The following is a 254554-nucleotide window of genomic DNA, read 5'->3' on the forward strand; positions in this document are numbered from 1 at the left end:
TCTGACGGCATTGTATCGGCTGTGGTTGGACATCATTACATGTTAAGATGTGGAAGAATCCTCCTGTCCGAAATAAATGTCAGTTTAAACACAAAGAACAAGTTGAGCTTTATTAAGACTCGAGGGGAGTAACAATGATCATTGTTCTGACAGCATTTTGAGTGGGAACAGTTCAAAGTTATTTACTGATTGAAACAAGCTGAATGTTTCTGTGCACGATGAAGAAGATCAGCAGCAGGAGCTCAGCTGATCAATAATTGACATCTATCAGTCGTTTCATGAGATGAAGTCATCAGCAGACATTTGTTTTAACTGTGTGATGAATGTCAGAACGTCAGGGCTCTGCTTTAGTCACTACTTGATGATCATTGGCTCATTGTTGAATCCAGGGGCCCAGTCTGACCTCTGACCCTTTGCTGCAGGTCTTCTGTGTTATCTCCACTTTCATGTCTGATCTTCTGCTGTATCGTCCAAAATAAACATCTGAATCATTTCCAACACTTCAGCAGATCTTTAGTTTGGGCAGTACAGCACAAAATAACACATATTGTACTATACTGCCCACTTCCTGATCTTATTGGATCTGTGTGTGAGGTTGGTGAAGGAAACACATGTTTATGTCTGTGAAGGTTCTCAGTCATCCAGGTCATCGTAGTCAAAGGAGCTTGCAAAGAAAAGCGTCTAGACTTCTTTAAGTTGCTTGAAGATGTTTCACCTCTCATCCGAGAAGCTTCTTCAGTTCTAAGGTCAAATGGTGGAGAGTCCCAGATATATCTGGGACTCTCCACCATTTGTCTTAATTTGCAGAATGTTTGATTTGCCGGCAACAGAACGCTTACACAAACAAACCCGGGATAGTGAGTGAAGCAATGTTACTTGACAAATAGCAAATCATAGCAAATACATAGAAACAGAATAATGTGTACAATGTGCAAGAAAAGGTAAACACATATGGGACAAATGGAGAGCGTTGCAACTGCTCCTCCACTTTGTCACAGTGCGACTGTTGTTTGTAAATGAAAACTTATCCCAACTACATGTGCTGCTGACCTTTGACCTTTTCTTTAGGTGCACAGAGGCCAGAGGAGTCTGTGGAAACATCTAGAACTGAGGCAGTGCTACAGATGTCTTCAAATAAAGTGGTGTATTATCCATGGATGCGTTCCATTCCTGTTTAGACCTGCTGGCTGTCAATGGGCTTCATTCCATTTCAGACTGCCGGTGGTCGGCTGGAATCTAAACTCAACATGGCTCCTGTGTTAGAAGAGCCTCTGATTTTAAAATATGCACAATGAATAGTTTCTTTCCAGCACTATGGAGCTACCAGCCCAGTATATGTAGCCCACAGTAGATGGAGTTTTCAAGCTGGACTGACAAACATCAGGACTCATGTGATCCCTACATGTGGACCTTTCACAGATGGATCCAAGTGCAGATTCAACTCTGCATTACATTTGACTTCAGCTGTTACACACTTTCATTTTCTAGCTGTGTCACTTCCTGCTTTTTGGATCAGATAGTTTATCCATGTCCACAAATGTTTGGCTGCATATTTTTATCATCTATATTTTCCAGTCTTCATGCAGCCGATATTTCATGTGAACTCCAATCTGCCACCTGCCATCACGTTTTCAGGGTTAGTTCAGTGTTGGACATGTAGGACAAACAGCAGCACATGTTCTCTAAATGTTTGCAGTCATTTTTAAATGACGCTGATACTACATGAGACATTTTCCACATTTATTGTCTTTGAACAGAGAATAATAGAGCCATCAAACATATACAGGCTTCTGCAAATACAAACTTCTGTGGTGCATTTGATGACCTGCAGAGGAGAACAAGTCGGGCTTTTCAGCCCTAACACAACCTCTTTGTTCTCAGTACTACAAAACCTTAAAAGGCTGATATGCAAGTTTGCATGAATCACCAACACAGTTGTGTTTGTTTCTAGTATAGTTATAAATAAGGTGATCAAATATCTGCTGACTGATTAGATCCAGTATCTATTACAGATGAACTGGATATCACAGCATGTTGTTGATCCGTCATATCAAACTAAACAGTGTTGCTGGTGTAAATATCCTCCAATAAAGTCAGATGGGCTGAGGGCTGCTGTTGCCAGGTAACGCTGATGTCACACTGGATCTTCTGATCTTGAGCATCGTAGCGCTCGGAGTCTGATGTTGGCTCATGTGTTGTCATACACCAACATGACGTTCTACTAGTCAAGGCCTCACCTTCACCCACTGATGCTGATCACACAGACCCACTAATAGAACTGTTTTATCAGGTTTATGCAGCGTCACCATTAATGTCACATTTAATCAGAACACATTTACATTACAAGCCCACTACAACCATTATCAACATGTTAAATTACATTATACATCTGCAGTGGTTTAAAGCACCACTATTTTAACCTGATTCATTTCTTCACCTTAACAGTTCATTCCTCAAATCAAACAAGATATTTGACTCTCAGAAAATGTACCATCAAATATTTTTGCAATAAAATATTTATTTTCCAACTTTTACAAGTGAAATCAAACAAGTGTATTTAACACTGAAACCAGAGTGGAAGCTGCTCATATAGAGTCCAACCCAGGATAAAAGTAAGTTGAGTAGACCAGCATCATCAAAGTGTCAGCTCTCTGAACACGGTGCAAGATCGCCATCTGCAGGACAAAACTAGTTTTTCTCCTCGTCAACGTCAAGACGACGTCATCGTACAGCAAAACGTGCAGATCAGGTGACATGACTGTCTGAGAGGCGGAGTTAAACTGTGGCAGGTAAGCATGTGGAGGAGGAGCAATAACATGACGCTGGAACATCATCATTGCATTATACAGTTTCCTCTCTAACTGGACGCAGCTGTGAACAAGAACAGCTGTGGAACCAGGGTCCTGAGTGGCATCTATGGATGAATGCAGGTCAGTGTGTTGCTGGTGGAGGTGATGAATCACAGGGTCCATCTCACGTTGGAGTCACAGCTTCTCTTCAGCTGCTCTGCTCTTCAAATGTAAGGAATCGACGGCTCTCCTTTTCAGCTCTGTTGGAATATCACCTTCTTCTGTCTGAGAAATGTTAATGAAACAAACCTGACAAAACCCAAACAGCAGCAGTAACAGTAAATTGCACTTATACATTCACTGAAAACCCACATTTGAACTCTACCTACTTGTTCATCGAGGCATGAGCCCAAGGGCAAGGAGACTTCACAGACATGTTGAAATTGTGATGTGAAGACGGTGGACTGTGGTGGCCACTGCAGACTGTTGGACTCTGTTACAATCTTCTTCAGTCTCTGTTACAGACGTGGATTTGGTTGGACAGCTTTATAGCGACTCCCTGTCTGTCTCAAACAAAGCATTTACATTCAAAAAGACATTTACAGAAAACACCAACAACACATGATATTATTTATTATATATTATAATAATTTATTCATATTTATTTTTCAATGAAGATGACAACCAACTGGAGCTTGAATCATTGAATTTACACCAAGCACTTCAGATATATTTGAAGATTTCTACATTTTATAACTAGTGACAAAAATTCTTTGTGTTGTCAATAGAGACACATTAAAGCAAACTTTGCTTGATGACAATAAGCTCAGTTAAATCAGTACAATAAGTGTGGAGCCCTTCCCTGAGAACGTGTCTGCGTAGGTTCTCAGTCATCCAGGTCATGGTAGTCGAAAGAAGCAACCACAACCTCCCTGCAGAACATTTTGCAAAGTGAAATTTGTTTATTGTCCCATGAACAGTTTACCTGCAGAATGGGTACAAATATCTTTTCTGTGAGGAAGTGACGCAGAAAATCAATGTTTCCCTCTGTGACAATGAAAAAGTGCTTGAGATTGAGCAGAGCGATCCTTCTTCCTTGCTTCATTTCTTGCTCGCAGTCTCTCAGCGTTGACTGGAAAATCAAATCAGACTCACACCATCTGCTTGTAATGTGGGCGTGTCTGTCAGTAGTTTGAAGAGCACTCTCTGGCCTAAACACAATAGGAAGATCAACACCGCCCCAAAACAAACATTTCCAGATTAGATGAATGGCACCGTAATTGGAAATGGTAACATTAACACGTTAACTTCCTGTGTTTGGTCTGCAGTGGGTGACTCGTGATTCAGGGATCTACATTTAAAAACGCACATGTAAAACTGACAGCAAGGTTTTCCCATCATATAGTCGACATAACTAAGCACAACTGTTAACCTTTATGTTTGCTAACATTTGAACTCTTACGATTGGAATATCAACAAAACACTAAATATAGTTTAATTCAATCCTACCTGAGCTGGTTGAATTGAACCAGTTTCAAATTCAAGTTCAAATTGTATTTATCACACACACAAAACCATACACAGTATGACATGAGGTGAAATGCTTGTAGCTGTGCAATGCCCGACCAGTTTCATGACATACTTCCTCTTCCATCTGGGAACAGAATCTAAAGACAGGAAGTAGCCACTGTCAGCTTCCTGAGTACCCAATAAGAAACAAATCAGGCAAAATCAACAAACCTTTGGGTCTCGTTTTCAAAAGTGCATGTTTGTCAGCTTCTGTCTCTCTTTCCATCCACTGTTGGATGTCTTGTTCTGAAATAGTCACTTGGACAAACATGGAAGAGAAAAGATTCACTTGCGACTACAAGCATACGTTCCATTAAAGTCGGGTTTCTCGGGGACTCTTTCAGGATGGCAGAAATCTCCTCCTCAGCAGACTTGTGACCTTCTCCTCTTTGTCCCATCTCTGAAGGAGCTGCACTTCTATCAGTAGGAACTGTCAGCTCTCTCAGTTTGAATATAAATGAGTCATTTTAACTACTAATACAGAAACATGTGTACCTAGATCCGATGACTTCCTCCTCCCATAATGCAATAATGCATCAGTCAGAATTTCCAGTTGATCTGATGGAGTCATCTCTTTGTGACTCCTGCAGATCTTCTGAGGAAGGAGCAGAACCTCTTCATGCCTTCTCCATCGTTCAGCCCAAACCCAGGAAGCCGTCGTGTGCTCTAAAATATTTCTGATTAACACATATTTACTGTTTACTGTACAAGAGTTTATCAAAGTATGGACTGAATAGTGTGTGCATGTGCTTAGGATGACATGTGTGTCAGTTTGTGTACATTGACCAATAAATCATAGCTGGCACTGCAGTTTATGTCCATAAACATGGACAGCCAGGGAAATACCTCGAGGTGTTCCTCCTCCATTTGTCTGATAAACACCAAACAGTGTTTTATAAACAGGAAATGTTGTTCTTGTGTCATATAGTAAAAGAAAATACTCACATGTATATGTGAGGACGGCACACACACGGTGTCGTATATGAAATTCAGCTTGATGTTCTTGTCCTGGTATCTTTTCACCAGCTCACTGATGACATACGTTGGATCTGCTCGCCTGTTTAAAAAAAAGATCATCTCAATGGTTTCGAGTCAATAAGAGAAATAATATTTTTGGGAAACATTTGGTGACATTGTTGACTGTAGGTTAATGACGTTAGCATTGATTAACAACTCTCCATGAATCATGTTCAAAAACATAAAGGGAATTTCATGACGACAGGAGGCTCCAAATACACCAGTTACGCCAGTTACACCAGTTACATCCTGTGTTTTTGGCTGGTTTTGTGACTGAAGTAAATTTCCAGCTTTAAAGTTGCTACAATCCTAATTACAAAAGGAAATAGTAGTCCTCAATCAACCCTAATAACTTTAACATGACAGAAATTATCTTTAAAATAAAATAAAAAATAGGGGTGTGCGTGTGTGTGTGTGTGTGGGGGGGGGGGGGGGGGCACTCAACATCTGCACATTCAAAAACATCTGTTTCCATCACAAATACTTCAAATGTTGTCTCTTACATAACCAATCCATTTAAAACTATGACTTATTTAGGAGAACACAACATTTTCCTCAGCTCAGCTGGTTTGGAGCTATCAGGATGAGACAGCAGATATTCCTCTACATCTTTGTCTCTTACAAACATGATGTTTCCATGAAAGCGCTCAATAATACTTCTTCTTTTTCTTCCAAGACCAAAGTCGGCATCCATGGTCACAATCATTGTGCCATCAGTCTGAAACCAAACATCAACACTGGTTCATCCATTTCTGTCATTGATGGAACCAAATCTTATGACAGGATTATTAACTTGGTTGGTAGATCATTAGATAGCACCTCACAGACTGATCACCAACCCACTCCAGTGCACATAAGAGTAGAACATATGATCTAGTGTCAACATTTACGGACTTTTTAGCCTGAAACATTTTTATATAGAGAAATGTGTCAAATGCTGTTAAACTGTAGGAACTGCATTGTGTTGCACTGAGGAATGACACTCTAGTGTCCTCAGTTGTTGGTGAAATACTGAGATATGAACCTGCTCGTTTGAAGCTTTATGACTAAAGAATTATTGTCAATGTATGAAGACAACAATGATTTTTTTGGATTAGCTACAGAAACATGAATTTATATCAATCGATGATACAGCAGCATAACAGAATGACTCATTTCTGATGTCGTTACGATATCAGGTTGGAAAATGTTGAACCTAAAGTATTAAATGACCTCCAGAAAAGTAAGACAGTGAGTCATCCCACAATTGTTTTTATGAACCTCCTGAGACCCACTGCCCTCATATGGCGACATGGTGATGATGGTAGCTCCACCTTCATCCTCCTCTTGCCAATATATCCACTAACCCTCTGTGCACATGCACAATCTGTCTCAGACTTTCAAACCTGAGCTGTGCCTGCCATGTACTCATTGCTAAACCTTTTCATTTTGTCCAGTCCAAGCATTTAGAAATAAATAAACACAAAAACACCATTCAAAGATAATTTTTACTTTTTCTACTTATCAGGTACGACCAATCTGAAATATCTTTTGGAGAAATGAACAATATATCCTAAACTTGACCTCAGGCCCATCAGGTTAATGCAGTCATTACATGGACATGTTTCATTTTAAAATGAGATCAGAATAGTTTGGCATTAAGTCATAAATCTGTAAGAACAAACCTGTGTTCACAAACATGTTTATCTCTCTTGTGTTTACTGCGCGGGTCTGTGATCCTCTGGTAAATGTAGCTGTAAATGTTGTTTTCCAATATAGACGAGTACTGCTGCGTTCATACACCGATGTTCTCCATGTTCTTTGCAAATAATGCAAATGCTTGTGGATGGTGCTGAGGATTTATATGACATCTTTCAGTGAACCCCACAGGCTGAGTTCTTCTCTCTTTGCCTAACTGCTTGCTGTCTCTGAACCAAAAGAGCTCCAAGTCACATTATCCATGTTCTCAAGTGCAAGTGCTGATCCATGTTCTCAGCCAGTGGTGTGACTGGTGTGGGGACAGGTGAACCAGTCTGACTGAAGCTGGGAGGTGAGGACTTCATTCATTTAATAACAGCCCCTCTCGCTCAGTTTTTTCATTCGCTCTTGCTCAGATCTCTGCAAACCTGCTCGCAGTGTGTCGCTCAGTGTGGTTTATCATCTTCATCTTAACTTCCTGCTTCTATCGTGGTTAAAGCTGATGAATCCTCTGGACATCAAACACTGATGGTGTTATTGGAGCTGAGTGAAGTTTGATGGCTTTATTATCCACGCTGTGACACATGGCAGCTGTCAGAGCAGAACACATGAAGTCAGCAGGTGTGTTTAAATTCAGCCTCTGCTTCCTCTGGAGGTCCATGACATCACAGTGTGGCCGCAAAGGGCGTCCAGAATCCTAGCCTCCCACAAACATGTCCACCTTCTCCCTGGATTTGAAGCACAGGTGGGCCCACCCTATCCCAAGATGCATCGCAGCGTGGTGGTGGAACATATATTTTGGGTCCAGAGATGGAGCAGCGCTCTCTCTAAGTCTTTGAGGATGTTTTCTGTTTGAGTCTGGCTTCAGTTCAGTCTAATTTAGCAGCTGTGGCATCAGAGATTGTAGGGGAGGAACAGCCACACCCACAGGTGAGTTTCCCACTCAGAAACAGAGCGTGAACATCACCTCTGTCTGTGCTGTGTTGGTCACAAGTTTTGTTCTGGGCTTTTAAGTGGAGGGTGGAGCTTGTGAGTGATGGAAGCTGAGAGCGGTGTTTGCACATGCTCAGTGTGACAGGATGTGGGCTGCTGTGTTTGCACATGCTCAGTGTAACAGGATGTTGGCTGCTGTGTTTGCACATGCTCAGTGTGACAGGATGTTGGCTGATGAGTTTGCACATGCTCAGTGTGACAGGATGTTGGCTGAGAGCGGTGTTTGCACATGCTCAGTGTAACAGGATGTTGGCTGATGTGTTTGCACATGCTCAGTGTAACAGGATGTTGGCTGATGTGTTTGCACATGCTCAGTGTGACAGGATGTTGGCTGATGTGTTTGCACATGCTCAGTGTAACAGGATGTTGGCTGCTGTGTTTGCACATGCTCAGTGTGACAGGATGTTGGCTGCTGTGTTTGCACATGCTCAGTGTGACAGGATGTTGGCTGATGTGTTTGCACATGCTCAGTGTGACAGGATGTTGGCTGCTGTGTTTGCACATGCTCAGTGTGACAGGATGTTGGCTTTGTGTTTGCACATGCTCAGTGTGACAGGATGTTGGCTGCTGTGTTTGCACATGCTCAGTGTGACAGGATGTTGGCTGCTGTGAAAGCTGAATGCTCTCTGGTTAGAAGTGATGTCACACATTAGGATAACTGTGCTCGCTTTCTGTCAGAGTACCAGGGCCTCACTTTGACCACATGACTCTCAGTACACAGCATGATGTGTGCGCTGTAAACAGGAAGCAGAGGAGCAGGACTGAGGTAAACCTCTGAGGGATCAAACTGAGACTGAGCTCCAGATGTTTCCACATGTTTCTGCTGTGCGTGTGTTTGATGATTATTTCAGGTATAGATGATGGAATATGACCAGTCTGATGTCAGCCTGCTTCTCTGACAGCACCTCACCTCTCTGTGCTGCTCCCTGCTGGCTCTGATCATTACTGACTGAGTCCTTGCTGCCACTTTATTAGGTACAGCTTGCTAACACTGGCTCAGACCTGCTTTGCCTTTACAGATACCTTAAACCTTCATGGCTCAGATTCAGTGAGGTGCTGGAAACATCCCTCAGAGTCATGTGATCAGTGACGCCTGCTTCAGCACTGACAGATAGAAAAGTGCATCCACATAAACAGGAAATATAATAATAATAATCAAATGCTGATTCTCAGCTTTTCAGCCCTTTGTCTGGATGTTAATCCAGCTGTGTGTGTTTGTGATGACAGTAAATAAATGTTAGACTTACAGCTCCTGTTTTACTGCATTAAAGTGATCAGATGACTTCAGCGCTTTGACATGGATGGTAGTGAAAGCAGGAAATGACAAATGTAGCACAGCAGCAGCGTTTAACACATCTGAGCTGGAAACAGAAACTCTGGCATGAACATCATTCATAGAACAGCTTCCAGCTTCTTTTGCTCGGCTACATTTTGGATGGATTTGCATTTAAAGATGAGACTAAAATGGTTAGGGTCAGGAGGTCAAAGGTCAGAGCTTCAGTGGGTCTGAGGGCGGCCTCACGCTGGAGAAGGATGAAGGAGTCTGACCTGAGCCAGTGTTTGACATGAACACATCAACACTGCTGTCAGTGAGCCTAACGACAGCTGTTAGCATCATTTCAGTGTTTCAGTCATTTAAAAACACTTCCTGTCACTGTGGTGGTTACAGTGACATCATGCAGTTTGTGCTTTGACCTCCAGAAGGCGACAAATCAGCACAGACAGAGCTCCATTCAAACTTTGCTGCCAAAAGTAATAATTCTTCAAATATAATCATCAGTGTTTGAGCAGTTATGATATCAGGGACAATCTAGACACGTGTGACAATACTGAACATTTCACATGACACACCTTAAACATCATGTGATCTACTCTCAGTCTGCACTTTGATTCATGACTTCAGCAGGTTGAAATGAGCTTTGAAGAAACATTCAGTGAAATAAATCTTTCATGGATTAATGTGAGCAGCAGATGAACTTTGTACCAACAACATCTTCAATAACAGAGTCTGAATGAAGCTCAGGTGTTGATGCTGCTCCCTGATTGGACGCTTGGTTTCAGCTCTGCTCTCAGTCTTTACTGCACAGGTGAAGGTAGAAAGTGTGACTGGATCTATAGACTGGAAACAGAGAAACATGCTGAACATTTGAAGCTTTGCAGCAGAAATGTTCATGTTACAAATACAGCAGAGCTGATCTGGGATCAGTGTGTTCACACCTGCAGCTACAACAAGGTTTCATGTCTCCACACGTCATCATGTGAACTTCACTCTGACTCAGTCTGAGCAGTCAGACGGCATATTTTTAAAGTTAACACATCAGCACACACAGAGCTGAGCCCCTCCCACCTGTGAGTTTCAGGTTGAGCCCCGCCTCCTTCCAGGAAGCAGCTCACCTGTGTGTCCGTGTTTAGAGTGCAGGTGTGGAGTGGAGCTTGTTGTTGGTGTGTGAAGAAAGTGTAAGTTTACTTTGTTTCCTCCTTTAACAGTTTGTCTTTAGGAACTTTACTGTTTGTTCAGCTCATGTTTGATTTCTTCACACAACAAACTGTGTGTGTTTGTATTTCCGGTCTCTCCATTAAAGTCAGTGTGTAATGTTTCCAGGCTAACATCAGCTGTGTGCAGCTTAGTTCCAGCACAAACAGCACAAATCTGCCGCTCCATAGTTCACGGTAACGGACTCACAGCTGGACCAACGAGGCCGAGTGTGTCCGCCACTCTGAGCTACGTTCCTGTTTTGTGTACTTGTAGTTTGTACTGTGTCCCAATTAAGAGAGTGCACGCTTGAAGTACGCGCACTACGCGTACTACGTACGGTGCGTACTATAATTACGAGAAGTGCGGAAGTGAGAGGTTTGTGAAATGGGACGGTCTAGCCTTCGTCGCGCTGCTCAGGTTGCCAAGCAACCATGATACTAACAGCGAGAAACGTTTCATACAGCTTTGTTTGACAGAAATGAAGGAGAAAAATGTTTTGTTGCTCAGCCATTTTTGTCATGATATCACTTTGATTAGTTGAGTATCTGAGGCTGAGACCACAGGACTGTAAAACATGATTGTTGGGCTTCATTTCTGTACTGAACAGTCGTTTAAGATTAGTTAGTAAATAACAATTAGCTCATGTTGTTCATGAGACTAAAGTCATCTCACTGTGGTAATGTAAATATAATATGGCCAATATTATAGTATTGTCAGATTATTATGATATATATATTACAGCAGTGAGCTTGAACTCTGTGTCAAAGATTCAAGTTGCAGTTATTTTTATTTCCTATCACCTTAAATCTTCAATCAAAGACAAGTATCTTTGACAGTGTATCTATAGATGTATTATATATGAGACAAATATTGTTCTTTTAATATGTTGGCATTACTAAATTTGGCTCAATGCTTACATATATGTGTAAAAAGCAAATGTGCGAGCTGTGGTAACTGCGTCTGATAGAATGAAGAGTAGACTGATATATGAAATATTCCTTTATTGGGTGAGAAAATCAGACCATGTCATAACTGCTGTAAGTCACACAGAATAGATATCAGAGCCTTAAACAGGCTGACTTCTGCTAAATGGGTCAAACTGGGCAGAAAGTCTACAAACACATAACATCCTTATAGAATATGATGTAACACTATAGATCAACTTACCTCAGACTATATAAAGCATATAAACAGTTACAGCAATATGATGCAACAAACACAGCAGTGCTACTGATCCAAAATACTCAAAGCTTTATAGAACTGAAACAAACATTTATTTTAGCTCCATTCTGCTGCTGATACATACTTTAGGTTTCTGAACATTAAACTTGTTGCTGCCTTTCATAGTGTGTAACTTGAAGGCCCTGAGTACTTTCTCCCACACTGAAAACACTGGGATGATAACATTATTTGAACATTACCTAATAAGACTGATTCAGGACAGACAGTTATGTTAAACTTTCCTAGCAGTCCTTCACAAACAGGGAACAGTCTGTCTATTCTCTCCATCTGTCAGCTGCTGCTGGCTCTTCCTCCTCCTCTTCCTCACACACTGCTGAGTTTGTCCTGGTGGATCATCAGGGCTGCAAAGCCTCACAGATGATGTTCAGCAGTGGGTCCCTCAGTCTGTCCTCACTCTGGACACTTGCAGTTGTCACACATGGAAATCAAATGTGTGATAAGCTGCAGGATTCAAACACAAGTGTAACTTATAAACACATGTTCATACTTTTATTCCACAATCAGAGAGAAAGAAACAGAGAGAGAGTGCAGGACAGACAGACAGGTGACAGTCTCAGGTGTAGACACTGCTACACAACAGCACCAGAGAAGCAGGATTTAGTGTTTGTGTTATTACGAGTGTAAACAAGAAGAGTTCCAGATGGTGCAGTGGACACATGTGTGACTGCTGTGATTAAAGCGTCTTTCTTTCAGCTTAACGAGTGAACCGTCAGCTCGTTCAAACACACGTTAAAGTCCGTTTGGCTCGACACCACCGAACAGAGGCAGCAATATAACACAGCTAACATTAACAGTGCAGTGAATCCTGCTTGTGCCGTGATATTCAGGACTGCAAACCGAGCAGCATCACTGACTTTCAGCTTGTTGTGTTTGTGGATATATGACTGACTTTAATTATCCACAAAATCATCACATTCTCTGTAAGATTAAGGTCGACTATACATATATATATTTTGAAGTAGAGGCTTTAAAACCAAGTAAACGCTGAAAGTACAAACATCACTAATGTCACATAACTTTGCCGACATGTGGCCAACAGTAATGTTTTAATGTTCTTCATTATTAAACATTTGCACATAAATAAGTGACATAATATTTAGTACTTACTTTTGAAGGTTTACTCTTTGGCCGCTCCACTTCTGCCGTCTGCCGTATAGGGCTTTGGAGTTGACATCACACCGCAGTGCATTGTGGGATTGCTGCACCATGTCAGAAGGCCACAAATCAAAACAAACACACTGTGTTGGAAGCAGGACTGTCAGAACCATGCTTAAAATCAGCGCAAAAGACAAAGGGCTGTATCGCAACCGATTGCGCCAAGACGCCAAAAGACGGTACTTGGACAAAATATCGTGCATCGGTAATGTGGACCCGTATGAAATAAGGCAGCGGAGCGGAAACCCAGACAGCCTACCGCCGTTGTCCTATCCCGATATTTTCGCGTACCTTGTCTGTGGAGTCAGCGCATACACGGCGAATCATTTTCGGAATTATGAATTCCTGGAGGCGCACATCTAATTCACAAACGGTTGGGTACAAGATTTGGCCGTTTTTAAGCCTCCACATTGTGAGTACGTTGACCATATGACCAAGATACAGCTTGAGGTTGCACATAACATTGACTTCTCCTCAGCAGCTGCCCCAAAAATTGCTCTAGATGAACGATTCACGATTGATGCAAGCTGTGCGTTGCCATGTAAATAGTTTGCATTTCACGTGTATGTACTTGCTAAGTACATGTGAACAGATCTTGAATAAAAAAAAATTAACATACTTTTCTGTTTTATTGAAATCACTTTACAGAAAGTACAATTATTTACAATGAACTGTACATGCAACACAACAGTTTTATGAATATTCAACAAGAGCAAGTTTCATTTGGCCCTGGTTTGACAACCACACTGGGGCACATATTCACCAAAACACAGCACACCTTAACAATCTTATCAAGCAGTGTTGTGCGCCGATCCAAGTTTGACACAGGTATGTCGTCGTACCCCATGTGCAGCGTTGGAGCCCAGTCTGGATGTGTTACATCCATTTCATATGCTGGTTTGAGTGCAATAATGCCAAATGAAAAGCCTCTCCGTCAACATGACGTGGTTCTGCAGCATCACACATTAGGATGCTTTATCTAATTATCTTCATTCAAAATAACACTAAAAGCCTATTAAGAGAGATATGAATTTATTTAGAACTCACCAGAAAGAAAATGCTGCGAGCAAACCAACAAAAAATTGGGGATGGCAGAGAACTCGATATCCACTCGTCTGACCTCTGCAATCCAAGCTTGACGTATTCGTTTAGAATGTTGTTCACACCTGTTGAACTGACTGAAACTTCTAGTCACAGTAAATCAGTGTGTGTCAGTGAATGCATCGTGTGTGCTTCGTGGCTCCATCGATTGGACTGATAGTAGAGCAGCTGATGGCAGCTTCGTCTGCCTCACACTGCTGTCTGACTGCATTCAGCTGACACTGAGATGAAGCAGGAAAGAAGCAGCTGATATTTGGACAGCACACATGATGGAAAGAAGGATTTCAGTTGATGTGCACATGAATGATTTGTGTTTCCTCTGCAGGTGAAGGTAGAAAGTGTGTGTGAGCTGATGTGAATTGAGCAGCATGGATCAGTGTGAGGACGGAGAGGAGGGAGTCCCTCCCTCTAAAAGCACTCTGTGTGGGGAACATGAGAGCCAGACCAAAGCTCAGAGGTGAGATGACCATCTCTAACTGTCCATGACTCTTCTCCATGTCACAGCTCAGCACTCACATCACTGCTCCATCATTATTCACAGGAACCAGCCTGGACCTGAACCTGATTCAGACTCTGATTCAGATTCCAGCTCTGTGTCCTTCAAGAGTTGCCGGTCTAGAACTTCCCCCATTGATTTTAAAGTCTCTCCACCATCAGGCCGGGGTCTTTCTGTGTGGAGTTTGCATGTTCTCCCCGTGTTTGCGTGGGTTCTCTCCGGGTACTCCGGCTTCCTCCCACCGTCCAAAGACATGCAGCTTGTGGGGATAGGTTAATTGGATAATCCAAATTGCCACTAGGTGTGAATGTGAGTGTGAATGGTTGTCTGTCCCTATGTGTTAGCCCTGCGACAGACTGGCGACCTGTCCAGGGTGTACCCTGCCTTTCGCCCTATGACAGCTGGGATAGGCTCCAGCGCCCCCCGCGACCCTGAAAAGGATAAGCGGAAGCGAATGGATGGATGGATGGGTGTAAATTTAGAGCTCACACATCTGGATCCTAAACTATGATAGAAACAGCTGCTAGCAGTGGGTAGTTTGACTTTGATACGCTGCTCTAGAAAGCAAACAAAAGTTTGTGCAGCTCCTCTGTTCAGCTGCAATCTTTTCTAAATGGACACAATGTTCTTGAGAGGTTTCAGTCTGGTTTTAAAACTCTTCATAGCACAGGAACTGCACTTTTAAAAGTTCTTAATGATCTTTTATTAGCCACTGACTCAGGTGACTCAGCTGTGCTTCTGCTTTTAGATCTGACCGCTGCCTTCGATACTGTTGACCACAGCATTTTAATCTCATGGTTGGAGCATTGTGGCGTAAAGGGCACCCCATTAGAGTGGTTCAGGTCATACCTGTCTGACAGGACCTTCTCTGTGAGCTTTGGTGATTTTATCTCTTCCTCAGCTCCCCTTACTTGTGGTGTTGCCCAGGGATCTATACTGGGGCCAATATTGTTCTCCATTTATATGCTGCCTTTAGGTCTAATTTTTAGAAAATACAACATTTGTTTTCATTCATATGCCGATGATACTCAGATCTATCTTCAATTGAAGGGAAACAGTCCTGCCTCACTAGAACCCTTACTTCAGTGTCTCGGTGAAGTTAAATCCTGGATGGCCTCTAATTTCCTTAACTTCAATGAGAACAAAACCGAAGTGATAATTTTTGGACCAAGCGGCAATCCCAACACTTCTAATTTTAACCTGCACAGTCTTGAGCCTTTTGTCAAATCACATGCCAAAAATTTGGGGGTTATACTTGACAGCAATTTCACCTTTGAAAAACAAATTAGCTCAGTTGTACAGTGGTCTTTCTTCAAACTGATGCTTTTATCTAAGGTGAGATCATTTTTATCTTTTAAAAACTTTGAACGAGCGATTCATGCTTTTATTATATCCCAGCTGGACTATTGTAACTCCTTATATGCTGGAGTCAGCCAGACCTGCCTGGCAAGGCTGCAGTTGGTCCAGAATGCTGCAGCTCGTCTTCTGACACGTACTAAAAGATGTGAACACATTTCCCCGGTACTTGCCTCCCTTCATTGGCTCCCTGTCCGCTTCAGAATTAATTTTAAAATTTTATTGTTGACTTACAAAGCCCTGAATGGACAGGCTCCCGGGTATTTGTCTGACCTCTTGCAGACTTATACCCCCCTTAGATCTCTTAGATCAAGTGATCTTTTGCTTTTAGCCGTACCAAGGTCGAGGCTGGTTCATAGAGGTGATCGAGCATTTGCAGTCGTAGCGCCTAAGCTGTGGAATAATTTACCCCTACACATCAGACAGGCTCCCACTGTCAATCTTTTTAAATCTTATCTTAAAACGCATTTTTATTTACTGGCTTTTAATACAGCATGAGAGTTGTTTGTTAATTTATATTTGGTGTTTGCTTTTAATACTCTAAGTTGTTTTATTGTGTATGTTGTATTCTTGTACAGCACTTTGGTCAACGCTCCTGTTGTAATTAAATGTGCTATATAAATAATTAAACTATTAAACTCTTCAGAAAAGTGTTCAGAGAGCAGCTGCTGTATTAGACAAAGGCTCATTGTGCGAGCCCAGATGTGTGTAACAGCTGGATGAAGGAGAACCATCACAGTCACGTCTCCATCCCGCCTTTATTAATGAACTTCCTGTTGCTTGCAGATGACAGGAACACAAAGTGTTTGTGCCACGTGATGCTGCAGGATTTGTTAACGTGTCCATGATGGTAACATCTCCTCGTCTAACTGCAAACACATGAGCGCTCCTAACGGCAGCTATCACAGCCACACAGGCAGACTGTGTCTCACTGTTGCATTCAGGGACATTTGTTTTCCTGTAAAAAGCTGAACTCTAATCTAAGGGGACTGTTACTGACAGGAAACAGCTGCATTATCTGCAGTCTGTGTGATCACAGCTGCTTCAATCACTTTATCACAGAATTGATCATTTGAATAAAACATGTTTGTGTCTGCAGAGGTCAGAGGTCACAGTCTGCAGGATCCAGCTGTCCGTCTGTGAGGAGTGACTGGTCCAAACGTTACCCTCCAGACTTCAGTGCTGAACCTGGACCAACCAGGTCAGAGAACTGTGATGACTCCTTTACATGTTTGTGTTTTCCTGGATAAATATGACCAAAGATTCATTAAAAAGGTAAAAAATCTTAGACTTTGTCCTGTAGCGCTGTGTGGCAGGCAGGATTGGACCCAAACACAACAGGATGAAGTCAAAGAGGCAGCTTTATTTCAGCTGTGAACATGCAAACAGCAGAAATAAGGAAACATAACTGTAGGTTTGCAGTGAATGAAGCCTCAGCTCGACGCTCCACTTTGTCCCTCTTTTCCTTCTCCAAACAGCCACATCAGGAGTCTTTGATGGAGTTTTAAAATATTTAATTACAAATGTCCAAAAACGGGTTCAAGATACCTGAATCCACAGTTATTAAAGCTAAAATAGTTCACAGGGTTTGGACTTTGTTAGGTGAGAGAACATCAAACTGTGTTTTATCTTTAAACAGTATTTTTATCACTTCAGTTGCTCTCACAGCCCTGTTTGTTATTTTACCAGAGCTCTTATGTTTCACTCAGTGCTCCCACCAAACACCTTGGAGGACACATTAGTGTGATTTAGATTTCATTGCTGTAAACACCAGTCACACAAGCTGGTGGAGGCAGCATCAGGCTTTGTGTTTGGTAAAGTCTGCTGGCTTAAACTAAGAGAGTTTAGTTTGTTAGCACAAAGAGCTGTCAGCTAAAGCCCCGAATGCACTTTGAATACAGATGAACTGAGAAAAACACTTTAAATACAGCAAACAGTCAAACTGACAACATCTTGTTCTGCTGACCATCCACAGCAGTACATTTAGCATTCATGCTAGCAGCAGGTTATGACTGTCCACTGAGCACCAACACAGGTAGGAGTGAGCAGTGATGAAGCAGGACTGTGGACAAGTTTGAGCTACAATCCTATTGGCTTCTCAGTTTCTCCAAAGAAAAGGGGAAAAAGTCTTGGTGTTGTGAAGATGTGAGTTGGTCTTGTTGTCATGGGGCTGGAAGGATGCTGGCAGTGAGAGGCTTTTCATACAGTGTTCAGTAACAGAATGAGAAGAAAGCCACTGCACATGAAACAAGGTGCTCGTAGTGTTTGTTTACTGTGTTTGTGCCACAATGTCAGATCAGTTGTAGATTCACATGCAGACTTGTCCAGTGAAACCAGTGCAAGTACTGCAGTACAGAGCAAAGACTAAGCAAGCCAGGAGAGCTCTCCAACTTTCTGAAAGTATCAGGATATTTGAGTGATAAGAAAAAGTGGATCGTGCAACAATGTCCCTCAGCACACAAAACAATCAAAGCAGAATAAATATAATGTTTTAGATCAAACACTTACAGGGACCTGAAGAGAGAGAACCAACAAAATGTCATGGCTAACAGAGGAACTCAAGCACAGACTGAGTTCTGACAAACAAAAAGGTGACAGTTTATTTGCCAAAGGGGTGAACCACAGTGCTCTATATATGTACAGTGAGTTGGGGAGGGGGTCCAGGGCTCCAGGGAAAAGAGGGAAGGGAGTCCACACTCACTCCTCTTCAGTCACTCTTGTCCTGCTCTGCACTCACACAGCCACACACGGGAGTCACAGGTAAGCGTCTGTAACCAGGTCCGGGGAAATATTTACTCAAAGTATACTCAAAGTTAACCCAACTGGTGAATTTAGAGAGAGATTTCTTAGCAAGGAGCTGAGATCATGAACACAGGAGGGTCAATGTCCCAGCGACAAACTGCTCCATGCCGCAGCGTTAAATGGTTACCGGTAAGCCCAGGTGAATCAGCAACAGGTGGTGTAATCATCATAACTGTGTGGACCAAGAGCGAGAGGCCATTACAAGCTCCACCCAGGCAGGCAAAACGCTAGCAGGAGAGAGCAAAACATAAAACCTGAAAAGCCATCATGAGCCAGCCAGAGAGACACAGAGTTTATACTAGAAGAGAAACCTGCTCATCTTCATCATGTTTGTTTAAACAGTGAAAATCAGAAGTCTCTGTGTGTCAGACCACGGCTCTACACGGACACTTCTAAGCTGCTTCAGAGTGAACTGACCCAGATAATCTGCACACAGCGGCTGTAAAACAGTGAAAGTCATAACTGTCTCTCTCTGATGGAAAGCTTTTATTGTGAAGTCAGGAAGTCTGCAGGAAGTGTTGAGTTTGTATTCATCACTTAGTGTTTAATGAGACAGGCAGACAGGAAGAGCAGCTCATTAGTGTTGATGAAATCAAAGGAACTGTGAGAAACTGCAGTTTGGTCACATCTGGATGTTTTTCACTGACAGTAAATGTTTTAGTGATAAAGAAATGTGTTCACAGAGAGAGGAAGAGGAGTGGTGTTTGTGAGGAGGAGCAGCTGTCCTGCTGTGCTTTGTGTCAGGACGTCCTGAAGGATCCAGTCTCTACCAGCTGTGGACACTGGTTCTGCAGACAGTGCATCTCCTCATACTGGGACCAGTCTGCTTCATCAGGAGACTCCTCCTGTCCCCAGTGTGGAGAAAGATCCAGAGGCAGAGCTGGACTGCAGATAGCCAGTCAGAGCAGCTGTGTACAAAGTAAGACTGAACATCTGTCTGCTGATGGACTCATTTCTGAAAACTGGACTTCTTGTGTTGTTCAGACATTGAAGAGTTTTCTTTCTCTTTAGTCTCATTGTTTTTCTTTCTTTCAGCAGATGTTGGTCTGCAGGAGGTTTTAGATGAACATAAGATCAGTCTGAGGAGGAGATGTGAACGTGTGACTGAAGGAAGTGATGAAACAGGAAGTAGAACCCTCCTCAACAGGATCTACACTGAGCTCTACATCACAGAGGGACAGAGTGAAGAGGTTCATACCCAACATGAGGTGAGGCAGCTGGAGACAGCTTCCAAGATGGACGCCCTCCATGATGCTCCAATCAGGTGCCAGGACATCTTTAAAGCCTTACCTGACCAACAGAGACCCATCAGAGTGGTTCTGACCAACGGCGTGGCTGGTGTTGGAAAAACCTTCTCAGTGCAGAAGTTCACTCTGGACTGGGCAGAGGGCTTGGAGAACCAACATGTCAGTGTGGTGGTTCTGCTTTCATTCAGGGAGCTGAACCTGATCAGAGATGAGCAGTACAGTCTTCTGGAGCTGCTCCATGTTTTCCATCCAACATTACAGAAGGTCACAGCAGAGAAGCTGGCTGTCTCTCAGCTTTTGTTCATCTTTGACGGCCTGGATGAAAGCAGACTTTCATTGGATTTCACCAACAGGAAGCTGCTGTCTGATGTCACACAGGAGTCATCAGTCAGCCAGCTGCTGACAAACCTCATCCAGGGGAATCTGCTTCCCTCGGCTCTCGTCTGGATAACTTCCCGACCCGCAGCAGCCAATCAGATCCCTCCTACATGTGTTGACAGGCTAACAGAAGTACGAGGCTTCACTGATGCCCAGAAGGAGGAGTACTTCAGGAGGAGATTCAGTGATGAAGAGCTGTCCAGCAGAATCATCTCCCACATGAAGACATCCAGGAGCCTCCACATCATGTGTAGTATCCCAGTCTTCTGCTGGATCACTGCTACAGTTCTGGAGCACATGTTGACTACAGAGCAGAGAGGAGAGCTGCCGAAGACCCTGACTGACATGTACTCACACTTCCTGGTGGTTCAGACAAAGAGGAAGAAGAACAAGTACCATGAGGGACGTGAGACGAGTCCACAGGAGCTGACGGAGGCTGACAGGGAAGTTCTTCTGAAGCTGGGGAGGCTGGCGTTTGAACATCTGGAGAAAGGAAAGATCATGTTCTACCAAGAAGACCTGGAGCAGTGTGGTCTGGATGTGACAGAGGCCTCGGTGTACTCAGGAGTTTGTACAGAGATCTTCAAAAGAGAGTGTGTGATCTTCCAGAAACCAGTCTACTGCTTTGTTCATCTGAGCATTCAGGAGTTTCTGGCTGCAGTCTACATGTTCCACTGTCACACCAACAGGAAGACAAAGGTGCTGAAGATGTTTCTAAAATCAAAATCTTTAATCAAGATGATTTCCAGTGTTTTTGATAACAAAGATCTCCAATCACTTGATGTATTTCTGAGGAGAGCCATGGAGAAATCCCTCCAGAGTGAAAATGGCCACCTGGACCTGTTTGTTCGCTTCCTTCATGGCCTCTGTCTGGAGTCCAACCAGAGACTCTTAGTAGGTCTGCTGGGTGAGACAGAGAACGGTCCAGGAACCATCCAGAGAGTCATCAACAACCTGAAGGAGATGAACAGTGATGAAATCTCTCCTGACAGAAGCATAAACATCTTCCACTGTCTGATGGAGATGAACCACCTCTCATTATTTCAGGAGATCCAAAAGTTCCTGAAGTCAAAGAAGGAACTCTCTGAGATCCAGTGCTCAGCTCTGGCCTTCATGCTGCAGATGTCAGAGGAGGTTCTGGATGAGTTTGACCTGCAGAAGTACAAAACATCAGAGCGGGGACGACAGAGACTGATTCCAGCTGTGAGGAACTGCAGAAAGGCTCGGTGAGTCCAGATGTGATCATTAACATCATTGATCAGTGTAGGTTAGTAGTTTAATGTTGAAAATAAAATCAGATTGTAACCACAAAGTGTTTGTGTCCATACGCTGCAACCTTCCACACCATTCCTTTATTGTGCAGACTCAGCAGCAGCTCCATGGATCCCAAATCCAAGAGTGGAGAACAGATTTGAAGTGTGTCACATCCATGCAGTCACAGCTGTTTCCACCATGTTTCCACTGATATTGATCCTGTTCAATGACACGTTTCATATCAATTTATCAACTTATTTGTTTAATCTTGCCTTTCCACCTAGTTAACACTTGGTGTGCGTTGGTACAGTTTTTATCCGTTATGCTTGTGAACTACTTTTATATCTTATGATTGTCAAGGTTTTTATAATTGATACGTGCCTGGTCCTTCCTCTTTTCCCTCCCATCTCCCTTTTCCTATTTTATTCTTGTCAAGCACCTTGGTATACCCTTGGTTTTTTAGTGTGCTTTATGAATAAAGTGTATTATTATATTAATGAATATGTTCTTTAGGACGTCCACTGACATGTTTAAGTGTCCTGCTGGAAATCACTCAAATCATCCATGAAATCCATGAAAAATCCTTTTAGTGTTTCTAACTTCACCCTCTGTCCTCTCTCTCTCTCCATCATCCTCACTGCTTCTTTCACTGATAATCACACAAACATCGTATTCAGCTACAAAATAACACAATAATATCATAGCAGTGAAGCTTCTGTGTGCTGGACTGGAGAGTCCAAACTGTCGACTGGAGACTCTGAGGTGAGTTCACTGACTGCGGCTGTTGTAGTTTTTCTATATTTCAGGTCTTTGATTGATGTTTGAATCTTTCTTTAGTTCCTAAATGTTCAGGATGTGTCTTAAGACAAATGTGAATGGTAAATGGCCTGCATTTGTATAGCGCTTTTCTAGTCCATAGGACCCCAAAGCGCTTTACATATCCAGTCATCCACCCATTCACACACTGGCGATAGCAAGCTACCTTGTAGCCAAAGCTGCCCTGGGGCGCACTGACAGAGGCGAGGCTGCCAGACACAGGCGCCACCGGGCCCTCTGACCACCACCAGTAGGCAAACATGGGGTTAGTATCTTGCCCAACGATATTTGGCATGCAGCCAGGAGGCAGCCTGGGATCGAACCACCGACCTTCTGATTATTGGCTGACCTGCTCTGCCACCTGAGCTACAGCCACCCCATAAGGTGAAGAAGTTTGAGTGCTTTCAGAAATGTTGTCTTTCCAAGCGACTGAACAACAGTTTTTCCTTTTGGCTCCAAACAAAAGTGACAGACTTGAGCAGGGTTCATTTAAAGGCTGACAGAAGTGGAGTGGTGACGGGGAGATGTTTGACAGGACAGTGTTTCAGCCTCCACAGGTTCATGTTGTGCTCCATCAGTCAGTGAAGATGAGGGATGTGAATGAGGATGATGAAGATCTGATGATAGCAGATAAAAACAGGCTGCAGAGACTTTGAGCCATACAGGGCACACAGTGTGTGTACAGAACAGCTGAAATCATTATGGAGGCCTGTTACGGCCCTAGCAGGGCCTCTCTCTCCTCCTGAAGGTGCCTGTGTGGGCGTGTCCCACTACCTCCTACCTGAGATGCCACCTTTCCCTCCTGTACAGCTGACTCCCATCAGCAATTAAAGGTATTTAAGCCCAGAGCAGGGTGAGCTCTGGGACAGAGTGCCAGTAGAGTGGTTTCCAGCTAGTGAGCTGTGTGTCTTGTGGTGTTTCCAGCCAGTGAGCTGCGCTTTCCTTTTGACTTTTTGCTTTATTTGACCAACGCCTGAGTTTTGTTTGTGTTTTGTTGGTGTTTTATGGTGATAACGGCTTGTCCGTCTCTTTTAGTTGACTTACTTCAATAAAACTGTTTTATTTAAACTGTTTCGCCTCCTTGACTCCTTTTTCTGACCCGGTCACTTTTGTTACTTCCCCCTCACCGCCTAGACCCCCCCCCCCCCCCCCCCCCCCCCCCCCCAGGGGAACGTAACAAGGCCTCACTGGAATATGGAAGCATCACAGTACAGCTTCAGTGAAGCATTAAAGTCTCTGATATGAGATGAGAAATGAAGCAGCCAGAGCTTTTTAATGAGTGGAAATCCACTGTGACTGTGAGCTGCTGCTACAGCCTCCAGATTAGCCAGCAGCTCATCCTGCTCAACATTTTCTCACCAACTTTAATGGAAGTGTGATGTTTTCAGCTGGAGTGATGGTCAGGGTGGCCTCCCTCTCCTCTTCTTCTCCTCTTCCTCTTTCATTTGTAAAGCCACTTCTGCTAGTTTCATTCATTTGGAAGTCCTGTAGCTGAGTTTGGGAGAGACTAACAGCCTTGGCAGCAGAGGGGAGAAAGGCTGTAACACCACCACTTTACTCTGTTCTACCTGTCACATCATTTTATCAGGAAACAAATATGCTCATGTTTTTACTATGTTTGTCTTGAAGATGTAAGAAGATCACATGGTGCTTTTTATTATTGTGTTGGTTTGTTTCCTGTCTCTTGGATGGAGCCCAGCTGTGCGTGGCCCCTGGGCCTGTGGTCAGAGTGTGTGCTGGATAATCCGGCCCAGGATGAGGCCAAACTGACATGGGATGAAATGTCTGTCACATAATTGAGCTTTGTGAGAAATGTACGACTTTAATGTGAAACATTCAGAGTTTTTTCTCAAAGGTCAGGGAGTAAAAGTGTGTTTTAAAGGAGGTTTAAAAGCAGCGAGTGAAGGAGCCTGTCGAGGTAAATCGTTCCATAACTGATCAAATTGAGTTGGTGGACCTCTGTGTGAAATGAAGCATCTGGTTCACAGAGAGGATAACCCTCAAATGGGCTGTACAACATTATATAGGGAGACAAAAACAGAGATTATCGTAGCCATCGCTCTCTCGCATGGACGTGGCAGTCTTGCTGTCTGCTGCGAATCCTCCCCGTACCTCCCCTAATTAGTGTAGTTTCATTTCTGCACAACTTAAAAACAACCAAAACTTTGTTCTGTCTTTTCTATGTTATACTGTAGACTTTCTTTGATACTGTGTCCAAAAGGAGCAGCTTTTACTTTGAAGGGGAGGCGTCTCTGTTTCCTCTTCAGGTTGGATGATGGAAGCAAATTAGTGTGTGATGTTCTATCAGTGTTGCACTTTGTAGACGCTCCCTGAGCACTGGTCTCACAGCCAGCTGCACATAGAGACCAGTGTTGTTAGTCCAGGTCAGAAGATGACTTGTTGGAATGAAAATGAGCTTGTAGTTTGTCTGCTTTAATAATGTGACTGGAAAAAGGTGTTGGACTTCAAATATGTCCATTTCTTTCACACTTCACCTTTAAAAGCGAAGCCTTGTGGTTCCTGGAAGGAAAAACACGACTTTTTCAAGTCTTTGTCCTGTTTTTATGATAAATGTACGACTTTAATGTGAAACATTCAGAGTTTTTTCTCTTGTTGTGTTTGTTTGAAGCTGCTTCCTGTTGGCTTCAGCTGTTTGGAGTTTCCATTTTCTAAACTTCTACATTCTGAACCTTCTTCAGCTCTGAACAGATGATGAAACACTGAATGATTTCAAGCTCACACTTTGTCTAATAAACTTACATCTTTCATTCTTTATACAGATTGATGAGCTGTGGTTTGTCAGAGATCAGCTGTGATTATCTGGCAGCAGCACTGAAGTCCAACCCCTCCCATCTGAGAGAGCTGGACCTGAGTTACAACAACAAGCTGCAGGATTCAGGAGTGAAGCATCTGTGTGGTTTCCTGGAGAGTCCAGGATGTGGACTTGAAACTCTGAGGTCAGTCAGCATGTTTTAGTTGTGCTGAGATGAATATGATGTGAAAGTTGTGCTGACACTAAACTGCAGACATCAGGCTGATATTATACTGATCCACACTGAGGATCTTCATGGTAAAGTAGAGCTGGGCGATAGAACCAGGGTTTTAATCCATCCATCCATCCATCCATCCATCCATCCATCCATCCATCCATCTTCATCCGCTTTATCCGGGGCCGGGTCGCGGGGGCAGCAGCCTAAGCAAAGAGGCCCAGACCTCCCTCTCCCCAGCCACCTCCTCCACCTTATCCGGGGGGATACCAAGGCGTTCCCAGGCCAGCCGAGAGATATAATCTCTCCAGCGTGTCCTGGGTGTGCCCCGGGGCCTCCTCCTGGTGGGACATGCCTGGAACACCTCACCCAGGAGGCCCCCAGGGGGCATCCTTGTCAGATGCCCGAACCACCTCAGCTGGTTCCTTTCGATGTGGAGCAGCAGCTGCTCTACTCTGAGCCCCTCCCGGATGGCCGAACTTCTCACCCTATCTCTAAGGGAGAGGCCAGCCACCCTTCGGAGGAAGCTCATTTCTGCCGCTTGTATCCGCGATCTCGTTCTTTCGGTCACTACCCACAGCTCGTGGCCATAGGTGAGGGTAGGGACGTAGATCGACCGGTAAATTGAGAGCTTCGCTTTTACACTCAGCTCCCTCTTCACCACGACGGACTGGTGCAGCATCCGCATTACTGCAGCTGCAGCCCCAATCCGTCTGTCGATCTCCGGCTCCCTTCTCCCATCACTCGCGAACAAGACCCCAAGATACTTGAACTCATCCACTTGGGGCAGGAACTCATCCCCGACTCGGAGTGGGCACTCCACCCTTTTCTGGCTTAGAACCATGGCCTCAGATTTGGAGGTGCTGATCCTCATTCCCGCTGCTTCACACTCGGCTGCGAACCGTTCCAGTGCGAGCTGGAGGCCCCCACCCGATGAATCCAACAGAACCACATCATCTGCAAAAATCAGAGATGAGATTCTGAGGCCACCAAAGCGAAAGCCCTCCGCCACTTGGCTGCGCCTAGAAATCCTGTCCATAAAAATTATGAACAGAACCGGAGACAAAGGGCAGCCCTGGCGGAGCCCATCACCCACCGGGAACGAGTCCGACTTATTGCTGGCAATGCGAACCAAGCTCTTGCAACGGTTGTATAGGGATCGAATGGCCCATAGCAATGGGCCAGACACCCCATATTCCCGCAACACCTCCCACAGGACACCCCGAGGGACACGGTCGAATGCCTTCTCCAAGTCCACAAAACACATGTAGACTGGTTGGGCAAACTCCCATGCACCCTCAAGTATCCTGGAGAGGATAAAGAGCTGGTCCAGTGTTCCGCGACCAGGACGAAAACCGCATTGTTCCTCCTGTATCCGAGGTTCGACTAACGGACGAACTCTCCTTTCCAGCACCCTGGCATAGACTTTCCCAGGGAGGCTGAGGAGTGTGATCCCCCTGTAGTTGGAACACACCCTCCGGTCCCCCTTCTTAAAGATGGGGACCACCACCCCGGTCTGCCAGTCCACAGGTACTGCCCCTGATCTCCACGCAACATTGCAGAGGCGTGTCAACCAGGACAGCCCTACAACGTCCAGAGCCTTCAGGAACTCGGGGCGGACCTCATCAACACCAGGGGCTCTGCCACCAAGGAGTTGTTTAACTGCTTCAGTGACCTCGCCCCCGGAAATTGGCGGGTCATTCCCCTCATCCCCAGACTCTGCTTCCTCCTCGGAAGACGTGTCAGTGGGATTAAGGAGGTCCTCGAAGTATTCCTTCCACCGCCTGACAATTTTCTCAGTCGACGTCAGCAGCGCTCCGCCAGCACTATACACAGTGCAGGTAGAGCACCGCTTTCCCCTCCTGAGACGTCTGACGGTTTGCCAGAATCTCTTCGAGGCAGTCCGAAAGTCTTTTTCCATGGCCTCTCCGAACTCCTCCCACACCCGAGTTTTTGCTTCAGCCACTGCCCGAGCCGCATTCCGCTTGGCCTGTCGATACCTGTCGGCTGCCTCCGGAGTCCCACAGGCTAACCAAGCCCGATAGGACTCCTTCTTCAGCCTGGTGGCTCCCTTCACCTCTGGTGTCCACCATTTGGTTCGGGGATTACCACCACGGCAGGCACCAACCACCTTGCGGCCGCAGCTCGATGCAGCAGCTTCGGCAATGGAGACGCTGAACATGGTCCATTCGGACTCAATGTCCCCAGTCTCCCTCGGAATAATAATAATAATAATAATAATGGATACTTTATTGATCCCCATGGGGAAATTACTTGTTTTTCTCTGCATTTGACCCATTCACTCAGTGAAGCAGTGGGCAGCCCACTAAGCAGGCGCCCGGGGAGCAGTGTGTAGGAACGGTACCTTGCTCAGGGGTACCTCAGGGTAGCCGTTAAGTGGATTCGAACCGCCGACCTTCCGATCATGGGGCGACCACTTTACCTACTGAGCTATCCCTGCCCCAATGCTGTTGAAGCTCTGCCGGAGGTGTGCGTTGAAGATCTCGCGGACTGGGGCCTCTGCTAGACGTTCCCAGCACACCCTCACTACGCGTTTAGGTGCACCAGGTCTGTCCAGCGTCCTCCCCTGCCACCTGATCCAACTCACCACCAGGTGGTGATCAGTTGACAGCTCAGCCCCTCTCTTTACCCGAGTGTCCAGAACATATGGTCGCAGGTCTGGTGATACGATTACAAAATCGATCATCGACCTACGGCCTAGAGCGTCCTGGTGCCACGTGCACTTATGGACACTCTTATGTTCGAACAGGGTGTTCGTTATGGCCAAACTGTGATTAGCACAGAAGTCCAATAACAAAGCACCGCTCGGGTTCAGATCAGGGAGGCCGTTCCTCCCAATCACGCCCCTCCAGGTCTCGCTGTCGTTACCCACGTGAGCATTGAAGTCTCCCAGCAGGACAACAGAGTCTCCAGGTGGAGCACCCTCCAGCACCCCCCCCCCCCCAGGGACTCTAAGAAGGCTGGGTACTCTGAACTGCCACTCGGCGCATAAGCGCAGATGACAGTCAGGACCCGTTCCCCGACCCTAAGGCGCAGGGAACAAACCCCCTCGTCCACCGGGAAAAACCCCAACGTACCGGCAGAAAGCCGAGGGGATATTAGAATAACCACCCCAGCCCGCCGCCTCTCACCAGGGGCAACTCCAGACTGAGACAGAGTCCAGCCCCTCTCCAGGAGACTGGTTCCAGAGCCCAAGCCATGCGTAGAGGTGAGCCCGACTATATCTAGCCGGTACCTCTCAACCTCATGCACTAACTCGGGCTCCTTCCCCACCAGAGAGGTGACATTCCATGTCCCTATTGCCAGTCTTGGCAGCCGGGGGTCAGTCCGCTAGGGCCTCCGCTCCTGGCCGCCACCCGGCACACAATGCACCCGACCCCTATGGCGCCTCCTGCGGGTGGTGGGCCTGCGGGAGGATGGGCCCATGTCTCCTCTTCGGGCTGTGCCCGGCCGGGCCCCATGGACTAAGGCCTGGCCACCAGACGCTCGCCCTCGGGCACCCTCCCTGGGCCTGGCTCCAGGGCGGGGCCCCGGTAACCCTATCCCGGGCAGAGTAAACTGTTCCCTCGGTGTCCTTTTCATAAGGGTCTTATGAATCGCTCTTTGTCTGGTCCCTCACCCAGGGCCAGTTTGCCATGGGAGACCCTACCAGGGGGCAAAAGCCCCCAGACAACATAGCCCCTGGGATCCCTGGGACACACAAACCCCTCCACCACGATAAGGTAGCGATTGAGCTGGGCGATAGAACCAGGGTTTTAATAGTTTTGCAATTTTCATTAGTTTTTATTTTTATTTAGTTTTGACTTCAGATTTTCAATTTTATATCAGTTTTAATTAGTTTTTACCAATTGTTTGCTAGTTTAGTTTAGTTTTTATTTTTTTGAAAATCCTTAGTTTCAGTTTAGTTTTGATTAGTTTCAGTTATAGTTTTAGTTGTGTTTGCAATAATTAAGTGCAACAAAATCCCAGTTTCATCATATCAGTCATGCTCTTCTGCTTATCCTTGGGTATGTTGCTATTCCAGCTACCATACCCTGCACTCTGGACAGGTCGCCTGTCTGTCGCAGGGCTAACACGCAGAGACAGACAACTCACATTCCCACCTATGGGTTCTTTAAATAAATAAATAAAGGCAGATGAACAAGCATTGATACCAGGCAAATATAAAATTTATATCTTGGCCCCAATGAGACTATTAACTCTTGCAGTACCGGGTGTTCGTAATTTTGGTTCAAGTGAATTGATAAACCTTTTGAAGGCAATTGACTCACACAGTTATGTAGATATCCCCGTCCTGTTGTCTCGGGATGCATCACGCTGCCTTGCCTGGGGTTAGCTTCTGTTTGCTGGGGATGAGGTTTGAGTGCGCTCCCTTACCTTCTCAAGGTAAGCTAGGTTAGCCTTCTTGTGTGAGCTTTTCAAGTGCACTTTAAGGTTTGTGGGATTTTTTTTCCCTTTAGAAATGTCCCTCATAATTTGTCTCTTTCCACTACAAGACACTTGCTTTATCCAAAACAGTCATATTCAAAGTAATCCCAAATTGGACTCTGGCGCTTTCTCCCGACTTTTCCTGACATGATTCTGCGCGTGGACGGAGCAGCAACACAGACGACTCGACTAACGTACTTGCCACCTGCTGGCATAATGAGACACAGCAAGAAAAAAAATCTGGAAACTAAACTTCATTTTCACCCTTGACTATTGTATGACACACACACATCTACGAAAACTAAACACATTTTTGCTATAAATTCAGTTAATTTTAGTTAGTTTTGTGAACACTCATTACAGTTTTAGTTAGTTTTCCTTTTTTTGTTTTTATTTTTATTTCCGTTAACGAAAATGTTTTTTCACTTCTAGTTTTCGTTATTTCGTTAGTTTTCGTTAACGATAATAACCTTGGATAGAACGATAACGATATGTATCGCGATATAACTTTTTCTCGATAGAAAAATTAAACTATTGCGATAGACCTCGCCGCTCTTGTCCTCTTACAAAAAACAAACAAAAAAAAAAAAAACAGCCAATCCAAATTAAGTAGCGCAGAGCCGAACCAATCACAGCCGCAGCGTCACGTCACGTGACTTGTTACGTACAGCACAAGTGCCAAGCCGCACATGTGTATTTGTTTGGGAAGCAGCCAGCCGCCCGGGTAATGGAGGAAATGAGTGTGCCGACTAGAAAAATCAACCGAGCGTGACCGAAGGTTACCGAAGAGAAAACAGATGATGGTTCCAATGCCGGAGAGATTGTCCTACGGAAGAGCCACAGAAGTTCCGTAGTGTGAAGGTATTTCGGCTATTTCAAGTCTGACAAAAAAACAGAGTAGCGTGCACTGTAAATGTGCTGAAAGCAAGTCTGGAAATACAATAAACTGGTGCATGCGCTACGTCCACACGTACCCGGGCAGTCTTGAAAACGCAGATCTTTCTTGCACCTTTCGTCCACACGTAAACGGCGTTTTTGGTCACTGAAAACAAAGATTTTTAAAAACTCCGTATTTGCATTTACGTGTGGACTAGAAAAACAGAGAAAACGCATCATCAAAGGTGTGCGCATTTTTTGACGTCACACTGTGCGCCACGTTATTGTTTCGATGAAATGAATTTCTACAATACTGTTACTGTTAATTCTACTCTCTGCAGTGTTTAAATGCTTACATATACACACAGTTACTGTCCCTCCACACATACGACTCGGTTCTGCTTCTATGCCCCAGCTTTGTTTACTTTTTCCCACCGAGGCTTCTAGATTTCTGATTGTTCACATTTCAAACAGTGAGACTCAACGTATGGCCCGCGGCCCACACGCGGCCTGCCCACCTTTCCTGATTCAGAGAGAGGGGACCCTGATTAACTGTGTAGTGTTCTTCCTCACAGTTCTAAGTTTCAGACACAACAATGAATAATCCACAGCTGACTGTCTTTAGCAGGTCAAAGGTCACGGCACACAACAGACAGTGGGAAATATTATAATTCTGATCATTTATCAGCACATATGTCTAAAAACAAAGCTGACACTGTGAGACTTGATCAGAGGTGTGATCATCACAGCAGAGGCCTTTGTGTCAAAGTCACTGAGAATCAAACAAAAACACATGAAGCAGATTTTCCTGTTCTGGCTTTTTATAGCAGATAACCTTCAAAATATTCTGCAGTCCATCAAAAACTGAAGCAAACCATGAATCAACATGTGAACATGAGCTGATGCTGCTGAAGTGAAGCAAAGTTACAGAGGTTTGATTACAGACACAGCTGAGAGTTTGTACTCTGTCATCATTTTAAAAGGTTTAAATTTCTTCAGTATTGAACAGCAGAAATGAGGCTTTGTTTTCGGAGGCCGACAGCAGTGAACACAACAGCAGACTGGTGCGTAATAAGCAGTGAATAATGCAGGAAACAGATTTTTGAAGGTAAACTGTTCTTGAAGTACACTGAGAGAGAGAGAGCTGTGCAGGAAGAAAACGTCAAAGTCAGAGAGAATTCATGACGATGTTCATCAAACGTAAAGCGTAGTTTGGATCTTCTTCTGCTGCTGGTTCAGTCAGTTTTGGTTGGAGACAGATGAAACCTGCAGCTTCAGGGTCTGTGAGCTGTCCACTTTCAGCCCCGACGGCGGGTCCGTGTACGTGCCGTCGAGTGAACGATCCACGCTCTGTGTTTCCATCTTTGTGTGTTTAGCTGTTCTCATTTACTGTTTTATCTGTTTGCTTGTTGTTGGCAAAATACATTTGTATTAAAAATCGATTCAGGATTGAATGAATCAACATCGCTTTATTCAAATTAAAACCATTTAAATAGGAAAATCCATTTTTTTTTACACCCGCCTCTAATGCTGGGTAATGTCAGCTGGTCCATGTGCAGCTGGCTGTGAGGCTCAGGGAGCGTCTACAAAGTGCAACACTGAAAGAACATCATCCATAAATATTGAGTAATAACTGGACTCTCATACAGCGAGACTCAAATGCCTTTAAACATCAGCTTATCCTGCTGATCCAAGTCCAACACTGAGTTTGTAAAAACATGTTTGTCAAACATTTTGTTTGGTTTCTCAGGAAAATGATTCAATAACTTGCTGCTAATACACAACATTTTGTCATTGTGGGTGTAGAAAAGAGGACTGTATGCAGGACTCCTTTGGGAGAAGACAGTGGATTTATTTACAGTGCGGTAAAGGTGCAACAGTTCAATAACATATATATATATAATGATGGCTGCCCAGGTGCGGTCTCCTCCTTTTCCTCCTAGCAGTGCTCGTGGCCGTGAAGTGAAAACACACGTAGTGACTCCTTCCAAACAGTTATCCCAAGTGGCGGTCCAGCTCCCGTGATCTCCCTCTCCGTTTCCCTCCTGGTGGCAAACACACAAACAGTAACTAAACAATCCTCAGATCAACATAACTGCCACAAAAACCATCTGCGCATCTCTACCGTGCTTCTCACAATGATCCAGCGCAGACCGAAGCTCGATCGCCCTGTTAAAAAGGCAGCCCGGAGATGGCAGATAATTGGCTACAGCTGGTCGGCTTCAATCGACAACAGGTGCGGCCAGTCTCTGCGCGGGAACACTCTCGGGAATGCTTGTCACCGCTCGGAGGTAAACAATCCCGTTCCGAGAGAGAGAGAGAGAGAGAGAGAGGGAGAGGGGAAGGGAGCAACATGCAAACAATAACACATGGGCAGGCAGCCATGCGAGGGCTGTCGGACCATGACAGTACCCCCCCCCCCCCCCCCCCCCCTTTAACGGGAGCCTCCCGGCGACCGACCAAACTTGTCCAGGTGCTGCCTGCAGAATTCTCTCACCATAGCATCATCGAGAATACTGGACCATACCCCTCCCTGTCCACCAAGTATTGGAAGCCCCTACCGCGGCGCCTAGCGTCCATAATCCGCATTATGGAATATGCAGGTGCGCCATCGATAATCCGGGCAGGTGGTGGGGACCCAGCAGGCAGGCACAACGGGCTGGTCCAGACTGGTTTCACCTGAGAAACATGAAACACATCATGAATCCGCATATTGCGGGGCAAAGAGAACCTCAACGTCACCGGATTGAGTACCGCCTGAACAGGGAAAGGCCCAATGAAGCGGGGACCCAGCTTTTTGGACTCAGTCCGAAATTGAATGTACCTGGTCGAGAGCCAAACCCTCTGGCCAACCCGGTAAGCAGGCGCCTGAGCGCGGCGGCGGTGGTCCGCCAAATGCTTGTTCCATTCCGCCGTCCTAAGCAAAGCTGCCCTAGTTGCCTTCCAGGCGCACCGACACCGACGAATATGATGTTGGACAGACGGCACGGCAAGCTCACCCTCCATGATCGACAGGAGTGGAGGTAGATAACCTAGGGAGGCTTCAAAAGGTGACACTCCTGTTGCGGTCGACGTACTGGCGTTGTGGGCATATTCAATCCAGGCCAACTGCTCGCTCCAAGAGGACTGGTTAGATGAGACGACACAGCGTAGCATGTCCTCCAGCTCCTGATTCACCCTCTCAGCTTGACCATTTGTCTGCGGGTGAAAGCCAGAAGACAAACTGACCTGGGCCCCCAGTTCTGCACAGAACGCCTTCCACACCCGGGAAGTAAACTGGGGCCCTCGGTCCGACACAATGTCCTGGGACATGCCATTTAAACGAAAAACATGCTGGACAAGGAGTTCAGCAGTTTCCAAAGCAAACGGGAGTTTAGCCAGGGCCACAAAATGGGCCGCCTTGGAAAAGCGATCAACAATGTTAAGTATGACAGTATTACCAGAAGATGGCGGCAAGTCGGTGACAAAGTCCACCGCTATGTGAGACCATGGATGGCTGGCGACAGCAAGTGGCCGTAACTGACCCGAGGGCAGAGAGCTAGGAACTTTGTTCTGAGCACAGATGGTACACGCAGCGACATACTCCTGGACGTCCTTCGCCAGAGCAGGCCACCAGAACAAGCGTTGTAAGAACGTGATGGTACGGTTCTTACCCGGGTGGCAGGAGAACCTAGCTGTGTGCGCCCAATGAATGACCTTGCCACGGACAGCTGTGGGAACATACTGTCAGCCCGCTGGGCCCAAACCGGGATCAGGTTCCAGTCGCAGAGCCTCCCTGATCAACTTCTCGATCTCCCACGTCACCGCACCCACCACACAGCTGGCCGAGATGATAGTCCTCTCCTCCTCCTCCTCCTCCCCCTCCCCACTGGGAGCAAACTGGCGCGAGAGGGCATCTGGCTTGGTGTTACGCGACTCTGGCCTGTAAGTGACGACAAGATCAAAACGAGCAAAAAACAAGGCCCACCTGGCTTGCCGGGTGTTGAGGTGTTTGGCCGTCTGCAGATACGACAGATTCTTATGGTCCGTCCAGACCAGCACCGGATGCACACTCCCCTCCAGCCAGTGGTGCCATTCTTCCAAGGCCAACTTGATCGCCAGGAGCTCCCGATCCCCGACATCATAATTATGCTCCGCCTGGGAAAGACGATGGGAGAAGAAGGCACAGGGATGGAGTCTACCTTCCACCCGTTGGGAAAGGACAGCGCCCACACCAGAATTCGAGGCATCCACTTCCACAATGAAGGGTCGAGACAAATCTGCTTGAACGAGAATGGGGGCAGACGAGAACAACAGCTTCAGTCGCACAAAAGCCTGTTGGGCCTGGGGCGACCACACAAACTGCTGTTTAGGAGAAGTGAGAGCAGTCAACGGCAACACCACAGTGCTAAAGTTACGAATGAACTTACGGTAGAAGTTCGCAAAGCCCAAGAACTTTTGGAGCGCCTTCCGAGTCTTAGGCTCCGGCCACTCCACCACTGCCTTGACCTTAGCAGGATCTGCTCTCAACTGCCCCCAATCAATCACAAACCCCAGAAAAGACACAGTCGGGACATGAAATTCACACTTCTCACCTTTGACGAACAGGCGATTCTCCAACAGCCGTTGAAGCACCAGCCTCACATGTTCAACATGCTCCTCACGAGTCTTGGAAAAAATGAGAATATCATCCAAGTACACAAAAACAAAGTGGTTAATGAAATCCCGAAGCACGTCATTCACCATAGCCTGAAACACTGCCGGAGCATTGGTAAGACCGAAAGGCATGACCAAATAGTCGAAATGGCCCAAGTGCGTGTTGAATGCAGTCTTCCACTCGTCCCCTTCTCGAATACGAACCAGATGATAGGCATTGTGAAGGTCCAGCTTAGTAAAAATGGTGGCTCCCTGGAGCAACTCAAATGCAGACGCCAACAGGAGGAGAGGATATTTGTTCTTGATGGTTATCTTGTTGAGACCACGAAAGTCAATGCAGGGGCGAAGGGATTTGTCCTTCTTGTCGACGAAAAAGAATCCTGCCCCTAGTGGAGAAGTGGACGGTCGAATGATGCCAGCGGAGAGAGAGTCGGTAATATAGCGCTCCATGGACTCGCGCTCAGGCTCGGACAGGCTGTACAGGTGGCTGGTGGGCAGTGTAGCTCCTGGAAGCAAATCAATGCCACAATCGTAAGGTCGGTGAGGTGGAAGCGATGAGGCCAAACTCTTGCTGAACACTTTAGCTAGATCATGATATTCAGCCGGAACAACAGAGAGATCAGAAGCACGGACAGAGTCCTTCGCCACAGTCGGCGTCAGATTTGGAACAGCAGACCGTAAGCTCTGCTTATGACACCACTCACTCCATCCCCCCACACTACCCTGGGCCCAATCTATCTGAGGGTTATGACGTTGAAGCCACGGGTAACCCAACACTAATGGAGTATCAGGCGCCTTAAACAGAAACAAAATTATCTTTTCAACATGATTACCAGAAAGAACCAGCGTGATTTCATGCGTGCGATGCGTGACTTTGGCCAGCACTTCCCCATTGAGGGCAGACACATGTAAGGGAAGATGCAGGGAAACAAGCGGGACTGGCTAAAGTCTCGTCCATAAAGCTTTGTTCTGCGCCCGAATCCACTAGTGCGTTACAGGAATGAGTTATGGACTGAAAGATAAGCTTGGCGGGGCAGCTGAGGTGGGGTAACACATCTCCCGTCGCACCATCAGTAGCCCCACCGCTACTGACGGGCCGAATCTTTTAGCCGGGACGGGCAAGAGTCTGCAAAGTGCCCCTTCTTTCCGCATGCAAAGCACTCACCCATCTGGCGTCTCTTCCTCCACCCCGGCCTGCTGAATCTAGCTCGCCCCAGCCTCATCAGCTCCTCCCCCGTTTCCTCAAGTTCACGCTCCCCTTGTCCTCCCCCATCGGAAGAAGCGCTCAGCCAACCACCTGGGCTTCCTGTTGCCCGGTGGGCTTCCTCAGCCCGCCCTCCGTACTCTCGCATGTGGTCATCAAGGCTTATACACATATTAATCAAAGCATCCAATGATGTAGGTAAGTCTTTGGTGGCCAACTCACATCTGATTCCGTCATTCAAGCTATTGAGAAATGCCCCCCGAAGTGCTTTTTCCTCCCATCCAGTTTCCTCAGCCAAGATCCAAAAATCCACAGAGAAATCCGCCACACTCTTTTTGCCCTGTTTCAAAGAAAACAACCGGTGAGCAGCTGCATTTGGATTAGAACCTTTATCAAAAACAATGCGGAATTTGGCCAGAAAGTCAGGATAAGACACATTGGGGTCAGAACGCAGCACTGCCTGAGCCCATTTCAGTGCTCTCCCAGTCATGAGTTGCACCATGAGGGCAATTTTGGCACCGTCGGTAGCATAAGCTTGAGTCTGTTGGCGAAAACTCAAAACGCACTGGGTTAAAAAGCCTCTACACCTATCTAAATCCCCCGAAAATTTTTCAGGCACAGGTAAGGTGTGCTCACGCATGGGTGGAGGTGGGGAGGGAGGAAGAGGGCAGGCGGCCGCAACGCTTAAGGAGGGCAACTGATGTGAAACATTAGCTGCTGCTGGGCCAGGAGATTGCCACATACCTTTGAGTTCCGTTACTACCTGAAGCAGGGCGCCCTGTTCCTTAGAAATATGCTGAAGCATCTTCTCGTGTCGTTCCAATAGGTCCGCCTGAAGAGATAGCTCCCGTTGTACAGGATCGGAGTCCGCCGAGTCCAATGCTGGCTGGATCATTCTGTCAGGGTGGGTGTAGAAAAGAGGACTGTATGCAGGACTCCTTTGGGAGAAGACAGTGGATTTATTTACAGTGCGGTAAAGGTGCAACAGTTCAATAATATATATATATATATATATAGTGATGGCTGCCCAGGTACGGTCTCCTCCTTTTCCTCCCAGCAGTGCTTGTGGCCGTGAAGTGAAAACACACGTAGTGACTCCTTCCAAACAGTTATCCCAAGTGGCGGTCCAGCTCCCGTGATCCCCCTCTCCGTTTCCCTTCTGGTGGCAAACACACAAACAGTAACTAAACAATCCTCAGATCAACATAACTGCCACAAAAACCATCTGCGCATCTCTACCGTGCTTCACACAATGATCCAGCGCAGACCGAAGCTCGATCGCCCTGTTAAGAAGGCAGCCCGGAGATGGCAGATAATTGGCTATAGCTGGTCGGCTCCGATCAACAACAGGTGCGGCCAGTCTCTGCGCGGGAACACTCTCGGGAATGCTCATCACCGCTCGGAGGTAAACAATCCCGTTCAGAGAGAGGGAGAGAGAGAGAGTAAGAGGGAGGGAGAGGGGAAGGGAGCGACATGCACACAACAACAGATGGGCAGGCAGCCAGGCGAGGGCTGTCGGACCATGACACATTTCATCATATTTCCTCATAACCCTCTTTTGTCTGACCATTTGATCCCATTTGAATTTGCAATAAAGGATCCACAGAGTTTGGTGACAATAATGACAGTAGATGTTTGTTTGAAAGTGCTGGAAGCAAATGAGTGTGTGATGTTCTTTCAGTGTTGCACTTTGTAGACGCTCCCTGAGCACTGGTCTCACAGCCAGCTGCACATAGAGACCAGTGTTGTTAGTCCAGGTCAGAAGATGACTTGTTGGAATGAAAATGAGCTTGTAGTTTGTCTGCTTTAATAATGTGACTGGAAAAAGGTGTTGGACTTCAAATATGTCCATTTCTTTCACACTTCACCTTTAAAAGTGAAGCCTTGTGGTTCCTGGAAGGAAAAACACGACTTTTTCAAGTCTTTGTCCTGTTTTTATGATAAATGTAGGACTTTAATGTGAAACATTCAGAGTTTTTTCTCTTGTTGTGTTTGTTTGAAGCTGCTTCCTGTTGGCTTCAGCTGTTTGGAGTTTCCATTTTCTAAACTTCTACATTCTGAACTTTCTTCAGCTCTGAACAGATAATGAAACACTGAATGTGAACGTGAGTACAGGGACAGGGTGGAGCAACAGTTTGACAACCCTCGGAGTATGTGGCAGGGACTAAAAACGATCGCAGACTTTAGAGGGAAAACCAGCACACCGCAGACCACGGCCTCTCTGTGTGAGGATCTAAACGTATTCTACGCTAGATTCGACACAGCGAACACCATGAGACCGGACAGTGTGCGCACCGCGGATGACGTCAGTGCGCACACTGTGTCTGAGGAGGATGTGCGGAGGTGCTTCAGGAAGGTGAACGCGCGCAAAGCTACTGGTCCGGACGGGATTCCCGGCCGCGTCCTCAAGTCATGCGCGGCTCAGCTGGCTGGAGTGTTCACGCACATCTTCAACCTTTCCCTCTCTCTGTCTGTAGTCCCAGCCTGCTTCAAAATGGCCACCATCGTCCCTGTACCCAAATCCTCCACCATCTCCTCATTGAACGACTGGCGACCTGTAGCCCTGACCCCCATCGTGAGCAAATGCTTCGAGAAGCTGGTCAGGGACTTCATCCGCTCTGCACTACCCGACTCACTGGACCCTCTACAGTTCGCATACCGCCACAACAGGTCCACTGATGATGCCATAGCCCTGACACTACACACTGCCCTGTCACACCTGGAGAAGAGAGACACGTATGTGAGAATGCTGTTTGTAGATTACAGCTCAGCATTCAATACCATCGTTCCCTCGAAGCTGGACAGGAAACTGCAGGATCTAGGACTGAGCAGCTCCCTCTGCAGCTGGATCCTTAGCTTCCTGTCTGACAGACGCCAAGTGGTCAGACTGGGCAGCATCACCTCATCCCCCATCACACTGAACACTGGTGCTCCACAGGGGTGTGTACTGAGCCCTCTCCTGTACTCACTCTACACCTAAGACTGCACGGCCACTAACAACTCCAACATCATTGTGAAGTTTGCGGACGACACTACAGTGGTGGGTCTTATCACCAACGGTGATGAGACGGCTTACAGGGAGGAGGTCAGCACCCTGACCCACTGGTGTCAAGACAACCATCTCACCCTCAACGTCGCAAAGACAAAGGAGTTGATAGTGGACTTCCGGAGGTGCAGAGAAGTACACACCCCCATCACCATCAACGGCGCTGCTGTGGAGAGAGTGAGCAGCTTCCGTTTCCTTGGAGTACATCTGGCTGAGGATCTCACGTGGTCAGTACACATAAACAAAACAGTGAAGAAGGCGCAGCAGCGCCTCTTCTTTCTCAGGAGACTGAAAAGATTCGGCATGAGCCCCCGCATCCTCAGGACCTTCTATCACTGTGCCATTGAGAGCATCCTCACTGGATGCATCACCACCTGGTATGGCAACAGCACCGCCTACAACCGCAAAGCTCTCCAGCGAGTAGTGCGGTGCTCTGAACGGATAATTGGAGGTGAGCTTCCCTCCCTCCAAGACATCTACAGGAAGCGGTGCCTGAGGAAAGCGGGGAGGATCATCAAGGACTCCAGTCACCCCAGCCATAAACTGTTCAGACTGCTTCCATCAGGAAGGAGGTTCTGCAGCATCCGGTCCCGTACCAGCAGACTGAGAGACAGCTTCTTCCACCAGGCCATCAGACTGCTGAACACTCATAGACACCTCAGCTTCACTACTGGAACTTCAACACTATGCACTCCACACTGTATATAAATGCCACTTGTTTTGCACATATTCAACTCTGTATATTTTTATATATTTTATTTTATTTATATTTTATTTTATTTTTTTATTTATTTTTATTTTTTTACTATTTAATTTGTAAAAATGTGTATACACACACACACACACACGTAGGATAATATTTAGTATACACATCCAGGAATGCATACACTATTATATATTGTACATATATTTATTAGTTTCAGATTAGCCATTCTTGTATTTTGCTCGTTTGTGTTGCTGTGTTTTGCATATCTCTGTTGCTTGTGGGGCTCGCACACAAGAATTTCACTCGCATGTGCTGTGCCAGTGTGCCTGCACATGTGATGTGACAATAAAAGTGATTTGATTTGATTTGATTTGATTTGATTGATTTGATTTGAATGATTTCAAGCTCACACTTTGTCTAATAAACTTACATCTTTCATTCTTTATACAGATTGAGGGACTGTGGTTTGTCAGAGATCAGCTGTGATTATCTGGCAGCAGCGCTGAAGTCCAACCCCTCCCATTTGAGAGAGCTGGACCTGAGCTGGAACACCAAGCTGCAGGATCCAGGAGTGAAGCATCTGTGTGGTTTCCTGGAGAGTCCAGGATGTGGACTTGAAACTCTGAGGTCAGTCAGCATGTTTTAGTTGTGCTGAGATGAATATGATGTGAAAGTTGTGCTGACACTAAACTGCAGACATCAGGCTGATATTATACTGATCCACACTGAGGATCTTCATGGTAAAGTCTGTTTTCTTCTTCTCTGGTTTAGTCCATTGACTGCAGCAGAACAATGTTCACATTTCAAACCTTCAAAGAAGAAGAAAATCCTCCACTGGATAATTCACTGTGAAACTCTCCAACTCTTCATTCCACCTTAAAGTCTCTCTGACACTGAAATCCAAAGCAAAATGTGTGTTTGCTTTACAGACAGCAGTCCAACACAAACATACACACATCATCCAAAACACAGTCCAACATCTTCCTGTTTCTGACTCCAGGCCAGCTCCACTAACACTTTCTCATCAGACACTGCCACCTAGTGGAGGAAGTCTTAGTTCCATTTGAAGCTTCAGATTACAGTTAGTTCCTTTACAAAGAGGTGGAGGTGGTGGGGCCACAGCACCATCATCACTGAGTGCCATAGGACACTTAACCTTTGTTTCCATATGCTGGGAACTTCCTGTTGTTCCAAGGAGGACTGGAAAATGTGTGAAAATCTCCCAGTCAGTTCCTCACAGCACACTTCAATCATTTCCCTCCCACAGCATCAGGACCAGGGCTTTTTCTCTCTTTGGTCCCACTAAGAGATTTCCACACAAACACCTCATCAGTGGGACTCTCAGAGCTACCAGCCCTTTGCTACAATCACAAAGCTCTTCATTGAAATCAATGATATCAAAGCTGGAATCAAATGAGTCCAAGTCTTCTGCTGATTCAGCATCACATTCATCTTTGCTCCTTGTTCTGCATCCCCACCATGGACTTCATTCCTTTCCAAGCCAGCCTTGAGTGTCCTTTATTCAGCTCATCCTCTGCTTTACTTTTACACCTGATTTTAGCTGCTTTATCTCTCTTTCAACAAGTTTCTGTGCCTCAATCTTTTTCTTCTCTCCCTCATAACAAGACAGCTTCTTCTGCCTGAGAACATGTTGGAGTGATTTACTAATCCAGGGCTGCTTATTGGGGAAAATACTTCCTGTTTCCAAAGTAATCCCCATTTTTCCCAGAAAGAAATGTAAGTAGAAATCGATGATCTAAGTGAGAACATGAGCCTTTAAAAAGTCCCAGTGGGTGCAGTCAAATTAGTCCCTCAGTCCCAGTATAGAGTCTTTGGTCCAGACTGGAACAACTGTGTTCCCAGTTTGAACTCTCTTCAGTCCTGTGACCTGACAGACCCAGAGGGGCCATCACATCACATTTAGAAGCTCCCCTAATGGAGCCACAACACATGTCCAATACTTAGTCTGTCTTGTTGGACCAACTGGAAGAAATGATTCAAGGACTTAGTCACAGAACAGAGATTCAAATCTCCAAAATCCAACTGGCTGCATCAGGACATATAGTCTGAAACTCTGCACAGTTTCCTGTTTGAAGCTGCTTCCTGTTGGCTTCAGCTGTTTGGAGTTTCCATTTTCTAAACTTCTACATTCTGAAGCTTCTTCAGCTCTGAACAGATGATGAAACACTGAATGATTTCAAGCTCACACTTTGTCTAATAAACTTACATCTTTCATTCTTTATACAGATTGATCGACTGTGGTTTGTCAAAGATCAGCTGTGATTATCTGGCAGCAGCACTGAAGTCCAACCCCTCCCATCTGAGAGAGCTGGTCCTCTGGGGAAACAACCTGAAGGATCCAGATGTGAAGCAGCTGTCTGATCTTCAGAAGAGTCCAGACTACAGACTGGAGACTCTGGTGTAAGTAGAGTGATGGAGTGAGTGGGTGGTGCTGTCAGCAGTATTGTACTAAACACAGTCAGTATGAAACAAAGATCCAGTGTTTCCTGTAAAGCTGCAGCTTCTCAGTGAAGCTGTGAGAGGAGAATGGTGACAGGCTTCAGGATTGGACACAAACACTTCCTGTTTCTGACCTTTATGGTCACCATAGTAACGGCTGACACGCTCTGATCAAACACTGTCAACAGCCAATCAGCTCTCTGAACAAAGCAGCACGCAGACCAATGACTGCATTCATTTCCAAGTTTAAAGCAGTGAAGAACACAGTCTGTAGGTGAGGAAGAATTTAGTGAGAGCAGATGTTTGGATGGAATTCCTCCAGTTAACAGCTGGAACCGTCCATCTGGATTGTTGGGCTTGTTGTCGGGGTTCCTACAGAGCTCAGAGTGGACACACCAAGGTTCTTCTAATGAATGAAAGTCCAAACTCAAACTAGGAGGGAAAAACATTTTCATCAACTTCAATAAAAATCCAAAGATTAGAAAAAGTGGAGCAACAATGAGTCCTAGTACAGTCCCAGCACTGAAGTCCCTGCTGCTCTTTATACTGGATGTGCTGCATCACTGACTGACAGCTGATGAAGAGTCTCTGGAAACACTCGTTTATCTCCTCTGCTCTTCCTTCTTCTCTCTGCAGGTGGAGGGACTGATGGTAAACAGGACGGTGTGTGTGCTGAGAGAGGAGGAGCTGTGTCCTGATGATCCAGAGAGGTTGAAGAAGCAGCAGCTTGTGTGTAGAGATGCTCTGACTGGGCCATGTTACTGGGAGGTGAGAGCTTCATCCAGCAGTGACTGACAGAGGAATGAGAAGAAGTGCAGATGACTGTCAGTGCTGCAGAGTGAACTGCTCTGAGAACAGCTCCACTGTCAGACACAATGTAGAGTCCAGCATCATCCCTGTGTGTCCCTCTGGATCTGACAGAGGATCATCAGTGTATCTGGACTGCTCTGCTGCTGCTCTGTCCTTCTATAGTCTCTGCACAGTCTCTGTCTGACTCTGGCTTCAGACCCTCCTGGATCAAACTCACCTGGAAAGACTTTCAAACATCACTCAATAGATTTGAATACAGAATATATTTGATATATACTGTAGATGTACTGTAGAGTTGCAGTTTGTCACTTGTAAATACAGTCTGTGAGCAGCTGTGAGCTGAAAGATCTTTCTAGAAACACGAAATGTTTTCACTCTTCTGTTGCTTTTTCATATATTTCCACAACATTAATATTGATCCCACCTGTCTCACCTGTTTCATGCTTTTATACATAACAACAGGACACGTGTGATCTGAGCGCTGCTGTGGTTGCTGTGCTGCACGTCTTCATTTAGATAACAGAGACATCTAGTGGTTCAGAGGGAGAACTGCAGGAGGTGGAGCTGTGTTTTAGCATGGAAAACTTTTTATTTTTTAGACGCAGATACAAATATGACAAGTATCAGTGTGAGATACAAAAGGTCACATCAGTCAGCAGAGGGAACAGTGATCACACAGCAATGTAAGAATAGAAACATAACAGTGAATCTGGACATGTATACAGATGGAAGCAAACAAACAGGATGTAACACTACATTAAAGCCACAAATGGGAAGAAAACAAAGCCAAAGGAAAATATATTTGATCTCAGGAATCCAAATCAGATGCTTTAGAGCAGGGGTCGGCAACCCTGGGCACGTGTGTCACAGCTGGCAAGCGAAGGGTTAACTGATGGCACGACCATAGCTGGACTGGCCATCGGGCATACTGATGGTGATTTTTCGTTTTTATGGGCCAATGATGTTTTTTTATTTTCTTGTAACGGTATAAACAATGGAAGGTGGCCGATTGGCCGGATGCTGGTCGATGTGTAAAAATAAGTCAGTTGTTTGGTGGTGGCTATGGCGGAGCTTCCACAGAGGCAGCAGGTGGATGAGGGAAAGGGGAGGCAGGAGGAGCAGAGACCCGAGGCGGCCGCCGGTCCGAGTGTCAGGTGAACTGAACTTCAGGTAAGAAGTTATGACCTGCAGTCTATCTGGGTCAGATATAAACCAAGTTTAGGTGGAGTTTATTTTCATTGTGCTGACTTTTTACAGTCAGTTACAATAACTCGTACTGCTACTAGCTAGCATGACGGAGTTTCTATACTGCTGGGTGGTGCTATGATGTTACTGATAGTGAACTTTACAGTGGCTTACAAAAGTATTCGGCCCCTTGAACTTTCCCACATTTTGTCACATTACAGCCACAAACATGATTCAATGTTATTGGAATTCCACGTGAAAGACCAACACAAAGTGGAACGAAAATCTTTTTATATATATATATATATATATATATATATATATTATATTATTATATTATATTATGTTATATAATATTATATATTATATTATATTATAATATTATAATAATATTACATTATATATATATATATATATATATATTTACAGTGATGCTAAATAATCCAAACAACAATAAATCCCCAGTGCGTTCCCGACTCTGACATGTCCTCTTGCCAGTGTTAGTGTTCTTTGTCTCCGCTCCTCAGTGTCTGAGCACCCCGTGCTCGCTGCCCTCTCGTCTCCACACTCCTCCTGGGGAATAACAAAGAGGCAGCCGTCAGCAACGCCACAATGCAGCAGACTAACCTTAACTAACTCGCCAAGAGACTAACGTGAAGTTACGCAATGATCCAGCATCGGAGACAGCTCCACCACACTCCTAAGTAGCTCCTCTGACGAGGCTTGATCAGCTGCAGGTGTGAGTAATTCTCCTCCGCAGGTGTGGCCAGGCTCCTGGCTGACACACACACCCACACACACACACACCTAGATACACAAACATGGAAACAGGAGACAGCAGCACCAAAAACACACATGTCCATAACTTCTTACAAGCCCTGGGTCACCCAGACCCCGGTCCCATGACAATTTCTCAAAACTAAGTAGGCCTACACACCAGGGTTTGGACATGTGTGGACCCAAACTATACTTACACTTTACCCTTTTTTGTGTCACCAAATACACTTTAATATCTTCTAGACAAGAATGTAGTGGCATAATCTTTAACCTCCTAAGACACAAACTCCTCCGTGGCATTCATTTTTAGTTTCTCTTTGATATTTGGGCTGATTGGGACCTGATGAATGTAAAAACAAAGAATTACCAGATTTTTTTTTTTTTTTTTTACCAAATTTTTGTTTCTGAGAAAAATGAGAGCCACATATGAGGATTTTTGTCTAAAATTTCGATAGCACAGTGGCAGTATAACATCCTTGTAAGTGGATATCAGGCCCTTGTAGAGCAAAATGTAGTATTTTGGTCTAAACAACCCAAAATGTGATGTCCACATATGTGGACGCCAGGTCCTAGGAGGTTAAATATCTGCTCACTTTGTCAAAATGAACCTAATCATCTCTGATGAGTTCAGTGATGTCTGCCAGCTCACCTTGCAAGTGGTCGAGCTTATACCGCCGACAACGCGGCCACAACTTGTAAACCCCCTGCTGACTATCACCTCTGGAGTTATTTATTTATGTTAGTTTCAACTGTTCCTGCAAAAAGTAAGCACGTGTTACTGATAAAAGTCCAATAGAAGCAAAGTCTAAACTTTGAAAACAAAAAACAAAAACCTGTCTGATTAAGATCTGATTTTTGGGGAGTTTCAATAAGCAGTGTGACCCATGTATATGCATCAGGAGTGGGTTTTGATTATCGATTTATCGATTAAAATCGATTCTCGCTTGGATAACGTGATATCGATTCATTAAAATCCTGAATCGATTTTTTTAATATAAATTTATTTTGGCCAAAACGCCAGAATCTCAGGTTAAACCTCCCAAAATTTCAACAACCACCAAACAGCTAAAACAGTAAATGAGAGCAGGAACACGGATTCTGCACAAAGACACAAAGCGCGGAGCCGCCGACGCATCAGAATCAGTGAGATGTGACTTTCTCACCTGACTGCACGGACACGAGCTGAAAGCCGACAGCTCGCTGATTCTGATGTTTCGGCGGCTCCGCGCTTTGTGTTTACGCCCTTTTTGCGCTGATTCTGAAGCTGCAGGTTTGATCTCTCTCCAAACAATATTGAGTAAACCAGCAGCAAAAGAAGATCCAAACTACGCTTCACATAAACATCGTCATGAATTCCCTCTGATTGTTTTGCTGCCACCAGGATAAAATCACACTTCATGCACAGCTCTCTCTCTCTCTCTCTCTCTCTCTGTACTTCAAGAACAGTTTCCTGCCATCACTTATTCCTAAACCAATAGTTTACAGCTAGTGAAGTGTCAGTGACTTCTGGGTTGGTCCCTGATCTTCATCTTATGAGATTGTTATTTTAATAACACTTGATTCATTTAAAAGAAAAAAGAAAAAAAAGAAAAAAGAAAAAACGAAAATATTTTCTCCCTGTTTTTTCTTATTCTCTGGGTCTCAGGAGGACATTACGTCCCTCTCCACTACAAGACTCTAGTTATGTCTACAAAACAGTCATATTAAAATCATCCTCAATTCTATTCTGGCGCTGTCTCCCGACTTTTCCTGACCTGATTCTGCGCGTGGACGGAGCAGCAACACAGACGACTCGACTAACGTACTACCTTAATTTCACTATAGCAGGGCACGCACACATCAATGCAACCAAACACATTTTGTTATAAATCCAGTTAATTTTAGTTAGTTTTGTGAACATTCAGTACAGTTTTAATTAGTATTCCTTTTTGTTTTGATTTTATTACCGTTAACGCAAATTCTTTCCACTTCTACTTTTCGTTATTTCATTTGTTGTCTTTAATAATAATAATCTCCTCTGCACCCTTGAATAAACCCCATTAACATGGTCAACCTTTTGCTGCTTGTTATTTCACCATCTTATTGAATCAAATACTTCATGCTTATGTGGTTTACGACATTATATTTATCTAAATCTCCACTTTGTGTCTAAATGTTTGAAGAATTTTTGAGGGTCAAATTTTGAGAATTTGACCATAGTGAAAGTTATGGCATTATCACCCCCTTTGGGGATTACCTTTTTCCAGTTTTGATGATATTCCTCCCCGTTCTTTATTTTTTTTGCAAGTACCCCTCTTCGGTGGCGAGAAACTGTTGGTGTGATCAAGCGGGTGCTGTAAAAACAAAAGCTCAGGACAGAACAGTCACCAGTCATGTACTTCATTCAAAATTAACAAATATCAAGCTTCATATTGATCCTCTGAGTGTAATGGTACATTTTAATTTGCACTTCTAAAAACAATATTTTCTTTATTTTACTCTTGTTCTTGTGCAGCACCACCCCTCAGCACATGCCCCTGTTATTTTATCTTACTTTTAAATTGTTGACTACTTCAAGAGAGCGCCCAAAAGACGGGGACCAGTGTTTATCATTACATATCTCCATTTTGAGTGTGGCTGTCTATCATTCCCCTCTTATTCATAGACCTCGGTGGAGGGTTTTTTGTTTGTTTGTTTTTTTTTTTTTTTCTAAAATTAATTGACTCTCTATAGTGACCCACTATGGTTAATAATAACATGCTCAGTCATGAGTGGGATCAAACCTTTTCTTCACTTTAGCATTTAACATTCCCAACAATATAATGTAATACCTTAATTAAAACACAGCTACTAAAACACAATTTCCTTAATGCAAACATCAGTAGCTCAAAATTAGCAACCAAAGGGTTCAGTCTGCCGTTCACACTGCTGTGAAGCTACAGCTCTTTTAGTCTCTGTCATTCTTCTGTTCTTGCAGACAAAACAAAGCAAAACAAAACATCCACCCTTCTTTTACAGGCTGGGTGAATTGTTGTGGACATTCACTAATCCTAAAGTCAGCACCGTTTTTGTCTCAGTATCAAGTCAGTTAAACTTTTAGTCGTCAGTCCATGACTTTTAGTCGTCAGTCATATGCATACATCCACACACATTCATACCAAAAGTTGCTGATAATGGAGTCTCACGCGCAGCCTATTCGAGGCTCCATCACCAGCAAGATGACGTCATCATTTTAAAGGAAACAGCTCCTTGTTTGTTTTTCCTTCTTTGGACTGGATTGACTCGCTGCAATCCTTTTAGGCTTCAGGATCAGTGTCCCATATAAGTCAATTTTCTCCCAAGCTCATTATAATCATGGAGAAAAAATACTTTGCGACTGTTTTCAATAAGAATATTTTATAGCGCTTTAAAGTTCAATCTCTCAGGCCTGGATTAAAGAGCTGATTTGTTAAATCAGGAACTCACAAAATACCAAAGTATCACCACCGGTGGATCACACCTCTCAGGTGTTCTTATCTCAGTGCACTGTAACAAAAGCAAAAACAAACGTAAACAATAAAACACTCATATAATAACAGATACTGGGGCCCATTGCAAACATGTCCAAAGTTCAAACCATCTTTCTCTCTCTTAGAGAAAGAGAACAATCCAAACCTCACTGATAGAATCAACCTAGTGTCAAACAAAACCCAAAGATCAACCAAAACTCCTTTTTGCACCAACAAAACATGTTGGATTTACTTGACTCAATAGTAGACACTATTTACACACCAACTCTTTACCTTGACAAAAACGTAAACAACTAAGTTGAATCAACACAACCTTTTCATAATTTCTTCGAAATAAAACTCACACCATTCATTCATCATTTTCGCTCTGTACCACTGCTCCTTGTTAGACTGTGTGAAGCACAGTAAACAATTCAGTGGAGGCTTTGAGCCATAAACAGACATCACGCACAGACATTGTTTTCATTATCAAAGTGCTTCAGACCATGTCCTCTAAATCTACACAAATGTCCTCTGCGTGGCATGAAATACATTTAAGCAATAAATAATCAATCAGTTCTTGCTGTTGTAACCAACTCCGTATTTGGATGTTTGTGTGCAGCATTTGTTAGTAAAGCATTCTTCATTGCATCAGCGTGTGTGTGTGTGTGTGGATCACTTCTCAGTTCATTGAATCAACATTTTAATTTGTGTGTGTGTGTGTGTGTCATTTCTCCCTCAATCAACGAGTGCATATGTTCATATGTATGTTTCTTTTCACTCTGAGTCGGTGCATGTAGATGTGTGTGTTTGTGTGGGTGTTTGTGTTCATCACTTTCCTGTTGTAGTGTTCTGGGTAAACCACGGCCTGAAGCGTGCCCTGGGTCCTGCCCTCCTCCTTTTCAGTCTGTTTGCATCCATTGGTGCTGCTGCTCAGAGTTCTGTCCATACTGGTTCTGGCCCCAATTGAGGCAGTCCTTTTCTCCAGTGTCCAGCATCTTCTCCTTATTTCGCTCCTCCTTAACTTGACCCTTTTGCTTCGGTCTTCCTTCAGGGTTTTGATACGCAGCTCAATTGTCTGGATGTCCGTTTGTTGCTTGCAGAAGTGCGACTGCTGTCCGTTTGTTTGCAGGTGGAACGGCTGACATCCAGAAGGTGTATAGGAGAGTCTGCAGCTTCCACCTCCCCAGTGGAAGACCTCAACCTTTGTTCTGTTAGTTTAACACAGGCCTCAAGGCTCTCTGGGATCCCTGCTTGCACTCTCAAGCCCACGGCTGAGGTCGTAGTCGTGGTCCCATTCCAGGGGAATGGAGTCCATGGTTGTTTGGGTGTCTCGGCCCGAGCGTTCAGTCCAGAGCTGGGCAGCCCAGGACGCTGAGCGATCGGAGGACGGCAGAGGCGACAGGAAGCCATCCCCCTAACGTTCGCTCCATAGCAGACCGGACAAATCACACTGCTCATCTAGCTCCAGGATGCTCCGGCCTGATTTCAAGTCCGGTGTCTTGGACTCCAAGCCTGATGGGTTCGATTTTCAGCTAGCTCCTCCTGGGCCATGCTCAGTTTCTGCTCTGATGCCTCGAGGTCTTATTGAGGGCAGAAACCTCAGAGTCTTTTCCGTAGAAATCAGATTTAAGTCCATTGATGTTTTCCTTGCTTTGCTCCACGGCCTTTTGCGGCTCTGCTGTTCGGCTCTTCTCAGAGGTCAGCTCCTGGCCGAGCCCCGACACCTGTGCCTTCAGCTTATTTTCTCCTGGTGTTTTGTCCATTCTGAGGTGCCTCCTGACCTCAGTTACTCCTCCTGTCTCTGGCACGCCCTTTTTGCTGCCCGATGGTCATTGTTGGTCCGTCACTGTCCTGCACAGTTTTAATGCAGAGTGGTTAAGGTCAGCATGGTTTTGCTCGGCCTCACTTTTCATCTGGGCTTAATGGGCGTCTCGTCACAGCTCTGTCAGCTGAAGCTGTCTTTTTCCATATGGCAAGAATGTAAAGAGTGTGTGAGAGGGGTGTGTCCAATCAGGCACAATGCTGGTGGCTTTGCGAGTGCCTCGTTTTCCAAATCCAGGTGTTTATTTGTCACGTACACAGCAACAGAGAGAACAGTCTGTTGTTGGGATGGCTGAGGTCCTTCACGATCTTCCTGGTCTTGGTCCAGCACCGCCTGCTGTAGATTGAGTGCAGGTCAGGGTGCTCGGAGCGGATGGTGCGCTCAGCTGATTGCACAACCCTCTGTAGTGCTTGTCTGTCCGGCATGGTGCTGTTCCCGAACCAGACAGTGATATAGCTGCTCAGGATGCTCTCAATAGTTCCTTTATATAAGGTGGTCAGAATCGGTGGTGGGAGCCGGGCCTTTCTCAATCTTCTCAGAAAGAAAAGACGCTGACAGAAATCTCCCCGTGTAGTGAAACGGGCCTTGGATTACCGCTCTCCGTCTCTGCTGCATGAGATCATTTTCCTGCAGCACTGTTGACATTTTCAAGTTGTTGTTGCGGGTTCAGCTGCTTTAGCATTTAGTCAGGGTCACATCAAAGATGGTAGAGGAGAGAGCAAAGATGGTAGAGGGGAGAGCAGGAGTCCAGGGTCAGCCTCGGCTTTTCCGGGCCGACAAAGCAGCCTGTAATCAAGCATAAAGAGAAAAAACAAAACAAAACAAAAACAAAAACAAACGAACAGGAAAATCATGTTGTATTGGCTGTGTTACTCAGAGAGGGGAAAAACAACGGAACCAGGCCCTGTGTCAGCCTTCTCTCCCCCTTTTTTTTTTTGTTTTTTCTCACCATATAATCCTCTCATAACCCACCAAGCTGACAGGACAACACAGGTACATGTTAAAATTCTTAAGATCATGTTTAAAGCACAAAAATGGAATTTTCTTTCATTCAGTACTCACTTGTATTAATCAATCAGAAGAAAACATGTCACAATTTGACTTTTATTAACCACTAAATTTGTCGTGTTATCACTGGTTGTGATTTATTTATTTTTTTTTTTGAAGTTAAGTTGTTGTCCTGCAACCCAGAGGGTTTATTTGTTAGTAGTGGATAAACTTTATTGTGTAACGGCGGGTGTATGTTAAGTTTCACTGCTTTAAACTTGCTGGAAAATCTTCACGTGTTCATGGGTGTAAGCTGTTTCTTCATTGCGTGTATGTGCGTTTGTACATGGGCTAATTTAACGTTTTTTCTCAAACGAGGCATTTCTCTAGCACGTGCCTCTCTCTCACATTTCTCTGCTTGTGTGTGTTTTTGTTTCACCTTTTTGTTGTGATGCTCCAGGCGCCTTCCCAACCTCCACAAGTCTGTTGGCCGCAATTTTATGTGTAAAACTTCTCTTAATTTCTCCTTTAATTCTCTGCTAGCTGCTGTCTTTTCCACAGCTGCTGATTCTTGCTGAGTTTGGTTTCCATTACTATAATTTTGCTTTGGCCGCCGTGCTTGTGGGGGCAGTTGGTCCAGCCCCATAGCCACCTGTATCAACACACTGAGAGATTTATTTAATATCATTTTCATCACTGTTAAATAGACTAGCAGGCAAGACGCCCACCTTTGCACTGCAGACTACATGCCAGTCTCCCAACACACTCCTCTCTGAGTTTCCGCTTTAAACTCCAACATCATTCACACCCTAGTCATTCAACACCTTATTTGTAGTATCATAATCAGCAAAATCAGCGTTTTACTTACAGGCATGTATCATTGTTTGCAAATCAAAATTATAAAACTCAAAAACACGCTAAACAGGAAGCAAAGTCCTCTGTGCGCGTCACAGCTCATTTGCATGTTCACACACCGTCTAAAAATAGCTCGCAGCGCTGCAGTGCGCTGTCGTCACACACAGGGTCACACAAAGCTCAGACAAAACTCTTCTATTTTATATTACAAAGACGTCTTATACTTACAATCACTGACAGGCCTGACAGATTCAGCACCTAACAAATTTCGACAAATTTAAGTTAACGGGTCCAACCGAAGAAAGCTTCACTTTTTTGTAATCAATTAACCAGTATCTGTTTCCTCCAGAACAGCCTATGGCCTGATTTCTAAAGTCCCTAACTCAATTTAACTTTGTCCAAACAAGCACATGACACCATTTAAAACGGTGAGGAGATTCTAACTCCTAGCTTATTTCAGGATGCCCTGTACCCCACAGTTAAGCAAAAACTGAACTAACCCTGTTCGCCGACAGGTCAAGACCGCGCGTCCACGGCCAGGAGGGAGCGTAACCTCCGGGCTATGTGCTTCTTAGCATCTTCCAGTGCCGTCCTATAACAATTTTCACCTAAACAATTTTGACAAATTTTAACATATCAATTAAACAGTATCTGTTACCTCCAGAACAGTTTCTGACCTAATTTGTAAAACTATTAACCAGTCTCTGTTTCCTCCAGAACAGTTTCTGTCCTAATTTCCCTACCAAACTACCTGAGCCTTCAGCTCAATATCCAGGGACTCAAACCCAACATTATATCTGTTACCTCCAGAACAGTTTCATATTTCGTCAACTTCATTAAACATTCTTAAGCAACTTTAACTGCATAACACACGGTGATTCTCATCAAAATCAAAACAGACACTCTACCAGTAATTTCAGTGAGTAGACTTTAATTTAGTCATATCCAATTTGGCACATTTTGGAAATAATTCAACAGGTAGTGCCTTACCTTTAGATAAGCCGGCTTTTGTCCACTCAAATCAGACCACTGGCTCGTGCCTGTCCGTTCGACAACCTCGGACCGTCCAAACTTTTAAATTCCACCCCAATACCACAGGACGAGCCCCCAAGCTGTTAAGGTTCAAAATATTGGGGATGGAGACAAGAGAAAAAACCACAATAACAACACTGGTCCGGCCGGGTTGAGTCAAACGATGATTTAATGATCACACACGTGGGAGATGGACACTGATGCAGACAGCCTCAAAATCTCAAAATGGTGGAGCATTGCTCAAACTTTTATAACCTCTGGTGCCTTCACCTTATCATAAAAAGCCTAAACATTCACATGCTCTCTCTCACACAGCGCCTAAGCTACGACCTTGGCTCCCTGTTTATCTGCTCCTGCTGAAATGGGGCAGAAAACTCCAGCACACTCTGTTCTCTTCTACTCAGACAAATTAGACAATAACCTTCTGCGAACAGTATTTCTTATAACTCAGCAATATAATGCATCATAAAACAATATCATTCATTCACAACAAGTCAGCAATTTAATGTAATGCAAATCAGTTTAACTAATGCAATAGTTATCAGCTTCTTCTAATTCAGGAGAATAATGCAAACTAAAACTACATAATAATTCACAATCTTTAATTAGGGGTATAACATGGCATAAAATAATATCATAATTTTACACTGTCTAAAAATCTGTTTTCTGCATTATTCGCTTGCTTGTTACGCACAAGTCTACCGTTCTTACAGCCTGTCGGCCGCTGTTTTTTCTTTTACTTACTTCTGAAAACAAAGCCTCGTTTCTGCCGTTCAATACTGAACAAATTTAAACTTTTTAAAATGATGCAAAATTGCAAAATGCTCAGCTGTGTCTGTAATCAAACCTCTGTAACTTTGCTCTGCTTCACGTCAGCAGCATCAGGTAATGTTCATATGTTCATTAATGGTTCACTTGAAACCCATCCCTGTGTGTCCCTCTGGATCTGACAGAGGATCATCAGTGTATCTGGACTGCTCTGCTGCTGCTCTGTCCTTCTATAGTCTCTGCACAGTCTCTGTCTGACTCTGGCTTCAGACCCTCCTGGATCAAACTCACCTGGAAAGACTTTCAAACATCACTCAATAGATTTGAATACAGAATATATTTGATATATACTGTAGATGTACTGTAGAGTTGCAGTTTGTCACTTGTAAATACAGTCTGTGAGCAGCTGTGAGCTGAAAGATCTTTCTAGAAACACGAAATGTTTTCACTCTTCTGTTGCTTTTTCATATATTTCCACAACATTAATATTGATCCCACCTGTCTCACCTGTTTCATGCTTTTATACATAACAACAGGACACGTGTGATCTGAGCGCTGCTGTGGTTGCTGTGCTGCACGTCTTCATTTAGATAACAGAGACATCTAGTGGTTCAGAGGGAGAACTGCAGGAGGTGGAGCTGTGTTTTAGCATGGAAAACTTTTTATCTTTTAGACGCAGATACAAATATGACAAGTATCAGTGTGAGATACAAAAGGTCACATCAGTCAGCAGAGGGAACAGTGATCACACAGCAATGTAAGAATAGAAACATAACAGTGAATCTGGACATGTATACAGATGGAAGCAAACAAACAGGATGTAACACTACATTAAAGCCACAAATGGGAAGAAAACAAAGCCAAAGGAAAATATATTTGATCTCAGGAATCCAAATCAGATGCTTTAGAGCAGGGGTCGGCAACCCTGGGCACGTGTGTCACAGCTGGCAAGCGAAGGGTTAACTGATGGCACGACCATAGCTGGACTGGCCATCGGGCATACTGATGGTGATTTTTCGTTTTTATGGGCCAATGATGTTTTTTTATTTTCTTGTAACGGTATAAACAATGGAAGGTGGCCGATTGGCCGGATGCTGGTCGATGTGTAAAAATAAGTCAGTTGTTTGGTGGTGGCTATGGCGGAGCTTCCACAGAGGCAGCAGGTGGATGAGGGAAAGGGGAGGCAGGAGGAGCAGAGACCCGAGGCGGCCGCCGGTCCGAGTGTCAGGTGAACTGAACTTCAGGTAAGAAGTTATGACCTGCAGTCTATCTGGGTCAGATATAAACCAAGTTTAGGTGGAGTTTATTTTCATTGTGCTGACTTTTTACAGTCTCTCTCAGTAAATAAAGAAGTCTGTGAAAATGTGGCGCTTCCAGGTCAATTTAAACTGAAGTGATATAATCTTCTCCCCACAGTTTGAGTTTGTATTGTCTCAGCTGCAGACAGACTATGATATTAATATTATTAGTTATTAATATTATTAGTTATAAAGGACACCTTCCTGCCTTTAGTCTTATTCATGATGATTATTAGTCGTCTTCTAATGTCCACAAGTCTGTATGATGTGTTTCATAGTTTCTAACAAGCCTTTTACACTTAAGTTACTGCATTGCTGAAACACCAACATCTGCTTATTGAACAAAACAAAACAACCAAAAGACCACACATCTGATTTTATTTTTATTTTAATAGACTTCCAAAGATTATACCAGATAACTGGCCTCAGAATATAATTGAATAAACATGTTTAAAAACGATAACCTAATCCTGTCTTGACAGGCTGAGCTCTTCAGTATCCACCAACAGCATCGTCATGCTGAGTCAGACGTTTCTGCTCCTGCTGGAAATACTCTTCCTCTTTCCACATTGTACCAAATGTTTTTAAATGTCAGTTTCAATTTAAAATTAAAGATTAAAAAAGTGTAACACATGATGCAAATGTAAACAAAAGCCCCTCTGCAGTATCAAGTCTGCATGGCACAGTGACACACTTTAGGTGATCTCCATCCTTGGGAAAAGTGCTGTCAGCTATTTCCCAGTCCCCTGGCGTCTGTGCTGTTCACAGAATCACAATTCCATCGCTGAACTTCCTCTCTGCACCGTCGATTAGAGCTTGGCACGCTCCCTTCATCCTTCTGCTTCTGTTCCAACGCCGCTGAAGAATTAGGGCAGAGCACATCGTACACCCTAGTTGTCTTCCTCAACGTCAACGTTGAATCTCTTTCACTCCTTCTGGTTGTTTGCTGTTCAAAGTCTCCTCTCGACGATCTTCTGGAAGCTCAGTAGCACAGCTCACTGTGGGATGTCTGCTGTGCTGAAGCTGATCTCTGCTCCTCTATGATCCTCCTGAAGCCTCTCTCCAGGCCTCAGCTTCCATCTTGTGGATGATCTCCTTCAGTCACTCCTTCTCAGGGCACGTCACAACATCTGCAAGTTAAAATATTGACACTCCTCTTTTGCCACACGGCTCTCGCCATGTGTCAACTCCACACAATGAGACATGCACAAGAATGTTGCACATTCTCTCTGAAAAATTCTCCAGGGTTTCTCTTGGAGCAGCTCCACTCCAAACCTGTAACCCTGTGTCAAAGAAACATTAGTCAGTGGTTAAATGTTAAGATTGTTCAACTCCCAGCTCCACCTGGAGCCTGTATCCTTGCCTGTAGACAAAACCCTGTAAGTTAAAACAAACTTCACATTTGCAAACAACTGTAGCTCATAAGAGTAATAAAGTATTCAGCATCACAGAGACAAGTATCATTGCAGGTTTATTCTAAATCATTAAACTCCTGCTTTTGTGCCATAATTTGCTCCAAATCATCGATCATCTCAACTTCATCCCACATTGTAATCAGTGACTTTCCTTAAGTTCGTCACTCACTTGTTTCATCACTATGAGCTCAATAGTGGTCAGATAATGAGCCCCATTTTAACTATTCTATAACCCTGCACATCTGCTCAGTTGTCACTTGTCTGTCTGTGCTGAATCCTTTACAAGCACATTAGAGAAACATTAGCAGTAGCATCCTAGGTCAGGCCTGGGTCACCAGACTCCAGAGGTGCTGTAAAAGGTCATAAAGTTAACACTCTGCTGTAAAAGAAGTAACACTGGCTTCAACACAGGATGTCTCTCACACTGTATTCACATCTCCACTGTAATATTCACATTTCTCAACAACACAGTGTAATTTCATCACCAACATACAGCCTGTCAACACAGTTTCCTTCACACAAAAACTCAGTAATCCTGTGGTAGAAAAACATTATTAAGTTGTGTCCTGCTGTAAATGACGCAGACTGGGACATGTTTCGGCGCAGCTCTGATGACATCAACATGTTTACGGAAGCGGTTGTGGGATTTATCGGGAAACTAGTGGACGACACAGCAGAAAGAACTATCATCCGAACGTTTCCCAACCAGGGGCCCGTTCTTCGTACCTCGCTAAGTAGGTTAGCCGGATTAGATTGTTGACGATTTCGCGTGATCCTGGATCAGTCGGTTCCCCGAAGCTCATCCGGGACTTGCTGTCATAGCAACAGAGCCGTAAGCGTAAACCTGCTCGGGAGCAGGTTTACTTTATGTAAACAGGATTAGATCGCGGCCACGCAGGTATGTCCGCTTCATTTATACGAAAGCAACAGCGATATTTTTCCACTGTTTCACCATAAATAAATATTATCAATGTAACTAAAGATAATGCAGCACTTGATCCTTTTATTGATGTCACACAGATACATACAGGTCATTTCCTAAAAAAGGGAAATGTACTATTAACATTCTATTACATGTATGTGATTATTACAGATGTAATTCATATTTCAGAGTAGTAATTGTAAATTACTTCGTGTAATCAAGATGAGAGACCACGGCTATAAAAGCGAAGGTGGATTTGGGAAGCCTGTCGCAGCCATGTCCTGTCCGTATACGCGACCAACCCATTGCGGAAGGTGCAAGATTGATAAGGAGAGTCCTCAGAATTCAGCGTATATTGCGGGACAGACAGGATCCTTTAGCTCAGCGCGACAGTGTGCTCATAGAGAGATATCGATATTCCCGTGAGGGTATTATTCACTTAACCAACTTGTTGAGGGGGTGCAGGACCACCACCTGTCTTTTTTTCCTCTGCCCTTTTCTTGGTTGCTGTTATGAACAAACTAACAGAGTATTACAGGCCAGTATTACCTTGCCAAGAGACGCAAAGCAATCTAAGAGATAAATATTACCATTCTGTAGAATACTCCTGTATTCCACTTTTACTTGTTCCCATGTTCTTGTGGGTCCTGTTGTGGCTCTAATGTGAAAGGGGATATAATATAACATATTATAATATAATATAATGCCATATGATATTGGACAATATAGTGTCATATGATAGATCTACCCTACCGCCTACTGGTGTTGGCCAGAGGGGCCAATGGCGCGATATGGCAGCCTGGCTACAACCGTAGCTGCCTCCACCAGTGTGTGAATGTGGGAGTGAATGAATAGTGGTATCGTAAAGCGCTTTGGGTGCCTTGGAAAGCGCTATATAAACCCAATCCATTATTATTATTATTATTAAATTACCTACGAGTTTGATTTGTCAGCAACTTTCTGCCAGCCCTCTCTCCTTGCTTTTGCAGCCTTTGCAGTGTTCTCTTGCGTTTTAATTAAACTCTGAAACTCCTGAAATCCCTCACTCATGAGTTCTTGCTCTGCTGCCGGAAAATACCGAGCACGCCCCTTGGACATTTTCGCCGACCAATCAGCGGGTTGCCGATCAATGTTTCTACTATCGATGCGTAGCCCCTTTTACGACACCCAGTGATGTCACATTCCTGCGTCCAGCTGTACTAATCGTCAACAGCAGGTGTGTTCGGGGAACCGGATTAGCGCGCTCACGGTTAGCGCGATGATTTGATCTTGGGTCATTTGATCTTGGATGTAGTAAGCGACGTACGAAGAACGGGCCCCAGAAGCCGTGGGTGGATAAAAACATCCGCGACCCTCTGAGATCGCACCGCTGCCTACAATGAAGGGCTTGTCTCCGGTAATATGGACCTATACAAGGCTGCGTCCTACAACGTGCGCAGCGCGGTCAGAAAGGCAAAGCGGAGCTACAGGAAAAACTAGAGTCACAGCTACGACAGTGCGACTCTAGGAGCCTGTGGAAAGGACTGCAGACTATAACGGACTATAAACGACCAGCTTCTTCAATGATGAATGCAGATGCTTCACTGGCTGATGAGCTGAACACGTTTTATGCTCGCTTCGACGCCGCAGCAATTAAAACAACAAATGGCTGCGCGCGCTCGGAGTGCACCAGTGAAGAAAATGCATTCGTCATCACAGAGCATGCCGTGAGGAACACCTTCAGGAGGGTGAACACCAGGAAGGCAGCAGGACCAGATGCAATCCCTGGCCGGGTCCTTAGAGCCTGCGCTGATCAACTAGCACCGGTGTTCACGGAGATCTTCAACCTCTCCCTGGCCCAAGCTGTGGTTCCCACGTGCTTCAAACAGTCCATTATTGTCCCTGTTCCAAAGAAACAACAGCCCGCTTGTCACAATGACTACCATCCAGTAGCACTGACTTCAATTGTGATGAAGTGTTTTGAAAGACTGATGAGAGATCACATCACTTCTTCACTTCCTGCCACCATCGACTCACTTCAGTTTGCTTACCGGACTAATCGTTCCACAGACGATGCCATATCTCACCTGCTCCACACATCCCTGAGTCACCTGGACACTGGCAGAGGGAATTATGTTAGGATGCTGTTCGTGGACTACAGTTCAGCATTCAACACAATAATGCCCTCTAAGCTTTTCACCAAGTTGACGGATCTAGGACTCAGCTCATCACTGTGTCAGTGGATCCTCAACTTCCTCACAGACAAACCCCAATCAGTGAGGGTGGGAAAACAAGTCTCCCCCTCCATCTCACTCAGCACTGGAGTGCCTCAGGGCTGTGTTGTAAGCCCCCTGCTGTACTCACTGTACACTTATGACTGTGTAGCCACATCAGACACCACCTCCATTGTCAAGTTTGCTGACGACACTGCTGTTGTGGGCCTGATCTCCGACAACATCGAGACGGCCTACCTGGAGGAGATTAGGAACCTGGAGACCTGGTGCCAGGAGAATAACCTCCTCCTAAACATCAACAAGACTAAGGAGCTGATCGTGGACTTCACTACAAAGCAGGCGAGGAATTACAAACCCCTCATCATCAGTGGCACGCCAGTGGAGAGAGTGGACAGTTTCCGATACCTGGGTGTCCACATCACTCAGGACCTGTCATGGTCCTGTCACATCAACACCCTGGTTAAGAAAGCCCGTCAGCGTCTCTTCTTCCTCAGAAGACTTAGAGACTTCCATCTGCCACTGAAGGTGCTCAAGAACTTCTACTCCTGCACCATCGAGAGCGTCCTGACGGCAAACATCTGCACCTGGTTTGGGAACAGCACCAAGCAGGACAGACGAGATCTGCAAAGGGTGGTGCGCTCGGCAGAACGCATCATTCAATCAGAGCTCCCTGACCTGCTGTCCATCTACACCAAGCGGTGCAAGTCCAAAGCTAGGAAGATTATGATGGACCTCTCCCATCCCAACAATGGACTCTTCTCACTGTTGAGGTCTGGGAAGCGCTTCCGCTCCCTTAAGGCCAAAACAGAGAGAATGAGGAGGAGCTTCTTCCCCCAGGCTATTCAAATCAAATCAAATCAAATCACTTTTATTGTCACATCACATGTGCAGGTACATTGGTACAGCACATGTGAGTGAAATTCTTGTGTGCGAGCTTCACAAGCAACAGAGTTGTGCAAAATACAATAATGTAAACAATAATGGCTTTCTTAACCAGGGTGTTGATGTGGCAGGACCATGACAGGTCCTGAGTGATGTGGACACCCAGGTATCGGAAACTGTCCACTCTCTCCACTGGCGTGCCACTGATGATGAGGGGTTTGTAATTCCTCGCCTGCTTTGTAGTGAAGTCCACGATCAGCTCCTTAGTCTTGTTGATGATATTCGGGCCCTGAACCAGGTGTAGGACTGGACTCTCCCACACGTCACCACACGCACCACCACACATTTCCTATAATCCTATAATTCCTATAATTTATAATCCTTATCTTTATAATCTCTTCTGCTATCTGCACATTCTTTACTGTAAATTCCTAAGTTAATTTGTAAATTTTTGTAGTAAACTGTAAATAGTAAATATTGTAAAACTTTCTTCTGTCATTTAATGGTCGGGCATTGTACAGCTACAAGCATTTCACCCCCATGTAATACTGTGTATGGTTGTGTGTGTGTGTGACAAATAAAATTTGAATTTGAATTTGAATTTGAAATCACATGATCAAATCACATGATTAACCCTCTGCTGTAGAAAAGTAATGTAAATGTTAGCGCTGCGCAGGTGTGTACACACTTTCTCACAGTGACGTCTGCATTGTGAGTAATACAGGATCATGAATAACACACTGCTGGTAAATTCACAGACACACAGAAAAATTACAGCTAAAAGCTTAAATTTGCAGAGTTCACACAGTCATGTGACCCAAAGTTTCCTCCTCTGGTCTCCTGCTGCTCCTGCAACAAAAGACACACACAGAGATACATCCACCCCTTTGTCACATCTGGGTGGGGGTTAACCTTTGCATAGTGGTGTTAAGTCAGTCAACTCTTGTCAGCTTTCAGCAGTCCAGTCAGTTCCCCATTTTTACTCATTTTTTATTCATTTATTCATTCAGTGCTGATAGTGGAATCTATCATCGCATTTCGTTTCCACCCTCAGCAATATGACGCCATTTCAAAAAAAGAAAAAGAATTTAGACTGGATCACCGCTGAATCCTTTCAGACAGGGACTCGCTTCCTAATTGTCCCAATAAGTGGCTTTCTCCTGAGCCCATTTTAATTTTGGAGAAACTCACTTTGCAACCGTTCCCGACAACATGTTGTGTAGTTCTTCCTGTTCAAATGTTCAGATGTGCTTTAAATGACAGAGATTTAGCAACAAATTTTCAGTGCACTGTGAAAGTAACACAATAAAAAGGAAAAAAGAAAGAAAGGCCTTGTTAAGTCATGACACGTGTTCTTCATCCCAGGAGGGGAAATCATACCAAACCTAACTGGCAGGTTCAACTTTGCAACAAAAGACAAATCATCAGCCAGATTAATCTCAAACATTCATCCACTCAGCCACACACCTCACACCACACAACATAACCCTGTTGTCTCATCACATAACGACTTTCTTCTCATGTAACCAAATGTGTGCCATGTTAAAACTTCTTCACACATCAGAAACTCAACAATCAGCTCACTCATTCAAGACCCCTCATCAGCATCCTGTTTTCTCCTCTATGATGCAACCATCTGTCCTCCAAAATAATATTCGTCCACTAGTCTATGTATCACTTTCATCTTACTAGTGACTTGGACAAGATGACAAAGAGAATCTCATGCTTCATGAGTCAAATTGTTGTCGTGTTGAACAGATTCATGTACTGATCGTCTTCAGAATGTTAGAAGAGCTTCAATGAATCATTAGAAACAACTTACAGCTGCACAGTTGTGTCAAACCAATCTTTGTGTCATTGTGGGATTTTTGTGTTTCTACATGTGACACACGTCTAAAACATGCACACAATTTGAACACAAAACAGGGACATTTGTTACCACAGCCAGATGCTGAGAGCCATTTACTTGTAGTCCTGTGTCTATATATATGTACCATTAGATGTTATTGGAATGAAATGATTGTCAGCTTTGATAGTTTCATGTATGTATGACGGTGAAAAAGCCGTCGGCCTCTGGAAGGAAACAGAAGACATTTCAGAGGCTGCAGCAGATTTCTTTGATTTGGGGCCTTTTTCAGCTTTATTGGACAGAGCAGTGAAGATAAGTGACAGCAAAGCAGAGGGAGAGAGAAAGGGGGCGTGACCCGGGTCAGAATCAAACCAGGCCAGCTGCTCTCCACCTCGTGGCACACGGTCACCTGCTCATCCTAGTGAGCTCCACCAGCAGCCCTTTCACACACTTTACACTGTCAAACACTGTGTGAGGACCTCAGCTAACAACAGGCTACATTTAAGTCTGGACTACATGCTTTTATATTGAGGAGATTTTTCACTGTTTTTATTCCATCAGCAGCTCAACATCATGAGCAGCTTTGACATAAAGACATCAAACTCAAGCTGACTTTAAACTACTTTTAATACAGGGGCTCAAAAACAACAACATCTTTATTATATATCAGGACAGAAAGTCGTTTCATCTCAAAGGGAAACCGCTTTATTTGGAATAACCAGCACTATCAACTGGTTTGGGATCTCCACCAGTTTCATGTCTTTACAGCTTCTCCAACAAAGTTCCTGTAAAATCAGCATTTTTGTCTTTATTGGTTTGATAGTGATTGATTATTCAGTCCCAATCTGCTGTCATCTAAAGAACAAAATGATGTTTCTATGAGTCAAAAAGCTCCAGATGTTGTCGGCTTCACAAAGAAAACAAAGAACTTAAACACAAAGTGTTTGGAGCCAAAATGTTCCCAAGCTGCTCTTTTTGAAATGGCAGAGGTACAGTGGTGTCTAACAGCACACTGTGGAAGGCAAACATGTTATTGTTGGATGAAACTTCATGAATCCTTTGTAGATTTGAGCTGTTGGAGCCTTTCTTTTCTCTTCAGGTGTACAGATGCTGAGGAGGCAGGTGAAGCAGGTGGAGCTGTTGTGATGCTGGCAGAGGGTGTGTCTTAGTAACTCTGTGAGGCAGAACTGGATCCAACATTGTGGATGTGTTGATGTTGGAGCCATTAAGAGTCTCTGGCCACACTGTAGGATTTCCCTTTGATCCACTGTGGGGGCATTTTGGAGTCTGTCAGTGAAACTCTTCATATTTGTGTTTGACTCCAGTTTATAGAAACAGAGAAATGTGTCATGCTTTTGTTCGGCCTCCACAAATACACACATTTGTTCATTGGTTGGACTTTTTGTAAGGAGACACATTGAAAACCATGTTAATAAGATCTTTTGTTTCCTGTGGATCCGACACAGAGAGTGGACTTCAGACAGAAAGCGTGGAAGAGATTTTAGAGGCCGTGTGTGGCAACAGGAAGTTTCTGTATGTTTGCTGATCTTACATGTGGAAAACAACACGTGATGTTTGTGGACTTCTACAATGATTGCAGCTGCCGTCATAGGCAACTCTCGCATTTAAGTTCATTTTATTAGATAGTTAAGTTTGAAACAATAAGTAGTTGGAATATTAAGAAATAAATAGTAATTCATGTTTGTTGATTAGATTTATATGTTTAAATGTGTTATTTGTGCTAATTGTGCAATTAGATAGGAACCTTTTCTAAAGTTGTGTTGTGGCTAAGAGGGCATTTTTTGGCTGTCACACTCAGCAAGCTAATTAAGAGACGAGCCACGAGGTTTGCACGTGTGCAGAAAGATAAATAAAGAGTGCCTTTTTTTGGACCTCCCCACCACGTAAAAATGAAAGTTTATTCCCTTTGAGTGAGGCCAATGAGGTAAATGTTTTATTTATTATCGTTGTATGTAAATGCGCGACTGTTGCGTGGTATTCAAGCGCAATAGTCGCAGTGTGAGGTGTAACGTGTACTTTATGGATCATTTTGTTGGAATGTTTCGTTGTATATAATGCTTAAGGACTTTAGTAAGAATATTCATTTAAGTTTGTATTTCCTTTTAGTTCTGACGGCATTGTATCGGCTGTGGTTGGACATCATTACATGTTAAGATGTGGAAGAATCCTCCTGTTCGAAATAAATGTCAGTTTAAACACAAAGAACAAGTTGAGCTTCATTAAGACTCGAGGGGAGTAACAATGATCATTGTTCTGACAGCATTTTGAGTGGGAACAGTTCAAAGTTATTTACTGATTGAAACAAGCTGAATGTTTCTGTGCACGATGAAGAAGATCAGCAGCAGCAGCTCAGCTGATCAATGAATTGACATCTATCAGTCGTTTCATGAGATGAAGTCATCAGCAGACATTTGTTTTAACTGTGTGATGAATGTCAGAACGTCAGGGCTCTGCTTTAGTCACTACTTGATGATCATTGGCTCATTGTTGAATCCAGTGGCCCAGTCTGACCTCTGACCCTTTGGTGCATGTCTTCTGTGTTATCTCCACTTTCATGTCTGATCTTCTGCTGTATCGTCCAAAATAAACATCTGAATCATTTCCAACACTTCAGCAGATCTTTAGTTTGGGCAGTACAGCACAAAATAACACATATTGTACTATACTGCCCACTTCCTGATCTTATTGGATCTGTGTGTGAGGTTGGTGAAGGAAACACATGTTTACTGAGTGAATCGCTGCCATTAGGAACTAGTTTTTCATATCACAGCCTAGAAATCACACAGGACCATTTCTGCAAGTGAAAATATGTCACATGATCCCTACATGTGGACCTTTCACAGATGGATCCAAGTGCAGATTCAACTCTGCATTACATTTGACTTCAGCTGTTACACACTTTCATTTTCTAGCTGTGTCACTTCCTGCTTTTTGGATCAGATAGTTTATCCATGTCCACAAATGTTTGGCTGCATATTTGTATCATCTATATTTTCCAGTCTTCATGCAGCCGATATTTCATGTGAACTCCAATCTGACACCTGCCATCACGTTTTCAGGGTTAGTTCAGTGTTGGAAATGTAGGACAAACAGCAGCACATGTTCTCTAAATGTTTGCAGTCATTTTTAAATGACGCTGATACTACATGAGACATTTTCCACATTTATTGTCTTTGAACAGAGAATAATAGAGCCATCAAACATATACAGGCTTCTGCAAATACAAACTTCTGTGGTGCATTTGATGACCTGCAGAGGAGAACAAGTCGGGCTTTTCAGCCCTAACACAACCTCTTTGTTCTCAATACTACAAAACCTTAAAAGGCTGATATGCAAGTTTGCATGAATCACCGACACAGTTGTGTTTGTTTCTAGTGTAGCTATAAATAAGGTGATCAAATATCTGCTGTCTGATTAGATCCAGTATCTATTACAGATGAACTGGATATCACAGCATGTTGTTAATCCGTCATATCAAACTAAACCGTGTTGCTGGTGTAAATATCCTCCAATAAAGTCAGATGGGCTGAGGGCTGCTGTTGCCAGGTAACGATGATGTCACACTGGATCTTCTGATCTTGAGCATCGTAGCGCTCGGAGTCTGATGTTGGCTCATGTGTTGTCATACACCAACATGACGTTCTACTAGTCAAGGCCTCACCTTGTTAGACTAGTTTTTCTCATCCTCCTCGTCAACGTCAAGATGATGTCATCGTACAACAAAACGTGCAGATCAGGTGACATGACTGTCTGAGAGGCGGAGTTAAACTGTGGCAGGTAAGCATGTGGAGGAGGAGCAACAACTGCAGCATGACGCTGGAACATCATCATTGCATTATACAGTTTCCTCTCTAACTGGATGATGCTGTGAACAAGAACAGCTGTGGAACCATTGGCCATTTGCCATAGTGTAGCTGAGTCAAAACAGCCCAAGAGCTGAGAGGGAAAACATGATGATTTATGTAAAGTCATAACTGGGTGCAGCAGCTGAGCTTTGACCTGTGAGCTGCAGCTTAAGCTTCTTTTATGGTTCAGTGTTTAATGTTTAAACTGTTTATGGCTGCACACACGCCCGCAGTCAGGTTGTATACATATTGAAATGTTATATACAGTGTGGCAGCTGACCTTTGACCTGCGAGCTTCAGACTCTTTGCTGGTGTGAGGTGTTTAATACTATTGAAGCTGCAGACACACCCACATCATCTGATTTGTTCTCAGGGTTGTTCAGTGTGTTGGAGTTGGAGCAGAAACCTACTGCAGGTTAATTATTGATCAAACAATATCACACAAGGTGCAGCAGCTGACCTTTGACCTTTGAGCTTCAGACTCTTTGCTGGTGTGAAGTGTTTAATGTGACTTCAGCCTGCAGACACAGAGGACTGATGAAGCAGAAGATTGTCTCTGTTTCTACACAGACCTGGTCCAGACAGCAGAGCTGCAGAGGGAAGACGTTCATGGGAAGAAGCTGAGTAAGTGCAACGTCCTCTTTGAATCCTGGATCAGGAAGTGAAGCCGGTGAATATTTGGTGTTTAAATAAGGTTTCTGTCTTTCACTCAGTCTGCTGTCACTTTGTTTCAGAGAGAAAAAGAGATTTCAGATTAACTGCATTATATGCTGAGTAACTAAATGCTGCTAGTCTGTGGTGTCACTCCCAGCAGCATCACGTCATTTCTTTACTCTGACCTTTAACATCAGTTCACTTAGCTAGCAGAGCAGCTAGAGTTAGAGTATGAACTCTGTGTCAGCAGTCAGCTTGGTGCTGGTGGTCACCTGGTTTCATGTTTGCTGATGATCCAGATGTGTCCACATAATTATTTATTTCTGTAAATGTAAAGACTTTACAGATAAACAACAGCAGCCCTCTGGCTGGACTCTAACCTGTGAGTTTCCTGTGACTGAAACCACAAGCTGACATTTTCCTTCTGAAGCAGCTGAATGGATGTTTGAGTTTACCTGCATACATGGTGCAAATAACCCGCTTTGGATGGTTTGGAGGCGGAGCCCAAAGCAGGACAGGATTCTAATGTGATTGGTCACTTTGATGAGGTGGCTGGAACTCAGGTGGTCGAGCAGGTCACCTGCTAACCAGAAGGTTGGTGGTTTAATGCCAGTCTGCATGATGTCCTTGGGTAAGATACTAACCCCATGTAGCTCTCCGATGCATCCATTACAGTGTGAATGTTAGACAGGAAGCACTTAGAAACATGGAAAAAGTGCTTGTGTGAATGTACAAGTTGTGTAAAGCTTGTGTTTGAAAAATAAAGTTTATTTCTTATTATTTATTTTATAATAAAGTTATTTCCTGTGCAGCAGTGGAAATACTGACAACTATAGCTGGATTATTTATTTGAACTATTTTAAAACAGAGGCTTCAGACGCAGGTTCTGCAGCCTCTGCACTGCTGTGCCATCAGTCTGTTGGACAGTATTTGATAGATTTCAGGGGAAAATGAAGGAACATGAACAACTGGTCAGAAACACTTATACTTTATACGTCATGCTTTTCTTATGCAACATCCACACGTGAATCATGAAACTTTAACATTTAAAGGATCGTAGCTCTGTTGCTAAATTTTCTGACTCTTGTTTTAATGGTACTAGTCAAAGTGTGATCGGTGAATTGTGAGCAGCAGAAAGGATGAAAGCACTAATGCTGGCACAAGGGGCCACAAGCCAGTGTACTCCAAGTGCCAGCCTGGGTAAATGGGGAGTGTTGCATTAGTAAGGGCATTCTGAACTAAAGCTTTACCAAATAAAATGCGTGGATCATAATGAATAAGACTGTCATGCTACTGATGGCTGAAAGAAAAGGAAGAGGAGGAAGGAGGCATGTTAGGAGTAGGGATGGGTATCGTTTAGGTTTTATCCGATACCGGTGCCAAACCGGTACTTTTGAAACAGTGCCTGTGCTTAATCAGTGCTCGAATCAGTGCTTAAAGAATGGAGAACACAAACTTTGTCCTAAAACCTCTCATGTTTAGCTGTTTTTTTTGTAAAAAGATAACAATGTTAGCTTTTTCTGCAGCTATAGGACATATATGGTATCACTCTATCAAACAAGAAGACAGACACATGTAACTACGACGGTGTTTGCTACTTCACCTTACATTAATGTAATAACGTGGTTAGCCTACTCAACATAAATTACACACGAACAACATTAAGCTACTCACCCAAAGAAGAACGGCTGCTGCTGTGTTATCATTCTCATCATTTCTGCTACACTGGCAGTGCTAGGGGCCAGGACTCTCCTCTTCGGGTTCTTGGGGGATATTGCTAACTCTGGGTCCGATAACAGGCGTCACACCTGCAGTAGATGTGCTCGGTGTGAGGTCTTGCAGGAAGCTATCAAATACGGTGCATTTCTCGACTTTAAAAAAAACGCTATGCGTCGCCGGGCGTTTCATGGCAAACGGACTGATTCTTATATACCGCTTTTCTACTCTCCTGGAATACTCAACATGCCACATTCACCCAATCACACCAGCACTTTATCTATACTCAGTGCTTTCTAAGTACAGTCACATTGCGACGGATGCATCAGAGAGCAAGTTGGGGTTAGTATCTTGCCCAAGAATACTTGACACACAGACTGGAGGATCGAACCATCAACCTTCCGATCAGTAGGTGATCAGCTCTACCTCCTGAGCTACATCCACCCTGTTTCATTAGATTGAAGGTGTTACCTCCTTTGCACAGTATCAGCTTAAAGCACTTGTGGCAGGCTGCTGAGTTTGCATCTTTTGCTGTGAACTACATCCAGACTTTTGACCGCTTCGCCTTGGGCATTTTTAATCTGTAGCTCTGCTCTAAAAGAACGTACGTACCTGGGCCCGCCTACTATCCTTGGAAAGGTAAAATGATTGGCTAGAATCCAAAGTGTATGACATATGAGGTGAAAAAATCACAGAAAAAAAGCACAGAAATGTGCGCTGCTTTTCAGTCTGGTTACTTACGTTTATGTCAGAACTGGTGCCATAATGGCATCGGATACCGGCACCCATCCCTAGTTAGGAGGCAATGGTAGAGAAGGAAAGACAGGAGAGTGGAGGTGATGTATCTAAATGCATCTGAACAAAGCAGAAGTGCAAACCAAACTCAACGGATAGTCAAATGTAGAATCACAGAACAGAACTGCAGGCTGAGTTTGGATGTTTGTCTTTCACACCTCTCTGTGGCTCACACACACAGTGACGTCAGACACAGTCACACACACTGTTTCATCTGCTTTGTGAACAAATTCATTACTTTCTTCCTTCAATGATCTACATACTACGTGTTGCCCAGTGAATACTTTGCAATGTATTCCATCCCCTTACCCAGTTTATTCCCCATTACAAGACAACAATCAGCCACACTCGCACAGACCACGTCTGGCCCGCACTCGCTCACACGTGCGTTCACACACCAATGAGAGCTCTATCCTCCTTACATATTGGTGGATAAACCAAACACTCAACGCCCTCAGCGGTCGAGGAAAAACCTCCTTTCGGTGGAGCAACCATCCTTAACCCTCCTTGAAAACTGGCGAAGAAACCAGACCTCCTTAGAAAAATAAAGAAAAACCGGTGGAGAAACCAGGTAGCTTGCGTCTGCATGCACAGCTAGCGCGCTCCCATACCTGCATTTAACCACATGGTCACGTAGCCGCTCTCTATTGTTTTAGGTCCGCGTGCACCTGCCCAACCAGCGCTCCCCCGGACTTGCGTCTACACGCGCAGTCACGGTGACGCATAAGGCCTTCTGTATTTACTGTCTGTGTTGCTTTTCGTTCACGGGAAGAGTCTCTGGATCCCGTCAATTGCCATCCAACCCGAGGGGAGTTCAGACGCTAACTCACGGGCCTGGCGACAAAATTAAGCACCAGGGCTTTTATCAGGCGTCCCAGACCTCCTGGCTGCTAGCAGACTTCAGTGTCTCCTCTCCCTCTCCTCGGTGGACGCGATGCGTTGGGCTCCGGCTCGGAAGGACCAAATAAATGTTGGGTCTGTGCTTCCATCCCCGCTGGTTTAGAAACGTATTCTCATTAACGACAAGCAAAGAAACAACACGAACATCTTTAACCGGTTTTTACTTGTAGCAAGGGAGGCTGGTTGGAACCAGGCTCTTGGAGCTAAAAGCCCCTCACCTGTCTGCTAGGAGCATCAAATAAACAGCCTTCCTTGCAGCCTTTTATTGAAAACAGTTACAGTACACACAAGCACCTCCCATTGTAAAACCCCCATATGGTTACAAAAGATAAGGCACTGTGTGTGTGTGTGTGTGTGTGTGTGTGTGTGTGTGTGTGTGTGTGTGTGTGAGAGAGAGAGAGAGAACAACTTGAAACAAACTGCAGCAATAAGGGCAAACTAGTGCACAGTTATGTTTACGTGAGCGTTATTTTGTATGCATTTGTACAGTTCCATAACTGTGAGAATACATTGATAGCATTTAACTCTAGTAACAGGCATTTGTACCAGTAAGCATGAAAAAGTAGGGAAAAGAACTAGTATGTAAGCACTGACTAGTACTGTAAAGTATATGTGTATATAGGGCAATCGTGGCTCAAGAGTTCGCAGTTCATCCTGTAATTGGAAGGTTGCCAGATTGAGCCCCGCCTCCGACAGTCTCGGTCGTTGTGTCCCGGGGCAAGACACTTCACCCGTTGCCTACTGGTGGTGGTCAGAGGGCCCGGTGGCGCCAGTGTCCGGCAGCCTCGCCTCTGTCAGTGCGCCCCAGGGCAGCTGTGGCTACAATGTAGCTGCCATCACCAGTGTGTGAATGTGTGAATGACTGAATGTAGTGTAAAGCTCTTTGGGGTCCTTGGGGACTAAGTAAAGCGCTGTACAAATACAGGCAAGTGTATGAATAAATTAGTCAGTTTTAAACAGTTGCAATTTAAACAGTAGAAGAGTGGCACTATATTTATATATTTATAAAGAATTTCAAACAACAATTAATTGATGCTCAAAGCAGGTTTATTTAATTAATATCCAGATTTCCAATTAGTTCCGAATTCATTCAGCAGCAAATCACATCACCAGTCACTTCAAGGCTGTATGTATTATTGAAGGTAGACCCTACAATAATACATACAGAGAACCCAACAATCATATGACCCCCTATGAGCAAGCACTTTGGCGACAGTGGGAAGGAAAAACTCCCTTTTTACAGGAAGAAACCTCCGGCAGAACCAGGCTCAGGTCGGGGCGGCCATCTGCTGCGACCGGTTGGGGTGAGAGACGGAAGACGTTTGTTGTAGGTCTGATTGAAGGACTGATGTGATGGTAAGTTGTCTGCTGCTCCGCTTTGAATATTGAGAGATTAGTTGATGGATTTCAAGCCAAATTGTGCACAAGTTTAAGACCACATTCATTGGTTGTTTTTGTTGATGTTATTGTTTTGGGCTTTTTTTCCACAAGAATTTTCAAGCTCCCCTAGAATTCTGGCCACCCAAACGATGATTGCTGCTGAGAGAGCACAAGGTTTTGTCCCCCTGTACTATTCATGTCAGTGCAGGGGGTTCTCCTTGAGAGGCCAGGGTCGAAAAAGGGATGCTTCAGAACCTCCGAGGGTGTTATGCGCTGATTTGCATCCAAGGCCAACATTTCTTTGATTAGCCTTACAAATAATGATTGGCCATTTTCCGGTCCTCGCCTAACCTTCAGCAGTTGTTCGAGGTCATCGAGACGCTTAAGTTTTATCGATCGAGTTTCCTTGGATCGATAATCTGTCTCGTATTGAAATTGTTCTGGGGTCTTAAATGTCCAGCGCTGTTCGTTGTGGTTATCCTCGATGAAATAGCTGTCAGTGTACAAGCCAGACTCTAGAAGATGATCTGGTAGCTGACCCTGGGTTTCAATTATGAATTTCAAAACATCATAATCGTCTTCCCCAGGATAGAGAGGCACCCCTGTAGCAAGCTCCACAGCTACCAGCCCCAGAGACCACATGTCGATTGCTTTGTCGTATGGAATGCCAAGCATAACCTCAGGTGCACAATAACCAATTGTCCCCACACGGTCACCAGGAATCACTGCAGAAGCAGGACATGTGAGGCCAAAGTCTATGAGTTTGACTTTGACGGGAGAGTCACTGCGGTTCACAACCATGATGTTTCCAGGTTTGAGGTCAGCATGCACTATTCCCACAGAACCCAGGTGGAACAGAGCATTTGCGAGCTGATGCAAAATTGGCCTGATTTCTCTCATTGGGAGACCTCGGTTATTCCGGTCCCCTATGTAGTCTGACAGGCTTTGGTCGAGGAGTTCGAAATTCAAGCAAATGCGCTCTCCATCGAGGAAATAGCCGTTCCATTCGACAATGTTGCACCTGTCTGGATCCAAGCATCGTAGCTGCTCCAGGATGAAAATTTCCAGTTTTGCCTGGAGCAGAATTTCAGGGTCACTCTTGTTGACTTTAATAGCAACCGTTTTGTTGTTTTTTGTATCGCGACATCTGGTTACCAAACCAAAGCCTCCTTCTCCAAGGAAGGCCTCTACCACGTGGTGATCTCCTAAAATGGTCCCTTCCGTTATTTGAAGATCATCTTCAGAGGCAGATGGGTTGGCTGAGGTGTTGATGTCTCTTTTTTGAGGAAATTCAACTGAGTTTTGGAAACTGCAGCTGAATTTTTGCGATCCATGACTTTTCCAGCTTGAAGGCTGCTGAGAGAGCACAAGGAGTTCTCCCCCTGTACTATTCATGTCAGTGCAGGGGGTTCTCCTTGAGAGGCCAGGGTCGAAAAAGGGATGCTTCAGAACCTCCGAGGGTTTTATGCGCTGATTTGCATCCAAGGCCAACATTTCTTTGATTAGCCTTACAAATAATGTTTGGCCATTTTCCGGTCCTCGCCTAACCTTCAGCAGTTGTTCGAGGTCATCGAGACACTTAAGTTTTATCGATCGAGTTTCCTTGGATCGATAATCTGTCTCGTATTGAAATTGTTCTGGGGTCTTAAATGTCCAGCGCTGTTCGTTGTGGTTATCCTCGATGAAATAGCTGTCAGTGTACAAGCCAGACTCTAGGAGATGATCTGGTAGCTGACCGTGGGTTTCAATTATGAATTTCAAAACATCATAATCGTCTTCCCCAGGATAGAGAGGCACCCCTGTAGCAAGCTCCACAGCTACCAGCCCCAGAGACCAAATGTCAATTGCTTCATCATATGGAGTGCCAAGCATAATCTCAGGTGCACAATAACCAATTGTCCCCACACAGTCACCAGGAATCACTGCAGAGGTGTTACATGCGATGCCAAAGTCTATAAGTTTTACTCTGACTTGAGACTCACTGCGGTTCACAACCATGATGTTTCCAGGTTTGAGGTCAGCATGCACTATTCCCACGGAACCCAGGTGGAATAGAGCATTTGCGAGCTGATGCAAAATTGGCCTGATTTCTCTCATTGGGAGACCTTGGTTATTCCGGTCCCCTATGTAGTCTGACAGGCTTTGGTCGAGGAGTTCGAAATTCAAGCAAATGCGCTCTCCATCGAGGAAATAGCCGTTCCATTCAACAATGTTGCACCTGTCTGGATCCAAGCGTCGTAGCTGCTCCAGGATGAAAATTTCCAGTTTTGCCTGGAGCAGAATTTCAGGGTCGCTCTTGTTGACTTTAATAGCAACAGTTTGGTTCTTTTTTGTATCGTGACATTTCGTTACAACACCAAAGCTTCCTTCTCCAAGGAAAGCCTCCACCATGTGGTGATCTCCCAAAATGGTCCCTTTAGATATTCCAAGCTCATCTGAGCCAAAGGATGGGTTGGCTGACATGGTGTAATGTGTCTGTTTGCGCTGTGGATTGGTGAGAAACAAAACTGAACTTGTTTTGGTTTCTCTCGTAAATTGCTCTCAAAACTTCTCGAAAGGGTTTTAGTTGCTGCAGGTCAACGTCCGTTAAGCATAAAGTAACAGGTGAGCGCTCCTATTTATGGGTTTTGGGATCAAAGCAAAGTTATGACGTCAGAAAGGATCAAAGCAAAGTTACCACGTCCCTGATCAGTCGGGGGTGAGTGCGCTAATGTGCCTGGAGGCCGTTTTAATGAGTGTTTGCTGGAAAACGAAAAATACAAGAAGGATTTGTACGTTTTCACAACGGGGGAGTTTGCGTAAGTACTAGTAAATAATTTTCTCGAGTGTGTACGTTACACATGTTATTTGTTTAAAATTGGTATTATTATTTTGCTAGCTAGCAAACTCGCGGGATAAAGGATTGAAGTGCACTCAGTGCGATACAATACGGTGCCGCTATTCTAACAGTTAGTTATTGCAGGGTAACTTGTAGAATATGCTGTGAATTGAACCAAGATTACACAGCAGTAGCAGTAATACGAGTTACTTCCCTCGAGTGAAAGCGTTAAACGTTAGCCCGATGCTTAACTAGCCAACGTCAGGCTTTCTGATTGAAGGCTAAAAGCGACGTTGTCACCAAGTAAACAGAATATTGATGATATTTTTGTGTATCGCTGCAGCCTTTTCAAGTATTAACCTGGTGTCTTTGGGAACACCTTAGGGGGAAATGACGGTAATATGAGTGAACCGTATGGGAACAAAGAATAGGCACTTTTTTGTGCTACCGAAGTTTCCTCGCTTTCATTCAAAATCTGTTTATCATTAAACAATTGAAACATAATGGCTTCAAGCTGACATTGAGGCCTGTGGGGCACTATCAGCCACTGAGACAGTAGACAAGTGACTATTTCACACTTTAAGGCTGCCTGTTTATTTAAGGGAGATGAACAGTACATTATAACTGTACATAATAATATCAATGATGATAGATTAAATAAATGGGTTTTTGAAAGACGCTTGTGCATTTTTAAAGTCTAAAGTGTTGAATTGATCTGAGTATGTCATCTGTTCAAAGCCTCTCCCAGTCAGTGCTGTTCTCTATGCCTGTCTTACTCTACATGATGTTATTAGCACAAACACTTTAAAGGTGATAATTAGGTCTACAACAATAACACAGACTGCAATGTAGTTAAGCGTCTTACAGTTAGTTTTGAATGAATGAACTTAAAAAACAACACAAGCAAAGATCTGTCTCCTCCTGTTTTTTGTGTCACATAAGAAAGAAGCATCAATATCTGATGAGAAGACTTATTAATTTGGCCTTTCACGTGGTCTTACTCAGGTGATGCGAAGTGAAATATGCATCCTTTTTATGGTAATGTGCTGGAAAATGTTGAAAATGGACATTAAACGTGCTCACAAAGTGCTTGAATTTGACCCTGAAAGGTGTATGGACCCAGAAAAAGTCACACTTGGAGTAAAAACCTCTCATAGCAAGTTAATCATATTCAATTGATTTGATGCTTTCAGCACAAAATTTAGCCACACAGTCAGGACAGCGTCTGATTTACCTTCATCGGTAAACGTGTTTATGCAGTACATAGTAACAGTGTGGCTGAGTCCTCTGGTTCAAATCAGTTCCAGTACATTTGGAGATGTAAGTCTTAACCTTTCACATGCATCGGGAAGGAAAAAACATTTAATCTGCACAGTACTGCCGAAGTGCAGCGATACATTGTGAAGTGCACATTTCCATTTCTCATACAGTACCGAGCAAAAGTCTTGAACCACCCCCTTATTTTTTCGTGTTTTGCCAGGTCAGTCTGTGTTAACGGTGTTATTAACTGCATTCTTCAACTAAAGAAGTGAGAACAAATGATGTGGGCTTTTGTTTTTTTGCAATAGGCTGCAAGTAAATGTGTACAGATACAATTTAAAATTGGTTCTTTGTTAAGTTTTCTGGTCCTTTCCGTGACTTAGGTGTCTGTTTATGTTTGAATGTTTCAGAGATTAGTGTGAAGGGTCTTAACAGACAAAAAGTGGTCAAATACAAGCCCTGGATTAAAAATCAGAAACACTTTGAAAAGCCTGGAGAGCTATTCCTTAATACCACTTTAAAGATTACAGGGAAGTCCGGATCCCTGGAAGCAAATGAGGGATGGCTCAAGACTTTTGCACAGTGCTGTACATGTCATGTTCCCTGTTTTATAGCTCAGCTCAAACTGACACGTTCTCACTAACTGCTTCTCATTTTCTCCACAGTAAACTTTGACCACTTCCAGATACTGCGGGCCATCGGGAAAGGAAGCTTTGGAAAGGTAATGCAGCCTCCATTTTTCACGCCACTTGTATATTGTTTGCCCTTAATTACCCACCACGGTCGTCATCTCTAAAGAATCAGTGCAAGCGAAGCGAAATGTGCTGGGATTACACTTTAGTTCTCGTGTGCTGCTGTTATTTAATAACAGTTATAAATGCAGCTTATGTAATTATTTCTATAAAGTCAGTTAGAGGAGAGCCGATTTCTATTTCATCTCACTCAATCTAGGTGGGAATTTTGACCCCACGTCTCAATTTAATTACAGAGCACATTGAACGTCTGGATGAGACTTCAGTAATGAATTCAGGACTGTGTGTGTGTGTGTGAGATACACAATTGGGGCTGCAGAGATTGGAATAGTTTACCTTCATTTTAAATATCACTGCCCTGTGCACATTGTCGGCTTTAAAATTCAAACTTAAAGAGTTTGTAAGTAAACTGGCTGAGATGAGACAGACGATGCACCGGGTCCTCGTCTGAGTGCTGGCTTTCAGTTGTGCTGTCTCTCTTGCCCAGCCATGCACACACAGACACTGTGCTACACTTACACAGTGAGACAGATGCTCACAGAGACGTCCAGATACATTTTGTCCTCGCTGGAGGTCATCTTGTGTTTTTTGGCCCACTGTGGCCTCACACCGAGCTCCTGCTGTTTTTTGAACACTTTAACAGCTAACAACTTTTAGCTTCCTGTTGAACACACAGTGGGGGGGTGCAGGAGGTAATAAATCAAGTTTGATTATCCTAATTTATAGCTGTCTTTATGTTAAGGATTAAAATAAAATTCACAAGAGGAAGGTGTTGGTGTGTGTGGTTGGGAAGAGAAGGGCGAAGCTAGAATGAAGCACAAACAGAGGGAGGTGTTTGCCTCTCGCTGTAGCGCTGTGAAACACGATCTGTAGATTGCAGCTTGTGTAGGTGCTCCAAGAAAATGGGTTCATTGGCATGCAGCACTGTAGATGTGCACGTATGCACTCGCGAAAGAGAGAGGATGCTTGTGTTGCTGAGCTCGTTCTTGCACAGCGGGGAGATGTGAGGTAGGTTGGGGCTACCTCATAACTCCCCGCTGTGAGGCTGCCAGATGGGAAGAAGAGGAAACCGCCTGGTTGTCCTGAAACGCTCATTTTCCTCTGCTCACTTTTCATCTTTACAATCTCAGCACTTGGGTGTGTATCTTCTTGCAGTGGGCCTCTCAGTTTCATTCTTATTCATATGCTCCTCTTTATGTTATTTAGTTTGTACCTGAAAAGTATAATTTATGCCTGAGTACACAAGTACAAATGAAAGGAGTACCACGTACTTTAATGGGTCAGCTTGGGTCCAGACCTGAATTAGAGATAATGTTGGGCTGTTTTAGGTCTGAGCCACTAACCTGACGAAAACGCAACACAACTGCTGGTAAGTGCGTGTTGTTTAAAACAGATAGTTGGAGAGGCAGGTCAGTGCTTTTAAAGGTTTATCAGGTGTCAAATCATTTTATAGATGGGAAATGTAGGACTGTGCAAAAGTTTGAGCCACACCTTAATTCTAACATATAACTTGCTGGGTAATGGGAAACGGGTGCAACAGTTTAAATTTGAAAAGTTTACATGAAAATACAATATAAAAGGCAAAAACAGAGTTGATATAATGAGGTAATGAGCTTGAGCATCTTTATCTTCAGCACGCCCTGAACTCTCTTAGGCACATTTCTTTGGAATTCCTTTAAGTAGTCTTCAGGAATAGTTCTCCGAGCTTCTTTAAGGACATTCAGAGCTCTTCTTTCGATATCAGCTGCCGTTTTGTTCCATTCTCTGCCGAGATGATCCCACACGGCTCAGGTCAGTCCATGAATGATGGTGTTTCGATGTGTTTAGTAAGCTGCTGCCGATCAGACGCTTTCCAGATGGTATTGCATGGTGCATCAAAGTCTGGTGGTACTTTTCATAATTCCATCAATTTTGACGAAATCCCCAACACCCTGGCTGAAATGCAGACCCAAACTATGGCAGAGCTGTACAGTAGTTTACAGGTGGTTGTAGACATATTACCACAATTTGAACCAGAACTGTCAAATTTTGGTTCATCACTCCATCAGACCTGCTGCTACTGATTTTCAGTCCAGTTCTTGTGTAATTTGGCATCCCTCAGCCTTTTCTCCCTGTTCCCTTCCTTAATAATGGCTTCTTGACAGCCACCCTTCACTGACACCATGAGATGAGGCTTTGGTGAACACTAGATGGATCAACTGAAGGACCAAGTGCATCTTTCAGGTCCTGTGTCAGGTGTTTGCTGAATTTTTTTTGACATGACTTTCAGGTACTGTTCCTCCACTGTAGATAGATTTTTCAGCTTGTCCCCTTTTTTTCTGTCTTCTACTTTCCCAATCCAAAGAAATTAAATAGTGTGTTTCTGTGACAGGTTGCTAGTAACAAAGTCCCTAAAGATAAAATTTAAAATTGGTTCTTTGCTAAGTTGTGTGTTTTGTATTGTATTTGACAACTCGGGTTTGTCCCCTTGAGTTAGGTTAAGTGGTTTAACCCCCCCAAAAAACAAAAATATCGCTCTGAAAGCGATCAGGTACAAGGACTGGACTGAAAATGGGTGGAAAAAGCAGTTAATGTCCAAAGAAAAACTTTAAATGACCTTCAGAAAGTCTAAAGAAAGGAAGAAGAAGAACATCTGGCTCAGTACAGGCAAAATATAAAGAACTGAGGAGAGGCTCAAGACTTATTCACAGATAATCAATCAAATTAATCAAGCGTCATCTGAAAGCATCCTCCTGGCTGTAAGAGCGTCTCGTTTTTGTCTCATTAACTGTCTGGTGGCGCTCACAGTAGTCTGCTGTGACGGGGACCTCGAGGACTAATGTTACAGGGAAATCATTAGGAAAGTGCTTTGGACTGAGCTTTACTGAAATCTCAGTTTTCCCCCTGTCGGAGAGCTCCACCACCTCCACCCCTCCTCCTCCTATTCCTTCTTTTTAAACGTCAGTGCAGGTACCGTCTCCCTCCCTCCCATCCCTGTATTTTTGTTACATAGAACTTAGTGGCTGTGCTCACTGTTCAATTCAAGTTGGTTTAAGAGAGATGGTAGTTTAAAAAACACAAACAAGCTGTTTTGGTAAAGCAATATATATGATTATTAAAGATAAAATATAGTGTTAATTTGTTTGAGTTCCTTCCCTCTCTCTTTACTTCTCACTCTGTTTTGAAGCATCTGCCTTCCATCAGATGGGGGAGACTGTATTGGCAGCTGCTTTCCAGGAGGATGTAGCTCATCTGTATCACGAGGCCTGTTGGGCCATATACGTCCTAAGAGTAAGAGTAATTTCCTGCTCTCTCGTTTCCTCTCTAACTTTTCCCTGTGTGCATTAGGGCTGCCACAAACGATTATTTTGATAGTCGACTAGTCACCGATTATTTTTGCGATTAGTCGACTAATCAGATTAAGGCTGCACGATTAATCGTTAGAAAATCGCGATCTCGATTCATACTTATGTGCGATCTCATTTCCAAATGACGATTTAAAAAAAAAAAAAAAAAAAAAGACGACGACGATTGTACCGCATTTTGATCCGGGACGTACTCTGCATGAAACCAAGCGCTCACTCTTCCTGCTCAACAAATGACAAGGGCGGAGCCTTATACCACGTGATACAGAAGCTGTGCCGTGTGATGCTAATATTAGCTGGGAAAAAACAACGGAGAGCACGTCAGGGATGACGAGAAAGTGACAGGAGAAAATCCGTCCCGGTCAACCACCCAAACATCAATAACGGGAACCTTATACAGCGCTTCCCTATACCCGTCGAACTCCCGCAGGCACAAAGAAATTACGGAGGCTATCACTTATCACCTGACCAAAGATATGGCTCCCATCAACACTGTGCAAAACGAGCGATTTAGGAAAATGATCAACACCCTAGACAAACGCTACACAGTGCTGTGTTATTTTTCTATTGTTGCACTACCTGCTCTATACAGGCAGCGTCGAGCAACGGTGGAGACGGAATTTCAAGCAGTACAACATTTTGCGGCAACAACAAAACGTTGTTTTTATGTTTATTTATTGTTTTTATGTTCAGTCTCAACTGTTACGAAGTTGATGTGCAGTTAATAAGCGCAATAAATATTTATACTGGAAAAGAAAATCGTTGCCCCTGGTGAGAGGCGGCGGGCTGGGGTGGGTATTCTAATATCCCCTCGGCTTGCTGCCGGTACGTTGGGGTTTTTCCCGGTGGACGAGAGGGTTTGTTCCCTGCGCCTTAGGGTCGGGGAACAGGTCCTGACTGTCATCTGCGCTTATGCGCCGAGTGGCAGTTCAGAGTACCCAGCCTTGTTAGAGTCCCTGGGGGGGGTGCTGGAAGGTGCTCCACCTGGAGACTCTGTTGTCCTGCTGGGAGACTTCAATGCTCACGTGGGTAACGACAGCGAGACCTGGAGGGGCGTGATTGGGAGGAACGACCTTCCTGATCTGAACCCGAGCGGTGCTTTGTTATTGGACTTCTGTGCTAATCACAGTTTGGCCATAACGAACACCCTGTTCGAACATAAGAGTGTCCATAAGTGCACGTGGCACCAGGACGCTCTAGGCCGTAGGTCGATGATCGATTTTGTAATCGTATCACCAGACCTGCGACCATATGTTCTGGACACTCGGGTAAAGAGACGGGCTGAGCTGTCAACTGATCACCACCTGGTGGTGAGTTGGATTAGGTGGCGGGGGAGGACGCTGGACAGACCTGGTGCACCTAAACGCGTAGTGAGGGTGTGCTGGGAACGTCTAGCAGAGGCCCCAGTCCGCGAGATCTTCAACGCACACCATGACAGTCTGCTTTTAAATCAGATGTCACTCTGAACATAAACACAAGCCACAGCATGCAGCCCAGCTGTCTTAGCTGAGTACAAGAATACATTTACTCTCTTTGTGTAAAATATTGTGATGATTTTACATTATATTAGGCAGGCAGCTGCCCAAATTAAACCGTGACTATTAGCAGTTTGGTTATTTTGAACTGGAAAAAATTCAAAATGGTTTGTAAGGTTGGCCACAGCTTTGTATGTAAAGGGGAGTTAGAAGATTGCTTCATATTTTAAGATTGATTAAGATTAATTAATATTTTTAATTGTTTTATTTTACATCTCACCTTTTACGCTGCATTGAGTTGCTGCCATGTGATTGGCTGAGTGTACATCGTTCTTTGTTTCAAAATGGACTTAATGCTTGGTTGAACAGTTGTGATGTTTATCTCCTTTAGATTTATTTTTTATTTTCATGATGAAAAATGGTTTGTTGGTTCATACCTATGAAGTTAGTGTTTCTGAAAAGCCTAAAAAGATGAATTGTTACCATAGTAAACTTCAAAACAGACTTTATTATATGATATAGTTATAAAATTGGATAAAAATTGACTTCAGCATAATATAAAATCATGTGTTGTCACTATGTATGCATTGGTCAACTTTCAGATCTATGAAGTTCAGCTCCCCCAGCTGTGTCTCCCTTCTGTGGCCCATTCCCTCATTACTACCCTGTGTATTTAAGCCCTGTGTTTTCCCATGCTTGGTGTCGCGTCGTACCCTCAGACCCTGCCTGTGTGTTCCTGCTTGGTTTCATGGTTTGGTTTCTGTTTTTGTTTCATGCCAGCAATAAAAGCTGTGGTTTTAGTTACATTTCGTCTCGGAGTCCTGCATTTGGATCCACATTTCCACCTGCCCGCACTCAGAGCCCTGACATCAGCATAATATAAAATAATGTGTTTTCCCGATACCTGATTTTTAGCACTATGTATGCATCGGTCAACTTTCAGATCTATGAAGTTCAGCTCAGTTATCTAAGTTTTCATTTTTAGTTTTCATTTGCATTTAGATGCACGGCCGATTCTCTGATGTGTGATCTGTTTCTACCTGTGCTGATGCTAGCAGGACTAAAGCTGATCAAGCAGCAGTAAATATGTGAAGCAAGGCTGAAGGATACACTCATAAAATGAACAGAATCATAAGAATATAACAGCACGAGCACTGCAAATGCAACTAAAACATGTTGACATCAAATGGTATGTTATTTGAAATCTATATGAAATAATGACACATCTATGTTTTCCAATTTTTTTTATTTTTTTTGTATTTATTTAGTTTTTCCACAGTTGTGTAAATCAGTCTGTCTGTGGACTGGTACAGCTGAAAAGCCGACGCAGCCAGTTCCTCTTCTTCTTCTTGGGTTTTTTCTCTGGCACAGTCTTAGCTTCAGTTTCGAGTTCAGCTGGATTGGTAGTTATCGATTTCTCTCTGTCTTCTGTTTGTTGTAGAGAGTCATGCAGAGACATCTCAGTTGATGTCAGGGAGTCTTCTTCTTCTTCCTTGTCCTGTTCTTTGGTGTCTTTTTCCACCAGAAGCTCAGATTTTCCATTTTCTGTGTTGGAATTTTGTTCATTTTGCTCCTGTGTGATTTTAATGTAGGACGCTTTGACTTCTTTCAACTCTTGATAAAGAGTCTCTACTTTCATGTCATGAAGCTCCTTGTTGGAGCAGAGCTGGGATTTAAGCTCACTGATTTCCATGTTCAGTGTCTCCTGGTCCTGCCTATGTTTGTCTTCCTGTTCCTTGAGTTGGTGTTGAGCTTCTAGGAGCTGTTGTTGGAGTGTTCCTATTTGCTCTTGTTGAGTCTTGTATTGGACTTCAAATTGAGCCTCCTTCAGACCTACACAGTCCGTGTGTGAAGCCTCTGTGGTTTGTGTAGAAGAATCCACACACTGCTCTGTGGTAGGGTCGCTGACGTCTTCGTGCAGGACACGGATCATGTCATCCAGCATGACAACTGCTTGGTTGTCCTTTGCTTGAACCTCTGTTTTGCTCTTATCAGGCTTATTATTATCATTAGCCTCCTCCAGTTGCTCTATGAGCTCTTTAATTGTTTCTTCATGCTGTTTTTTGTCGGCGATCATCTGTGCATGAAGTTTGGTCACCTTAGACCGGTAATAAGAAGCCCTCTTATTAGCAGCTACCAGTTTCCAGTAAAGCTCGTTCTGGTGGTTTTGGGAAGCTTGTAGTTGATGCCTGAGAGCAGCAATCTCACAACATGAATCATACTGGACTCTGCCATGATGGGGTATAAATCTGGGATTTGGCTGATGTTGCCACGTCCCTCCATTTGGCCCAGGGTTTTGTCCACTGGCGTTATTCATGTTTGCCTCTGTCTCCATATTCACGTCGTCCTTTGGTTCTGACATAGGGAGGGATTCAGGGTTTTCCCTTTCAGAGGTTCCTTCAGGGTTTCCTGACACTTCTTCATTTCTCAGGTTGCTTCCATCAGCCACGTTGTTTTGGGCTTCTAGAAGAGCCCGAGCATACGCCCGAGTAATCGGTCGTCTGGGTTCTTCAGCCACTCTTTTCTGTTTTTGCCCCCTTTTTTTCTTGCCTTTCACGACCACTTCTGTTTGAACTTGTGCCAGAGGACGTGTTTCAGGATTTGGTGTTTGGGGTTTTTTGAGGTCATTTTCCGATCTTTGCAAAACTGTTATATTTGGGCTCACGACCACTTCCATCTGTGCTTCTGCCATTTTATATGCGTCTGCTTCAGCGTCTGCTTCAGCGTCTGCTTCTGCGTCTCTGTGTCTTCCTTATCTTGGTTTTAACAAACAGGTTGTTTTGTAGTTCTGCCACCAAAGAGTTGCTACAGTTGACTGAATTTCTTCTTCCAATGACAGAATGTGATGACATCACAAGCTTTGTGCCTTTGATGACATCACAGGCTTTGTGCATTTGATTCTGCGATTGGATAATTTGAAAATAAAATGTCCACAAATGTACTTTAAAAAAAGTCATTTTATTTTGTAGTATATGTTGAATTAACACTATAAAAGCTACTCGACCAGAATTGCAGTTAAAAATAAAACAAAAGCAAAACACAAGTTTTTATAAATGGTTGTTACAAACAAACCAAAGGAGAAGACGACTGTTTAGTGGAAAAATATTAGACATGCTCTCTCATAATAACTGTGTAACAATGTAAACTAAGACATGTCGAAAACATTGATATTTAGTTAAAGGTGTTTATTCAAACGATCCAATGACCAGCATGTTTTAGTGAATGTCTGTAGGCACTGGGAGCTTGGTGGTTGCCTAGGCAACAATATGTCATCTATGTTTTGTTTTTAATTCAGTTTCACTGGTGAAACTAAGAAACAACAGGCTGTAGAGGGACACGTTAACAAAGCTTTACTAACTCTTACTGTCATATCCAGTGTGGACAAATCTGTATAGATTTATATTAATATATTAATCATTCATTTGAATAACCAAGGATGCAAAATAAAAATCACAGGAGAGTTTATGAGACGAGGTCAAGTTCAGAGACACACGTTTAGCAGAGGTGAAGCCTCGAGGACAGCTGGCAGCTACACCCATGTGTGACAGCACCCACCTGTCACAAAGAGCAGCCTTTCCATGCCTGACTCTGCATAATTGTCAGCATCCAAGCATTTTAAATGAGTCATCATCCTCAGAAATCATCCTTTGCACAGTTGTTATGAAGAGAAAAATAAACTTCAGAGCTGAAAATCAGATATGAACCGTGATCTGGGAGGGGAAGGGCACCTGCTGCCAGACAATGTTCACCTTGGAAAAAGTCAAAAGTGGTTTATAAATTTTGCCACAGGTCTGTTTGTCAGAGGGAGTTAGGCGATTGCTTCATAATTAAAGACTGATTAAGATGGATTCATATTTTCTTAGAGGTTCTTTTTAGACCTCACCTTTTACACCTGCATTGAGTTGCTGCCATGTGATTGGCTGATCAGATATTTGCATTAATGAGTATTTGAACAGATCTACCTAATGAAGTTTTATATTTATGATGAAAATGCTTTGATGGTTCATACCTATGAAGTTACAGTATATCTGAAGAGCCTTAAAATATTTTTTTTACCATAGTAAACTTCAAAACAGACTTTATTATATGATATAGTTTTAAAAAAGGATAACAATTGACTTCAGCATAATATAAAATAACGTGTTTTCCCGATACCTGATTTTTAGCACTATGTATGCATTGGTCAACTTTCAGATCTATGAAGTTCAGCTCAGTTATTGTTAAGGTTCAAAATTGAGGAAGGAGAGTACAAACCACCCATGGTCCAGAAGGTCTTGGTCAAACAATGATTTTAATGACTACACACGTGTGGGAAGAACACTCTGTACGCCGACAGCAAGTGATCTCCGACTTAATCAAAGCATAAACAGATATTTTATAGCATCAGGGTTTGATTTACTGACGCCCCTTCATGCGTCACAGATACATTTTATACATAGATCAGATCAACACCACAATGACTTTTAACCCAGAAGATCATCTTCTATTTTCATGGCTGGTACTTTCCGTTCTTGTCTTAAAGTGAATTGTTCCTCTTTCTTGCCGAGACATGACTAATCTCTCCTCTAAATAAATCTAACTCATGTGTGTGTGTGTGTTGACCCCACATGCTCTTTCTCAATTCACCTGTTGCACTTCTGACCTTTTACCAGACCAGAGGCTCACTGAGACTATATGTATGTCTTCTACTAAATAAATGTTTTAACCAAGAACCTCTACTTAAACCTTAATATGAAATGACCTGATATATAAGTGTTTTGTAAGCATGTATTGCAATTCCTTCTATGGCTCCAAGTCACTTGCACAATAGATTGTCCGGACATCGCGCCGAACAAAGCTTCCAACCCCCAATTAATTGACCGAGCTCCAACTCTTTAATAAGCACAGATATGCATTGTGTATAAAATAGTCATAACTGCACCTGAAATACAAGGTCAACATAATAACTGTATGCATAACATCTTAAGGCCTTCTTAAAGCTATCTGTTACATTGTTAAAGCCTCGTCTTAGCCTGCTGCTCAAAATAACTTCCTGCTTCTGCAAACTCTCTGCAAGCCTGTTTCCTGTCAGCCTGTGACTTTTAGCCTTTCTGAAAGACACACACTGTTCAACCCCTGAATGCAATATAAACTCCAGATTATATTATTAATGCAATGGTAATAATGATGATTATTTAACAATAGCAGTAAAATAATTTCCCTGCTCCACATTATCTATGTTTTCATTTTTAGTTTCCATTTGCATTTAGATGCACGGCCGATTCTCTGATGTGTGATCTGTTTCTACCTGTGCTGATGCTAGCAGGACTAAAGCTGATCAAGCAGCAGTAAATATGTGAAGCAAGGCTGAAGGATACACTCATAAAATGAACAGAATCATAAGAATATAACAGCACGAGCACTGCAAATGCAACTAAAACATGTTGACATCAAATGGTATGTTATTTGAAATCTATATGAAATAATGACACATCTATGTTTTCCAATTTTTTATATTCATTAATTTTATTTTTTCCACAGTTGTGTAAATCAGTCTGTCTGTGGACTGCCAGCCAACACATCCACAACACCAACAACTCAGACAGCACAAAGCCTTTTAAGTTGGCGAGGCGTGATAGCAAATGCAGCGCAGGTACATCCATCTCACCTGCAGCAGCATCGCAGACCACGCCCCCCTCCACACCACTCTTTCCTCATAGTTGCTCGCCATCGTTGCGCTCAGAGGGCAGAAGGTCCCGATCAAAGTGCACAGGTAACTTCCCTTCACATTTCACGACAATGATCCTGTTAGTGAGAAGCCTGCCTTCATACTGGCAGCTGGGTTTCCTGGCTCCCTGATGCTTTAGCTTACATTTAATTATGCGAAACGTTGCGGTACTATACGTCATGCCACTATTGTCATCGTACCTCCCATCACCTCTACAAATGGATTTGACCTTTGCTGGAATGCTGAGGATGAATGTGTTGGTTTCCTTACAACTGTTGTCAATTTTGTAGATATTCCTATTTGATATTTCTGTGTTACACAGCTTTTCAGTCATCTTAGCATCTACATGCTGTCTTCTAAACTTTTCATAAGGTGTTTCTTCAGGTCGGTGCTCGCTTGGTTGAAAATTGTTCACTTTGGAAAATCCGGAAGCAAAGAGCAGCACGAGCATCATGCAGACAAACAGTGTCTTCATCGTCTCCTGGAGAAGAAAACACATGGACATTTTTCCACATTAAGAATTTGGCAGATACATCCTTTTGGATCCTGAAGCTCAGTAAGTCGTCTTTGTGAGCTGCAAACACACACGACAAGAGGACTGATAGACCTTTTTCTTTAAATGAAAGAAGTAGTTTTATTTATAGTTTTCTTTTTTATTTATTTATAATCATATATATTACTTTGTTCTCTGTTTATTTTTTATTTTTCAACTGTTAGGACGATTTCTAAATATCCTGAACAAGCCTGATCTGGACAGCTCCTGGAAGCAGATTCAGGCGTGATGATGTCATTTTCAACTGGAAAAAGAAGCTTTGAAAAGCTGAAGTAGTTGTCTTTAAATGTTTAGATATTTAACCTTGTTGTATTACTTTATATTTTATATTCATCGTATTAAGACATCAAGATATTTGTTTTTGCCTTAAAATTTTGTGTTTTAATTTATACTTTTTGTTATTATTTTTTTTAATTTTGTCATTTTGCCTTTTTTACTTGATGTGATTTGGATAAATATATATTTATATCTACAGATATATTGAGAGAGTTTTTCTCTGGGTTTCACAAGCCCATTTTATAGATAAAAGTCCAGGTCATAATAGATCCGGTTCATTAAGAAAAAAGTTTAAATCCGATTTAATATAAATGCCTTTCTGCACTCAGTTATTCTTTCCTGTCACATGTTTCAGTGTGCTCTGTAGTAACAATGACACACTGCAAAATAAAAATCAAACAGAACTCAAGACACTATGGATTTTCCTCCAATTCGTATCTGTTTGTGTAATTTATAGGATTTTTTATTTCAAGCTTTTCCAAATTAAGACACTCACCTTTTTTTTCCTTTACTAATGATGATGATTAACCTGCAGTGGTTCAGGTATAAGTTGGTTGTCTGGAACAGCAGGTGATGAAGATGTCGTGAAGGGTCTGTGGTTAATGTATATAGTGGGTTCATTACATAACTGGATAGGCAACATCTGACAGTCAGTTTAAATAAGATCTTGTTGTATTTGAACACAAATCAGCAAAAACAGGTCTCTCACCGTGCAAATATACAGCTTACGTAAGTTTAGTATGCTCACCGAATGCAGTGTTTAGTGTAGCAGCAGAATTATGACAGTTTATGGAGATGTTCAACGTGAGCCTGCTGCCCAGCTTTAAAAGGAAAATCATTTTAAATGATACATAATAAGTTCTTAGCAAAAGAGGAATGCAGACGGAGATGAGCAGAGATCTCTTCTGCAGTTCAGATATTGCTGTGAGTTCTAGTTCACTTCTGTCACAGAGGAACAAAGTGTGTTTGGATCTGGACACTTTGATTTTTATACTTCTGATCAGCACCACCTCAAATAATCCTTTGCATCCACACCTACATCACTGGCCCACCACTTCTAGGAAACTTTAACACTTCCCTGCTTGTGACTCAGAAAGATAATGCAAACATGATGACCACTGACCACAAGAACCTGCATGTAGATGCAGCCTGTTTTTCCACATCTGGCTTTAGAAAAAAAGTTAATGCACAAACAAATAGATTTAAAATAAAAAGATGTGTTGGTATATTTTGACCTTTCAAATAAACTATTAACACTTCTTTTTTCCCCTTTTTAAGTATAATTTTTGGCAAATAAAGTGAGTGTATTGACCATTTGCAGTTAAAATGTTGAACAATCTTTTTATTTTTGTTTTACTACCAGTTGGTTGTAATAATTTCATATGAGGATTTAAATGGATGTATAACAAAACAAAGGATAAAAGTATATATAAAAGTATATTCAATGAAGCTGATCGAACAACAGTGCAATATGGCATGATGACAGTGTTTACAATTTTGGCAGGAGAACAAAAGATAAATATTATAAAATACAAGACATGAAAATCTCAGAGGTCAGGGGTCGGGGGCCCAGGAAGCCTGACCCGCAGATTCCAGGTCTGACTTCGAGTACATAAAATATCATCTTTCTTGTGGGGAAGGAGCCTGAGTTAGAGCAGGAAGTTACACCATATTGATATTGTTGGGGTAGCCTCAATGCCAGTGTTGGACTCTCCAGTTTCCTTGAAGGAGGTTTGACTTTGTGCCATCGTTGGCTGGACTCTGTGCTCATTGATATCCCCGTATCAGTGAGTTAAGACACCATGCATTTATTTTCTGTGTGGCACACAACAAGAAAACAAGCCAAGAGAGAACACATCAGCCTCCAATGACAGTTTATTAAAAGGTTTATTGGAGGTTATTTGTTGTGTTATTGAACCTGTGTGCTAATGAAAGAGTGTCCTTAATAAACGTACTCCATAAGGAAGTGTGTTCACAAGTGCACAGAACACATTAGGGCACAGGTCAGTGATCGATTTTACAATTGTATTGTCAGATCGATGGACACTTTCGGATACTTGGATATTCAGGTGATTAGAGGAGCAGAGATGATCAGCTGATCAGGATTTGGTGGTGTGTTGGATCAGGTGGTGGAGAGATACAGGACAGGCCTGACATACACAAACGTATAGTGAAGGTGCAGAGGCTCAGATCTGTGACATCGTCCCAGCTCAGTGTCCATATTTAGATGTAACAGTGCTATAGACTTTACCTGACAACTTGTATGAGTAATGTTTTCATCTCAGGCATGTAAATTTCATTTGTGAATATATTTTTAATACTTGTACAACAGATTTTTTTGAGTGTTAAATAGAAATTATATGCTGAAACTGAAGTGATGGGTCGCACTCTTTAGTTCACCCCTGCTCTCGAAACAATGTAGGTGGTCCAATTAACATATTTACATTTTTTCATTTGCTTTTGCTGTTTCACTTCCAAAATATTTCCAGTGTGACATTTGATCAGGTCTTGTAAACCTTGTCGTTAACCAAGCAGTCACTCCCAGGCTGCTGTGCTGATCACCGGATCTTAACTTAATTGTCACAGTGCACTCAGAACAAAACAGCCATGCAGAGATATGAGTCACAGTGACATTAAAACTGATGAAGACCGTCGTCGTTAGAACCAGCAAACTGAACGAACTAAAAAAGATCATCTAAATTCAACTGGTCTAAAATATCAGGATCTCAGTATTAAGTCCATATTTTTGAAGTAGAAGCTTTTACTGGTTTTACTTAAGAAAAAGAAATAATAAGGAATTGTTTTGGAATTTGTCCAGGTTAACAGATGAAATCATGTTCAGTGCTTTGTCCTGTCAGTAAACACAGATTCTTTATTTGCACTGAATGGGACAGCATATAATTTCACTGCTTTTGGCGTAATGACAATAAAAGATAGTTTCAAAGTCTGACCTGCAAAGCCCGTCCACCCAGTGTCCTCCTCAGTCATGCTGGTTGCATGATTGCTGTAGAAGTGCTAAACTACTGTGACCTGATTAATTGAACTGAGCTCACACTGCAATAACTAATCAGTGAGGTGGTAGTTTAAGTACTTCATTACCAAAATGTATAAATGAAGTACATCAGAAGATGTTGGGGAAGAAGCACTTCACCGTGTGGGCCTGGACCCCTGAGGCCTGTCCCTGTGCCGACCTCCTCTGAGTCTAATAGTTTAATAGATTCAGTTTAATTTAATGTTAAGTTGAACTGGAGTTAACCACAATCCTTTACTCTTCCAACTCCTCTACTTTGTCTAACAGTTAGCTTAGCTTAGCCTAGCCAAGTTTTCTTTGCAAAATTGCTAATTGCATGGTTTCAAATTGCAGTTTTGATTTTAAGTGGACTAATTGTTCAGACCTGCTCTGGGGCCTGTCTGAAGTATTAAATTGACATATATTTGTCTCAACACCTACGCAGGAGAACTTTTTTGTAAGTGTGAAATGGAAAATAGAAGAAGAAGTAGAGATGTGGGTGTTCCTATTTACATATTTTTATTTTCTGTTTCTTTAGCCAAACATGTTATTTGATCAGAGCACCTGCCTGTACACCTGCTGTTAACCAAGCAGTTATTTTCAAGCTGCTACACTGATCACAAAGTCATGACATATGAATGACAGGAAGTGTCCAGTGTCACGTACCGATATTAATGACAACAATGATGGGTCAAAGCAACATATGATGAACATTTATTACGATATCCTGATAAATGTAATGCAGCGGGATAACTTCTACAGTTATTATGTTAGTGATGATGCCTCTTTGCTTTTCATTTATTCACAGCTTTGTGGCGTACGATGGAGTGTCAGGGCCACATTAAGATGATAACCTGCCACGGCTGCAGTACCCTCTACAACACGGCTTGTGTCGATGATTTAGTGAAGCAAACCGATCAGCTGTCTCATTGTGTCTTTTGTGTGTTTGGTTTTGTGTTTTCAATGAACTGAAAGCCCTCTTTAATGCACGAGGGTGTGACCATCCACATTCTCTCATCTGTCCAGTGTCAGCCATTCATTTTGTGCAAATGGTCAAGTCTTCCAAGTGTGCGTGCTTTTCCTTCTGACCAGATGCAGCTTTTTACACCATAACTTTATTGTCCTGATACTGATCCCCACACTGTGTATGTGCACTAAAACAGCAATCATTTCACTGCTCAGGTTACAAAATGTGATAAGATGCTGCATGGCCGTACAAGATAGACTTTGGTTAGCAACAACTCAAATCCTTTGAACCTAATCTGCTCCAAAGCAATTTATGTTCCAAATGTGAGATCACCAGGTACAAAATCACCACCTACTAACCAGTAAGACCAAAGAAAGAACAAAATAAATAAAATCCCCGATCCTGGAAGGTCCCTCAGAGCGCTGTGTGCAGAGAGTAGGAGGGTGTAATATTTTTCAGCAGAGTCTGACGTCTTTGTCTTTCCATGATTAGCAACGATAATGAACATAGATTCTCTACAACTTTACTGTTTTGGAAGTATTAATTTATGATCCTAAAGCAGGACACCTGCACTGTAATTAATGACCTCACATCACATGTTTAAATTATGCTTTTACATTTAACCTTTTAATCAGACCAACAAAAAGCTCATACTCAATTTTAGCAGCAGTCATTGTGACACTGATGATAAAACTTGTGTAAAATTGCAAAACTGTAAAAAGAAATTTAAAAAAAAAGAAGCATTTTTGTAGCTCAATGTTGAAATTACAGTTAACTTCACTGGTTGGCTGTTTCACCTGTAACACTTCAAAATAACATGCTAAGGTTTAATAGGTTATAAGGAATATCCTCTGAGCCCTGAGCAGTGTTGTGCTAATAAGAGACGTTTTGTGTGTGCAGTGAACCAGTAAGTTTTGTATTTCATAATTTATTGAGTTTCTATTATCCTTTCTGACCTGCGTTAAGGAAGCCATTAAAGCACCATGTCCGCTATAATAGTTCTGTAGTTTGATGCTTGAGTCGTTGCAGACTTGTTGAAACTCCCTCACCCGTCAAAGCAGCGTCTTTGTTATTCGCGTCCAGCAGATGGCAGTGTTTCACTGTCTGACGGCTGTCTGAAGCTTCAGCTGGATTATCCGTTTGCTATGTTTGCCATGTTACAGTGGGGAGGAAAAACTCCCTTTTAACAGGAATATCTAGACATGAGTGATTACTGCAGTGGGGCACTATCTGTGCTATCTATAAGAAATGTTAGCAACAATAAAACTCTGAGGATCAGGGCTCCATTTCACTCCAGTGTTCAGTGGCATTTTAAAAGAGTGAATACCGACGCTGAATGTCTTTGTAAAGCAAAAGCACTTTGTTAGCCTTTACAGAGCAAAGCTATGGATCAATGTGCAGTGAAGAAAAATCGAGGTGGCCAGTCTGTCCTTTCCTAACCAATCACAGAGCTCCTTACATTGCACCATGTGGCTAATTTGCATTTTACTGATATTGCTGGGCTGCTGTCAATCATTTTGTCTTTATATTACAACAGAGCATTGACCTTTAACCTGTTTAATTCATACTGAGTATTTAAAAAAAATGTATTGTCATAATAAATTCTGCCTCACTGAAACACCATTTTGCATTAGCCTCTATCACCTGACTTGTCACTGATGATATCACTGCATGAGCAGGCGAGCGGTAGCGGCGGGGGGTGTAGGTGAAGCTCGTGAAGAACAAAATTCTGTACGAGCGGATGCAGTGAGTCCAATAACCAGGGGTAACTGGAAATAAGGTGTTGTAGGTTGGCTTCCACAGTGTAAAGAGACGCTTCTCCCTCATGCTCTAACAGCTGGTAAATCAATTTAGAAGCAGAGTCGATAACGGCCTCCTGAAGCTCCCTAGGTGGGGTGACTGCCGCTGGATCCATATCTGGCTGGTCCGTACTGTCACGGCGGGTGAGGAGAGCCGTGTGAAAATAATAAATGAGGATCCAATCGCAGGCAGTAGTGGAGAAGTGAAGGTGGTTTATTGAACACAAAAATAAATATGGACAAACAGCAAATGGAGCACGAACTAAACTAGACTGGAAACAACTAAACTACAGAGCACAAACACACGGGTGAGACATGGTGGATACACAGACGGACCAGCAACTACAATGACAGAGGACACGACTTAAATACACAGAGAAACACAGGGGAATTACACACAGGTGGTGGACACAGCTGGGAATAATCAACAAGACGAGACAGAGGTCAAACTGAACACACTCACATGAGACGCAGACCTTCACAATAAAACAGGAACAAGAAACCATCACACTAAGACGCAGACTCGACATAGAGAGAGAGACAGAAAATGACACATGGAACTAAACTAAACCTGCAAAAACATGACAACTCAAAATACTGGGTCAAACTGACCCAGAACCGTGACAGACTTTCTATAATGTTTTGCTTGAGCATGTCCTGCTTTTCTGTAATGTTATTTCTACAGTTTTAGCAGTTCTTCTCGAGGGAAAGAGAAAGATGTAAAAATCTTATACGTTATATATGTTAAATAACATGTGTAGTGCTCACATGTAATGCAGATGTTAGCTTTGATCTAACCAATAAATCCTGATTGGATGTTGTTAGCGTTAGCACTTGTGTTTGCTTCCCTGCTGTACAACAGCATTACCAAAATACAACTGAAGAAACAAACTCAGTTATGAAAAGTTTGTGTTCAGTTTGCAGTCGCTGAAAATAATTACACCTTTGGGAGTGACATGGAAATGCTCCCACACTAAAGATTGGGTTTTGTTTTGGGGATTTTCCATCTTAATTTATCTGTCTTATTTGGCTACATCTACGACACTGCTATGCTCTCTCTTGCCTATGTTTTCGTGGCTGCTTCTATCTGTATTTTAATATATATATATATATGCAATGAAAATTCCCGTCTCGCCCCTCCCGGCAGTCTGTATACTTTAAGCTCGGGTAGTTTTTACACAGGATACGGGAGGATTATTGAGAGGAACCTAAGCAAACACGTGACAAGTTTTCAACAGGAATGAATGACAGTAAAAATGTTACCTCACAGATCGTTTTCATGCCATCAGTAATGAGCTGGTTTCAGCTGGACTGGACACACTCAAATGGCAAAGAAGGTTGTGTAGCCTTTGCAGAGAAGATGAAATGCATTCATGTAAATCAAAATGCATCTTTTAATTGAGGGAGAGGTTTGTCAGAGATATTATTCTCATAATGTACCTTTGTCCCAGCTGATTACCTTCATTAAACAGCAGGTTGCAAAAACCTCTTGTGTACCTCTTTTCAACCACTGGGAGGCGCTACAGCTTCATTCCTTTCACACTAAGGCAGCGGTAGGGAACTCCAGGCCTCGAGGGCCGGTGTCCCTGGAGGTTTTAGACGTTCCCTACCCCTGCACTAAGGCCTTTGAAATCTTCATTAACACTGAGCTTGAAATTTCTATCAGTCAAATGCAAAGGAGTCCTGTGGTTGTAGGACAGAGGTAGGGAACGTTAATCTGCCATCATTTAGATTATATGACAACAACCTTCAAATCTGAAGTCTGAGAAATCTGCTTCATGTACAAGTTCCTCAAAAAATCAGGGCTAATATCACCAAATTGTACATAAACAGACTTTTACATGTTAAATATTTCTCAAATATGGGGAAAAAAACAATATAAAATACTATATTATTAACAAAATCTTAAGATACAGCTACAAATTGCTTGAAACATTTGCAATGAAATATATAAAACAGCTTTATTTTCAGTGAGGACAAAGTTATAGTGATGCTGTGCTGGAGTGTTCAAAAGAAGACAGAGAAATGAAGTATAAATATTGTATAATATTAAATATAAGAAAGAACAAAGTTATAAAAACATTAATAATTGAAATCTGCAACAATATTCACATAAAGTGTAAAATACAGAGTTAACTGTTTAATAGGTAAAGTTTAGGTCTTGCAGTCGAACAATGATCCCAAACACAGCAGCAAATCTACAGCAGAATAGCTGAAAAGCAAAGTCCAGACCTCAACCTGGGACATTCAGAGAGCTGTGCTTAAATAAATGCCCACAAACCTCAAAGAACTGAAGCAACGTTGTAATGAAGAGTGGGCCAACATTCCTCCACAACAATATGAGAGACTGATAAAGTCAAGCAGAAAACAATTACCTCACATTTGTGCTGCTAGAAGTGTTTCTAGTTATTCACAGGACTGTAGTTTGAATTTAAAGAAATGTGAAAGTGCACTGAAATTAACATAAAGTTATTGCAATTTTAAAAAAAAAATCAAGAAATCTAAGAGGAAGAAACAATGTCAACCACACAATTTTTTTCCTTATATTCTCCACACGGCAATGCACATAACAGACATAAAATATTTGCATTTATCAATAGAAAATATACAATTTTTCCATAGTCATAGCCAGGCCCGATTACTGCCAAACCTGTGCTGAATCAATCACTTAAACAGGACCTGTCTGACAAAGTAGAGTAGACCAAAAGATCCTCAAAAACTACACATCATGGCGCAATCCAAGGAAATTCAGAAGCAAATAAGAAACAAAGTAATTGAGATCTCTCAGTCTGGAGATGCAACGTCAAGATGAACAGAATCCAGTTTCTGGGATCCTGAAGGAGAATGTCTGGCCATCTGTTCACGACCACAAGCTGAAGTGCACTTGATCCAAAGCACACCAACAAGTCCACCTCTAAGCAGCTTAAGTAAAACAAAATAAAGACTTTGGAATGGCTTAGCCAAAGTTCATACGTGAATCTGATTGAGGTGCTGTGACCTTGGAAAGGTGGTTCATACTCAAAACCCCTCCAGTGTGGCTGAATTACAACAATTTTGCAAAGATGAGTGGGCAGAAATTCTTCCAGCACCTCGTAAAGGACTCATTGCCAGTTATCCCAAACGCTTTATTGCAGATGTTTCTACTCAGGGTGGCCCAACCAGTTATTAGGTTTAGGGGGCAATCACTTTTCCCACACAGGGCCATAATAATGGCCGCCTTAATAATAAATGCCTTGATTTAGGAACTACTTTTAATGTTTACTTGTGCTATTTTGCAAAAAATAAAATCTCTGCAAAAACATCAAAACTGCTGACCATCTGACCTCAATATGAAATTATTAATCTTTTGACAAAAAACATTTAGATTTGTAAAAATAAAGAAACCATAGAGGAACAAACAATGTTGTTTGCTACGTTCTAACATGGCAATCTAAATAACAGTAATGCAAACATATATATTTATCAATAAAAACAGATCGCCTTTTCACTGTTACAAAAGTCAAGTACATCAATGTTTGTTCAGCTTTCATAAATGTAAGTTTGTAAGTACATAGTACATTTTTTGGTCCAACTTCTTTTAATACATGCAACACATTTCAGAACATTTGGGACAGAGACAACAAAAGACTGGAAATACTTCGTAAAAATCTGGTGAAACACTTTAAAGCCAGTGGGATTAAATGGGAAACATAACATTTAATACTAGACAAAGACCGATTGAATCATGAAGCAAAGAATTAATAACTAAATCACAAGTAGAAAATGTTATGCAGATATTATTGGATAGATTTTGGTGTAGAAAAAAATGACAAGAAATGAAAAATGAAAGTTATCTGGTCTTTTTCTTTAAAGAGTAGCCTACTGCAGAGCAGCAACACTGACAAAGACCATCATCACCAATACTGCAGCTAATACAATGATCCAGGAGGAAACTTGAAAAAGCAGGAAAAATGTGACACTGATCAAAATGAATACATCAATTATTGATCAAAGAGAAAATGCATACTACCACAATGCATTGTTATTGCATCTCAGTTTCTCACCATCACTGATAATCTGACGTCTGCTGGACCTCAGGAATCGTCTCCATCACCTCTCTGTGAGGAGCAGAGAGCACTCGTGCTGCACATCCCACCTGTGTGCTGTGTTTACGTGAACCTGAGAGCACAGCTGTAGTGGTGACAGTGAATGTAGCGTTGGTGTTGGACACACTGACAGTGTTGTACTGTGAGAAGCTGAGGTGTTGTTGTGAGAGTGTTACAGTGGGAGCAGGTCGACCAGTGGCTGAACAGGAAACAACCCACTCTTCAGTAGAGTTTGACTCTCTGACATCAACAACAGGTTCATGCAGCTCTGTGAAGGATCAGGAGATATAAAATAAGGAGTATATTGTTAAAGATACATTGACTTCTAACACATGTAACGCATTAAGGTAAAATTTCTTACCATAAGGATGTGTTACACGATTTATAAACCCCAGTTTGTTAATTATTTGTTCATTATTCATAACTATATACTTAATTTTTTAAAAATTAAGTGTTTTTGGTCAAATGGAATTTCTTTTTGGGTAATTTTAGCCCCTTTTAGCCCTCTGCCAAAATGTTTTAACCTTTCTGTCTCTAACAGTAAAACATGGTTCCTTTATCTTCTGTGTCTGGTGTGTTGGTCAGGATTAGCTAGCTTGGCAAAAAGTTCACATTAAACAATTAAAGTGTGTTACTGTGAGGTGTGTGTTCGTACTATGAGTCACAGCTCGAGTTTTCTTGCGGGTGAAGGTTTTTCACCTCGCTGTCATTCTTGCATAAAAGTGTTTGACCCCTTCAGGAAAAAAAACGAAATTTGGGATTATTTTTTGTTTTGTTCATTGTGTGTATTTGTTTCTACTTTTTACTTTTTCTTTTACTGTGTACAGCACTTTGGTCAACCTGTGTTGTTTTTAGACATGGTTATTGATTGATTGATTGATTGATTGATTGATATGTCTTTTATTAAAATACAGCCTACTCCACATCCTCCAAGTTACAGAGAAGAGGAACCATCTGGGGTGAACTTGTGCACTTGGTATTGGCTGTCATGGTCCCTGTGCCTCTCCGGCTCGCTCATGTTGGCCACAGGTTTGTTTTGTTTTCTCTCCTGCTTCCCTGGGTGGAGCTCATTGTGGGCTCTCACCCTTGGCCCACGTATCTGTGGTGATTTCTACACCTGTTGCTGATCAGGCGGCGTCCCCCTTGCCTATTTAACGCTGCGGCACGGAGTATTCGGCACTGGAATGTTGAACCTCCCATGTTCGTGCTCTCAGCTCTCCTAAGACAAACTCTCTCAGTGTTGTGTGGCGTATTGATCTAATTGGACTCTTTGTGTTTAGATCTCCCCGGAACTGGTGGCGGACCCTGACCTGTGATCCCTGTGTGTGTCAACATAAGTGGAAATTGGAGCGAGAGTGGCTGTGGAGAAGCGAGTGTGCATAAGAAGAGGAGTGGCGGAGTTTGGGCCGAGTGGAGAGCGAGTGTGGATTCCTTCCCCTGGAGCCCTGAAGCCCTGCCCCATTCACTGTATATACACATCACTGTGGTTTCCCTTCTGTGTTAATAAATTGCCAACCCTTTGCTTGCCAGAACGCTGCCTGCGTCTGAATCCATCTGTTAGCCCTGACATTGGATACCTGGAAATCAGTGAAGGGACCATTAATGCTTCAACTTGTACACAGGTTTGAGAGCAACCACCCAAAAGCTTCTGCTAATAAACACTAGTCTGTGTTTGTGATGCAAATGTTTCTGGCTGTGTTCACAAACATTTAGTAAGGTGAGTGAGGAATATTAATACTTATTATTAGATCATTAGCAGACTGTAGAACTTGACTGCACGCCAAGGTGGCAGTTCAGCCATTTGATTCATGTTGCAGCAGCTCATGAGTGAATGAACATCGTGCAATAAAAATACTTCTAGAAGTAAATTTTTGCAAAAACGTACATTGTGGAGGAATGTAGGGAAGACACGAGGGAGCCCAATATTTTACTCAAACGTTAATCGCTGCATCACACAACTGAACATTCAAAGCGCCAAAACCTAACCCTCTCACTTCCCGTTACACTGGGTACGAGTGGAGCTACCTGGTGGTATGTACTTACATTTATTTAAATTTACTTGAGTAGGGTAGAGTCATGCTAATGACCTAATAATTTTATTCAGGTGTGTTGCAGCAGAGATACATTTAAAAGCTTCAGGACGCTGGCTCTCAAGGCCTGGAGTTTGACACCCCTGCTTTACACAAAGATGGGTTAAATCACAGTGCAAAGAATGAATGAATAAATGAAATATAAAAAATAAATAATTATTAAATAGTCTTACACATCAATGTCATTGGTTGACTTTTGAAGTATTTGAATCCTTATTGGGTTCCCTGAGTGACAGAAGGATTAAAACACTTTAAAATCAGTACTGAAAATATGTGCAGACATTACTGGATAGATTTAGGGTTAGAATCAATAACTCACTATCATGTTAAACGCTCTTAGAGTTCAAACCTTCGTAGAAACATAAGTCCAGTATCATGGAATGAAACCTAAAGGTGCATTTGAGGGTGCAAAACGTTTCGTCGGCATTGTTGTGTTTGTTTGGGAGAAAACGTACAAACATACAGTGCAGCACTTCAGAGTTACACTGCTAGCGATCGAAGATTTATGTAAATTCGACAAGCTAAACGCATTCTGTACTGTACAGCAGGAGTCCCCAACCTTTTTGCACCACAGACCACTTTAATGTCAGACGATATTTTCAGGGAACGACCTTTAAGGTGTCGCGGATAAATACAACAAAAGAATAAAAAAAGAAACTGTGGTATTTTGTAAATATAATAATAAACGTGACTTGAGCTGTGCGCCAACAACAATGACAGTGACATCCTCCTCTCTGCTTTTTAATGCTCTCTGGTCGCTATGGTAACGCGTAAATAGTTCTTTCAAAATAAGACACACAACTACAACCATACATTTCACACCGGAGGATCAACTCTCGCGGAACGGTACCAAAAGACTCACGGACCAGGACCAGTCCGTGGGCCTATTGGGGACCGCTCCTGTACAGGAGACACTGGATTAGATTGATTGACAATGGTCTACAGCAATCAGAACGCACAACGCGATGTACTGTAAAAAAAATAATAAATCAGCGAAACAGCAAGTGTCACTTTTGGCCACGAACAATTTAGGGGATTTTTCTGAACAAACCCAGAGTGTTAAAAAAACACTTAAAACCATTTTTATTTATCAGCAGCATCAATAGTAACAAAAACGCAATTTAGTTTTCGCTGTCAAAGTCGATTTAACTGAAGTTACGTGTTTCCGGTTACTGTGGAGCTCCACAGCGGCTGCAGCCAGAAGCTGTTTCTACAGGATCCTGATGGACACTCAAAGCTTTTAGAAAATGTTCTCATTAGTTGTTTGCAGCAGAATATCAACCGATGTGAACCAAAACAACAAAAGTGCTCTGCACATGTGTGTGAGACTACAGATTCTAGAATCAGAACCGCTGATTTCATTACTCTGAACTTTTAAAGGCAGGTTTTGTATCTGAGAGCAGGGACACTTGCTGTGTTCAGTGTGACTCGTCTCTGCAGAAGGTCAGGGCTCTGATAGTTGCAGTTAGCGGGTGACTTACTGGGCAGGTGGATCCTGAGTGTCTGTGGGAGTCAGGGTTCATTATGGTCCTGGTTGATTTAAACTGTACAGGCACATGTGTTCAGTGCCATTCAGCAAACCAGCAAACAGCCGCCTCGCACACATGCGTGTGCTCAGCAGCACCATAGAAGAATTTAATTCACTTGTTAATGACTTTTCTTTTCAACAAATCAACAACAGCACAGGACAAAGGGGGGTGGGTGGTGGGGTGTTGAGATGTAATCAGATAAATCTGGAATATTAACTGTGATAACAACAATTATCCTAATAGATCTTCAGCTGCTTGTTGGGAGAATCTGGGAGAGGAAAACTAACGTGAGCACAAAGTGTCTGAATGTTTTCCCATCGTCACTTTCCACAATGCACAGAGGACAGGGCTGGGGTGATGTCAGGATGTGACGAGACTATAGTGAGTCCAACTGTTGTGTTACACAGGTGGAAGTATTCAGTCTGGCAGTGTGAAGCTTAAACAGTGTTTTTAACATCACTTTAGGTCCAGCTGACATAAACTTATCACACTCACTGGTAGAAATCAAAGAAAGCAAAATGATGCGTCCAACAGTCTGTTGTCATGCAAGCGTAACACCAAGTACACAGTGGTAGCCTAACACTTATTGTGTGCCCTGTAGAGACTGTGGTATGGTTGTCATAAGGTTGCTACACTGTTTGGATTAAACGCTCCTTAGCAGCAGGATCGATATTGAACAGTGTTGTTTCACCGCCTCCAGCTGACACGCAGCACCCCTGCACACAGGCAGACACACAACCTCTTTCCTCACTACGACACATGTAGCTGACATTCACAACAATGCACAGCACTCAGCAAAACTCCAATGTAAAGAAAACTGAAGTGTTACACAGTTACCATAATCGTTAACCTGCTTGGTGGGAATTTAACATGCTCACGATTTGAGATAATTAGCTGTTATCATTAAAGTGGACATGAAACGCTACATGTATGAAGGCTAATTTACACCACTGAGCCCTGCTCTCAAAGGTAACGCTGTCTGTGCAGCTCGATTTAAGAAGTAAGTGCTTAAAGTTTAAGTTTATATAACACGTTTACCGACATCAGCATGTGATGTCACTGGGTTGGTTAGTTTATGTTAGCTTACTAGTAGCTCGGACCATGCCTCTCCTCAGCCAGGGCTCAGCTATTGCCCATTGTTGGAAGTGGGTGGGCCCGAGTCCCTAACGCCCCATGCAGGACTTGCCAATGAGTCTTGGTACTATACCATGCTGGTATAGCCAGACCTTGAATTTGCCTGGTATGCCTGAACCTGCATCTTATGTAGCCACTCTACATCGTGCTCCTGCAGTGGATGAACTCTCATTCCCAGCCCGCTGGCACAGACTTTCCCGGGAAGGCTGAGGAGAGTGATCCCTCCTACATATTCTAATATAAACCATAAGCTTTATTATTGTAAAATGGAAGCATTAACTAGCTGTGTATATCATATTATCTGCAATCATACTGGTACAAATTCTTACGTGATACAAAACTGTCGTACTGAGATATCATTGCTATAGCAACACCAGGTGGTTATGATCCCTAGTGCATGTAATTAAGAGACAAGCCTGGGCATGTCTGGGAGTGAGAGCCACATGTGTCAGTCTGCAGTGGAGCAACTTCAGGAACCTCCAACAATCACAGTGCTCTGCAACATATGCAAGAACCTGTTTCAGCCCTTCAGGTGAAAAAACTGTGCGCTACAGTCAGGCTGTGTGTGACCCAAATGTAAACAAATGACTCCACCAAGTGTGGCTGAAGGACGTCATGTGACAGGAAGAGCAAACAGTGGATGAAAGTTACTGATACAGTACATGGTGCAAGACCAAAGCAGCAGGTTAAAAAGCTCAACTCATGACCCAACATCCCAGGTAGAAGAGAGTCTTCAGTTTTATTGTGAAAATATTGTGCAGGTTCCTAAAAAGTCACAAGGTTAAGTTACTTTAGTTACTGTTTAACAAAAGTTTCCAGGCCAAACTACGACTGTTTCTGTACTACATTTGACTTATTCTGTGTTGCAGTGCCGTGCCACTTTCACGCTGCTGCAAACGGCGCTGTGTCATCAGTGACAGTAGCTCATTGGAAGCAATCATGGGATGCCCTTCATTTAATCAAACTTAGAAATGCTGCCGAAAATATCTTTTTGTGTAAATGATCAGAAACATTATTACCACAAATCTTCTTAAAGTATCACTTTGAGCCTGTAAACAAACGGGCACAGCCCTGGTTTATAAACTTTTACTTTGAGTCGGTTCAGAAAGTTGAAGACGTCGTAAGAGAGGCTGCAAAATCATTTTGAGATTGAAGAACATGAAAGAATCATGTTGTTTTCCTGAGCAATGAGAACAATTGAAAACCAGAGCTGTAAGTCAGCTATGTAGAGTTCGAGATGTGTGCGTGTTCCCTTTGAAAGTCAGATCTCCACATTTGCTGAGCTTTACAGTACCAACGTCACAATTAGGGCTGGGCCATATTATACCGTTCACAGTAATACCGGTATAATGTTGGGCAACGATAGGAAAATGAAATATCGCGATAGAATATGAGTAAAACGCGCATGCGCAGTGCCTTTGTTTTCATACGCACATGGCCGATTGTTGAGTGAATCAGATGAACCAGAATTGGTTTGTAAAAAAGCGGCCGTCGTTATTGTCGTATTTGTCGGACTAAGATGCTCTTAAATCTGGGAGTAATCTGGGTCCTAAACTCTGTATTCTTCAGGTCAAACGAACACTGCAGCATCACTGAGAGTTAAAAACTGTCTAAATTCTTTCATCTTTAATAAAACGATCAGCATTGCTGCTTTACCAGGTGTAACTATGAAGTTTAACTTCCAGGCATCCATGAAAACAAAATTTATTACATTTAACGGAGTTAGAAGTTAGCAGGGAGCTAGCGGAAGTTAGCTCGCTAGTTTCGCTAGTTACCTAAGCATGATATTGCATGTTCTGACAGAGATTTCTGAAAAAAATCAAACGTACAATTCTGCTATCACTTCCAACATAAATGAAGACAGGAAACTAAACAGCAGTGACGTTTGTAGGGTTACTGAAGTTGGGCTAGCTGCTATATAATGATGTGCTACGTGATCGCTAGTGACACAGCTATGTTAGCATAACATAAACAGTGAAGCTGGAGGACGAACACTAACACTTTTCCACTTATAAAAGTTAACGTTCCTGATAGTTAGAGACAAATGCAATCGCATGGCAGGATGCTGTAAACGGACCAAACTTCAGTCAGGAGAACAGCTGAGATAATCCATCCACAATACGAGGTTAGTCATTAATATACTGCAACAACATGCAGCTGCCAGAGAATTCAACATTAATGAATCAATGGTACAGAAGTGAAGGAAGCAAGAAGAATGAGTTTAATAAAGTTTGATTTATCTGACTGCTTTGTTTCGCTTAATGTGCCTTATAATCCCATGCACCTTATGGTCAGAAAAATACGTACTGCACACTGCAGTTTAATGTTGCAAAGCACCTCTTTTTAACTTCAGTGGATATTATACATGGTTATGCTCAGGATATGTCAGCCCATTTCTACTGGAAATGCCTTTTGGTTAAAGTTTCAGCAAGGAATTTGCATTTGCACTGTTCCATTTTTATAAAGCTTTAATGTACATAAAAACCAGCTTCTTGTTTAAGTGAAAATAAATGGAAGGTTGTCTTTTTGCGCTAGTAATGTTGTGGAGTTGTATTTTGTCTCGCATCAATTATATCGTCAGTTATATCGTTATCGCAAATTTTCAAATATATATCGTGATAAATATTTTTGGCCATATCGCCCTGCTCTAGTCACAATCTGCAGCTTTCTGCTTGTATTCCTGAGGTTTAAACTGCAATGACTGAGGCTTTATTGAACTGTTCCACTCAGTGCTTGGCCCGCTGCAGTCAGTGATGCAGGATCTGCACTCGGACGACGACGACGTGGATTCAGACACGGATCGAGCAGCACACCTCGCACACCACCAGCACAGGTTAGTAGCCCGAGGGCAGCTTTTCGAATGGCTGAACCGCACACTAGTTTAGTTTCATAGAGCTGTGTGCAGACATTGGTAATGAATTCCTTCTAACCAGGATATTGCTATTATGAGGGCTACTTTGTATCTCACATGTTTGTGCAGTAGAGCCAGCCTTTAACAACAAACCTGTAAAATGATGAAGAGCCGCTATTTAAATCTTGGTTAAAATTGCTTGGGACAGTTTCTAAAGGTTCTTTCAACGTGCCTTTTACTAACTTTTCAAGTATTTCATGTAAGCTCTTTCCAACTCTCTCCACCATCCTGTTGGTGGAGGCGTGCCGTCAACCTTGGCCAAAAAGCATAACTTAACCAGATCGTCTCCGTCTCCAACAGTTGACCGTTTTTCTATCATCTATGCCAGGGGTGGGCAATTCCAGGCCTCGAGGGCCGGTGTCCTGCAGGTTTTAGATGTGTCCTTGATCCAACACAGCTGATTCAAATGGATAAATGACCTCCTCATGATGTCTTGATGCTCTCAGAGGCCTGGTAATGAACTAATCATGTGATTCAGGTGTGTTGACCCAGGGTGAGATCTAAAACCTGCAGGACACCGGCCCTCGAGGCCTGGAGTTGGACACCCCTGATCTAGCAGGCCCCTCCCTGACACTGATTCTGCGAGAGTCATCTTCCTGTTAAAGACCGTCCTTTGTCCCCACTCTCTCACATGCTGCTCATGGGGGATTTTTCATTGTTAGCGGTTTTTAGCTAACAGCTGAGACAACAGTTTTAATGTCTTTGTTTTTTGTGACTTCATACTTAGGATTAGTTTAAGTGATGGCAGCAGAAGTGACAGCTCCTCCCATTCCCCGCTGTCGTGCAGTGAGGCCCCGCCCTTATTAAAGTCTACTAATAACAGGTAATCATATCAGTAATATACTGGCTTATGTCTTAGATCAGCATGATTGAAAGCCACAGTATCCAGGTGTGTGCGTGACCCTGGGTGACTCTTTGCTCTTCTGTCTGTCAGATAGTGGAAGTAAAAAGTCCCACCAAGCAGAGCAAGCAAGACAAAAGCATGGAGTGTGATAAGGTGAGAACGAGTGTCTTTGGTTTTTAGATGTGGAGTAGACTAGTAAATATTCTGAAATATAGAAAGTGTTGTTATGTCTTGGGGTTTGTTACCATCAGCCACTGCTACATCATGACAGCCGTGTTTGCTGTGTGCTTTTCAGGTTTACCTGGATGAGCTGGTGGAGCTGCATAAAAGACTAATGACACTAAGAGAAGGTCACATACTGCAACAGGTGAGCTGATGTCAGCAGTGTCCGATACGTCCATCAGACGCAAACCCACTTCTACAAAGTTTGGGATCCGTGTCAGATGTAAAAACTGAATTCAGTGATTTTCAGATCTCAGATTTTATTCACACGGTTTAAATCGACCAGTTGAGGAAACACGTTAGCGCAGGTCGAAGCTCTCTTCTGATTGGCCAGCTGAGAGCGTGCTGTGCCTGCAGCAGATGACTGCATAAAGAAATCTGCTTGTTTAAAATAAATATTAGACCTTAGACGAAATAATAATGATGAAGTAGTAATGTATAACAATAGTTAATAGTTGCAGACTTTACTTTGACCCAGCCTGTGCCCACCACTCTCACTGTCTGTCTTGCAGATTGTAAACCTGATTGAAGAGACCGGACACTTCCACATTACAAACACTACGTTTGACTTTGACCTTTGCTCTTTGGACAGAAGTACAGTAAGGAAGCTGCAGAGCTATCTCGGGACGTCCTGAGGCACATAGCAGTTGGGTGCTGGATCCGAGCCTCTGACTCGTCCTGTATCAGTTCCAGCTGTAGTTGGCGTGTCTAAACCTCACAGTGGGTCCAGCCTGCTGCTTCGACTCCCCCGAACAAAGAGTTCACCCTGCTGCAGAAATCGGGGGTAGATGTACGAGATCAGGATGTCAGCAGGCAACAATCTGAAAGCTTGATATGAAGGGTTGGTGGGTGGGAGTGATTCTGCTGCCATGTATGTTGTTGTTTATCGTGACAAGTGCATGATCAACTTTGCCTTACAACATTGTACGTCTTATTTATTAAATTTAATTTGCAGGTGTGTGTGCGTGTGTGTTGGGTGGAAAAAAGTGAAACAGGACTTTGAAGAGCTCTATAAGGCACAAGTCTGACCAGTAACACTACTCTGCTTCGGTCTCCGATCAGATATCCGATTCATTCATTTCCCTGGGATCAAACAGCGTCCGCACAGATGCATCTCTGTTGTTCTGTTTTGTTGTGTGCGACCTCACAGTTTGCAAAGACGTGTGAAATATGAAGAAGAATCCAGCAGGAGGTCTGGATACAAAGTGACACATCACGGCGAGCGTGCTGAGTTGAGAGCGCCGTCGTCTGAAAACTAAAAGTTGAGAAGTTTCTCCAGTTTGTTCTGGAGTTAAAGCTTTAAAAAAACTTTATTTGTAAGTGTGTCTTTATTAAAGCCACCTTTATGCAAACTCTGAACTTTGAATCCACTGGAGCTTTACAAAAATCTTTGGCCTTGTCTCCTGCTGAAAGTGTCCTTCCTACATAGGAGTGTAGGGAGCACATTAACATAAAGGTCCTTCTGAGAATAAAGTGGAAATGTGCAGATTAGTTATTGCAACTAAACCTGATCCTGAAGCATTTCACCAGCTCACAGTGCAGCTGTGGCACTTAAAACGACTGTAATTGCCACATTTCAGTGTTTTTCTCTAAAAAGATTTTTGACTTTATTCTCAAAATGATCGACATTGTTTTTTAATCTTACTGTGGTCCTGTTACTCGGCTCTACAAAGTGAACTCATTTTACCAGCTTTAAATACCAGATGAACTCATGTCGGCTGCTTTAAAAACCTGTTTAATGTTGTTTAAACAGCAGGGCATGAATGGCTGCTCGCCTGTGCTGAGCACTCATCTTTGGTACAGGAGAGCTGCCTCTCAGGAGGTCCTGCCCACTAAGCTTTTGCTTCTGATCGCCTGCCTAAGCACAGATCATGGGTTCAGTTGGTTTAGGATGTTTGTAGACAAAGATCCACTAACACGTGGAGTCATACAACCGACCCAAAACCTGCAGGAGGAACCGTTAACAGGTACTCTGAGGTGTGGATGTGTTTCACCTGTTAAATCAAAGCTCAGCATGAGACGAGGCCTTTCTTGGAGTCGCCACAGGGACACGTGACAGTCTGATGAGGATGATTTCGTATTTTGAGGATTGAATGAACTATAAATGTTCTGTATGATGTGCAGATCGCACACATGTGGATGAGCTGGTTTTTGTATGTGCGTCTGAAGTAGCTGTGTACACTGTGCACAAATTGTGGTGTCAGGCCCAAAATGTTTGCTGTGTGCATCTTACAGCAGCCTCTGATCATTAGTTCAAAATATCAGCTTTTAGCTCCACCTAGTGGTAGCATGTTAAAACTGCTGCACAGCTCCCTGAAGTGGGAAATCCACAGTTAAATGATTCATCTCATCTTTATTCACTGCTTATATTAAGTTAATGTGAATGATGCATACAAAGCCCTGCCTTTGGTTCAAGCAGACTTACTCCACGATTCTGTGACCATCGTTACCCCCAAAGTCGATGTGTTTGCCTAAAAATATGTAAAATGTTGTTTCCTGGTTAAAGCAGTCACAGGACAGCCCTCCGTAAAGGAAGCTAAAATAGACTGATTGCCCCCTATTGGCTGTTAGTACAGGCCGACAGCTTCACCCTTCTGTACTACACCTTAAAATAATATAAACTCATTAATAGCACTAATAAAAATGTGATTATCTGACCGGTTTTTGATGTGATGCTTTATAAACAGTGCGTTTCGTTATGGCTGACAGCTGCAGAGGCCCCTGTTTAGATTACAGTAGCTGTTCTGCATCCTTAAAACTAACCTGCCTGTTCCAACAACAAACTTAAGTAGTGCAGCTGCTAAACTGTAGTGATGTACTCAGAGCCTGGAGACCCAGACAGCGCCACTGGTAAAATCAGTTCCCTCGTTTCCTACAAGCTAAACAAGCAAAAGTAGTTTTGGGTTTTTTGGACTTCCTTCATGTTCCTGCAGCTGGAGGATTGGTACCTTCTGTATTTACTTCCATAACTGAATCTGAGGCCATGGTCCTCAGCAGGAAAAGGGTGGAGTGCCCACCCACAGTGGGCTGATCTCTTAGATGGACATTAACACCCCCCACCCCTCGTCAGGTTTTCCAACTGCTTTGTGGATAAGACGTCTTGGACGATCATCTTGGGTGTTGCAGGAAACAGCGGGATGTTTCATCCCGGGGATGGAGGTGCCATGTTTCTGCTGATGTTCTAAATGAGCTCATCTGCACAGCATAGTGGAAGCATGTGCTAGGATCATTGTAGTCTCCCCTTCATGCTACCATTGCTACTGCTATTGTAATCATTTATTTAAACTGCATTATCTCTGGTGGACACGATAAAGGCTTCATTACGAGCCACGAGGGTTTTGTGTTGCTTTTTTAAACTAAAAGGGAAAGTCCCCACTGAGACTCCTTTAAGCCATTCTCGCTTGAGAAAATGTAGCTGAGGGAGAGGAGCTGGGTACAAAGGAAGACTGGAACCGAGGGGTGGGAGAACGCTTCAGCGGTCCGGCAAACACTTCCTCCAATAAAACTGGGAGACCTTCAAAATAACCTCCCGCAGAAGAGACACAGAGACATCGACTGTCACACTGGCATAAGGCCAAGGAAGTGAAAAGCTGCCCACCCACCAAACCCCACCCTCACCTCCACACAAACCTCTGCACATGATGACACATCTGCCCTTCCTCACTCGTATCACTGCCTGCAGCTGTGAAGGCAGGCTTCTTGGGGAAAACACACTTCCACACATAAGCAAGTGCAACTGACTGATTTCATCGTAAATTGTAAACAAAATAAATATTAATTCATTTAAAAAAGTGTTCTTTGAGTTTCCTTGGCATATTGTTTACAAACAAGCACAGCGGATTTATCACTGAACACAGTAGCAGCTCGATCTGCATGTTTACAAACCCTTTGTAAGTAACCAAGTTCAAGCAGCCACATACAGACTCATCAGACTTTGGCTCAGTGACGTGAATCCGTTGAGATGAAGCCTTGCAGATAAAGATAAAGATATCCAACATCAATAACACAGTTCCTTGAGGACTGCAGTGCTAATAGGACCGATGCAATGAATGCTACTATCATCAATTTGGTTAAATGGTTAATTACTCTAAGCTGGATAACTAAGCTAATAAAATATTAACCGATGCATCTCAAAGTTGGGACAGGGCCATCTCTACTGCTGACCATGAAACAGAGCTTTTGACCCACTGTTAGTTTAGTTTTCAAATCAAATCAAATCACTTTTATTGTCACATCACATGTGCAGGCACACTGGCACAGCACATGCGAGTGAAATTCTTGTGTGCGAGCCCCACAAGCAACAGAGATGTGCAAACACAACAACACAAACGAGCAAAATACAAGAATGGCCAACCTGAAACTAATAAATATATGTACAATATATAATAGTGTATGCATTTCTGGATGTGTATACTAAATATTTTCCTACGTGTGTGTGTGTGTGTGTGTGTGTGTGTGTGTGTGTGTGTGTGTGTGTATGCACATTTTTACAAATTAAATAGTAAAAAAAAAAATAAAATAAAATATATAAAATATACAGAGTGAGACATGTGCAAAACAGTGGCATTACTGTACAGTGTGTAGTGCATAATGTTGAAGTTCCAGTAGTGAAGCTGAGGTGTCTATGAAGTGTTCAGCAGTCTGATGGCCTGGTGGAAGAAGCTGTCTCTCAGTCTGCTGGTTCGGGACCGGATGCTGCAGAACCTCCTTCCTGATGGAAGCAGTCTGAACAGTTTATGGCTGGGGTGACTGGAGTCCTTGATGATCCTCCCCGCTTTCCTCAGGCACCGCTTCCTGTAGATGTCTTGGAGGGAGGGAAGCTCACCTCCAATTATCCGTTCAGAGCACCGCACTACTCGCTGGAGAGCTTTGCGGTTGTAGGCGGTGCTGTTGCCATACCAGGTGGTGATGCATCCAGTGAGGATGCTCTCAATGGCACAGCGATAGAAGGTCCTGAGGATGCGGGGGCTCATGCCGAATCTTTTCAGTCTCCTGAGAAAGAAGAGGCGCTGCTGCGCCTTCTTCACTGTTTTGTTTGTGTGTACTGACCACGTAAGATCCTCAGCCAGATGTACACCAAGGAACCGGAAGCTGCTCACTCTCTCCACAGCAGCGCCGTTGATGGTGATGGGGGTGTGTACTTCTCTGCACCTCCGGAAGTCCACTATCAACTCCTTTGTCTTTGCGACGTTGAGGGTGAGATGGTTGTCTTGACACCAGTGGGTCAGGGCGCTGACCTCCTCCCTGTAAGCCGTCTCATCACCGTTGGTGATAAGACCCACCACTGTAGTGTCGTCCGCAAACTTCACAATGATGTTGGAGTTGTTAGTGGCTGTGCAGTCGTAGGTGTAGAGTGAGTACAGGAGAGGGCTCAGTACACACCCCTGTGGAGCACCAGTGTTCAGTGTCTGTCAGACAGGAAGCTAAGGATCCAGCTGCAGAGGGAGCTGCTCAGTCCTGGATCCTGCAGTTTCCTGTCCAGCTTCAAGGGAACGATGGTATTGAATGCTGAGCTGTAATCTACAAACAGCATCCTCACATACGTGTCTCTCTTCTCCAGAAGAGAGACACATGATGACCACGTTTTGGTCATCATGTGACCTGCAGTCAGCTGAGGCTGAAGCAGTGATGTGGTCACTCAGTGAAAATGCAACATCCAGATGAACAGAATACACATGCAGGGATCTCAGCTGAAACGTTTGTTCTACTGTCCATAAAATATGGAAATATGAAGTTTTACATTTTAGAGCGTTCCAGCTTTTCTTGGAATTGAGATCGTGTCACGTTATGGCATTTATTCACCTCAAACATACAATATGCACATTGACCCACACAGAAATAACTGCAAAGTGAAGATAATCAAAATTAATGAAATCACAAAAAAAAATCAGGTTCCAGCTCACGAATAGTTTTTCCTCCTCAACTCATTCCCGTTTCTCCCAGCGGGGAAGCTGACAACAAAGTGAAGACCACCAGAGTGTACGTGGCCTCTGTTTGCAGAGGGATCCTCGACCTCCCAGCCATTGTCATCAAATTTGCAAAGAGCTGCCATAATTCAAACACGTGCATGGATGCTATGCTTTTGGCTCGCTCGTGTCCGTCATTTCCCCTGTGGCCAATCATGTTGGCCTTCCTGTTGCTCTCCTGTGGAATTCTGGGTGGGGGGCATTCCTGTCTTCCTCCCTCCCCCACCCTTTTGCTCACAAAATCCATAAGAATTAGCTGTTCAAAAAATTCAATCAAGTTATGTAAAGGACAAAAGCAAGCAGACTTCAAAGGGGCTGGATGAGGAGACATGCTGCATACAAAGGCTCCAGACACTTCTTTCAGCACTCAGACCCCCTGCACCAGCAAAACGGACCCAGCCTCTTGGAACAAAGCCCGGTCCTGAACCTGGTCTTTGATTTCAGGGGTCTTGGCACTGCTCCTTCTTTGCTTTGTTCGTCTTGATGGAGCTACGCTGTGTAGCAAACCGTGACCCCTGCAGCCCACCCTGTTTGCATGAGGCAGCACACACAGTCATACATGCAGACAAAGCCAAACTTCCTAAAACAGGAAATAAGAAGAAAGCTGATAAGGGGAAAAAACCAGTGTGCTGACAATACAGTCTCATCTCTCACAGATTACAGGCACTGTGAGTGTTGCTGCTGCCTGTTCTGATAAATTAGTCATGTGTGATGGTGCATCTGAACAAGGAAGCGGGAAGGGAAAGAAAAACCAAACTTAGAGTCCCCGCTCTCCTGGAAACCGCCTCATTGTCTGTGTTGTCCAACGCCGCATTTGTTTTTTAGCGTGCCAGTTTCTACTCCATTCTCAAGCTTTTATAAAAATCTAACATCGGATATGTTTATTTAATTTACTGGGGTTGTATTTGAAGAATTACTTGCAGTAAGTAACTGTGCACTTCTGGAAACGAGAGGCAAAAGACACAAGCAGTCAGCTGATCCAAAAACAGCTACAGTAAGTACAGCAGGTCAAAGGTAACGCAGGCTCTGCTTTGTTTTAGCTACTTTTACAGTTCAGCAAACTCAGACTAAACCAGGTAAATCTCAAACTGACTGTTTTATTAAGGTAGAAGTCCACAAGATGTGAAAAACAGCACAGTTTTTACAACACAGCTACCACCATGCTAATGTCTGCAGCCTGTTAGCAGCCCAAATGAAGCAGCAGCATTACTTAACAATACTGTGGTAATGAGCATCGACTATAGTTTGGGCTGACCTGACTGCGTTTGTGTGTTTGTAGGGACAGAGATGAACAGGGAGACAGAATCAGATGAATTTTTCTGAGTGCATCCTCCACAGAGCATACACAAGAAGAAAACCATAATCATTTGTCCTCACTGTAAACAGAAGCTAAACTAAAACCACTGCAAAAGAAAACATCACAGTGAAACAGTCCAAGGACTGCCCACGGGGGATCTTATCACAGCCACAGAACACAGCTTTAAATTGTGTAATTTAAGTGATCTCGATAGCTGTGTTTTGGAAGTTCAGTTAACGCTAGAAATGTGTTTTGGACTTTGTACATGCTCTTTGGAGTTTGTACGTAACCACTTTTTTTACATTAGAAATTCCTTTTGTGCATGATTTTAATAATAAATTAATTAAAGCAACAAAACAACCTGAAGAGCCAGTTGGGAGCCGAAAGAGCCGGCTCTTTTTAGTGAGCCGAGCAGAAAGAGCCGGTTCTCTAAAGAAGAGGAGAGTCCTGGCCCCTAGCCCTGCCAGTGTTGCAGAAATGATGAGGATGATGATACAGCAGCAGGTGTTCTTCTCTGCATGAGTAGCTTAATGTTGTTCGTGTGTAATGTACGTTGAGTAGGCTAACCACGTTATTACATTAATGCACATAAGGTGAACTAGCAAACACCATTGTACCATGCGGCTGTCTTCTTGTTTGATGGCAGATACTCCCTTCACCCTGGCCAAAAAGGCTAAAATGACCAAAGAAAAAGTGGAAAACAGCTAAACATGAGAGGTTTAGGACAAAGTTTGTGTTTTTTCCATTGTTTAAGCACTGCTTCCAGCCAAGAGTGATACCATATATGCCCCTATAGCTGCAGAAAAGGCTAACATTGTTATCTTTTTACAAAAAAACAGCTGAACATGAGAGGTTTTTGGACCAATTTTGTGTTCTCCATTCTTTAAGCACCAGTTTGAGCACCGTTTAAGCACCGGCACCGTTTCAAAAGTACTGGTTTGGTACTGGTATTGGATAAGACCTAAACGATACCCATCCCTACATGCTACCAATCCCAAAGTGGCAAAAAGAAAGGGAGAAAACAGGAGCTTTCTGAACAGGTGGGAGAATATGATGAAAAAAATTAATTTAATTAAATTAAAAATTTAATTCAGAATGCTGCAAATGCAATTTTTATTTAAGAAATGACTTCAACTGATCTGTTATTTAATTGGAAATTTGATTTTGCATGTGTGCAATATTAAGTTTATATTAGTTTTATATATTGTTTAGTATTAAGCTTTGCTTGTTCCATATTTCGTTTTTCAGCAAAACTTGTTTGAGTCCATAAGAAAAGATTCCTTGTTATATTTGGAGGAAGATTTTTTTTCAATGATTATTTGATCCAGTTATGAACTGGTGCAGAACTGAAGAAGCTTCTCGAATGAGAGGTGAAACGTCTTCAAGTAACTTAAAGAAGTCCAGACGCTTTTCTTTGCAAGCTCCTTTGATCCAGTTATGAACTTTGGCCCACTGTGTATTTGAGTTTGACACCCCTGCTTTAACGCGTAAAATGAAGTGGCAAACCGTCCTGGCTTTATAATTATGATCTGTCTTTCAACAAATATTTAATTTATTACTTAGTCTCGCTGATACTCGTGTAATTTTAGGAGGCGATTTTAATTGTGTACTTGATAAACTCTTGGTTAGATCCAATCAAACCTCCCAGTTGTTTAACGCTTCGACTGTTCTGAATAATAATATGTTGAGTTCTACTAACCTGTTGATGTTTGGAGACTGTGTAACCCCACTGGTAGAGATTACTCTTGTTTTTCACAAGTGCACAAATCGTACTCCAGAATAGATTATTTTTTTGCTTGATTCTAAATTGATGTCTAAAGTTGTATGCTCAACTTATCATAATATCTTGATCTTGGATCTTTAGTCCTGGACTTCTGTGGTACGAAACAACTGGCGTTTTCACCCGTCACTCCTGTCTGAGACATCCTTTTGCCGATTTATGACAACTAAAATATCAGAATTCTTGGAAACTAATGATAAACAAGACGTTTCTGATTCGATTCTATGGGAAACATGCGAGGAGAAATTATTTCTTTTGAATCCTCGTTAAAAAAAGGACGCCAGAAACGCCTGTTTGAAATAGAAGCTGAATTAACACAGTTAGAACAGGACCACAAGGCCTCCTCTTGTCCCTCTTTGTTTCAAGACATCATTAAAAGGAAGTTTGAGTAAACCACAATTTTATCTTGTCAAGTAACAGATCAGCTATTTAGGATCAGACAGAAGCATTTTGTGTTTGGAGATAAGCCCCATAAGCTTCTTTCTCGGCAGCTGAGAGGCCTACAGGCTAGTAGGGCTATACACAAAATAAAATCAAGATCAGGCGAAATTTTAATTAGCCCTAAAGCTATTAATGAGCGATTTAGAGAATATTATGAAGAGCTCTATATGTCGAAATCTTGGGGCAATATTTCTCATTGGTTTGGGAAGCAGGATCTCCCGACAATGAATGACGCTGCAGGAGAGGCTTTAAACTCAGATATTACTGTTGAAGAAGTTTCGAAAGCTATTAAGTCATTCCCCAGTGGAAAGTCCCCAGGCCCAGATGGGTTTGGCATTGAATTGTATAAAAAATACTCTGAAAAGGTGGCCCTGCGTTTATTGAGAATGTTTAAGCATTCTTTCCATACTCAAGCATTCCGCCGTGCGCTAATATTTCTTTGTTATTGAAAGAAGGAAAGGATGAAACAGAATGTTCCTCTTATCGACATATTGCTTTGTTGAATTTGGATATGAAAATTTCCACTAAAATTTTGGCAAACAGATTAAATAGACATGTTGGATCAATTATCCATCCGGATCAAACTGGGTTTGTCCCCCAGAGGTTTTCCTTCTTTAATGTTTGAAGATTGATGAATGTTATGTACAGTGTTGGGTAAGTTACTTTAAATTAGTAACTTAGTTACATTACTAGTTACTTATATCAAAAGTAACTCAGTTACTTCAAGTTACTCATTACTTTCAGAGTAACTAGTTACTAGGGAAAGTAACTTTGGTTTTACTCAGACTTCTCTTGTTAATGTGTTGCTTCTGTAACTGGATACCCAGCATTGCCAGTCTTCTAGCTTGCTTACTTGCCACACGTGCACTGTGCCACCTACCAATAGAAAGGAAAAGATAATGTGCACATTTCCAGGAGAGAAATCCCACGCTTGGACCGTTGTTGGCCGCTGCATGATTCATGATTCTCACTCGCTTTTGCAACTTTGTACTTTTGTGTTACTCGCAGCAACAACTCCACCTCATTGTTAGTCCATTTAAAAAAACTCTGCGCTTTTCAAAGAGACGTTTCTAAGAGCCGGGAAGTAAATAAGCGGCAGACAGAAATGAGGCAGGTTGAATCGTCTTGCGTTTCACGCATGCGCAGTACTGGGACGTAAGAGTTTCAACCCTTTCGATGTGGATGCACAACTCTGTGAAAACAGCTGAAAACACTAGTGTGGACGCGGAGTGTTTTCAGACAAAGACGCCGTTTTCAAATCTATCCGGGCTGGTGTGGACGTGGCCTCAGTCTGGAAAAGACGTGTTTCTCAATCCCACAAGCACCACTGTGAGCCTGTCTGCTGCCAGCTGCCGACTGGGGGACTTGTGTCTGTCAGACGCGACACAAAGTGTGATTTTAGCAAAGATTATTTAGTTTTGCAACATAAGAGAAAGAGGAATTTGGTGACCTTGGTCCATGAGAAGTCCATAACAAATAAGTTGGATATGGATGACTCTGTAAGAGTGTTTTTGGAAAGGTAAACAGGAGACTGTTGTTGTAGAGTGGACCGAGGAGAAAGGAGAGTGGAGCTGTTTAGTTGCAAACAGACTTCAGTCCCTTGCGAAACAAATAAGTTTAAAGCATGACAAAATCTGTTTTGTTCAAGAGCTGGTGATTTTTTTTTTTCATTACTATGCCAACCCGTTTTAGTTTTGTAAATATTGGCTATATTGAGAAGTCTTATTTTAATCTTACTTTATTTTACAAATTTATTTGAGAATTAGGCCATTCAATAAAGATGGATTTGATGTTGTTGGTTGTAAAGATCTGGATGGATAGTTTAATTTATTCTTTATTTTCTTTTTTAATTCTATTTTTGAGTTTTATTTTTTAAGACTTGGTGAACTGTATTTTTTAAATAACATCGCCTACCCTTTTTAGTTTTGTTAATATTAGCAATAGTAAGATGTATTATTGCTGGGCTTGGATATATTTAATATAAGGCATCTAATTAGTGCTTTTAGTTGTTAGTTGTTGTTTAGTTGTTGTTAGAATCTGATGATGTCATGGTCCTGGGCCGGTGACCCAGCGCTTTAAGTTTATTATTATCATTTTCCAGTTTATTATCATGATGATTATTGTTGTTTGAGTTCTACGTGTTATATTCGGTCTGCATCTGTATCTCTGTCTGTCTATGGTGTCACCCCGTCTGTGTGTGAATCTGTCTGTTTAGTTCAACGTCTTGTCTCCCTGTGTCTGAGTTTCCTGTTTTATTGTGAAGGTCTGTGTCATATGTCAAAGTGTTCAGTTTTACCTTTCTCCTGTCTCGTTAGCCTAGTTCCTCCCAGCTGTGTTCCCCACCTGTGTTCTCTGAGTGTATTTAAGTTGTGTCTTCTGTCATGGTAGTTGCTGGTTCGTCTGCGTCATTTCCCTTACGCCATTCTGTGTTTATGCCTCCGGCTTCCTGGTCATTGTAAATAAAGCTCACCCTCCACTTAAGCAGTCTGCATCTTGGGTCCGTTATTTATCCGCACGGCCTGCCCCGGCAAACCGTGACAGATGAGGAATATTTTGGTTGTTTTGTTTTTCTGTTTTCCCCCTGACGGATTACCACCTTAATGTGGTCAGGGGGTTTGCGTGCCTCGGTGACCCTAAGAGTAAGACCAGCCTTCAGGTGGGACACCCAAGTTGGTCTAGTCTTAGGGTAGAGGCCTGACAAAGTGCAATTCAGTTACATGACAAAAACAGTTATTAAGAACACCCCACCCAACCCCACCCCTTTCCTGCCTCCACTGCCACCATTTGCCCCCTTTCGGTCTGCCCCCTTATATATGCTTGTCTAGAACCGGCCCAGGTCGACTATGACAAGTTGCTCCGTTTGGTTTCACTTTTTTCATAACTCCTCCTATGAGGTGTTCAAGCGCCCCCAAATTTAATCAGAGCACCTCTAAAAATACTACTACTACTATATTAATACTAGTAATAATACCACATGTTAGTATTATTTTCTGGAATTATCATTAAACATTATATTTTCTTAACTTGCCTAATGATGACATACAGGACAGATGAGAACAAGTTTCATATGCAGTGTTTATGATGTCATGATGTTACAGTGCGCTCACACAGAGGCTGGTTTGTCATTAATCGCCTAATTAAGACTTTCTTTGCTGTGGCAGAAAGACGATGAAGAGATCAGGTCATGGCACAAATCAGTGATGCAGATTTAAAACACACTTTAACTGAAATACAGCAAAAGTTCAAACTGTCCTGATAATACGGCGACGTTGCTGTGACAAAAAGTTTTTATCTGTTCTCTAAATAGCATCAAAAACATTAGAGATTATTAGCTAACTCTAACCTTCTGATCCACTAGTCTGCTTGTATTCAGGGGCTGAGAAGCTGATGAAATTTATTATTTTAGTTCGTTAAAGATTTCTGTTCCTACTCTGATGGAATTGGGCTTCAGTGTTTGTTTACAGTGCAGCTCCACATCCAGGCAACAGCAGGTGAAAATGATGTTACCTGTCAGTGTCCAGCTGCAGCCTGTGTTCAATATTGTTATAAACTGATGTGGATCAGTTCGTGTCTTTTTTTTGTTTTTGTCTTTGTAAATTCTGTTTCACTGCAACATTGAACAAAGCCTGAGAGAGCAGGATGAAGACAGCCTTCAAGCATCAAACTTTAAGCGTGAGGACATTTCAAATGCAACGTTTCTATCAGCTCAACAAACATCAGCAAACACACAAACTCTTCATGTGCAGTTTGTGTCACAGTGAGTTGTAGCTAAAGGTCCAGCTGCTGTATTTCACAGGGAGGGGGTAAAGCTCACATGTAACATTTAAAGCTCAGTTTTTAAATCAAATATTGGGTCTGTACATGTGACATTATGTTTTTTCATATTCTGAAACGTGCTGCTAAACAAACTGATGAAGACTAACTGTGTTATTTAAAGGTTGCATGCTGCTGCAGGATAAACAGGTTAGTTTGCTGCACTGTGATGGATTTAAAGTACAGAACAGTGTGTGACTGTGGCGCTTAGATTCACTGAATTCCACCTTCATAGCAGCTGAATAGTGTCTAATCTAAAGACAGCATAAACAATTTACTGTCAGTGTAGAGAATGGAAATCAGCCTGTTCAACTCATAAAAACATCAGCTGACATCTGGTTGAATTCACTTGTGTAAATCCACAAAGAGCAGCAGGTCAGCTGATCACAGCCTGTACATTCAGAAAATCCACTGGAGCTCTGAATAGAAATGATTGTGATTTGTGATCTTTTCCAGGCACTGAGCCATTACAGCTGATTTTAGGGTTCCTCCACCTGCTGAATCCACTTTAACTCCTGACTCCTCATTTTCCTGTTTAGGGACAAAGTCGCCCTCTACAACGTAGGCAACAGAAAATAGAGCCCTGTTTTATTTTCCTTCTTTTTCTCTGCTCACGAGGCAGAACTCAGCTACTTTTTACTGTCTTACACTGAGTACATTTCAGAGCCTGTACTTTTTCACTTTTACTTAAGTAAATACATTGAATCAGTTTTACTGGAGCATTTTTAACACAGGTTTCTGTACTTCTACTTAAGTACAACGTGTGTGTACTTTTGCCACATTAAAGTCTCCCTCTTCTGTGGTGCCGCCTTAAGTCTTCTTTATCATGATCTTTTTCACCTCTGAGGGGAAATTTTGATGCTCGTCCTCTTTGTCAGAAAGATGCAGTCCTCAGCTGACTGAATAAGCTCACTAGAGCTTTCAGCAGCTAGCAGTGGAGCTAAAGCCTGAACAGGTAATAGAGCTAGAAACTGACCTATGGTATGGGTAGGTGCAAGGTGCAGAGCGGAGCTCAGTAACAGTCACTGGGTAAACTAGGTTAATGGTGCCAAACACAGTTTCAGGAGACAGACGTATGGCAGGCTGGTTTTAGCAACTCTGCTGTTCTTAAGCTGTCCATGTTCGAAATAGCAGTCTTTGAAACAGTCTTTGTATACACATATTCAGGCTTAGCAAACTCAGTAACTCTCAGCTCAGAAGGAGGTTACAGAAGCAGGTGTATTTTCACAGGCCATCACAGAATAAACTGCACAGTCCAAGGGTGTAACAATACCACAACAGTGTTAACAGTGACTGACACAAAAGCATGGTGAGCTGGTTTACATATAAATGGCTGTGAAACACAAAATCCAACCTAATTCATTATTTCTGAGGCACTAAGTCCAGCATTTCAGCCAGTTTAACTATGGCAGGTGGCACTCTGCTACCATTTACGTTTACCAGCTGAGGCGCAGAAAAGATCACAAACTGGGAAACTGGCGGATCAACACAGGAAGTCTCAGATGCAGAAGCAGGATTACTGATGTCCAGGCTCCTCAGCATGCACTGTTTTATTCACAACTGTTGATGGTGTGGCTGGGCTCAGGCTGTGAAACCTCAGAATCAGCAGGCTGAGGAGGAAAACAGTCCAGTGGGGATACAATGCCAGTGATAGTGTGGAGGTGAGTCTGGGGTGGAGTAACAGTCCTTTGTTCAGCAAACTCAACAGCTGGAAAATCCATATTGGCTAACTCAGAGAAAACACTGCGAGCATTAGCAGAGTCTGACGGCTCAGGAACACAAAGATCACGAGCGAGGACAACCGGTGAATAACGTGACACCGAGGAGTCCCTCTGAACAATGTCTGTAGAGTTCAAACACACAGTCATCTGATGTAGCAGATACAGAGTCCACGGAAGACGAAGCAGTGTTACTCACAGTGGCAGATCTGTCATGAAGTCCAGGATCAGAATGCTGAGCGTGCGAAACACAGTCACTCTCTCCCACGGCTGCAGTCTGCTCAGCTGTACTGGAGCGACGGCGGTGTGAACGCCAATCTGACAGCGGCGTGACGTTTTGACAAACATCGGTTCAGGAAGCGCTCCTCTCCTGTTCAGGTGGAGTCATTTAGCGGGTTTGTAGAAACTGCAGTTTGCGGTTCTTTGAATTGAAGTTGGTGTTCTGCTAAATGCAGTTTGTCACTCTGAAGATATTTTAGCTGCTGCTTTGTTCTCAGTTTGCTTTCCTGTTTGTGCTGCTCGTTTGTTCTCGGTTGTGTTGCTGTAGTTCTTTTTGCTGCTGTGTGCATTGACTTGGATCATCCATCAGTAAAAATCTAACTCAAATGCAATACAACAAATTCATCATTCATATAAAAAAATCCACATGGACACAGACTTTCTAATCGGACATCACAAAGTTATTCTGAAGCTGTAAATCTGTAAAATTAAAAACTCCCCAAAACTACTATGAGAAAACCCTGAAAAGGTTCAATGATAGAAGAAAAATGCTTTACATATAAAAACCAACAGAGGTTCCTAATAAATAGACTAATAAACAGAGAATAGCTGAACAGTTTCTGTGACACAGACCTAAAAATGCATAAATGCTCCATGATTTTCGTTTCTATCCATCATCTTGAACACTGGCTATAAATGTGTTCACGTCATTATTGTGTGATTTGGTTTCTTCACGTGTCTCCTTCAGTGCAAATAAAGGATTGTTAGAGTGTGTGCTGTGTGTTTTTCTGAAGCATGACAATCCTTTCCAACAAGTATTTCCAGCTGTTTGTCTCCCCTCTGCACTTTAATCTTTCTTCTTGTCATGTCTGTGTTTGTTCACCAGATGTCTCCCTCAGCTCATTTACTCCAAATCAGAAGCATCAGCTTTGTGGAGTGTGGAGATGCTCTGCCTGCCAGACACAGCTTAGGGCAAAGAAACATGTCTCTCCTCCACATCTGTCATCTGAAAAATGACATTAAATGTCATCACTCTAGATACAATAAGAACAATTAAAAAAAACTCAAAGATTCAATCTTTTGTTACATTTTAAAAGTTCAAACCTTTAAAGACATTAAGTTTAAGATCATATATGATCAAGAAAATCATGCTTTTGTTCATTCCGAGTATGTATTCTGTTGTGATTTTGCCATTTGTTAGGTTTCTGTTCTTTGCCTGCCTGCTCCCACTTCTCTGTGTTCCCTCTGTCTGTCCATGGAGTTATTGTGTCTGCTCATGAGTCTGCCTGTCAAGTTCAGTGTCCTGTCTGGTTCTCTGTGTCTGTTAGTTTCCTGTTTAATTCTGAAAGTTCATGTCTCATGTCAGTGTGTTCAGTTTTACCTCTCCCCTGTCTCGTTAGCCTAATTGTGAGTGTCTGGTTTAAGTTTTGTTCTTTAGTTTTCCATGTTTAGGTTGTTTACTCCCCGCTCTGCTCTTCCTGTTTTTGTCACCTTATCACCGCTGTAAATAAACACTCACTCGCACCCCAGCCAGTGCCTGCATTTTGGATCCTTTTCTCAATACACCACACGACTGCCCCCAGCCGTGACAAATCTTCACATTTCAGAAACTGGAACCAGCTTTAAATGTGATTAAAATAATGACAAAACAATCAATTCTCTGGTCATTGACTAACTGATGAATAACTGCATTTGACAACCCGCTACAGCAACAACCAGGGGCGGAGCGTGGGGGTGGCTTACTGGGCTTAAGCCCGGGTTGTTTTGTCAGAAGCCCGGGGTCTTTTGGAGTGTAATTTTTTTCATAGTTAGATGCCTGGCAGACAACTGTATAAAACAAAAAGTACACACAATATTCGAAGCACATAGTGCACACCGTGGGAATTTACGACTGTGCATGAATCCCCCCTCATATTGGTATGATCCGAGCTCAGGCACTAAGCGACTGAGCGAGGGGGCTGCTGCTGCCTGTGTGCACTGTTGGAGAAACGGAGCCAGCCATACTAAGGAGAGCTTAAGTTTGACCAGGTACCAAAGCAAATCATTCGTAGCGTACAAATAATGTAAATATGACGATGCATCACGAAAGATTGATATCAAACTGATCACTTGACCAATATTACGTTACTTGCTCTTCGAGTGAATCAACAAATGGCGAAATGAAAAGCCGAACAAATGCTATTTTTTAGAGAGTCTCAGCTTACGTGTGTTTATTTCATATTTTCAGTTCTTACCCTCCCCGACTAAATCGGTTTCAGTTATGCACTGAAATATAAGAATGGACATTCGAGGCTTCTTTCAAAGAAAAAACTCAGGTAAATGTTATTTTATATATTATGCTTTGTATGTTGTTCAGTATATTTCTATGCAAAATAAGAGGGATTTCAGTACACAGCAGGATATTCACATTTGTAACCAGATATTTACACTTTAGGGAGAAAACATAAAACATTTTTACTGTACAACATCAATTTAGAGTAAACTTTTGTTTTAGATAAATATTGAAATATCTTTTGAATTAGTTAAATGTCAGAATAAAGAGAGACAGAGCTGTATTTTTTATCACTTTCATCAAATTTAGGAGTACATATACACTAAGTTTATTGTTAACTAATAAGAAACTCCAGACGATTCCATTCTGAGCTGAAGAAGCTTCTGATAGGTTAGTAGAGTCCATGTGAGTAAACTGGTGGCACAGCTGTGGATGCATATAAGGCAAAACACAGAGCCTGTTTCTGTGACATGGGAAAATCAAGAGATGTCAACCAAAACACCAGGAAAAGAACTGTGGAGCTCCATAAGTGTGGCTCAGTTTGAATACAATTTGGTGCCATTTGCAATTAAGAAATACAGACAGTTTATCTCTTTACTCTTAAAGTTAACAAATATGTTTTTTAGATTTATCAGTCTAAAAAATAAACATTTAGTCTGATTTGATGTTACAATTAAAAAAGTGTTTGTGTTTTGATCTGAAGAGTACATAAATATGTGGTTTCAACTGTATATTTGATGATTGTCAGCACAAAGAGAGAGAGAGGAACAGAGAGGGAGAGAGAGGAGAATGAGGACAGAACAGAGGTGGAACAAGAGCAGGTGAGACACACATGTTAGTCAAATGGTTGTTTACCAAAAGTATCACCGTCCTCATGTATCTCGTACCTAGTGTTTCTTTTTAGGTTTGTTATTTTTCAAATTCTATATTTATTAAGTTCTGCAGGCTTGTTTGCACAACAAGGCTCAATAATTATATAAACTTTTCTCAATCTAAATATTGTACTTTGGTAGAATTAAACAATAAATGTACTGCAGGTCTATGATGACTTTTAGTGCTACTATCATCTAGTTCTGATTCTGGTTCTGTCTTGGTTAAGCCCTCAGTAGTCCTGATTTTGAACTGTTGTAGTCCTGTTTTAATTCCGGATCAGTTCTGGGTCTGGTTGAATTGGGGTTTAGTCCTCGTGTCTTGATGCAGCCCCGATTTTGTTCTGCCTTGCTGCCTAATTAAAAAACTAGTTTAAGGTGTCCTGCACATGTGATATATATATTTCCCTATATGAAGTCATTGTTTTTTGAACAAAACTCAAAACAGAGCCAATTAATCTTTCAGTAATTTCTACCCCCCCCCCCCCCCCCCCAAAAAAAAAAAAAATAAAAACCCACATGCATACTACCCTTTTGGGCTAAGCCCCGGGTGTTTCAAATGTCTGGCTCCGCCTCTGGCAACAACAGAATAAAAGCACTAACCAGACCGATGAAAGGTTTCAAACATACTGAATATGAAGAGTAGTATAATTTAAACTCAAGTGACTCAAGCAGCTTTAAACCTCCGGCAGATCTCACCCTGCAGCAGTTCTCAGCTGCTAGCAGCACTCTGCTTCAAGCAGTCACCTGCAACTTCCAGTAGCTGTCAAATAACAGCAGGTCTCAGCTTCCAGCAAACATCCAGCAGCACTTAGCAACGCATGCCTGCTCCTCAAGAACTCACAACCAACCACGAGGGGACTCGAATCTGCAATGTTCTGATCCGAAGTCAGACGCCTTGTCCGTTAGGCCACGTGGTCTGGCAGAAGCTCCCACTTTTCACGAACGTTCGTTGGAGTCTGCTTGAGCCAACTGCTGGTGTTGGGTTGGTCACGTGGCTGGTGGATATTGCTTGATTGTTGCTTGAAATAATTGATTGTTGCTTGAAATAAGTGCATGCCACAGAATTTCTCCCATGTATCAAGCTCTTAAAAACGTAGTCCTACCTGCCACATGCACAGTGGATCCACCCACTAAGCCAGAGTATCAACTGCCAATGGACGTCATAAAGCTTACGTGGCCCGATCTGTCACCTAGAAGTTGTCAGAAGTTTTTTTCTTGGATCCCACCAAACAAAAACACAGTCTACCATGAGACATCACCTTCCATACTGGAATGGCCAGTATGGGGATTGAACCCATGACTTTGGCGTTATTAGCACCACGCTCTGACCAGCTGAGCTAACCGGCCCACAACTTGTGCCAAAATCGACACCTTTTTTTTGTCTAATATACCAAAAAAGAGGGTGGAAGAACTGTTAAGAACACAAGAGAAATGTGTGTTTACAAGAAATTACTTCAACATAGTGGGAAAAAAACCTCTTCTGTTGACTTACAAAAAATGCTTTAAGACGAAATTTGCCACAAAACAATACATGGTGTGCGTCTTCTACTGTTAGGGTCGATAGGTGAGGATATAAAGCAGCAGTTTTTGATGCAGTATGCTGTGTCAGACTTTGGAAATGAGTGATTTATCCAGAAAGTAGCTGGAAAAGTGATTTGGAGATTGTAGCTAAGCATGTAATGTATTCATTAGCGTGTCATGTGTCAGTGAATTTTGTGGTTTGCTGTCATTTGTAGTTGCGTACATCACTCACCTGGAAGTTGGCAGAGGTTTATTCTTGGATCCCACCAAATAAAATCCACAATCTATCACTAGACAGCACCTTGGATGGCTGCTGGAATGGCCAGTATGGGGATTGAACCCATGACCTTGGCGTTATTAGCACCACGCTCTGACCAGCTGAGCTAACCGGCCTACAACTTGTGTGCAAACTGATCCTTTTGTTGACTAATATACCAAAAAAGAGGGTGGAAGAACTGTTAAGAACACAAGAGAAATGTGTGTTTACAAGAAATTACTTCAAGCTGTACCAATGAAAGCCAACTCTTGGAAGCTCCTACTGATCAGAAGCCACCTATGCAGGTGGAGTTCCACCAACAGCCTGCTTCCAAGTCGTGATTTTTTCACCCATGTTGCTTGAGGTCATGGCATGTTATTGACTTTCTATGGTTGCTTCTAAGCCAAGACTACTGGAGCCTGGCACTGATAAGGCCAAGTTCATGGCTTCAGTCCCCAACCTGGCCATTCAAGCCTTGTAGAGTCTCTGTTGAAGGACATGAAGTTGACAACAGCGTAGCAATTTTGGATGACACAAAGGAGCCGAGGTTGGCATGCTGCAAACGCATGCCTGCTCCTCAAGGACTCAAAACCAACCACGAAGGGACTCGAACCCTCAATCTTCTGATCCGAAGTCAGACGCCTTGTCCGTTAGGCCACGTGGTCTGGCAGAAGCTCCCACTTTTCACGAACGTTCGTTGGAGTCTGCTTGAGCCAACTGCTGGTGTTGGGTTGGTCACGTGGCTGGTGGATATTGCTTGATTCTTGCTTGAAATAATTGATTGTTGCTTGAAATAAGTGCATGCCACAGAATTTCTCCCATGTATCAAGCTCTTAAAAACGTAATCCTACCTGCCACATGCACAGTGGATCCACCCACTAAGCCAGAGTATCAACTGCCAATGGACGTCATAAAGCTTACGTGGCCCGATCTGTCACCTGGAAGTTGGCAGAAGTTTTTTTCTTGGATCCCACCAAACAAAAACACAGTCTACCATGAGACAGCACCTTCCATACTGGAATGGCCAGTATGGGGATTGAACCCATGACTTTGGCGTTATTAGCACCACGCTCTGACCAGCTGAGCTAACCGGCCCACAGCTTGTGCCAAAACCGACACTTTTTTTTTTGTCTAATATACCAAAAAAGAGGGTGGAAGAACTGTTAAGAACACAAGAGAAATGTGTGTTTACAAGAAATTACTTCAACATAGTGGGAAAAAAACCTCTTCTGTTGACTTACAAAAAATGCTTTCAGAAGAAATTTGCCACAAAACAATACATGGTGTGCGTCTTCTACTGTTAGGGTCGATAGGTGAGGATATAAAGCAGCAGTTTTTGATGCAGTATGCTGTGTCAGACTTTGGAAATGAGTGATTTATCCAGAAAGTAGCTGGAAAAGTGATTTGGAGATTGTAGCTAAGCATGTAATGTATTCATTAGCGTGTGATGTGTCAGTGAATTTTGTGGTTTGCTGTCATTTGTAGTTGCGTACATCACTCACCTGGAAGTTGGCAGAGGTTTATTCTTGGATCCCACCAAATAAAATCCACAATCTATCACCAGACAGCACCTTAGATGGCTGCTGGAATGGCCAGTATGGGGATTGAACCCATGACCTTGGCGTTATTAGCACCACGCTCTGACCAGCTGAGCTAACCGGCCTACAACTTGTGTGCAAACTGATCCTTTTGTTGACTAATATACCAAAAAAGAGGGTGGAAGAACTGTTAAGAACACAAGAGAAATGTGTGTTTACAAGAAATTACTTCAAGCTGTACCAATGAAAGCCAACTCTTGGAAGCTCCCACTGATCAGAAGCCACCTATGCAGGTGGAGTTCCACCAACAGCCTGCTTCCAAGTCGTGATTTTTTCACCCGTGTCGCTTGAGGTCATGGCATGTTATTGACTTTCGATGGTTGCTTCTAAGCCAAGACTACTGGAGCCTGGCACTGATAAGGCCAAGTTCATGGCTTCAGTCCCCAACCTGGCCATTCGAGCCTCGTAGAGTCTCTGTTGAAGGACATGAAGTTGACAACAGCGTAGCAATTTTGGATGACACAAAGGAGCCGAGGGTGGCATGCTGCGAACGTATGCCTGCTCCTCAAGGACTCACAACCAACCACGAAGGGACTCGAACCCTCAATCTTCTGATCCGAAGTCAGACGCCTTGTCCGTTAGGCCACGTGGTCTGGCAGAAGCTCCCACTTTTCACGAACGTTCGTTGGAGTCTGCTTGAGCCAACTGCTGGTGTTGGGTTGGTCACGTGGCTGGTGGATATTGCTTGATTGTTGCTTGAAATAATTGATTGTTGCTTGAAATAAGTGCATGCCACAGAATTTCTCCCATGTATCAAGCTCTTAAAAACGTAGTCCTACCTGCCACATGCACAGTGGATCCACCCACTAAGCCAGAGTATCAACTGCCAATGGACGTCATAAAGCTTACGTGGCCCGATCTGTCACCTGGAAGTTGGCAGAAGTTTTTTTCTTGGATCCCACCAAACAAAAACACAGTCTACCATGAGACAGGACCTTCCATACTGGAATGGCCAGTATGGGGATTGAACCCATGACTTTGGCGTTATTAGCACCACGCTCTGACCAGCTGAGCTAACCGGCCCACAACTTGTGCCAAAATCGACACCTTTTTTTTGTCTAATATACCAAAAAAGAGGGTGGAAGAACTGTTAAGAACACAAGAGAAATGTGTGTTTACAAGAAATTACTTCAACATAGTGGGAAAAAAACCTCTTCTGTTGACTTACAAAAAATGCTTTAAGACGAAATTTGCCACAAAACAATACATGGTGTGCGTCTTCTACTGTTAGGGTCGATAGGTGAGGATATAAAGCAGCAGTTTTTGATGCAGTATGCTGTGTCAGACTTTGGAAATGAGTGATTTATCCAGAAAGTAGCTGGAAAAGTGATTTGGAGATTGTAGCTAAGCATGTAATGTATTCATTAGCGTGTCATGTGTCAGTGAATTTTGTGGTTTGCTGTCATTTGTAGTTGCGTACATCACTCACCTGGAAGTTGGCAGAGGTTTATTCTTGGATCCCACCAAATAAAATCCACAATCTATCACTAGACAGCACCTTGGATGGCTGCTGGAATGGCCAGTATGGGGATTGAACCCATGACCTTGGCGTTATTAGCACCACGCTCTGACCAGCTGAGCTAACCGGCCTACAACTTGTGTGCAAACTGATCCTTTTGTTGACTAATATACCAAAAAAGAGGGTGGAAGAACTGTTAAGAACACAAGAGAAATGTGTGTTTACAAGAAATTACTTCAAGCTGTACCAATGAAAGCCAACTCTTGGAAGCTCCTACTGATCAGAAGCCACCTATGCAGGTGGAGTTCCACCAACAGCCTGCTTCCAAGTCGTGATTTTTTCACCCATGTTGCTTGAGGTCATGGCATGTTATTGACTTTCTATGGTTGCTTCTAAGCCAAGACTACTGGAGCCTGGCACTGATAAGGCCAAGTTCATGGCTTCAGTCCCCAACCTGGCCATTCAAGCCTTGTAGAGTCTCTGTTGAAGGACATGAAGTTGACAACAGCGTAGCAATTTTGGATGACACAAAGGAGCCGAGGTTGGCATGCTGCAAACGCATGCCTGCTCCTCAAGGACTCAAAACCAACCACGAAGGGACTCGAACCCTCAATCTTCTGATCCGAAGTCAGACGCCTTGTCCGTTAGGCCACGTGGTCTGGCAGAAGCTCCCACTTTTCACGAACGTTCGTTGGAGTCTGCTTGAGCCAACTGCTGGTGTTGGGTTGGTCACGTGGCTGGTGGATATTGCTTGATTCTTGCTTGAAATAATTGATTGTTGCTTGAAATAAGTGCATGCCACAGAATTTCTCCCATGTATCACGCTCTTAAAAACGTAGTCCTACCTGCCACATGCACAGTGGATCCACCCACTAAGCCAGAGTATCAACTGCCAATGGACGTCATAAAGCTTACGTGGCCCGATCTGTCACCTGGAAGTTGGCAGAAGTTTTTTTCTTGGATCCCACCAAACAAAAACACAGTCTACCATGAGACAGCACCTTCCATACTGGAATGGCCAGTATGGGGATTGAACCCATGACTTTGGCATTTTTAGCACCACGCTCTGACCAGCTGAGCTAACCGGCCCACAACTTGTGCCTAAACCGACCCCTTTTTTTTGTCTAATATACCAAAAAAGAGGGTGGAAGAACTGTTAAGAACACAAGAGAAATGTGTGTTTACAAGAAATTACTTCAACATAGTGGGAAAAAAACCTCTTCTGTTGACTTACAAAAAATGCTTTAAGACGAAATTTGCCACAAAACAATACATGGTGTGCGTCTTCTACTGTTAGGGTCGATAGGTGAGGATATAAAGCAGCAGTTTTTGATGCAGTATGCTGTGTGAGACTTTGGAAATGAGTGATTTATCCAGAAAGTAGCTGGAAAAGTGATTTGGAGATTGTAGCTAAGCATGTAATGTATTCATTAGCGTGTGATGTGTCAGTGAATTTTGTGGTTTGCTGTCATTTGTAGTTGCGTACATCACTCACCTGGAAGTTGGCAGAGGTTTTTTCTTGGATCGCACCAAATAAAATCCACAATCTATCACCAGACAGCACCTTAGATGGCTGCTGGAATGGCCAGTATGGGGATTGAACCCATGACCTTGGCGTTATTAGCACCACGCTCTGACCAGCTGAGCTAACCGGCCTACAACTTGTGTGCAAACTGATCCTTTTGTTGACTAATATACCAAAAAAGAGGGTGGAAGAACTGTTAAGAACACAAGAGAAATGTGTGTTTACAAGAAATTACTTCAAGCTGTACCAATGAAAGCCAACTCTTGGAAGCTCCTACTGATCAGAAGCCACCTATGCAGGTGGAGTTCCACCAACAGCCTGCTTCCAAGTCGTGATTTTTTCACCCATGTTGCTTGAGGTCATGGCATGTTATTGACTTTCTATGGTTGCTTCTAAGCCAAGACTACTGGAGCCTGGCACTGATAAGGCCAAGTTCATGGCTTCAGTCCCCAACCTGGCCATTCGAGCCTCGTAGAGTCTCTGTTGAAGGACATGAAGTTGACAACAGCGTAGCAATTTTGGATGACACAAAGGAGCCGAGGTTGGCATGCTGCGAACGTATGCCTGCTCCTCAAGGACTCACAACCAACCACGAAGGGACTCGAACCCTCAATCTTCTGATCCGAAGTCAGACGCCTTGTCCGTTAGGCCACGTGGTCTGGCAGAAGCTCCCACTTTTCACGAACGTTCGTTGGAGTCTGCTTGAGCCAACTGCTGGTGTTGGGTTGGTCACGTGGCTGGTGGATATTGCTTGATTCTTGCTTGAAATAATTGATTGTTGCTTGAAATAAGTGCATGCCACAGAATTTCTCCCATGTATCAAGCTCTTAAAAACGTAGTCCTACCTGCCACATGCACAGTGGATCCACCCACTAAGCCAGAGTATCAACTGCCAATGGACGTCATAAAGCTTACGTGGCCCGATCTGTCACCTGGAAGTTGGCAGAAGTTTTTTTCTTGGATCCCACCAAACAAAAACACAGTCTACCATGAGACAGGACCTTCCATACTGGAATGGCCAGTATGGGGATTGAACCCATGACTTTGGCGTTATTAGCACCACGCTCTGACCAGCTGAGCTAACCGGCCCACAGCTTGTGCCAAAACCGACACTTTTTTTTTTGTCTAATATACCAAAAAAGAGGGTGGAAGAACTGTTAAGAACACAAGAGAAATGTGTGTTTACAAGAAATTACTTCAACATAGTGGGAAAAAAACCTCTTCTGTTGACTTACAAAAAATGCTTTCAGAAGAAATTTGCCACAAAACAATACATGGTGTGCGTCTTCTACTGTTAGGGTCGATAGGTGAGGATATAAAGCAGCAGTTTTTGATGCAGTATGCTGTGTCAGACTTTGGAAATGAGTGATTTATCCAGAAAGTAGCTGGAAAAGTGATTTGGAGATTGTAGCTAAGCATGTAATGTATTCATTAGCGTGTCATGTGTCAGTGAATTTTGTGGTTTGCTGTCATTTGTAGTTGCGTACATCACTCACCTGGAAGTTGGCAGAGGTTTTTTCTTGGATCGCACCAAATAAAATCCACAATCTATCACCAGACAGCACCTTAGATGGCTGCTGGAATGGCCAGTATGGGGATTGAACCCATGACCTTGGCGTTATTAGCACCACGCTCTGACCAGCTGAGCTAACCGGCCTACAACTTGTGTGCAAACTGATCCTTTTGTTGACTAATATACCAAAAAAGAGGGTGGAAGAACTGTTAAGAACACAAGAGAAATGTGTGTTTACAAGAAATTACTTCAAGCTGTACCAATGAAAGCCAACTCTTGGAAGCTCCTACTGATCAGAAGCCACCTATGCAGGTGGAGTTCCACCAACAGCCTGCTTCCAAGTCGTGATTTTTTCACCCATGTTGCTTGAGGTCATGGCATGTTATTGACTTTCTATGGTTGCTTCTAAGCCAAGACTACTGGAGCCTGGCACTGATAAGGCCAAGTTGATGGCTTCAGTCCCCAACCTGGCCATTCGAGCCTCGTAGAGTCTCTGTTGAAGGACATGAAGTTGACAACAGCGTAGCAATTTTGGATGACACAAAGGAGCCGAGGTTGGCATGCTGCGAACGTATGCCTGCTCCTCAAGGACTCACAACCAACCACGAAGGGACTCGAACCCTCAATCTTCTGATCCGAAGTCAGACGCCTTGTCCGTTAGGCCACGTGGTCTGGCAGAAGCTCCCACTTTTCACGAACGTTCGTTGGAGTCTGCTTGAGCCAACTGCTGGTGTTGGGTTGGTCACGTGGCTGGTGGATATTGCTTGATTCTTGCTTGAAATAATTGATTGTTGCTTGAAATAAGTGCATGCCACAGAATTTCTCCCATGTATCAAGCTCTTAAAAACGTAGTCCTACCTGCCACATGCACAGTGGATCCACCCACTAAGCCAGAGTATCAACTGCCAATGGACGTCATAAAGCTTACGTGGCCCGATCTGTCACCTGGAAGTTGGCAGAAGTTTTTTTCTTGGATCCCACCAAACAAAAACACAGTCTACCATGAGACAGGACCTTCCATACTGGAATGGCCAGTATGGGGATTGAACCCATGACTTTGGCGTTATTAGCACCACGCTCTGACCAGCTGAGCTAACCGGCCCACAGCTTGTGCCAAAACCGACACTTTTTTTGTCTAATATACCAAAAAAGAGGGTGGAAGAACTGTTAAGAACACAAGAGAAATGTGTGTTTACAAGAAATTACTTCAACATAGTGGGAAAAAAACCTCTTCTGTTGACTTACAAAAAATGCTTTCAGAAGAAATTTGCCACAAAACAATACATGGTGTGCGTCTTCTACTGTTAGGGTCGATAGGTGAGGATATAAAGCAGCAGTTTTTGATGCAGTATGCTGTGTGAGACTTTGGAAATGAGTGATTTATCCAGAAAGTAGCTGGAAAAGTGATTTGGAGATTGTAGCTAAGCATGTAATGTATTCATTAGCGTGTCATGTGTCAGTGAATTTTGTGGTTTGCTGTCATTTGTAGTTGCGTACATCACTCACCTGGAAGTTGGCAGAGGTTTATTCTTGGATCCCACCAAATAAAATCCACAATCTATCACTAGACAGCACCTTGGATGGCTGCTGGAATGGCCAGTATGGGGATTGAACCCATGACCTTGGCGTTATTAGCACCACGCTCTGACCAGCTGAGCTAACCGGCCTACAACTTGCGTGCAAACTGATCCTTTTGTTGACTAATATACCAAAAAAGAGGGTGGAAGAACTGTTAAGAACACAAGAGAAATGTGTGTTTACAAGAAATTACTTCAAGCTGTACCAATGAAAGCCAACTCTTGGAAGCTCCTACTGATCAGAAGCCACCTATGCAGGTGGAGTTCCACCAACAGCCTGCTTCCAAGTCGTGATTTTTTCACCCATGTTGCTTGAGGTCATGGCATGTTATTGACTTTCTATGGTTGCTTCTAAGCCAAGACTACTGGAGCCTGGCACTGATAAGGCCAAGTTCATGGCTTCAGTCCCCAACCTGGCCATTCAAGCCTTGTAGAGTCTCTGTTGAAGGACATGAAGTTGACAACAGCGTAGCAATTTTGGATGACACAAAGGAGCCGAGGTTGGCATGCTGCAAACGCATGCCTGCTCCTCAAGGACTCAAAACCAACCACGAAGGGACTCGAACCCTCAATCTTCTGATCCGAAGTCAGACGCCTTGTCCGTTAGGCCACGTGGTCTGGCAGAAGCTCCCACTTTTCACGAACGTTCGTTGGAGTCTGCTTGAGCCAACTGCTGGTGTTGGGTTGGTCACGTGGCTGGTGGATATTGCTTGATTCTTGCTTGAAATAATTGATTGTTGCTTGAAATAAGTGCATGCCACAGAATTTCTCCCATGTATCAAGCTCTTAAAAACGTAATCCTACCTGCCACATGCACAGTGGATCCACCCACTAAGCCAGAGTATCAACTGCCAATGGACTTCATAAAGCTTACGTGGCCCGATCTGTCACCTGGAAGTTGGCAGAAGTTTTTTTCTTGGATCCCACCAAACAAAAACACAGTCTACCATGAGACAGCACCTTCCATACTGGAATGGCCAGTATGGGGATTGAACCCATGACTTTGGCGTTATTAGCACCACGCTCTGACCAGCTGAGCTAACCGGCCCACAGCTTGTGCCAAAACCGACACTTTTTTTTTGTCTAATATACCAAAAAAGAGGGTGGAAGAACTGTTAAGAACACAAGAGAAATGTGTGTTTACAAGAAATTACTTCAACATAGTGGGAAAAAAACCTCTTCTGTTGACTTACAAAAAATGCTTTCAGAAGAAATTTGCCACAAAACAATACATGGTGTGCGTCTTCTACTGTTAGGGTCGATAGGTGAGGATATAAAGCAGCAGTTTTTGATGCAGTATGCTGTGTCAGACTTTGGAAATGAGTGATTTATCCAGAAAGTAGCTGGAAAAGTGATTTGGAGATTGTAGCTAAGCATGTAATGTATTCATTAGCGTGTGATGTGTCAGTGAATTTTGTGGTTTGCTGTCATTTGTAGTTGCGTACATCACTCACCTGGAAGTTGGCAGAGGTTTATTCTTGGATCCCACCAAATAAAATCCACAATCTATCACCAGACAGCACCTTAGATGGCTGCTGGAATGGCCAGTATGGGGATTGAACCCATGACCTTGGCGTTATTAGCACCACGCTCTGACCAGCTGAGCTAACCGGCCTACAACTTGTGTGCAAACTGATCCTTTTGTTGACTAATATACCAAAAAAGAGGGTGGAAGAACTGTTAAGAACACAAGAGAAATGTGTGTTTACAAGAAATTACTTCAAGCTGTACCAATGAAAGCCAACTCTTGGAAGCTCCCACTGATCAGAAGCCACCTATGCAGGTGGAGTTCCACCAACAGCCTGCTTCCAAGTCGTGATTTTTTCACCCGTGTCGCTTGAGGTCATGGCATGTTATTGACTTTCGATGGTTGCTTCTAAGCCAAGACTACTGGAGCCTGGCACTGATAAGGCCAAGTTCATGGCTTCAGTCCCCAACCTGGCCATTCGAGCCTCGTAGAGTCTCTGTTGAAGGACATGAAGTTGACAACAGCGTAGCAATTTTGGATGACACAAAGGAGCCGAGGGTGGCATGCTGCGAACGTATGCCTGCTCCTCAAGGACTCACAACCAACCACGAAGGGACTCGAACCCTCAATCTTCTGATCCGAAGTCAGACGCCTTGTCCGTTAGGCCACGTGGTCTGGCAGAAGCTCCCACTTTTCACGAACGTTCGTTGGAGTCTGCTTGAGCCAACTGCTGGTGTTGGGTTGGTCACGTGGCTGGTGGATATTGCTTGATTCTTGCTTGAAATAATTGATTGTTGCTTGAAATAAGTGCATGCCACAGAATTTCTCCCATGTATCAAGCTCTTAAAAACGTAGTCCTACCTGCCACATGCACAGTGGATCCACCCACTAAGCCAGAGTATCAACTGCCAATGGACGTCATAAAGCTTACGTGGCCCGATCTGTCACCTGGAAGTTGGCAGAAGTTTTTTTCTTGGATCCCACCAAACAAAAACACAGTCTACCATGAGACAGGACCTTCCATACTGGAATGGCCAGTATGGGGATTGAACCCATGACTTTGGCGTTATTAGCACCACGCTCTGACCAGCTGAGCTAACCGGCCCACAACTTGTGCCAAAATCGACACCTTTTTTTTGTCTAATATACCAAAAAAGAGGGTGGAAGAACTGTTAAGAACACAAGAGAAATGTGTGTTTACAAGAAATTACTTCAACATAGTGGGAAAAAAACCTCTTCTGTTGACTTACAAAAAATGCTTTAAGACGAAATTTGCCACAAAACAATACATGGTGTGCGTCTTCTACTGTTAGGGTCGATAGGTGAGGATATAAAGCAGCAGTTTTTGATGCAGTATGCTGTGTCAGACTTTGGAAATGAGTGATTTATCCAGAAAGTAGCTGGAAAAGTGATTTGGAGATTGTAGCTAAGCATGTAATGTATTCATTAGCGTGTCATGTGTCAGTGAATTTTGTGGTTTGCTGTCATTTGTAGTTGCGTACATCACTCACCTGGAAGTTGGCAGAGGTTTATTCTTGGATCCCACCAAATAAAATCCACAATCTATCACTAGACAGCACCTTGGATGGCTGCTGGAATGGCCAGTATGGGGATTGAACCCATGACCTTGGCGTTATTAGCACCACGCTCTGACCAGCTGAGCTAACCGGCCTACAACTTGTGTGCAAACTGATCCTTTTGTTGACTAATATACCAAAAAAGAGGGTGGAAGAACTGTTAAGAACACAAGAGAAATGTGTGTTTACAAGAAATTACTTCAAGCTGTACCAATGAAAGCCAACTCTTGGAAGCTCCTACTGATCAGAAGCCACCTATGCAGGTGGAGTTCCACCAACAGCCTGCTTCCAAGTCGTGATTTTTTCACCCATGTTGCTTGAGGTCATGGCATGTTATTGACTTTCTATGGTTGCTTCTAAGCCAAGACTACTGGAGCCTGGCACTGATAAGGCCAAGTTCATGGCTTCAGTCCCCAACCTGGCCATTCAAGCCTTGTAGAGTCTCTGTTGAAGGACATGAAGTTGACAACAGCGTAGCAATTTTGGATGACACAAAGGAGCCGAGGTTGGCATGCTGCAAACGCATGCCTGCTCCTCAAGGACTCAAAACCAACCACGAAGGGACTCGAACCCTCAATCTTCTGATCCGAAGTCAGACGCCTTGTCCGTTAGGCCACGTGGTCTGGCAGAAGCTCCCACTTTTCACGAACGTTCGTTGGAGTCTGCTTGAGCCAACTGCTGGTGTTGGGTTGGTCACGTGGCTGGTGGATATTGCTTGATTGTTGCTTGAAATAATTGATTGTTGCTTGAAATAAGTGCATGCCACAGAATTTCTCCCATGTATCACGCTCTTAAAAACGTAGTCCTACCTGCCACATGCACAGTGGATCCACCCACTAAGCCAGAGTATCAACTGCCAATGGACGTCATAAAGCTTACGTGGCCCGATCTGTCACCTGGAAGTTGGCAGAAGTTTTTTTCTTGGATCCCACCAAACAAAAACACAGTCTACCATGAGACAGCACCTTCCATACTGGAATGGCCAGTATGGGGATTGAACCCATGACTTTGGCGTTATTAGCACCACGCTCTGACCAGCTGAGCTAACCGGCCCACAACTTGTGCCAAAACCGACACCTTTTTTTTGTCTAATATACCAAAAAAGAGGGTGGAAGAACTGTTAAGAACACAAGAGAAATGTGTGTTTACAAGAAATTACTTCAAGCTGTACCAATGAAAGCCAACTCTTGGAAGCTCCTACTGATCAGAAGCCACCTATGCAGGTGGAGTTCCACCAACAGCCTGCTTCCAAGTCGTGATTTTTTCACCCATGTTGCTTGAGGTCATGGCATGTTATTGACTTTCTATGGTTGCTTCTAAGCCAAGACTACTGGAGCCTGGCACTGATAAGGCCAAGTTGATGGCTTCAGTCCCCAACCTGGCCATTCGAGCCTCGTAGAGTCTCTGTTGAAGGACATGAAGTTGACAACAGCGTAGCAATTTTGGATGACACAAAGGAGCCGAGGTTGGCATGCTGCGAACGTATGCCTGCTCCTCAAGGACTCACAACCAACCACGAAGGGACTCGAACCCTCAATCTTCTGATCCGAAGTCAGACGCCTTGTCCGTTAGGCCACGTGGTCTGGCAGAAGCTCCCACTTTTCACGAACGTTCGTTGGAGTCTGCTTGAGCCAACTGCTGGTGTTGGGTTGGTCACGTGGCTGGTGGATATTGCTTGATTCTTGCTTGAAATAATTGATTGTTGCTTGAAATAAGTGCATGCCACAGAATTTCTCCCATGTATCAAGCTCTTAAAAACGTAGTCCTACCTGCCACATGCACAGTGGATCCACCCACTAAGCCAGAGTATCAACTGCCAATGGACGTCATAAAGCTTACGTGGCCCGATCTGTCACCTGGAAGTTGGCAGAAGTTTTTTTCTTGGATCCCACCAAACAAAAACACAGTCTACCATGAGACAGCACCTTCCATACTGGAATGGCCAGTATGGGGATTGAACCCATGACTTTGGCGTTATTAGCACCACGCTCTGACCAGCTGAGCTAACCGGCCCACAGCTTGTGCCAAAACCGACACTTTTTTTGTCTAATATACCAAAAAAGAGGGTGGAAGAACTGTTAAGAACACAAGAGAAATGTGTGTTTACAAGAAATTACTTCAACATAGTGGGAAAAAAACCTCTTCTGTTGACTTACAAAAAATGCTTTCAGAAGAAATTTGCCACAAAACAATACATGGTGTGCGTCTTCTACTGTTAGGGTCGATAGGTGAGGATATAAAGCAGCAGTTTTTGATGCAGTATGCTGTGTGAGACTTTGGAAATGAGTGATTTATCCAGAAAGTAGCTGGAAAAGTGATTTGGAGATTGTAGCTAAGCATGTAATGTATTCATTAGCGTGTCATGTGTCAGTGAATTTTGTGGTTTGCTGTCATTTGTAGTTGCGTACATCACTCACCTGGAAGTTGGCAGAGGTTTATTCTTGGATCCCACCAAATAAAATCCACAATCTATCACTAGACAGCACCTTGGATGGCTGCTGGAATGGCCAGTATGGGGATTGAACCCATGACCTTGGCGTTATTAGCACCACGCTCTGACCAGCTGAGCTAACCGGCCTACAACTTGCGTGCAAACTGATCCTTTTGTTGACTAATATACCAAAAAAGAGGGTGGAAGAACTGTTAAGAACACAAGAGAAATGTGTGTTTACAAGAAATTACTTCAAGCTGTACCAATGAAAGCCAACTCTTGGAAGCTCCTACTGATCAGAAGCCACCTATGCAGGTGGAGTTCCACCAACAGCCTGCTTCCAAGTCGTGATTTTTTCACCCATGTTGCTTGAGGTCATGGCATGTTATTGACTTTCTATGGTTGCTTCTAAGCCAAGACTACTGGAGCCTGGCACTGATAAGGCCAAGTTCATGGCTTCAGTCCCCAACCTGGCCATTCAAGCCTTGTAGAGTCTCTGTTGAAGGACATGAAGTTGACAACAGCGTAGCAATTTTGGATGACACAAAGGAGCCGAGGTTGGCATGCTGCAAACGCATGCCTGCTCCTCAAGGACTCAAAACCAACCACGAAGGGACTCGAACCCTCAATCTTCTGATCCGAAGTCAGACGCCTTGTCCGTTAGGCCACGTGGTCTGGCAGAAGCTCCCACTTTTCACGAACGTTCGTTGGAGTCTGCTTGAGCCAACTGCTGGTGTTGGGTTGGTCACGTGGCTGGTGGATATTGCTTGATTGTTGCTTGAAATAATTGATTGTTGCTTGAAATAAGTGCATGCCACAGAATTTCTCCCATGTATCACGCTCTTAAAAACGTAGTCCTACCTGCCACATGCACAGTGGATCCACCCACTAAGCCAGAGTATCAACTGCCAATGGACGTCATAAAGCTTACGTGGCCTGATCTGTCACCTGGAAGTTGGCAGAAGTTTTTTTCTTGGATCCCACCAAACAAAAACACAGTCTACCATGAGACAGCACCTTCCATACTGGAATGGCCAGTATGGGGATTGAACCCATGACTTTGGCGTTATTAGCACCACGCTCTGACCAGCTGAGCTAACCGGCCCACAACTTGTGCCAAAACCGACACCTTTTTTTTGTCTAATATACCAAAAAAGAGGGTGGAAGAACTGTTAAGAACACAAGAGAAATGTGTGTTTACAAGAAATTACTTCAAGCTGTACCAATGAAAGCCAACTCTTGGAAGCTCCTACTGATCAGAAGCCACCTATGCAGGTGGAGTTCCACCAACAGCCTGCTTCCAAGTCGTGATTTTTTCACCCATGTTGCTTGAGGTCATGGCATGTTATTGACTTTCTATGGTTGCTTCTAAGCCAAGACTACTGGAGCCTGGCACTGATAAGGCCAAGTTCATGGCTTCAGTCCCCAACCTGGCCATTCGAGCCTCGTAGAGTCTCTGTTGAAGGACATGAAGTTGACAACAGCGTAGCAATTTTGGATGACACAAAGGAGCCGAGGTTGGCATGCTGCGAACGCATGCCTGCTCCTCAAGGACTCACAACCAACCACGAAGGGACTCGAACCCTCAATCTTCTGATCCGAAGTCAGACGCCTTGTCCGTTAGGCCACGTGGTCTGGCAGAAGCTCCCACTTTTCACGAACGTTCGTTGGAGTCTGCTTGAGCCAACTGCTGGTGTTGGGTTGGTCACGTGGCTGGTGGATATTGCTTGATTCTTGCTTGAAATAATTGATTGTTGCTTGAAATAAGTGCATGCCACAGAATTTCTCCCATGTATCAAGCTCTTAAAAACGTAGTCCTACCTGCCACATGCACAGTGGATCCACCCACTAAGCCAGAGTATCAACTGCCAATGGACGTCATAAGAAAGAAAAGAAAAGCGCTATATAAATACAGGCCATTTACCATTTTTACCATAAAGCTTACGTGGCCCGATCTGTCACCTGGAAGTTGGCAGAAGTTTTTTTCTTGGATCCCACCAAACAAAAACACAGTCTACCATGAGACAGCACCTTCCATACTGGAATGGCCAGTATGGGGATTGAACCCATGACTTTGGCGTTATTAGCACCACGCTCTGACCAGCTGAGCTAACCGGCCCACAGCTTGTGCCAAAACCGACACTTTTTTTGTCTAATATACCAAAAAAGAGGGTGGAAGAACTGTTAAGAACACAAGAGAAATGTGTGTTTACAAGAAATTACTTCAACATAGTGGGAAAAAAACCTCTTCTGTTGACTTACAAAAAATGCTTTCAGAAGAAATTTGCCACAAAACAATACATGGTGTGCGTCTTCTACTGTTAGGGTCGATAGGTGAGGATATAAAGCAGCAGTTTTTGATGCAGTATGCTGTGTCAGACTTTGGAAATGAGTGATTTATCCAGAAAGTAGCTGGAAAAGTGATTTGGAGATTGTAGCTAAGCATGTAATGTATTCATTAGCGTGTCATGTGTCAGTGAATTTTGTGGTTTGCTGTCATTTGTAGTTGCGTACATCACTCACCTGGAAGTTGGCAGAGGTTTTTTCTTGGATCGCACCAAATAAAATCCACAATCTATCACCAGACAGCACCTTGGATGGCTGCTGGAATGGCCAGTATGGGGATTGAACCCATGACCTTGGCGTTATTAGCACCACGCTCTGACCAGCTGAGCTAACCGGCCTACAACTTGTGTGCAAACTGATCCTTTTGTTGACTAATATACCAAAAAAGAGGGTGGAAGAACTGTTAAGAACACAAGAGAAATGTGTGTTTACAAGAAATTACTTCAAGCTGTACCAATGAAAGCCAACTCTTGGAAGCTCCTACTGATCAGAAGCCACCTATGCAGGTGGAGTTCCACCAACAGCCTGCTTCCAAGTCGTGATTTTTTCACCCGTGTCGCTTGAGGTCATGGCATGTTATTGACTTTCGATGGTTGCTTCTAAGCCAAGACTACTGGAGCCTGGCACTGATAAGGCCAAGTTCATGGCTTCAGTCCCCAACCTGGCCATTCGAGCCTCGTAGAGTCTCTGTTGAAGGACATGAAGTTGACAACAGCGTAGCAATTTTGGATGACACAAAGGAGCCGAGGTTGGCATGCTGCGAACGCATGCCTGCTCCTCAAGGACTCACAACCAACCACGAAGGGACTCGAACCCTCAATCTTCTGATCCGAAGTCAGACGCCTTGTCCGTTAGGCCACGTGGTCTGGCAGAAGCTCCCACTTTTCACGAACGTTCGTTGGAGTCTGCTTGAGCCAACTGCTGGTGTTGGGTTGGTCACGTGGCTGGTGGATATTGCTTGATTCTTGCTTGAAATAATTGATTGTTGCTTGAAATAAGTGCATGCCACAGAATTTCTCCCATGTATCAAGCTCTTAAAAACGTAGTCCTACCTGCCACATGCACAGTGGATCCACCCACTAAGCCAGAGTATCAACTGCCAATGGACGTCATAAAGCTTACGTGGCCCGATCTGTCACCTGGAAGTTGGCAGTTGTTTTTTTCTTGGATCCCACCAAACAAAAACACAGTCTACCATGAGACAGGACCTTCTATACTGGAATGGCCAGTATGGGGATTGAACCCATGACTTTGGCGTTATTAGCACCACGCTCTGACCAGCTGAGCTAACCGGCCCACAACTTGTGCCAAAATCGACACCTTTTTTTTGTCTAATATACCAAAAAAGAGGGTGGAAGAACTGTTAAGAACACAAGAGAAATGTGTGTTTACAAGAAATTACTTCAACATAGTGGGAAAAAAACCTCTTCTGTTGACTTACAAAAAATGCTTTAAGACGAAATTTGCCACAAAACAATACATGGTGTGCGTCTTCTACTGTTAGGGTCGATAGGTGAGGATATAAAGCAGCAGTTTTTGATGCAGTATGCTGTGTGAGACTTTGGAAATGAGTGATTTATCCAGAAAGTAGCTGGAAAAGTGATTTGGAGATTGTAGCTAAGCATGTAATGTATTCATTAGCGTGTCATGTGTCAGTGAATTTTGTGGTTTGCTGTCATTTGTAGTTGCGTACATCACTCACCTGGAAGTTGGCAGAGGTTTATTCTTGGATCCCACCAAATAAAATCCACAATCTATCACTAGACAGCACCTTGGATGGCTGCTGGAATGGCCAGTATGGGGATTGAACCCATGACCTTGGCGTTATTAGCACCACGCTCTGACCAGCTGAGCTAACCGGCCTACAACTTGTGTGCAAACTGATCCTTTTGTTGACTAATATACCAAAAAAGAGGGTGGAAGAACTGTTAAGAACACAAGAGAAATGTGTGTTTACAAGAAATTACTTCAAGCTGTACCAATGAAAGCCAACTCTTGGAAGCTCCTACTGATCAGAAGCCACCTATGCAGGTGGAGTTCCACCAACAGCCTGCTTCCAAGTCGTGATTTTTTCACCCATGTTGCTTGAGGTCATGGCATGTTATTGACTTTCTATGGTTGCTTCTAAGCCAAGACTACTGGAGCCTGGCACTGATAAGGCCAAGTTCATGGCTTCAGTCCCCAACCTGGCCATTCAAGCCTTGTAGAGTCTCTGTTGAAGGACATGAAGTTGACAACAGCGTAGCAATTTTGGATGACACAAAGGAGCCGAGGTTGGCATGCTGCAAACGCATGCCTGCTCCTCAAGGACTCAAAACCAACCACGAAGGGACTCGAACCCTCAATCTTCTGATCCGAAGTCAGACGCCTTGTCCGTTAGGCCACGTGGTCTGGCAGAAGCTCCCACTTTTCACGAACGTTCGTTGGAGTCTGCTTGAGCCAACTGCTGGTGTTGGGTTGGTCACGTGGCTGGTGGATATTGCTTGATTGTTGCTTGAAATAATTGATTGTTGCTTGAAATAAGTGCATGCCACAGAATTTCTCCCATGTATCACGTTCTTAAAAACGTAGTCCTACCTGCCACATGCACAGTGGATCCACCCACTAAGCCAGAGTATCAACTGCCAATGGACGTCATAAAGCTTACGTGGCCCGATCTGTCACCTGGAAGTTGGCAGAAGTTTTTTTCTTGGATCCCACCAAACAAAAACACAGTCTACCATGAGACAGGACCTTCTATACTGGAATGGCCAGTATGGGGATTGAACCCATGACTTTGGCGTTATTAGCACCACGCTCTGACCAGCTGAGCTAACCGGCCCACAACTTGTGCCAAAATCGACACCTTTTTTTTGTCTAATATACCAAAAAAGAGGGTGGAAGAACTGTTAAGAACACAAGAGAAATGTGTGTTTACAAGAAATTACTTCAACATAGTGGGAAAAAAACCTCTTCTGTTGACTTACAAAAAATGCTTTAAGACGAAATTTGCCACAAAACAATACATGGTGTGCGTCTTCTACTGTTAGGGTCGATAGGTGAGGATATAAAGCAGCAGTTTTTGATGCAGTATGCTGTGTGAGACTTTGGAAATGAGTGATTTATCCAGAAAGTAGCTGGAAAAGTGATTTGGAGATTGTAGCTAAGCATGTAATGTATTCATTAGCGTGTCATGTGTCAGTGAATTTTGTGGTTTGCTGTCATTTGTAGTTGCGTACATCACTCACCTGGAAGTTGGCAGAGGTTTATTCTTGGATCCCACCAAATAAAATCCACAATCTATCACTAGACAGCACCTTGGATGGCTGCTGGAATGGCCAGTATGGGGATTGAACCCATGACCTTGGCGTTATTAGCACCACGCTCTGACCAGCTGAGCTAACCGGCCTACAACTTGTGTGCAAACTGATCCTTTTGTTGACTAATATACCAAAAAAGAGGGTGGAAGAACTGTTAAGAACACAAGAGAAATGTGTGTTTACAAGAAATTACTTCAAGCTGTACCAATGAAAGCCAACTCTTGGAAGCTCCTACTGATCAGAAGCCACCTATGCAGGTGGAGTTCCACCAACAGCCTGCTTCCAAGTCGTGATTTTTTCACCCGTGTCGCTTGAGGTCATGGCATGTTATTGACTTTCGATGGTTGCTTCTAAGCCAAGACTACTGGAGCCTGGCACTGATAAGGCCAAGTTCATGGCTTCAGTCCCCAACCTGGCCATTCGAGCCTCGTAGAGTCTCTGTTGAAGGACATGAAGTTGACAACAGCGTAGCAATTTTGGATGACACAAAGGAGCCGAGGTTGGCATGCTGCGAACGCATGCCTGCTCCTCAAGGACTCACAACCAACCACGAAGGGACTCGAACCCTCAATCTTCTGATCCGAAGTCAGACGCCTTGTCCGTTAGGCCACGTGGTCTGGCAGAAGCTCCCACTTTTCACGAACGTTCGTTGGAGTCTGCTTGAGCCAACTGCTGGTGTTGGGTTGGTCACGTGGCTGGTGGATATTGCTTGATTCTTGCTTGAAATAATTGATTGTTGCTTGAAATAAGTGCATGCCACAGAATTTCTCCCATGTATCAAGCTCTTAAAAACGTAGTCCTACCTGCCACATGCACAGTGGATCCACCCACTAAGCCAGAGTATCAACTGCCAATGGACGTCATAAAGCTTACGTGGCCCGATCTGTCACCTGGAAGTTGGCAGTTGTTTTTTTCTTGGATCCCACCAAACAAAAACACAGTCTACCATGAGACAGGACCTTCTATACTGGAATGGCCAGTATGGGGATTGAACCCATGACTTTGGCGTTATTAGCACCACGCTCTGACCAGCTGAGCTAACCGGCCCACAACTTGTGCCAAAATCGACACCTTTTTTTTGTCTAATATACCAAAAAAGAGGGTGGAAGAACTGTTAAGAACACAAGAGAAATGTGTGTTTACAAGAAATTACTTCAACATAGTGGGAAAAAAACCTCTTCTGTTGACTTACAAAAAATGCTTTAAGACGAAATTTGCCACAAAACAATACATGGTGTGCGTCTTCTACTGTTAGGGTCGATAGGTGAGGATATAAAGCAGCAGTTTTTGATGCAGTATGCTGTGTGAGACTTTGGAAATGAGTGATTTATCCAGAAAGTAGCTGGAAAAGTGATTTGGAGATTGTAGCTAAGCATGTAATGTATTCATTAGCGTGTCATGTGTCAGTGAATTTTGTGGTTTGCTGTCATTTGTAGTTGCGTACATCACTCACCTGGAAGTTGGCAGAGGTTTATTCTTGGATCCCACCAAATAAAATCCACAATCTATCACTAGACAGCACCTTGGATGGCTGCTGGAATGGCCAGTATGGGGATTGAACCCATGACCTTGGCGTTATTAGCACCACGCTCTGACCAGCTGAGCTAACCGGCCTACAACTTGTGTGCAAACTGATCCTTTTGTTGACTAATATACCAAAAAAGAGGGTGGAAGAACTGTTAAGAACACAAGAGAAATGTGTGTTTACAAGAAATTACTTCAAGCTGTACCAATGAAAGCCAACTCTTGGAAGCTCCTACTGATCAGAAGCCACCTATGCAGGTGGAGTTCCACCAACAGCCTGCTTCCAAGTCGTGATTTTTTCACCCATGTTGCTTGAGGTCATGGCATGTTATTGACTTTCTATGGTTGCTTCTAAGCCAAGACTACTGGAGCCTGGCACTGATAAGGCCAAGTTCATGGCTTCAGTCCCCAACCTGGCCATTCAAGCCTTGTAGAGTCTCTGTTGAAGGACATGAAGTTGACAACAGCGTAGCAATTTTGGATGACACAAAGGAGCCGAGGTTGGCATGCTGCAAACGCATGCCTGCTCCTCAAGGACTCAAAACCAACCACGAAGGGACTCGAACCCTCAATCTTCTGATCCGAAGTCAGACGCCTTGTCCGTTAGGCCACGTGGTCTGGCAGAAGCTCCCACTTTTCACGAACGTTCGTTGGAGTCTGCTTGAGCCAACTGCTGGTGTTGGGTTGGTCACGTGGCTGGTGGATATTGCTTGATTGTTGCTTGAAATAATTGATTGTTGCTTGAAATAAGTGCATGCCACAGAATTTCTCCCATGTATCACGTTCTTAAAAACGTAGTCCTACCTGCCACATGCACAGTGGATCCACCCACTAAGCCAGAGTATCAACTGCCAATGGACGTCATAAAGCTTACGTGGCCCGATCTGTCACCTGGAAGTTGGCAGAAGTTTTTTTCTTGGATCCCACCAAACAAAAACACAGTCTACCATGAGACAGGACCTTCTATACTGGAATGGCCAGTATGGGGATTGAACCCATGACTTTGGCGTTATTAGCACCACGCTCTGACCAGCTGAGCTAACCGGCCCACAACTTGTGCCAAAATCGACACCTTTTTTTTGTCTAATATACCAAAAAAGAGGGTGGAAGAACTGTTAAGAACACAAGAGAAATGTGTGTTTACAAGAAATTACTTCAACATAGTGGGAAAAAAACCTCTTCTGTTGACTTACAAAAAATGCTTTAAGACGAAATTTGCCACAAAACAATACATGGTGTGCGTCTTCTACTGTTAGGGTCGATAGGTGAGGATATAAAGCAGCAGTTTTTGATGCAGTATGCTGTGTGAGACTTTGGAAATGAGTGATTTATCCAGAAAGTAGCTGGAAAAGTGATTTGGAGATTGTAGCTAAGCATGTAATGTATTCATTAGCGTGTCATGTGTCAGTGAATTTTGTGGTTTGCTGTCATTTGTAGTTGCGTACATCACTCACCTGGAAGTTGGCAGAGGTTTATTCTTGGATCCCACCAAATAAAATCCACAATCTATCACTAGACAGCACCTTGGATGGCTGCTGGAATGGCCAGTATGGGGATTGAACCCATGACCTTGGCGTTATTAGCACCACGCTCTGACCAGCTGAGCTAACCGGCCTACAACTTGTGTGCAAACTGATCCTTTTGTTGACTAATATACCAAAAAAGAGGGTGGAAGAACTGTTAAGAACACAAGAGAAATGTGTGTTTACAAGAAATTACTTCAAGCTGTACCAATGAAAGCCAACTCTTGGAAGCTCCTACTGATCAGAAGCCACCTATGCAGGTGGAGTTCCACCAACAGCCTGCTTCCAAGTCGTGATTTTTTCACCCATGTTGCTTGAGGTCATGGCATGTTATTGACTTTCTATGGTTGCTTCTAAGCCAAGACTACTGGAGCCTGGCACTGATAAGGCCAAGTTCATGGCTTCAGTCCCCAACCTGGCCATTCAAGCCTTGTAGAGTCTCTGTTGAAGGACATGAAGTTGACAACAGCGTAGCAATTTTGGATGACACAAAGGAGCCGAGGTTGGCATGCTGCAAACGCATGCCTGCTCCTCAAGGACTCAAAACCAACCACGAAGGGACTCGAACCCTCAATCTTCTGATCCGAAGTCAGACGCCTTGTCCGTTAGGCCACGTGGTCTGGCAGAAGCTCCCACTTTTCACGAACGTTCGTTGGAGTCTGCTTGAGCCAACTGCTGGTGTTGGGTTGGTCACGTGGCTGGTGGATATTGCTTGATTCTTGCTTGAAATAATTGATTGTTGCTTGAAATAAGTGCATGCCACAGAATTTCTCCCATGTATCAAGCTCTTAAAAACGTAGTCCTACCTGCCACATGCACAGTGGATCCACCCACTAAGCCAGAGTATCAACTGCCAATGGACGTCATAAAGCTTACGTGGCCCGATCTGTCACCTGGAAGTTGGCAGAAGTTTTTTTCTTGGATCCCACCAAACAAAAACACAGTCTACCATGAGACAGGACCTTCTATACTGGAATGGCCAGTATGGGGATTGAACCCATGACTTTGGCGTTATTAGCACCACGCTCTGACCAGCTGAGCTAACCGGCCCACAACTTGTGCCAAAATCGACACCTTTTTTTTGTCTAATATACCAAAAAAGAGGGTGGAAGAACTGTTAAGAACACAAGAGAAATGTGTGTTTACAAGAAATTACTTCAACATAGTGGGAAAAAAACCTCTTCTGTTGACTTACAAAAAATGCTTTAAGACGAAATTTGCCACAAAACAATACATGGTGTGCGTCTTCTACTGTTAGGGTCGATAGGTGAGGATATAAAGCAGCAGTTTTTGATGCAGTATGCTGTGTGAGACTTTGGAAATGAGTGATTTATCCAGAAAGTAGCTGGAAAAGTGATTTGGAGATTGTAGCTAAGCATGTAATGTATTCATTAGCGTGTCATGTGTCAGTGAATTTTGTGGTTTGCTGTCATTTGTAGTTGCGTACATCACTCACCTGGAAGTTGGCAGAGGTTTATTCTTGGATCCCACCAAATAAAATCCACAATCTATCACTAGACAGCACCTTGGATGGCTGCTGGAATGGCCAGTATGGGGATTGAACCCATGACCTTGGCGTTATTAGCACCACGCTCTGACCAGCTGAGCTAACCGGCCTACAACTTGCGTGCAAACTGATCCTTTTGTTGACTAATATACCAAAAAAGAGGGTGGAAGAACTGTTAAGAACACAAGAGAAATGTGTGTTTACAAGAAATTACTTCAAGCTGTACCAATGAAAGCCAACTCTTGGAAGCTCCTACTGATCAGAAGCCACCTATGCAGGTGGAGTTCCACCAACAGCCTGCTTCCAAGTCGTGATTTTTTCACCCATGTTGCTTGAGGTCATGGCATGTTATTGACTTTCTATGGTTGCTTCTAAGCCAAGACTACTGGAGCCTGGCACTGATAAGGCCAAGTTCATGGCTTCAGTCCCCAACCTGGCCATTCAAGCCTTGTAGAGTCTCTGTTGAAGGACATGAAGTTGACAACAGCGTAGCAATTTTGGATGACACAAAGGAGCCGAGGTTGGCATGCTGCAAACGCATGCCTGCTCCTCAAGGACTCAAAACCAACCACGAAGGGACTCGAACCCTCAATCTTCTGATCCGAAGTCAGACGCCTTGTCCGTTAGGCCACGTGGTCTGGCAGAAGCTCCCACTTTTCACGAACGTTCGTTGGAGTCTGCTTGAGCCAACTGCTGGTGTTGGGTTGGTCACGTGGCTGGTGGATATTGCTTGATTGTTGCTTGAAATAATTGATTGTTGCTTGAAATAAGTGCATGCCACAGAATTTCTCCCATGTATCACGCTCTTAAAAACGTAGTCCTACCTGCCACATGCACAGTGGATCCACCCACTAAGCCAGAGTATCAACTGCCAATGGACGTCATAAAGCTTACGTGGCCTGATCTGTCACCTGGAAGTTGGCAGAAGTTTTTTTCTTGGATCCCACCAAACAAAAACACAGTCTACCATGAGACAGCACCTTCCATACTGGAATGGCCAGTATGGGGATTGAACCCATGACTTTGGCGTTATTAGCACCACGCTCTGACCAGCTGAGCTAACCGGCCCACAACTTGTGCCAAAACCGACACCTTTTTTTTGTCTAATATACCAAAAAAGAGGGTGGAAGAACTGTTAAGAACACAAGAGAAATGTGTGTTTACAAGAAATTACTTCAAGCTGTACCAATGAAAGCCAACTCTTGGAAGCTCCTACTGATCAGAAGCCACCTATGCAGGTGGAGTTCCACCAACAGCCTGCTTCCAAGTCGTGATTTTTTCACCCATGTTGCTTGAGGTCATGGCATGTTATTGACTTTCTATGGTTGCTTCTAAGCCAAGACTACTGGAGCCTGGCACTGATAAGGCCAAGTTCATGGCTTCAGTCCCCAACCTGGCCATTCGAGCCTCGTAGAGTCTCTGTTGAAGGACATGAAGTTGACAACAGCGTAGCAATTTTGGATGACACAAAGGAGCCGAGGTTGGCATGCTGCGAACGCATGCCTGCTCCTCAAGGACTCACAACCAACCACGAAGGGACTCGAACCCTCAATCTTCTGATCCGAAGTCAGACGCCTTGTCCGTTAGGCCACGTGGTCTGGCAGAAGCTCCCACTTTTCACGAACGTTCGTTGGAGTCTGCTTGAGCCAACTGCTGGTGTTGGGTTGGTCACGTGGCTGGTGGATATTGCTTGATTCTTGCTTGAAATAATTGATTGTTGCTTGAAATAAGTGCATGCCACAGAATTTCTCCCATGTATCAAGCTCTTAAAAACGTAGTCCTACCTGCCACATGCACAGTGGATCCACCCACTAAGCCAGAGTATCAACTGCCAATGGACGTCATAAGAAAGAAAAGAAAAGCGCTATATAAATACAGGCCATTTACCATTTTTACCATAAAGCTTACGTGGCCCGATCTGTCACCTGGAAGTTGGCAGAAGTTTTTTTCTTGGATCCCACCAAACAAAAACACAGTCTACCATGAGACAGCACCTTCCATACTGGAATGGCCAGTATGGGGATTGAACCCATGACTTTGGCGTTATTAGCACCACGCTCTGACCAGCTGAGCTAACCGGCCCACAGCTTGTGCCAAAACCGACACTTTTTTTGTCTAATATACCAAAAAAGAGGGTGGAAGAACTGTTAAGAACACAAGAGAAATGTGTGTTTACAAGAAATTACTTCAACATAGTGGGAAAAAAACCTCTTCTGTTGACTTACAAAAAATGCTTTCAGAAGAAATTTGCCACAAAACAATACATGGTGTGCGTCTTCTACTGTTAGGGTCGATAGGTGAGGATATAAAGCAGCAGTTTTTGATGCAGTATGGTGTGTCAGACTTTGGAAATGAGTGATTTATCCAGAAAGTAGCTGGAAAAGTGATTTGGAGATTGTAGCTAAGCATGTAATGTATTCATTAGCGTGTCATGTGTCAGTGAATTTTGTGGTTTGCTGTCATTTGTAGTTGCGTACATCACTCACCTGGAAGTTGGCAGAGGTTTTTTCTTGGATCGCACCAAATAAAATCCACAATCTATCACCAGACAGCACCTTGGATGGCTGCTGGAATGGCCAGTATGGGGATTGAACCCATGACCTTGGCGTTATTAGCACCACGCTCTGACCAGCTGAGCTAACCGGCCTACAACTTGTGTGCAAACTGATCCTTTTGTTGACTAATATACCAAAAAAGAGGGTGGAAGAACTGTTAAGAACACAAGAGAAATGTGTGTTTACAAGAAATTACTTCAAGCTGTACCAATGAAAGCCAACTCTTGGAAGCTCCTACTGATCAGAAGCCACCTATGCAGGTGGAGTTCCACCAACAGCCTGCTTCCAAGTCGTGATTTTTTCACCCGTGTCGCTTGAGGTCATGGCATGTTATTGACTTTCGATGGTTGCTTCTAAGCCAAGACTACTGGAGCCTGGCACTGATAAGGCCAAGTTCATGGCTTCAGTCCCCAACCTGGCCATTCGAGCCTCGTAGAGTCTCTGTTGAAGGACATGAAGTTGACAACAGCGTAGCAATTTTGGATGACACAAAGGAGCCGAGGTTGGCATGCTGCGAACGCATGCCTGCTCCTCAAGGACTCACAACCAACCACGAAGGGACTCGAACCCTCAATCTTCTGATCCGAAGTCAGACGCCTTGTCCGTTAGGCCACGTGGTCTGGCAGAAGCTCCCACTTTTCACGAACGTTCGTTGGAGTCTGCTTGAGCCAACTGCTGGTGTTGGGTTGGTCACGTGGCTGGTGGATATTGCTTGATTCTTGCTTGAAATAATTGATTGTTGCTTGAAATAAGTGCATGCCACAGAATTTCTCCCATGTATCAAGCTCTTAAAAACGTAGTCCTACCTGCCACATGCACAGTGGATCCACCCACTAAGCCAGAGTATCAACTGCCAATGGACGTCATAAGAAAGAAAAGAAAAGCGCTATATAAATACAGGCCATTTACCATTTTTACCATAAAGCTTACGTGGCCCGATCTGTCACCTGGAAGTTGGCAGAAGTTTTTTTCTTGGATCCCACCAAACAAAAACACAGTCTACCATGAGACAGGACCTTCTATACTGGAATGGCCAGTATGGGGATTGAACCCATGACTTTGGCGTTATTAGCACCACGCTCTGACCAGCTGAGCTAACCGGCCCACAACTTGTGCCAAAATCGACACCTTTTTTTTGTCTAATATACCAAAAAAGAGGGTGGAAGAACTGTTAAGAACACAAGAGAAATGTGTGTTTACAAGAAATTACTTCAACATAGTGGGAAAAAAACCTCTTCTGTTGACTTACAAAAAATGCTTTAAGACGAAATTTGCCACAAAACAATACATGGTGTGCGTCTTCTACTGTTAGGGTCGATAGGTGAGGATATAAAGCAGCAGTTTTTGATGCAGTATGCTGTGTGAGACTTTGGAAATGAGTGATTTATCCAGAAAGTAGCTGGAAAAGTGATTTGGAGATTGTAGCTAAGCATGTAATGTATTCATTAGCGTGTCATGTGTCAGTGAATTTTGTGGTTTGCTGTCATTTGTAGTTGCGTACATCACTCACCTGGAAGTTGGCAGAGGTTTATTCTTGGATCCCACCAAATAAAATCCACAATCTATCACTAGACAGCACCTTGGATGGCTGCTGGAATGGCCAGTATGGGGATTGAACCCATGACCTTGGCGTTATTAGCACCACGCTCTGACCAGCTGAGCTAACCGGCCTACAACTTGTGTGCAAACTGATCCTTTTGTTGACTAATATACCAAAAAAGAGGGTGGAAGAACTGTTAAGAACACAAGAGAAATGTGTGTTTACAAGAAATTACTTCAAGCTGTACCAATGAAAGCCAACTCTTGGAAGCTCCTACTGATCAGAAGCCACCTATGCAGGTGGAGTTCCACCAACAGCCTGCTTCCAAGTCGTGATTTTTTCACCCATGTTGCTTGAGGTCATGGCATGTTATTGACTTTCTATGGTTGCTTCTAAGCCAAGACTACTGGAGCCTGGCACTGATAAGGCCAAGTTCATGGCTTCAGTCCCCAACCTGGCCATTCAAGCCTTGTAGAGTCTCTGTTGAAGGACATGAAGTTGACAACAGCGTAGCAATTTTGGATGACACAAAGGAGCCGAGGTTGGCATGCTGCAAACGCATGCCTGCTCCTCAAGGACTCAAAACCAACCACGAAGGGACTCGAACCCTCAATCTTCTGATCCGAAGTCAGACGCCTTGTCCGTTAGGCCACGTGGTCTGGCAGAAGCTCCCACTTTTCACGAACGTTCGTTGGAGTCTGCTTGAGCCAACTGCTGGTGTTGGGTTGGTCACGTGGCTGGTGGATATTGCTTGATTGTTGCTTGAAATAATTGATTGTTGCTTGAAATAAGTGCATGCCACAGAATTTCTCCCATGTATCACGCTCTTAAAAACGTAGTCCTACCTGCCACATGCACAGTGGATCCACCCACTAAGCCAGAGTATCAACTGCCAATGGACGTCATAAAGCTTACGTGGCCCGATCTGTCACCTGGAAGTTGGCAGAAGTTTTTTTCTTGGATCCCACCAAACAAAAACACAGTCTACCATGAGACAGCACCTTCCATACTGGAATGGCCAGTATGGGGATTGAACCCATGACTTTGGCGTTATTAGCACCACGCTCTGACCAGCTGAGCTAACCGGCCCACAACTTGTGCCAAAACCGACACCTTTTTTTTGTCTAATATACCAAAAAAGAGGGTGGAAGAACTGTTAAGAACACAAGAGAAATGTGTGTTTACAAGAAATTACTTCAAGCTGTACCAATGAAAGCCAACTCTTGGAAGCTCCTACTGATCAGAAGCCACCTATGCAGGTGGAGTTCCACCAACAGCCTGCTTCCAAGTCGTGATTTTTTCACCCATGTTGCTTGAGGTCATGGCATGTTATTGACTTTCTATGGTTGCTTCTAAGCCAAGACTACTGGAGCCTGGCACTGATAAGGCCAAGTTGATGGCTTCAGTCCCCAACCTGGCCATTCGAGCCTCGTAGAGTCTCTGTTGAAGGACATGAAGTTGACAACAGCGTAGCAATTTTGGATGACACAAAGGAGCCGAGGTTGGCATGCTGCGAACGCATGCCTGCTCCTCAAGGACTCACAACCAACCACGAAGGGACTCGAACCCTCAATCTTCTGATCCGAAGTCAGACGCCTTGTCCGTTAGGCCACGTGGTCTGGCAGAAGCTCCCACTTTTCACGAACGTTCGTTGGAGTCTGCTTGAGCCAACTGCTGGTGTTGGGTTGGTCACGTGGCTGGTGGATATTGCTTGATTCTTGCTTGAAATAATTGATTGTTGCTTGAAATAAGTGCATGCCACAGAATTTCTCCCATGTATCAAGCTCTTAAAAACGTAGTCCTACCTGCCACATGCACAGTGGATCCACCCACTAAGCCAGAGTATCAACTGCCAATGGACGTCATAAAGCTTACGTGGCCCGATCTGTCACCTGGAAGTTGGCAGAAGTTTTTTTCTTGGATCCCACCAAACAAAAACACAGTCTACCATGAGACAGCACCTTCCATACTGGAATGGCCAGTATGGGGATTGAACCCATGACTTTGGCGTTATTAGCACCAGGCTCTGACCAGCTGAGCTAACCGGCCCACAGCTTGTGCCAAAACCGACACTTTTTTTGTCTAATATACCAAAAAAGAGGGTGGAAGAACTGTTAAGAACACAAGAGAAATGTGTGTTTACAAGAAATTACTTCAACATAGTGGGAAAAAAACCTCTTCTGTTGACTTACAAAAAATGCTTTCAGAAGAAATTTGCCACAAAACAATACATGGTGTGCGTCTTCTACTGTTAGGGTCGATAGGTGAGGATATAAAGCAGCAGTTTTTGATGCAGTATGCTGTGTGAGACTTTGGAAATGAGTGATTTATCCAGAAAGTAGCTGGAAAAGTGATTTGGAGATTGTAGCTAAGCATGTAATGTATTCATTAGCGTGTGATGTGTCAGTGAATTTTGTGGTTTGCTGTCATTTGTAGTTGCGTACATCACTCACCTGGAAGTTGGCAGAGGTTTTTTCTTGGATCGCACCAAATAAAATCCACAATCTATCACCAGACAGCACCTTGGATGGCTGCTGGAATGGCCAGTATGGGGATTGAACCCATGACCTTGGCGTTATTAGCACCACGCTCTGACCAGCTGAGCTAACCGGCCTACAACTTGTGTGCAAACTGATCCTTTTGTTGACTAATATACCAAAAAAGAGGGTGGAAGAACTGTTAAGAACACAAGAGAAATGTGTGTTTACAAGAAATTACTTCAAGCTGTACCAATGAAAGCCAACTCTTGGAAGCTCCTACTGATCAGAAGCCACCTATGCAGGTGGAGTTCCACCAACAGCCTGCTTCCAAGTCGTGATTTTTTCACCCGTGTCGCTTGAGGTCATGGCATGTTATTGACTTTCGATGGTTGCTTCTAAGCCAAGACTACTGGAGCCTGGCACTGATAAGGCCAAGTTGATGGCTTCAGTCCCCAACCTGGCCATTCGAGCCTCGTAGAGTCTCTGTTGAAGGACATGAAGTTGACAACAGCGTAGCAATTTTGGATGACACAAAGGAGCCGAGGTTGGCATGCTGCGAACGCATGCCTGCTCCTCAAGGACTCACAACCAACCACGAAGGGACTCGAACCCTCAATCTTCTGATCCGAAGTCAGACGCCTTTTCCGTTAGGCCACGTGGTCTGGCAGAAGCTCCCACTTTTCACGAACGTTCGTTGGAGTCTGCTTGAGCCAACTGCTGGTGTTGGGTTGGTCACGTGGCTGGTGGATATTGCTTGATTCTTGCTTGAAATAATTGATTGTTGCTTGAAATAAGTGCATGCCACAGAATTTCTCCCATGTATCAAGCTCTTAAAAACGTAGTCCTACCTGCCACATGCACAGTGGATCCACCCACTAAGCCAGAGTATCAACTGCCAATGGACGTCATAAAGCTTACGTGGCCCGATCTGTCACCTGGAAGTTGGCAGAAGTTTTTTTCTTGGATCCCACCAAACAAAAACACAGTCTACCATGAGACAGGACCTTCTATACTGGAATGGCCAGTATGGGGATTGAACCCATGACTTTGGCGTTATTAACACCACGCTCTGACCAGCTGAGCTAACCGGCCCACAACTTGTGCCAAAATCGACACCTTTTTTTTGTCTAATATACCAAAAAAGAGGGTGGAAGAACTGTTAAGAACACAAGAGAAATGTGTGTTTACAAGAAATTACTTCAACATAGTGGGAAAAAAACCTCTTCTGTTGACTTACAAAAAATGCTTTAAGACGAAATTTGCCACAAAACAATACATGGTGTGCGTCTTCTACTGTTAGGGTCGATAGGTGAGGATATAAAGCAGCAGTTTTTGATGCAGTATGCTGTGTGAGACTTTGGAAATGAGTGATTTATCCAGAAAGTAGCTGGAAAAGTGATTTGGAGATTGTAGCTAAGCATGTAATGTATTCATTAGCGTGTCATGTGTCAGTGAATTTTGTGGTTTGCTGTCATTTGTAGTTGCGTACATCACTCACCTGGAAGTTGGCAGAGGTTTATTCTTGGATCCCACCAAATAAAATCCACAATCTATCACTAGACAGCACCTTGGATGGCTGCTGGAATGGCCAGTATGGGGATTGAACCCATGACCTTGGCGTTATTAGCACCACGCTCTGACCAGCTGAGCTAACCGGCCTACAACTTGCGTGCAAACTGATCCTTTTGTTGACTAATATACCAAAAAAGAGGGTGGAAGAACTGTTAAGAACACAAGAGAAATGTGTGTTTACAAGAAATTACTTCAAGCTGTACCAATGAAAGCCAACTCTTGGAAGCTCCTACTGATCAGAAGCCACCTATGCAGGTGGAGTTCCACCAACAGCCTGCTTCCAAGTCGTGATTTTTTCACCCATGTTGCTTGAGGTCATGGCATGTTATTGACTTTCTATGGTTGCTTCTAAGCCAAGACTACTGGAGCCTGGCACTGATAAGGCCAAGTTCATGGCTTCAGTCCCCAACCTGGCCATTCAAGCCTTGTAGAGTCTCTGTTGAAGGACATGAAGTTGACAACAGCGTAGCAATTTTGGATGACACAAAGGAGCCGAGGTTGGCATGCTGCAAACGCATGCCTGCTCCTCAAGGACTCAAAACCAACCACGAAGGGACTCGAACCCTCAATCTTCTGATCCGAAGTCAGACGCCTTGTCCGTTAGGCCACGTGGTCTGGCAGAAGCTCCCACTTTTCACGAACGTTCGTTGGAGTCTGCTTGAGCCAACTGCTGGTGTTGGGTTGGTCACGTGGCTGGTGGATATTGCTTGATTGTTGCTTGAAATAATTGATTGTTGCTTGAAATAAGTGCATGCCACAGAATTTCTCCCATGTATCACGCTCTTAAAAACGTAGTCCTACCTGCCACATGCACAGTGGATCCACCCACTAAGCCAGAGTATCAACTGCCAATGGACGTCATAAAGCTTACGTGGCCCGATCTGTCACCTGGAAGTTGGCAGAAGTTTTTTTCTTGGATCCCACCAAACAAAAACACAGTCTACCATGAGACAGCACCTTCCATACTGGAATGGCCAGTATGGGGATTGAACCCATGACTTTGGCGTTATTAGCACCACGCTCTGACCAGCTGAGCTAACCGGCCCACAACTTGTGCCAAAACCGACACCTTTTTTTTGTCTAATATACCAAAAAAGAGGGTGGAAGAACTGTTAAGAACACAAGAGAAATGTGTGTTTACAAGAAATTACTTCAAGCTGTACCAATGAAAGCCAACTCTTGGAAGCTCCTACTGATCAGAAGCCACCTATGCAGGTGGAGTTCCACCAACAGCCTGCTTCCAAGTCGTGATTTTTTCACCCATGTTGCTTGAGGTCATGGCATGTTATTGACTTTCTATGGTTGCTTCTAAGCCAAGACTACTGGAGCCTGGCACTGATAAGGCCAAGTTCATGGCTTCAGTCCCCAACCTGGCCATTCGAGCCTCGTAGAGTCTCTGTTGAAGGACATGAAGTTGACAACAGCGTAGCAATTTTGGATGACACAAAGGAGCCGAGGTTGGCATGCTGCGAACGCATGCCTGCTCCTCAAGGACTCACAACCAACCACGAAGGGACTCGAACCCTCAATCTTCTGATCCGAAGTCAGACGCCTTGTCCGTTAGGCCACGTGGTCTGGCAGAAGATCCCACTTTTCACGAACGTTCGTTGGAGTCTGCTTGAGCCAACTGCTGGTGTTGGGTTGGTCACGTGGCTGGTGGATATTGCTTGATTCTTGCTTGAAATAATTGATTGTTGCTTGAAATAAGTGCATGCCACAGAATTTCTCCCATGTATCAAGCTCTTAAAAACGTAGTCCTACCTGCCACATGCACAGTGGATCCACCCACTAAGCCAGAGTATCAACTGCCAATGGACGTCATAAGAAAGAAAAGAAAAGCGCTATATAAATACAGGCCATTTACCATTTTTACCATAAAGCTTACGTGGCCCGATCTGTCACCTGGAAGTTGGCAGAAGTTTTTTTCTTGGATCCCACCAAACAAAAACACAGTCTACCATGAGACAGCACCTTCCATACTGGAATGGCCAGTATGGGGATTGAACCCATGACTTTGGCGTTATTAGCACCACGCTCTGACCAGCTGAGCTAACCGGCCCACAGCTTGTGCCAAAACCGACACTTTTTTTGTCTAATATACCAAAAAAGAGGGTGGAAGAACTGTTAAGAACACAAGAGAAATGTGTGTTTACAAGAAATTACTTCAACATAGTGGGAAAAAAACCTCTTCTGTTGACTTACAAAAAATGCTTTCAGAAGAAATTTGCCACAAAACAATACATGGTGTGCGTCTTCTACTGTTAGGGTCGATAGGTGAGGATATAAAGCAGCAGTTTTTGATGCAGTATGCTGTGTCAGACTTTGGAAATGAGTGATTTATCCAGAAAGTAGCTGGAAAAGTGATTTGGAGATTGTAGCTAAGTATGTGTTAAGATTCAATATTGAGGAAGGGTACAAGAGGTGATCGAAGAATAAGTACACCGATCCGGCCGGGTGAAGTCAAACGATGATTTTAATGAACACACGTGTGGGAAGACAACTCTGTACGCAGACAGGAAGTAGTCTTCGACTTAATCAAAGCATGAACAGATATTTTATAGCATCAGGGTTTATTTACTGACGCCCCTTCATGCGTCACCGGTACATTTTATACATAGATCAGATCAACATCATCATGACTTTTCACCCAGAAAATCATCTTCTATTTTCATGGCTTGGTACTTTCCGTTCTTATCTTAAAATGAATTGTTCCTCTTTCTTGCCGAGACAACAAGGACGGTTCCTCTAAATAAATTTAACTCTATGTGTGTGTGTCACGACCTCACATGCTCTTTGTGTCACCTCTTCACCTACTGTCTGTGTCTCGTCCTCAAATGCTCTTTCTCAATTCACCTGTTGCACTTCTGACCTTTTACCAGACCAGAAGCTCACTGAGACTATGTGTATGTCTTCTACTAAATAAATGTTTTAACCAAGAACCTCTACTAAAACCTTAATATAAAATGATCTGATATATAAGTGTTTTGTAAGCATGTATTGCAATTCCTTCTATGGCTCCAAGTCACTTGCACAATAGATTGTCCGAACATCGCGCCGAACAAAGCTTCCGACCCCCAATTAATTGACCGAGCTCCAACTCTTTAATAAGCACAGATATGCATTGTGTATAAAATAGTCATAACTGCTTAAGGCCTTCTTAAAGCTATCTGTTACATTGTTAAAGCCTCGTCTTAGCCTGCGGCTCAAAATAACTATCTGCTTTCACTTCTGCATACAACTTCCTGTCAGCCTGCAGCTCAGTCTTTCTGAAAGAGCCACTGTTTAACCCCTGAATGCAATATAAACTCCAGATTTTATTATTAATGCAATGGTAATGATGACAATTATTTAACAATAGCAGTAAAATAATTTCCCTGCTCCACACTCCCTCTCACGACCTCTGGAACACCAGAGGTCGCAATACATTGTGGTTCAGCAGGCCTCGAGATCTCCAGGATCCTCGCCCCTCCTGTGGTCGCCGAGATCTTCTGCAAAGGAAACAAAACACTTTTTCTTGCATCTCCCTAACTTATCCTTTTTGGGACTCTTTAATCAAAAGCATGATCCTAATTATGCTCTTAACTTATTGACTTGTATTTATGTATATTCTTCAACGTTCCTCATCACTTTAAACTCTTTAAGCCCTGCTTTCACGTCCAGTTGCTCGCTCTACTTTCCCTTATCTGATCATCAACATCCTGTGCACAAATTGTCGCTGCTGCAAGTTCCTCTACTCCAAAAGAAAACAACCACTTTAATCAATTAAGTTTAAGCATATAAGCAATTACTCCTGTATACATTTCATCATAGCTAAATGCTGCCTTGAAACAACTCCTATGTGTTAACACTAACTTCATTTTAAAACCTCACATTTCCTATGTTATCACCTGTTTTTGCTATAGCCTTTTTTATTTCATTTGCTCCCTTTAATGTAACAATACCTTCTAATTCTAATTTATCAGACTTAACCAAAATATATGCTTTCCTTACTCTTTAGTCCTTCTTTAAGTTCAGTCAAAAAGCTAAATGAATTTAGGGCCTTTTGCCTGGAATCAATACTGTCATGTGTGTTTCTTAACTCTGTGTCTGTAAGCGTGCAATCCTTCAATAACTTCAATAACTCATATCAAAAAATGCAATATGTATAAAAATCATTTCTATTTATAAGCTCCCCCTTTATCCTAAAAATACCTCCTATGTAATATCTGTATGTATAAGCCTACATTATAACCACTACTTCTAGAAATCAAAAAGAAATCAAAGCTGTTCTACTCCTTCAACCCTCACTAATTTTCCCTCTAAGACTCATTCACAGCTTTGAAAAACCGGCATTGTATCTTCTAAACAGGATTCAGTTCTGTCTTGGTCCTGGGCCATGTTGGCCCAGTATTCTTGGTTCCTTGTATTTTCGCTCCTTATTTAGGCCAGGTTTTCTGAGGTGTCCTGTTGTGGTGTTCCCTAAGTGTTTTTTCCCTTTGTGACTCTTACCCCCTTGTGCCCCTCTGTGTATTTATGAGCTCTCGTCTCTCTTTGTGTTTATTCCATGTTTTCCCCAGCCTGTTATGTCTGTGTTCTCCCCGTGCTCTCTCTCCTCCTGTCTGAACCTCTGTGTACTTCCTGTTTTACTTTGACAGTCTCTCGTCAGTATGCGTAATATTGTGTTCACTCCTGCCCTGTCTCGTTATGTTTATCAGTGTCACCTGTGTTCCCCACCTGTGTGTAATCTCCCTGTGTTCTCTGGGTGTATTTAAGTTGTGTCTTCTGTTATGGTAGTTGCTGGTTTGTCTGTGTTGTTTCCCCTCGGTCTCCCTGCGTCTCTTGTGTATTTCCCCAGACCTCCCTGCATCCTCGTTTCTGGTTTGTGTTATTAGCTTACCCAGTTTAGGTTTCCGGTTTCTTGTTTTTCCACCAGTGCTGTTTTGTGCCCACCGTTGTAAATAAATATTCACCTGCACCAGAGCTGCCGCCTTTTGGGTCCTTTTCTACAACTCCACACGGCTTGCCTCGCAAACCGTGACAAGTTCACTTTTAATCCTTTAACCTTAACTTAAAAATAACAGTTTCAGTTTTACCATATCCAAATGATCAAAAACCCAAAAGGTCCTGAAATGATCCTAAATTATTAAACAATTAAATTATTAAACCCTAAACCCCCCTTTATCTTGATACATTTCATGTGTCAAGATACTATACAAAACTTAAAAATGCTCAGTTTCCCCACTCATGATCCAATCTATGTCATAAAAATAAACTTAAAACAGAACAGTTATCAGTCATGTGTTTCTTCAATTAATGATAACTGAGTTACATCAAAAAATATTTCCCCTTTAGCATTTGGCATTCTCCCAACAATATACTATAATCCCATAATCTAACCCCAGTCAACAAAACAAAAATTTTTCTGGTAAAAGCAAATTGTTTGTCCACATTTATTCACCCTCACATTCACTCACACATTCACTCCCATGCAGTCACACATTCACTCACATGCAGTCACACCATATATTTGCTGATAGTGGAGCTTCCCGCACGATCAGATACTCCACCTTCAGCAAAATGAGCTCAGTCATTTTTTATTTTCCATAGGAAAATATTTCTTTATGCTTTTGGACTGGATTGACTCGCATAAAATCCTTTTTACAGGGACTTACGACCTTGATCCGTCCCCAGGTAGCTTTCTCCTCAGCCAATTATAATCTGGAAAGCCGCCTTATATTTGCTCTTCCCGATAATTTTCAGCGCCGTTATTCACTGTTGCAGACCTGCTTAAAACAGAAATGAAAAATAGAGCTGATTGTTAGCTCATAAAAACAAAACAAAATCACCTGACAGGTTTTCTTTAAGTGCACTGTTACAAAATAATGGGCCCCTCCCAGACATGTCCATGTTTCCTAAAACTCCCTCTATTAAAAACAAAAATAACAACAACAACCTACCTGACAGAATCAACCCATCACCACAACAACCTTAAACACACAAGTCTTGCCACCACATAATTTCACCTCCTCAATACACCAAAAGTCTCATTAAAACCACACAATTTGCACACAAAAATCACCCCCTTATGCTCTGTAACATACTTCAATTCAGCATAAAACATAACCCCCTTTGTCATATGGCTTCTTCTATTCCTCAATTACAAACACAAATGTATTTTATTAAACATTCACACCATTGTATCATTCATACAAAATAGCAAGCTGTTCTTCATTGCATATGTTTGTGTTCTTAGCCAGGTTTAATCAGTGTCTATGCATTAAACTCCATGAGCTTGTCTTGTCTTTATAAGGTTAATGCATTTTCTGTTTGTGTATGTGAATTTGCATATGGTGCTTTTGCAGTGTGTCAGACTCCTTCATAATTTTGCCTTTAAACAGTCAATTTTCTCCTCCCCAAATTTACTAACCCAAATTCTGATTTCCTACCTTAAATAGCAGCATTCCTTGTCCTCAGCCAGAAGGTAGGGCTCCACTTGCCACTTACCCCCTCTGCCTCAGCCCAGCGGCCTTACCCGTCAGGTCCCGTCTTCTTACTGAAGCCGAGTAATCGTGACTGTGCCTGCCTTAGGTTGTCCCAGGGTTTCGAGGTGGGATCTTACCCGTCATGGGCTATCCAGCCTTCCATACTCGCCTGATACGGGGCCCAAGTGGGCAGGGGAGGGAACACACTGGCTCTGGGAATTAAAGGAATGTAAGCTGCTTCCTTCATTGCATCTTATATTAAACTATCTCACTTCTGACTCCTTCCTAGAATAATTTCACCTATGGCACTTTGTGTATGTGTGTTTTCTATTCATTAATGTAATTGTCAGTTATTTTCTCTCTTCATTTTACCTTCTTTTGTTTGTTTGTGACGTTCTACTTTAGTTCTACTAAACCTTGATGTAAAAACAATACTCCCTTATTTCACGCACACACTCTGCATTTTGCCTACGCACACACTTCTCTCTCAGACTTCCTCTGTTCACACATCACCTTGCACTCACTCTACTATCAACTTTCATAGTGTTATTATTATTTAGTATTTTGTACACCTCACACAGAATCATTCAAATCGAGTACTCACAGCATTCACATCACAACCTTCAACTTTCACTTTCAATCCTGCAAGACCCAGAGATGGACATCTCCTTCACCTAACATAAAACTAAATTACCATATCAACATACAATTACTGAAATTCAAACTCAAATACACCATCTGTTTTAATAAAGTCAAAGAGTAAACAGGTGTACCAAGTGTATGTACTTATGTGTTTTAAACTGAAAGAAAAAGAAACTCAAACTCTTATAACATCACTCATGCCTCTCTTAAATTAAAAACACTTTCAAACTTTAAAACCTCCTACTTTACATCACCAAAGAAATACCTCTCACACCTTTATTCCTCATTCCAAACCTTCTAGTCACCGCATTCACACACTTAAAGTGTGACCAGAGTTGAGGAATATAACTCAACACACTTTCCTAAGAGTATTTTAGACATGCTTGTCATAATCAAAAAGAGCAAGTCAAAAACAAACAAACAAAAAATTGAAACCTCCATTAATTCTCACCGCACACACAAGAAATTGAAAAAATAAAACCCACCAGCAACTAATGCTGGAGAAAAGTTACTACTGAAAGTGATGTGTTAGTCTTAAGTATATACAGTGCACTCAATATATTTATATATCTACATCCAACTTCAGTCAATTACTATACATCCACTACGGCAACTCAAAACTTTATTTATAGTCCTCTAATAAACATAAATGGCATTTGAAACACACACTCAACAATGTTTGCAGCAGTATTTGTAAAACCAACTGTGGCTTAAACAGTTCACTGCTTACTCATTTGCATTTTCACTCACACACACACCGTCTAAAAATAGCAGCAGCATTGCCTCAGACTCCTTTCACACAGATCTTTTTATATTACAAAGACGTCTTATATTTACAACCACTGTCAGATCTGTCAGCTTTAGCGCCTACACAATTTAGACAAATTTAAAATAACCGCCCAGCGGATAAACTCCCTGAGTTTTTTGCGACCAATTAACCAGTATCAAGACTTTAACTGTTTCTGGCCTCATTTCTAAAATCCCTAGCTCAATTTAAAAGTGTCCAACACCCAAGGTCCAACCTTTGCTGCCCAAAAAAGCGCAGGTACCGTTCCAAACGGTAAGGAGACTCTAACTCCTAGCTTAATTCCAGGATGCCCTGTACCCCACAGTTAAGCCACACTGAACTATCCCTCTTCGCCGAGAGGTCAATGTCGCGCGTCCACGACAAGGAGGGAGCGTAACCTCCGGGCTCTGCGCTTCCTAGCAGACTCGAACTGCCGTTCTAGAATAATTTATAATACTTTGAAACAACAATCAACACCCAAAACAAGTGTATAACTGAGGCAGGTGCAACCTAGTGGTCAAATGGAGACTCCAACTCACAAAATGACCGCTCAGGTCCACTCTTATAACCAAATTTGGACTCTAACCAACACAATAACCAATTCCCTACCAAACTACTTGAGACTCTAACTCAATTTCTTTGGGACTTCAACCCAGTATTTAAACTTTTCTTATCAGACTCTTAACTGCTTTCATTTCTTCTTAGCAGAACTCTAACTGCTTCAACTCATGAAATTTTCATCAAAATCAAAACAGACATCCACCAGTAACTTCAGTGAGTAGACTTAAATTTTATCATGTCCAATTTGGCACACTTTGGAAATAATTCAACAGGTAGTGCCTTACCTTTTGGATAAGCCGGCTTATGCCCACTCACTTCGACCACTGGAATTCATGTCTGCCCGTCAGACCACCTAAGACCAAATTTCTCCATCTACACCTCCAATCCTCCCTCCTCAACCACCGGACGAAGCCCCCAAATGTTAAGATTCAATATTGAGGAAGGGTACAAGAGGTGATCGAAGAATAAGTACACCGATCCGGCCGGGTGAAGTCAAACGATGATTTTAATGAACACACGTGTGGGAAGACAACTCTGTACGCAGACAGGAAGTAGTCTTCGACTTAATCAAAGCATGAACAGATATTTTATAGCATCAGGGTTTATTTACTGACGCCCCTTCATGCGTCACCGGTACATTTTATACATAGATCAGATCAACATCATCATGACTTTTCACCCAGAAAATCATCTTCTATTTTCATGGCTTGGTACTTTCCGTTCTTATCTTAAAATGAATTGTTCCTCTTTCTTGCCGAGACAACAAGGACGGTTCCTCTAAATAAATTTAACTCTATGTGTGTGTGTCACGACCTCACATGCTCTTTGTGTCACCTCTTCACCTACTGTCTGTGTCTCGTCCTCAAATGCTCTTTCTCAATTCACCTGTTGCACTTCTGACCTTTTACCAGACCAGAAGCTCACTGAGACTATGTGTATGTCTTCTACTAAATAAATGTTTTAACCAAGAACCTCTACTAAAACCTTAATATAAAATGATCTGATATATAAGTGTTTTGTAAGCATGTATTGCAATTCCTTCTATGGCTCCAAGTCACTTGCACAATAGATTGTCCGAACATCGCGCCGAACAAAGCTTCCGACCCCCAATTAATTGACCGAGCTCCAACTCTTTAATAAGCACAGATATGCATTGTGTATAAAATAGTCATAACTGCTTAAGGCCTTCTTAAAGCTATCTGTTACATTGTTAAAGCCTCGTCTTAGCCTGCGGCTCAAAATAACTATCTGCTTTCACTTCTGCATACAACTTCCTGTCAGCCTGCAGCTCAGTCTTTCTGAAGGAGCCACTGTTTAACCCCTGAATGCAATATAAACTCCAGATTTTATTATTAATGCAATGGTAATGATGACAATTATTTAACAATAGCAGTAAAATAATTTCCCTGCTCCACACATGTAATGTATTCATTAGCGTGTCATGTGTCAGTGAATTTTGTGGTTTGCTGTCATTTGTAGTTGCGTACATCACTCACCTGGAAGTTGGCAGAGGTTTTTTCTTGGATCCCACCAAATAAAATCCACAATCTATCACCAGACAGCACCTTGGATGGCTGCTGGAATGGCCAGTATGGGGATTGAACCCATGACCTTGGCGTTATTAGCACCATGCTCTAACTAGCTGAGCTAACCGGCCTACAACTTGTGTGCAAACTGATTTTTTTTTTTGACTAATATACCAAAAAAGAGGGTGGAAGAACTGTTAAGAACACAAGAGAAATGTGTGTTTACAAGAAATTACTTCAAGCTGTACCAATGAAAGCCAACTCTTGGAAGCTCCTACTGATCAGAAGCCACCTATGCAGGTGGAGTTCCACCAACAGCCTGCTTCCAAGTCGTAAATTTTTCACCCATGTCGCTTGAAGTCATGGCATGTTATTGACTTTCTATGGTTGCTTCTAAGCCAAGACTACTGGAGCCTGGCACTGATAAGGCCAAGTTCATGGCTTCAGTCCCCAACCTGGCCATTCGAGCCTCGTAGAGTCTCTGTTGAAGGACATGAAGTTGACAACAGCGTAGCAATTTTGGATGACACAAAGGAGCCGAGGTTGGCATGCTGCGAACGCATGCCTGCTCCTCAAGGACTCACAACCAACCACGAAGGGACTCGAACCCTCAATCTTCTGATCCGAAGTCAGACGCCTTGTCCGTTAGGCCACGTGGTCTGGCAGAAGCTCCCACTTTTCACGAACGTTCGTTGGAGTCTGCTTGAGCCAACTGCTGGTGTTGGGTTGGTCACGTGGCTGGTGGATATTGCTTGATTCTTGCTTGAAATAATTGATTGTTGCTTGAAATAAGTGCATGCCTCAGAATTTCTCCCATGTATCACGCTCTTAAAAACGTAGTCCTACCTGCCACATGCACAGTGGATCCACCCACTAAGCCAGAGTATCAACTGCCAATGGACGTCATAAAGCTTACGTGGCCCGATCTGTCACCTGGAAGTTGGCAGAAGTTTTTTTCTTGGATCCCACCAAACAAAAACACAGTCTACCATGAGACAGCACCTTCCATACTGGAATGGCCAGTATGGGGATTGAACCCATGACTTTGGCGTTATTAGCACCACGCTCTGACCAGCTGAGCTAACCGGCCCACAACTTGTGCCTAAACCGACACCTTTTTTTGTCTAATATACCAAAAAAGAGGGTGGAAGAACTGTTAAGAACACAAGAGAAATGTGTGTTTACAAGAAATTACTTCAACATAGTGGGAAAAAAAACTCTTCTGTTGACTTACAAAAAATGCTTTAAGACGAAATTTGCCACAAAACAATACATGGTGTGCGTCTTCTACTGTTAGGGTCGATAGGTGAGGATATAAAGCAGCAGTTTTTGATGCAGTGTGCTGTGTCAGACTTTGGAAATGAGTGATTTATCCAGAAAGTAGCTGGAAAAGTGATTTGGAGATTGTAGCTAAGCATGTAATGTATTCATTAGCGTGTCATGTGTCAGTGAATTTTGTGGTTTGCTGTCATTTGTAGTTGCGTACATCACTCACCTGGAAGTTGGCAGAGGTTTTTTCTTGGATCCCACCAAATAAAATCCACAATCTATCACCAGACAGCACCTTGGATGGCTGCTGGAATGGCCAGTATGGGGATTGAACCCATGACCTTGGCGTTATTAGCACCACACTCTGACCAGCTGAGCTAACCGGCCTACAACTTCTGTGCAAACTGATCCTTTTGTTGACTAATATACCAAAAAAGAGGGTGGAAGAACTGTTAAGAACACAAGAGAAATGTGTGTTTACAAGAAATTACTTCAACATAGTGGGAAAAAAACTTGAACCCATGACTTTGGCATTATTAGCACCACGCTCTGACCAGCTCAGCTAACCGTTGATGGAGGAATTAACAGTGAAGTGAGGAAGTAATTATTGAAGTTAACTCAGAAAGATCAATTAGAGAAAAAGAGTCTAACTTAACATCAATGGTACTAAGAGTAACTGTAGATAATATTGCATCTGTGGGATGATTATTGGTAATTTTTTCTCTAATGATAAAAATTTTATTTGTGAAGAAGTTCATGAAGTCATTACTAGTTAACGTTAAAGGGATGGTTGGCTCAAAAGAGCTCTGACTTTTTGTCAGCCTGGCTACAGTGCTGAAGAGAAACCTGGGGTTGTTCTTATTTTCTTCAATCAGTGATGAATAGTAAGATGTTCTGGCTTTGCGGAGGGCTTTCTTATAAAGCAGCAAACTATTTCTCCAGGCTAAATGATGATCCTCTAAATTTTCCTCTCCAGCTTACGAGTCATCTGCTTTAGGGTACGTGTTTCAGAATTATACCACGGAGTCAGGTACTTCTGATTTGAGGCCTTAGTTTTCACAGGAGCTACAGTATCCAGAGTCGTACGTAGTGAGGAGGTAAAATTATTAACAAGATAATCGACCTCTGTTGGGGTAGCGTTTAGATAGCTGCTCTGCTCTATGTTGGTACAGGGCATTGAAGATGATAACAGTGGGTGCATTATATTCTTAAACTTAGTTACAGCACTTTCAGAAAGACATCTACTGTGATGACATCTACTCCCCACTGCTGTGTAATCAATCATTGCAAATGTAAATGTAAATTTTCAGCTCAGGAGGGTAACTCCTAAATTCCAGCTGCATTGTGCTCCTCAAAGAAGCAGAAATCCTTGTTGCACAAACAACAAAAACAAAGTTCTGGTTGTGTAGGGGGGGGCTTCCAGATGTTGAGCAGCTGCACTGTTTCCCTGTCTTTTGTTCCTTCTTCCCACTAAAGAAATATTCTTTAATAATATATTAATGTTCAAAGGCAAAGAGGAAACACACACTGCATACTAAAGTGTGTGTGGAACATGAGGACACATCACCATGGCAGAGCACCCGGTATGGATTGCAAACCATGATAAAAAACACTGACATGGAGTGCACATTATCTGCAGGTTTCCACAGGGGGAAATTAGACTTATGTGGCTGCAGCTCACAAGTTCTTGTTTTTATAGTTCTGTGTAACAAAAATAAAAGTAATGTTAACATTGCTGTTCACAAAATTTATAGCTGTAATAAAATTCTACTTTATTTCTTCACCTGCAGGAAGTGTAGTCAGCTGATTTTAATGCCATTTTTAACATATGATGATTGATATTTTGGTTTAAAATGATCAAATGTGTCCTGAAGCTGGGAGGTTAAATAAATCCAGTCTGGTGTGTGTAAAATAATCAGCTGTAGTTTGTTTCATAGGGTCATTTTCTGCAGAGACAATGTAGACTGACAGTCTCACAACTCTGTCTCAAGCCAGGCTGTGAAGTAATCATGACCTTTAATCTATAGATTCATAATCCACGACACAAAGTTTGTATTCATGGAATTGAAATTGAGGTTTTTCACTTTTAAGACATTAAAAAAGCACACACTTGGATAATGGAGGGGTATCAGCAGAATAAACCAAATTGTTTTCTCACACAGGGCACTCACATATTTTTTTTTTCTACTTGTTAACTACATTATTAATTTTACTAGCAGGGAATACATCCTCGATTAGATTAGAAAACATCTATGGAATGATACTGGAATAAGCAAACATTTAGGCCTGAGACGACATGTAAATGAGAGCAAACAGCAAGATCATTTAATGGGGTTGAGATGTAGAAAGAATGGGTTGGTTTGAAATACAACGGTTAACCTTTTTTTTCTTGACTGCCATGGTCATGCCTTTGTGCTCACATGCTCTCTTTCGTGCCCTTTTAACACTTTGAAGCATTTATTTATTATTTATTATTTAATTTAATTTTTATATTATGTTTTTATATTATATATATTTATATTATTTTATTTTTTTCTGGAGTCAATGTGACATCTATAGAATAATTATGAATTTATTCTAAACAAATTAAAACCTACTGACTGCAGTAACAAGAATATTTAAAACTATTTTTAAATGAAATAATTTGTGTATTATTCTCAGTTTCCTGTTTTCTTCTTTCTGGATAGAATCTCACACCAACACATTCAAAGAGAGATATAAAAAATAAATGTAAACTTTTTTATCACTCTGTGCTGTTTTTTGTTTGTTTGTTTTTTATGTGACTTATTTGTGCCTTTATGGTATTTTATATTCCCAATGCACCCTTAATCAAATGGGTGGAGAAAAAAAATACAAACAAGAAAAACAAGCAAAGCTGATGAACATTTGGAGCCAGACAACACAAGTTGAGACAAGAACACAGTGACAAACCTTGGGTGTATAGTAGAGATTCTTCAGCTTCTGCTCTGTTTGAACAACCTGTAAGTCTCTCTTCTTTTTACCATAAACTTATATATTTATTATATTATAGATCACTTTTTTGTGATTTGACACGTGAAATTCTAGTGTGGCTGGAATCAAATAGTTTGATGAACAGATGACATTTGATATTAAGTATCTGATTCAAAACACTGCTTCACAAACTAATGGATTTTCTACAACAGGAAGTAAATATTTGTTATCCTGATGGGATTAGACTGACAAAATTTATCATGTTAACATATCATAAATCAGTCTGTCAATCACTCAGAAAATTGAAAGATAAATACACAGTCGTCTTAACATCATATTTACACACATTTATGAATTACCAAAAAATGAACTGCTGCCTAAAAACAAACATAATTTTATTCAAAGTGGCGATGTTACAGAAGGTATTCAGTCGCTGGATTTCAGTACAAAATGGGCAAATTTCAGTGGGCAAATTTAGCACAATTTAGAAAAAACACATACATTTAGATATTGTACAAACACAACCCCCTTTTTTCTTAGTTTTAAAAAAACAAAGTATATTGACTCTTTTTCATAAGAAAGTGTATGACAACAGCAGGTAAACAAGAATTACTGAAACAGAAAAATGTATCTGTCATGATCCACTGTTTGCTCTGTTAATCATAACCAACAGAATAGATAAATTGAGCTTGTATTAATTTTTACTTTTATGTGGTCTGTTTTGGTGTTTGGCTTTAGAGACAGTTACAAACACTGGATTTACAATGAACTCTCTTAATGGAAGACTTGGGTAATGATGGTCTCCCTCCTTGAGAGTCTTCCTCACTTGGCTGATGTTGTGATGAAGGCTTTTTTTTACCGTGATAGGATCTGGATCATCCACACGTGTCTTCTGTGGAAGTCCAGGCCTTTCTCTGGTCTTTTCTTCTGTGAATGGACTAAACTGTCGATGTGTCCTCTGCCGATTGACTATTTCTTTCAGAGCTGCTCCACAGGAGGTCAGGGTGTCACATAAACAGCTTTAACTGCACAACGACACATTTAAATCATTTCCACACTTCTTAGTGTGGTTAATTAAAAAAAAAAAAAGATAAAAAAACCCTAAAACCAATCTAACTCCATTAAAGGTTTAAGGGACTTATTAAAGACAAGTCTTTTTTTTACTTTAGTCTTTTTTTTTTTTTTTTTTTACAAATAATCAATAAAACCTGTAAAAAAAATATCCACTCTTAAATCTGCACTTTAGAATGTTCCACTAGAGTCCTAAAGTTTTTACTCCTCGTAGCTGTGGGTATATGAGAACCAAAATGTGAACTCACAGGCAGAAAGGATTAAAAAGCTAACCCAAAAATCCAGAGAAGTCAAAAGCCAAAATCCAAATTTCAGGAAAACACACAAGAGAACAACTTCTCAACAGAAAATAAATGCCAGCTTCAATGGCATTTATTGCCAATTTCAAGAAACACAGAAATTTTGGTTGAGTAAAAAATATATTGAATGAATCCTTGAATACAACAGTTCACATGGGGTGCATCTTGGTTTTCAATTACTCTGAAACGGAAACATTTCCAGTATCATGTCATGGTTCCATCTTCTTGTATTGTGATAGTTGAAGCTGTTAATGAGTCACTGAGGCATGTTGGTCTAATGAAAGCTGTGATCTTTGCAGGTTGTTCACATGAAGAGTAAACTGGAAACATTTTACAATAATGGATTTGAGTTTTGTTCATTATGTAGTCATAATCAGCTGATCAGGCCTGAGGTAAAAAGTTGTTTTTTTGTTTTTTTTTCTCTCTAAATAAAAATTCAGGTATCAACACAAACTGTGGCCCAATAATGGAGGCGTTAACTTGAATGTGGTTTTGGAGAACTGTTACAGTCTTGATATCTCATGCAGCTCTGTACAAATTATTGCAACAGATTTAATGTTCAAAGGCAAAGAATGCATTTGAACTACAAATTAAAGTGTGTGTGGAAGTGAATCAATACACTTGAGTTTCACACGGAAAATAACCACAGTGAACTAGACCAGTTCAAACTTGTATAATTACTCAGGTTTGACTAACAGTCAGTTTCTACTGGGCGTTGCTCAGACAAGTACAACACTCACAACCAGGCTCATGTGCACGTTACTATCATCTGCTGGTTTACTCAGGGAAAAACAAATAGTCTGTGTTATATAGCTTGAAAACACGCATCACAGCAACTACAGGGTGGGGTTTGTTGGACTGACAAGCTTTTGTTTGTAGTAAGGCAGGTCTTTATTTTTGAGTGAGATGCAAAGAAAAGTTTAAAAGTTACTAATTTTTGTTTTTACAGCATTACTTGTTGCACTTTTGGGTCTGATAAAATGTTACTATTGACTGCCACTGGCTGGTAGCCTGTAAGAACTTTGGCTTTATTAAGCCTTAACACATTTGAACAGGTCAGTAAGCTACAGAAACCAAACTGAAGAGCCACTCCCATGATTGATCTGAATCTGGAAACAAAAGGAAATCAAAGTGAATTGAGCTGCGAGTGATAGTGAAAATGCTTCCTCAAAATTAATGTGTTAAACATTATTTGTTGCATAACATGAATCATTTGAATCTGAAAGAAAGAATTTTGTTCCACTTATCACTGCATCATTTTTTTTGTTAAATACACATGGTGACAAAATGAAGTATGCATTAAGATAAAGTCAAGTAAATAGTATTACGACAACACCAAGAGAAAAACAAAATAAATATCCACCCATCCAAATATGTATCCACACACACACACGTATGAGTATATGGTTATGGCGTTAACGTCATTTTAACAAGATTAACGCTGACAGCACTGATATATATGTGTATCTTACATCATTTGTGTGTCTCTGGATGTATTTCACAAACTCAGCAACTTCCTCATTTTCTTCAATGAAGACACCTTCAAAGTTCCCCTGCTCTGAAGTGCTGAACGAACACAGTGACAGTTGTTTGAAAAGAAACATCAAAATACAATTTTTGTACAAATCCATATTTGATTTATGTACACAATGCATAACGTACCTTGCATTTGATTGAAAGCGATAAAGCTTGCGGTTTCCATCAACTGACACGGCGAGCATGTCTGGAGTGCAGGCAGGGCAGCTAAAGCATGGCTCCTTGCACATCCTGTCCACTTCACACTTTACAGCACTCCACTCCAAGAAACTTTTGCTGAAGGCATCAGCTGATATTCGGCCAGTCTTTTAAGTAGAGGACAAACAACAGAATATTCAAGGACAGTCATCATAAGATTAGATTAGACTAGATTTCATGTTGTTTTCAAAGCGGTCTGGTAAATCCAAATGACCTTTGACAGGTGCCCACATATACTGCGGGCCGAGGGTAATTCAAAACAATGTAGCAATGTACAATTTGCACTAAAACCTGCAAACACATCTATTGTGTATGTAGTGTGTGACAAAAGAGCAACTTACCATTTATGGTTACAAGAGCCACAATTGCACCGGGTGAAACCTCAACGTTACCTGCTGGGCAGTCACACACAGTCTGGCCTTTGCACAGGCAACAGCCGAACTAACATTAAAACACACAATATATACAAAAAGAATTAGAAATGAACTGATACACAATAAATATACAATAACAGCACACACTCATAGTACATAGCAAGAAATGCATAGGACTTAAAAACCGTACCTATTGGCCTGTGAAACTCTGATGAAGGCTTCAAAAACCCTCCTGTTACTGCCTCTCTGCTGTGCAGGACAAAGCGTGTGTGAACTGCAATATCACAGTCAGCACAAAGGAATGGAAGAGACAGGCAGTCCAGACACCTCACAACTACTTGTTTACCACACTGACACACACGGTGTGACTGTGGATCCAGAGTAGCTAACATATTGTCTATAAGACAAGGCCTGGCCTCTTTCCACTTTTGCAAGGACACCATGTTTCTGATCTCCCAGTGAGTAGCAGCTGCCTCAGACGACGTCTCACAAGTCATGGCTGCGTCCTCTTCTCCATCCTCCAACAACTGAAGGAGCTCCTGACGAAGCACCTCAGTTCCACACACTAACAGAAAATAATAAAGAAACTCTTCCACAAAGTGAAAAACACTCTAGGCAGTATGTTTCTTAGGACTGCACAAAAGCCCTGCCTAACTCAACTATAACAACAAATATAAAAGCAAACTTTAAAAAAGGAATCACAACATATAAAAGAAGGTAAAGTACCTTTTGTTGGGTTGACACTGGCAACATAACTAGGTTCTTCACGTGGACATTGATGCTGATCTGCAGACACTGGGGGGAAAAGAGATCGAAGAATATTTACTTACTGAAATTCTTTGGTGAAAACAAGTTGTGAGATAAAATCAATGGTTGTGTGAATACTGACCACATGGCAACTAGTACTTCGACTGGATGATGGTCTTTGAGGAATAAAATCTCCCTGTCTGTCACGTTTTTTCCAGCGCACTGGTCTTGGCTGAGGTTCACTCTGTGCATCATTCTACGCAATTAACAAGAAGAAATGCAACACCTAAAATACAGTCCATGATTAAAGCGTGGTGGGGGCGGCATCACAGGCATGGGCAGAAAAAAACCAAAACAAACGTTCATGCTGAGCCACAGCTGTAAAAGCTGCTGGTCATAATATCAGTTTGGATATGTGGTGAGAGGGAAACATGAAGATGAAACCAGGAGATGTCCTTACTGGATCATCAGAGCTGAACAGGTGATGGAGAAACAGGTTTACCTTTCAGGTGACATGAATGAGTTGAAGGGAAGTTATGAACTGTTTCTGAGAGACAAATTAAGCCAGGATCCTTTTCTATGTAGCTGACAGCTGGTAACTGTGCAGGGGCGGGTCTAGCAAAGTGTTGCCAGGGGGGCAGGTAGGGCATTAACAGGGAGAGGGGGGCAAAAAGAAACACTTTTCTTTCTTATTCTCATTTAAAATGTCTCGCTTTTAACAAATAATTATCTGAATCTTACAACCAAAGTTTTTATCTGATGTAAAATGTATAGAAATCATACATATACCAACAAGACTGTACATCACTGTCACAACAGCGTTTGTTTTCATTCAAAGGCTTTATGGCTTTAATACCTGGGGGGCCGGTCTCTAGTCAAAATGCCCGGGCTGAGTTTTTGTCCCAGTCCAGCCCTGGCCAACGGGGAAACAAACGCCGACACTGCGGTGCAAGTCTCGGACGACAGTACACCTAAAGCTGGGCAGACACTGCAATTTTCAAACTGCACGATTGGCTCGCAGGGGTTATAAGTTCGTAGGTCACGATGCAGGTCTCACACTATATCGCCCGATGCTCTGATGCGACCCGAGTGCTCACACTGTGCCTCCATAAAATGAAGCTTATAACAGAAAATCTGTCGCTCGCTCTCCTTCTTTCTTTCACTCACACAGACACACCACCACCATCAACTTTGCTAAATTGCTAATGAAAAACATTGATCAGGCAGTGTAAATTGAGCAGCAGTGTAAATCCAACTATTTTCACGGTTGTTGTGGTCGTGATCATTTTGTGATGCCACATCGAAAAGGCTCGGATGAGCTTTCCAAAGTTCTACAAGTTGTGTCTCCATCGCTTGTGTCCAGATCACACGCTGCACAGCCGTGCTGCTCCGTCTTTTTCACCGACGTTTACGTGTTTGCGCGTGAGCAGTGTGAGCGGCTGCGGTGACACCCTGACGAGCGAGAAATGTTTGTTCCCCTCAGAGAAAGAAAAAAAGGCTGCAAAAGTACAGGAGGAATGGGAAAAGGGAAACACCTGGCTGGAAAAGGTCACCATAACACCTATAAAGCGCACTGCACTGTGTGCCGGCGCACTTTTTCCATAGGCATGCTTCTAGTGGTGGGCACATGAAGAACATGAGGGGTGTGAAAGCTCGGGGAACCCTTAACCAATTTCTTGTCCACCAGGCCACGGCAGAAGCAGATATGGTATGTAAACACTGGTTTGTTTTTTAAACCCTCTGGTTAAGGTTAATATGGGCATGTGCAGTGAATATCAGCGCTATGTGGCCAGAAGTGTGATAATATAATTTATTTTGTGTAATAGACAACTGCAAGGATAGATGATTACAACAAATAGATCACTAATACATAAAAGTAATACATAGATGAATAATGATGATGAGTTAAGATGCGTACTCAAGCGGGTTTACAAATGGGAGCAAAAGCTGAAATAATGCCTCTACTGAAGCCAATTGCACTAAATGCACTAAATGTGCACTGTTACAAGAATATTTTTCTTTCTATTGTTTTCTATTAATTTATATAATTTTAAATTAAGCAGGACAGAGTTCTTTTAAAGAAAGATTTACTTTTATTCTCAAAAGTTAAGCACACTGAAAAAAATGCAATAGGGTGGTTGTTGAATTTGCATAGAATTACTTCATATATCCAGCATGACTAATTTAAATTTCACATCTAAACATATTTTTGTCTTTTAATTTTCACATATTCTTTAAGAATATTCATTCTTTTAGAACAAATCATGTTGAAAAGAAACAAGTTAGTCGTGTTTTATCCTCAAGCTCCGCCCCCTGGAAAGGAAAAATCGGCTGCACTGTCCGCCATTTTTGTCTCTCGCTTTGGAAAATCTACTACCATCTGGAGTTTTACACTTGAAGGTAAATAAGATTTTAAAGCTAATACACCAGTGAGAAAGAGTGTAGACCCTTTATACATGTGGACTTTTACTGGGGTGTTGTTATTTTACAGGTATGTGGGCTGTTTATTGAAAACCATGAAAGGCTAATGTAAGGCTCCAGTTAGCTAATGGTAACCGAAATTATGCGATAAGCAAATTAGTAATTAACATATATAATGTGAGTTAATATTGTTTGTATATTCTTTCAGTCTAAATTAACAGACTATTACAAACTTGCATCGGTGTCTGTAGTAAGTGGTGGTACCTGCAGTGTCTTAACCATTAAACAAGCTAATGTAGGGCTGGGATATGACTAGTTTGTTGAAACGTGTCTGCTGCCAATGTGACTGCTCACACATGGTAACATTACCAGCACATAGCCACAGCCGCTATAAACATGCTGAAAGGTCAATCTAGCTTCTGTAGTCAGCAGCTGGAAGACTCAACACAGACCCAAGATTCAGTGTAACGGTTATCTAAATGTTGTGTGTCCTGTTTGTAAGCCCAGAAAAAGAAATTAAATAAAATGACGACCTTGAGCTTCAAGCTAATGTAAGCGTAATGCTATAGCATAAAGCGACTAATGCAATGATGAGGTTGTTAAATTAGTAAAAATACAGTAAATATATCCAACATGAATCATTTATATTTTTGGTCTAAACTGTAGTATCAGGTAAATGTTAAGTGGTAGGAACATCCATAACCTCAAATAACGGAACATAAACATAATTAAGTCTCACGCCTTTCACTTGTTTTAGAAGGATGTTCAGTCTTTTAAAACCAGTCATATCAAAATAACAGAAAATAGTTATGCTTTCTGTTGAAACTCCCCCCCCGGGTGTGTTCTGCGAGGGAAAATTCACTGTGGCGGTCCGCCATTTTTTGTCTTCGCTTCGTTTACGTTTGGTGCTGAGCTTTACTTTGTAGAGGTAAACTGAAAACTACATGTTTAAGAGGACACGAAGAGAACATCCATTAGATGGGGAAGTTTTTCTCATGAATTGCTGTTGTGCAACATAATGTAAAAAACAAGTCATTCCTTAAGTTAACTAATGATAATGCTAGCTTAAGCTGCGAGACAATATTATGTGCATTAGCTTTTTTTCAGTGTGTGCCCAGTCACATTCGCTTGTTTTTTCTCAGTGAATACAGACTAACAAACTTGTGTCCATTTAGTTAACTGGGGCCCGTTCTTCGTACGTCGCTTACTACATCCAAGATCAAATGACACATCCAAGACCAAACCATCGCGCTAACCGTGAGCTCGCTAATCCGGTTCCCCGAACACACCTGCTGTTGACGATTAGTACAGCTGGACGCAGTAATGTGACATCACTGGGTGTCGTAAAAGGGGCTACGCATCGATAGTAGAAACATTGATCGGCAACCCGCTGATTGGTCGGCGAAAATGTCGAAGGGGCGTGCTCGGTATTTTCCGGCAGCAGAGCAAGAACTCATGAGTGAGGGATTTCAAGAGTTTCAGAGTTTAATTAAAACGCAAGAGAACACTGCAAAGGCTGCAAAAGCAAGGAGAGAGGGCTGGCAGAAAGTTGCTGACAAATCAAACTCGTAGGTAATTTAATAATAATAATAATAATGGATTGGGTTTATATAGCGCTTTCCAAGGCACCCAAAGCGCTTTACGATACCACTATTCATTCACTCCCACATTCACACACTGGTGGAGGCAGCTACGGTTGTAGCCAGGCTGCCATATCGCGCCATCGGCCCCTCTGGCCAACACCAGTAGGCGGTAGGGTAGATCTATCATATGACACTATATTGTCCAATATCATATGGCATTATATTATATTATAATATGTTATATTATATCCCCTTTCACATTAGAGCCACAACAGGACCCACAAGAACATGGGAACAAGTAAAAGTGGAATACAGGAGTATTCTGCAGAATGGTAATATTTATCTCTTAGATTGCTTTTCGTCTCTTGGCAAGGTAATACTGGCCTGTAATACTCTGTTAGTTTGTTCATAACAGCAACCAAGAAAAGGGCAGAGGAAAAAAAGACAGGTGGTGGTCCTGCACCCCCTCGTCAACAAGTTGGTTAAGTAAATAATACCCTCACGGGAATATCGATATCTCTCAATGAGCACACTGTCGCGCTGAGCTAAAGGATCCTGTCTATCCCGCAATATACGCTGAATTCTGGGGACTCTCCTTATCAATCTTGCACCTTCCGCAATGGGTTGCTCGCGTATACGGACAGGACATGGCTGCGACAGGCTTCCCAAATCCACCTTCGCTTTTATAGCCGTGGTCTCTCATCTTGATTACACGAAGTAATTTACAATTACTACTCTGAAATATGAATTACATCTGTAATAATCACATACATGTAATAGAATGTTAATAGTACATTTCCCTTTTTTAGGAAATGACCTGTATGTATCTGTGTGACATCAATACAAGGATCAAGTGCTGCATTATCTTTAGTTACATTGATGTTATTTATTTATGGTGAAACAGTGGTGGAATATCGCTGTTGCTTTCGTATAAATGAAGCGGACATACCTGCGTGGCCGCGATCTAATCCTGTTTACATAAAGTAAACCTGAGCAGGTTTACGCTTACGGCTCTGTTGCTATGACAGCAAGTCCCGGATGAGCTTCGGGGAACCGAACGATCCAAGATCACGCAAAATCGTCAACAATCAAATCCAGCTAACTTACTTAGCGAGGTACGAAGAACGGGCCCCTGGTTGTACCTAAAATGTTTTAGTTAAACAGTTAAATAAGCTAGTTTGCCATGGGGTGGGCTCTGTGTGTGTGTTGGTTGGGGGGGGGGGGGGGGGGGTCTTCATAAAAGTCGGTTTATTTAGGGCATGACACCAAATTGTTTTAACTGATTTATAGAGAGACTGAGAGGAGGGCTTAAAGAGATAAAAATAATGACAATATAAATATGTTAAATTTATTTTTTCTGTATCGATATATGGTGCTTATCCCTGCTGAAGGGCAGATTGGTGTTGCTTCAGAACAATTCTCTAGCACTGTTACGTAGAGGTGTTACATTTAAGGTTTTAATAACATTATTTTATTTACTAGTGAAGATTTGCATATGTTATCTCACATTCTGTAAGGTAAATTTTCTGGAAAGGTCAAATTAACTAATTTAACTAAGTATTAATGAAAGACCTTGATGTGTATATGACAATAATAGATGTAGTTTCTGGGTCATTTGGCAGAACTGCAAAATGGCCCAGAAGGAGGCAACTGCTGTGGTTGCAAACAGGCTTTGGGTGGTATGGAAGTAAGGGCAACTATGTAACTGCTCAGCAACATGGGACCCATAGCTAATAAATAGTAATATGACATAAAATAACAACTTTGTGTGGATGTAACCTTGTGAGATTTGAGATTTTGGCAGCATTTTTATGTGACAACTTCTCTTTTTAGATAAATGCAGAGTTTAAGCGCATTACCACCATGCCACTGCAGTCCAGATTACTCTCGCAGATAGATGTGCTATCTGACAAACTAATAAAGGTCTTGAAAAGTCGAGAAGGACAAATAGGAAGAAGACTTCAGAACATTCTGGAGCCCACGGCCCAGGTAAGAAAAAAATAAATTTGTGTATACACTTTAGGGAAAATAATAATTTTAACAAAAGGCTGCTTGTCACTCTATCCCAGGAGTATGTTGAAAATCACCTGGGATTTTCACAATTTACCATGGGTGCGTTTATTTTTCTTTTTTTTTCTTTTACCTGCATTAGAACTGTGTGTGGAGTTCATAGTTGAACACCTCTCTATGCTCTGACAGTATTCTGCTTCTTTGCATGGAGATTTCACTTCATGCATTACCTTTTTAAGCATTCTGAGGACTCAAATCACATGCTGTAATGAATCCGTTTTTTGTTCACCTAATGTGTTAATGTTAACATTTTTTGGAATAGTGACACAGATTAAAATAAGATTTGGTATAATGTTCTTTGACCAGTGTTCTGTTTAATTAAATTTTGGAATTCTGCATTTTCTAGGCCACAGATGAAGCCATTATCCAACGATCTAATAAGGAAACAACCATGGGAATTTACATCAAAAAGTCAAGAGATGGCAATGGCAGCCTTGAGGACATCAGGATAGTCCTTGAAGGCCAGAGAGTCTGGCAGGATTTGGATAACTATACCCTAGCAGCTGAAATGCTGTTTGGACTAATGTACACTTTGAACCTCACCTACCCACTGGAAAAGTATACCTTTGAGATATTATAGAAACTGGTTATGGAGCTCAAAAGGAACAGCCTTTCAAAGAAGGCCCAGGTTTTCAGGACCAGACTGTACGATTGAACAGTTTTCCAGTTATGATGTGGGAACAACATGTTTACCTCTTCGAATATGTACCATCCTTTCTTTTAAGCCAGCACTGGTAAAGTTTCAGGACATAGTGAAACTTATTTTTCTGGCACTTTTCAACTTGGGGCCTTTATTACTGCAGTTTTCACTTTTCAAGCCATGGCTCTTTAAAAAAAAAAAAAAATTCAAACTTTGAATGTCCATTTTTCTCAATGGAAATGGTGCCTTCTATTGTTTTCTATTAATTTATATAATTTTAAATTAAGCAGGACAGAGTTCTTTTAAAGAAAGATTTACTTTTATTCTCAAAAGTTAAGCATGACAGGCTTCTGTTTAAGAAAGAGACCTGTTTTACTGTGTTAATGTTGTCATTTTGAGCTAAAAATAAATGGCCAAATGATCATTTGTTTCCCATGTGTTCATATCACAAAGAATATGCATCTACTTAAATCAAATTCAAGTCAAATGGTTAAAAAATAATTTCACACACAAAAAAAAAGAGCTAAAAAATTCACCACACTGGGAAGGGTGAAGACAACTGGGTTGCCCGGCCCTGGCCACGAGGTGCCCCTTATTTATTTCTCAGGGAGTTGGCAACCCTATGTCTTCGTGATCGAAGTAACTTGAACACAAACACAAACAAACAAAGAGGAAGACCGAACCGGAAGGAAAAGACTACAAGTCCCAGCATCCTCTGTGTTTAGGGAGGAGAAGTGAAAGTGAAAGTATTGAGCCTCCGTTGAGAGGAGAAGGAGGAGGAAGGTGGAGCTGAGGCAGGTGAGCAAAGGCATAGATTTTGCATGGACGGGAGGGACGTGTCCCCACCAATAATTTGATCTCTTCGAGAAAAGAAAAACAAACCCGATAGAAAGAAAGAAAAAAACAATCTGTCAACATCTCGTTCACCCAGCGGTGCAGAAAGAGTTAAATTATGTTCTCTACTGGAGTCCTACGTCATGTGACAAATATGGCCAATGTGATTGGCTGTGCCTTTCAGGGAGCTCTGTTTAGTAGTGATGTGCGATACCACTGATTTCCTTTCCGATCCGATACCAAGTAAAATTCAGGGTGGTATCGGTGATACTGATCCGATACAGATACTCTGTACAAAAACTTAATGTTTCATTGCATTTCATAATACAATATACACAGCAAATCCAGCATGTCCAAATTAACACTGTCGGATTTGATTTCAACACTATTAAAGTGTCTATATGGGTCCACACCAGAGAGTGTTAATTTAACTCTTTTTGGAGAGTTGGTACATTAACTCTGATTTAGTGTTAAACACCAAATCTGTCTGGAGTTGATAATTTAACACTTAGTGTTAAGAGTTTATATATTAACTCTCAAAGAGTATTTTAGTTTAACTACTTAAGAGTTATCTTCTAATTCATTCTAAAAAGCGGGAATTTTACTGTTCTGAACTTCTAGAAATTTCTTTTGGAAATAAACATTTACTAAAAAGATGCAATGGTTTTTGAAAAACATTTATTCTGAACTGTGCACCACAATTTCAAAACATTTTCTGAAAGATGTAACAGTGTACATGTTCTCACTTTCATTAGAATTGTGTTTATCAAAAGGTCTGTTATGGTAAATGCAAATAACAGCATTCTCATCACTTATTTCTTCAATACAATATGCATGTCCTTCATTCATCCCTTTGTGGAACTTCAACGCACTTCTGCTCTCCCCCATATCCCATCTTCACAAGCATATCCTGTGCGGAGATTGAATAAAAATTAGTTGACACTAATTAATGGCACAAATAATCCAGTAATCAATTGCAGCACAGTAAAAAAAAAAAAGGAATCCTCTTTGAGCCATTACTTGTGTAAAGTATTTTCCCAAAAGACAAGGACACAGGCAACAGGTAATACTGAACTAAATGTAAAACCTCAACCTTTTTCATTTTTACCTAAACCGTGTGCATAAAACTGGAGGGATCTAAATGCTAACGTAGAATCCAGTCAGGACGTCAGCTACTGCTGTTTGCTCGTTTGTTTTTGTTTTTATGGGCGATCGTTTTCAGGCTTCAAGTAGCACCATTATACCAACGTTTAACATTCTAGACATTGTTTTAGGTGTATTTGACCAAAAGTTTGACTGAAAATTCACATGCAAGCTTTTTTTCAAGGCTGTGGTATTTGCCGCAAACAATACCTTTCAGCTAGCTAAAACAGAATGTTATGCTATCACCGAGCAACATGGCTAATGCCTTTCACACAGCTTCGTCTCAACTCCAAAGAGCCACAGAAGTAAAAGCTCATGATAATAATTGAAACAATCTTTGAAAGAATGACTTACCAAGCATGGCAAACAACTCAAATATGTAGAGCAAAATGTTCCGAAACGGCTTCACTTCAGCTTCGATTGGAGCCGTGCTGGGGGCGGAGTCTGTGAATTTACTCTGTTGGTGTCATAGCCCCTCTAGGAGTTCAGAGTTAAGAGGTCAAGAGTTAATGTTTCCATTGTAACACCTCCAGATTTGACATAGAAACACTCATTTTTAACACTCGATTTTAACTACTATCATTTTACACCTCAGAGTTACATTAAAAGAATGTGACTCTGCTTAGAGTAAAATTAACTCTACTTTTGCAAGAAGACTATTAACACCAAAAAATTTAACACTTTTGAATTTGCTGTGTATAATTGTATTATGTAATTGTAATAATAACATAACCATATTGCTTCATAATGATTAGAGGATATCAGACAACTTGTTTTTATTGCTTAATAATGCAGAATAATCGTATAGAAATAAAAAAAAACTGACGTTGTGCGCTATTTGAGCATGTTGCCTGCCTGCAGCACTAAAGGACTCTGCGAGAGACGTCTGTCTCGCTCTAGCAGAACCTGTCCCTGTCCTCCTCTTCAGTTCACCTCAACATAAGCTTATCATATTCTGTGATGTGATTTACTCCGAGGTGTTTGACGAGGTCAGTGGTGTTGCCACAACACCTCACTGTCTTGCCACATATATCACAAACCGCGTCTGGGCTGTTTGTGGAGGTAAAACGCGTCCACACATGACTCTGTTTGCGCTCAGCCATTGTTGTGAGTGTGCACGCAATGGGCTGCGACACATTTATACAGCCGTATTTCGCATATGACTATGAAAGGCATAAGAGGAAGTAGTTCCTTCCAAATTAGACGATCCGAATGATATAGTTTCTTTCCACTGCGTTCATTTTAATGGAAAAACTACAAATTTACCCCAGAGTACTAAAATATCGATATTATAATATGAGAATCAATTCTAGAACATAAATTGCTGGTATCGGAAGAATCGATATTTCAGTATCGATCCGCACAGTTTTAGCAGCGGCAAGCCTGCGCTGCTAGGGCCTGCAAGGAGGAGAGGTGGGTGGCAGCAAAAAGGAAGAACCTGGATATAAGAAAGTGTTTTTCAAAGAAACCTGTAAGTTACTTAAAGTCAAGCTCACTCATAAAATGTGTCCATCACAATAACATTACAGGCTATGCTAGGCTTTGGCCCACATGGTAAATGGCCTGTATTTATATAGCGCTTTACTAGTCCCTAAGGACCCCAAAGCGCTTTACATATCCAGTCATCCACCCATTCACACACTGGTGATTTCAAGCTACATTGTAGCCACAGCCACCCTGGGGCGCACTGACAGAGGCGAGGCTGCCGGACACTGGCGCCACCGGGCCCTCTGACCACCACCAGTAGGCAACGGGTGAAGTGTCTTGCCCAAGGACACAACGACCGGCAACCTTCCGATTACAAGGCGAACTCCCAACTCTTGAGCCACGATCGCCCCTTAAAGCAGTGAAGAACACAGTCTGTAGGTGAGGAAGAATTTAGTGAGAGCAGATGTTTGGATGGAATTCCTCCACTTAACAGCTGGAACCGTCCATCTAGATTGTTGGGCTTGTTGTTGGGGTTCCTACTAGAGATGGACCGATCCGATATTACGTATCGGTATCTGTCCGATACTGACGTAAATTACTGGATCGGATATCGGTGAGAAATAAAAAATGTAATCCGATCCATTAAATATCAATAAAGCACCTCACAAAACTTGCTACATGGCGTAACTCGGCTCATAACCGTAGCACGTCGCAGCAGTATGCATCACGTGATAGAGCGGTTGTGTGTATTTGTAGCCTCACCAGCATTTCATCTCTACATGTGAAATGCTGCTACACGGCGTAACTCGGCTCATCTCCGAGGAAGTCATCCAATAGAGAATTAAACCAAGTGTGTAAGTTCATCTCTGAATGTCTGTAAAGCATTCCCACGTTAAGCTTAACAACCAATTAATGGAGCGACTGCCTCTCGCTCTCCTGCTGCTACTTCAATCGTGAAACTGCTTAATGATCAGCTGATCGGTTTTTCTGTCGCGAGTCCGTCTCTCTTGTTTGTTTTTGGTCCACTTTTCACCAGAAAGAGGAAACCAGCGGCTGAACAACAGCAGAACGTTTAAGCTTGATAAGCTGTTGTTAGAATTTATTTAATATTACTTTCTACACCAGGATCTTTTTCTACAGCTGACAGCTGGTAACTGTGCAGGGGCGGATCTAGCAAAGTTTAGCCAGGGGGGCCGATAGGGCATGAACAAGGAAAAGGGGGCACAAAGACAGACTTTTCTTTCTTATTCTCATTTAAAATGTCTGGCTTTTAATAAATAATTATCTGACTCTTATACCCAAAGTTTTAATCTGATGTAAAATATATAGAAGTCCATTACTGTATATAGTAACTGTTAAGTCTAATATACCCTAGTAAGCTATAGTACTTTTTCCTTTGGGAAGGTACCATCTGTGAGTTCTGTAATTCTGTTGAAGAAAGATGTTGAATCTATTTAATTATTCTTGAAAAATAATTTATTTCTGTGCATTTTTTCCCCTGCATCAAATTAAATTTGATTACATCGATTAAGCATCATGAGATGGAGGGTGGTTCCCTATTTTTTTTTTTGCTGGGAGTTTGCAACCCTATTAGTCAGGTTGCTTAATATTTCTGCTAAGTACTCTTTAAAATACCAGAATAGGGAGGATGTTGCAGGTTTAAGTTTATTAGATTGATCAGTGTTGCTGAACTATGAAATATTTTGGGCGCAGTGTATTTTTTTACAACAGAATAGCTTTAGTGTTTGTTTGGTTTTTAAACTTGCGTATGAACTTATACAAAATGCAGCAAGATATTAAAAAAACGTTTTATTGATTAAAAAATATCGGATTCATATCGGTATCGGCAGATATCCAAATTTATGATATCGGTATCGGTATCGTACCATCTCTAGTTCCTACAGAGCTCAGAGTGGACACACCAAGGTTCTTCTAATGAATGAAAGTCCAAACTCAAACTAGGAGGGAAAAACATTTTCATCAACTTCAATAAAAATCCAAAGATTAGAAAAAGTGAAGCAACAATGAGTCCTAGTACAGTCCCAGCACTGAAGTCCCTGCTGCTCTTTATACTGGATGTGCTGCATCACTGACTGACAGCTGATGAAGAGTCTCTGGAAACACTCATTTATCTCCTCTGCTCTTCCTTCTTCTCTCTGCAGGTGGGGCTGATGATGGTAAACAGGACGGTGTGTGTGCTGAGAGAGGAGGAGCTGTGTCCTGATGATCCAGAGAGGTTGAAGCAGCAGCAGCTTGTGTGTAGAGACGCTCTGACTGGGCCATGTTACTGGGAGGTGGAGAGGAGAGCTTCATCCAACAGTGACTGACAGAGGAATGAGAAGAAGTGCAGATGACTGTCAGTGCTGCAGAGTGAACTTCTCTGAGAACAGCTCCACTGTCAGACACAATGTAGAGTCCAGCATCATCCCTGTGTGTCCCTCTGGATCTGACAGAGGATCATCAGTGTATCTGAACTGCTCTGCTGCTGCTCTGTCCTTCTACAGTCTCTGCACAGTCTCTGTCTGACTCTGGCTTCAGACCCTCCTGGATCAAACTCACCTGGAAAGACTTTCAAACATCACTCAATAGATTTGAATACAGAATATATTTGATATATACTGTAGATGTACTGTAGAGTTGCAGTTTGTCACTTGTAAATACAGTCTGTGAGCAGCTGTGAGCTGAAAGATCTTTCTAGAAACACGAAATGTTTTCACTCTTCTGTTGCTTCTGTTGCTTTTTCATATATTTCCACAACATTAATATTGATCCCACCTGTCTCACCTGTTTCATGCTTTCATAAATAATAACAGGTCACGTGTGATCTGAGCGCTGCTGTGGTTGCTGTGCTGCACGTCTTCATTTAGATAACAGAGACATCTAGTGGTTCAGAGGGAGAACTGCAGGAGGTGGAGCTGTGTTTTAGCATGGAAAACTTTTTATCTTTTAGGCGCAGATACAAATATGACAAGTATCAGTGTGAGATACAAAAGGTCACATCAGTCAGCAGAGGGAACAGTGATCACACAGCAATGTAAGAATAGAAACATAACAGTGAATCTGGACATGTATACAGAGGGAAGCAAACAAACAGGATGTAACACTACATTAAAGCCACAAATGGGAAGAAAACAAAGCCAAAGGAAAATATATTTGATCTCAGGAATCCAAATCAGATGCTTTAGAGCAGGGGTCGGCAACCCTGGGCACGTGTGTCACAGCTGGCACGTGAAGGGTTAACTGATGGCACGACCATAGCTGGACTGGCCATCGGGCATACTGATGGTGATTTTTTGTTTTTATGGGCCGATGATGTTTTTTTATTTTTTTGTTCTGGTATAAACAATGAAAGGTGGTGGATTGGCCGGATGCTGGTTGATGTGTAGAAATAAGTCAGTTGTTTGGTGGTGGCTATGGTGGAGCTTCCACAGAGGCAGCAGGTGGATGAGGGAAAGGGGAGGCAGGAGGAGCAGAGATCCGAGGCGGCCGCCGGTCAGAGTGTCAGGTGAACTGGACTTCAGGTAAGAAGTTATGACCTGCAGTCTATCTGGGTCAGATATAAACCAAGTTTAGGTGGAGTTTGTTTTCATTGTGCTGACTTTTTACAGTCAGTTGCAATAACTCGTACTGCTACTAGCTAGCATGACGGAGTTTCTATATAGCTGGGTGGTGCTATGATGTTACTGATAGTGAACTTTACAGTGGCTTACAAAAGTATTCGGCCCCTTGAACTTTCCCACATTTTGTCACAATACAGCCACAAACATGAATCAATTTTATTGGAATTCCACGTGAAAGACCAACACAAAGTGGTGAACACGTGAGAAGTGCTGATTTTCTAACACTGGAAAATAACTCAAAATGTTAGAAATATTCCAGTGTTAGAAAATCAACACTGCTCAGTGTTAGCCATTGTTAATCTTCAAAACTGACTAGGTTACTTTTAAACATATAACACTGTCAAAAGTGTTAATTTAACACTCAACAGTGTTGTATTTAACACTCAGAGGTGTGGACCCATATAGACACTCTCTAGTGTTAATTTAACACTGGAGATTTTGCTGTGTAGTTATACAAGTATAACACACAGTGAAATGTAGCCTGACACGCTCCTCGACATGTGCAAAAATGGGGGGGGGGGGGGGGGGGGGGGGGGGGGTAGAGGAAGAATACATATACATATAGTATATACACTGGGTGAATGTGCAGTAGTAGCAGCAAGCAGGTGAATTCTGTACATTAATATGAATAGACATCTGACTATTTTAGAGGATTGACAATATAAACATATTTAAAATTAAAGGTATTTGGAATGTACATTGTGCCTTCGTTTAGAGTGTCTGGAAGAGTCCTGTCTCAGTCAATTATAGATGATGTGAGAGGGCGGGTGTGTGTGTGGCTTGGGGATAGAAGCTCCTCTTGAGTCTCTCTGTCCTTGCCCGGATGATGCAGAACCTTCTACCAGATTGCAGAAGTTGGAACAGTTTGTTGCCAGGATGGGACGGGTCCTTCAGTATCTCCGCTTATTTTGGCCAAAACGCCAGAATCTCAGGTTAAACCTCCCAAAATTTCAACAACCACCAAACAGCTAAAACAGTAAATGAGAGCAGGAACATGGATTCTGCACAAAGACGTAAACACAAAGCGCGGAGCCGCCGACGCATCAGAATCAGTGAGATGTGACTTTCTCACCTGACGGCACGGACACGAGCTGAAAGCCGACAGCTCGCTGATTCTGATGTTTCGGCGGCTCCGCGCTTTGTGTTTACGCCCTTTTTGTGCTGATTCTGAAGCTGCAGGTTTGATCTCTCTCCAAACAACATTGAGTAAACCAGCAGCAAAAGAAGCTCCAAACTACGCTTCACATAAACATCGTCATGAATTCCCTCTGATTGTTTTGTTGCCACCAGGATAAAATCACACTTCATGCACAGTTCTCTCTCTCTCTCTCTCTCTCTCTCTCTCTCTCTCTGTACTTCAAGAACAGTTTCCCGTCTAAAAATCTGTTTTCTGCATTATTCGCTTGCTTGTTACGCACAAGTCTACCATTCTTACAGCCTGTCGGCAGCTATTTTTTTCTTTTACTTCTGAAAACAAAGCCTCGTTTCTGCCGTTCAATACTGAACAAATTTAAACTTTTTAAAATGATGCAAAATTGCAAAACTCTCAGCTGTGTCTGTAATCAAACCTCTGTAACTTTGCTCTGCTTCACGTCAGCAGCATCAGGTAATGTTCATATGTTCATTAATGGTTTTCTTTTGTTTTTGATGTACTGCAGAATATTTGTATAAAATCCCAGGTCAGGAAAACCTTCATGTCTTTCTGTTTGATCCTCAGCTACTTTGACACAAAGGCATCTGCTGTGACGCTCACACCTTTGATAAAGTCTCGCAAGTGTCAGATTTCTTTTTATAGATATAAAAATATAGAAATGTACTGATGCATGACCTGAATTATAATATTTCTGACTGTCTGAGGCAAAATTTCCCCGATTCAAATTGAATCAAATTGAATCAAATTGAATCGAATCGATTCTAGACATGAGTGACGATGCCAGCCCTAATATGCATGTTTTAATAAAAGAGATAATGTTGGTGTTTCAGTCATGTAGTAACTGTTAGCTTTAACTGTACAAGGCTTGTTAGACATAATGAAACACATCGTGCAGATTTCTGGATGTTAGACTATAATTTTTATTATGATTATTAATCTTGAGTCTAAAAAGTCAGTCAAGTATATCCAGGATATCTTTCTGTTAACTGGATTCACTGACCCTAACACTGGGACCAGGATAAGCGGTCGCATGAAGCTGGTTACCAGCTGGCAATCTTATTATTTAATTAATTTAATTAAGTTATTTATTTTTTCTAATTTTTCCTCCACATTTCCCCTGAAATGAAGGGATTGTGTTAAACATGCTTTAGTTCCTCACATTTTTCTGCATCTCTTTGTTCAACCCCCTGAATTAAAGCTGAAAGTCTGCACTTCAAACACATCTGAGTTGTTTCATTTCAAATTGATTTTAGTGTATGTACAGAACCAAAATCAGAAACTAAGTTCCCTCTGTCCAGATATTTATGGACCTAACTGTATAATCTATACAGCACGTAAAAAATGCTGTAAATAAAGAAGTCTGTGAAAATGTGGCACTTAAGGTCAATTTAAACTGAAGTGATATAATCTTCTCCCCACAGTTTGAGTTTGTATTGTCTCAGCTGCAGACAGACTATGATATTAATATTATTAGTTATTAATATTAATAGTTATAAAGGACACCTTCCTGCCTTTAGTCTTATTCATGATGATTATTAGTCGTCTTCTAATGTCCACAAGTCTGTATGATGTGTTTCATAGTTTCTAACAAGCCTTTAAAACTTAAGTTACTGCATTGCTGAAACACCAACATCTGCTTATTGAACAAAACAAAAACAACCAAAAGTCCACACATCTGATTTTATTTTTATTTTAATAGACTTCCAAAGATTATACCAGATAACTGGCCTCAGAATATAATTGAATAAACATGTTTAAAAACGATAACCTAATCCTGTCTTGACAGGCTGAGCTCTTCAGTATCCACCAACAGCATCGTCATGCTGAGTCAGACGTTTCTGCTCCTGCTGGAAATACTCTTCCTCTTTCCACATTGTACCAAATGTTTTTAAATGTTAGTTTCAATTTAAAATTAAAGATTAAAAAAGTGTAACACATGATGCAAATGTAAACAAAAGCCCCTCTGCAGTATCAAGTCTGCATGGCACAGTGACACACTTTAGGTGATCTCCATCCTTGGGAAAAGTGCTGTCAGCTGTTTCCCAGTCACCTGGCGTCTGTGCTGTTCACAGAATCACAATTCCATCGCTGAACTTCCTCTCTGCACCGTCGATTAGAGCTTGGCACGCTCCCTTCATCCTTCTGCTTCTGTTCCAACGCCGCTGAAGAATTAGGGCAGAGCACATCGTACACCCTAGTTGTCTTCCTCAACGTCAACGTTGAATCTCTTTCACTCCTTCTGGTTGTTTGCTGTTCAAAGTCTCCTCTCGACGATCTTCTGGAAGCTCAGTAGCACAGCTCACTGTGGGATGTCTGCTGTGCTGAAGGTGATCTCTGCTCCTCTATGATCCTCCTGAAGCCTCTCTCCAGGCCTCAGCTTCCATCTTGTGGATGATCTCCTTCAGTCACTCCTTCTCAGGGCACGTCACAACATCTGCAAGTTAAAATATTGACACTCCTCTTTTGCCACACGGCTCTCGCCATGTGTCAACTCCACACAATGAGACATGCACAAGAATGTTGCACATTCTCTCTGAAAAATTCTCCAGGGTTTCTCTTGGAGCAGCTCCACTCCAAACCTGTAACCCTGTGTCAAAGAAACATTAGTCAGTGGTTAAATGTTAAGATAAGACACCAGTTTATAGAAACAGAGAAATGTGTCATGCTTTTGTTCGGCCTCCACAAATACACACATTTGTTCATTGGTTGGACTTTTTTGTAAGGAGACACATTGAAAACCATGTTAATAAGATCTTGTTGTTTCCTGTGGATCCGACACAGAGAGTGGACTTCAGACAGAAACCGTGGAAGAGATTTTAGAGGCCGTGTGTGGCAACAGGAAGTTTCTGTATGTTTGCTGATCTTACATGTGGAAAACAACACGTGATGTTTGTGGAGTTCTACAATGATTGCAGCTGCCATCATAGGCAACTCTCGCATTTAAGTTCATTTTATTAGATAGTTAAGTTTGAAACAATAAGTAGTTGAAACAGGGGCGATTCTAGGATCAGAGCTTTGGGGGTGCTGAGCACCAGGAGAGCTGCCCAGCCAGGCAAGATAAACTTTACTTGTCACAATGAGACTTCTTCCCCATCTCTGTCAGTCCCTGCATCCCTAAATGCCTCCAGTTGTCCCGAGTTCTCTCTGACTGTCTCCTTGGTGCATTTAAACCCCTGTTCCTCCCTGTCCTCATCGTCTGTTGTCTTCGTCTCCGTTATCAGTCATCATAATTTTACCATCTCTGTGCAAGTCTGCAAATGTCTTTATTAAATCATAAGATTCTTAAATTCATCAAGTCTCTCTGTGCCTGGGTCGTCGTCACAAAACATGACATCACTGTTTTGTACATTTTAACACAATTTAATCCCAACATTTGTGAAAGAAAAGCAAAACACTATTTTTGAAAAGTCTGTAACAAAACCATCAAATCTGATCAAGGTTATTTAAATGCTGCAAAAGAAGAATGGATTAGAATAAAAGAAATACATATCATAACCTTAATTACTGGGGGAGAATAATGAATGATGCTCACAGTGAGTAAAAAGTAAACTGAGTGCATTTTTTGGACAGATATCCACTTTTAATGTGTTTGTATAATATAATACAGATGCATAAAAAAACAGAATAAATTATTACAAATAAATTATTACAAAATATTTAAAAAATATATATAAAAATGGAGGCAACTTTGCCTGTGGTAGAATGTATACAATGTATGAAAAAATCTTTACTGCAGATGCTAATTTTACTAATTTAATAATACTAATTTTGTGTTGTAAGATTTATGAGTTTCATGCTTTCATAGTGGTCCTTAGGAGAGCTTGACATTTTTATCAGGTGGTCCACACTGTAAAAAGTGTGAGAAACACTGATAAGTGTCTGTGTGCTTTTGGAAAACATTTAAAGCTGCAGTACAGAATCTTTGAAACAAGCTTAAAACATTTTTAGAAACAGAGCTTCTGCTTCTCTTTACAGCTCCTCACTCCACCAGGGCTGTTTGGCGCTTTCTGATAGTGTGCAAATGTGGTGCACGTACTGTGGCAGTCATACAGACAACTGGACGGTCCAAAAGTCAGCCTACCTATTACTGGCTGAGGTTTTAGTAGAGTTGTGGCTGAACCACATAAAAATATATCATTAATTTTAATCTCCCCAATCAATGATCATGTTATGTTGGAATGTTGTTAAAGAGGGTCAAAAATGTTTCAACCCAGTTTGTTTTGCAGATTCTGTACAGCAGCTTTAATATAGGGAGGACACAACTTCCAGATTGTGAGTAAAATCAGGTTTTTTTTTTTCTTTGTCAGTTTAACAGTTTCTGTTGTGCCTGTCACTGTTCCCTGTCTGTTTGCTTACCTGGTTCTTCCTGACCTTGTGCTTCTCCTCACGTTCCTCTCTTTCCTCTCTCCCTCTTTGGACTGACAATCATACACAAATAGATTGTATTCAATTAGATGAAAAATTACATTAATATGAAAAAAATACTATAGGGCTTTGGAGCGTGATGTCACGGGGGTGGGCGTGGAAAGGATTTTGGCCCGATCTGCCATTTTGGGGGTCTAGCGCAAGTGAAAAGGGAGCGAAGGCACACACAACAGCCATGGTTCGTATTTGCTGTGTGGTCAGCTGCAATGTTCGATCACACGACTGGCAAGAGAATAAGCTTGAAAATGGTTTATCTTTTCATTCTTTCCCAACCTGGAAGCAACATGAGGCAGCTCGTGTATCGATGTTACCAAACGAAGGCGTCCAGCCTGGAGAGCAGCTGTGAGACGAGCTGACGTGCAGTTCTCTTCCATCTCCAAATATCTGTTGGTGCTCCAGACATTTTCATTCCGGTAAGTTCTAAATATGTTCATATCACTCTTTATAGCCTATTAGTTTTATTTTCTATGCGCTCTGAGGTCATAGCAAATTACAACAAACATCCTACTGAGTGATTTTGCAGAACTAAATTCTATTTATAGAGTTGCTAATTATTTGGCATTATTGCAGCAAACCAGCCGATGAAATGGATGAAACACATCGTGACTGAGTTCCAGCGCTACACAAGGGACCTGCTTCAAACATACCACCATGCCAATCAGATTACTACTTCCATGTGAGGGTGAAGAGGTGACCCTTCTGGATAAGATGGTGAAGGTTTGCTGCATTTTGGTGAACAGTGTGGTAGTAAAACCAGGGAAAACCAGCCCTGGCCAACAGGGAAACAAACGCCGACACTGCGGTGCAAGTCTCGGACGACAGTACACCTAAAGCTGGGCAGACACTGCAATTTTCAAACTGCATGATTGACTCGCAGGGGTGAGAAGTTGGTAGGTCACGATGCAGGGTCTCACACTATACCGCCCGATGCTCTGATGCGACCTGAGTGCTCACACTGTGCCTCCATAACATGAAGGTTATAACAGAAAATATGTTGCTCGCTCTCCTTCTTTCTTTCACTCACACAGACACACAAACCACCATCAACTTTGCTAAATTGCTAATGAAAAACATTAATCAGGCAGCTGTGATTGAGCAGCGATGTAAATCCAACTATTTTCACGTTTGTTGTGGTCGTGATAATTTTGTGATGCCACATCGAAAAGGCTCGGATGAGCTTTCCAAAGTTCTACAAGTTGTGCCTCCATCGCTTGTGTCCAGATCACACGCTGCACAGCCGTGCTGCTCCGTCTTTTTCACCAACGTTTACGTGTTTGCGCGTGAGCAGTGTGAGCGGCTGCGGTGACACCCTCACGAGCGAGCAATGTTTGTTCCCCTCAGAGAAATAAAAAAAGGCTGCAAAAGTACAGGGAGGAATGGGAAAAGGGAAACACCTGGCTGGAAAAGGTCACCATAACACCTATAAAGCACACTGCACTGTGTGCCGGCGCACTTTTTCAATAGGCACAAGAAAAACATGAGGGGCGTGAAAGCTCGGGGAACCCTTAACCAATTTCTTGTCCACCAGGCCACGGCAGAAGCAGATATGGTATGTAAACACTGGTTTGTTTTTTAAACCCTCTGGTTAAGGTTAATATGGGCATGTGCAGTGAATATCAGGGCTATGTGGCCAGAAGTGTGATAATATAATTTATTTTGTGTAATAGACAACTGCAAGGATAAATAATTACAACAAATAGATGACTAATACATAAAAGTAATACATAGATGAATAATGATGATGAGTTATGATGCGTACTCAAGCGGGTTTACAAACGGGAGCAAAAGCTGAAATAATGCCTCTACTGAAGCCAATTGCACTAAATGCACTAAATGTGCACTGTTACAAGAATATTTTTCTTTCTATTGTTTTCTATTAATTTATATAATTTTAAGTTAAGCAGGACAGAGTTCTTTTAAAGAAATATTTACTTTTATTCTCAAAAGTTAAGCAGGACAGGCTTCTGTTTAAGAAAGAGACCTGTTTTACTGTGTTAATGTTGTCATTTTGAGCTAAAATAAATGGCTAAATGATCATTTGTTTCCCATGTGTTCATATCACAAAGAATACGCATCTGCTTAAATCAAATTCAAGTCAAATGGTTAAAAAATAATTTCACACACAAAAAAAAGAGCTACCACACTGGGAAGGGTGAAGACAAACGGTCGCCCGGCCCTGGCCACGAGGTGCCCCTTATTTATTTCTCAGGGAGTTGGCAACCCTATGTTTACATGATCGAAATAACTTGAACACAAACACAAACAAACAAAGAGGAAGACCGCACCGGAAGGAAACAACTACAAGTCCCAGCATCCCCTGTGTTTAGGGAGCAGCAGTGAAAGTGAAAGTATTGAGCCTCCGTTGAGAGGAGAAGGAGGAGGAAGGTGGAGCTGAGGCAGGTGAGCAAAGGCATAGATTTTGCATGGACGGGAGGGACGTGTCCCCACCAATAATTTGATCTCTTCGAGAAAAGAAAAACAAACCCGATAGAAAGAAAGAAAAAAACAATCTGTCAACGTCTAATTCACCCAGCGGTGCAGAAAGAGTTAAATTACGTTCTCTACTGGAGTCCTACGTCATGTGACAAATATGGCCAATGTGATTGGCTGTGCCTTTCAGGGAGCTCTGTTTAGTAGTGATGTGCGATACCACTGATTTCCTTTCCGATCCAATACCAAGTAAAATTCAGGGTGGTATCGGTGATACTGATCCGATACCGACACTCTGTACAAAAACTTAATGTTTCATTGCATTACATAATACAATATATAATTGTATTATGTAATTGTAATAATAACATAACCATATTGCTTCATAATGATTAGAGGATATCAGACAACTTGTTTTTGTTGCTTAATAATGCAGAATAATCATATAGAAATAAAAAAAAAAACTGACGTTGTGCGCTATTTGAGCATGTTGCCTGCCTGCAGCACTAAAGGACTCTGCGAGAGACGTCTGTCTCGCTCTAGCAGAACCTGTCCCTCTCCTCCTCTTCAGTTCACCTCAACATAAGCTTATCATATTCTGTGATGTGATTTACTCCGAGGTGTTTGACGAGGTCAGTGCTGTTGCCACAACACCTCACTGTTTTGCCACATATATCACAAACCGCGTCTGGGCTGTTTGTGGAGGTAAAACGCGTCCACACAGGACTCTGTTTGCGCTCAGCCATTGTTGTGAGTGTGCACGCCATGGGCTGCGACACATTTATACAGCCGTATTTCGCATATGACTATGAAAGGCATAAGAGGAAGTAGTTCCTTCCAAATTAGACGATCCGAATGATATAGTTTCTTTCCACTGCGTTCATTTTAATGGAAAAACTACAAATTTACCCCAGAGTACTAAAATATCGATATTATAATATGAGAATCGATTCTAGAACATAAATTGCTGGTATCGGAAGAATCGATATTTCAGTATCGATCCGCACACCACTACTGTTTAGTTTTAGCAGCGGCAAGCCTGCGCTGCTAGGGCCTGCAAGGAGGAGAGGTGGGTGGCAGCAAAAAGGAAGTACCTGGATATGAGAAAGTGTTTTTCAAAGAAACCTGTAAGTTACTTAAAGTCAAGCTCACTCATAAAATGTGTCCGTCACAATAACATTACAGGCTATGCTAGGCTTTGGCCCACATCAGTCTAAAATTGTATGTAACCATGAATAACGTGTTTTGGAAACTAACTGCACAACAGGCAGCACTATTTGTTCTCTCAGTCTCTGAGCAGCATTTCTAATTTTGATTGAAACTGTCAGAGAAAACGGCAGCGTCGAGCGAGCCAGGATATTAGTTTACAGAGGCTGTTAAAATTATATGTCTGACGTTAAAATGTTGGTGACACAATAATTTCATCCTAATGGCACTGACATATTCATAGGGTTCATTTTTGAGACAAAATATAACGAGGTAGTCATGATTTTGCAAATAAATAAAAATAAAACCTTGTAGTGCAGTTTGCACAAATTGTTTTAAAAATGCACTCACCCTACAAACATTACTGATGAGTCAAGATCTGCACAAAGTGACAGAAACACTGAAGCAGCTACACATTTTATTCTTATTGTCATGTATGTCCTATTTGTCAGGTGACAGAAGAACCAACACAAAGCTCAGAGAGTAATGGTGACACAAGATCACAGGTGAAAATAAAAAACTTAAAATAACCCGGTTGCACAAATATGCACACCCTTAAACTAATACTTTGTTGCAGCACCTTTGCCTTTTATCACTCTAATCAGTCTTTTTGGGTAGGAACCTATTAGCATGGCACATCTCGATGTGGAAATATTTGCTCACTCTTCTTTGCAAAATTCACATATAAAACTATGAATTGTAATTTTAAATGGTTTAGCAGGTAGAATAGCACATGTAGGCAGGTATACTTCTCCTTTTTTATCAAGAAGCAAAGACAAAAAGGGGAACAAAAGAAACAGGGCAGGGTTCGGTGGTTGAATCATCCGTCCCCACCAATGCCAAAACCAAATCTACGCCTTTGCAGGTGAGTGTTCACATGAATATGTTTCTTCTTATGACATAAAATAATTCCACGCTGTTCGTGTCTGTGGGTGAAATGTGAGGCCGGTCAGCTCCTCTGAGCGCTGGTTTCCTGTAAGTAGAGAGGAAGTGAGTTTAGCTGAGCCTCCGTTTAGTGTGAGAGAGCAGGAGGAGAGTGAGAGCTGTGCTGAGGCAGGGTGAGTGTTAACACCGCTCTGACATTACTGTGTCTCTGTGGCGGGAACAACAGGCTCCGTCAGTGGAGGCAAAAATAATCAGACTTTGGTTTTTCAAAGGAAACAACTTTATGTCGGAAGTTCCCGCACGCTCATTGGATAACGATGTGTCAATCTCGAGCTATTAGCCAATGAGCGTGCGGATTCACAGAAAGACCCGCCTTTATCACGGGGCTTTAAAAACTACAATGGCGACAGAAACTCCGTGGGTGGAGTTCAGGGTGACGTTATGAAACTGTGACGTTTCAGCCACTTCCTGTTCTCAGTCCCAGCGTCCTGATCACCGAGGTTTCTGTTGCTCTGATATCTGGGCCCTGTTTCAGGAAGCCGGTTTGGAAAACTCAGAGTGAAAAACGACACTCACGGTTGAGTAACCCCGAACTGTCCAACTCGGAATATTCCGTTTCAGAAAGGTTGATAACAAGTAGTTCAGTCAACGCGGAGTTGCTTTAACCCCAAGTGAAGCGCGCGGACGAGGATACATAAAGCCCTGATAAGCGGAGCACAGATTAAGCGAGTCACCATGGAGACGGAGGGAAAGAAGGCGCGGTCAATGTATTTCACAGCGCTTGAGGCTGAAATTCTGATGGCAGCATATGCCGATAACATGCAAATTCCGCGGAAAAAAGTAACACAGCCACAGCTGCAAAAGCATGCATGGCAAAACATAGCCGACAGAGTCAATGCGTGAGTGTTAATATAAACATTGATCGAGGGATTTCCACCCATTTAACACGTTATTTTATCATATGTTATTTTATTTGTTATTTTATACATTTTATCTTGTGATGTGATGTGAGCGCAGGTGCAACCCAACAGGCCCCAAACGTGCCTGGAAGCAAGTAAAAATGAAATATAAAAATATAGTCCAAACAGGTAAGGTGTAATTGTATTATGAGCCATAGTGCTTGGTCTGTTTGTCCCATGTAAATCAATTGCAGTTAGAGGCTACATTAATTTTCTTTCTGTAAGCACTTATTGAAATTATCTGAGCACATTACAAGTACATATTTGCTTACTCTGTATGCTCAAATGTGGCCCGTTATAGCCAACAGAAAAAAAGCGGAGGCCCGAAAAACAGGTGGGGGTCCTCCACCACCACCACTCACAGAGGCTGAGCAGTTGGCCCTCAGCCAAAACAGTGGGCGCCCTGTGGCCGAAGGCATCTCTGCGGGGACATCCTCTGAGGCAATAACCCCGCAAGACACAAGTGCCTACATAGGGGGTAAATTCAAAATAATACATGATGTGCATACATCCTTTCTTCACGGTCACCTTCGCAGTGCTACTCATTCATTTGATAAACTCTTTACCATAATGGATTATTTTGTAGTGAAGTTATTTTCCTACTGATTTTGCCTTGCCTCAGTCTTGGTTGTCTTTGAGAGCATAATGACAATGAAGTGTAAGGTGCTTGGTATGTTTGTTAATTGCCATTTGGTCCCTTGTAAGTTATAAGTGACCTGTATAAACCTCATATTCTATCAGTTGATGGTGATGGTGTACTGCATCTGGTGCAGCCTCCTGTTGAGCCAGACCAACATGCAGTTGTGAGTAATACTCCACAGATTATATGAGTTTACAGTAGAACAGCAATGTTGTTTATTCCTTTACTACAGGAAAATAATGAAGAAACATTGACAGCTGTTACAGAGGAGGAAGCAACAGAGACACTTTGAGGTTTACATCTTTTAATACTTTGTGTACAGGAAACACAGGTGACCAATAAAGCCAGTTGAACAAAAAATCTGTTTATTCTTCTTTCAACATGTTGAGGTGATGGGTCAAAGGAAATGATTGTGACATATGGTGTCTCTGACTGCACTTCCATCTTGTATGTCCGTGGGAGGGTCAGGATGTTCATGGTTTGGATCACTGCTGATGTTTGGTTCAGAAGGACAGTGTTCTCCTCTAATTGTGGCAATGTTGTGAAGAATCACACATGCCACAATAATGTCACATGCCCTTTCTGGGGTGACCCTGAGTCTTTGCAGGCACTGGAACCGGGCCTTAAGCATTCCGATAGTCATTTCAACTCTGGCTCTTGTCCTGCAATTAGCCAGATTATATCGCTGCTGTGGGCCCAGTTCAGGGTCAGGGTAAGGGGTAAGCAAATAGGGTAAACATGGATACCCCCTATCACCAAGCAAGTAGCCAGTGAACTCTCCTAAGACAGAAGGATACACTTCAGTTCAAATGTCCCTGAAGCAATTGGTCTTTATATATTTTAAAGTATTTTCAACTCACCATGTCCAAATTTTGTGCTCAGTGTACATTCACGGAATATTTGTGAGTCATGGACAGAGCCTGGCCACTTGGCTTCCACATTTGTGATAATGTTGGCAGCATCACATATGATCTTCACAGTGCAGAGAACACAAATTAGCATCCATTACTATGATGAAATAATTTGTTAGTTTGAAATGCTACAGGGAACTATGTACCTGTACATTAATGCTGTGGAAAGACTTCCTGTTCACATAGTCTCCTTCATTTACTGAAGGAGCAATAATTGGAATGTGAGTACCATCTATACAGCCAATCACGCCTGGGAACCCTGAAAATAAATGTAAAATTTAAGTAGTAGTTCAAGTATCACCACATCATGAATTAAGTTTTGGTCATCCTGATACCTGCAATTTTGTGGCATCCCTCTTTGATGAATCTTGTGGGTCTGTGACCGGGGAACACCACAAACGAGTACAGGAGACGTTTCAGTGCAACTGTAACATTCCTGACTGCCCGACAGACGGTAGCCTTGGAAACGTGCTCAGCGTCACCAATATTATACAGAAAGCTCCCGTTTGCAAGAAACCGAAGTGCAATACAAATAATATGTACAGAACTGAGAGCATGTCCGCGATGTGTCACATGCGTAATATATGGCCTGAGGATGTTATCCAAATAACTTATAGATTGTGCTGAGAAACGGTAACGTTCGCACAGGAAATCATCAGGTAATGATAAGATGTCCAGACGCGCTCGAATCACTCTCTCCCGGCGGAGAGCTCTGCGGAGAATTTGGGCTTCGATATCTACCGGCTCTTCAAGGAAGGGACACGCCATGTCTGAGACTTCCTACTGTCAGGTTTCCGACAAAGGGGCGGAGACAGTCAGGGTTAGTTGTGGTAAACCTGCTAGGGGGCAGGTTAGCTTCACGGCGTGTGTCGTCATAGTGACTCACTCAGGCTGCAGCTGAACTCGCTTTGTGAAACCGAAAACCCAGAGTTTTCGTTAACTCAGGGTATACTTACTCAGTTTTTCCACTAAACCGGCTTCCTGAAACAGGGCCCTGATATTGATTATATTGGTAAACAGGCTGTAGCATAAACACAGCTGAAGCAGTTTTTGGATGGTTGGCTTCAAATGATCCGTCTGTTTGAAAAGTAAAAACAATTTAAAAATAGGTGAAGCTGATGCAGGGTGAGTGTTAACACCAGGACTTTAGAGGGAAGAAGAGTCACAGCATGTTGTTGACGCGTTGTTGTTCAATCGGGGGAGGCTCTCCGTTGAGGAGAAAAGCTTGAATTTGTTTGTATACGGATTATCCATTGTTTATTATTGCTCACCACAAACAACTATCTGATTGAATAGTTTTCTTATCAGATAGAGAAATAAAATGCGTCGCAAAATGTAAAAGCAAAATTTCCCCGCCTGGGCTGCCTTGCGCCTGATTGTTCTGTAAATAGTTTGAAATGGTTACATAAAAAGCGTCTGAGCCTTGGCTGCATTTTTAGGTAAATATAACTTTGTTGTCTGCAAAACTTTTGTGTATTTTAAAAAATGTACAATTTCTGTTTGCATTTCAAGTTATGAAAATGATTTGTTTAACATGCTTGTGGTTTTTACAGTCAAAAATATCACTTTCTACTCGTATTTTAAATTTTGTCTGAATTTAGATAAATTCTGCTGATACATTTTGTCAAAATGAGAAAATAACAGATTGGCAAGATAAACAGTTTTTAAATGTGAAATACAGAGGCCACATCAAAAGTAGTCAAAAACGACCAATTACACCCTGGACACCAGCTTTCTGGAGTATTTGAAATAACGGTAATATGAGTGATCCATATGGTCACAAAGAATAGCCACTTGTTTCTGTGCTACCAAAGTTCCCCGGCTTTCATTCAAAATGTGTTTATCGTCAGCACCTACACATTAAACTACTTAAACATTATAAATGTCTTCAAGCTCACACTGAGGCCTGTGGGGCACAATCAGCCACTGAGACAGTTCACACATTTATATGTGTTTGTATATGAATATTTCATACTTTAAGGCTGCCTGTTTATTTAAGGGAGATGAACAAAATACATTGGAATTGTACAAAATAATATCACAGATGACAAATTCAATAGATTTTAAGTAGATGCTTGTGCATTCTTAAAGTCTTATATGTTGAATTGAACTATTTGATCTGTTCAAAGCCTCCCAGTCAGTGCTGTTCTCCATGCCTGTCTGACTGTACATGTTATTAGCACAAACACTTTAAAGGTGATCCTTTAGGACTTCAGCAATAATACAGACAGCAAGGTAGTTAGCAATAAAACAGTTTTGTTGGGAATTAACTTAAAAAACAAACAAATATCTGTCTCCTAATTCTTGTCACACAGGAAAGAAGCATCAATATCTGATGAGCAGACTTCTTTCTTTCTTTTTTTCTTTTTTTGTTCACATTTTCACATCTTAATTTTTAAGTGAAATTGGCATTTAGAGTTTATACACTATGTATATAAGGTAGTACAGTACAGTGGAACCCCGACTTACAAAATGAATTCATTCCCGAGGGTCTTTCGTAATTGAGTTGCGCGTTTTAAGTGAGGCGATGCTGAACGATAGGCTACAGGCTGATTGCTAACTAGAACAACAATTCGTCGTTCAAGTGGAACAGCGAAGCGCAAGTGCGGAAACCAAGGGGTTGTCACATGATTCGGAAGGCATTGTGGGCGTTGTAGGCTAAGCCAATCGGAGCCAGCGGATTTCGTTACTCGGGCATTTTGCCATAACACGGGCAGAAATATTATTCGTAATATAATATTCGTAAAATATTCGTAAGTCGGGGTTCCACTGTATTTTTGTGTGGTGCGTTTTTCTATTTCTTAGCAAAAGTTGAACAAAGGTATTTAAGTTCATGTAGGATGATTTGTTTTCTTTTTCACATGGTCTTACTGAGGTAATGCGAATTGAAACATGCATTCTTCTTTTTTTTTTTTGGCGGGGGGGCTGATGTGCTGGAAAAGCTTGAAAAGGGACCTTGAAAGTGCTTAAAAAGTGCTTGAATTTGAACCTGAAAAAGGCGTATGAACCCTGCTCACGGCAACGCGTGGGACAGACCCGCTCGCCTCGCAAGCAATCGAGCTGTTATTACCACCGACAAAGCGCATGTCCCTGTACACAGCTGCCATAACCCCCGCTGTACACTGACTTCATTTACTGAGGTTTTATTTCCTGATGTTCGTATGTGTCATACGTGTTTCAGTCGCCAATTCTGAATTATAACTAACATTAAAAACATGTTTAAGGAGGAGAGAGAGCAAAAAAATTCGATTAACAGCTGATGTTTGGGTTTTTGTTCAATAATCAGCGTGACCTGATAAATGCATAAAAGAAATAACGTTGGTGTTTCCGTCATGTAGTAACTGTTAGGTTTAACTGTACAAAGGTGGTTCGACACTATGAAACACATACAGACTTCATGATGTTCGCCTCATTTTTTTATTGTGAATATTAATCATGAGGGTAAACGGCCCTGTACACCACGGAGCGAGGTCAGCATGTCCACGATATCTTCAGCTCTCTGAGTTAACCCATCAAACTAATCTAACGCTCATCTACGAATAACTCACGGCTCATATCAATATTATTTTACAGAAAATCATCCTTATTGCTGCCAACTATTCCAGAGACATGAAAATCTACAGCATAAAGAACACAAAAATATATAGCAGTCTAACGCAACACTGTAACAGAGATGAATGCATCAGTTTGTCACAGATCAAAGTGGAATGAATGTGATTGGTTGAACTGGTGTTCGTGATCTGTGTTTTCTGCATTTTCATCAGCGTAAGAGACTCAGCAGCAGATTATGACAGTTATACATTTGATGAATCACCAAATTAATAAACGCAAGAAACGATCAAACCTGTTCCGACAGTTTGAGTTTGTGTTCCCTCAGCTGCTGACTCGCTGGTTTTTAAATGTTTGAGAGCGAAGATGAGATAGAGAATCAGCAGCAAAGAGAACAGAGAAAATCCAAATCAGAGTTTTTCTCTGAATTAAAAGCAAGGAAACAACAATATATTCTACATGGTGAACCTGATGGTTTCTGGTGTTTGGGTCTGTTTTTCTGTATTCATGCAGATAAAGTGTAAACTCAGATGAATTATACCATCAAATGTTAAAGGAAAATATCAGGATGAGTGTCTGTGAGCTGAGACGGACGTGAAGCGAGCAGTTTATCCCAGAGCTGAAGCTGCTCTGTGTGCAGAGATGAGCTCAGATTCCTGCTGTGATTGATCAACAGTCACAGAAATGTAGACTTGTAGTTATTACTGCAGTATGGTCACAGCAGATACTGATAAACATGTATTATGAGGATGGATGATCAAGTTTCTCACTCCTTTAAATCTCAGTTTTTTCTTCTTCACAGTTTATCTGTTAATTTATTAATGAATAACACTGAAAGAGTTTCTGTTATATTTCCCCTTGAACATCAGCTTATTAGGGCGGCATTAGGAAATAGCCCCCCTCCAAAGAATGAATAAATGAATGATGATAATAATGAAATGATTAAAAAGCAGAGCTCAGAGTGGTAGAATGGTCAAACATGGATCCACGGGTGGTTCAACTGCATTTGGTGACGTGACTAAAGCAAATCTTTCAAATAATCCCACCATCAACGGGATGTTGTCTCCTTTACTACCGTTACTTTACTTGGTCACCGTGTGAATTTCTTTGAAATGAACCAAATTCTTTTATTTGTTGGTTGTTGCATATTTAACCTCTACAGTCAGGAAAGGAGGAGATGAGGCCTCAACAATGTTGGGTTGTAGCTGTGGTTCAGGTTAGAGTGAGTGTCCATGGAATAAATGTAAGTCAGTGAACTGGAAACATGACTGTGTTCAAACTTTGTTTCCTTTTTATAATGAGTCTAATCAAAGATGGACAGAAGTATCTCCACTGTGACTTTTCTGTGTCACCATCAGAGCTTCTACACAGTGTTTCTGGGGCAGATAACATTGCAGCATTATGGAGACATTATGGAGACAAAAAGAAAAGCGTCTGGACTTCTTTAAGTTAAACTTAAAGAAATCCAGACGCTTTTCTTGGACTGTTGGTTTCAGTGTTGAGTCTCATTCACACACTCCCTCAGACTCTTCACACACACTGATTTCCTGACATAAACACACTCCTGTGTGCTTTCTTGGCTTCACACACACACTGAGGACCATCTACAGACTGTGAGCTCCGTCTTCTTTGTCTTTGGAGCCGAACTCTGACAAAGTTAGGAACAAAACTTTCTCCAGCGTGTGAACTTTCCTCCTAGACTCAGTCTGAGCAGTCAGACCACATATTTCTAAAGCAGCACATGAAGGTGTGGCTCACACACACACAGGTGAAGGAAACAGCTGCAGTATTAAAAACTGCTTCACTGTCTACAAATATATGAACTGAATGTTTCTTTCAGGCTGTAAAAACCTTATTTATCCTCCATTGCAGTCCTGCATTCAGAGCATTACTTCTGTTATATTAGTACATGTATTTTATTCTGCGGAACACATGAAACTCTGAGCTGAATTGAATCCATTGAATCAGAGTCCAGGACTCAGACTAAACACACTGAATGTGTCCTGAGCTCGGCCGCTGTTCCACAGTAACTGCTGTCAGAGTCACTGTTACTGAGTTAGCTTAGCTAGCAGAGCAGCTAGCAGTTAGAGTATGAACTCTGTAAGCAGTCAGCTCGGTCCTGGACATGGTTACTGACATAAAGCTGCTCTCTGCAGCCATGTTTGACCTGCTGCTTTGTAGGACTACAGTAATGGAGGATTTGGAGGCTGAACTGGGCTCTGTGACACTTTTTGTAGTGAACTGATGAAAGCTGCGTCTCAGATGGATGTTAGTCCAACACATCAGACACGACCTCTGCAGCTCTCAGTTGATGTGCACAAGAATGATTTGTGTTTCCTCTGCAGGTGAAGGTAGAAAGTGTGCGTGAGCTGATGTGAATTGAGCAGCATGGATCAGTGTGAGGACAGAGAGGAGGGAGTCCCTCCCTCTAAAAGCGCTCTGTGTGGGGAACATGAGAGCCAGACCAAAGCTCAGAGGTGAGATGACCATCTCTAACTGTCCATGACTCTTCTCCATGTCACAGCTCAGCACTCACGTCACTGCTCCATCATTATTCACAGGAACCAGCCTGGACCTCCACCCAGCTCTGTGTCCTCTAAGAGCAAACGGGTGAAGCATTTCTTTCGTAATTTAGGGCAAAAGAAGTCATCTGACAAAAAGTAAGTTCATGTCAGTATTAAAATGTTTGAAATTTTAATCAGCTTTTTACTATTTAACGATTTAAATAATAAACTATTTACATAGTTTATACTTTTTATGTAATGTATTGGACACATTGGATGTGACACATGTTTCATGTTCACTTATTTTTAGCGTCAATCAGAAACCATCCAGCTCTGTGTCCTTAAAGAGTGACCGGTCCAATCATCGAGGAATTAATTTTAAATCCCAGCCTGTGTCTGCTGCAGAGAGGTGAGCTGTTAGTAACAAGAACTCTCTGATTTAAATGATTTTGATGTTTCCTGGTTTCTAAAATGCATCTCTGTAGCAGAGCAGTGTCTCCAAGGACACACAGGCTCAGCTGTAACTGTCAGTTTATCTGGTTTAAGACACATTTGGACTCAATTGGCTGTTTTTAACTATGTATTTTAATCAGAGGTGTAAATTTAGAGCTCACACATCTGGATCCTAAACTATGATAGAAACAGCTGCTAGCAGTGGGTAGTTTGACTTTGATACGCTGCTCTAGAAAGCAAACAAAGGTTTGTGCAGCTCCTCTTCAGAAAAGTGTTCAGAGAGCAGCTGCTGTATTAGACAAAGGCTCGTCGTGTGAGCCCAGATGTGTGTAACAGCTGGATGAAGGAGAACCATCACAGTCACGTCTCCATCCCGCCTTTATTAATGAACTTCCTGTTGCTTGCAGATGACAGGAACACAAAGTGTTTGTGCCACGTGATGCTGCAGGATTTGTTAACGTGTCCATGATGGTAACATCTCCTCGTCTAACTGCAAACACATGAGCGCTCCTAACGGCAGCTATCACAGCCACACAGGCAGACTGTGTCTCACTGTTGCATTCAGGGACATTTGTTTTCCTGTAAAAAGCTGAACTCTAATCTAAGAGGACTGTTACTGACAGGAAACAGCTGCATTATCTGCAGTCTGTGTGACCACAGCTGCTTCAATCACTTTATCAGAGAATTGATCATTGAATAAAACATGTTTGTGTCTGCAGAGGTCAGAGGTCACAGTCTGCAGGATCCAGCTGTCCGTCTGTGAGGAGTGACTGGTCCAAACGTTACCCTCCAGACTTCAGTGCTGCACCTGGACCAACGAGGTCAGAAACCTGTGATGACTCCTTTACATGTTTGTGTTTTCCTGCATAAATATGACCAAAGATTCATTAAAAAGATAAAAATATTAGACTTTGTCCTGTAGCGCTGTGTGGCAGGCAGGATTGGACCCAAAGACAACAGGATGAAGTCAAAGAGGCAGCTTTATTTCAGCTGTGAACATGCAAACAGCAGAAATAAGAAAACATAACTGTAGGTTTGCAGTGAATGAAGCCTCAGCTCGACGCTCCACTTTGTCCCTCTTTTCCTTCTCCAAACAGCCACATCAGGAGTCTCTGATGGAGTTTTAAAATATTTAATTACACATGTCCAAAGATGGGTTCAGGATACCTGAATCCACAATTATTAAAGCTAAAATAGTTCACAGGGTTTGGACTTTGTTAGGTGACGAGAGAACATCAAAGTGTTTTTTATCTTTAAACAGTATTTTTATCACTTCAGTTGCTCTCACAGCCCTGTTTGTTATTTTAGTAAGTAAGTAAGTAAAGTTTATTTATTAAGTGCTTTTCATAGACAGGTAGTCACAAAGTGCTGCACACAGAGATTAAAATAAACAGTACGATAAATAGCAAAATGCACAATATACACAATATAGAGTTTAAATGTAAATGAAAAATATAAAAATGTAAACAGCATTGGTCAACAGAAAGCTTGTTTAAACAGTAAAGTTTTTAACTGTTTTTTAAAGGATTCCACAGAGTCAACCAAACGTAGTTGTAGAGGTAGACTGTTCCACAGTCTTGGTGCCACAGACTGAAAGGCTCCGCCCCCTTTCATCTTCAGACGTGTTCTGGGAGCAACCAACAAACTCTGAGTCTGTGAGCGGAGACAGCGAGCAGCAGTGTATTTAGTGAGAAGCTTGGATAAATAATCTGGGGCCATTTAGTGCTCTGTACGTTAAAACAATCATTTAAAACGAATTCTAAAATCTATTGGGAGCCAATGTAAAGAACATAAAATAGGAGTGATGTGAGCTCGCTGGGTAGAGCGAGTTAGTAGAGTGGGTGCTGCGTTTTGTACAGCTTGGAGGCGAGAAAGAGATGATTTATCCAAGCTGGTAAACAGGGAATTACAATAATCTAAACGCGATGACACAAATGCATGGACAATTTTTTCCAGTTCAGCTAAGGAGACCATATGTCACAGTTTAGAAATATTCCTTAAATGAAAGAAACAGGAACGAGACAGAGACTTTACATGTGAGTCAAGGCCCAAAGAAGAGTCAAATATTATTCCAAGATTTCGAATATTTGGCTCAGCAGAAGAACAGAAAGGGGCAACAACTTGACTGATTTTAGAATATAGATCAGGAGGAGCTATGATCATGGTCTCTGTCTTGTTCTAACAAGGTAATTGTTAGAAAGCCAATCAGAGATTTGAGTTAAAGCCTGGACTAGGGTGGACAGCCTATCCAGCTGATGAGGCTTAACCAGAGCTCTTATGTTTCACTCAGTGCTCCCACCAAACACCTTGGAGGACACATTAGTGTGATTTAGATTTCATTGCTGTAAACACCAGTCACACAAGCTAACCCATGGAGGCAGCAGCAGGCTTTGTGTTTGGTAAAGTCTGCTGGCTTAAACTAAGAGAGTTTAGTTTGTTAGCACAAAGAGCTGTCAGCTAAAGCCCCGAATGCACTTTGAATACAGACGAACTGAGAAAAACACTTTAAATACAGCAAACAGTCAAACTGACCACATGTTTTTCTGCTGATCATCCACAGCAGTACGTTTAGCATTCATGCTAGCAGCAGGCTATGACTGTTAGGGTTGCCAACCGTCCCTTAAAAAACGGAATCGTCCCGTATTTAGAAACAAAAGCACACGTCCCGTATTGAGCTAATAAGGGACGCACTTTGTCCCGTATTGAGCTAATAAGGGACGCACTTTGTCCCGTAATACAGTGAGAATCAAAAGTAGTCTATAAATGTTAATGGAATTAACGCTTTGTTTGAAAACATAATTCCCAGCCCCTCTCCTGCTTTGTGACCAATGAGCTGACAGCACACTTATGACAATACCGCTCATCTCATTGGTCGAGGAAAGGTCGCTTGCGGAGAAAATACCAGAAGACAACAGATGACCACAACAAGAAGCATGGCCAACAGGGAAACAAACGCCGACACTGCGGTGCAAGTCTCGGACGACAGTACACCTAAAGCTGGGCAGACACTGTGCGATTTTTTCAGTCACGTTATTCAGCTCCTGCTCAAACTGCACGATTGACTCGCAGGGGTTAGAAGTTGGTAGGTCACAATGCAGGTCTCACACTATACCGCCCGATGCTCTGATGCAACCCGAGTGCTCACTCTGTGCCTCCATAACATGAAGGTTATAACAGAAAATCTGTCGCTCTGTCTTTCACTCACACAGACACACCACCACCATCAACTTTGCTAAATTGCTAATGAAAAACATTGATCAGGCAGCTGTGAATGAGCAGCAATGTAAATCCAACTATTTTCACGGTTGTTGTGGTCGTGATAATTTTGTGATGCCACATCGAAAAGGCTCCGATGAGCTTTCCAAAGTTCTACAAGTTGTGCCTCCATCGCTTGTGTCCAGATCACACGCTGCACAGCCGTGCTGCTCCGTCTTTTTCACCGACGTTTACGTGTTTGCGCGTGAGCAGTGTGAGCGGCTCACGAGCGATTGATGATCGGGAGCTGCTCGAGGTGTTAATCGCTTCTCGTTACCCCACGTATACTACACGATGCACGATGAAGGCCAAAATTGGGCCGATCACCAAATCGGTCGCACGACTCAAAAATCGTCTCAAAATGGGCCAAAAATCGCACAGTGTAAGCCCAGCATTAGAGCAGCAATGTTTGTTCCCTCAGAGAAAGAAAAAAAGGCTGCAAAAGCACAGGGAGGAATGGGAAAAGGGAAACACCTGGCTGGAAAAGGTCACCATAACACCTATAAAGCGCACTGCACTGTGTGCCGGCGCACTTTTTCCATAGACATGCTTCTAATGGTGGGCACATGAAGAACATGAGGGGTGTGAAAGCTCGGGGAACCCTTAACCAATTTCTTGTCCACCAGGCCACGGCAGAAGCAGATATGGTATGTAAACACTGGTTTGTGTTTTTAAACCTTCTGGTTAAGGTTAATATGGGCATGTGCAGTGAATATCAGCGCTATGTGGTCAGAAGTGTGATAATATAATTTATTTTGTGTAATAAACAACTGCAAGGATAGATGATTACAACAAATAGATGACTAATACATAAAAGTAATACATAGATGAATAATGATGATGAGTTATGATGCGTAATCATGGGAACAAGAGGGTCTACAAACAGGAGCAGCTGATTACATTAGAAAAGCTGAAATAATACATCAACTGAAGCCAATTGTACTAAATGCACTATATGTGCACTGTTACAAGAATATTTTTCGTTCTATTGCTTTCTATTAATTTATATATTTTTAAGTTAAGCAGGACAGAGTTCTTTTAAAGAAAGATTTACTTATATTCTCAAAAGTTAAGCATGACAGGCTTCTGTTTAAGAAAGAGACCTGTTTTACTGTGTTAATGTCTTCATTTTGAGCTAAAAATAAATGGCTAAATGATCATTTGTTTCCCATATGGTCATATCACAAAGAATATGCATCTGCTTAAATCAAATTCAAGTCAAATGGTTAAAAAATAATTTCACAAACACAAACAAGAGCTACCACACTGGGAAGGGTGAAGACAACTAGGTTGCCCGGCCCTGGCCACGAGGTGTCCCTTATTTATTTTTCAGGGAGTTGGCAACCCTAATGACTGTCCACTGAGCACCAACACAGGTAGGAGTGAGCAGTGATGAAGCAGGACTGTGGGCAAGTTTGAGCTGCAATCCTATTGGCTTCTCAGTTTCTCCAAAGAAAAGGGGAAAAATTCTTGGTGTTGTGAAGATGTGAGTTGGTCTTGTTGTCGTGGGGCTGGAAGGATGCTGGCAGTGAGAGGCTTTTCATACAGTGTTCAGTAACAGAATGAGAAGAAAGCCACTGCACATGAAACAAGGTGCTCGTAGTGTTTGTTTACTGTGTTTGTGCCACAATGTCAAATCAGTTGTAGATTCACATGCAGACTTGTCCAGTGAAACCAGTGCAAGTACTGCAGTACAGAGCAAAGACTAAGCAAGCCAGGAGAGCTCTCCAACTTTCTGAAAGTATCAGGATATTTGAGTGATAAGAAAAAGTGGATCATGCAACAATGTCGCTCAGCACACAAAACAATCAAAGCAGAATAAATATAATGTTTTAGATAAAACACTTACAGGGACCTGAAGAGAGAGAACCAACAAAATGTCATGGCTAACAGAGGAACTCAAGCACAGACTGAGTTCTGACAAACAAAAAGGTGACAGGTTATTTACCAAAGGGGTGAACCACAGTGCTCTATATATGTACAGTGAGTTGGGGAGGGGGTCCGGGGCTCCAGGGAAAAGAGGGAAGGGAGTCCACTCTCACTCCTCTTCAGTCACTCTTGTCCTGCTCTGCACTCACACAGCCACACACGGGAGTCACAGGTAAGCGTCTGTAACCAGGTCCAGGGAAATTTTTACTCAAAGTATACACAAAGTTAACCCAACTGGTGAATTTAGAGAGAGATTTCTTAGCAAAGAACTGAGATCATGAACACAGGAGGGTCAATGTCCCAGCGACAAACTGCTCCATGCCGCAGCGTTAAATGGTTACCGGCAAGCCCAGGTGAGTCAGCAACAGGTGGTGTAATCATCATAGCTGTGTGGACCAAGAGCGAGAGGCCATTACAAGCTCCACCCAGGCAGGCAAAACCATAGCAGGAGAGAGCAAAACATAAAACCTGAAAAGCCATCATGAGCCAGCCAGAGAGACACAGAGTTTATACTAGAAGAGAAACCTGCTCATCTTCATCATGTTTGTTTAAATAGAGAAAATCAGAAGTCTCTGTGTGTCAGACCACGGCTCTACACAGACACTTCTAAGCTGCTTCAGAGTGAACTGACCCAGATAATCTGCACACAGCGGTTGTAAAACAGTGAAAGTCATAACTGTCTCTCTCTGATGGAAAGCTTTTATTGTGAAGTCAGGAAGTCTGCAGGAAGTGTTGAGTTTGTATTCATCGCTCAGTGTTTAATGAGACAGGCAGACAGGAAGAGCAGCTCATTAGTGTTGATGAAATCAAAGGAACTGTGAGGAACTGCAGTTTGGTCACATCTGGATGTTTTTCACTGACAGTAAATGTTTTTAGTGATAAAGAAATGTGTTCACAGAGGGAGGAAGAGGAAGAGGAGTGGTGTTTGTGAGGAGGAGCAGCTGTCCTGCTGTGCTTTGTGTCAGGACGTCCTGAAGGATCCAGTCTCTACCAGCTGTGGACACTGGTTCTGCAGACAGTGCATCTCCTCATACTGGGACCAGTCTGCTCCATCAGGAGACTCCTCCTGTCCCCAGTGTGGAGAAAGATCCAGAAGCAGAGCTGGACTGCAGACAGCCAGTCAGAACAGCTGTGTACAAAGTAAGACTGAACATCTGTCTGCTGATGGACTCATTTCTGAAAACTGGACTTCTTGTGTTGTTCAGACATTGAAGAGTTTTCTTTCTCTTTAGTCTCATTGTTTTTCTTTCTTTCAGCAGATGTTGGTCTGCAGGAGGTTTTAGATGAACATAAGATCAGTCTGAGGAGGAGATGTGAACGTGTGACTGAAGGAAGTGATGAAACAGGAAGTAGAACCCTCCTCAACACCATCTACACTGAGCTCTACATCACAGAGGGACAGAGTGAAGAGGTTCATACCCAACATGAGGTGAGGCAGCTGGAGACAGCTTTCAAGATGGACGCCCTCCATGACGCTCCAATCAGGTGCCAGGACATCTTTAAAGCCTTACCTGACCAACAGAGACCCATCAGAGTGGTTCTGACCAACGGCGTGGCTGGTGTTGGAAAAACCTTCTCAGTGCAGAAGTTCACTCTGGACTGGGCAGAGGGCTTGGAGAACCAACATGTCAGTGTGGTGGTTCTGCTTTCATTCAGGGAGCTGAACCTGATCAGAGATGAGCAGTACAGTCTTCTGGAGCTGCTCCATGTTTTCCATCCAACATTACAGAAGGTCACAGCAGAGAAGCTGGCTGTCTCTCAGCTTTTGTTCATCTTTGACGGCCTGGATGAAAGCAGACTTTCATTGGATTTCACCAACAGGAAGCTGCTGTCTGATGTCACACAGAAGTCATCAGTCAGCCAGCTGCTGACAAACCTCATCCAGGGGAATCTGCTTCCCTCGGCTCTCGTCTGGATAACTTCCCGACCCGCAGCAGCCAATCAGATCCCTCCTACATGTGTTGACAGGCTAACAGAAGTACGAGGCTTCACTGACGCCCAGAAGGAGGAGTACTTCAGGAGGAGATTCAGTGATGAAGAGCTGTCCAGCAGAATCATCTCCCACATGAAGACATCCAGGAGCCTCCACATCATGTGTAGAATCCCAGTCTTCTGCTGGATCACTGCTACAGTTCTGGAGCACATGTTGACTACAGAGCAGAGAGGAGAGCTGCCCAAGACCCTGACTGACATGTACTCACACTTCCTGCTGGTTCAGACAAAGAGGAAGAAGAACAAGTACCATGAGGGAATTCAATTCTGGATTTAACAGGAAGCCAATGAAGGGAAGCCAGAACAGGAGAAATATGCTCTCTCTTTCTAGTCCCTGTCAGGACTCTTGCTGCAGCATTTTGGATTAGCTGAAGGCTTTTCAGTGAGTTTTTTGGACATCCTGATAATAATGAATTACAGTAGTCCTGTCACGGCGGGGCGAGCTACGCACAGTAGCTCGGCGTGCCTGTGTAGCGTGCTGACTAGACCCAAGCGCGGCTAAGGCTAGCGGTGGGTTTGGAGCAGACACGCAGTTATTCTAGTAACGATCAGTGCACGAAGCGTGGCTTCGGAACTGTCGTTACAGACAGAGAGCGAGCGGAGCCGGGAAGAGAAAAAGGATTGAAGGGAAAAACACTCACGGTTGCTGAATCAGGCGGAGACTGACATCGGCAGAGTTTCGGAGCTCCTGACACGAAGAGAATGATGTCTGAGCGGCGAACAGGTGGGTGGCGTCTCTCTTTTAACCCCGGCCCCGTGATCAGCTGATCACAGCTGATCACTGGCTGACAGGACCCCCCCTCCGAAGACCGGCACCCGGCGGCGACGGAAATCCGAGATGAGGGAAGGATCCATCTCGGATTGAGGAGCGCTCATCAGGGCCGTAGCCAGCCCAGTCCACCAAATACTGGACCCCCCTGCCCCGGGGACGGGAGTCCAAGATCCGTCGGACAGTGTAGACAGCACCCCCATCGACGATCCTGGGCGGGGGCGGGGCCCGGGAGGGGGGCGCTAGCGAGGAAGTGACGCGCCGCTTGAGCTGCGAGACGTGGAAAACCGGATGGACCTTCATGGCGGGTGGAAGCCGGAGACGGTAAGCCACGGGGTTGAGCCGGGCAGTGACTTCGTACGGGCCGACGAACCGGGGAGTGAGCTTTTTGGACTCACCGCGCAGCCGCAGGTGCCTTGTGGAGAGCCAGATGCGGTCCCCCGGCTGGAAGGGGTGACCCGGGCGGTGGCGGCGACGATGCTGCCGGGTGTACAGAGCGTTGGCCCGGGTAATGGCAGCCCGCGCCTTGATCCAGGCCTGACGACAGCGGCGGACCATCCGTTCAGCAGCAGGCACGTCGACCCCCGCTTCCTGATGGCTGAAGATAGGAGGATGAAAACCATGACAGACCTCAAAGGGCGAGAGACCGGTGGCAGAAGAGACGTGAAGGTTATGAGACAACTCAGCCCACACCAGGTAACGAGGCCAAAGCGACGGTTGGGCGGAGACGAAGCACCGTAAGAAGCGCCCCAACTGTTGATTGGTCCGTTCAACCTGCCCATTGGTCTGAGGGTGATAACCGGACGAGAGGCTGGGAGACGCTCCAATCAGGCGGCAAAAGGCTTTCCAGAACCTGGCGGTGAACTGGGGCCCCCGATCGGAGACTATGTCCTTGGGGAATCCATGAAGCCGGACGACATGGTCCAGGAGGAGCTCGGCCGTCCGTTTGGCGGAGGGGAGGCCGGCCAGGGCGACCAGGTGCACCGCCTTAGAAAACCGGTCCACAAAGGTGAGGATGGTGTCAAGACCGTCCACAGATGGGAAGCCGGTAACAAAGTCAAGGCCGACATGGGACCAGGGACGTCTCGGCACAGGGAGAGGGCGAAGGTCGCCAGCGGACGGCTGGGAGGAGGACTTGGCCCGAGCACAGGTGTCACAGGCGGAAACAAAGTCACGGACGTCCCGCGTCATGGAGGGCCACCAGAAGGCACGACGGAGGAGCTGGAGGGTCCTGTCGGGCCCTGGGTGACCAGAGAGCGGGGAGGAGTGAGCCCAGAGCAAGGCCTCCTGACGGCACCGGGATGGTACATAGAGCCTCCCAGCCGGGGTGTCAGGCGGAGGCGGTTCGGCGGTCAGGGCATCCCGGATAGAGTCCTCCAAGGGCCACCGAAGGGGGGCAGCGAAACAATGAGATGGTAGGATAGGTCCAGGGTCTGATGTGAGGCCGTCCTGGGCGAACTGCCTGGAGAGAGCGTCTGCCTTGGTGTTCTTGGAGCCAGGGCGGTAGGCGAGGTGGAAGTTGTAAGGTTCGAAGAATAAGGCCCAACGGGCCTGCCTTGGGTTGAGCTGCTTGGCAGAACGAATATGGATCAGGTTCTGATGATCAGTCCAGACCAGAAACGGTTCTTTTGCTCCCAGGAGCCAATGCCGCCACTCTTCCAAGGCCCACTTGATGGCCAGGAGTTCTCGGTCGCCGACACCATACCGTCGCTGCGTGTCAGAGAATTTCCTCGAGAAATAGCAGCACGGGTGAAGTTTCCCATCCGGGCCGTGTTGAGAGAGGACGGCGCCAGCGCCAACATCGGAGGCATCCACCTCCACCACAAAATCTCCGGCAGGATCAGGGTGGAGCAGGACGGGAGCCGTAGCAAACCGGCGGATAAGGTCTCGGAATGCCTCTTTCGCACCAGGGGGGAGGCAGAAGGGCTTGGGCAGGTTAGCTGGTTTGGTGAGGGATGTCAGTGGGGCGACAATGGCGGTGAAATTGCGGATAAAGCGCCGATAGAAGTTGGCAAAGCCCAGGAAGCTCTGTAGCTGCTTAAGGCTGGAAGGCTGAGGCCACTGGGTCACGGCTTGGACCTTTTGCGGGTCCATGGTCAGGCCATTGGAGGAGATGGTGAAGCCCAGGAAGGTGGTGGACCGCTGATGGAAGGCACACTTTTCCAGTTTGCAGAACAGCTGGTACTCGAGCAGCCTGCTCAGCACGGCCCACACATGGCGAATATGGTCCACTTCGGTGCGGGAGTAGATCAAGATGTCATCCAGATAAGCAAACACCCACCGGCCCAGCATGTCCCGCAAGACATCGTTGATCAGGTGTTGGAAGACAGCAGGGCTGTTGCAGAGGCCGAAGGGCATCACCAGATACTCCCAGTGCCCGTTAGGGGTGATGAAGGCCGTCTTCCATTCGTCCCCTTCCCTAATCCGCACCAAATTGTAGGCGCTGCGTAGGTCTAGTTTGGTGAAGATGCAGGCCTGGGAGAGGGAATCGAGTGCGGTGGATAGCAGAGGAAGAGGATGGCGGTTCTTAACAGTGATTTTATTCAAGCCCCGGTAGTCTATACAGGGGCGAAGCCCGCCGTCTTTCTTCTTGACAAAGAGGAATCCCGCAGCTGCAGGGGAGGTAGAAGGGCGAATAAAGCCCTGTTGGAGAGCCTCAGCGACGTACTCCTCCATGGCTTTGTTCTCTGCGGGTGACAGCGAGAACAGGCGACCACGAGGAGGGACCGCTCCCGGGAGGAGCTCGATGGCCATGTCGTAGGAGCGATGAGGAGGGAGAGCAGAGGCTCGCCTCTTACTGAAGACCTCAGACAGGTCATGGTAAGCCGGAGGGATCTTATCCAGATCGATGGACTCCGGGGGTGACGCCTCTTCTGACTTTGAGTCCTTTCCAGTCCGGAAGAGAAAGCAGCGGCGTGAACACTGGGGACCCCAGTCCAGGATCTGGCAGGAAGACCAGGAGACGTGGGGGTCATGTTGACGGAACCAGGGGTATCCGAGGATGAGAGGAGAGGAAGTGGCCGAGACTACTAAAAACCGGATCTCCTCCTGATGATCCCCGACAGACATGCGGACTGGCTGGGTCTGGAACTGGATCGGGTAGGGTTGGAGTGGTCGCCCGTCTACTGAGGTCACCAGGAGGAATCGGTCGACGGACGTCAACGGAATGCGAAGCCGAGAGGCTAGTTTTTGATCGATGAAGTTCTCAGCGGCTCCGGTGTCCAGGAGGGCTTCAGATGAGAGCCGTTGGTGTTTCAGGTGAAATGTTACCGGTAACAGAAAAGGAGAGGAGAGGGAAGGGCCAGGTGGGACACCCCCGCAGTCTACCTGGCGTCGTCGTTTCCCGGCCGTAGCGGGCACTGGGGACGACGGTGTCGAGCTGATCCACAGTAGGCGCAGAGGCCCTCACGCCAGCGTCTCTCTTTCTCCTCTTTGGGGAGTCCACCCAGCTGCATGGGCTCCTCGCTGGATGTGCTGCTTGGGCTAGCCGTGGCTCCATCAGAGGGGGGAGCAGGTCGCGAAGACGTGGTCCTCTGAGGCTGGAAGGGTTTGAAGGCCCGAGGGGTATGGCGAGGCCGCGACATCACTCGTTGGTCAATCTTCAGCGCGAGGTCCACGGCCTCATCCAGAGTTTTAGGGGCCTCACGGCCGGTCATCTCGTCTCGGATGTAGTCAGCCAGTCCCTCCAGAAAAATAGAGCGCAGAGAAGCGTCTCCCCACTGTAGTTTAGCGGCCAGGGTGCGGAATTGAGAGGCAAAGTGACAGACGGGTCGGCTGCCCTGGCGTAGATGAAGCAGCTGTGACTCCACTTCCACTTCGCTGCTCGGGGGGACAAATGTCTTTTTTAATTCCTCCACAAACAGGGCATAGTCATTGCAAGCTGCCGATTTATTGTAGTAGAGGGCCGCGGCCCATTCCTGAGCCTGGCCAGACAAGAGAGAGGTTAGCAGTGCAACCTTAGCACGGGCGGTGGCGTATTTAGTGGGCTGACACTCGAACAGCATGTCTAAAGTGGCAAGCAAACCATCAGGCCGGCCATCAACTCCGTTCCACTTGTCTGGTAGTCCAATCCGGGGTTCCGCGCTCACCGGCGCCGGCTGACGTTGCAGCGAGGTGACGGAAGTGGAAAGTTGGAGGACAGTTTCGGTGAGGGACTCCACTTTTGTGCACATCTGATCTACCACACCGCGAAGATATAGAACTTCGGCTTTCAGCCGTTCGAATTCCGCTGGGTCTATAGCAGGCTCAGACATCCTGTCACGGCGGGGCGAGCTACACACAGTAGCTCGGCGTGCCTGTGTAGCGTGCTGACTAGACCCAAGCGCGGCTAAGGCTAGCGGTGGGTTTGGAGCAGACACGCAGTTATTCTAGTAACGATCAGTGCACGAAGCGTGGCTTCGGAACTGTCGTTACAGACAGAGAGCGAGCGGAGCCGGGAAGAGAAAAAGGATTGAAGGGAAAAACACTCACGGTTGCTGAATCAGGCGGAGACTGACGTCGGCAGAGTTTCGGAGCTCCTGACACGAAGAGAATGATGTCTGAGCGGCGAAAAGGTGGGTGGCGTCTCTCTTTTAACCCCGGCCCCGTGATCAGCTGATCACAGCTGATCACCGGCTGACAGGTCCAGCCTGGAAGTAATAAATGCATGAACTAGTTTTTCAGTGTCACTCTGAGACAGGATATTTCTAATTTTAGAGATGTTGCGCAAATGGAAGAAAGCAGTCTTACATATTTGTTTAATATGTGCGTTGAAGGACATGTCCTGGTCAAAAGTGACTCCAAGGTTCCTCACCGCGTTACTGGAGGCCAAGGTAATGCCATCCAGAGTAAGAATCTGGTTAGATACCATATTTCTAAGATTTTCAGGGCCGAGTACAATAACCTCAGTTTTATCTGAATTAAGAAGCAGAAAGTTAGCGGCCATCCAGGTCTTTATGTCTTTAAGACATTCCTGCAGTTTAACTAATTGGTGTGTGTTATCTGGCTTCATGGACAGATAGAGCTGGGTGTCATCTGCATAGCAGTGAAAATGTATGCTATGTCTTCTAATGATACTGCCTAAGGGAAGCATGTATAATGTAAACAGAATTGGTCCTAGCACTGAACCCTGTGGAACTCCATAATTAACCTCCATTTACATGCACGAATTGGAGTCTATTAGATAGATATGATACAAACCACTGCAGCGCAGTACTTGTAATATCTACAGCATGTTCTAATCGCTCTAATAGGATATTATGGTCAACAGTATCGAACGCTGCACTGAGGTCTAGCAGGACAAGCACAGAGATGAGTCCACTGTCAGAGGCCATAAGAAGATCATTTGTAACCTTCACTAAAGCTGTTTCTGTGCTGTGCTGAGCTCTGAAACCTGACTGAAAGTCTTCAAATAAACCATTCCTCTGCAGATGATCTGTTAGCTGTTTGACAACTACTCTTTCAAGGATTTTTGATATGAAAGGAAGGTTGGAGATTGGCCTATAATTAGCTAAGACTGCTGGGTCTAGAGATGGCTTTTTGAGTAAAGGTTTAACTACAGCCAGCTTGAAGGCCTGTGGTACATAGCCGATTATTAGAGATAGGTTGATCATATTTAAGATCGAAGAATTAATTAATGGCAGGACTTCTTTGAGCAGTTTTGTAGGAATGTGGTCTAAAAGACACGCTGATGGTTTGGAGGAAGTAATTATTGAAGTTAACTCAGAAAGATCAATTGGAGAAAAAGAGTCTAACTTAACATCAATGGTACTAAGAGTAACTGTAGATAATATTACATCTGTGGGATGATTATTGGTAATTTTTTTCTCTAATGATACAAATTTTATTTGTGAAGAAGTTCATGAAGTCATTACTAGTTAACGTTAAAGGGATGGTTGGCTCAAAAGAGCTCTGACTTTTTGTCAGCCTGGCTATAGTGCTGAAGAGAAACCTGGGGTTGTTCTTATTTTCTTCAATCAGTGATGAATAGTAAGATGTTCTGGCTTTGCGGAGGGCTTTCTTATAAAGCAGCAAACTATTTCTCCAGGCTAAATGATGATCCTCTAGATTTGTGACACGCCATTTCCTCTCCAGATTACGAGTCATCTGCTTTAGGGTACATGTTTGAGAATTATACCACGGAGTCAGGTACTTCTGATTTGAGGCCTTAGTTTTCACAGGAGCTACAGTATCCAGAGTCGTACGTAGTGAGGAGGTGAAATTATTAACAAGATAATCGACCTCTGTTGGGGTAGCGTTCAGATAGCTGCTCTGCTCTATGTTGGTACAGGGCATTGGAGATGATAACAGTGGGTGGATTATATTCTTAAACTTAGTTACAGTGCTTTCAGAAAGACATCTACTTTGATAAAGTCTACTCTTCACCGCTGTGTAATCAATTATTGTAAAAGTAAATGTTATCAGGAAATGATCAGACAGGAGAGGGTTTTCAGGAAACACTGTTAAATGTTCAGGTTCGATGCCATATGTTAAAACAAGATCTAGAGTGTGATTAAAGTGGTGGGTGGGTTCTTTTACATTTTGAGAGAAACCAATTGAGTCTAATAACAGATTAAATGCCATTTTGAGGCTGTCATTTTTAGCATCTACATGGATGTTAAAATCACCCACAATAATTATTTTATCTGAGCTCAGAACTAAATTAGATATAAAGTCTGAGAAATCAGACAGAAACTCTGTGTAAGGCCCAGGTGGACGATAGATGATAACAAGTAAGACTGGTTTCTGAGTTTCACAGCTGGGGTGGACAATGTTAAGCATCAGGCTTTCGAATGAATTAAAAGTCTGTCTTGGTCTTTCATTAATTAATAGGCTGGTGTGAAAAATTGCTGCCACACCGCCCCCTCGGCCTGTGCTTCGAGATTTCTGGTAGTTAGAATGGCTCGGGGGTGTTGATTCATTTAAACTAACATAATCATCCTGCTGCAACCAGGTTTCTGTAAGGCAGAGTAAATCAATTTGTTGATCAATTATTAAGTCATGTACTAACAGAGACTTGGAGGAGAGAGACCTAATATTTAATAATCCACATTTCTCAAACAGAGATCATCTTTCCAGCTGGAACTCTTCACTGAGCTGAACTCATTCAAAATGTTCTGGAGTCAAAACAGGAAACAGTCCAAATGTGTGTCTTCACTCTGACTCTGGATCAGATCTCAGTGACAGACTGTGGACATTATGGAAGCCTAAATGTGACACCATCTTCCTCCTTCATCTGCAGATTAAAGCCAAACAAAGATTCTCATTAAAAGTCTGCAGGTCTGAGAGAGACTCAATCGTTGTGTCATGTCAAACACAGTAAGAGGAGCTGAAGCACAGATGTGAAGAGCAGATTCATCAGATTATGACCTCACTCTGTTTTGTCTTCATATACATTCAGTCTGTGTTTATAATGCAGATTTTCTGCTTTTATAATAACACATTTGTGGCGGAGGCGTGGCCCCGGGCGCAGCTGCAGGGGAGGAGTGGAGCAGAAGGCTCAACAGGGCGGCGCTGCGAGGCCGGTAAGAACAGCTGATGGTGTTTATGTACTGATGATGGTCTCCCTCCGCTGTGTTTATAGTGAGACGGGGAGGAGCGGCCAGAGGGAGATCAGCTGGACTCGTGAGCTGTCAGGCTGTGCGACCGATTCAGCTGTCAAAACACAAACGTCAATAAATGTGGAAATTGGCAGTACATACCTGCGTGTGCGTGTGTTTGTGCCTGGTGTATACCACAAGTGGTGCCGAAACCCAGGAAGGTGCCGGTGGGGGAATGTCCGACCCACAGGCCGCGCCACCCGCCCAGCCTCTGCAATTCTTGGCGCAGATGCTAGCGGAGATGGCGACGATGAGCCGGGATCAGGCGGCCGACCAGCGTGCCCACCTGGCCGCGCTGCGGGAGCAGATGGACCGACAGACGCAAGTTCTGGAGCGGCTGGTCGGGGCCGCTGCCACGCCGAAGCCCTCGCCACTGTCGGTGGCGGTGCCCCGGATGGGGGACGGGGACGACCCACAGGTTTTTTTGGAGACCTTCCGTGCCACGGCGGAGGCTTGCCAATGGCCGCAGGAGGAGTGGGCTCCGCGGCTGCTCCCCCTGCTGTCTGGGGAGGCACAAACAGTGGCCCTGAGTCTGCCTCCGGCGTCGAGGAGCAGCCTCCCGGATGTGAGCCGGGCGGTGGTGGACAGGCTGGGGCTCACCGCCGAAGACCATCGTCGGCGGTTCCGGGCCTGTCGGCTGGCTACAACGGACCGACCATTCGCCTGGGCCCGGCAGCTGCGCGACGCGGAGGTGCGCTGGCTGCAGCCGGGAGCATCGGAGGGCGAGACGAAGCTGGTTGACAAGGTGGTGCTGGAGCAGTTCACGGAGGGATTGCCAGCGGAGACGGCGAGATGGGTCCGGTGCCACCGGCCCGCAAGCTTGGAGGTAGCGGTGACGCTGGCGGAGGACCACCTTGCCGCTGGAGCAGGGGAGCCCGGGGACGCCGGACGGAGGCCGAACAAACAGGCCCCAGTGCCGGCCCCGAGGCGCCGTGTGCCGGCACCAGGGCAGGCAGAGCGGCTGCCGGCGCTGAGCCCCACTAACCCTTTCGCGGCGTTGGTGCCGTCCAGGGGAGCCGAGCCGAGTGGAGCCGCCCCCGAGCCACGGAGGGCAGCACAGACGCCGGGGCCGGAGTGTTGGAAGTGCGGGCAGCCGGGACACCTGAGGAGGGATTGTCCGCTTATGGAAGTGGGGCAGGTGTTTCGCGTTGCTGGCGCCCCAGCACCCTCCCCCGGTCCAGGAGGGACATACAGTATTCCGGTAAGGACTCGAGGGGGTATACGCCAGGCGTTGGTGGACACGGGCTGCACACAGACCCTCGTGCACCAAGGCTTGGTTCGCCCCGGGGCATTATTGGAGGCAGAATGGGTGGAGGTGAGGTGTGTTCATGGTGATGTGCACCGGTACCCCATAGTGCCGCTGCTGTTAAAATACAAGGGCCATACACATAGGGTAACGGCGGCGGTTAGCCCGCGCCTGTCGCACCCCCTGATTCTGGGTACCAATTGGCCGGGGTTTCATCAGCATAGGGTAACGGCGGCGGTTAGCCCACGCCTGTCGCACCCCCTGATTCTGGGTACCAATTGGCCGGGGTTTCATCAGCTACTGGGGCAGTACGCGGGGGTGCGATCACGACCGGAAGCGGGGTGTAGCGTGTGCGCGGCTTTCAGCGGTGACGCGGGGTCGTCCGACACCGACTCCGGGGGGGAGGAGCCGGCGGGTCCCTCACGGGACGTCCCGCCGGCCCCGGAAGTGTCCCCCATGGGTGATTTCCCACTGGAGCAGTCTCGTGACGGCACCCTACGCTCAGCCTTTGACCAAGTGATGGCTATTGATGGTCACGTGGTGCGCCCTGAGGCCGCGCAGACCTACCCGCGTTTCGTCATATTAAATGACCGATTATATCGAGTGAGTCGTGACACTCAGACTGAGGAAACACACACCCAGTTGTTGGTGCCGCAGGGCCGCCGGGAAACACTTTTCCAGGCGGCCCACTATAACCCCATGGCAGGGCATATGGGCTACGAGAAAACTCTGTAGCGAATAACGGCCCGATTTTATTGGCCGGGCATCCGAGCGGATGTGCGCCGTTGGTGCGCGTCCTGCCCGGACTGCCAACTTGTTAACCAGCCGGCCATACCGAGAGCGCCTCTGCGCCCTCTCCCCCTCATTGAGGTCCCGTTTGAGCGCATCGGCATGGACCTCATCGGGCCGTTTCACCGGAGTGCACGCGGTTACCGCTTTGTGTTAGTCCTGGTGGATTACGCAACGCGGTACCCGGAAGCAGATCTCTGCAAAGAGTGTGGCGCAGGCACTGTTCCAGGTCACCTCCCGAGTCGGAATCCCGAAAGAGATACTGACTGACCAGGGCACGTCGTTTATGTCTCGTACACTGCGGGAACTGTACGAATTACTGGGCATTAAATCTATTCGGACCAGCGTCTACCACCCTCAGACTGACGGGCTGGTGGAGTGGCTGAATAAGACCTTAAAGTCCATGATTCGGAAGTTCATTAACGAGGATGAACGCAATTGGGATCACTGGCTAAACCCTCTGTTATTCGCAGTGCGGGAGGTGCCCCAGGCCTCCACGGGATTTTCTCCCTTTGAACTGCTGTTCGGCAGGAAGCCACGTGGGGTGCTCGACCTGATTAAAGAAAGCTGGGAGGACGGTCCGAGCCCCGCCAAAAATGAGATTCAGTACGTGTTGGACCTGAGAGCAAAACTCCACACTTTGGGGAGGTTGTCACGGGAGAATTTGCTCCAGGCTCAGCAGCGTCAGCAACGCCTGTATGACAGAGGGGCTAGGCTCAGGCAATTTTCACCGGGAGATAAGGTGCTTGTGTTACTCCCTTCCTCCAGCTCAAAGTTGCTCGCCAAGTGGCAAGGACCCTTTGTGGTCACACGGCGAGTCGGGGACGTGGACTATGAGGTCGCTCGGTCGGACAGGGGAGGAGCCACGCAGATTTATCACCTCAATCTCCTCAAACAGTGGCGAGAGGTCGAAACCGCTTCTCTGGTGAGCTTGGTGAAGGAGAGAGATGAGTTGGGGCCTGAGGTGCCAAATTCTATCATTCCCACCTCCCTCCCTTGTGATGACCATCTCACATAGGCCCAGAGAGCGGATGTTGTCGCGTTGCAACAGCGTTTTGCGGACGTGTTCTCCCCCCTGCCCGGCCGGACCTCCCTCATCGAGCACCATTTCGTGACGCAGCCCGGCGTGACGGTGCGTTCACGGCCCTATAGGCTCCCGGAGCATAAGCGAAAAATTGTGCAGAGGGAATTGGCGGAAATGCTGAGGATGGGAGTAATAGAAGAGTCGCACAGCGCCTGGTGTAGCCCCATCGTTCTGGTGGTGAAGAAGGATGGGTCTATACGGTTCTGTGTCAACTATCGCAGGGTGACCAAAGTGTCACGCTTTGATGCCTACCCCATGCCTCGGGTCGACGAGCTCCTGGACCGGTTAGGCACGGCCTGCTTTTTCACGACACTGGACTTAACCAAGGGCTATTGGCAGATTCCCTTGTCTGCCGAGGCCAGGGAGAAAACGGCCTTCTCCACTCCGTACGGTTTGTACCAGTTCGTGACACTCCCGTTCGGCCTGTTCGGGGCCCCGGCCACTTTCCAGTGTCTCATGGACCGGGTACTGCGTCCGCACGCGGCGTATGCTGCCGCCTACCTGGATGACGTGATCATCCACAGCGACACCTGGGCGGAGCATGTGCTGCGGGTGGCCGCGGTCCTGGAGTCCCTGAGGCAGGCGGGGCTCACGGCCAATCCGAAGAAGTGCGCGGTTGGACGGAGGGAGGTGCAGTATCTGGGGTACCACCTGGGGGGCGGGCAGGTGCGTCCACAGGTGGAGAAGACGGCGGCTGTCGCATCCTGCCCGCGCCCCAGGACGAAAAAGGAGGTGAGACGGTTCTTGGGGTTGGCGGGTTACTATCGTCGCTTTGTGCCGGGGTTTGCGCAGCTAACCAGCCCCCTGACCGATCTCACTCGAAAGGGTGCCCCGGATCTGGTCCAGTGGAGGGGGCCGTGCCAGGCGGCGTTTGTGCGAGTGAAAAACGCTCTCTGTGGGGAGCCGCTGCTTCACACTCCTAACTTTTCCCTCCCTTTTGTTCTGCAGACTGACGCCTCGGACAGAGGGCTGGGAGCCGTTTTGTCCCAGCAGGTGAGGGGGGCTGACCGCCCCGTCCTATACATCAGCCGGAAGCTAGCGGAGCGCGAGCGCCGGTACAGCACCGTGGAGAAGGAGTGCCTGGCCATCCGGTGGGCAGTCGGCTCCCTGCGCTATTACCTCCTGGGACGCTCATTCACCCTCTGTTCGGACCACGCCCCGCTGCAGTGGCTCCACCGCATGAAGGATGCCAACGCCCGGATCACCCGGTGGTATCTGGCGTTGCAGCCCTTTAAGTTCAAGGTGATCCATAGGCCGGGGGCGCAGATGGCAGTGGCCCATTTCCTCTCTCGCTCGCGGGGGGGGGAGTTGGCTCGGCCGGACGGCTCCCCGGCCTCGAACGGGCGGTGGGGGTGTGTGGCGGAGGCGTGGCCCCGGGCGCAGCTGCAGGGAAGGAGTGGAGCAGAAGGCTCAACAGGGCGGCGCTGCGAGGCCGGTAAGAACAGCTGATGGTGTTTATGTACTGATGATGGTCTCCCTCCGCTGTGTTTATAGTGAGACGGGGAGGAGCGGCCAGAGGGAGATCAGCTGGACTCGTGAGCTGTCAGGCTGTGCGACCAATTCAGCTGTCAAAACACAAACGTCAATAAATGTGGAAATTGGCAGTACATACCTGCGTGTGCGTGTGTTTGTGCCTGGTGTATACCACAACATTTTATATTTTCTATCATCACAGACTGACTCGGTGTGGACTCTCAGAGTCTCACTGTGAAGTTGTGGCCTCAGCTCTGAAGTCCAACCCCTCCCATCTGACAGAGCTGGACATGAGTTACAACTACAACCTGCAGGATTCAGGGATAAAGCTTCTGTGTGCTGGACTGGAGAGTCCAAACTGTCGACTGCAGACTCTGAGGTGAGTTCACTGACTGCGGCTGTTGTTGTTTTTCTATATTTCAGGTCTTTGATTGATGTTTGAAACTTTCTTTAGTTCCTAAATGTTCAGGATGTGTCTGAAGACAAATGTGAAGAAGTTTGAGTGCTTTCAGAAATGTTGTCTTTCCAAACGACTGAACAACAGTTTTTCCTTTTGGCTCCAAACAGAAGTGACAGACTTGAGCAGGGTTCATTTAAAGGCTGACAGAAGTGGAGTGGTGATGGGGAGATGTTTGACAGGACAGTGTTTCAGCCTCCACAGGTTCATGTTGTGCTCCATCAGTCAGTGAAGATGAAGTCAGTGCTGATGAGGCTGTAGAGTGTGTGAGGGATGTGAATGAGGATGATGAAGATCTGATGATAGCAGATAAAAACAGGCTGCAGAGACTTTGAGCCATACAGGGCACACAGTGTGTGTACAGAACAGCTGAAATCATTATGGAGGCCTCACTGGGATATGGAAGCATCACAGTACAGCTTCAGTGAAGCATTAAAGTCTCTGATATGAGATGAGAAATGAAGCAGCCAGAGCTTTTTCATGAGTGGAAATCCACTGTGACTGTGAGCTGCTGCTACAGCCTCCAGATTAGCCAGCAGCTCATCCTGCTCAACATTTCCTCACCAACTTTAATGGAAGTGTGATGTTTTCAGCTGGAGTGATGGTCAGGGTGGCCTCCCTCTCCTCTTCTTCTCCTCTTCCTCTTTCATTTGTAAAGCCACTTCTGCTGCTTTCATTCATTTGGAAGTCCTGTAGCTGAGTTTGGGAGAGACTAACAGCCTCGGCAGCAGAGGGGAGAAAGGCTGTAACACCACCACTTTACTCTGTTCTACCTGTCACATCATTTTATCAGGAAACAAATATGCTCATGTTTTTACTATGTTTGTCTTGAAGATGTAAGAAGATCACATGGTGCTTTTTATTATTGTGTTGGTTTGTTTCCTGTCTCTTGGATGGAGCCCAGCTGCGCGTGGCCCCTGGGCCTGTGGTCAGAGTGTGTGCTGGATAATCCGGCCCAGGATGAGGCCAAACTGACAAGGGATGAAATGTCTGTCACATAATTGAGCTTAGTGTAGTTTCATTTCTGCACAATTTAAAAACAACCAAAACTTTGTTCTGTCTTTTCTATGTTATACTGTAGACTTTCTTTGATACTGTGTCCAAAAGGAGCAGCTTTTACTTTGAAGGGGAGGCGTCTCTGTTTCCTCTTCAGGTTGGATGATGGAAGCAAATGAGTGTGTGATGTTCTTTCAGTGTTGCACTTTGTAGACGCTCCCTGAGCACTGGTCTCACAGCCAGCTGCACTTAGAGACCAGTGTTGTTAGTCCAGGTCAGAAGATGACTTGTTGGAATGAAAATGAGCTTGTAGTTTGTCTGCTTTAATAATGTGACTGGAAAAAGGTTTTGGACTTCAAATATGTCCATTTCTTTCACACTTCACCTTTAAAAGTGAAGCCTTGTGGTTCCTGGAAGGAAAAACACGACTTTTTCAAGTCTTTGTCCTGTTTTTATGATAAATGTACGACTTTAATGTGAAACATTCAGAGTTTTTTCTCTTGTTGTGTTTGTTGGAACCGTCCATCTGGATTGTTGGGCTTGTTGTTGGGGTTCCTACAGAGCTCAGAGTGGACACACCAAGGTTCTTCTAATGAATGAAAGTCCAAACTCAAACTAGGAGGGATAAATGTACGACTTTAATGTGAAACATTCAGAGTTTTTTCTCTTGTTGTGTTTGTTTGAAGCTGCTTCCTGTTGGCTTCAGCTGTTTGGAGTTTCCATTTTCTAAACTTCTACATTCTGAACCTTCTTCAGCTCTGAACAGATGATGAAACACTGAATGATTTCAAGCTCACACTTTGTCTAATAAACTTACATCTTTCATTCTTTATACAGATTGTGGGGCTGTGGTTTGTCAGAGATCAGCTGTGATTATCTGGCAGCAGCACTGAAGTCCAACCCCTCCCATCTGAGACAGCTGGACATGAGCTACAACAACAAGCTGCAGGATTCAGGAGTCAAGCATCTGTGTGGTTTCCTGGAGAGTCCAGGATGTGGACTTGAAACTCTGAGGTCAGTCAGCATGTTTTAGTTGTGCTGAGATGAATATGATGTGAAAGTTGTGCTGACACTAAACTGCAGACATCAGGCTGATATTATACTGATCCACACTGAGGATCTTCATGGTAAAGTCTGTTTTCTTCTTCTCTGGTTTAGTCCATTGACTGCAGCAGAACAATGTTCACATTTCAAACCTTCAAAGAAGAAGAAAAATCCTCCACTGGATAATTCACTTTGAAACTCTCCAACTCTTCATTCCACCTTAAAGTCTGTCTGACACTGAAATCTGGAGGTGGTGGGGCCACAGCACCATCATCACTGAGTGCCATAGGACACTTAACCTTTGTTTCCATATGCTGGGAACTTCCTGTTGTTCCAAGGAGGACTGGAAAATGTGTGAAAATCTCCCAGTCAGTTCCTCACAGCACACTTCAATCATTTCCCTCCCACAGCATCAGGACCAGGGCTTTTTCTTTCTTTGATCCCACTAAGAGATTTCCACACAAACACCTCATCAGTGGGACTCTCAGAGCTACCAGCCCTTTGCTACAATCACAAAGCTCTTCATTGAAATCAATGATATCAAAGCTGGAATCAAATGAGTCCAAGTCTTCTGCTGATTCAGCATCACATTCATCTTTGCTCCTTGTCCTGCATCCCCACCATGGACTTCATTCCTTTCCAAGCCAGTCTTGAGTGTTCTTTATTCAGCTCATCCTCTGCTTTACTTTTACACCTGATTTTAGCTGCTTTATCGCTCTTTCAACAAGTTTCTGTGCCTCAATCTTTTTCTTCTCTCCCTCATAACAAGACAGCTTCTTCTGCCTGAGAACATGTTGGAGTGATTTACTAATCCAGGGCTGCTTATTGGGGAAAATACTTCCTGTTTTCAAAGTAATCCCCATTTTTCCCAGAAAGAAATGTAAGTAGATATCGATGATCTAAGTGAGAACATGAGCCTTTAAAACATCCCAGTGGGTGCAGTCAAAGCAGTCCCTCAGTCCCAGTATAGAGTCTTTGGTCCAGACTGGAACAACTGTGTGCCCAGTTTGAGCTCTGTTCAGTCCTGTGACCTGACAGACCCAGAGGGGCCATCACATCACATTTAGAAGCTCCCCTAATGGAGCCACAACACATGTCCAATACTTAGTTTGTCTTGTTGGACCAACTGGAAGAAATGATTCAAGGACTTAGTCACAGAACAGAGATTCAAATCTCCAAAATCCAACTGGCTGCATCAGGACATATAGTCTGAAACTCTGCACAGTTTCCTGTTTGAAGCTGCTTCCTGTTTCAGCTGTTTGGAGTTTCCATTTTCTAAACTTCTATATTCTGAACCTTCTTCAGCTCTGAACAGATGATGAAACACTGAATGATTTCAAGCTCACACTTTGTCTAATAAACTTACATCTTTCATTCTTTATACAGATTGGGACGCTGTGGTTTGTCAGAGATCAGCTGTGATTATCTGGCAGCAGCGCTGAAGTCCAACCCCTCCCATCTGAGACAGCTGGACCTGAGCTGGAACAACCTGAAGGATCCAGATGTGAAGCAGCTGTCTGATCTTCAGCAGAGTCCAGACTACAGACTGGAGACTCTGAGGTCAGTAGAGTGATGGAGTGAGTGGGTGGTGCTGTCAGCAGTATTGTACTAAACACAGTCAGTATGAAACAAAGATCCAGTGTTTCCTGTAAAGCTGCAGCTTCTCAGTGAAGCTGTGAGAGGAGAATGGTGTCAGGCTTCAGGATTTGAAAAAAAAACACTTCCTTTTTCTGCCTTTTTGTCACCTTTATGGTCACCATAGTAACGGCTGACACGCTCTGATCAAACACTGTCAACAGCCAATCAGCTCTCTGAACAAAGCAGCACGCAGACCAATGACTGCATTCATTTCCAAGTTTAAAGCAGTGAAGAACATAGTCTGTAGGTGGGGAAGAATTTAGTGAGAGCAGATGTTTGGATGGAATTCCTCCAGTTAACAGCTGGAACCGTCCATCTGGATTGTTGGGCTTGTTGTTGGGGTTCCTACAGAGCTCAGAGTGGACACACCAAGGTTCTTCTAATGAATGAAAGTCCAAACTCAAACTAGGAGGGAAAAAAAACATTTTCATCAACTTCAATAAAAATCCAAAGATTAGAAAAAGTGAAGCAACAATGAGTCCTAGTACAGTCCCAGCACTGAAGTCCCTGCTGCTCTTTATACTGGATGTGCTGCATCACTGACTGACAGCTGATGAAGAGTCTCTGGAAACACTCGTTTATCTCCTCTGCTCTTCCTTCTTCTTTCTGCAGGTGGAGCTGGTGATGGTAAACAGGACGGTGTGTGTGCTGAGAGAGGAGGAGCTGTGTCCTGATGATCCAGAGAGGTTGAAGCAGCAGCAGCTTGTGTGTAGAGACGCTCTGACTGGGCCATGTTACTAGGAGGTGGAGAGGAGAGCTTCATCCAGCAGTGACTGACAGAGGAATGAGAAGAAGTGCAGATGACTGTCAGTGCTGCAGAGTGAACTGCTCTGAGAACAGCTCCACTGTCAGACACAATGTAGAGTCCAGCATCATCCCTGTGTGTCCCTCTGGATCTGACAGAGGATCATCAGTGTATCTGGACTGCTCTGCTGCTGCTCTGTCCTTCTACAGTCTGTGCACAGTCTCTGTCTGACTCTGGTTTCAGACCCTCCTGGATCAAACTCACCTGGAAAGACTTTCAAACATCACTCAATAGATTTGAATACACAGTCAGAAAAATTATGGTTCTTAAATGGTTCTTCAGATGTCTTCATGGTTCTTTAAAGAACCATCATACGTCAAAGAACCTTTTTTTTTTGTGGATGGTTCTTCAGCTATTACAAATGGTTCTTTAAAGAACAAAAGGTTCTTCATGCTTAGCAATCTAAGTTTGATGGTGTAAACGGCATAAATATTTATTCACTATAACGAGGCTGTGAATTATACTGTGTGTTTTCTTTGTGTGCATGTGTGTGTGAAGGGGGAGGGCGGGATACCTGGCAATTGCCCTTTAAGAGAAGATGGTAGGAAACTGAATATTCAAATAAAAGTTAGAAATAATTTCTTAAAAATATACTGGTGGCAGGGGTGGGGGGTGAAAGCCTAAAGACCCCCCCCCCCCCCCCCCCACACACACACACACACACACCCCTAACCCCGCAAACCCATTATGAATATGGTGAGTTAACAAACAGTAGACACAATACACACATTCAAATACTGTACTTCAGTTTTAAATTTTAATAAAGCATTACTATTTTCTACTCCAAGGCATTACTTTTGAGATTATTATATATTTTTGAAAATATAGCATAATGATAATACTAGTTATTGTAAACTTTACAAACCACCCAGCAGTATGTATAGTCAAATTATAAAATACAAGTAAATAACAATTGCAGAACGGAATGTCAGTGTAATGAACACACACTTCGTTTTGACAAAGCGCACTGCTTAGGGAAATGATCTGAGTAGTTGTTCATCACTGAGCAATTTGTTAATATGTGTTTCGAGCCAAATAAATGACAGGGAGAGAGAGAGTGACGTCAGAACACGTCATACTATAACCTCCCGGGAGCGGACGGAGGGGGTCAGTCGTTGGGATGCGCATGCGCAGACAGAGTGCGCGAGCGGCGGGCCTTGACCTTTCGGGGAGAAAAACTCTTTCTCACGGCCGGTGACAGTGAGGCGGATAGCAGTCTTCAGTACCTGCTGGACTTTGAAGCTCTGGATTCTGGGACTGTTGGAAAAGGTAAAACATTTTCATTAAAACCTTACTACTGTTTTGTTTTTGTTACTCGTCATTGTAGCTTGCTGTTAATGTTGTGCTAACAATAGCGATTAGCTAGATACGTTAGCCGTTGACGTCAGCGCAATTTAGTATCCGGTATACAGAAACTGTTTTCCTAACAAAACCACTGTTATAATTAAGTGAAGCTGCTCCCAGCTAATTTGAACCTTTGGCTTCTAAAATATGTGGTTCAATTGCGTGCTGCGTACATAACCTAATGTCAGCTAGACCGAAATTAAAATTTAATATATTGTTAAAGTCACTAAAATGGCGCCTGAAGCCTGTTGTGACGTGAGCTCTGTGTCTGCTCTAGAAACTCTGAAGATCTGAGCCGTACATTAAATAGTCACATGAACCTGTACTTTGAATTCTGTATGAGCTGTATAAAATACAGCTATGCATAAGTGTTTTGAATGAATAATTAGATTAGATAACTCTTTATTGTCTAATATAAAAATGAATAGAAATGTGACATGAGAAGGTGTGTCTTTGACTGTTCCTGTATAACTTAGTTTCGGACTAGCTGACAAGTTATGCTCCGGTCATTTGATGTTTCTAAGATAGATGTTCTTTTGTAATATAGTTAAATTTTCTTTGTATATTTCATTTATCCACCATCATACATACAAGCTAAGAAGGGGTCGTTATTCTAACAAGAGGTATCAACGCTGGGCCAAAGTTCAGCACATGGTTAAAGTTTGTAATCCAGCCAGGGTGTAAATATCACTCAGTCGTAGAGCTGAAGCAGGTAGCATCAACACATAAATCTACTCTTCCCGGCTTAAATCACAAGAGCACCTCTGACCAAAAAGCTGTAGATTTTTCTTGTTTGCACAAATTAATCCAGATTCACATTAATTGTGTTCGCAGCTCCAACAAAATGAGGAAGAGGAGGGGGAGAAACATAATTAGGTTGAATTACAATTGGATGGAAGACGAGGACAAGGAGAAGGAAGCTTAGGATGAGGAGGAAGAGAAGCAGCAGGAGCATCTTTAGGGATCCCTATGATGTCATTGAGGTTTGTTTCATTAATATGGTCCTCTCACAAAGAAAGATGACTTGTTTTAGTTCACCTACTTCCTGTAATAAATAGTGGTGTGCAAAATGTTGTGAAAAACCACGGAGCAGGCACGTATAGTGCATCTGCAGGTAAATGAACATCAAATCTCTAAGACAGACTGAAATCTGTATATTTATCACCCTTATGATAAAACCCATGTCAGCCATTGGTTTATGGACTTTGTATTTTTGTAGCCTCAGCATCTGCTTTATTGCTGTTGCTATGTTGGGACCATATTAGGATGAGGGATCAGAATCTGGAGTCATGCACACTATTGTTTCATTTAGTGTGTATCCATAAGATTCGTACAGCAGATCCAAGTTGTGCCTTGAAAACAGGAACGTCGTCTGCATAGAGGAGAACTTTAATAGCAGGCTTGTACAAAGTGAGGCTTTGTGCACTCGTTTTACTTCTGTCACCCTGTTTTGATGCAGAATTCACTTGAAATCAGGCAAGAACTGGACTTATTTTTTATAATGTGTTCTTGTGAATTGATTGTGTATCGCATAGGTTTGATTTGACTTTCTGCAAGACAACAGTCGTCCGCTGGCCAAAAAAGTTTTCCAAAGACCTCCACGTGATCAAGCCTAGATTTAGAAAAGAATAGCAAAAAAAATCTGCACCTCCTGCTTCAGATGCAATTTGTGTTTGTGTGTTCAGAGGCAGCGGCGAGAGGGGAGACCTCGGCTCATCCAGCTGGAGAGCCTGACCAGGATGAGTCGAACATTAACTCAGCTCTTCCAGGGCACCCTGCAGACTCGGCTGTTGGCATCGGCGAGGGATGACGTGAACGCCAAACTGGAGTCAACGCCAAACTGGAGTCCATCACAGGTCAACTGCAGGTATGCGAGTCAGACCTTCTGAGGAGGGTTTCACTTTTCTCTCTTCTTCATAATTGACTCTTTTCTCTCTCTTTCAGCTCCTTGTCTCAGAGTGGGAGGGATTTGAAGCACAAAGGGAGGAACTTGTCGTTTGGTTGGCTGATATGGATTGATAGGTTTGTAGCTTGAACCTATTCGCTGGAACGTTAAGGACAATCTGCTACGCAGCAAAAAGCAAGACACAAGGCACCAAAGTTCTCTGGTTTACTCATGCATGAGGGAGACCTGCCTGGAGCCAAGTGTCGTCCCACCACTTGACCTCCGTCAGACTCTCAGCCAGGTTCCCAATAGCACTCCTTTTATTGTGGTTCCATGAATATGCATAGGGTCATTAACATATAACATCTTACATAGGTATACATGTGAACAAAGGATACTGTGTGTGTGTGTGTGGGGGGGGGGTGACCCCATAAATGACTTCCCTAAACCTGCTGGTCTGGAAGTCCAACAGTTCACCTAAACAAAAGGCACTTAGCCTAAAACAGGTACAGCCACGTTTATCCTGCCATAAAACAATAAAACAAGGTACGACCTCTTCTCATGCTCCCAGGATGTATGTGTGCATTCACATCCACACTGGAATGCACACCTACACCTGCACGTCTTCATTTAGATAACAGAGATGTAACCCAGTGAGTTTACACGACTCAGTAATGCACTACAACATTGTTATTGTTAATTGTGATTCATCATTACTCTGTTAATCACTGAGTTGATCAAAAATAAATCAATAATAAAAGATAAATACTATAAATATAAGAATAAAACCTGTTGTATGTTCACCAGTATGATAATGATGAAGCAGTAGTCTCGGTTAACGTGGTTTTATTTTTTATTTTATACATTTTATTTCGTGATGTGATGTGAGCGCAGGTGCAACCCAACAGGCCCCAAACGTATCGAATGCCAGGACTGCCATAATGAATTAATTAAATGTGTCAATAATTAATTAAAATTGGAATTATAGATAATCGATTGCTTGTGTAGACTTGGGGCAGCCAGGTATCCCAGAATGCAGATCAAATCACAGGCAGCAATGGTGGTGGTGTAGTTTTAAAATACCCCGTTTTTCTGTCACCAGCTACACTTTTAACAGTGTTTTAGCAGCGAATGTCGCGACGTACGTCTGGTCAGGTTGTCAACATAGAACATGTTTGCAAAAGTGCTCAGATGTTTTCAGAGATTTCACTAGCTCTGTTAACAATTAGCATGCAGAGTGCACCCAGGGGGTTACGTTAACCGGTTTGTTTACATATTCCACTCTCCGTGTTCCACATGTTGCATTCGCAGATTCTCATTTTGACCGAACGATCGTCTCTTTGCGCCTGGTCTTGTGTCTCTGTCCTTCTGTAACATAAAGAACGAGCTGACATTTTTCTCACGAAACCAGCGATCAGCTCAACAGACCCTCAGTTTACCTGCATGCATCCTCCTCCTCATCTGTCAGCTGTTTAACACCTGCTGCTAATTCAAGAAACACGCCTACGTTACCTGGTGATAGTCACAGTTTAACTGGGCAGCCGGTACTCGATATAAAGCAATGTCAGCGCATTTTTCTGCACAAGATAAGTAAATATAGTGTTTTCCCCGAGCGCAGAGCTGCTGGAGCTTGTTTCCTTACAGAGCACTTCATCAGCGGCTGATGTCCAATCACCGGCACACAGCTTTGAAACCTCAGCTGAGTTTTAGCTCTCAGTGGTTAAACGCTGGACTTCATTCACTCAGGTTCTGTCTGTCGGGTCACGTTTACTTCGCTGTTTTATTTACAACTGAGCAAAGCGGTTTGGCTGAGGTTAAAGTTACGTTTCATAACTGCATAGTTTCACAGACGTTTAATGGTTCAGTGGCACATGTGTTAGACTGAACTATCATCTAAATATCATCTGTTTTTTAATAGTTATTCAACTGTATTCTAAGCACCAGCTGTCTGTTAGAATGTGATTTTTTTTTTTCTGTCTCTGTTGGCAGAGGTATAAAAATGCGCAGGAAAATCTGACGTGCATGGCAAACTTCACCGACGATATTTAGGGAGGAATAAACACACGTCAAACATAAATGAACCATTTGCCCGTCTCCATAATTGAGAGCATTTTCTCTTATGTCAACACTCTCTCTCTTTTTTTTCTTTTTCTTTTTTTTTTTTCTCTTTTTTTTTCTTTTTTGGTCATGTTATGTTTACCTGTCAAAGGCTTGTTACAAACTATGAAACACATCGTGCAGACTTCTGGATGTTAGAAGAAAACTAATACTTCTCATGAAGGAGACTAAAGGCAGGAAGGTGTCCTTTAAAACTAAACATGTTAATAGGACCTCCCTATTTATATCATAGTTTATGATATAGCACGTGTATTTCAGTAATAGCCTGCTGATTTCAGTGTAGTGGTGAACAGTCACACAGCTCACGTGGGCGTTATCTGTGATACTCCTTAACTATAATTTATCCAAGTTAACTTCAGTTAACCATTCAGACGGTTCTTTTGCAATGAAAAACATAAACACCCATGCTGCCGGTAGGTTTCCTCAGTGCCAGCTGTTAACATTATAGCTGATTATGCAGTAACCATGGTAACCACGGACTCTGAGCGGCTGGATCGACGGAGGTCAGACAACAATTTTACATGTATGATCTTAAAACAGGACACAGCCACTATACGTGCTGGTCTCATATCAAATGTGAAGGCAGACTGAGTCTATGTTTGACGTTTGTTTATATCTAATCTTCCTTTTCAAACATTTAAACAGCAGCGAGTCTGCAGCTGAGGGAATACAAACTCAAATTGTCGGAACAGGTTTGCTCGTTTCTTGGATTCATTTGGTGATTTATTAAATGTATAACTATTATTCTAATCTGCTGCTGGGTCTCTTACACTTTTCTTTATGCTGTATATTTTCACGTCTCTGGAATAGTTGGAAGTTAGATAGTCAGCTGAGAAACTTTGTGTTAACTCATGGAGCTGAGGATATCGTGGATATGCTGACCTCGCTGCGTGGTGTACAGAGCGAGGTCAGCATGATTAATATTCACAATAAAAATATTAGCCGAACATCATGAAGTCTGTATGTGTTTCATAGCGTCGAACAACCTTTGTACAGTTAAAGCCAGCAGTTACTACATGACAGAAACACCAACGTTATCTCTTTTATGCGTTTATACACAGGTCACGCTGATTACTGAACAAAAACCCAAAGATCAGATGTTAAACAGATTTATTTGCTCTCTCTCCTCCTTAAACACGTTTTTAATGTTAGTTATAATTCAGAATTGGCGACTGAAACACGTAGGACACAGAAGAACATCAGGAAATAAAACACCGATAAATATAACCTCAGTAAAAGAAGTCAGCGGGGGTTACTACAGCTGTGTACCGGGGCCTGCGCTTTGTCGGTGGGATTGCTTGCGAGGCGAGCGGGTCTATCCCACGCTTTGCCGTGAGACTGGGCAGACATCTCCGAAATCATCGAAGCACTTTTGCAAAGAGGCTGTATCTTGACAAACCGACCAGACACATGAAGATTAAACCACTACATTCTCGGCTTAAAAAATATTAAAACGGTATTTGGTGACACACAAACAGGGTTTTTCAAAGTTCAGTTCTGTTAGCTTCCACATGCCGGTTGTTGTGTGCTAGAAACAATGGCCACCAGGCCTAAGCAATGGTTTTGACTCGATCAGCGTTAACCCCGCCCCTGAGTTTGATGGGTGAGGCTGACAGATAAAATTATTTCATGATGAGAGCCAGGCGCCAGGACTGCCAAAATGAAATAAATAAATATATCATTAAATAATTAATTAAATGTGTCAATAATTAATTAAATGTGTCAATAATTAATTAAAATGTGAAATACATAAATAATTAATTAAATGTGTCAATAATTAATTAAAATGTGAAATACATAAATAATTAATTAAATGTGTCAATAATTAATTAATTACATGTGTCATAACTATTTATTTAATTAATTAATTCCAATTTTAATTAATTATTGACACATTTAATTAATTATTTAATGGTGTATTTAATTAATTCATTATGGCAGTCCTGGCGTTCCATACTTTCTCAGGTAGTTGTTTACATTATATAATTTATTGTGTTCAGTATACGTCACTACAATGTGATTTTGGACAACAGGCTCTTCCTATAGTATTCAATGAGAGGACCCTGCACGCCAATTCTCGACGCGAGGGGGGTACCCTGCACATCGATAAGTGAAGCAGAGGGAGCCTGACCATTCGTCACACATTTGACGAGCGAGAACTTGTTGGTAATACACAACTACAGACCTGATCCCGATTTAAAAACAGTTTTTTGAGTTTCTTCCCGTTGAAAAGGGAGTTTTTCCTTCCCACTTGCTCATCTGATGAGCAAGCATCAGATGAGCAATCAGATGCTTGCTCATCTGATTGTTGGGCTTTTCTATGTATTGTTGTAGGGTCTTACTATGTCACACACCTTGAGGCAACTGTTGTGATTTGGCACTGTATGAATAAAACTGAATTGAAATGTCTGCTGCAACATTGAGATGATCGGGTCAGAATTTAGTATAAACAGTCACCAGATCTCAGTCGAATAGAGCACCTGGGATGTGGTGGAACTGGAGTTTCACATCATGGATTTGTCTGCAGCATCTGTGTGATGCTGTTGTGTCAATATGGACCAAAATATGTGGAAGATGTATCTGACACCTCGTTGACTCTGTGTCTCGAAGAAGTGAAGCAGCTCTGAAGGCAAAAGGAGATCCAACCTGCTACTAGCAAAGTGTAACTAATGAAGCACATTTTGAAAAGACTCTTTTATAGACAGGAGATGGTGACGATGAGTCTAGGCTTTCATCCTTTTAATTATCCATGAGTTCAGGTGGGGTGGGCTGCTTTTTGCACCCTTGTGTATAAGATCAATAAAGTCTTGGGCCAAAATATTGATATCCCTCAGACGGTGGAGTCGAATATGGTTGTTTGGCTGCTCTGCTTCAGGCTCTGAGGTATCCTGGGAATAAAGCGCGGACACAGGAGATGTGGGGCAACACGTTCTCACTCCCTAAGCGTAATATTTTACGCTAGGTGACAATTCGTCAACATTTTAGGCCAGAGAGCTGTTAGCATCTCTCCTTCTCTCATATGTGTGTAAACAGAATGCTCACCACGATAACTCCCACCGAGGGTGATGCTGGCTCCAGGGGACAGCGAGGTGGATAACGGAGATTACCATGGCAACAAATGTCTTGAACTGGCTGGACAGGTACATTTCTGTGCACCTGTCATCCTTGAGGTTTTAATGCACTACCTTTATTTTATGTAATCAATCATTCAGTTGTGTTTTTGGTCTTTAACTGTAAATTTGAGGAATCGAAATGAGCCAGAGTTCAGTTCAGACTTTAAAGGCACCTTATTGGACTGTAAAACAGCCTGTTTCAGTTTAAGAGTTGTTTTGCATACTCAAAACAATGTTCTGTCTCACTCCCATTTCTTCCTGTTGCATGTTGAAGCTCTACTTGGAACCCTGATCCAACCATGAAAAATAGGATGTTTCCCAGCAAGGCTTCAGTTTGTTTTCTGTTGTATTTTTTTACCTGCAGGCCTGTATGATGATGTTGAATACAGTTTCACCTGAGAGTTGCTGCTGAATCGCACACTGAACAGCTCTTAATCTCACTTTCAGCTGATGAAATCTCTTCTCTCTAGCGTGTTTTTGTTTTCTCCATGATGCTAACCACTCTTGTAAGAAAAGGGGGGGGGGGCTTGGAAAATTTCTATACAGACACCTCTCTTCTTTACTCAGAACTAAACTAAATTCATTTAACAAATCGTAAAAATCATTTTACAGTATAAGTGTTGTGGTGTCTCTGACTGTTATATGTATTAAGTGTGTGCTGTCTCTGGTCTCCAGAGCCGTCCTCACAGCAGACACCGTGAGGTCACTAATGGTTGTGACGGTGCCGGTTACTTCAGGTGGATCAAAATGTCTGTAAACTGCAGAATGAGAGCCAATAAAGTCTAAATGTACCAACAGGAAAAAACAAAACTAGATGTGACAGCTGTGTGTATCATAACCAACAAGATTCCAACATTAGATAATGCTAAGAACAAGCCTGCGGTTGGCATGACAGGAAGTCGAGATGATGAAGATAGTCCAGCCTTCAAACTAAGATGCGTGATGTATAAAAGTCTTATCTAGCCAGTCTACAGAGTAAAGGACGGTTTGAGGTTCCTGCTGGTACCATGCACCGTCTGCACAAGCTTCTTCTTTGTCTTCTACCATGTCTACCAGACATCAGTGAGACTTCAAATATACCTGATTTATCTTAATGCTGTAAAAGCCACACTGACTTTAACTTCTTCTTTTATTTATCAGAGTTTGCAACAGGAATTATTCATGGAGAAAAAGCTCCGGAGAACTCGATGCCGTACATGGTGTCAGTGCAGGATAACAAGGGTCGACATGTCTGTGGAGGTTTTCTCATCACTGAAGACTTTGTGCTCACTAGTGCACACTGTGACAAATTGTGAGTTTGATTTCCTGTTCATCAAGTTTATACAAAACATTTTCAAACTTGTATTTATTCATCAGATCACTCTAAGTTATTGTATAAGGCAGGTGTTATTTTAAGGGACAATAAAAGATGATTAACTTTAACATCATCAAATATTAATGACATTTGGAATATGTAACAACAAACAAACCTCTGACAGCCGTTAGTTACAGCACTGCTGACATTAGCCTGCATGTAACAGTGAGAAATCAAGATATCAGGTTTAAAATAGTTTAAATTTTAAATTCCCTCTCAATAATTACTCCCTCAGAGGCCTCACACACGTCGCTCTCGGCAACCACAATCTGAAGAAGGCTGATCAGCAGAAAGTAAGAATTAAAAAAAAAATCATCCATGAAAATTACCTACAAATTGAACTAGGTAATGACATCATGTTACTCCAAGTAAGTCCATATTTATTGCAACATCAGTTTTATGTGACGTATTTGTGGTATAATTACATTTTTAATAAACGCTTCTATATGAAAAAACATGTTTCTATTTAACTCCATGCTCTGTCTCTAGCTGTCTGAGAAAGTTCGATTAGGCCACAGAGTACAGACAGTTCAGCTTCCATCTGCTGAAATACACCTAAAAGAAAATCAAGTGTGTCAGGTGGCTGGATGGGGAAAAACTAAACGTGATGGTGAACCTGTTGATGAGCTGAGGGTGGTGGGCGTGTCTGTCATTGATAAACAGGTCTGTAAGAAACAGTGGCCTGGTCTTCCTGCCAATGTTATCTGTGCAACCAAAGGATTCTGTCAGGTATGTTTTCTGTGCTTTCAGTGGAAACTTGTGTTCTGTTGACAAACGTATAAAAAAATCTGACAAATTAAAATCCTCACAGGGTGATTCTGGTGGTCCTCTGGTGTGCGACGATTTGGCTGTTGGTCTCGTTTCCTTCAACTATTACCATAAGTGTAACTACCCCGATAAACCCAACGTCTATACGGACATCTCAAAGTACCGTAGATGGATCAACGAGATTCTGGCACAATCTTTCACATTCTATTGCAGGAAGCTTTCCACCTCACACTGCTCTGCTGTGACACACGGGGAAACATGAACTCGTACGTTTTTACAAATGTCTTCGCTTTGACAAAGAATTTTGGTTTCACTTATTTACTCGGGTCATTTTGCTTCCATGTTGGTTATTTGTGTGTTTTTTTTTTCTCTTTGCTGGATTTTTTTCTCGTGACTTTCAGATCCTGTTCATCAGCTGTGGAGGATTTTTTTGGGTCTACCACTGAAGTATGCGCAGAGATATTAAAAAGAGTGTTTTGTTTAATGCTAAAAAATCTGGTGGTTTGGAAGTTTGTTTGATTTCTGATGCAGTGCACTCGTTTGGCCACACGGCAGCGCTGCTTAGTTGTCAAATAGCTCAGCAGAAACGTTTCAGCGATGTGGATTTTTTTTTATGTTCGTGCCGTTTACCGATATCCACTGAACGCATCACGTGCAGGCTGGGATGATGGTGGTTTCTAAGGAAACCATCCCTGAATGTGTTTCGGTGACTGCAGTCATTTTGCAGGGAAAAATAAAAAACAATCTACTTTAAACACCTGACGGAGGGTTCAGGTTAACATGAGGTGTCTGACTCACCTGTGACAGGTAAACCTGAGTGTAAGAGACTCACAGGTGCATTAAAATTCTTCAGGAGGTTGAACAACAAAAATTTAGTCTTAATGAATTCACAGGCCTCCTTAAGTCATGACACCAAAGCACAGCTTTAACTTCTGTGCAATGAAACACACCTGTGTCCTGGAAGTGATGTCACAGTGGCTCTTTCTTCGCTTCCTGTTTGAGGTGAAGGCACTTTGACGATTTGTCAGGCTCACGAAGATTTGACCTCTCAGCCTAAAAGCTGGTGTTCCAGCCTGGAGGAGGTCCTGAGTGTCATCATGTGGGTCAAGGTTTGATGTTTGGGATGGACTCACCTGGGATTGGGTCTCCTCCTTTACTCAGATTCCTTCTGCTGAAGGAATCAGCCGTGACCTGTGGAGCTGAGAACCTGCTGGTAGTTTGAATTCACTTTAAAGCTTTAAAACCTTTTTCATCATTTTAAAAAAGTACCAGCATGTTAATGCTTCAGTCAGGGAAAGAAATGTGACTGTGATTGTTTAATCCAATCACATCAGTCGGGGTTGGCTCGTCATACATCAGGAGGAGATGCCACCCTATTCCCCGCACCTCTCTAAACACACCTGGGCATCATCCCCTCCAACAAACAGAAATGATTTTCAACCAAAAATGTGATGATGTCATCGGGCGTGTTTCAGAGACAGTGGATCTGATGAACGGTGATCAAAACAGGTGAGACGCAGACAGGTAACAGGTGATGATGATGAAGTAGCAGGAACATCTGTGTGGGGTTGGATTAGAAACTGACAGAGAAACGTTTTTAAATGTGCCTCACAAGTGAAACCCTTTTAAACACTCAATTTTCATTCAGACTTTACTTTGAAAGGCCCTTCCGCTCACTTCCTGCACACGCTGGGTTGAATGCTGCCAGCTCGTGCACAGAGAGAGAGGAGCGCCGTATGTCGGTGCTGAAGGTTGGACTCAGGGACCGACACCGGACCGACCGACCGGGACTCCGACGGACGTGATTGAAGACTGCAGAATTTATTTCATTTGACGGACTAGTTACACAATATGGGATCAATAAGAAAAGATTTTTAGAATATCAACAAATTAAATCCATAGTAAAAAAGAAATTTAAACCGGGTCAAGTTGAACTACAAACACCACCAAGTGTGGTTCAATTTCTTACTCTTAAAACCCCCAAATTACTATCCAAAATATACAGAATGCTTCCTAAAACAGAAGAATCAATATCACTTCCTATTGCAAAATGGGAAGCGGATTTATCAGTTAACTTAGACCTAAACTTCTGGTCTCAGATTTGCTTAAAAACCTTTCATCTAATTAGAAATCCCAGTCTTCAATTAATTCAATACAAAATACTACATAGAGTGCACTATACAGGTCATCGGATGTTCAAGATGGGCTTTACGTCTACCAACAACTGCTCACACTGCCAAACCAATTCACCGGACAATTATATCCACGCTCTTTGGTTCTGTCCACCAGTTCAGAAGTTTTGGCGCGAGATATGTGAAGACTTATCGAAGTGTCTGAAATGTAACATTCCAACTTCCCCCTTAGTGTGTTTGTTGGGCAGCTTAGATAATGTCACTTCAGAAAAGAATATCGCCCATATGGTTTTCACTGCCCTATGCATAGCCAAGAAAACTGTCCTCATGACCTGGAAAAATAAAAATAATCTTAATTCTAACCAATATAGAAATTATCTATTAGATTACATTAGTCTTGATACAGCCTCTGCCACCACATCAGATCAATTGCTCTGGGCTCCTTTGATCAGCTTCATCACCTAGTGGGGGTGGGGGGTCATAGTTTGGTTCCGCCTTCACTGTTGTGATTGGTGTGGGGGTAGGGACAGGCTTAGGGCGTCGGGGGGTTCCCCGGAGGCATCTTCCTTGGGGGGCTGTACCCGGGGTAGCGGTCATGTCGGGTTAGGGGCTCTGTTGGCTCTCAGGTGACTGTTTCCTCGCGGCTGCGTGCAGCGGGGCTAGGGGAGGGTCTGTGCTGACGGACGTGGGTTACTGACCTGGTAGCCTGGCTGCCCCTGGGTGGGTCCGGGATGGGCGTGAGGTTCTGGGGGCGCTCCGTCTCTGGGCTGGGGCCCGGGCCGGGCCTCGGGGGCTTGGGTCCTGGTTGGTGTGTTGCCGGGGTTGTGGGCGGGTGGGTGCATGGGGGCCCAGCCCTGGAGCAGGGTGCCGCCGGTGCATCGAGCCACCTGGGGGGCTCTTCAACTGGTGGGGGAGATTGTCACATCTTGCAGGAGCTTTCCTCTCTTCAGGAACTCTCTCTGCAGGAGGGGGAGATACAGGAGAGGTGGAGGAAGATCTCAGCCTGGGCGTCTATCGTCTCATGTAGTCTGGAAGATGAGTGGATGGTGGGGTGGGTGCAGTTTTCTCTGTGGTGGGGTTGGGTGGACTGTCCCGGGCTCTGTGGGGCCGGGAGGCGCTGCTGCACTGGGCCCTGGTCTGGATGGGCCTGGGCCCCCTTTCCCTGGCGGTATGGGGGTGCCTACTGGGGTCAGCGGGGGAGCTGGCCCCAGGGAGGGGTCACTTGCCCCTCCCTTGCTTCCCTCCCCATCTCCAGCTGCCTCCCTCTTCCCGCTCCACCACAACCACCCACACATGCAGGACCTTGGAGTAGGGGTATGTCACCAGGGTGCAGAGGAGGCTACCCCCCCCCCCTGTCCCCTTCTGGCTGCCTCTGCCTCAATTTTATCCCACAACTTAGACATTCACATTACTCACACTCTCATTACACATACATATAGGATCTTGGGGGTGGGCACGATACACAGAATCCAAATTACCATCAGGGTGTACACCTCACCCCTGGCGTCGTTGCCCACCTCTCAATTTTAAATACACGTAGACATTGAGGGCTAGCAGGAGGGACTATGCGCTTACCTGCTGCTCTCTGGCAGGTAGCTCCATGCCCTCCTGGGCTTTAATTGCACCTTAGAACACACATGCATCAACACTACAATGAGCGGGTGGAGGGAGGTTTGGAGTCTTCTCTCACCCCCGTTCTCTGCGGCCTGCTGGAGCGGGGGGGGAGGCTAGGAGGAGGAGGAGTTTTGGCCGTCCGACTGCGGTCTGGAGTGTGGGGCCTCCCTGCTGCTGCGGAGTCGGGGCGGTCTGCCTCCCCTCACCGCAGGGAAAAGGGTAACACCACCTGGGTCTGGGTGCAGTTCCCCCCTCCAGGGGCAAGGGTACTGTTACATCCTGGGAGGCTGTGGGAGTGTGTGGGCGTGGTGTTGTCTTCTCCCTCTCCTCCTCCTTCGTTCTGGCCCCTCCCCTTGTCTCTCTCTGCCCCTGCCTTCTCCTTTAGGTCACACCTGCTGCTCATCTGCTCTCATTACAACCAATTACCCTCAGGGGTGATATAAGCTGGAGAAGAGCAGTGTGGAGGAGGAAGGGAGAGGTTTCTAGTGGATTTCCTCTGTGCTGGTCAGAGTGTGCTACTGGCTTAGGTGTGGAACAGCCTGCTGCGTATGACCAGCCTTCTGGTGTGTGGCTCTTTGTGAGTAGTGCTTAACTGAGCAGTGATTGCCCATGAGTGACGGCGGCCTTCATTAGTTTGTGTGGCCTGCCTGGATATTGTTTGCTAGCAGCGTTGCTGTCTCTTTCTGTTGAAGCCTTATTGTTGCTTTCTTTGTTGAAGTGGTCATTACCACTTTGGGTTGACCTCCCTGATTTCTCATTAAAGCAGCGGTGCTGTCTCCTTTTGTTGTTGCCATTTATATGATTATTGAGGTGTTTGCCTACAATAAAGATCTATTTTATGTTAAATACCTCTGCCTGGCGTTCTTTTCATTCCACCTGGATCTAACTGTTACTGTCCCCCACCCTCATCGCCTAGACTTTTAAGTGGGGACGTAACAGGTACCTAGACCCGGTTCGTAGAGTACGCTTGGGGAGTGTGATCGTGTGTACATGGTCTCTTTATGTCTGTCTCCACGTTGGTTGAGTGTGGAGTAAGTGCATATGAGAGCATGAGGGTGGGAATGGATGTGTGTGCCTGTATGTCTGTGTCTATATGTCAGGTTGGGTGTCAGGCGCCACCTCTCTGGGGACACCTCAGGCCCTCCAAGGTTTGGAGGCCTATCTCCCCCCACCACCACTTCCCCTGCCAGTGGCGGACTCCCTCAGACATCGGTGCGTTGGTGGTTCTCTGTGTCCGGGGATGGGCGTCCAGGTACACACCGGCTCACTCCTTGGCGGCCGCTTATCGGGGCCTGGAGCCTGGGGCTCGCTCGGGCCACTTCGGAGGTGGGGTGCCCCCGGCCTCTCGGCCTGGGGCTCGGTCACTCAGGCACGGCTGGCTGCCGGCGGAGCTCACGGGCGCGTCACTGCAACTCCCCCTGGCTTCTGCTCCGCGGCTGCTGAGTGAGCCCTCATCTGGGACTCTACTCAGCTCTTTCTGGGACAGTGGCGCGGCTGCCCCTCTGTTGGTCTTCCTTGGTCTCTTGTGTTCTGGGGGCCTCTGGATGTCTGGAGTTTTGATCTCCTCCATACCCGCTTCACACCCTGGAGGACGGGGCTGTGGCCCCCCCACACTCCCTAGCAGATCATTACATGGAGAAACCTTTGGAATGCAAGCATGCTGATCCACACAGGTATGCACACATGGGTATTCACAGACGCGGACTAAAGCTTTCTTGGCTTTAAGACATGCATGCGCTCAAAGCACACTGTGCGCTGTCTATCTTGCATGCTGCACAATATCGTTTATTATTTAGTAAATATTGATATCTATGACTAGCTAGTTTATTGTGATGGTGCTTTGTTTTCTCTATTATTATGTTGCTCTTTGTTGTTTGCTGTCTCCTCTGTTTGTTTTTTTTGTTTGTTTTTTTTTTTTTTCTCCATACAGGTGACCCAGGAGTTCTTTTTTTTTTTCTCTCTCTTCCCCCCCCTTCTCACCGTCTCTTCTCCCCTTTGGTTTTCTTTCTTTCTCTCCCCCTCTTTCTCTCATTCATTCCCCCTGTCCTATTTATTAAAAAAAAAAAAAAAAAAAAAAAAATGACAAAGGATGAACTGAAGCTCTGCCATCACGTAATGTCGCATACTGCTGTTTCTGATGTCATTTAAAAAAAAAAAAAAAAAGAACAAAGGAACCCTCGAAGCGTTAAAGCTAGCTTTGTAAGAGAATATAACGGAAAAGTATGAAACGAAAATGTTTTCTTTGTTGATAGACTTTGTTTGCAGTGCAATTTATTTGTTGCCGGATTGTAAGATGAAAGTAGACACAATTTCGGGCTCCCACATTTTATCCGAAACTTTACATTAACAAGTTTGTTTTGTTTTTTTTACAATTATTCAAATGCAACCGTGGAAATAACGAATAGAACAAAAGTCATTCATTCTTACCTTATACTAATCGTGGTGCAGGCCAGTGCAGTGCATGAACTGATGCCTTCTCCGGTCAATTCCGCTGAGAGTAAATCTAATGTCCCGCTCTACTGTACAAGACAATGGTTACCTGGAGGGATGTACCAATGTGATAGGGGTGCTGCGGAATAGTCCAAGTGGTAGCAGCTTTAATTTCCCGCTCAACCATAAATCGATGGTTTTTCAACGTGATTGTTGTCACCTTGTCAACTATAAATAGATCAACAATCAACGATGACAGAACAACAGTGAATCAATGTTATTTCAATGTCAGTGTCAGGTTTCATCAGTATTTCAATGTTGTTTCAACATTGGTTTTGTGTTGACATTTCAATTCTGACGATTCTGATGGTTCAGATGGAAAATCAACATCTGTTCAATGTCTCCTTGCTATCTGGGTGGTGTCTTTGGGAACACCTTAGGGGGAAATGACGGTAATATGACTGAACCATATGGGAACAAAGAATAGGCACTTTTTTGTGCTACCGAAGTTTCCTCGCTTTCATTCAAAATCTGTTTATCTTTAAACAATTGAAACATGATGGCTTCAAGCTGACATTGAGGCCTGTGGGGCACTATCAGCCACTGAGACAGTAGACAAGTGACTATTTCACACTTTAAGGCTGCCTGTTTATTTAAGGGAGATGAACAGTACATTATAACTGTACATAATAATATCAATGATGATAGATTAAATAAATGGGTTTTTGAAAGACACTTGTGCATTTTTAAAGTCTAAAGTGTTGAATTGATCTGAGTATGTCATCTGTTCAAAGCCTCTCATCTGTGTTTATGCAGTACATAGTAACAGTGTGGCTGAGTCCTCTGGTTCAAATCAGTTCCAGCACATTTGGAGATGTAAGTCTTAACCTTTCACATGCATCGGGAAGGAAAAAACATTTGATCTTCACAGTACTGCCGAAGTGCAGCGATACATTGTGAAGTGCACATTTCCATTTCTCATACAGTACCGAGCAAAAGTCTTGAACCACCCCCTTATTTTTTCGTGTTTTGCCAGGTCAGTCTGTGTTAACGGTGTTATTAACTGCATTCTTCAACTAAAGAAGTGAGAACAAATGATGTGGGCTTTTGTTCTTTTGCAATAGGCTGCAAGTAAATGTGTACAGATACAATTTAAAATTGGTTCTTTGTTAAGTTTTCTGGTCCTTTCCGTGACTTAGGTGTCTGTTTATGTTTGAATGTTTCAGAGATTAGTGTGAAGGGTCTTAACAGACAAAAAGTGGTCAAATACAAGCCCTGGATTAAAAATCAGAAACACTTTAAAAAGCCTGGAGAGCTATTCCTTAATACCACTTTAAAGATTACAGGGAAGTCCGGATCCCTGGAAGCAAATGAGGGATGGCTCAAGACTTTTGCACAGTGCTGTACATGTCATGTTCCCTGTTTTATAGCTCAGCTCAAACTGACACGTTCTCACTAACTGCTTCTCATTTTCTCCACAGTAAACTTTGACCACTTCCAGATACTGTGGGCCATCGGGAAAGGAAGCTTTGGAAAGGTAATGCAGCCTCCATTTTTCACGCCACTTGTATATTGTTTGCCCTTAATTACCCACCACGGTCGTCATCTCTAAAGAATCAGTGCAAGCGAAGCGAAATGTGCTGGGATTACACTTCAGTTCTCGTGTGCTGCTGTTATTTAATAACAGTTATAAATGCAGCTTATGTAATTATTTCTATAAAGTTAGTTAGAGGAGAGCCGATTTCTATTTCATCTCACTCAATCTAGGTGGGAATTTTGACCCCACATCTCAATTTAATTACAGAGCACATTGAACGTCTGGATGAGACTTCAGTAATGAATTCAGGACTGTGTGTGTGTGTGTGAGATACACAATTGGGGCTGCAGAGATTGGAATAGTTTACCTTCATTTTAAATATCACTGCCCTGTGCACATTGTCGGCTTTAAAATTCAAACTTAAAGAGTTTGTAAGTAAACTGGCTGAGATGAGACAGACGATGCACCGGGTCCTCGTCTGAGTGCTGGCTTTCAGTTGTGCTGTCTCTCTTCCCCAGCCATGCACACACAGACACTGTGCTACACTTACACAGTGAGACAGATGCTCACAGAGACGTCCAGATACATTTTGTCCTTGCTGGAGGTCATCTTGTGTTTTTTGGCCCACTGTGGCCTCACACCGAGCTCCTGCTGTTTTTTGAACACTTTAACAGCACCAGTCTTTAGCTTCCTGTTGAACACCACGTCTCAATTTAATTACACAGCACATTGAACGTCTGGATGAGACTTCAGTAATGAATTCAGGACTGTGTGTGTGTGTGAGATACACAATTGGGGCTGCAGAGATTGGAATAGTTTACCTTCATTTTAAATATCACTGCCCTGTGCACATTGTCGGCTTTAAAATTCAATGTCTGTTCAATGTCTCCTTGCTATCTGGGTATGGTCCTGGTTGCTAGTGGAAATAAAGAAACAAAAGGAGGGTGTGATGTTCAGGAAGTACAGACTGTAGCTCAGCAGGTAGAATTACTAACTGGAAGGTTGGACGTTTGATCCCTGGCTGCTCCAGTCTGCACGCCACGGTATCCTTGGGCAAGATGTGGAACCCCGACTTCCTCTCCGATCATAGTGTCATTGTTAGAAAAAGAAGTGCTTGTGTGAATGAAGCACGCTGTATAAAATGCTTTGACTGCTCATATTGAAAAGCAGCTCATA

General features: G+C 43.4%; 5 protein-coding genes and 64 non-coding genes across 69 annotated transcripts; 4 read left to right on the plus strand and 65 right to left on the minus strand.

Moving 5' to 3' along the window:
- The first annotated feature begins 10999 nt into the window (after positions 1-10999).
- LOC146634429 (protein NLRC3-like) lies at positions 11000-230526 on the plus strand. Its single transcript, XM_085349900.1, has 6 exons — positions 11000-11014; positions 16978-17072; positions 18613-18631; positions 19496-19592; positions 19709-21524; positions 230346-230526. The coding sequence occupies exons 1-6, from the start codon at positions 11000-11002 to the stop codon at positions 230524-230526; spliced, it is 2223 nt and encodes a 740-aa protein (XP_085206026.1).
- On the minus strand, positions 72454-74790 carry LOC146634430 (uncharacterized). The gene has a single exon (XM_085349443.1). It carries the CDS (start codon positions 74788-74790, stop codon positions 72454-72456), a length of 2337 nt encoding a protein of 778 aa, XP_085205569.1.
- LOC146634431 (protein AF-9-like) lies at positions 105880-107738 on the plus strand. Its single transcript, XM_085377832.1, has 5 exons — positions 105880-105959; positions 106765-106857; positions 106968-107034; positions 107177-107248; positions 107616-107738. The coding sequence occupies exons 1-5, from the start codon at positions 105880-105882 to the stop codon at positions 107736-107738; spliced, it is 435 nt and encodes a 144-aa protein (XP_085233958.1).
- Positions 126755-126828, minus strand: trnai-aau (transfer RNA isoleucine (anticodon AAU)). Its single transcript has one exon. It is a non-coding gene; the product is annotated as a tRNA-Ile (tRNA).
- Positions 127322-127395, minus strand: trnai-aau (transfer RNA isoleucine (anticodon AAU)). The gene has a single exon. It is a non-coding gene; the product is annotated as a tRNA-Ile (tRNA).
- On the minus strand, positions 127851-127923 carry trnar-ucg (transfer RNA arginine (anticodon UCG)). The gene has a single exon. It is a non-coding gene; the product is annotated as a tRNA-Arg (tRNA).
- On the minus strand, positions 128280-128353 carry trnai-aau (transfer RNA isoleucine (anticodon AAU)). Its single transcript has one exon. It is a non-coding gene; the product is annotated as a tRNA-Ile (tRNA).
- On the minus strand, positions 128848-128921 carry trnai-aau (transfer RNA isoleucine (anticodon AAU)). Its single transcript has one exon. It is a non-coding gene; the product is annotated as a tRNA-Ile (tRNA).
- On the minus strand, positions 129377-129449 carry trnar-ucg (transfer RNA arginine (anticodon UCG)). Its single transcript has one exon. It is a non-coding gene; the product is annotated as a tRNA-Arg (tRNA).
- On the minus strand, positions 129806-129879 carry trnai-aau (transfer RNA isoleucine (anticodon AAU)). Its single transcript has one exon. It is a non-coding gene; the product is annotated as a tRNA-Ile (tRNA).
- On the minus strand, positions 130373-130446 carry trnai-aau (transfer RNA isoleucine (anticodon AAU)). Its single transcript has one exon. It is a non-coding gene; the product is annotated as a tRNA-Ile (tRNA).
- On the minus strand, positions 130902-130974 carry trnar-ucg (transfer RNA arginine (anticodon UCG)). The gene has a single exon. It is a non-coding gene; the product is annotated as a tRNA-Arg (tRNA).
- Positions 131331-131404, minus strand: trnaf-aaa (transfer RNA phenylalanine (anticodon AAA)). Its single transcript has one exon. It is a non-coding gene; the product is annotated as a tRNA-Phe (tRNA).
- On the minus strand, positions 131898-131971 carry trnai-aau (transfer RNA isoleucine (anticodon AAU)). Its single transcript has one exon. It is a non-coding gene; the product is annotated as a tRNA-Ile (tRNA).
- On the minus strand, positions 132427-132499 carry trnar-ucg (transfer RNA arginine (anticodon UCG)). Its single transcript has one exon. It is a non-coding gene; the product is annotated as a tRNA-Arg (tRNA).
- trnai-aau (transfer RNA isoleucine (anticodon AAU)) lies at positions 132856-132929 on the minus strand. Its single transcript has one exon. It is a non-coding gene; the product is annotated as a tRNA-Ile (tRNA).
- Positions 133424-133497, minus strand: trnai-aau (transfer RNA isoleucine (anticodon AAU)). Its single transcript has one exon. It is a non-coding gene; the product is annotated as a tRNA-Ile (tRNA).
- On the minus strand, positions 133953-134025 carry trnar-ucg (transfer RNA arginine (anticodon UCG)). The gene has a single exon. It is a non-coding gene; the product is annotated as a tRNA-Arg (tRNA).
- trnai-aau (transfer RNA isoleucine (anticodon AAU)) lies at positions 134382-134455 on the minus strand. Its single transcript has one exon. It is a non-coding gene; the product is annotated as a tRNA-Ile (tRNA).
- On the minus strand, positions 134947-135020 carry trnai-aau (transfer RNA isoleucine (anticodon AAU)). Its single transcript has one exon. It is a non-coding gene; the product is annotated as a tRNA-Ile (tRNA).
- On the minus strand, positions 135476-135548 carry trnar-ucg (transfer RNA arginine (anticodon UCG)). The gene has a single exon. It is a non-coding gene; the product is annotated as a tRNA-Arg (tRNA).
- trnai-aau (transfer RNA isoleucine (anticodon AAU)) lies at positions 135905-135978 on the minus strand. Its single transcript has one exon. It is a non-coding gene; the product is annotated as a tRNA-Ile (tRNA).
- trnai-aau (transfer RNA isoleucine (anticodon AAU)) lies at positions 136472-136545 on the minus strand. The gene has a single exon. It is a non-coding gene; the product is annotated as a tRNA-Ile (tRNA).
- trnar-ucg (transfer RNA arginine (anticodon UCG)) lies at positions 137001-137073 on the minus strand. The gene has a single exon. It is a non-coding gene; the product is annotated as a tRNA-Arg (tRNA).
- trnai-aau (transfer RNA isoleucine (anticodon AAU)) lies at positions 137430-137503 on the minus strand. The gene has a single exon. It is a non-coding gene; the product is annotated as a tRNA-Ile (tRNA).
- On the minus strand, positions 137997-138070 carry trnai-aau (transfer RNA isoleucine (anticodon AAU)). The gene has a single exon. It is a non-coding gene; the product is annotated as a tRNA-Ile (tRNA).
- On the minus strand, positions 138526-138598 carry trnar-ucg (transfer RNA arginine (anticodon UCG)). Its single transcript has one exon. It is a non-coding gene; the product is annotated as a tRNA-Arg (tRNA).
- trnai-aau (transfer RNA isoleucine (anticodon AAU)) lies at positions 138955-139028 on the minus strand. Its single transcript has one exon. It is a non-coding gene; the product is annotated as a tRNA-Ile (tRNA).
- Positions 139486-139558, minus strand: trnar-ucg (transfer RNA arginine (anticodon UCG)). Its single transcript has one exon. It is a non-coding gene; the product is annotated as a tRNA-Arg (tRNA).
- Positions 139915-139988, minus strand: trnai-aau (transfer RNA isoleucine (anticodon AAU)). The gene has a single exon. It is a non-coding gene; the product is annotated as a tRNA-Ile (tRNA).
- Positions 140480-140553, minus strand: trnai-aau (transfer RNA isoleucine (anticodon AAU)). Its single transcript has one exon. It is a non-coding gene; the product is annotated as a tRNA-Ile (tRNA).
- trnar-ucg (transfer RNA arginine (anticodon UCG)) lies at positions 141009-141081 on the minus strand. The gene has a single exon. It is a non-coding gene; the product is annotated as a tRNA-Arg (tRNA).
- Positions 141438-141511, minus strand: trnai-aau (transfer RNA isoleucine (anticodon AAU)). The gene has a single exon. It is a non-coding gene; the product is annotated as a tRNA-Ile (tRNA).
- trnar-ucg (transfer RNA arginine (anticodon UCG)) lies at positions 141969-142041 on the minus strand. Its single transcript has one exon. It is a non-coding gene; the product is annotated as a tRNA-Arg (tRNA).
- On the minus strand, positions 142452-142525 carry trnai-aau (transfer RNA isoleucine (anticodon AAU)). The gene has a single exon. It is a non-coding gene; the product is annotated as a tRNA-Ile (tRNA).
- On the minus strand, positions 143017-143090 carry trnai-aau (transfer RNA isoleucine (anticodon AAU)). The gene has a single exon. It is a non-coding gene; the product is annotated as a tRNA-Ile (tRNA).
- Positions 143546-143618, minus strand: trnar-ucg (transfer RNA arginine (anticodon UCG)). Its single transcript has one exon. It is a non-coding gene; the product is annotated as a tRNA-Arg (tRNA).
- trnai-aau (transfer RNA isoleucine (anticodon AAU)) lies at positions 143975-144048 on the minus strand. The gene has a single exon. It is a non-coding gene; the product is annotated as a tRNA-Ile (tRNA).
- trnai-aau (transfer RNA isoleucine (anticodon AAU)) lies at positions 144542-144615 on the minus strand. The gene has a single exon. It is a non-coding gene; the product is annotated as a tRNA-Ile (tRNA).
- Positions 145071-145143, minus strand: trnar-ucg (transfer RNA arginine (anticodon UCG)). Its single transcript has one exon. It is a non-coding gene; the product is annotated as a tRNA-Arg (tRNA).
- On the minus strand, positions 145500-145573 carry trnai-aau (transfer RNA isoleucine (anticodon AAU)). The gene has a single exon. It is a non-coding gene; the product is annotated as a tRNA-Ile (tRNA).
- Positions 146067-146140, minus strand: trnai-aau (transfer RNA isoleucine (anticodon AAU)). The gene has a single exon. It is a non-coding gene; the product is annotated as a tRNA-Ile (tRNA).
- trnar-ucg (transfer RNA arginine (anticodon UCG)) lies at positions 146596-146668 on the minus strand. The gene has a single exon. It is a non-coding gene; the product is annotated as a tRNA-Arg (tRNA).
- Positions 147025-147098, minus strand: trnai-aau (transfer RNA isoleucine (anticodon AAU)). Its single transcript has one exon. It is a non-coding gene; the product is annotated as a tRNA-Ile (tRNA).
- trnai-aau (transfer RNA isoleucine (anticodon AAU)) lies at positions 147592-147665 on the minus strand. The gene has a single exon. It is a non-coding gene; the product is annotated as a tRNA-Ile (tRNA).
- On the minus strand, positions 148121-148193 carry trnar-ucg (transfer RNA arginine (anticodon UCG)). Its single transcript has one exon. It is a non-coding gene; the product is annotated as a tRNA-Arg (tRNA).
- On the minus strand, positions 148550-148623 carry trnai-aau (transfer RNA isoleucine (anticodon AAU)). The gene has a single exon. It is a non-coding gene; the product is annotated as a tRNA-Ile (tRNA).
- On the minus strand, positions 149117-149190 carry trnai-aau (transfer RNA isoleucine (anticodon AAU)). Its single transcript has one exon. It is a non-coding gene; the product is annotated as a tRNA-Ile (tRNA).
- On the minus strand, positions 149646-149718 carry trnar-ucg (transfer RNA arginine (anticodon UCG)). The gene has a single exon. It is a non-coding gene; the product is annotated as a tRNA-Arg (tRNA).
- On the minus strand, positions 150075-150148 carry trnai-aau (transfer RNA isoleucine (anticodon AAU)). The gene has a single exon. It is a non-coding gene; the product is annotated as a tRNA-Ile (tRNA).
- trnai-aau (transfer RNA isoleucine (anticodon AAU)) lies at positions 150642-150715 on the minus strand. The gene has a single exon. It is a non-coding gene; the product is annotated as a tRNA-Ile (tRNA).
- Positions 151171-151243, minus strand: trnar-ucg (transfer RNA arginine (anticodon UCG)). The gene has a single exon. It is a non-coding gene; the product is annotated as a tRNA-Arg (tRNA).
- On the minus strand, positions 151600-151673 carry trnai-aau (transfer RNA isoleucine (anticodon AAU)). The gene has a single exon. It is a non-coding gene; the product is annotated as a tRNA-Ile (tRNA).
- Positions 152131-152203, minus strand: trnar-ucg (transfer RNA arginine (anticodon UCG)). The gene has a single exon. It is a non-coding gene; the product is annotated as a tRNA-Arg (tRNA).
- On the minus strand, positions 152614-152687 carry trnai-aau (transfer RNA isoleucine (anticodon AAU)). Its single transcript has one exon. It is a non-coding gene; the product is annotated as a tRNA-Ile (tRNA).
- On the minus strand, positions 153179-153252 carry trnai-aau (transfer RNA isoleucine (anticodon AAU)). The gene has a single exon. It is a non-coding gene; the product is annotated as a tRNA-Ile (tRNA).
- On the minus strand, positions 153708-153780 carry trnar-ucg (transfer RNA arginine (anticodon UCG)). The gene has a single exon. It is a non-coding gene; the product is annotated as a tRNA-Arg (tRNA).
- Positions 154758-154831, minus strand: trnai-aau (transfer RNA isoleucine (anticodon AAU)). Its single transcript has one exon. It is a non-coding gene; the product is annotated as a tRNA-Ile (tRNA).
- On the minus strand, positions 155287-155359 carry trnar-ucg (transfer RNA arginine (anticodon UCG)). The gene has a single exon. It is a non-coding gene; the product is annotated as a tRNA-Arg (tRNA).
- On the minus strand, positions 156247-156319 carry trnar-ucg (transfer RNA arginine (anticodon UCG)). The gene has a single exon. It is a non-coding gene; the product is annotated as a tRNA-Arg (tRNA).
- On the minus strand, positions 157241-157314 carry trnai-aau (transfer RNA isoleucine (anticodon AAU)). The gene has a single exon. It is a non-coding gene; the product is annotated as a tRNA-Ile (tRNA).
- Positions 157770-157842, minus strand: trnar-ucg (transfer RNA arginine (anticodon UCG)). Its single transcript has one exon. It is a non-coding gene; the product is annotated as a tRNA-Arg (tRNA).
- trnai-aau (transfer RNA isoleucine (anticodon AAU)) lies at positions 158766-158839 on the minus strand. Its single transcript has one exon. It is a non-coding gene; the product is annotated as a tRNA-Ile (tRNA).
- Positions 159295-159367, minus strand: trnar-ucg (transfer RNA arginine (anticodon UCG)). Its single transcript has one exon. It is a non-coding gene; the product is annotated as a tRNA-Arg (tRNA).
- Positions 160255-160327, minus strand: trnar-ucg (transfer RNA arginine (anticodon UCG)). Its single transcript has one exon. It is a non-coding gene; the product is annotated as a tRNA-Arg (tRNA).
- trnar-ucg (transfer RNA arginine (anticodon UCG)) lies at positions 169317-169389 on the minus strand. Its single transcript has one exon. It is a non-coding gene; the product is annotated as a tRNA-Arg (tRNA).
- On the minus strand, positions 170312-170385 carry trnai-aau (transfer RNA isoleucine (anticodon AAU)). The gene has a single exon. It is a non-coding gene; the product is annotated as a tRNA-Ile (tRNA).
- On the plus strand, positions 225631-227532 carry LOC146634496 (uncharacterized). Its single transcript, XM_085349460.1, has one exon. It carries the CDS (start codon positions 225631-225633, stop codon positions 227530-227532), a length of 1902 nt encoding a protein of 633 aa, XP_085205586.1.
- Positions 230527-244550: 14024 nt separating the features above from the next.
- LOC146634497 (trypsin-like) lies at positions 244551-245927 on the plus strand. Its single transcript, XM_085349901.1, has 5 exons — positions 244551-244605; positions 244684-244834; positions 245133-245265; positions 245387-245626; positions 245709-245927. The coding sequence occupies exons 1-5, from the start codon at positions 244551-244553 to the stop codon at positions 245925-245927; spliced, it is 798 nt and encodes a 265-aa protein (XP_085206027.1).
- The last annotated feature ends 8627 nt before the right edge of the window (positions 245928-254554 follow it).

The sequence above is a fragment of the Diplotaxodon limnothrissa genome, linkage group LG3 (genome assembly GCF_057381915.1).
Source record: "Diplotaxodon limnothrissa isolate DT_005_m linkage group LG3, D_limnothrissa_male_GT1.1, whole genome shotgun sequence".
NCBI classification, from domain to species: domain Eukaryota; kingdom Metazoa; phylum Chordata; class Actinopteri; order Cichliformes; family Cichlidae; genus Diplotaxodon; species Diplotaxodon limnothrissa.

Coding starts and splice junctions, on each gene's coding strand:
- LOC146634497 (XM_085349901.1), top strand. CDS start 244,551: ATGCACCGTCTGCACAAGCTTCTTCTTTGTCTTCTACCATGTCTACCA. Junction 244,835..245,132: donor AGTGCACACTGTGACAAATT/GTGAGTTTGATT, acceptor TTACTCCCTCAG/AGGCCTCACACACGTCGCTC. Junction 245,627..245,708: donor CAACCAAAGGATTCTGTCAG/GTATGTTTTCTG, acceptor AAATCCTCACAG/GGTGATTCTGGTGGTCCTCT.
- LOC146634429 (XM_085349900.1), top strand. Junction 19,593..19,708: donor TCAGAGCAGCTGTGTACAAA/GTAAGACTGAAC, acceptor TCTTTCTTTCAG/CAGATGTTGGTCTGCAGGAG. Junction 21,525..230,345: donor AGGAACTGCAGAAAGGCTCG/GTGAGTCCAGAT, acceptor CTATCATCACAG/ACTGACTCGGTGTGGACTCT.
- LOC146634430 (XM_085349443.1), bottom strand. CDS start 74,790: ATGTCAGCCAACCCATCCTTTGGCTCAGATGAGCTTGGAATATCTAAA.
- LOC146634431 (XM_085377832.1), top strand. CDS start 105,880: ATGCAGGATCTGCACTCGGACGACGACGACGTGGATTCAGACACGGAT. Junction 107,035..107,176: donor AAAGCATGGAGTGTGATAAG/GTGAGAACGAGT, acceptor TGTGCTTTTCAG/GTTTACCTGGATGAGCTGGT. Junction 107,249..107,615: donor AAGGTCACATACTGCAACAG/GTGAGCTGATGT, acceptor TCTGTCTTGCAG/ATTGTAAACCTGATTGAAGA.
- LOC146634496 (XM_085349460.1), top strand. CDS start 225,631: ATGTGGAAATTGGCAGTACATACCTGCGTGTGCGTGTGTTTGTGCCTG.